The 288,358-nt window shown below is 40.4% G+C and overlaps 3 long non-coding RNA genes across 3 annotated transcripts; all 3 read left to right on the plus strand.

Moving 5' to 3' along the window:
- The first annotated feature begins 3,107 nt into the window (after nucleotides 1–3,107).
- On the plus strand, nucleotides 3,108–121,671 carry LOC120408253. The gene is made up of 4 exons (XR_005600568.1): nucleotides 3,108–3,165; nucleotides 6,160–6,287; nucleotides 76,731–76,823; nucleotides 121,427–121,671. It is a non-coding gene; the product is annotated as an uncharacterized LOC120408253 (long non-coding RNA).
- Nucleotides 121,672–214,306: 92,635 nt separating this feature from the next.
- Nucleotides 214,307–228,574, plus strand: LOC120407439. Its single transcript, XR_005599966.1, has 4 exons — nucleotides 214,307–214,371; nucleotides 219,663–219,734; nucleotides 228,084–228,149; nucleotides 228,556–228,574. It is a non-coding gene; the product is annotated as an uncharacterized LOC120407439 (long non-coding RNA).
- A 15,199-nt stretch (nucleotides 228,575–243,773) lies between these two features.
- Nucleotides 243,774–254,013, plus strand: LOC120408267. Its single transcript, XR_005600573.1, has 3 exons — nucleotides 243,774–243,965; nucleotides 252,182–252,370; nucleotides 253,161–254,013. It is a non-coding gene; the product is annotated as an uncharacterized LOC120408267 (long non-coding RNA).
- Nucleotides 254,014–288,358: the final 34,345 nt, after the last annotated feature.

Consider the following 288,358-nt stretch of genomic DNA (forward strand, 5'->3'; position numbering starts at 1 on the left):
GTAACCATTTTTCTGAAAGGATGCAAAGCAGTTTTGCTAGTCTTCCAGACATGGTTCAATGGAGGAAAAAGGAAAGCGAGTATTTACCATCCATCGCAGCATAAAACAACCAGACATCCTGTTATCAGTGGAAGATATGAAGTTAAAGTATCAGTTTTAAGGCCCTGAATGAAAAAGCCATAAGAATATTTATTGTATAGATATGAAGCAATCCTCTAATTGGCATGTAAAACACTGAGTTCAAACCTGCCTACACGCTTCCTGTCAAATCCTGTCATAATCATCCAATTCTCCAGAGACTGCTATTGCAGTCCTTGCTGACAGAATATAGGCAAGTCTAAAATACTGAAACTTGTTGAAAGGAAACCTAAGGGATGTTCACTTTATCAGAGGGAATCTATAAACACTGAGGTTGGCTCCTGAATAAACTGAGGAAAAGAAATGCCCTCAGCAAAAAAGGGCTAAGGAGATAGATGGACTTCCTTTAGCTGAGGGAAGCAAATCATGCTGATTTGTGCAAACTCATGGAACTCATCATGGTTGAGTTCCACTGACATATGCAACATTCACATCCTATTTTAGTCTCCACGGCATTAATCCTGCTCTCTAGGCTAGTAACATATCATAGAAACTAGTGAAACAAAACAATTCCTTCTTTATATGGCTATTTATCCATCCATTTATCTATCTTAGCTATTTCAAAGGCAACTATCTCCTCAAAAGTGCTGAAGGTTGGAGACTAAGAAGGTTTGAGGCACATTTATTGTATCTTTGTACAATGACCATAACATGATTCAAATACACACAAGCTTTTCAGTGCACTTTTCTGGGCTGCAAAAGCTATTTTGGAATTTCTTATCACTGTTTGTGATATCTTTTTTTCCTGATTGTCCACATTGTAGCCAGCTGCCCTGCCAGCCACATTGGGTTACTGCAGGGATCAGAAGAAAATGAAATTATGGACATTGTGATGAAGTTTCTAAATTCACAGTACACTTAATCCCAGATAGATATTTTGGCATAGATTACTGCCTTCCCCTGGTAGGAAGGGGATAATTTGGGGGGAATGGAGAGGCTTACTAACAGCTATAGAGAAGTGTTTCTCCAACTATGTGGGTGGGTTTTTTTAGGGGGGGAATCCTGTAGCAGAAGGAGGATCTCACCTCCAATGGGGTATAAGAAGCAAAAGAAATGTTACTTATGTTTTCCTTTAGACTTGCCAAAAACCAAACCACGGCACAGACTATTCAATACCAAACACTGAGTCCAAAGAATAAATGGGCTAACAAAATTAAAAATCAAGCTTTCCCTTGCAGATGGTTACAGTATACTTCTCCAAATATACATTTCCCCGTCTGGTCAGGTCTTTCTCAAGCCCCATTTAAAAGATGGGTTTTCCTGTGGGAAGAGACTAAAGAATGACATATCTCAGTAACATTTGCTGGGTGAATTTTCTCAGCAGTTGTGGGGCCTACTTACAAATGCTACTGATCCCTCAGGATCCACATAGAACCTGTTAGAAGCTTGGCTCTTGTTCTGTTTTCGTTGCAGGCTCCTCTCCCTAGCAGTGTGGCTCCATTGAAATGATGCTGCCATGGCTTCCCTACCTGGCAGTTTACCTGGAATTTACCTTCACTTTAAAGGAATTGGGTTGGGGGGGAGAAGAGGGAGTTCCCGCTCATGGAGGGTAGCTGTGGAAATGAAATACAACCCTTCTACTGTGCTAATATTGGGGAGGGAGTAATGTTCATCCCACCTTCTGCCCAGCTCACCTACTTCTTTTTCTGGTTGGATCCATGGACTCATATTAAACCTTGTGTGAGGTCAAAGGGAAGTGAATAAAACTAAGCTCTTTTTCCTTGTAGCAGGTGTCCTTTCCACACAAAGATCTTGGAAGGCCCTCCCTTGGGGTAGGTTGCAGTACTCTTTCTGAGCTTCTTTCTTATTGGGTTTGGAAAACCATGCTCTAGGACTCTTGAACCATACAAGGAATATAAGGAAGAGGCTTTGAGTTGGCACCAAAGCGTAGCAAGGAACTTCAAACAAGAATAAAACTAGTGACTATGTTGGCAAGTGTATAAATGGATTTGGGAATGTTTTTATAGCTTAGCACAGGGTACTCTCTTCCTCTTTAATGAATGGCCTCATTCATCATGCTTTAAAGGAGCATTTTGTTTGGTGGTTGTTGGGTTTGGAAAAACATCCAGAGTGCCTGAACTCCGTTTACCAACTTGGCTTACCTTTTGTAGGTACTCTGTATTTGCAACACTCTGTATTTGCAAAAAAACCATCCTTCCACCCATGGGCTATATCAACACTTTTTAAAAATAAATATATGGTGTTTATCTTTGAATACTGCGTATTCATCCCCGTGATGGGGTATTTTAATCCCACCCTGGGATAGAAGGGGCTAAGAAGCAGTTCTTGGCCCATGTAGCCCCACCCCACCTGCAAAGGCTGCTGTAGCTGGTGGAGGAGTTTGAAGGAGAGCCAGACACCCCACTAAGGGTGGGAAATAGCAGATAGGACAGGGGGATGGACCTATCCCGCGAACTCCTGAATAAGGATAAGTGGGAGCCCTTGCTGTAGGAGATCCATGAGTGGCAGGTATCTCAGGTCCCCACTCCAGAGGAGAGACTAGTTTGTTTTTAAGGATTAAGGAATGCTTCACTTAGATTGTTTGTGAGACTCTGACCACACCCTGCACTGGGAAAGTAATTAGTAGGAAGTAGCCCTGAGAGACAGCCTTTGAGCACAGCTGGGTGCTTACTATTGCTGCCACTTGCAGGGCCCTGGGTGGAGCCTGGTGGAATGGGAGGGCCTGGGCTCCTCTATTAACCACCATCCTATGAAGCAAGAAGAAGCTCCTTCCTTCCCCCCTATGGAGATAAGGGGAGACAGAGACATTGTAAGCCTTGAGGCAAGGGTGCAGTGCCCACAGGTGCCTGGAGTTGGGCTGAAGACACTTCCTTTTATGGGGACATTGGTATATTTTGGTAGATTCTGTTGCCCTGGAAGAGCGTGGACTCAACTGTTGACCTAGCTGCAGGGCTTGGTCACTACTTACCAGAAGAGGGTCTTTCATGGAGCAGGAATGACTGAGGGCAAGAGATGGGGAAAAGCTGGGGCCCAGTGACCTAACAACTACTGTAGATAGCATTAATGGTAAGTCCAGCCCCAACACAAACCCCTTCATGTATCCCACTCCTGCAGCCTCTTCCCTGCATGATCAGCCCCCTCATGAAGTTTCTTCCCATTCTTCCTTCCTCTGTCTTACTCTGCCCCATGAAACCCTTCCTGAAGCACCCATGATTATTTATTTGTTTATTTATTTTTTTATGTATTTATTTGTTACACTCCAAAGAATAACTGATGTTATAAAGACATCAACTGAAGAAAAGTCCTGCTGTGAAGGGCTTAATCCAAAACATGAGAGAGAGAGAGAGAAGCAGTACTGGAAAACTGAGGGCAAAGTATAGCTTTGGTAAAATAGGCTTTGTATTGTATAACATAATATATTCACTTCCTGTGGGTTTTGCTTCCTGTATTTACACTGCTTCCAGTTGTATGGGGTCAGGGCATTCAGCTGTCCAGATCTATTTCTATAGAATTCAAGTGCCCATCTAAAGAAATGGCATGTGTGTGGGTGTGGGTGTGGGGGGATGCCAGATTCTCAGCTGTGCCTGAGGAGTGCTTGGTGCAGATGGAGGGTAAATGCACAAAAAATATAGTTATATTGATAGGGAAAGGGTGACTTTTGAGTTTGGTTATCTTGAAAAGCTCCCTGAAAACTCTTTATTTTCAAATAAATGATACTTATCTTAATTCTTTCTTCAGAAATGTTGTTATAATTTGTAGCTGATTTTTTGAGGGTTATTAAAAAATCTTTTTGGCAAAAATTGGTTGTTTGGTTCAAAGCAGCATGGTTTTCCTCTTAGCATTCAAATTAGAATACTAATAAAATGTGCTTTCTAATCTGCATTGCAAACCTTCCTTCCATTTCTAACTCATCCCCATACTGCAAAATCCTAGATCTGTTCCTCCGGCATCCTTGGCTTTTGAGATCTGTCTTTCTGCATTTCTGAAAAGAAAAATTTTAAAGATAACAGAATAAAATGAGAAGTTATTCACTGAATCCACACATTTCTGATAATGCTATGAATGCATACTGCAGGCATACACCAGAACAGCCAGTGAGACAAATACAATTATGGCACTTATGAGGCTATGTGTTCTGGTACAGTATACCTTTTTTTCTTGTAGTTTTCGGATGTTTAATCAGTGGAATTTTTGTCCTCATTCAGTAACAATGAAGGCTAACAAGGGGCCACAGAATGATCCCAATTGGGTACGGAAAGATTGTCTTCCAAGGTTACTTTCTCAAGACTTTAACTTCTTTACTGAGCCAAGTGTTCAAAACCGGGTGTCTCAATTGTGCATGCTCTGGAAGCAGAGCTGTGTGCAGGGATACTGGAACAATTGGTATAGTGGGGGTGCTGAGAGCCATTGAACCAAACTGTAAATGTTGTATATGACGGAAACCACTTCAAGTCAGGGGGTGCAGCAGCATCCCCAGCACTCCTAGTTCCAGTGTGTGTGTGTGTGGTGGGTGGGGAGGGCGAATCCCAGTTTGAGGAAAAAATGTGCTGCATCATGTTAAGCAAATGGTTTACCACTGAATAACAGTTTCTAGTTTGTGACTCTGTGAGGGTGCAGTAATTAGACATAAATCTATTTTATCATTTGCCAAAGTCTGAATACAAACTGGTATCTTGTTGGACTTCAGTGTATTCAATACTCTCGCATGCACTTCTAAACAGATATTATCTGTCTCAAAATAAGGCGGATTTGTTGTTGAGAGTAGACTCAGAATAATTTTTTTTTAATCAAAACTTTTGTGTGGCCCTTTATCTGGGGGAATAATGTCCATTTGTTAGTTTTGGTTAAAATATTAAGAATATAGAAAAAAACCCAAAAACATTGGGGTGAGATTCTTCTCTTTGTTACCCTACTTTCATACCCTTGTACCTGCCCGGACTCAGAAGGAGTTGCTCTTGATTTACACTGGCAAGAGAGGAGAATCAGGAGCAATGAGTGGTGTTTTGTGTATGTAGGCTTCTTTCTTTCTTTCTTTTCTTTTTTTTAAACAGCTTCCTGGTTTTTTTGCTTGTTTTGAGTAGTAATTTGTATATTGGTAAGGAAAAACCAGGGTAATTTCCCCTTTTAAACGCACTCTTCCCTCACCGAAAATGTTCAGTGACTATCCTAGCAATCTTCTGGACAGTGTGGTAGGAGGCACAGAGCAACTGCTTGACTATTCTGCAGTGGGGACCAATAGGAGGCCCACAAAAGCGCTGTGAGCTCTTGTAATTGCTCTTTTTGCTCATTTCTACTCATCCACATTGGATCTTGATCCCACATTCCTGTATAGAGGCCATGGGAGAGCTATTGCTTTCTGGGGCCAGCAGTGACTTCTGTGGAGCCACCTGCTGGGGAAGAGAGAGGGGCTCAGGGATTTGTGGAGTCAGTGTGAGTCCTTCAGAAACAGCACTTGGAGTTGGCTGTCCCCATCTGCTTGCTTGTAAGGAGGGAGGATAATGATGGACCTCTAATTTTGAACTGTCAGCCAGCTCTGGTGCTAGGCTGAGGCTTGCTCAGCTTCATGCTTATCTGGAAGTCATTCAGCCAAGGAAACCTTTGACTCTATGTGGGAACCTTAGAAAACTCTGCCTCCCTCTCAACTTCCATTCCCAGTGACCTCGCTTCTATCTGTATCGGGGGTAAAATCACTGATTCTGTACTCAGGAGAGTGATGGGGCTTCAGCACCACTTCTTAGGTATTCCTGTGCTCCCAAGATCTGTGTGCTGCTCCAAAAGCATGCAGTCTGAACAGCTCTGGTCAGGGTTCCTGAGCAGTAGGGTCAGGATTCTGTAACCATCCCCCCCCCCCTTTTAAGTTTATATTATAATTTAACTGTGGACCTCATCCTGCAAAGTAGTCTTCCTCCTCTCCCAAAGATTTCACTCTAGGCCCTTTGTTAGGTCAATGGTAGCTTGATCTACAGTTTTCAGAATCTTTGTATCCTTCACCCAAGAAATTTGACAAATCTTTGTCTCTTGGATCAGGTAAGCATATTTTCATTGTTTTATCTGTTACAGAGGCTGCATTCACCTTGAATCTGGAAAACCTCATGTCCTGATCTGATCTGTTATCTACATCCAGTAGTAGGTTTGCAGCAGTCGTCTACTCCAGGATGCATGGCATGGGAGAATATCTGCCTTCTTGGGTAGGTATCTTTTATTTAATTGTTTAAAATCTCAGTAAGGTTATAAGATGATAGTGGCATAATTTGGAACAGTTAAAGATGTGCTCTCTACATCCCTGCTTCCTTTCTTTGGCTGAGGCCTTCGGGAATCTAATTGCTGGTCACTGTTCTCTATGTGTTCTTCCATGTGTTCACCCCAGATGGCCAATTGATCTAATTTGATGTTTGAGGCAGCAGTAGCTTTTTGTGGTCTGACAGGTATTGATATCTTGCAGCAATGTGATTACCGATCCTTTCTGGATTGCATTATAGTACCAGGTGAAAAAAGATGGATTGCTTTATATCCCAGTTCAAGCAGATGGCTCTTTGTTTGGTAAAGGGGAGGGAAAGAAGGGGAGTTGTGCTGCAACATGTTACCTATACATTTTCTCATTCTGAAAAATGATCTTAGATATTTTCCTTCTATAAACTTTTGCATTAAACTTTCTACTATGAATTCTTGTTTTCTGATTTGTATAAATCTTACATTAGCTATGTATGTTTGCTGAAGGAATATTTATAAAAAATCACAATAAGGACATAATGATCAACAATTCTGACACTTTTCCTATTCAGATTAGACATCTTTTTTTTAAAGGTTTTTCATATAAGTAACATAACTGAAAAGAGAGCCAGGTATGAGAGTATTTTATAACTAATTTCAGATAATATTTCCTTATATAAATCTTTGCTTTCTTTGCTACAAACTATTTATCTACCAGAGAAAAAATCCCTTTACTCAAAAAATTCCACTACAGGTAAATTATGTATCTTTTTATCAATGTTTTAAGTATGTCAACTGCATTGGACAGAACTCAAATCTTCTCTGAAACTGATTAAAGTTTAATTGTGGAGGAAAGAATAGAATTAATAAATGCCCAGCTGTGTTTCTTGATCTCTTTTCTGGTTTTTACTTGGTAGAAGATAAAAGAAGCAATCACTCTTTAACTATGTAATTAATTTAATATCTGAATAACTTAGCATTCATGAATGTATCTCTGTTTTATCTCATCATTTTATATCTTTGTTTATTTCATCATAAAATTTGCAGAGTTGTAGCTGCGAGGGTAAGAAATCATTTAAGTACTGCTGTTGAAGCAGATACACCTTAATTTGTATGCTGAACTTTGCATGCATGGACAAAAGAATTTTGATTTCTAAAGAAAATATCAGTGGGTAATGATACTGGATTGGTTTGATTTACTCTAGTGATGATGTCTTCATTAGTTGGAACAAATGATTAATCTTTCTTTACCACAGCCACTACTGCGCTTTCTCAGCCAGCCATTTTAATGTTCAAGTTGACAACCAGTCAGAAAGAATCTATTACAGATGATCAAAGCTCATGCTAGATAGTTTTTTGCTCTAAAATGACAAGCAGAAGATTTTTGAAGTCTAGAAAAGGTTATTTGTGCTTTAATCTGTATGTTTTGATGCTCTGCACGTAGCATTCTGTTTGTTGACTTATATCTTGTTCTTTTATGTGTTAGTGAATTTTACCTGTTTAACCACTTTGTAAAGGTATGTAGAAGTGCTGGATGAAACTGACTATTACAAAATAGGAGGGGTCTCTTCACCAATACACACTGCCTTCCAGGTATAGGGGTGTGGGGTAGGGAGAGGAGAGGAAGTAACACAAATCTCACTGAACTGAACACATAACTGGTGTCAAAAGGCTCCTGAGCCCCTAATGTATTCAGCAACAAGTCACACTGGATGTGTGCCAATCAACTGAGTTTCAGAGACTATGACAGCAGGAAACGAACCAGAAAACTTCTTAAACAATTGTTTTTAAAAGGTGTTTTGATCTACTGTTCACACACTTGCACATGCCACAGGCTGAGGAATTTAAAACAGGGTGCTTCTCAAAGATCTGAGTGCAGGCTATTAACAAAGAGAATTGGTTTTTTTATACGCGAGTTGGTGTCTCCCTTGCCCCCATTTTAGGGTCTGAACACTAAACTTTAAGTTTTCAAAATTGTGTCTCTTCCACAGACTTTTTTTCTCCTAGACACTTCGATATTACATCTAATCATAACTCATCCATGCTAGTATGATACTGCCTGAAGTTCTCAGGGGATGCACCCTTGTGGCATGGTATACCCATCTCATCTTGGAAAAATAGACAAGAGGTTTTTGCTTTGCTTTGTCTGTGTTTGTAAAATGCAATTCTGACTGCAGAGCTTGCGAGACTCCCTTTATAACAAATGGATTCTGTTTAGGATATTATGTTTCAGTGAAACACTTTGAGAGAATCTACTCACTTTTATATATCCTACATTTAAAGACCATTATAATTATGGAATAAACACTGTAAACACAGATCGTAATGCTAAATTCGCACAGCTCAAGAAACCTGAAATAAAAATGGAATAAATAGCAAACATGATGTTCCACTGGTAGTGTAGGAACCATGGAAAGTCCCCGACATTGTAGATGCTGCCAGATTTCACTAGCACAATCAAGTGGGCAGCCGTGGACTAGATAAACATGAAAGCCCAGATTCTCAAAGGTATGAAGCATCCACCTCCCATTGTTTCAGTAGAAGTTAGGAACTTAAATACCTTTTTGGGGTTCTGTGCTGAAGAGTCCATATTCCTTGGGTGGGGCAGGACTAGGCATGGCACCAGTTCCAAATATGCCAGGGTGTTCAGGGGTCACAGCCCTTCTAGTCTAGGAGCTAGAGTAGCAGTTGTGGAGGGTATCCCCATGCCCTCCTCTGTTGGGATGAATGCTATGCACCCTCCAGTGTAATTTCACAGATCTTCTCCAAGAAATATTTGTTTATTGTGGCTTTTTCCAAGATGATAGGGAAGGTGAATGTCAGCTTCACCTTAACTGCACTATTACAGCAATCTTTTAAGGTGCTCATGCTATTAATAGGTTTTCTTGGAAAGGATGATAAAAGATTATCTGCCTGTTGCTTGGAAAATCCACCATTAGGTATTTATTTATATGAAGCCCTTGTGAATTCCCAGTCAAGGGAAAACTTGGACCATTCATTTGGAAGTTGCAAACTCAATGCTTCCCTCTTTTGTGTCAAAAAATAGTTATAAGATGCATTTCCTTTTCTTTGACACTGTTATGGGGAAAATATTCTTAAAATCCACCTCTTGAAGATTGTATCAGAGGGGTAGCCGTGTTAGTCTGGATCTGTAAAAGCAGCAAAGAATCCTGTGGCACCTTGTAGACTAACAGACGTTTTGGAGCATGAGCTTTCGTGGGTGAATACCCACTGACATGCATCTGACGAAGTGCGTATTCACCCACGAAAGCTCATGCTCCAAAACGTCTGTTAGTCTATAAGGTGCCAAAGGACTCTTTGCTGTTCTTGAAGATTGGAGACTCCAATAAATTTAAATTGGGAGAAATATAAAAAGCTGAAAATATACAATTAAAGAAACAATGAAGGCAGATGTGTTATCATTTCAGTCTGAGTTACAATTTTCTCTCTGCCTGGGCTCTGCTGAGCCAAAGGGGAAAACATAACCAAGTAAAAGTTAGTTAAGCTTGCTGATTTTAGGCTTACACTTTACTTTGTAAAAACAAACCTATTTATGCTAAAATTCTGCCCAGATGTTCTCAGTTCAGATATTCTTCTCTTTCTAGACACCTCAAATACCAGATAGACTGTCAATGTGAGTTCCATGCACATAGGCAGAACTGAATGTAAGTGATAGTGTCTCATGGGTTGATTTGAAAGTAGAATTTTATCCTACAGGTAGAATTGTGTAATCCCATCCATACTCTTTCCTCTCTGGTACAGTCAAGTCTGTGAGAGCTCATTATCCAAAAAGATTCCTACACAAAATGAGGTTACAAAACACTGACCTTTTGAACTTTTAATGGATTGTTCAACAACACTTGGCTCCCCTTATTGCAGTAGCTTGATGCTACAATTCATCAAGATCACTTCTGTATGTTTAAAACGGCTCTAAATTCAGCAGACACATTCATAGGCGGCAGGTTTGTATAATTTTTGGTGGGGCCCAAAATGGTGGTGCCCCCCCCACTCCCGCCCTGTAAGCCAATATAAAATGAAGCTACAACGCGTCAGTGCCACAAGATTACAAGGTTGGAGAAGGGGTAGGGGGTTCCAGGGGCCAGTCAAGGAACAAGGAGCAGGGGGGGTTGGATGGGGCAGAGGTTGGGAGGGGCAGTCAGGGGACAGGCAGCAATTGGATAGGCATGGGAGTCTAGGAGGTTTATCAGGGGACAGGTAGGGGGTGGGGTCCTGGCGGGAAGTTGGGTGGGGTCTCAGGAGGGGGCAGTTGGGGACAAGGAGAAGGGAGGCTTAGATAGGGGCTGGGGTCCCAAGGGGCAGTTAGGGGCAGTTGTCTCGGGAGTGGGTAACGGGGGACAAGGACCAGTGGTGCTTAGATAGGGGTGGGGTCCTGGGGGCAGTTGGGGCGGGGGTCGGGGGAGGGGGCAATCAGCGGCCAGGGGCTGTGATTCAAAGGGCTCTGAGCTGCTGGCAGCCGCTGGGAGCCCTGAGCCCTTTAAATCCCAGCCCCCGCGGCTGGGATTCAAAGGGCTCTGGGCTCCCCGCGGTTGCAGGCAGCCCAGAGCCCTCTGATTCCCGGCTGCGGCTGGGATTTAAAAGGCTCTGGGCTCCCCGCGGTTGCAGGCAGCCCAGAGCCCTCTGATTCCCGGCCGCGGCTGGGATTTAAAAGGCTCTGGGCTCCCCGCCGCAGCGGGCAGCCCAGAGCCCTCTGATTCCCGGCCGCGGCTGGGATTTAAAAGGCTCTGGGCTCCCCGCGGTTGCAGGCAGCCCAGAGCCCTCTGATTCCCGGCTGCGGCTGGGATTTAAAAGGCTCTGGGCTCCCCGCGGTTGCAGGCAGCCCAGAGCCCTCTGATTCCCAGCTGCGGCTGGGATTTAAAAGGCTCTGGGCTCCCCGCCGTAGCGGGCAGCCCAGAGCCCTCTGATTCCCGGCCGCGGCTGGAATTTAAAGGGGCGAAACCTAGCTCCAAATATTGGTGGAGCAGAGCCCCTGATTTTGAATATTCCTGGGGCTTTAGCTCCACGAGCCCATATAAGTTGGCGCCCATGGACACATTCCCTAAGAAATTCCATCTTGTATAAGAGGATTCCTTGATCTGAGTAGAGCCAGTGGAATGTCTCTGCATCACCTTCCCCACTGCAGCATCAGTTTAGGTGGCATTCAAGAAAAATGATGTGTCCAAGAGACGTGGTCAGAAAATGGGGTTGTTTTTTTCTGCAGAAAATGTCAATAAAAATGAAAAACGTTATTAAAATGTTTCACGAAAAATCAACCTCCCAAATATTTTGATTCAGAAATATTGCCATAGTACCTCATGGGAATTCTAGTTCAGGTGCCTCTTGTTCCCATTCTCCTCTATAAACCAGGCATTTCATCAGACTACACCTTTCTTGATGTGCCACAATCTCCCTTCATGATGAAGAGAGACAGTTGCCTTATGGGAGTCCCTGGCTGAGGTGCATCATAGAGGAGAAAGGGGACATGAATAAACTGAACTACAATTTCCATAAGGCACCATGGCAGGCTATATCAAAGTCTTTGATTTTCTAGGCATTTGGGTTTTCATCAAAAAAAGAAAGTTTTCTGAGAATAGCAGATGCTTTTCACAGGAAAAAAAATCATTTAGTCAAAACAATTTCCCATCAAAAGTTTCAACAGAATTTTTTTGACCAGCTCTAGTGGCCAGGTTATGTTATCTAGCTATTCTCAGATATGGAAGGACCTCTCACCCTTAAGCAGTTGTTGCAGCCCCGTTTAAATCCTTAGCTTAGGACCAATGCCCAGGCCCAGAATATGGGAGGTGCACTCAACAGAATGTAACTAGAATAGAAAGACTACCCCACTGTTTCTACTGTAGAAGTGCACAATTTTAGTATATGGTTATCTGTAAATTGAAATACTCATGCTTTCAAAATGCTGGAAAAAAATACACTTTAGAGCATTTCACCTGGAAATAATACAGGAAGCTATATTATACTTATTTGCAGTCAAAATGGGTCAATGCTACTACACAGTAAAATAGATGAAATTGTGCTAACATACATCCTCTGTTGGAAAGAGAGCACTTCCTTGTACTACTTACTGAAAAGGAGTGGGGCTAATGGAGCTGCTATCCACAAGGAAAAGCTCAGGAGGCTTTTCATTGCAAATCCATAGTTGTATCTGCACAGAGGTGAACATTCAGTGAGTCACCTCTAGGCAACTTCTAAAGTGAAATTAAATCCTTAGAGGAGCAGCCCCTCATCTTATACATTTCCTCAAAGAGGGCATTCATAACAAGTACTTCCAAACAGGAAGGTAATATCTTTTATTGGACCAACTTTTGTTGGTAAAAGAAACACGCTTTTGAGCTCTTCTTCAGGTCTGGGAAGGGTACTCAGAATGTCTTTTTCACCAACATAAGTCTGTCCAATATAAGAGATTACCTTATCCCTTGTCTCTTTTATATCCTGGGACCAACATGGCTACAACACTGGAAAGTGCTTCCAAAGACAGCCTACTTGGAAAATCTCATGGAAGAAATCAAATGAGACCTTGTTTAAAAAAAACAAAAAACAACTCAAAATTGGGGGGAGGGATAGCTCAGGGGTTTGAGCATTGGCCTGCTAAACCCAGGGTTGTGAGTTCAATCCTTGAGGGGGCCACTTTGGGATCTGGGGCAAAAATTGGTCCTGCTAGTGAAGGCAGGGGGCTGGACTCAATGACCTTTCAAGGTCCCTTCCAGTTCTAGGAGATTGGTATATCTCCTATTTAAAAAAAAAAATTACACTGACAATGATCAATACCCTACATTTGAATTAAACCTTTGGTGCTATAAAATCAAAAAATTTACATGTATTATGTTCAGGGCTGATACTGTTGCCTATTATTAAGGATATGTGACACTTCCCATTATAAGACTCCATTTTCATTGCATACAACTTTGCCAAACGTAAACCATTTGAGCTAAAATTTTCCATGCCATATCTCTGCTTCAGGCTAAATCTTCTTGGAAAACTTCAGCCTAAATGGTTCAGCAATTTCCATGAACAAGGCTAAAGAAAAATATTGTGTTGCCCATGCTTAGAAAGAGGTCTGATGCTATGCCCCCCAACTCCCCTATACTTTGGAGTAGAGATTTGAAATTTGACATTTGACTTGAAATGTGAAATTTTCTTCACATTTATTTTATATAGAGCATATGTTTTGCACACTCTCGCTAAAGCCAAGAGTCAGGCATATAGAATTTAGGAGAAGCCAAAATTAAGGTTGTCTGTGCAACCTTAATTCAGCCCTCTTGTGTGTGTGCATTATGTTATAGTCTTTAATTACATTATTGCATACTATTTTTTCCTATCAGCCCCTACCTTGTTCAGTGCACAGAATGGATAGTGCTTACGGAATGAGCAGTTATTCAATAAGAACATAATGACCATACCTGGTCAGACCAATGGTCCATCTAGCCCAGTATTCTGTCTTCATACGTACAGTGGCTGGTGTCAGATGCTTCAGAGGGAATGAATAGAACAGAGCAATTATTCAGTGATCCATCCCCTGTCATGTAGTCCCAGCTGAGACTTAGGGACACCCAGAGCATGGGGTTGTAGCCCTGACTATCTTCTTGGCTAATAGCTGTTGATGGATTTATCCTCCATGAATTTATCTAATTTTTTTTATCCCAATTGTACTTTTGACCTTCACAACATCCCTTGGCAACAAGGTTCACAGGTAGACTGTCTGTTATGTAAAGTACTTCCTTTTGTTTGTTTTAAACCTACTGCCCATTATTTTCATCAGGTGACCCTGGTTCTTGTATTATGTGAAGGGGTAAATAAGACTTCCTAATTAGGGTGACCGACTAGCCAGGGTGAAAAATTGGGGCAGGAGGAGTGTGTATGTGGGAGGGGAGAGGGGAATAGGCACCTGTAAAAGACAAATCCCCAAATATCAGGACAGTCCCTATAAAATCAGGACATCTGGTCACCCTATTCCTAATTCACTCTCTACACAATTCATGATTTTATATACCTCCATCATATCTCTCCCCACCTTAGTCATCATTTTTCCAAACTGACCAGTCCTAGTCTTTTTAATCTCTCCTTACGTGGAAACTGTTCCATCCCCCTAATCATTTTTGTTGTCCTTCTCTGTACTTTTTCCAATATATCTTTTTTCAGGGTGACCAAAACTGCACAGTATTCTAGGTATGGGAGTACCATCGATTTGTACAGTGGCATTGTAATATTTTCTGTCTTATCTATCCTTTTCCTAAAGGTTCCTAACATTGTTAGCTTTTTTTGACCACTGCTGCGCATTGAGTGGATGTTTTCAGAGAATTATGTTTTCAGAGTATCTACAATGACTCCAAGATCTCTTTCTTGGGTGGTAATAGCTAATTTTGTTTTATTCTCATTGAGCAATGTGTGACCCCCATGCTTTATTTACTGCATACTATTAAAATCCTGCTCCAAAGATAGAATTATTAATTTCCTCATAGGCTTTTTGTGATGCTCATCACTATAGTATCTGAGTGCTTCACAAATATTAATGAATTTATCTTCACAACATGCTTATGAGATGAGTGGGTATTCTTTTTTTTTTTTTTTTTTTGTACACAGGGAACTGAATCAGAGAGATTAAGGTCAAAAGTAGTATTATATTGAACTCTATAAATCAGGGCCGCCCAGAGGATTCCGGGGGCCCGGGGTCTTCGACGGCGGGGGGCCCTTCCGTTCCGGGACCCGCCGCCGAAGTGCCCCGAAGACCCGCGGCGGGGACCCCCCGCCGCCGAATTACCACCGAAGCGGGACCCGCCCCCGAAGCGCAGCCCGGTCTTCGGCGGTAATTCGGCGGAGGGGGGCCCCCACCGCAGGTCTTTGGGGCACTTCGACGGCGGGTCCCGGAAGGGAAGGGCCCCCCACCGCCGAATTACCGCCGAAGACCGAGCTGAACTCGGCGGCGGATCCCGCTCCATCTTCGGCGGTAATTCGCCAGCGGGGGGTCCTTCCGCCCCGGAGCTGAAGGACCCGCCGCCGGCGAAGACCGGGAGCAGAAGAAGCTTCTGCGCCCGGCCCCGCAAGAGTTTTCCGGGCCCCCCGGAGCAAGTGAGGGACCCCGCTCCAGGGGCCCCGAAAAACTCTGGTGGGGGCCCCTGTGGGGCCCGGGGCCTGGGGCAAATTGCCCCTCTTGCCCCCCCCTCTGGGCGGCCCTGCTATAAATTCAAAGCACTTCTCCCATTTACTTCAGTTGCAGCTGCCAGTGCTCAGCACTTCTGAAAATGTGACCCCAGGGATCAATTCAGGCACCCAGAAAATGAGGAACACACGATTAGTGATCACCTATGAAAAGTTTGGTTTAAGTGACTTGAGTAACATCACGTAAGAACTCTCTGTGGCAGAAACAGGGACAGAATCCAGTTTTCTAGGGTAGCATTCAATTATCTTAACTCTGACACCATCCTTTCTCTTTCTGCAATGCCCTGCCTCATTCACTACACACCTTCCAGCTTCTGAAACAAATGAGGCAGGGGTCCTACTTACAAAAGTCTCCTTCAGTCCACAACCCTGATTTATCCCAGACTAGATGACCCTTGTGGTGCCTTCTAACCATATGATTCTGTAATTCATCCTGTACACTGAATAAGGCAGGTATCCTGTGAAAAAATAGATGTGATCATGGAATTAAAACTGCAGCACAATATATGTACACAAGGCGGTTTAATACTGACATTTTCTAACTTTTGAGTGCTTGACTTTACAAATGTAATGTTCTTTTAAAGTAGTATTTTTTGGGTGTAATATCGTCAAATTTCTTTAAATTCAGAGTGCATTTGACCTACTCACATCTATTTATTGATGCGTAAGGAAGTCAAGTTGATGCTGTTTACATGCCAAGAAGACATAAGGAGGCTTAAGATAAAGTACTGTCAGGTAAATGTTTTTATGACTTCTCATTGATTGTGTTTCTTGCTACTCTTCTCTTTTTTGGCCTCTTGGCATATGTATTACACCATCTTAGACTTCTTTGGACTCAGCAGGCCAAATTTAGAGGTGATATGTAAGCCAGTTGTAATTATGTGCTGGTTGGTGCTTTCCCTTTTCTCTGGTTTGTGGAATGCTCTACCTCAAAAATAACTGCATTTCAATTCTGTTGTATGTACATACCGAAGTTTATAAAGAGCTTTGTATCTTTTACTATTATTATTATTATTATTATTTATTATTTGTATTGCAGTAGCATCTGGAAGCCCTGGTCATGGACCAAGACTCCATTTTGCTCAGCAGTGTACAAACATAGAATGAAAAGATGGTCTATACCCTCAACAAACTTACAATGTAAGTTTTCCTTTAGGGCAAAAAACACTGTATAAATATGAAAATTACTCTTATTTTCATCAAGGTCCAAACTTTAAAATAACCCTACTGGTCAATATGATAAGGGTTCCCCCCTCCCGGATAGAAAAATATGGTTTCAAAAAGCTTTTCTTTTTCAATGATTTTTGACAGGTAAATTAAACAAGTTGAAATATTAGTCCTTTTCATCAAACATCTCTCTTGATCAGGATTATATGGACAGATAAGAACTGCATGCTTGATCCTAAATTGTACAGTGCTGTTAAGACTAAAGAGGTAAAAATTGGAGCAAGCTAACTTGTCCTTCATGCTTTGGAGAAGTGTCAATAGGCATGCTAGATAATTGCCAGTGTTAGGCCTAAATTCTGCAGCTGCACCATGCATAGAAAGCTCATTGGAATTCCATGTGTAGATTTGTTCCAAAATGAGACCCCTATTAATTAATTTATTGTCATCTCCAGTTTTGTAAAGGCACTGCGTGATCTTCACTAAAGAGATGATTAAGTAAATATATTTTTGATATTTAACTAGTTCTGATATTGTCTGGTGATAGACACATCAGGGCGGTTTTGCTCATATTTGTAGGTGGGAATAGAATTCAGAGGGCTGAGCCTTTAGTACTGGCAGGTGCTGCTTGCTTACATCCACATTTAAACAGACACAAAACATATTATGAGTGATATTTTGGTTTCCTTTACACTGGTGTGAATCTGAAGCAACTGTAATGACTAGAGCTAGTCAAAAATTTTGTTTAAATGAAACATTTCAACAAGGTTAAAACAAAATATTTCAGCTGTTCTGTTTCACGAAAAATTCTGAGATTTTTTACTTTTTGTCCTCATTCGGGTTGAAAACAAATTTCAAGGCTCAGAATTTCGTGTGGGATGTAAATTTTGTTTTCAACCAGCTTTTCTAATGACTCTCTAATTATTGATATCATGCAAAAATCCCCTTTTGGGGGGAAGGGTGGTCAAAATATTTTAAAACAACCACAATTTTTGACAGAAAATTGTTTTTTTCATAAAATGACATTTCATGAAAAGTGTCTGCTTTTCTGTGGAAACTTATTTATTTAGTCAAAAACTCTAATGTCTGACAACTGAATTATTTTGGCCCCAATATGGCATTTTCTATATTTGAATTTAAATTTTCAAAATTTAAATTTTCCATTGAAAATTTTAAACAAAAGCAATTTTGTTTTTGTCACAATCTTCTGCTGAAAATTCACTACCCCTTTTTTTCATCCAAGCTCTATTTTTGGAGTCATCTTCTCTCCCCTGGCCCTGATCCTCCTCTGTCCCCATGATGATTTTTTTCAGGAACGTTAAGGCACTGGATTTAGATTTAGGAGACCTGAGTTTGGTTTTTGATTCTTCCACAAACTTCCAGCGTAACCTGACTTTCCATGTAACCTGTGACTCAGTGTCTCCTCTATAAAACAGGGATAATACTACTTTCCTACTTCCAGCAATGCTGTGAGTGTACATTCATAAATTTGAGACGCTTCCAGATACTGCCATAATGGGGGATATACAAATACCTAAAGAGATAGATAAGAGTAAATCCATGTTGTAAAGAAGTACTTGCTGTAAAAGATAATTAGGTCCATTGATTCTTGAGAGATCACCTCAAGACAAAGTAAGGCACCTTCCTGGCTTCTATAGATTTTACATAGCAGAGATCAGTAGTAACCATTGCCAAGTTTATTATTTCTGATTGCATAATTATGTACACCTTTGTATTTTCTCAGTGCTCATGTAAGTACAGTAAACAGCATGTAGTTGCCACAGCAACTGTAGAACTTTGAAGCACAGATTCTTACTGTGTTTTACTGCACACAAGGCAACTGAGTAACCTGGCCAAAAAAGTGATGGTTTTTATTTACAATTAAGATTATTGTCTTGTGGTAGCACGTAGCAAACCCCAATGATGGACCAGAAGCCCATTGTATTAGGTGCTGTGCAAAAAAGGGAAAAAAGGGTCTTTGCTCTGAGGAGCTTATAATTTAAGTGAAGCTCACAAAGAACTATTATGTCTCAATTTAATCAATGTGTTGTACACATTTATATACATTGAAAAAAGAGAGTAAAGATAGTATAGCAGAGCCTTTCAACAATTTGATGTTCATAGATCTGCAAAGGACAGACTCTGCCTCCCTTTTCCCCAGCTTCAGTAGTAATACTTCAATCCACAAGTATCCCTTTGATTTTCATGGAGAAATTCAGAGAGTCAGTTGCCATTTTTCATAAGTACGGGTGGCAGAATTAAAGAAGAATGAAATGTATAGCCTTAAGGGGTATGTGTGATTTAAGCTGCAGATCACAGCAAAGATGGTCATTCTTTATGATAATTCCTGCACTGCTCTGGCAAATCTCCCACTGAAATCAGTGAGACTACAAAAGGTGAACTTAGAAAAATTAAATACAATAAAAGATTAAGAGGATCCAGTGATTGTGTTAACTCAATGGTGTATGTAAGAAAAAAACCCACTTCATTTTCTGTTTGCGCATCGATTTTTTTAGGATGTGTACCTTCACAAAGCATTATCTTATACCTAAATAAGAGAAAAGAATCAATGAAATGTCAGAGCGTGTTTGTTTTTTAATGCTTGTCATAGCTTCAGGCACCCAAACTTTAACATTTTCTTGCCAAATATGTACGTTTGACATGCCATTTGGCAAGTTTTATTTTGAAAGATTGCCATTTGCTATTAGTTTTTGCATGTGAAATATTGTTGAAAAATATGGAATATTTATCGGAAGTTTTAAAAGTTATAACATTCCATGTTTAATTTGATCACAGTATTATTTCGTTCACAGTAAGCAAGAATGTGTTGCTCGGATCCTAAAAGATAATTTTTCTATTTTTGGTGTTATCCAGGCAGATGTACATTACAGGATGCAGAAAATATGTCAGAACTAATAACAAAAGGGAAACGTATAACAAACAGTAACTATGACTAATTATTTGGGTAAATTTATACCAAACTTGGAAGCAACAACTAACATGCTCAAGATGCTTTCACAAACAAAAGTTAGTGGTGGGAAAAAGGAGGAGTATAAATGGATTCTGTTATAATCTATTTTAATCCCTAAACTAGTGTTGGTATGATCTCTGATTCAAACAAAAGAATGAGCATTGCTGCTAATGCTTCCAAGGATAGCCTTGATAAAAAGTGTTTAAAAAAAAAGGTGCTTGGCTTCTTCTGTCATATGCTTCAAGATCAATGATTGAGACTGGGTTTATATGTTCAAGATCAAAAAGAATGTTTAGGTTTGCATTTCATCGGAATTGTCTCAGACTCATCTCTGAGATTCTTTGATACCACGGGTCAAATTTAATAAATTGAGTGACTCCAGGAATGAATTTGGCCTTGTGTCAATTCAGCTTGGTGCCTCAGGCAGAAAATGAGATAGAAACTAAAGTTGCAGAATTGCTTGCTAAATCCAAACTGTTCAACTTGTTCAAACACATCTGAGGGCAGAATCTGAAGACTGAAGGGTTGCACAGGTGTCACCGAGGACCTAATTTTGCTGTAATGTGCCCTCCTTCCTGTTGTGAATAAAATAACAATGGACCAGAGAAATGATTTTAAGATTGGAGTCTAGATTAACTTTAAAGTATGGTTTAGAATTTGGGGTTTTGGCTGAACCAGGTCTGGAGTTTGGAAGGAATCTGTCAAGATAATCTTTGAAACATAAACTTCTTACAATATCTATTTTTATTACAAGATTTCAATCACTTGGGGCTGTATCTGGATTGGATTTGGAAAAGCACCACCACTCTTGAAATTTAGGATGCTGTTGAATTGGAGATCCAGTTCAGTCCTATCTCTGGAATAAAATTAAAACACAGCATTTCTTGTGCTCTTGCTTACATGCTCTTGCTTACATCTTCAAATTTCTGTGCATCTTCTCTATTGGAAAATCTACCTTTATCTGTCAGAAGTGGAATTTCTTAACTTTTGAGTTTCAGCATTACTCTGAGCTTTAGGTTGTTCTGCATATGGCAGTAATGATTATGCCAATGATGTCATTGCTATCTCTCTTCTCATTTCAAAGGACTTTAGTGCAAACTCCCATAAGCAAACAGCTGTTAGTGTTGCATCAGAAAGGAAATGATCTATGGGTCTTCAGTGGATTTTCTTATGATCTTTGGATCATTTTAAGAATTTCTTGTCTCGTCTTCCAAAGCCAATGTCTCATGTTTGTATGATAATAGGGCTCACATGAATAAATATGAATTGATGAGTTTTAAAGAGAACTTGATCTGATCAGAATTTTCCTTATATGCAGTCTTGATTCAGTAATTTGTCATTGCCAGTGTTGCACAAACTTTAAATTAAACCCAATTAAAAAGGTTCAGATTGATCCTTAATTTTTACTACATATGTATCATATTCTGGGTTCTAGTCCCGACTCCGCCACAGGTCTGCAGGGTGAATTTGGGGCAAGTCACAGAAGTGCTATATGTCTCTGTTTCTCCATCTATAAAATGTGGATGTTGATACCTCTTCTCTAAAGTTCTATAGAGGAGTGGGATATTCATATTATATTTTCTAACATGTACTGATCATATATGACTGCATGTACAAAGATTGAAAATGTACAATATCTATTGCAAAACATCATGGGCAAAATTCATCCGTAGTAAAACTACATTGACTCAAATGAAGTTACACCAGAAATGTATTTTCTCTCTCTCTCGCTCTCTCTCAGTTAAATTTGTTAATTTGACTTTAGCATGCATGATAAGTTTGGGTTAATGCTCTCTTTTTTTCCTTTAATTATATAAATACAACTATATATTTCACTTTGGCTTATTTATTCTGGAAAATATTATATCGTGCTCCAATGTGCATATGGCTACTCTAGTACCACACTGAAAAACAGAATGTTTTTAAACTGTCTTGATTCAGAAGAAAACAATATTTAGTGATTGGAGTTTATTGTATTAAGTCCCCAAGTTTATTGTATGAAAACCTTTAAAGAAGGTTTCAAACCTCTGATATTTTGTGACATGATTAAAATTGTCTCCTCTAAACAGCAAATTGACATGTTTACTGATTTTCTGATGTGGACAAATTTCATCATATTTTGTATTACATGGGGCCCAAAATTAGAATGACATGGGTTCAAGATTGTGGAATAAAGAATTGGCAAGATAAAGTATATGAGGGACTGGACTTATAGATAGGCAATATACTATATTATGCTCTTCCTAGTACAGATTTTTATTCATGATCATAAATACTAGAAAGCATCAGGTTAACTCTCAAAAAAAAGTAAAGTTTTATGTGCATCCATTTTTTATTAACTAGTAGAACAATTTCTCCATCAGCAAGTGAAAAGGAATTTAAGTAACAACTCAAAATCTTGGAAGGAAAATGGAAAAATGTCAAACTCTTTGCAATGCCATGATGCCAAAATGCACACTTCAGTCTGAGAAGTGCAGCAGGTTAATTTCAGAAATACGTTTTTATTCTTGTGGCAACTAGCCTTTAAATCTACATCAGGTACATATAAACATATAGAAATCAGGTCAGTGTTAAAATGTAGATCACTGCAGCGGAACAGCTTTGATGCTGCCTTGTAAGGAGAAAAAGAACCGAGTGAAAGCTGATGATCTAATGCAGCTCGTAACTTCAATGGGCGGAATAGCAACTAACGAAATGCTAAAGAAAAATCCTCTTGATGACTTCATAGAACTTGAAATGTATGTAGTCTGCAACACAGATATTACGCTTAGCTTACAGGATTGCAGAATTTTTCAATGCGGTGTTTCTACAGGTTTAAAAAACATACCTTCTGAAAAATGTGAATTGGAATCATTTGCCATCAGTTCCTAATATAATGACTGATTTCCCACTCTGCAGTCAGCAAGCTGCAGGCAATGGGCTTGAACTGAATCCAGGTGGAAGTAGGCCAGACACATTAAATTTAAGACTTCTATTTAATAACTCCCTACAGAAATTGTGCAAATAACATAGCTGAAGTGCCTTCTACATACTGTGTAACCCAACTCTTTTGGCATTCTGATTAATTCCTTGTCCTTTTCTGCTGTATGCACAGTTAAGAAATATACTAAATAGGAGGAAAAACCCATAATAGGATCTGTCAAGAATTAAATGCAAAATGTTCTTGTATTCATTTGAAATTTAGATATAAATATGAAAAAAGACTCAAGTTCTTTTATGGAAGGGTAAGTAGGCAGGCTTTTCAAGTTAATTGCCATTTTTCCTATTGTCTGGTTAGTGCTACGAGTGATGCAAACATATGCTACTAATCCAGCCCCCACAGCTGAAAAACACCCCTTGATTTATGCTGAACTCCAGTGAAGTTATATATATTTCCTTCCTAAATCTTTTATGTTTATTCTGAATACCATGCTGTGATAGAGGGCTAATTTTTGAGGGTAAATAATGAGATGAGTTTCATCCAATTGTTTTATGCCACTCATGTTAGTCTTTACAGAGATGGAGACGTTGATGTTGTCAGGCTTCCAATGAAAAACATAATGCCAAGATTGACGTGCTGAATTCTGTACATGCCATCCAAAACCTCAGCTTGCCAGATGTAACTAATGTATTAAATAGATCATTTCATTTCAAATGGAAACATTTTAATGATCATTTCTGTACTGTCGTCTTGTTTAGATTTTTATTAAAAAATTGCATTTGAATGGCTAAGAGAGGGTTCACCATTTTGCTAATGAACTTTAACATTACAATTTGGAAGCCAAGTATTTAACACGCACACTCACTCACTATCAAGTTATTGGTGTAGAGTGCCTGGGAAACTCACACATGGACTTATGGGTTCTGTAAAAGAAGACGAATCTGGACCTAGGGTCAATTGAGATTTAAAATATAACCTAGTGATGGGCCAGTTCCAAAACCCTGAATCTTCACATCCCTCAGACTTTGGGCCTTGAAGTGAATGAAGCTATTCTGATTGATACCAGTTGAGAGTCTGGCCCTTTGTGTCTCTGACCCATCTCTAATACAAATCAGACTATGTCTGAAAGGAGTGGGAGATGCACTTGAATTCATTGCTTGCTAAACAGAAAATAATCTATTTAGCATTTCAAAATAACACTGGCAGAGAAGTGGAGGCATGGACATCTAGTTACAGTAAATAATATTAATCACAGATACGTTTTTAAAATCCTAAAACCTTGGATATAAATAATCAATGTTCTTACTCATCATAGAATACATAGGGGGTCAGATTCCAATCTTTTTTTACACCAATGTTACTCTAGACTGGTTTCAATAACTACCTTTTCTGATATAGCAAGATAGAAATTACATTACTGACATGTGTCACATATAGAGCTAGGTGATTATTGCAAAAAGTTTCCCGAGAATATTTGTTCATATTTTTAAACAAATGCACTTTGACCATGTTCAGAATTCCATTTTTTTTTACTTCCTATAAATGTTCAAGTTTTACTGGCAAAAATGTTCATGAAAAGTGAATTTCAAAGATTCATAAACAAGCATTCGCAGAAACTAAATTTTAAAATTGCATTTGCAAATATTTGCACTGGAAGTACTTCTATGCTCATAAATTGAAAGAACAGAATCAAAACCATATGACCTGCATATGACCACTCACAACAAAGCAACTCAGCTCAAATATGAATACTTGCCACAAATCAAACTTGCAAAGATATGTCGAATAAATTTGAATATCCAATATGCTCAAGAAAATTGTGATCTGTTCATTTATATTTTGTAAGCAAAATAGATATTTTGTGACTAAGTATTTTGTTGCTAATAATTGTTTTATATGTCTGTCATGTCACAAATACTTAAATCCATGAAGTTTTCATAAGAGCAATGCATAGCATACATGGAAAATGCTAATTCCTGAAGCAACTTTGGCTTGTCTGTTTCTTCATTCTGTGCATTTGCTGTGGGCTTCTGTTTGCCAACACAATGGGTATGTTTACATGAATGACCATACACATATCTATGCCTTGTGCCATAACCCCCTTATTGTCCACACCTAAACCCAGAAGCATGTTGTTTGAAGGCGAGTAGAGGGGGATTAAGATAGCACATCTCAGAGGTATGTGTAAATACACACTGTAAGATGTGGCATGGCTCCGAACTTGTGCCAGGTTTGCAGGGAATAATGGTGAGGAATGATGTGATCAGGCACTGCCATCAGCAAACATGTGAGGGCAGGAGAAAGTTTGAACAAAACACAGCACAGTCTCTCTGTGAGTCACAGAATCCTGGGATATTGCCCAGGAAAGGGTAGCGCTAACATCTTGTACCTACAGTGGCAGTGTGGACTCAGGATATGTGAATATAATGTTATATCTGTGTGCAGCACAGCATATGTGGACTCTCAGTCATGGAGATGGGAAACATCCACTACTTGGGTATGTACACAAGGTAGATATAGCTCTGACTCAGAAGTCTCTAAAAGTCTAATTGTAACTTTACAGACTTACAGAATGTAAAAAGAACCTCTTCCTCCTGCAACTGCATTCCCTCCACAAAGCGATTCTCAGGAGTAAGGGTATGTCCCCCAGATGCTTGTAAACAAAAGGGGAAATTTACTGTCTTCTTTCATAGAAGTCTGGGAGCCAAAGCACAGTTGCTTACATCATGTTGTTGTGGCTTTTGTTTTTGAACAGATCATGTTAGGTAGCACCAAAGGGGACTGTACTTTGAGTTAGTCTCTTGGGTTAAAAACAAGCTATTATGATACAACACAAGAATAATTTATTTTCTCCACTGCGTTACATGTGTGTCTGTCTCTCTCTGCTGTACTGATAGTTACTTTTTTACTGAGCACCTCATGTTATTTCATGACTTATATTTTTTAATCCAATATCTTTTCTATTTAATATTGCATTAGCTCTAAGGAATCAGTAAGTGCAGGTTTGTAATTGCTGTGCTTTTCACTGATAGTATTTCTTCCCAAGCCTGCACATGTTTTGCCCATCTCAAAGGGGTGCATGCTGTCCAGTGTTCCTTCTTGTACACTCCCTTGTCTGAAAAGCAGCAGAAACAGCTCTGCAGGTGTAAGCTGGCATCCTGCCCACTCCAGTCCTGATAGCTTCATAAATCCTGACCCTGCTGTAGCCCAGAATTACATTTCATGACACAAAGCCAAGCTGTGTTATTCACCCAATGCCCTGATTTACATTTCCCAAGACAAAAGGACATACAGATAGTGTTTCAGAGCTCTATTTGCTTTCACATTTCTCTAAAGGTTAGTTTCAGGTCAAGTACCAAGTACCTGGCAAAGGGAGGTGAATAAACTTAAAAATAAATTAATAGTAAAGCAAATGTAAAATGTAAGCTTTCATTGTTCTCTTGCCAGATGAAACCATAATGCAATTTATATTATAATATCAGAAACGAGCAGCTGTTACCTCAGTTGTAGAACAGAGAATAACTATTATGCTCCCTTTGCCCTGTCCAATGGGAAAGAAATTGCTCCTGGTTATAAGTCTTTTGATATTAGTTATGTGCTTTAGAGCAGTATTTCTCAATGACCGGTCCATGTACCAGTGCCGGTCCCTCAGATCTCCATGACACAGTTTAGGAAGGCAGCAAGCTGGTCCCTGGTATCAGAAAAGTTGAGAGTAACTGCTTTAGAGTATCTTAGGAAGGGAAGATTCAACTTAATAGTGTGAGAAAAGCACTCAGCCTTGTGACTCCCATAGTCGAAATTTGCCACCTGATATTCTCTTGGGGACAGCAGTAATAGGATTTCAAGTAAGAAATCTCATCACTGTAGGGGTAACCTAAGCATGACTAGAAATTTAGGCACCTGCAGTGAGAAGTATCAGGAGGTAGCCGTGTTAATCTGTATCCACAAAAACAACAAGCAACAAAGAGTCCTGTGGCACTTTATAGACTAACAGATTTATTTGGGCATAAGCTTTCATGGGTAAAAAACCTCGCTTCTTCAGATGCATTTTCTTCAGTGAGTAAGTGGGAGACTCTGGAGACAGAGTCTATGTCTATATTTTGAGTTTGCAGTGTAATTTCCAGCTCGAGAGACTCGCCACGGTAGCTTTGATAGACAAGAGGGCTGTTTCTGAGATCAGGTTAGTGGTGTCTTCCCCAAGCAATCTGCAAAAGGAAATTGCCTGCATGCCATTTATTAGGTCTTCTGTTCAAGGAAACAGGGCTTGTGTACATTTTGTACATACACAAATTACACTTGCAAAACCCCTGACTCTGTGACACCAATATCTGTTCCAAACAAGAAAATAACCTGCAAGGCCTGAAAATCTGCTACTGCTCCACAAAAGGGGCAACAGAAATAAAGAAGGTTTTTAATTGCATCAAGTGAGGTGTGCTGTCTTTGAGCCCTAGTGTTAGTGCTAGCTAGGAGACCTTATTTTGTTGCCAAGTTGTGGTCTCTCACTCTGCAGGCAATCAAGTGCTGAAAGACAGAAAGCTTTTATGCTGGGTAGAACCAACTGCTTTTTGTTCCTCAACAGAAGCCCCTTGTCTGATAAAGTTTGTTTCTGAAATGTGTCCAGTCTTTGATGGGACAGATCATGGCCATGACAGGAAGCTGTCAGAGTTAAAGGCAGATAAGTGTGTGTGTATGTGTGCGTGTGCATGAGCATATACGTGTGTAAGTATCCTTGAGTCAGTTTGGAATGCAGGGGATACTGTGAGAAACAAAAAAAGTCATTACATTCATTGTGAATGGAATTAGGCATCACAGATGTTTCTGAAATGTACGGATTGCTGCCATCTCTGAGCTGCCTTTCAGCTGTTCTTGCAGTTTTAGGAGTAAAATCCCTCCCCTCCAAATATTCTATTAAAAGAACACATGAAAATAAATGAAACGTATCATTAGTTTTACAATGGACAAATTGCATATTTGTCAAACCACAGAGAAAGGAACTCTAAGTGATAATTCTCTTTCACATTTAAGAGTGTTTAAAAAAAAATACAAAGCAGTCCCCTCTCCCAATGTCTTCCTCAAACTTCCTTTACAGACCCATTTAGCAATTTTTGTCTTTATCTTCCCTTGCCTTTAATTTAGGAATGGGACTAAGTGTAGTAGTAGCTGAAAATGAGCAGTCCAATTTAGGACTGTTAGAAGTTTATGTGAAGAGTGAGGGCATAAATGACTTGTGCCTGAATGTGCAAGACCAGTACAGCTGCATTCTGCTTTATCAACCATCAAAACCCTTCAGTGCTAGCTTTCAGCAAAGCGGTGAATTATTTATCTCTTTAGGTTTGGACATTTTAACAAATGTCAATGTGGCTGCAGTGTGCAGCGAAGCCTATCATTTAGCTGCCCCCTCCATTATGTGGAATAATAGTGCATCTTTTGTGTGGACACTATTGATACAGAAATGAATGAGCCATGAAATCAAGGTGTGAAACCCTGTAGAAGTGTCTGTCTCTCCTTCCATTCTCTGACTTTTTTTCTTTGAATCAGATTCTTAGAATACAATTCTTCAATATTTCTTATTCCATTGTTATCATTGGTCAAGTTTACATTTACTTTAAACTTTACATGAGACAAACTTGACTTGATTAAACGTAGATGGGTTTTACAGGAGCTCTCTCTTTTGGTTTGTGCTGTATGAAAAGGAAAAAGTATATTTAGTATCAGAGGGGTAGTCGTGTTAGTCTGGATCTGTAAAAGCAGCAAAGTTTCCTGTGGCACCTTATAGACTAACAGACTTGTTGCAGCATGAGCTTTCGTGGGTGAATACCCACTTCGTCGGATGCAAGTATATTTAGTAATTTTCAAAATATTTTCTGTAACTGTTGCTAATCAAAAACATACTGGTTTGCTTTCTTATAACTGCTTAAGGGTGCTAGGCTTCAGTCATGGAGATTTCTCTTGCGTGGAGGGGTTTCTGGTGAAAGCATTTGAGTGTTGTTTTTTTTAAATAACAGAGCAAAGGGAGTGGTGTCTGATCAAAGGACAAGAGGTGGCAATTGTTGAGTTCTAATCCTAGTTCTGACAGTGTGTGGGGCTTGGAGTAATTCACAACCTCTGCCTCAGTTGTCCCATCTGTAAACAGGGGCTGTACTTAGGAGGCCTGATACACTTAGGGTGCACTTGCATATCTCAGGGCACAGGATCCCGTTTTGATGGAAAATCTTCCCAGATGAGGTACAAAGCACTCTTATTCAGCCAGGGCACCTTCAGCTAGCCAATGCAAAGTCCAAAATGAGTGGTGCTGGCCAGCAAAGGTACATGGATGGAGTGCCTTGGGAATGCATTGATTCAGTGGAATGGAGCCCTGGCAGGACTCCAAAGGGAGAACAGCAGTGTAAACATGGTCTGCCCTCCCCAGGGTGAATTTCCCCCACAACCTAGCTGTGGTGATGCATGAGGATATGTGTGGTATCCTCAGTGATGCATGAGGATAGAATTTGAAGCTACTGGGGTTGAATTCAATCCATGCTAACTATCTTGCAAGAGAGTCAAGAGGCTGAATTAATAGGTTTAGAAAATTCTTAGCTTAGAAAATATGATTAAAGTGTTTGCAAAAATCATGGAGTCCTTTCAATAATATTCATAGTAGACAGGCTCAAGTTTCTTTTCTTTTCTTCTTTTTTCTTACAAAAAGTGAATTAAATTTTGGGCCTCCCAGCCTTGGCAATGCCCTTTTACCTAAACAAAGTTTAAGTAGTATTAAGAGAGATCAAATCAATGTGCTCACTAACTTAAAGTAACAGAAACGCATTTCAAGAACATAATAATTTAAGTATTTCCCTAGTCCTATTCCAAACTATTCATAAACAAGCAGCACATTTTAAATGATCCACTGTTTGAAATTTCCTTTAGTTACAGTGAAGGTTCAGTATACTGCCTTCTTTCTTTCACTCTCTCAACAAACACTTTTGGCAGCAGCACTGTAACATGACTGCATGCTGGGAAGCAGCCAGAGAAGCAATACCATCTTCTTTTGAAGTAAACTGGAGTTTTCAATGTACTGATGATAATTTAGTCTCACTGGATATCAGTTGAAGGGAGGGAGCCATGATCTTGAACTCTGCCTTCAGAATATGGCTGGTGAAATATGTGCTGGAAGCAACAGGAAACACAATGCTGATTAAACAGGTCAGAGTCCTCTGCCTTGACATAATTGTGTTACTTTTGGGGGCACCCGCCATGTCAAGCCAAAGGAATATGTTTTTTTCTAGCTGGCTAGAAAAGTGAGCAGTTGTTGTTGTTGTTATTATACTCTTCAGTCGCTGGGATAATTAGATAGTTATGTTGCGGTTCTCTTCTCCTTGCATGAATTAGGACTCAAAAAGGAAAGAAATGGAGTTAAAATATAATCATTTAAATATTAAAGGTCAAAGAGAAAGATTGTAGTGAATCTTGAGCCTGCTGAAATGAGCTAGGATTCAATGTTAGCTATTTTGTGTGTGTGTGTGTGCGCGCGCGTGCGCAAACCTGGGGAGAAGTTTTCATGTACCCTGCTAAACCTTCCTTCCTAAACCAATCGTCCTATTTCTTCAATTACCCTCTGTAACCAAAACTCTCTCCTAGACATCCCCTACCTACTGCTGCTTTATTTAATATGAGCAGGTATACGTGTTTGGCCACTTCCTCACACCTTCCATAATCTGCTGGTCATTTTTTTCATTAAGCGGATAAAGTGTCAACCAGCTGCTCGTACTCTATCTTAACAAAGGCTGCCACATAGGATCACTACCACTCCAAAGAAAAGATGTTCTGGGAAAACTGGCAGTATCCCCCCAGCTCACCCTCCAAATAAATAAATTTTTACCTTCCAAACTCTCTTCATGCTCAAGGGTTTGGTAGCAACCACATGCTAAAACGTGAGTCCCCGTCAATCTTAATGTGGTTTGCAGAAATCTCTAAGTTGATATCTCTGCTATCCCTTATATAGCTCTGCCTATTTCTGGACTTAGACAGAGTTGATTATTTCATGAGAGGGAAATCTGTAAGAAACCCAGATTAAACCCTTCCCCCCCCCCCCCTAAAATGAGTAGTACTTTCCCCTCCTATATGGAAAAAGTGACATCCTGTATATGGCTACAGGTGACTAAGGTAATCATGAGCACTCACCAGATGAGTCTGCTATGCTCCTTCTACCATATGATAGACTCTGCATGGCTTATGGGTCTGGAATTCTTTAGTGTGTGTTTAATTTAGTTTAAAGAATTATACAATTCAAGACAAAAACAAAAGCTTTTGGAGGCTTTTGGGCTATATTTATCTGGGCCTTGTTTTCAAATTGTAAACACTGTCTCTGTTTCTACAAACTCACTTAAGTAAACGGGGGATTCTATGAAAGGGGTGTGTGTATGTATGTGTTTTATATATGTAAGCAGAGTCAGGATGAGCTCTACCCTGACATCTGGTGGTAGATTATGGGGAGTGCAGAGTGGAAGTTTCAAGTATTCGTATTAGCATTTCAGTTATTTGCATGGGCACTCCCATCCCACTTAGCATACCGCAAAGCAGCATGGGATGGTTATTTTCACAGCTGTGAGAGCCCCAATTTCGTTGTTATTGGGGCAGGAGGAATGAAATGTTGTCACCCTGATTGGGTAAATGGGGAACTACAAAATTGTCTTGTGATGGGGGGTTTCATTGTCAGCTGGATAGCGCTTGCTAGATGGGGCACATGGGTTCCAAAACCCATTGAAGGAGAGAGGCTGTGGACAGATATCTGTACTGGGTGGTGCAGGCTTCTTGTGTGAGCCAGAAGCACCAGTTCCACCTGTGTCTCTCTCCACTGTGGAATGTCAGAGTTAATTTTTGATTCCCTTGAGAATCTAGATACAGGTTACTGAGCTGAATTCACTGGCACTGGGGCTCCCCTACTATGAGCTGGAATCACTAAGAGCTGAAATCACTGAAGAGCTGGACGTGCTGAGCTGAGAGCACTGAGTACTGTGCTAATGAGTGGGGGAGCCTGAAGCAATACCGTGGACCAGAGCAGCTGGCAGAGCGGAGCAGCCCACAGAGCAAGCGGAGCTGAGCTGTTTGCGGGGACGACTAGTGGAAGCAGAACCCCACAAAGAGGCAGGGCAGTTGGCCCCGAAACCACGTAAGGTGCCCCTTTCTACCCAGGCTGGGGAGGGGGACCTCTGCAGAGAGAGTCTTGAACTCTGGGGCTGCACTGACCCAGGACAGAGACTTTTGGATTGTGGGACTTTTGGGACTGTGGGTGATTTGGGGGTTGCTGGACTCAAGGGCCCCGAGAGAAGGACATGGCCCAATTTGCTGGGGTGGGTCTTTGCTCACGGTTTGACCTATGAACTCTAGCTGAAGTATTTTCCCAATTTAATGCTTGTTGTTTATCATGTATTAAACCTTTTCTGCTACACCAAGACTCTGTGCTTGCGAGAGGGGAAGTATTGCCTCCTCGAGGCACCCAGGGGTGTGTGTAAGATTTTCCCAGGTCACTGGGTGGGGGCTCGAGCTGGTTTTGCATTATGTTGTGGGGAAGGGACCCCTATGTATTGAACCCGGCCCTTGCTGCTATCGTTTTGGCCCGGCAGAAGGGTTACATTTATATAATTCAGAATGTTACTGTTATGCTCACAGTGTTTATGCTCAGAACATGAAGAATTGCACACAGTGCAATCAATAATATAGGAGTGAAGATTTAAAAAAAAATTACCCAAGTAAGCTTAGTCTCATTGTATCTCTGCTGGCTCCCACAATTTTTCTAATTTTATAGTTATAGCTTCTTCAGGGGTGGTCTCTTTTCCTAATGTTATAAATTCTTTCCTTAAGTTTCATCTCTTCCTTCATGTTTTTTCCTATATATTATATATTTTTGGCCCAAGTTCCCCCCCCCTTTTTTTTTAATCCTCCTTAACCTGGATGTCTGTGTACAAACTCTTATTACTTTTCTGTAGAACAAAAGTCTTTTGATAAAAGCAATATGTGAATAAACTAGAGAGAGTTTGACCTATCAAGGTGAAATGATACTTGAAAACATCTTCAAAGACACCAAACAACAAAAGTATGTAAGGAAAAAAAACCTTTGAACCATAAGCAATATTTTGGAACCTTCCATCTCTAAACATGAAAGATAGATAAAACTGTATACATCTGGTACCAATACTGCATTAATTACACAAATTATTACTGAAGACATACCTATTTGTGGAGTTTAATGCATATATTCTGGAAAAGGGTAGTGTGGGCATAGAAAGGACAAATTTCTAGTGTCTCAGTACTTATTGACATATTAAACCTCTAATGTGGGGTAACATTCAATACTCTATTTCCACAATTTCTTATAAGAAAACACCCCAACAACTACTAGTTTTTCTTTCTCTGTCAGAGACAGTCTCAAACCCTAGGGGAGAAGTGGTGTATTCTACAAATAACAAATCACCTCTGAAATCATCAATAGGTAATAAATCCCCCAAGCACCACGCTTTACATATGACCATATATCATCCCTCACCACGTCTTGCCAACAGACTGAATAAATGGGAAATACATTTTTTTAGTTGGAGTTCTTTCTTTGATTGAATGTCATTACAACGGCAGCTTCTTGATCCAATACAGGGCCTACACAAACATTAGTGTGTTCTCTGGCTGTGGAAGATACAGAATTTTCCATCTCAATCTACTGAGAGACTTGCTGCAACCGCACTTCCCTCCCCTCCAAGTTTTACAATTCCATTTAAACCACAATAAAGCTTTTGGTCCTTTTTGGTAGGCTAGCATACTATTCAGCATGTTCAGTGCTGATTTAAGTTCCAGCCCTGAACCAGTCTGCACTTTGTTGATCATACTTCAATTTCAGCATGGGTGGTTCTGGATGGAATAATTCTGGGAGGAAGTTTTGGGGGGGATACCATATGATGGTGCAACAAAGGTGAAATATTGTATCTTAGGCTTCTGCTAGCCAATGATTGAGGAACATAGTCAAATTTTGTAATATGCCCAGGATTGAAAATGATTAATTCTCAATCTTATCCACTTTATGCTGGTTCACTCTTGTATTTTTACAAAGTCTCACAATTGCATCCCAACAGTTTGCTGGTGCATTACTTCCCAAAAAAGATTACAATTTTAAGTGATTGCTGAACAGAATCCAGTCTTTTTATGAAATAAGCTCTGTGGTTTTAGTCGTTGTTCTGTAGTGTCCTGCTATATAGTCTCTTCCAGCATAACACTAGAAATTCATATATCAATATCTAAACATAGGAAGAACTCTTGTAAAATTACACATTCATAACAATCTAGCCTCTTGAATTGTAACAGTTACCCTTGGTGACATACAGTAAAAGTGAATGTCTACACTACGAAATTAGGTCGAATTTATAGAAGTCGGTTTTTTAGGAAGCAATTGTATACAGCTGATTGTGTGTGTCCCCACTAAGCGCATTATGTCGGTGGAGTGCGTCCACAGTACCGACGCTAGCATCGACTTTCAGAGCATTGCACTGTGGGTAGCTATCCCACAGTTCCCGCAGTCTCTGCCACCCATTGGAAATCTGGGTTGAGTTCCCACTGCCTGATGGGGCAAAAACATTGTCATGGGTGATTTTGGGTACATGTTGTCAGTCGTTCATCCCTCCCTCCGTGAGAGCAACAGCAGACAATCGTTTTGTGCCTTTTTTCCATGCAGACGCCATATCACGGCAAGCTTGCAGCCTGCTCAGCTTAGCCACCGCTGTTGTGTCCTGGGTGCTGCTAGCAGCAGACAGTGCAGTAGGGCTGCAAACCATCATGATGCTTCCACTGCCACTCTGCTCTCCTGCTCTGGCAGCAGATGGTACAATAGGGTTGCATGGAGCCCACTCAGATAACCATGGCAGTTATGAGCACTGTAAACACCTCGCATATTATCCTGCAGTATATGCAGCACCAGAACCTGCAAAAGGAGGCAACGGCAGCATGGTGATGAGAATGATGAGGACATGGACACAGACTTCTCTCAAAGCATGGGCCCTGGCAATTTGGACATCATGGTGGTAATGGGGCAGGTTCATGCTGTGGAATGCTGATTCTGGGCCTGGGAAACAAGCACAGACTGGTGGGACCGCATAATGTTGCAGGTCTGGGATGATTCCCAGTGGCTGCAAAACTTTCGCATGCGTAAGGGCACTTTCATGGAACTTTGTGACTTGCTTTCCCTTGCCCTGAACCACAAGAATACTAAGATGAGAGCAGCTCTCACAGTTCACAAGCAAGTGGCAATAGCCCTCTGGAAGCTTGCAACGCCAGACAGCTACCAGTCAGTGGGGAATCAATTTGGAGTGGGCAAATCTACTGTAGGGGCTGCTGTGATCCAAGTGTAGTGCTGCTTTCAAGGGTAGTGACTCTGGGAAATGTGCAGGTCATAGTGGATGGCTTTGCGGCAATGGGATTCCCTAACTGCGGTGGGGCAATAGGGATATGCGTTCCGTCTAACTTGGGACCAGAGCACCAAGGTGGCCAGTACATAAACCAAAAAGTGTACTTTTCAATGGTGCTGCAAGCACTGGTGGATCACAAGGGACATTTCACCAACATCAATGTGGGATGGCCGTACACAGGCACCCTGGACAATAGGCAGGAGCTGTTCAACTATAGGCTAAGCAAGTGCAGAATGGTGATAGAATGTGCATTTGGACATTTAAAAGTGCACTGGCACAGTTTACTGATTTGGTTAGACCTCAGCGAAACCAATATTCCCATTGTTATTACAGCTTGCTGTGTGCTCCGCAATATCTGTGAGAGTAAGGTGTGGAAGGTTGAGGCAAATTGCCTGGCCGCTGATTACGCGCAGCCCGACACCAGGGCGGTTAGAAGAGCACAGCAGGGCACGCTGCTCATCAGAGAAGCTTTGAAAACCAGCTTCATGACTGGTCAGGCTACGGTGTGAAAGTTCTACTTGTTTCTCCTTGATGAAAATCCACCCCCTTGGTTCACTCTACTTCTCTATAAGCCAATCACCCTGCCCTCCCCCATTCAATCACTGCTTGCAAAGGCAATAAGTCGTTGTTTCAAATTCATGATTCTTTATTAATTCATCACACAAATGGGGGGATAACTGCCAAAGTAGCTTGGGAGGGGTGGTAGAGGACGGAAGCACCAGGTGGGGTGGTGGAAGAGGAGGGAAGGACTTATTGAATGCCAGCCTTCTGTTGCTTGGGCAGTCCTCTGGGGTGGAGTGGTTGGGTTCCCGGAGTATGTCCCCCCCCTCGCGTTCTTGGGCATCTTGGTGAGGAGGCTATGGAACTTGGAGAGGAGAGTGGTTGGTTACACAGGGGCTGCAGCGGTGGTCTGTGCTCAAGCTGCCTTTCCTGCACCTCAACCATACGCTAGAGCATATCAGTTTGATCCTCCAGTAGCCTTAGCATTGTATCCTGCCTCCTCATCACGCTGCCATCACTGCTCCTCCTGCTCCAGCCATCTACGCTCTCATGCATCCCTCCTGTCCTCGCATTCATTTTGTGCTTTCCTGGACTCTGACTTTGTCTGCCTCCATGCATTCTGCTGGGCTCTTTCAGTATGGGAGGACTGCATGAGCTCAGAGAACATTTCATCACGAGTGTGTTTTTTATTTTTTCCTTCTTATCTGCGCTAGCCTCTGGGTTGGAGATGATAGGGGGAGCGTTGAAAAGTTTTCAGCTGCGGGAGGAAAAAAAGAGAGAGTTGGGTTGGTCATTTTAAATGGGTTGGCCATTTAAAAGGAGGGGCTGTGGTTTTCGGGTTAATGTGCAGCACAATCCCAACTAAATCCCGCCTTCACACCCAATTCTCTGGGATGATCACTTCACCCCTCCCCCCACTGTGTGGCTAACAGTGGGGATGATTTCTTTTCAGCCACAGGCACACAGCCCAGCAGGAACGGCCACCTCTGAATGTCCCCTTAATAAAATTCCCCTATTTCAACCAGGTGACCATGAATGATATCACTCTCCTGAGGATAACACAGAGATAAAGAACGGATGTTGCTTGACTGCATTCCAGCGGCTTTACTGGACGTGAATACATCCCAAGTCTTCAGGGCAAATTAATCATTAAACGTGCTTGCTTTTAAACCATGTATTATGTTTACAAAGGTACACTCAGCAGAGGTCCCTTCTCCGTCTTCAAGGTCCGGGAGTGAGGGTTGGGAAGGTAATATCTCCAGGGTGATAAACAGTTCCTGGCTGTCGGAACCTCCTCATCATCATCAACTTCCTCATCCCTGTTGTGTGAGACTCCCTCTTTTGTTTTTTGTAGGCTTGCCTGAGCTCCTTAAGTTTCACTGCTGCTGGTCCCTGTTATAGCCTCTGTCCTTTATGCCCTTGGAGATGTTTTTAAAATATTTGGCATTTCGTCTTTGGGAACGGAGTTCTGATAGCACTGATTCGTCTCCCCATACAGTGATCAGATCCAGTACCTCCCATCCGGCCCATGCTGGAGCTCTTTTGTGATTCTGGGACTCCATGGTCACCTCTGCTGATCCGCTTGCCATGCTGGCCAAACAGGAAATAAAATTCAAAAGTTTGCGGGGCTTTTCCTGTCCACCTGGCCAGTGCATCTGAGTTGAGAGTCTTGTCCAGAGAGGTAGAATGGAGCACTCTGGGATAGCTCCCGGAGGCCAATACCGTCAAATTGCATCCACACTACCCTCAAATTCGACCCGGCAATGTCGATTTCAGTGCTAATCCCCTTGTTGGGGAGGAGTACAGAAATAGATTTTAAGACCCCTTTAAGTCAACAAAAATGGCTTCGTCATGTGGATGGGTGCAGGGTTAAATCGATCTAACACTGCTAAATTCAACCTAAACTCATAGTGTAGACCAGGACCAAGACAGTCTTCCCTGCAGAGCAAAGTGGGCTCAACCCACTTTTGGGAGAGATTATAGGACAAAAACTGCCTCCCCCCACATCCTAAAAGCCCCTGACTAAAGCAGTTGTTTTGTCTCTGGTTACCATAGCAACACAAGCCCTCTTCCTCAGAAAGTAATCTATGGAGACTGGGATTTTATTTATTTATTTATTTATGTTTAATGAATCTAAAGCAAGGAACCTTTTGTTAAAATGGAGGCGGGGAAGAGTCAAGTGATTTTGTACAGCTCAGCCAGAGCTTTCATCCCAAACAAGGAAACTGAGTGACCTGAATAGTGTCTGCTAGCAGTATGATTAGAGTAGATACCCTTGCACAGAGATTTACTGGGTCCTAAGGATTCTCCACCCTATCACAGTTTCATACATAATTTCTCCTCCACCATCACTTGTGTCCCTTATCTGTGACAACAAGCCCCACTGTCTACAAGCTGAACATTTGTGCATTTAAGACTGAGGATTTTGCCACTGTGTACTTAGCATTCATGGCCAACCCATAATGTGTACTGGGAGTGAGTCTTTACATTCACTGGGGTAGACAGAGGGAAGGTTGTAGTAGATTTAGTCCATTTGTTACATAATTGTTTAACCAACCTTCTTTGTAGTTTTCAATCTTCAATTTCTCACCACATGTTAATTTAAATAAAGGTAGCGAAGTAGATGCTAGGAATAGAAGAGGGTTTTTTATTATTATTTTTAAAAGTAAAAATAGGAGAGACACCAACACCTTGTGTTCCTTTAGGCAAGTGGCTTAATCTTTTTGGGTAGGATTCTTTAAGCCACTGTGCACCATCTTTGATCTTGGTCTGCTTCAAAGGCCGGAGAGATTCCAAGCAGTAGATACACAGTTCTAGGGGCCTGCCTAAGTTTCAGCAGCCTCTGAGAGAGGCCCTGTGGACCACAGTACAGGCTGGAATCTCCACAGCTCCTTGACACTGTCCTTCCATCAGGGAATGTGAAGTAGCTGGAGATCCTCCACAAGCAGCCTTGTGGCTATCACTGGGGAGAAACATCCTCCAGCCAGAATCTTGGCTTTTAGGGGCCCTTTATGCCAGGGGTGAGGATCTCACCCTTTTGTGTCTCAGCTCCCCATCTATAAAACTGGGATAATGATATTTTCCTACCTCCCAGAACTGTTGTGAGGGCTAATTTATTAAAGTATACAGGGTGCTCAGATATTACAGTGATGAGTGGCATAGAAAACTCTATAAACAAAACAAATATATAAACCTAAAAACTGATAATGAAATAGATATTATAACAATAAATAGGACAAGTATTTAAAAAAGTAGTGACTCACTTGTGTGTTACACCATTTCAATTACACACGCAAATACCTGGTGTAAGCAATCAGTACCTGTTCCGAATATAGGTGTTCTGGTTCATCTATGTTTTTCTTTCATACTATCTACAAATGTGACCAAAAACATGAGAATACTTAATTATCCTGTAAAACAGAAGATGGCAATGGCAGAGCTAAAAGGAGACAAGGTGAATATCTTTTTCTTACAGGAATGTTATTTTTTAGGCCATTTTGAAAGAAAAATGATATAGTTTTTAAAAGTTGCTTTTTTTGTCAATTTGTGCAAAGAGGTGAGGGTTAAGCTTTCTGTTGGCAAAAACCTTTGTTTCAAGAAGTAAAAAGATATGGGGAGATATATATTTGAAAGAGTATCCTTGCAGAGAAACAAATTACTCTGGGATCAATGTCCTAAATTCAAACCATAAGGAATCTTTTGAGAAAGCAAGGTTGAACACATGTAGATGTTATAAAAGGGGGTATTCTCTTCATAGAATGTTTAAATTATGCGGTGAACTACCTGTAAACAAATCTAGAGTCCCTCAGGTTCTTCCTATGCCCATGCTGACCAAAACCAGCTTCCACGCAGCACCCTTTGCAAAGAGAAATCTCAACTTTCTGGCTTCTGACTGAGATTCTGCTTCTGCTTCTGTTAGGTTCAGGGTAAATTTCTGTTTCTCTGTGATGCCCAACAGTAGTTGCTCCAATTAAACTAAGTAAAAATAGAAAACCAAAAATCAACACAACATCACATAGGCGCACACATATTGTAAATAAATGTCTCATTTATCATTAGTTGGATAGTGTGGTAACAGCTCTGCTAGACAGGCACAAAGCTTGTTTGTACAAAATATGAAAGTATTTCCTACAGCATGATTGAACAAAGAGTTTCTCTCTGAGCTTAAAGGCTGTCAGAGTATCTTACTCTTCATTCAGTTAGTGTTTATCCAAATAGTGATTTGCATTTAATAAAAAGGATTACCTATTTGCCCCAAAGGGATGGGTGACTAGCAGGTGAATCACAAGAAATGTCATTAGTCATTTTGATTGTTTTTGACACCTCATTGAAGATTGGTTCATTATCAATGAAATCAAGCTACCCTGTTTCTAGTTTGCCATGTAGCATAATATATAGAAGTCCATTATTATGGCAAAGATAGTACTGAAATGCATGTTATGAATTATTGATATAGAAGGACTTGAGAAGAAACTACACAGAAAAAGCTAAACAGAGAGTGTCCTGCCCAATGCTCCATTCTGCTCATTGAGGAGGACTATCTCCAGGCTTAATGGCAACTTTCAAACTTCATCTATTTGGGCTTTAGGCCTGTTTGGAATAAAAGACACAAGATTTTTTGTATATTGGACATGTGTATTTTTTTTTATTCTTCTCTCACGCAACAATGGCTGGACTATTTTCATTCAAAGACAAAAAATGGAAAAGTTCAGCCAAAGTGATTGTTTAACAAAATTATGAGTGACTGAAACTGGTAGGTAGAATAGAAGCAGTTCTGACACCTTAATCATAACATTTGCTATCAGTGTAAATGGAGATGACTCTAAAACTAATTCTCATTACTCTCAAACATTGCAGACTTATAGTGCAGACCAAAAAATTACTACTACATAGGTTCTCATAGTGCCTTCATTACCATAGTATTGGAGTGTCTTCCAGGATTATGACTAACTTCAGTCACAAGTGGATTATTCTTGCTCTCATCCTGTCCTAAGGGGGAGAACTGTGTGCAAGGTAGTGTTTTGATTTGGTAGGATTTTTGTTTTTATTTATTCTTTTCCCTTGCCAATGAGCTATCAGTGTGGCACCCAAGATGGCTACCTTTGTTGCTTATAAAATTGCCTTATGGTCAAAAGTTTTCATTCCAAAAAATATTTTGTGGGGGGAAAATGGAGGGAATTTCCTCCATCTCCTTATTTTTTTTCTGAATAACATAAATATAATTGTCCAGTCAGTATTCTGTGGAATAAGATAAATATGGAAGCAGTGGATATTTTTCTGAGTATATAGTTCCATACATAGCCATCACATTGGGAGTTCTACTAAAACAAGGGAAGTGTAAATTCAGCATCAAATTATAACTAGGGAGTGTAAATAAAATGAAATGTAATGACTGAGAAATCATTATTTTGGGTTCCACTGAAGCTCCTGTGCTACAGCAGATTGATTGAAGCATTAACATCAGCTCCAGAGTAACAAAGCAACCATGCAGGGCATCTCCTGAGGTGTGTTTTCCTTATGTGCTCAATATGTGATGTAATGCTCAGTTAATTCACTGGGGTTGTAATGTTCCCAGATGTACTTTGGCACATAACTTTCCATCTGAGCTAAGATCATTTAATAGGAAGTGCTAAACCCTGTGTAAAAGCAGGGAGTGGGTATCAGGGATAGCCAGGAAAAAAGAATTCCACTTAGTGAAAAAATTGAAGATTTTCAAATTTGTTTTCCTTCTGCAGTGGAACAAAAAATGTGAGTTTTCAAAATGTCTCATGAAAAAACATGAGAGAGAGCAAGAGAGTGCACGCACGCAAGCATACCGCATAGCTAAGATCCCAGTGGTTAGGGCACTTGCATAAGATGTGGGAGACCAGGTTCGAGTCCCTGGTCTGAATCAGGCAGAAGAGGAAGCATTTTTTTTCCAATGGAAAAAACTTTTGTCAGAAATGTGTGGTTAGCTCTAGTAGGTATCACTACCCAGACATTTTAAATAAAATCTGTCAGAAACTGAGAGAGATTTACCAACTGAGAAGTATCTGAATAATAATAATAATTATATAAAAGCTTGACAAAACCCTTTTTTCCAGATCTGAGGTCAGGAACCATTTTTACCCCCAATCGATCCTCATTACCATCCCTGACCACAGTTCTTAGTAGACACATTTGGTACTCCAGAACAACTGAAGCATATGTGTCAGCTCCTGCTGCCAAGCAAAGTTGTTTTTGGCATAAAATCACTTGCCTGTGAATTCTGATTGAAGCTACTGTCCAAAGTCAGTGGCCTAAAAATCAAAAAGAAACTGCTGAAGAGCTTTACTGATGGGTCTTGAGTTTTGACCCTTTCATTTTATAAAAGACTTTTAGAAGGACTAGTCTGGTTTTAGGATCTTTGGAGATTCCACTTTTTTATACTTTGTGCAAAATTCTTTACATCTTCCAGTGAAGGAAACTCAATTTACTCCCTCATTGTCACTGATGGAAAATCATCTATCAAGTTTACGATGGCACATGTGTGCAGCCCTTCCACCTTTTGTCCAAATGCAAGCTACTTTTACTTTTTTATTACCTGTGATTTTTATAAATTAATAAATTAATCTGGGCTTGATACACCATTGTTTTAAAATATTTAAAATTTTGAAGATATTTTATCAACAAAAAAAATCTAATACAAACATATTGAGATTTTGTAATCTCCCAGAACATGTACAATAACGTGCAATGGGACTTAATTTGTCTTCTGTGGCACCATTCATATTAATGGTATCTCCAAGCAGTTTGTAAGCAAGGTATTATAATAATTGTAGGTAGTACCTTCCTCCCTAGTGTGACCAGATGTCCCAATTTTATAGGGACAGTCCCGATTTTGGGGTATTTTTCTTATATAGGCTCCTATTACCCCACCCTCTGTCCTGATTTTTCATGTTTGCTGTCTGGTCACCCTATTTCTCCCTGAAAGATCATAAAGCACTGCATAAACCGCGGTCCTGATGCAGCATGGGTATAACTTTAAGTAGAGACAAGGTGAGCGAGGTAATATCTTTCATTGGACCAATGTCTGTTGGTGAGAGAGACAAGCTTTTGAGTTCACACAGAGCATCTCTTCAACTTTAACAAACCTGAAGAAGAGCTCTCTCACCACAGACATTTGTCCAATAAAATATATTACCTCACCCACCTTGTCTCTCTAATATCCTGGGACCAACAAGGCTACAACATTGCATATAACTTGAAGTGTGTGAGTAGTCTCATTGACTTCAATGATACTATTCGTATGCTTAAAATTACTCATCATGTGCTTAAGAATTTTGTTGAACTGGGGCTTGTAGGCATACAGCACTATTGGAATGCAGCTGATGGCAATAGCCAACTGCTTCACAGTATGTTGCGCAAAAACAAGGAGAGGGAAAACTTTGGCAAAGGACAGAAAAACAAACACCTGTTGGTTTTCAAAAACTGCTTTCATGTCCATGCAGAGCAGGCAGGAACTCACACAGGCTAAATTGTCTGGTGCTCAGTTTGCTTCACTCTCCTGAAATTTCAGCATGTTGTTCCAGAGAGTCAAGCTTTTCCAAACCTGTGGCTTAGAACACTAAATTGGCCTTTCTACATTATGTATCAATGAGTGTAAGCAAATACACCAGCTGTGATCGACTTAATAGTAGCTTTGAAGGATAGGATTTGTCTTAAAGTGGCCAGGATGACAATCAGGTCCTACCTTGCTCTTTCCAAACAGTGCTATGGGATTTTTGATGTGTCCTGAAGAGTCATTGAATATGGCTAGAAGAGCATTCTAACAGTTTATGGCACTGTTGTCAACTATTTATTATAGTGTAGAACTAATAATATTCCAAATCCTCATGTGGGACACAGATCTATCCCTTCTGAACAACGGGTGATGCTGTCAGTTGGTCATATTAACATTTTAATCCTGTGGTTGTGAATGATTGAGATTGTGAAATGTTAGGAATGAAATGACTGGGAAATGCCAAACTGTGTCTCTAGATCAGGGATCTCAAACTCAAATGACCATGAGGGCCACATGAGGACTAGTACATTGGCCCGAGGGCTGCATCACTGACACCACGCCTACTGCCCCAGCCTCGCCTCCACTCCGCCCCTTCTCTGCCCCCATTCCAACCCCTTCCCCAAAGTCCCCATCCCAAATCTGCCCCCTCCCTGCCCCTATTCCAACCCCTTCCTCAAATCACCGCCCCTGCCCTGCCTCTTCTCCAACTCCTCCCCTGAGTGCGCGGCTCCCTGCACCTCCCCCTCCTTCCTGGAAAGTGCTAAGCACTGCCAAACAGCTGTTTGGTGGTGGGAAGCTCCTGGAGGTAGGCAGAGGAGTGGGGATGCGGCATGTTGGGGGTCAGTGGGGGAGGGGAGTTTGGTCGCCGCAGGAAATAACTCTCGGGGGGGGGGAAGGCACAGGGAGCTTGGCGGGATGCAGCAAATAACTCTGAGGGCTGGCCGTGTTTGAGATCCCTGCTCTAGATGCTGGTGTAATGGCGCTAGCATTTCACTTATCAGATTTTTATTTAATGTCATTTCGCAATTTTTCCTTATGAAAGCAGTGTTTACAGTTGACAACAGCATTGTACTTCAGAGGGCTGGTCTACACTGGAGTGGGGTGTCGATGTAAGATACGCAACTTCAGCTGCGAGAATAGCATAGCTGAAGTTGACATATCTTATTTCGACTTATCTCCCATCCTCACGGCGCGGGATCGACGGCCGCAGCTCCCCCGTCGACTCTGCTTCCACCTTTCACCCTGGTGGAGTTCCGGAGTCGACGGGAGCGCATTCGGGGATTGATTTATTGCATCTCATCTAGACACGATATATCGATCCCTGATAGATCGATCGCTACCCACCAATCCGGCGAGTAGTGTGGATGTACCCGGAAAGTTGTACACAAAGATATATAAGGATTATATGATATGTGTATCTAATGAATTCTGGCCATAGAGTAATTTATACTGATATTAATGGCTAAAATTTAAATGTCCACAGTCACACATGCTCCTGTTGATTCCATAAAGCTTTATATTTATGCTTGCAAAGCAGGTAATTACATGCTAAAATACTCATTTGTGTAATTCCTGCACCTAACTGGTGCCTACACACGCACATGCATTTTTCTCTGCGTTCCTGTGGCCTGAGGCTTTTCAAATGTTGCCCTGTGTAAGTGCAGTTACAGTACTCGAAATAAACAAGACATAATACCTCTTAGTATTATGGCATATGGCATATTATTGTTCATTACGCTATAATTCTCTCAGAACTTCCATAATTACATAATATTAAATCTATTGCTGTTTTATGTGAAAACAGTAGCATGAGATACTTTACTGTCCTCATCTTAGCTAGTGTGACATATTTTATTGGCAAAATCTACTCATACAGAACCTTACTTTCTGAAACTAATGCACACAAAATTACTAATCAAATATATGAAAGAGTGAAGAGTCTTTTCTACTTTTAAATGGAGACTAATATATTTCACATTCTTCATGCTTACTGCTTTGGCTCACCATGATAGCTCTTTAATGCGCTGAATTTTAACTACAATGTTAAAGCTGTTCCACTTTGCTGATGGTCTGTTATAAATGTCTGGCTATCCCTCCTCCACCATGCTGAATCAGCTAACCCTGCCAGAGGAAAGGAGGACCATTTCAGTTGCCCGTCAGCTCTAATGGTGTGGGGGCAGCTAGATTCCATTGTAAGATAGGTGTAAAAAGTCAAAGTGCAGAGAAGAACAAAGAACTAGAGACTAACTGCAGAGGGAGAAGTAGAAGGGGAAGGGAGCAGAGCAAAGAGAGGACAAATGTCACACTGTGGTGCATGATTGGGAGCAGGGTGGCAATGTCTTCTCTATGTGGCTGAGTGTAACACACACTATGTTCATAAGTAGGCCCTCGTAAAAGGTGATAACAAAGTGCAAGTAACTGAGTAAAATAACAAAGTAAACATTGACTCATCCCCAGGCGGAAGACAGACTTAACACAGGAATATGGTTTAAGTGTGGCCACTATGTTGTTTAACACATGCAACTGGAATAACTATCTAGCAAGGCCTAGATCAGTGTAGGTTCCTTCTCCCCTTCTAGGGCAAGCACAGTCTAGGGGGAGAAACCACTCTTAGCCCTGCACCTCTCAATAGCTATCAGAGTGCTAGCAGTATTGCTGTGATTCCCCTCTACTCTTCCCTGTATGATGGTTAAGGCTACTATAAGGAGAGTTCTTTGCTGTACCAGACACTGGAACCCTCCCCATTATCCAAAGGCAAGATCTCATGAATTCCTGGTCCCATGCCCTTATTTACCTGGCAACCAGTCACTTGCAACCAACACAGACACCCAGGACCCATGCCAAGTAACAACAAACAAACAATACATATTAACACAACCCTAACCTATTCACTGGGTTTCCAGGCTGCTGTGAGGAATGTGAAAAGCCCACAGTGCCATGGTCAATTTGGCAATGAGGGAAACATTCCTTCCCTGCCCACAAAAGGCAATAGGCAAAGTGCCCACAGTAACTCCATTATAGTATATCGAGATATGTTAGCATAAAACACATGTGCAAGGAGAATCCAGTCCAGTATGTGATGTGATGGTCGAAGACTAGTTGAGCAGAATATTACCTGTCTGCAGTAGAATGTGGATCCTAAAGCAATTTTTTTCAATTGTATAACTAGCTTGTTACAATCCTGGTCACTGTTTCCACTGCATAAAGTATAAAGTAAGCATGTTAAATCAGAGGAGCAGTGAGCATTACTGTTTATTATCTTTTGTACATACAGTTAACCCCAGAACGTATGGGCCTCATTATTTTGAGCATAGGCTGAAGGCACAAACCTTTCTTTTGGGATAGTCTCTGTATTTCTAATTCATCATTTTGTAGGACATTTTGTAATTCCAGCCAAACCTGCAAGAACAAAAATTAAGTTTTTGGAATCTATGTTCCTTTAATACACATGCATGTGCGCACACGCACTCTCACTCTCTCTTTAATTGGCTAGAGTTTCTTAAATAAATGTTCCATAAGATTAAATTCTACAGGAGAATGAAGCTGCTATGAGGCTCTTGCTGTGCATCCATAGGCTTTTTCTGACAGTGTATCATTTACAGAGCCCTGAATCCTCATTATTGGACTCAGCAGGCAACAGGAAGTTGCTGTACTGATAGCATTCCTGTTATCTCTTTTAATAAAAACTTAATTTCCTTTCTTTTTCCCTACACTCCTAGACTTCTAAAATGTATTTTTCTGACTGCTGCTGGTCATCTTGCAACCGTCCAAATCATATTGTCTTAATCTTTGGAAAAAGAAACAGAACAATTTCAGTTTGAAGCTGACCCTAAACTAGACAAGCAAGATTTCTCTAAATCTTTGACAATTTATCACAGAGAAAATATTCTTGGGGGTCTCTTCAGCAAACTCTGTGCCATACATTTGGGAAGCGTGAAATCAAAAGCACTGTAAAAATAACCTGGAGGATTATTATGCTCATTTGTATTTTATTTTTTTTGCAACTAACATATGTTCTTTTAAAATAAATGGTTTCCAAAAGGTGGCTTAATAATCAACTTTCTTTTACATTTCTGACTTGACATATTGTGTTTGACATAAGGATGCATCAGTTGTGTCAGGTCATCTTATATCATTGTGACATTGTAGGAAAGGAAGAGATTGAAATTGGCTGACATGGTGTGATGCAACAAAACATATCAAAATAGAAACTGTAAAAGATTCTTTCCTGTACTGTAATTCATGTCCCATTTTTTAAAAAATGTTTTGGACTGGATATTTCATTCCTGAGGCCTTGTAAGTACAATATGTCACTCTTTATATTATAATGAGAGGCAGATTTTTATTTGTAAACCATATTTCTTTCCAATGAGTTCATGTGTATGTGCATGAGTGCATGCACACTTGTGCAGGCAGGTGGATGCGTGTGCCCACACACACATGCTTATTATTGGCCTAATTCTGATCACAGTTCCAGTGTTTTTATACTGATGTAATTTCACTGACTCCAGTATATCCACTTTGGATTTACACAGAAGAAACTGCCCTATGCTGTGTGCATAAAGTCCATTAGTCACTGGTGAACTTTAGGTTTCAGAGTGGTAGCTGTGTTAGTCTGTATCAGCAAAAACAACAAGGAGTATTTGTGGCACCTTAGAGACTAACAAATTTATTTTGGCATAAGCTTTTGTGGGCTAGAACCCACTTCATCAGACGCATGGAGTGGAAAATACAGGAGCAGGTATAAATACATGAAAAGATGGGAGTTGCCTTACCAAGTGTGAGGTCAGTCTAACGAGACAATTCAATTAACAGCAGGATACCAAAGGAGTAAAAATAACTGTTGTAATGAGAGTGGCCCATTTCAAACAGTTGACAAAAGGTGTGAGTAACAGTAGGGGGAAATTAGTATGGGGGAAATTAGGTTTAGGTTTTGTAATGGCCTAACCACTCCCAGTCTTTATTCAGGCCTAATCTGATGGTGTCCAGTTTGCAAATTAATTCCAGTTCTGTAGTTTCACGTTGGAGTCTGTTTTTGATGTTTTTGTTGTTGAAGAATTGCCACTTTTACGTCTGTTATTGAGTAACCAGGAAGATTCAAGTGTTCTCGTACTGGTTTTGGAATGTTATAATTCCTGATGTCATATTTGTGTCCATTTGTTCTTTTGTGTACAGACTGTCTGGTTTGGCCAATGTACATGGCAGAGGGGCATTGCTGGTACATGATGGCATATATCACATTGGTAGATGTGCAGGTGAACGAGCCCCTGATGGTGTGGCTGATGTGGTTAGGTCCTATGATAGTGTCCCTTGAATAGATATGTGGACAGAGTTGGCAACGGGCTTTGTTGCAGGGTTTGATTCCTGGGTTGGTGTTTTTGTTGTGTGATGTATAAACAGGCCAGTCCTTGCTTACAGACAGCCCCCCAACCTGAAGCAAATACTCACCAGAAACTACACAAGCTAGTCAACCGAAACTATTCAAACCTCTTGAATATGTAAATTAGTTAGGAAAAGTGGTTTTGTCATGAATCATGAAACTTTGAGTGTCTATTCCAGGGGCGGCTCTAGGATTTGCGCCGCCCCAAGCAGGGCGGCACACCGCGGGGGGCGCTCTGGCGGTCGCCGGTCCCACGGCTCCGGTGGACCTCCCGCAGGCACACCTGCGGATGCTCCACTGGAGCCGGGGACCAGCGGACCCTCCGCAGGCATGTCTGTGGGAGGTCCACCGGAGCCGCGGGACCAGCAGACCCTCCAGAGGCATGCCTGCGGGAGGTCCACCGGAGCCGCCTGCCGCCCTCCCGTGGGACGCCGCCCCAAGTGCGCACTTGGCGCGCTGGGGTCTGGAGCCGGCCCTGGTCTATTCAGCCAAGGACTACTACAAGAATGGTATTTCTCAAGATATTTCAGCACTTCCACTTCTGGCTGGAAGTAGGAAGTGATGAGACATGAAGAAATTAAAAGCAATGAAAGATAAAGTTAAGCAAACTTTGCTCAACTTTGAAAAGTGTTCATTTCAATTTGGGTAATCTTTCCTTGTATTCTAAGCAGTTAATCCATTCAATCCGTAATGTACACAAGCTTTAGGTAGTGAGGAAGCAATTAAATGTTTTACAGGCTGTGGCACTTTCAGCTTATCCATTAGGGTGACCAGACAGCAAATGTGAAAAATCGGGACAGGGAGTGGGGGGTAATAGGAGCCTATATAAGAAAAAGACCCCAAAATCATGACTGTCCCTATAATATCAAGACATCTGATCACCCTATTATCCATGGTTAATAAGGTCATATGAATTTGATGTGGGAAAGACCTATTCAGTCATCTAGTTCATTCCTGGAATGCAGGATTGTTCCTTACAGTTGCCATGCTATTTTCTAATTGTTTTGTCACATCTAAGTGCTAACCACTTAAGGTTCTGTACCCCTTAATGAAATAATTTATTGAAGTATCTGTTGTTTTCATCATATAACATTCCTTCCCTTTCCCCTCAAGCTCCTCCTCCCCGAGACTTGTAACTAATCTGTAAGAGTTCACTATGGTTTGAAAATAAATTAACTCCAGGACTGAGACTCTATGTGCATTTTCAATCATATGTTGAAAACAAAAAATATATGTGACTATTTTAAAACTTCAGTAATACAAAAAGTGTGTATTAAAATAAGATTCTGTTCTTGGTTTTGAGTTTGTGTTTCCTTGACTGGAACCACTGCAGAATTTTTAAATGAATTTATCATGAGCAAACTTACTTAGTGCATGTAGTGAAACCTTTGGTATCTCAGGTAAGACTATTGACTTGAGAGACTAAGGGAGTCCTTAACTTGTTTGACATTGTTGTAGAGCTAATTAAAATCAAAGGTTTCACTATGCGCTTTAGGTAGAGATCAGTCAAATTCTTCATTAAGATACTTATGCATCTGTTTCAATGATAACACACTAGTTGAGCCATCCCCAAACTGATTGAGTGGCAATGATATAGGGGTCTTCTTTTAAATGCTTATTTAACATTTGTGGGTAGTTTAAAATCATCTTTATGGACCAATTTCTTAGCACTGATATATATATATTTTTTGCTGCCGCAATGTCCCTAAGGGATTGTAAAGCAGCATAGAGGAATCCCTGGGTGCTGTACAGTTGCTCTATAACACCTTTTCCTGGGCCCTTCCCAGCATAAGGGAGAGTATTAGTCCCTAGCAATCTGTTATTACTTATATGAATTACTCATATGAACTAGAGAAGCTTAAGGCCTATTCTAACTTGCGCCAGTCCCCAGCAGTGCTCGGTATCAGGGAAGGGAACTGTGCTAGAATCCTGCACCAAGAACAGCTTGACTGGACCCAAGGATTGTATTTTAGAAGCTACTTTTTACCTTTACAGAACTAGCTGCAAGTTGGACTATTGCAATGTGTTCTACTCTGGCCTACCTTTGAAGCAACAGCTAGTGCACAATTCAGCATTCTGCCTACTCTGCAATATGATTTGGTCAGGGCATACTACTCCTGTATATCATTCACAGCCCTGGCTTCCCACATGCTTCCACGTACAGTTCAATGGGAAATCACATGTGGTAGTTTGCTGACAAGCTTCCTAGATGTGTATTCTTGAGGACTGAAGTCAAGGCAGTCTTGATAGAGGGTTCCCCAATGTAGAACTCACTTCATCTAGCAGACCTGAGTCCTAGTTTGTTAGCTTATTATGAAGAAAGGTTAAGGTTCATGATTTTGTCCAGGACATAACTAGATGAGTCTAAACAAAAGTTAACATTTGCATAAACCATTTCTTTGTTTTCAAAAGTTGTCTTTATTATTTATTTTGTTGTTTGTGCCTATCAGGCATGCTCGCTGCATTAAGGCAAACACGTATCTTCCCAGTAACTAGAAATATATGCATATGAGAACAAAGGTTAAGTGCAGATTGATATTTTATTATTCAGAATGAGCTCCCATTTCTCAAGCCATGGTGGAAAAAGGTAAATAAAATGGTTGGAGAAAAGAAAGACAACGATAGGTTATGAAATAAAACAGCAATAATATTTGTTAGTCATTAGACCCCTATAAAACCATCTTCTGTAAATAGAATGCACCTAACCTCCACTGAAAGACATCCTTATCATAGAATAATTTGATGATTAAAGACAGATGAAACAGGGAAGTAGGAGGAGGAAACAGCTGTTTAAGGACATTACATGGCTTTTGTAGAAGGCTTTGTGGCAGTTGCCATGCTATTCGTCAGCTGGAGGGCTTTATTATTCCTCCATTTCAATGCTTAATAGTAGGTTTGCGTCAGTCATGCTTAGCGAGTGAGACCAGAAGTCAGGCAGTGAAATTCTGAAAAAGACTTTGTGAAAGTCCAGCAATGAGGAAAGAACTTTTTATAGATGTACATACACAAGAGGATTTTTTTTCTCAGCCAAGGGATTGAGAGGGTGTCCTCCGAATTCTATCCAAGAAGAATTCTCCAGGTTCTAAGAAATGTCCTTTAAAGATTCCTTATTAATGATAGCAGCCCGTAGATAATGCACATCAATGATTTCAGGTTAGACAGGATTTGAATGTTCCAGTGTGCATGTCCTTTTCAAGCAAACTATTCATATAATAAAGCTTTCCTTTTTTTATATTTTGTAAGTGCTATCAAACTGGGCCCTCTTAATTTAAAAGGATTCTTCTTCTTCTTTTCTTTTTCTTTCTAACCCTTGGTAAGGAGCATAAGAATAACACACTGTGAAGCTGATTTCCCCTAAAAGATAGAACAGCAACATAATGAAAATGAAACAGCAGTGTTGTAGATTCTAATCCTTCCAAAGAATAAAAAAGCCAGAGTTGAAAGGCAAGTATTGGCAAATGCGATTTGAGATGAAAGTTGGTGGGGTAGGTATTGGCATTTTGACATAATGGGAGAGAATAACCAGGTTACATGACCCCACACTAGTTTGTAAATGACTGCTTTCTTAAAGGAACATTTCATTTTAAGCAGCTGTCTGCCAATTATATTATCTAATAATAATAATTTAAAAAAACACCAGTGGTCTCTGTTGCTCCATTTCTACATTTGAAAAGGAATTCAGAAGAAAGGCTTCATTTCAACTTGAAATATGCTTTAGAAGGATTTAAAGCAAGTTAATTTGAAATGACAGTAAATAATCCTGCACCATTCAGTCACTGGCTTTACGTTTCTCTTTAATTATATTTAAATAAGCCTCTTTTTAAGCATGTTTAATATGTGCATTTGTCTTCCCTTTATTGCTTTATGCAGCAGATAAAAATGACATTTCTGTAAGGAAACCTAAGCCACTATTCTTTCCCTGTAGGGACCTGTTCAGAGAGAGTTATGAATTGTTCAGGTATTGTAAATGCCAGCCAATGCAGATTTTAACTATGCTTCCTTGCCCTGGATCCCTCCTACTGTTTCAAAGTAAATAGTGTTCTGTCCTTCCTGTCACCATTTGATCAATGTCTTTATGGTGACACAATAAGCTTCATGAAAACAGCAAGAGAAAAGATGAAGATGATTAACACATACATAAAAACAGTGCGGTCTGAAGTGGGATTGGGGAAAGAGGTGAGGAGACAAGAACAAATATAAACAGCAAAAACAAATGGATGAAAGTATTTAATGTGCCATCTCTAGCCATAATCATAAAATTAGGCAGTACACACTCTGTTTGCCTCAGCTCACAGACATAATCCTTACTACTAGTTACTTCCTGATATATAAGCCAGTCTCTTTGTAAAGGAAGAAGTCCACACAGCTCATTTTTCTAAAGCACTTAAGGGTCATTAGTCTAGCACTGCAGCAAATGTATTATTCATTTTGCCGTAGCCCAATTTCTCTGTGAAGACTTTTGCAGCGAAATGCTACACAGTTCAGCAGAGAGGTGATTGATCAAGCAAGGAGGAGCAGAATTTGGGCATCCTGATAAAATTTTCTCATAGTCTTCTCAGTTAGCATAAATCAATGTTATTTATGTAGTAACACTTGAATACTAACTACCCAATATCATCCATCGGAACAAAATTGATGACTATGCCTTTAGGTTAATATTACTTGAACATTTCATTCTTGAATAATTTATACACTTTGCTGTCTGAGTGTCTGTTCATGATTGTTTATTCTGTTTCACTAAGTGTAGCCAAGCTCTTGCCAAAGCAGCGACAAAAAAATCCATTATTCTTGTTAATTTTATACTACCAAAGGGGCTTGTACCTCGCAAGACTCTGTTCTAATAATAGTTCTTTTTCCCAGTAGAATATTCATTTGCAAAAGCAAAGATGAGGCTTTCTTGGCCAATCAGAAAAATTGTTAAATCATCAAGAAAATATTTTTATCGTATACATTTAATAGTTAAAGTGCTTCACATGGATATAAGAGAGAAAAGTGGAGAAGTAAAGGCTGCTATTCATCAAAGCACATACGCATGTGCTTAACTTCAGACATATGAGTGGACCCTATTAATTTAATTGAAATTAAGTTAAGCATGTGCTTAAGTGCTTTGCTGCTTTGAGGCTTACATTGCAATAGTGTAGCAGTGGTACATCATTTTAGCACTTGATGACTTTTTTCCATGGACTTCTTATGCAAAATGTTCAACTTTAGACCATAAATGAAACAAAAACAACTCATATTACCTTCTAAGATTCATAAAGCATAGCCACCTCGCATAGAAGGAAGTATATTGATTTTAATATAGATAAAAATTATGACAACCTTACCAATAGCCTGTTCAGTAATGGTCAGATATTAATTACCACTTAGCAGCTGTTTGTATAAAGGCTCGGAGTGCATTTTGCAGATAGTTTAAAATTGCTGGCTCATCCTGGATATTTGTTTTTGTTTGATCACTTCTACAAATAGCTCTGTCAATCTTCCAATAAATGTTTTTTAACTCTACATTTGTCTTGGGCATCAAATAATGTAATTCTTATTCATTTGATTGAAGAGAATGAGATCCAATTTGGACTGGATATGCTATGGATGCACGTGAGCCAAATAGAATTGATTTGTACTGGGCATATGTGTAACTTCATAAAACATACTGACCTTTGTAGGGGAAATATATAGTTCATTCTGAGGTGCAGATTTCCCACTGATAATATATTTTAAAAAGAAAATAGGGGAAAATGGTAACCAGATAATATCAGTCGAAGTAGTTGAACTGAGCCAGGAATGTGTCAGTTTGAATTTCCTTCTTGTCAGAAACACCATATATTATCAGCAAAGATGAAAACCTATTGCCATTACTTTTATATTTCTACATGATTTAAAAAAAAAGGAAAGAGAGAGAGAAATACTTGGTTTAAAGTCTCCATTGAACTAGAAAGAGTTTTTCACCTCATGGACCACAATCATTTTTACAGAGCTGCATTCAGGCAGTTGTTACTTACATAGACTTTCTCCAGTAGAATATTGGATGATTTTTGGAAGGAAATGTGTTGGCTGGCCCTTACTCACAGCATTAGTTGCATTGACTTTTGAACTGGTATCTATCAGTGGACCTGGTCTTGCAAACCCCTACTCAGGTGAGTAAGGAGTACAGATGAAATTCACCAGGGCAAGGCCCTCTGCACCATTTACAGCTGTCTAGGGCTTGCACCCGGTGTTGGCTGACTGACTGCATGATCACACGGGGGTGCCTGTGCACCATGGAACTAGTTTCTATGCAGTGCCAGTGTGGAAGGTCTCTTGCAGATCAGCCTAGGTGGGCCAAGGGAAGGGCCAATGTATGATATTTGTTTAGATGGACGGACAGGGGCAGGCTATGCTGTATGGTAGCTCTTTGCCCTGGCAATAAGTGTACCTTTAAGAGGTAACAGTAATAAGTCTCCATAACAGGAAAATAGTCTGCCATATTTGGCCAGTGTGTAGTGCGCTTTCCTGCCCAGGGAAGCTCATCAAGTTCCATGTGTTACATATGACTTGAGGGAAAACATGCCTTTCTAATTAAAGTAATGTAATAACTATTAAATATAAAAAACATAGCAACAGATAGGGAAAATACCTACACTTATAAGGGTTCTGATTTCATTCTTCCTTCTTGAGCCACCATGATGTAATCAGAACTTCTTGATGTGTGTTTTCCTTTGGTTACTTATGGGTAATTTTTCACATTGCACAAAGCTGTAATCCTAATTTGTGGGACTAATTTGCATGCCACAAAAATCTGTAAGCTCCCATCTCACATTTTTGGTCAACACTTCCAGTTGGTCTGTGGAGCTGCTTCTATCATTGTTGGTGGAACTCTTAAGTTTCGAGATGCTACTTTGAACAACTAAGCAAAACCAACCCAACTGCTTTTGAGTGTTTCTTAGGTGTAAATTTGGAACTTGATCAGATTTGTAGATGACACTGAATTTGGAGATGTAGCAAACACACCTGAGAGGAGAGAACTAATCTGTATTAGAGATGAGAGGAATGTCTGTAGAGGAGATTTAGCAGTAATAAATTTAATGTTCAATATCCAAGGAAAGGAATTAAACAACTCAGTTAAAAATGGTAGGACACATTGTAGCAACTGCACCTCTAATATTAAAATAAATTTATTTTCCACCCTGTCTCCTTAATACTCTACTCATACCTTTTTTTCATGTAATGAAATGCTATATATTTGCCACAGTGAAGATGTTGATTAAGTATATAGTTTGGAGGGGGGGCTATCTTCTGGACAATATCTGAGTCAGATTCTCCACAGGTGTAAACTGAGGTTAATGCCTCTATGCCAATTTACCAGCAGGCAAGAATCTTGGCTTATCTTTAGACATCATCGAAATATGAGAAAAATTGAGAAAAACGGGTATAAATAACTTTCATTCTCTTGTGTATACATTTCATGATATTGCACAAGAATTAACAGAAAGCCATACCCAATTTCCTATACATCTAAACTTTTAAACAGTGATGTCAAAAAAAAATTATCCCATATTTCTCAGTTTCTTCACTCGGAAATGTCCTGTTTCTCTTGCAATTAACAGCTACTTATCTGATGAAAATACATACATTTTTCCTTTAAAACAACATGAACAATGTTGGAGAAAGTCTATATTGGACACAGATAAAAATACTGTATTTATTCCTTATTGTATTACATCAATTGGTTTAAAGAATGAACTCCTGCAGGGAATGTCACAAATCCACATGATGTTGCGGAGTGCTACATTTTGCATTTGGATTTCTGATATAGCTGACAGATGTGTAAAATCATATGTAGCCAGACAGTTCCCTATTGACTTCACATCTGAGTTGGATCAGTGCACTTCATTGAACTTTATTCCACTTTTGGCCATCATTAACTTAAACTCACCAAATTGACTCCAGATCCACCTGTTTCAGACAGCTGTGTGAGGTAGTGTTTTTTGCTGCTAAATCCATCTACTTTAGTGAAACCATTCTCCTTTTTTGAGCTCTCCTAATACAGATGTAGAAGACCAGAGGCTTTTTAGAACTCCAGGACCCCTAGGTTTTTCCCTTTGTGGAAGAAAATGGGGGGCAGGAAAATACAAGCATATCTTCAAAAAAATGCAGAGATTGTTGTCAGCCTTACAAACACAAAAATAAATCCACATTAGAGAGCCACAACTCGAACCTATCTACAGAATTCTGCCCACAAAGTAGAGAGTTTTAAAAATTCACCTTCCATTTCTTTAACAGTTTGTAATGGTCATCAATGTCTGGTGTATGCCTAATTATGAACATTGTCAAATAGATATTATTTACCTGACCACTCACAATGACTCTATTGATGCTACTGCATGCATAATTATATCAATCTGTATTTTATAGACTCTGTAAATCTGATATGACTTACTTGTTCATATTATCTACACTACCATACTCTAGCTGGACACATTACCAATTGTCCCCTCCCTACCTCCCTCCATACTGATGGTATGGTAGAGTAATTTGGTACAGGTAAGACAAAGAAAGTCTATAATGGCTCTTTTGGCCTTTATTGTTGGAGCCCTCGGTGCAGTGGCTTTTGGGTGGGGGTCCAAAATTTGTTTGAACTGCCTGTGATCCTAGGGTTTACTCTCACTTTCTAAAAGTCTATATTGTAAACATATTCTTATGCATAGCTTATTGTGATAGCTATTTCCACAATGAGTCAGGTAGAATTTGGATCAAGACACAAATTGACTTTGCTTCTTAGTAACAAAATGACCTTTTCACAAGTTAAATGTAACTCATTAAATGACAGCTCATGGAATGAGAGGGAACAGAGTTATGAAACTTGCTAACAATTGCAATCCTTGTTTAATTTCAAGGATGCAGGGCAAAGGGCATGTTTCAAATTATTAGCAAAAAACAAAACAAAAAAAATACTACCTGAGTAACCAGACAGTCAGGCATTTAACCCATATCAAAGGCTTTTGCAGAAAATAATTTAATACCCATGATAAAGTTTGGTTCTGCAGCTTTGGCATGTAATCATTTTCCAAGCTACCAACTTTGTTTCAAAATAATAGTTTAGGTTCCAAATAGAGTAGAAATCTCTTAACTGGAACAATCTGCTGAACAGTCTATTATCCCAATTAAGAGAGGAGACCATTACCAACAAATCTGAAAAGGTTTAAAGCAAAATTCTCCTCTCAAGATCTGCACTGAACTTCAGAATTGATTTATTTTCTGCTATTTCTATATGCATAAGGCCATCTATTTACATAACTGAAAGTCTGACACAACTGAGGAAGAACAGAATATTAGAATCCACATTAAATGTCATATTGTATAAAATTCAAGAAAAATGTCACCTTTATTCCTGTTAAATGTTGGCAAGGTTGGTAATAAAGCACTTGCCCTAAGAATTTGACACCTGTTTGACACCTGAGCTGATCAAAATTTGAACTTCTGAATTATTTTATGGAAAATTTTTAATGAAATTTTTCCAAATATTTCCCTTAATTTTTCAGCCAACCATAGAACTGGTCAATATGTTTTGAAATTACAAAAAGTGTGCAACATTTTGAAGTTTAAAAAAAGGAGTTTTTGAATTATAAGGAAATTCCTCTTTTGTTCTCAGCTAGCTCTATGTAACACCTATTTAACCACATGTCACTAATTGTCATTGAAAAAATGTAACCCTGTTAAGCTGAATGTTTGCCTGAAAAAGTATTTGGCAAGTATGATTTGACCCTGTGTCTCCATAAAACACACTTCTTTCCTGGGGCCTGTAAAGTATAATAAAAGTACTATAAATAAATAAATAAAATGCTGAAGACAGGCACATAAGTAACCAGAGCAGCTGCATGAGCCTATTGCTGTAACTTCTATCGTTCCTTTCCTTTACTCCACAGTATATGGACCTTATTCTGTACCCTTTAACATCCATGGGAATTTTACCATCCATAGTAATGTTGCATCTTAATTTAGACCTGATCTAAATGTATATACACATAGAATAAGAATTACACAGGTTTATGTGCATTATTGTTCTATATAGCTATTGATACCATGCTGTAATGCACTGATTGGTCCACTTGTCATTGATGTAGATTGATGGGTTCATAGGGACAGAATTACTATACTATGGTAAGAAAGCAGCTGATATTTATTCAGTAGATGAATTAAATTGATACTATTAAACTTTGTTATTATTCATGTATACAGTGCTATAAATGTATGTGTCATTCCACAAATCAATAAAAGCCTAAGAGTATAGAATTTAAAGGACTGAGCCAACTACAATTATCGCCAATAGAAATACTCTAACTGAAATCAATTTTTAATTCCATTTTCCTTGTAATTCTCAATATTTTTTCTGATGCATTCATGGAAAAATATGTGGTCAGGAAAACACAATTTAGATTCCCTTGTATGTTAATCAAAATCTGTTTATCACACTGGATTAAGTGACAGCTTTATATTTAAGCTGCACTGAGTTGAAATCATCTTAGAATACTATTTTTATTAAGCATTTTTTATCTTTTTTCTTTGTGTCAAATAGCTTACTACAAATAAAACTATCAAAAATATCCTGCAACAAATATTGAAACAACTTTTGTCAAAGAAGCAAATAAAAAATACATAGAGTTCACCCAGAGAGTACCAGCATTTTCCAAGATGCCAGTCTTAGGAAGATGTACATACTTGCACAGTAAAATCCTAGCAGCAGGGTAGCAAATATAGCCCGAAGCATTTAATTGAAACCCCAGTACAACCCCCCAAAAGGTACCCCACAACCTAAAAAGAAGCAGTATGGCTTTGTGTAGGAAGCAGACCATTTGAGAGTCTCTGGGTAAAGATACAAGGTATAGAAAATAGGGGTGACATCATGATAGATGTCTACTATTAACCACCAAATCAGGAGGAGAAGGTGGATGAGGCATTTCTAGAACAAATAACAGAAATATCTAAAGCACAAAATCTAGTAGTAATGGAGGACTTTAACTATTCAGACATCTGTTGGAAAAGTAAGAAGGAATTGGTAGCGAATCTGAAGGTGGAAGCCAATTTGGGTGAAAGTGATTGTGAAATGATAGCTTTCTTGATTCTAAGGAAAGGAAGGAATGACAGCATCTGAATAGGGACAATGGACTTCAAAAAAGCAGACTTCAACAAACTCAGAGAACTGGTAGGTAAGTTCCATGGGAAGAAAATCTAAGGGAAAGAGTAGCTGAGGAGAGCTAGCAGTTTCTCAGAGTAACAATATTAAGTGTACAACTGCAAACTATCCTGATGAGAAGGAAAGATAGGAAGAGAGGCCAATATGGCTCCATCAGGAGCTTTTTAATGAGCTGAAAATCAAAAAGGAATCCTACAAAAAGAGGAAATATGAACAAATTGCTATGGAGGAGTATAAAAGAATAGCACAAAAATATAGAAACAAAATCATAAAGAATAAGGCACAAAATGCGTTTCATGTAGCAAGGGACATAAAAGACATAAGACAAGCAAAGGACATAGAAGATTTAAGAAGAGGTTCTTAAATTACATTAGGAGTAAAAGAAAGATGAAGAAAAGTATTAGCAAGGAAGGAGAGTTAATAAGTGATGACATCTAGAAAGCTGAGGTGTTTAATGACTATTTTGCTTCAGTCTTCTCTAAAAAGATTAATGGCGAACAAATACTCAACTCAATTAATATTAACAACAAGGGAGAATGAATACAAGCCAAAATCAGAAAGAACAGGTTAAAGAGAATTTAGATAAGCTATATGTATTAAAGTCAGCAGGGCCTCATGAAATTCATTTCAGGGTACTTGAGGAACTAGCTAAAGCAATCTTGGAACCGCTAGCAATTATTTTCAGGAATTCATGGAGATGGGTGAGGTCCCAGAAAACTATAGAAGGGCAAACTACCTGTCTTTAAAAAGGGGAACAAAGAGGATCCAGGGAATTATACACCAGTCAACCTAAGTTCAACACCTGGAAAGATAGTGAACCAAATTATTAAACAATCAATTTGTAAACATCTGGAGGATAACAGTGTTAAAAGGAATAGCCATCATGGATTTGTCAAGAACAAATAATGCCAAGCCAATCTAATTTCCTTCTTTGAAAGGGTTACTGGTCTAGCAGATGAGGGGGAAGCAGTAGATGTGATATATCTTGATTTTTAGTAAGGCATTTGACACAGTCCTGCATAATATTCTCATATGCAAACTAGGGAAATGTGTTCTAGGAGAAATTACTATAAGGTAGATGCACAACTAGGTAAAAGACCATAATCAATGGTTTGCTGCCAAACTAGGAGAGTCTACCTGGTGGTGCCCCACAGAGGTTGGTCCTGGGGCCAGTACTATTCAAAATTTTCATTAATTACTTGGATAATGGAGTGGAGAGTATGCTTATAAAATTTGTGGATGACACAAAACTGGGAGGGGTAGGCAAGCACCTTGGAGGACAGGTTTAAAATTCAAAATGGCTTTGACAAATTGAAGAATTGGTCTGAATTCAACAAGATGAAATTCAGTAAAGATAAATGCAAAGTACTTCACTTAGGAAGGAAAAATCAAATGCATAACTACAAAATGGGGAATAACTGGCTAGATGGTAGTACTGCTGAAAAGAATCTGTGTGTTATAGTGGATCACTATATGAGTCAACAATGTGATACAGCGACGAGAAAAGCTATTATTCTCAGGTGCATTAACAGGAGTGTCATATGTAAGACATGGGAAGTAATTGTCCTGCTTTACTTGGCACTGGTGAGGCCTCAGTTGGGGTGCTGTGTCCAGTTCTGGGTGCCACACTTTAAGAAAGATGTTGACAAATCAGAGAGAGTCCAGAGGAGAGCAACAAAAGGGTTAGAAATCTGACTTATGAGGACAGGTTAAAAAAGCTGGGCATGTTTAGTCTTGAAAAAAGACAATTGAGGGGGAACCCGGTAACAGTCTTCAAATATGTTAAGGGATGTAATAAAAAGGATGTTGATCAATTGTTTTCTGTGTTCACTGATGGTGGTCAAGAAGCAAGAAGCTTAATCTGCAGCAAGAGAGATTTAGGTTAGAATTAGCAAAAACTTTCTAACTATAAGGATAGTTACGCTCTGAAATAGGCTTTCAAGGGAGGTTGTGGAATCCCCATCACCAGAAGTTTTTTAAAAACAGGTTGGACACATACCTGTCAGGGATGATCTAGGTTTACTTGGTCCTGATGCAGAACAGGGGGCTGGACTTGATGACTTCTTGAGGTTCCTTTCAGCCCTTCATTTCTATGATCCTATACGCACATAAAATGAAGCGGTACAGGGTTTGTTGTCACTGTTGCAACCCAGGGAGTAGAGTAGCAGCAATAGAGTGGCTGTGAACCTGTTCCACACCCTCACCGTGGCTTGTAGGGTGGTTTCAACCTCAGCCCCAAGTAAAGGGGTATGTGTGTGTCTGAGAGAGAGAGAGAGAATTTCACTCTTTTATGGTCCCCAAAATAAATATACCTTGATGCAAGTGTGTGAAAGTCATAGGGTTGACCTAAATTTTCATCTTTATTTGTATGAATATTTGTGTTTATGTGGATTTAACTCAGATCCCATTTTAAAATAGTTTTATTATACTAAATTGCACTAAATGAGAGCGGGAGAGAGAGAGGACAGAAATCCATTAGGTAGTACAAGTAAGTATATCATATTTAACACTCAGACAAAGCTATTTGTCTATTGTGTAAAAATATAATTAAGGATTATAGAAGTATTTATTGGTTGTTTGGTAGTCTTTAAATGTTTCCTGAATGTATAAGCTCTCATTTCAAGAGCTAGTTTGAGAATTTTTACTTTGTGAATCATTGGCAGGATAGAGCCATTTAAAGTCTCGAGTGAATTTGGATGTCATGCTTTTGTAGTAACTCAACATGGAAAAAATACCAATGAAAAATAATAATAAAACCCCTTTCTTCATAGGAGCATAGGAATTGCAATACTTGATCAGACCAGCGGTTCATCTAATCCAGTATCATGGCACTGATAGTGGGCAATATCAGATGAGATTAAGGCAGGTTTAAGAAACCCTGTGCCAGGCAGTTATGGGATAATCTTCCCCCAACCAAAGTTTCTTTCTAACCCGTCAGAAGTTAGCGGTTAGCTGAAGTCCTGAAGCATTAGAGTTTACATTCCTTCCAACACTCTTATTTTGTAGTATTTATTTTATAACTCTGCATATTTTTTACTATACATACAAATGTATAATCCCCTTCTGAATCCTGCTAAAGTCTTGGACTCAGCGATATTTTGTGGCAATGAGTTCCTCAGGCTAATTGTCCATTAAAGAAGAGACAGTGTGGGAGTTGCAGGAGACGTGGGTTTGATTCCCCACTTTGCCACGGACTTCTTTGGCAAGTAATTTAAGGCCAGATTTACAAAGATATAGTCACCTAAAGATGTAGATGATGCTTCTGAAAATCCTACTAGGCACCTAAGTGAGTTAGTGCCTAACTCCCATTTACTTTCCATGAGCAGTAGTTATCTAACCTGTTTGGCACTTCTGTAAATCCACTCGGTACCTTTCTGAATTTTTAGGTGCCTAAATACCTTTGTAAACGTGGCCTTAGCTGCTCTGTGTCTCAGTTCCCCATCTGTAAACTAGAATAATAGGAATTCTTGCTCACAGGCGTGTTGTGAGAATAAATACATTAAAGACTGTGGTGTGCTCAGATAATATAATGGGGGCAATGTAAATACCTAAGAGAGAAAGATTATATAAAAAGAATCAGTTTTGAGTTTGCCACCTGTGTGTTTAATAATCTTTTTTTCTAGATAAAACTTAATTCTGAGCTTCCCCTCCTCCAAAGGGCAATTAGCCCACACTGAAAACATTTCACACAAAATTTATTATTAACAAAAACCGCATGATCTATGGCACTATCAAAACTTCCTCAAAAGCATAGAGTATAATTTATTTATTTGCACTTTAAAACTCAGATATTAACACATGGCTTCTTCATTTTTTAATAGCTTCCAGGCGGTTACTCTGCATGCCATGTTTTGGCTCCAGGCCACTTCTTACAGATAGCCTTTTTAAAAAGTTACTAATGGAAAGTCTAAAAACTCCTTAGCAGCACCCAAATAGCAGCAATATAATGAATCTGGTTTTGCAAACCAATCATCTAACTTGCCTTCATGGTAATGACAAAAGACCTGCAACAGAGACAATTAGTCAAAGACTCTGAATCTTTGTAGGATGATTTTGAAGTGGATGCCCTAGTGGAAGCTTGTATCATTCTCCATGAGTCACTCTAGTTTCCTTGAAATCAGTAATGGAAGTCAGGGACAAAATAGACACCAGCAGTTCAAGGCTTGTTTAGCTTGAATAGTCACAAAGGACTTTTTGTACTTTGTGTCTAATAAGCTTTGCTCTGAAAATCTTTGACCATTGCTGTGGGGAGAAAAACAACAACAACAACCCTGGCTTATACAGTATGTCATGTACAGAAAATGCATTTGGTAATAAACTGCATGTTCCCTTGAACTCTCCCTCCCTCACTCCCCATGTCAGTGACAATGAGTTACAAGAATATCTGGGTTATAACATTTACCATAAGACTCTGAGTTCTAAATTTAAAAAAATGCATTGGATTCTGGAAGCCAGTTACTTCAGAGCACTTACGCAAACATCTTCTCATTGCCTAAACCAGCACAGGTTATGGATACCAGTTTGTATTCATTAAAATCAGGGAGTGACACCCCCAGAAAATGTCTACTGCCCTTTGATCATTTCCTCACATTCTGAAAAGTCTGACCTGCTTCACTTGACAAGGGAAGTATGAAAGGACCAAAAATAAATAAATAGAAAGGAGTTCAAAATATAGGGGGCTAGCGTCCATGTAACAAAACTGAAAGATCAATGCCCTGAGCACAAGCATCCAAAATGACTGACTGCAAATGCTAAGAACAGCTGTATAGACAAACAATGCTCTTTCTGAGAGTATTTTCTGCCTTTTATAGTCTGCGTGTGAATTTGTCTTGTGGTTTTGTTTCCCCTGAGATTGTTAAGGTGTAAATATAAAACTGATGAGTGTTGGAGAAGGTCAGTGTTACATATTCATTTTATTTTAAATAATTGATGATGTTTCCTGTCTCTGCTTACATTAATTGCTCTCAGGTGTTAGAAAATTGCTCAGTGAGTTGCCTTTTAATTTGTTTCTTTAGAAAAGCAGCATGTTGCTTTGCAGAATACTAAAAGTAATGTGTGTTGTGCAGCACTTTCTAACTGGAGGTTAATACAGGTGAACTGAACATGTGTTGGGGGCGGGGATGTTTGAGAGAAAGAGAATGAGGCGCCAGAAGGAAATGAAGTGTCTTAAAAGCTTATGTAATGATTTTTTTAAAGTATAATTTATGTTCAATTGGCACTTCAAGTTTCCACATTAAGCACCTGATCAGCAAGATGCTCAGTTCCTTCAATTGCTATTGATTTCAGTGTGAGTTGATGATGCTCAACACCTACCAGGATTGAGCTCACAGAATGCAACATTGTTTTGATTTTCTGAAATGGTAGTGTTAGATCCATATTCTAATTTATCTGGCTATGCAATGGGAATAACAAGAGAGAATCCTTTCCAACTCAGTTTCTCAAATCTAAGTGAGATTGTTTGATCAGTATCAGACTTATAAACTATTATTAATTATATGTTCAGCAATCGATGTGCTCAGCACTGTGCAAATATAGAGGAAGACAGCATTCTTACAGTTTACAGTGAACCTTAAGTCCAAATACAAAAATATACTGAATGATGAGAAGACAGATTTAATACAGACCTCAGCAAATTTATGAGCCAATCTTTTAAAAAGCATAGGTGTTCTGTGCAGAAGCATACCAGGGTTGAATGGACACAAAAGTGTGTGCATGTACAAAATCCCAGCTAGACTGTGTATGTGGATGCTGAGTATGTATTTCAGGGCTACAGGGATGCTGAAATAAGGTTATGAGTAAGTCTATTACACTCCCCATCTTCCTGTGCCTCAGCTCAACTCTTTGTAGAAGCACAGGTCAGAGTTCTGTCTCTTCAGGATTTTTGAGAAATCATTGCACAGTTAAACTTCAGGGCCTGTAAAACCCCGACAAGTAATTATTATTAAATCCCAGTGAACTTCAAAGAGTACCATATATTTTCTTCGTAGACAAACATTTAACGCACACAGAAAACTTTGTAAATAGTATGTGGAATACCATTAATAACTTTTAAACAAAAGCTGTTAGACAATAAATCAACTGGTGTTCCTCATAAGATTTTCCCATTTCTTGCTGTTTTAAATTTAAATCCAAGGTTTCAGCATAATAGCTATACTTCTGTACTTTAGCACTCACATGTAAACACGTTCCCCTCTAATCTCCTTTCAGAGATGATTTCTCAGTCGTCATAGTGTGACCTTAATATATAGTATGTCACCTGGACTCTTTGGAGCTTGAGAAGAATGGCCTCATCTCAGTTCTTTCAAACACTACAGAACTCTCTTAGCAAACAATCTCAGATCTCCACAGCTAGCAGCATTCTAGCCCTTGGGTGAATAGCTGACTAGTCCTCCATTGTTGATGAAACAGAAATCTGTAGTCTGTATCCAAAGTAGTACAGGTATTGGAACCCAGCTCTCACAGCACATGCATCTCATGATCCTGCATGAATTGGCTGCTGGTCCACAGAACTTTTCCCCCTCCACATGCTGGGATTGGCTTGGCCCTTGGAGAATAACTGGCTTTGACTTACCAGGTAGATTGTCCACAATGAAAACTTCCTATAAAGCTTCAAAAACAGCTGCTGAGTATGGCTAGTAACTGCCACACACTATTTTTGGATGGTTCTGGATCCTTCTAGCTGAGTTACCCTGCAGATGCAGAATATTCAAACAAAAATCCATATCTCCTCCCTATTGCTTCTCTTCTTTTCTTTGTCCTGAACAAAGTCAAATGCTGCTGTATAAAGCTTGTGGATTACATATGTACAATTTAGGGACATGTAAAGTGTGTGCACATTTTTATAAAAAATTGAGCCTAGTGGGTTTTTTTAATTAACAAAATCACATTTGTAAAGTAAATTGCAAGTCTCTTATATTGGTTAATTAAAATTGGTATGTAGAGGGGGACTGACTCACTCCACTGTTGCAACTGAGGCTGGTAAATCTGGAACAGCTGGTAAATCTGCCAGGAGAAAGGGCACAAGCCTCCCATTCCAGTGGTGGGCCTAGTACCAGCTAGATCATCCCACAATGTGGGCAGGTCCTGGCCAGTTGGGAAATGTGCTGATTCAGTGCATCTCCTGTGGAGCCTCTGCCAAGAGGACTCCTGTGTAGCCACAGTGGGAAATCCCTGGGAATGAGGTCAATGGCACTGCCACCTGCTGTCCCTTGGGAGAATACCTTGGATAGCACAGCTGCTCCCACAAGGTGTCAACTACTTCTGTTTGTGCATGTGGAGGTGAATCAGGCCCACGGACTATGGGAGGGAACTCTACTCTGATCTCTATACAGAGAGAATGTCATCTATTTTTATTTCTGTATCATCTACGGCATCTGTATATTCACTGAACAGTCACCACAAGTCAATAAGCCCAGCTGTTCAGTATTATTTACATTATGTTGTCATCTCCGCTGACCTAAAGAGCAAAAGAAAATAACAGGGCATATTTGCAGCTTAATAAAACATTGCAGTAGGGAGCCCTTTCTGAACCATTACAAGCAGTTGCTGGAAGTGCATTTGCTGATTTAACAAAATGGTTAGGGCAAATGTTTAACATGCTGTTGTAATGATGCTCAGATGCTTTTCTTAGTATTTGTTGATCTGAGAAAATGTGTCCTTGCCCAATCGCACTGCAGAGCAGAATTAAATAAATAAATAAATGCAATGTGATGCCGGCGAACAAAAGCAAAGCGGTGACTGCCCCTGACAGATGGAAAAAAAGTCAATATGATGTCTGAGACAGCCCAGGCTCTGCACGGCAGAATAAATTACATGATTCGCTGAATGCCTAGGCTTCACACAGACATACACAAAATTGGAAAGATAAAAGCTTGCATTGGCTTCAAATGATATTTACTGCTTGATGGATTTACTAGCAGCCCCAGTACAGTCATACTGTATTGAATTATTGGCCTCTATTTAGCTGTGTGTCCGTTGAAGCTTGAGTGTCCATTTAAGCATAAGTGAGCTGGAGCCCTGCCAAGGCTTTCTGAAGCTTTGGTATAGAGAAGATGCGAACTAATGGCAACTAGCTTGAATAACAGGGAACTTAAGGATGCTGAGGGTAGACAACAAAGCAGACTTTGCTTGCTTATCAATATTAATGCCAAAATAAATATTAATGGAAGGCTGCCCGGCATATCATTTTAGAATGATTCTTGTTTCCTTTGTATTTTAGCACAAATGGCTGGAAATGACTGTGTGATTTCTCTGTCTCTCTTTTTCTCTGTCTCTCTCAGAAGGGGGAGTTTGAGAGAGACCATTAGTTTTACAGCTATCCATTGTCACAGCGGCAGGGTTTCTCCAAGGCAAAGGAGGCAAATGAAATACTGGCTGTACGAAGTATAGTGCTACCAATAAAATATATGATTAGCATAGTAATGTACTGTACAAAGCTATTGTTATGGATTCATTATTATATTGTACCATGGCAGTTCAGTTAAGGAGTAGCATTTCATTTACAATGAGCCCCAAGAGATGGTCACACTGTTGCTGTAGCCACAATATAGAAAATAGAGGCTGCGTGGTTAGTTGCTTAAATGCATTGAATTGTGCTTCTAGAAGCCTGGGGCTCATTTTTGGCATGGGCCTCTCACATGCTGGTGCAATGGTTCAGCAAGCTTCTGGGAGTGGGCTCTCTAGGAGAGACCTCTGTGGTTTAGGCCATGGCAGTGATGCTGGAAGGGGGTTTTTCTACAATTAACTATTCTTCTGGAAAAGGAAGAACAGAGAAAAAAGTCACTATGCTATTGCACTGTGCTGATCAGCTGGGTCAGTAACAAGAATTAGCAGGGTGCTGCTCCAGGTGAACTAGTTGCAATGACAGGGCAAAGGAAACCAATCATGGGGAAAGATGTGCGTGTGGAAATGGAGAGGCATGGAGACCAAACTATTAACATACTTTATGTTGGGACAATGATTAAAATACATCACAAACTGCCATCACATTGTAAATAATAGACTGGTACTTGTTTCATCTATTCACTATTGGAACATGCATGTTTCTCATGCAGCAATTCCTTATGGACTATCCATTATGATGTTTATAACAATAGACCTAACACATTTGCAGTCCGTACCAAGCAGGTTATTCATCAATGAATTAGTTAAAGAACAGCATAGATGGATCTTGCCTTTGTCAGCCAACCGGATGAGGGCAGTCTAGCCTAGTGGTTGGAGGAGGCATCAGTTCTAGTGGTCAGAGCAGGTGTCAGGAAGAGTCAAGCTGGAGTCAGTAGTCAGAAGCTGGAGCTAAGAGTCAAATCAGGGGGCAGGAATTGGACACCAGATCCAAAGGGTCAAGCCAGAATCAGAAGGCAAAGTCACAAGTCAAGCCAGATGTTGGGAACTGGAGCAAGCAGGGTAGCAGGCAAGGAGGAGTTCAAGGCTGGGTGCAAGGCAGAAGCAGGCACAGTACTGAGTAATAAGCACTGAGCAGCCAGCAAGCTGCTGCTGCTGCTGGCTTAAGAGCGGGACTGCTGGCCCCTCCAGCCAGTCAGGTGGTCTGGCCAATCAGGCAGCCTGCTGCAGGCCAACTGTATTGATGGGCTGCCTGGAGATTAGCTCTGCTGCAGGCCTGCCAGTCTTCAATCTTAAAAGTGGACAAGATGGAGCTTTTGGGTGGGAAGAAGAGAGAGAATTTTCCCCAATCAATAGACTGAAATACAATGATGGAAGAAGTAGATGTCAGTTTGCCCATGTTTATGCAATCTCTGCATGTACAGTAGTGCACTATGTTTTTCCCCTGGCCAATGTGAAATGACATGCAATTTATATCTTCTATCATGTCAAGTCACACTAACCAGAAGCCAGGAAGAAGAGCATCATGGCAAGAAAATGATTGTGTTATCTTGCAAAGACCGCAAAATGATACTGCAACTGCTACATTTCATGTGGGAAAAGTATGTCTCATATTTTGTTATACAGTACATGGCATGCTAATACATATTTCATTCATTTAAAGTATATGTAGGGTAGTAATATGTAGCATTTGCTAACATATCATAAATGGAGTGGCTGGGCAAAGATACTGGAGGTGGGATGAGGGGAACACTGAGACTGGACATGGAGCTTGGGGAGGGAAATTGGGACTGGGAATAAATGTGCACAAGAAACAAAGTTGAAGGGGGAAAGTGGAGGCCAACTTGGGGGAGAGAGTCTGATTGGATGAGGAGCTGGGAGTGGGGAAACTGGCTGGCTGGGCAAGAAGACTAGGGAGTAGGGGAGGAGACTGGATGGGGAATTTAGACGGGTGAGGCTGGCAAAGGAGATTGGTACTGGGGTAAAAAGCCTGAGGAGTGGAGACTGGGACTGAGTAAATAAGAAGAATGGGAGTGGGAGGATGAGCCAGGGTTAGGGAAGGGACAGGACTGGGGAACAAAAAAAGATAAGTTGGACGGAATGGGATAGAAAGGATCACACCTCGGGAGAATGGGCAGAAGAGTCTATGCCCATTAGAGTACACTCCCCTCCAGAGCTTGAGTGGAACCCAAAATTCCCAAGTCTCATCATTTATCTTTTGTCACCAAATGTCTGTGAAATCTCCTGGCAAAGGGTTCCTTCTCCATACAGCTCTCTGTTATTCCATTAGCTCAAGTGATAGAGGTCTGTGTTGGGGTCCAAGTGACAGAGATCTGACCTCTGGTGTGTGTCAATATGATACCACTTGATGGGATTTCTGTTTTGTTTTGTTTTTTAAAAACCTAGGATATTATATTTTTTAAAATGTTAAAAGAACATTAAAGTTTCAAAGTCACACACTCAAAAGTTAGGGAATGCCAGAATTAAGGTTGTCTTTGCAAAAGGATCTACTAATTTTGGGTGTCCAATTTGAGCAGGGGTGAAAGTAATTTACAGGATTTACCGGTACTGCCAGAGTCCTGAGGGGGCATGGCCTCATCTGGAAAAGGCGTGACCTCAACCAGAAGAGGTGAGGCCTCTCAAGATTTAAAGGCCTTGGGGCACAGGCTGTGGCTGGGAGCCCCAGGGCCTTTAAATCAACCCGGGGCTCCCAGCTGCAGAGGTGGCTGGGAGCCCCCGGGGCTCACAAGCAAATTAAAGGGCCTGAGGCTCCGGCTGCCGTGGCGCTCCGGGCCCTTTAAATCCCCACTGCAGCTCCAGCTGGGATTTAAAGGGCTCTGGGCTCCCCACAGCTGTGAATGTCCCACATTTGTGCAAATCAGGCTCCAGGATCTCAAGTCAGAAAATGAGGAACACACAAATAGTAACTGCCTGTCACAAATTTGGCTTAAGTGACTTGCCTAGCATCATATAAGAACTCTGTGGCAGAGGCAGGGATAGAATCCAATTCTCTAGGGCAGCATTTAACTGCCTTAACCATCAAACACTAGGGTTTCTCTTCTTGCAGTCCACTGCCTCATTCACTACACATTTTCCCACTTCTACAACAGCCTTTTTCCAGTTTAATTTTTCTAATGCATTTTGCTTTTCTTTTGGATGACTGGAAATGGTGGTGTAGACTATTGAGCTGGGGAAGTTTGCTGTTGAGTGCCAATGGGAGCTTTATAAGAGAGGTGGGTTTCAGCTCCTAGAGTTTCCTATGAATTCTTCTAATGGGGTGGAATGTGTTGTTCTCCTCGTTCCACTCCTTCTCCTGAGCATTAAGCATTCTTCATCCTTAACCTGTGGATCCAGTGAGATCCACACATGCCTTTTCATACTGGGGTCCTTGAAAAGTATGACTCATGCAGAATCTGTATTTCTAGTGTCTTTCACAACTGCAGCTGCCCATAGAACCCTCCTAAATGTTGGAAAAGGAGGAAGTGCAAGTTAATAGAGCCCAAAGAGCATTAAATTTAGCTGGTTTCTGCAGTGAGCCTGGGATGGGATAATCCAGAAGGGTTTTCCCTGGATTAGGAAGGGCGGAACATGCACCAGAAGCAGAACTCGCCCTTTATGCAGACTTAGGCTTCCTTCTATGGACAAATGCAGAGTGGTTTCTAGGACCCTAAATCAGGACTTCAGGATGTATCCTATAGAAACTATGTAAAGGGCTTTATGTTTAATACAAAGTTGAAAGTCAGCTATCTAGATATAGCCATTGGTTACAAATCTATTTTATATAATGCCACATACTTATAGTTTATGAAACATATTCTATATTGTACATATAGGATCTGACAGTAAATTCTTGATAAATATTAAATATGGTTTGTGAAATAAGAAGCAAAAATTAGGAATAAATAGCTCATTCTCTGCTAGAAGAAAGGTGACTATTAAGATGTTCAGGGATCATATTAGAACTCATGCTGTTTAGTAAATTTATTAATTATTAATATACTGAAAGAGATAGCAAAATAGCACAGTGGGAAAAATTACAGATGGCACAAGTATTAAGATTGTTCATGAGTAAGGAGGATTGTAAAGAACTCCATAAAGATTTAACAAAACTAGGCAACACAGTGGCTCTTGAAATTCAGCAGTGACAAATACAAGGTAATGTACACCAGAAGGAGCATTTTAAACTACTTGTTCACACTGATGGGTTTTGAATTAGCCATAACCTCTGAGGAGATAGATCTAGTGAACAACTTAGTAAAGATGTCTGTTGAATGCACAGTGGTGGTCATAAAAATGCAGAAGAACTCTGTCTAGATCACATTGCTGCCATGCCTATTGGGCCACAAAGACTCTCCAAGCCCAATAAACTAGGTTATCATAGCTCTTGCTAACTAAACTCAGATGGTACGTCTCTTTCAGAAGTTTCCAAATAATGCCTAAGTATACCCCTTTCCTGTGGCCAGAGTCATAATGTGTCAAGTCTAATTGCAATCAAATTCATAGAACTGATATTCACTGGTTTACTGCTTAGTGCGTCCTATAACAACCTACGACGGGGGACGGATTTTCCAACCTGATCACAAGACACCCAAAAAAATAACTTTTGTAGGTCTCATGTGGCTCTGTCACAGAGTGAACTGGCCCTTTAAGAGACTGGGGGGGTCATCCTCACCTATGACAGGCCCAAAGTCTACATATGTCCTTAGTGGAGCCGTATTATGTATCTCAGTCAATGAGAAGGGAGGACCACTGAAGATTAATCCTCTGCTGTACCAACCAAAGGAGAGAAGAGTGAACCTGCTTGACTTAAGAACTAACCACAAGACCAAAGATTTAGGTTTCTCACCATCTCCATGGGAGCATGAGCTCTGCTAACTACACCTCTTTAGTGACCGAGAGTTGGCATGCTGCAAAGCTCATCTTATGCTCCTTTGGTTGGTGTGTGGGATTGTGAAATGTGGTCAGAGGTGGGGGATTTAGGCCTATTATTGTGAAGGGCTCTTGTATATGCAATTCAGTATTCATTTTGTGGATATATGCAGTATGCACTTTAATTCCATTAAAACTCCTATATTAAAAACACATTAAAGAATTGCCAGTATGAACGTAACAACTCTACTTGCTGTGTGGGCAGCTGCAGTTGGGGAAACCACAGGAAGAGTAGCTTCTATCTGAGCCATGTACAACCAATTTTCACTAGACTTCCAAAAGGCACATCTGTGACCTAGGGCCTTGCTCCCTGCCAAATGAGGGTCTAGTGTACTTTAACTTTCAACATGGTAAAGTTGCTTCAGAAAAAGACACACTGATGTTTAAATGGGAAAATGGAGCCTTTTTTTGTTTGCTCTTTTTTTATTGGTGCAAGCTTTGAGAAGCTTCTTCTCCCATACTCCCCAAACCAAGATTTAAAATTCAGCTCAAAAAGGCAAAAGATTGAAAAAAGGTTACAAACAACTGAAAATGTTCCCTCAGACTAGAAACACTTGTGCAACTTTAACTATAGGTGTTTCTACATGCTCTCCCTAATAGTATTATAAATCATCTAAAGCAAAGGATAGGTGCATAAAAGGCAAAAGGATGCATTCATTTCTGTGTTCCTAAAATAAGTTTTCAGCATGGGGTTTTGTATATAGGTTAGCTTCCTCTCCCAGTGGAATTTCAGTTACATTTAGTTATTTTAAAATATATCACCCATGAGAAAATAATGAACACGTTAGTTCAAAGCAAAACCAAATGTTTATATGTGTATATATAAAAGAAAATGTGAACAAAAGAAATACATAATTTCTGTGTCCAACTGAATCACTTCCAAAGTAAATCAAAAATCTCATTGAAATTGTTTTTAGTTATCATGATCTCACTGGGAAACTAAAGGATTTTCTTCAATAGTCTGTTATAACTCTGTCATTATACCATAGTGAGGTAATTTGCTAAAACAGCTGTCTCCAATGAGTAAACCTTTCCATCTGGCAGGACCCAAATAGACACAATCTCATGTCAGTTTTTCTTACCAAAACAAGGGGGAAAAAACCACATCTCTGTGTGAGGAGGTGTTCTTTGAACTGTACAAACAACTCAAATCTGTTTATTTTTTAATGCCCTCTCTCTCTCTCTCTTACATTCTTTCACACACACATTTGGCCTGGAATGCTGGAGTGTTGATATTGTGCCACCTTTCAGATGGATAACAAACGTAACTCGGAACATGTTTGTAATATAAACATTCCACCAAGAAACTAGACAGAATTAACAGTTATTGGAACTTGTTAGCTTTTGAGGAACAGCACTTGTGGATAGTTTGTTTTCATAGTATGATTTTATTTTTCTTGAAAAACTCTATTTTATGGTGTTAAGGAAATTACCATTGAGTCATAAGACCTAACAGATTGCTTCAATACTGGTGCATTCACAAAGCACTGACTCTTTAGACTGCACTTTTCACTGAAGGACAAACAAAGAAAAGAACTGTCATTACTTTTGCACTTCATTGAAAGCTGTATGAAGCTGTAATCTTCTTAAATTCAAGTGAACATGGCCTGGCTTTGAGTATATGAACTTGTGCTTTTTCTTACTTAGGTCATATGAGGTCTATTGTTTTTCAATGAACATTTAGGCTCAAAACAAAGCAGACAATTTGCTTAATATCATTTATTACAACCACAGACATTTTGGCTTTTCTGACTCTCGAGTGTATGTACAATAACTGAATTTCATAACAACAATTCATTGGTACTGTTAGAGAAAATATTTCAATGAACTATCTAGAAAGATAGGGTTCATACTGGGAAGGCATTTTAATTTACTAGCACGTCTTAGTGAAATGTTTTTCTAATCAAAGGTTAAATCATGGTTATTGAAATTAGAGATGGTCTGAAATACTGACTCTAAATATCCCTGTCCCATACCCCTGCCAAGTGCCTGATCCAGCTCCAATGAAATCTTCCATTCAATTCAGTGGAAGTTGGATCAAGCCTCAAATAGGGAAAGTTTGGATATAGATCTAAATCTGGATCCAAATATCACACCTGGTCCCTATTTCTATAATGAGTGGCACCAAAACTTCACATCTGGAAACCTCCAGAAAGTTCAGGTCCAACATTTGTATTTTTCTATTTGGGGCTACCTTTAATCAAAAATAACAACAACAAAACTTAGCCAATGAAAGTGTCTTTGCCAGTTCAGAATATTATCAATATGGTTAATATGTTATGGTACTTAATGATTGCTTGAATAGTGATTTTTACTTGCATAAAAAAGGCAAGAATATAACAAGCACCCTAGATGCCGTGGTGATAAAACCCCAGAGAGAACAACACACTAAAACCAGAGAACTGCAGTGTGAGAAACCTGGTGACAGGCTGCCATGCAGCCCATTCCTCAGGCTCTGACTCCACTCCAGCACCAACTGAATTCTGACACACTTTTTGAACTCTGCATCACAAAGTGTTTCAGATCTTAAAGGTACAGTAATTCAAAAAGTCACCATTGTTTCTACAATTATATACATCACTGTAGTATAGAAAAGTATCAGTGCTTTGGAGGTTATGATCCTAAAATAGCAACATATTTAATTTTTCTCCTTAATTACTGGGTGTAATGTAAATTTAATGTGCAACATACCAAGGTGTTCTCTCTCTCTCTCACTGGATAATAATGTTAAAGCATTAGTGAAGAAAATTTCTTTGTCAGTGGTCCCAGTCTTTCTCCCATTGAAGTTAATGGCTAAACTTCCTTTGACTTCAATAGAACCAATGTCAATAAGTACATGGTACAGAATAGTATCTAGCAGTTGTTACACAGGTAACAAACAAGCTTCTATCATTCAGTCTATTGGCTCATAAAATAAAACATGTCTTTCAAGAAACACCAACACAGCAAGAGAGGGTTGAAAAGCAAATACTAGGTTTACTGATTGTCATAAACAGATAAGGGTTAAGGTCTCTTCTACCTGTAAAGGGTTAACAAGCTCAGTAACCTGATGAACACCTGACCAGAGGACCAATCAAGGGACAGGATAATTTCAAATCTCTGTGGAGGGAAGGCTTTGTCTGTGTTCTTTGTTTGAGTTGTGTGCTCTCTTTGGATCTAAGAGAGGCCAGACATGTCTCCAAGTTCTCCTGGAGTATTTCCTACTATCCAGTATAGTGAGTATTAGAAAGGCGAGTTAGTCTTATAATTTGATTTCTACATTTGCAATTGTGTGTTTGCTGGAGAAATATCTTTTTCTGTTTGCTTTTACTTTGATTATTCTGAGAAAGGAGTGGTGGGGGGGAGCCTCTCCAGGTTTATAAGTTAGACCCTGTATTTTTGCATCCTGGTAATACAGAGATAGTGTACTTTTTTTTCTTTCTTTAATAAAATCTTTTCTTTTTCAGAACTTGATTGATTTCTTCCCTTGTTTGGATTTTCAGGGGAAGGGGAAGGGGAAAAAGTGAATCCCTCTTTGTTTGATTCAAGGAGTTTGAATCAAGGTATCTCTCCTAAGCACTAGGAGAGGGGAGGGGGAAAAGTGAATCCCTCTTTGTTTGATTCAAGGAATTTGAATCCAGGCATCTCTCCTAAGTACTAGGAGAGAGGAGGAGGGAAATGGATTATTTCCCTTTGTGTTGAAATTCAAAGTGTATGGATCTGTGTTCCCCAGGGGAAGTTTTTGGGGGAACAGGGAGTGTGTCAGACACTTAAAACTTGACTGGTGGCAGCGAGAACCAGATCTAAACTAGGATTTTAGTTTAGAGGAGTCCATGCAGGTCCCCATCTTGTGAACGCTAAAGTTCAAAGTGGGGAATAAACCTATGACACTGATGTTTATTGTGCAGAGATCTAACAGTGTTCACCTTTTTGTTCATTTTTCTCATTAAAGATACTCGTACCCAAACTGAAGCTACTGTATATTGCAATTGGATCATATGCTTGTACAAACTGTATCCACCTCTCTGGTTGGTAAACCACACTGGTAAGTGCTAAATTTGGATGACATATTTCTTCTTAGAGCTTTGTGTAAAAACCAATCTATAGGAATTAGATGTACCAATGCCTGGGAAAACCTACCTGGCACACACCCATCTTGGGAGTCCTGAGAGAGCTTAACTGGAGTCAGAGAAGGAGCTAAAAAAATGAATGAAAAAATAGGGTTGTAAAAAGAAATTTGAAAATAGGAAAGGACATACAAGAAGACAGTGAGCAAGGTCCTCAATTAGTATAGATTGGTGCAGCTCCAATTTACACCAGCTGGGGATCTGGCCCACAAAATGAGAAAAATAATAATGCTGCTGCTTAAATTTGTTGTAGACTTCTCAAGTAGATCTGTGCTCAAGCCTACACATACGTAAACCAGCTCGCATGCGGCAGCTTCCTTAAATATTTCAGCAGTAACAATCATATAAGTACTACACGCATGCCTGTATGTTGTCTATTTTATGCACATGGGACTGATTTTTATATTTGTTTCAGTAGCTAGCCTGCAGCATCTAGATTTTTGGGGAAACAAGTGTTATCATCATCCACAGATGTTGCAGACAGAGGGAAAGTAATCCACTAGCACTAATATATTTAAAATAAATAAATTAAATCACTGCTTTGAGACAGAAACATAGATTTCACTCTCCTGTTCCCAATTCTAAGTCATTATTAGGTCCCCTTGCCCTTTTCCCTAACTGAGCAGGATATTGTTTTAGTTGAAATTAGATAGGGGAGAAGTGATATTTTAAGGCCCTAGTCTTTCATGAGTAACATAATGCAATTTCTTAGGGTCTTATTATCTCTGCACTATATGTTATTCTTTTAACAATGATGGAGGTGAAAGGAGAAGTTATTCTGGTCTTGTTTAGTAGTATCAATTGTTCCTTCCAGGGCTTTGGAGCGGACCCCAGAGCTGGAGCACGGAGCAGCTCCAGAGCAGTGGAGCTGCAGGTTTTTGCCTGGAGCTGGAGCGGAGCCGGGGCACCGCTCCAAAGCCCTGCTTCCTTCATCTCCACAATTAAGGAGACCCTGCTGTTCCTCAGGAGATGTTATTTTATTGCACTGATTCCCTGTAATAGTAGGTGGGCCTAGCAGCAGAAACAAAGGAAATGATGGAAACAGCTGTCCAAGGGCACTTGGGTTAATGGTCTATAGAACCTATGAGAGAAGGGCAGTTGTCATAACCAGTACATTAATGGTCAGATTTTCAAAGGTTTGGATGTTCCATTCTCATTAACTTGAGTAGGAAATGGGCAGCCAGAGCCTTTATGTGGCTTTGGAAATCTCAGCCCTGTTTTGTTTAGGATTTGCCCTTTCCTTTGTGTTTGAATATTCCCTGACTTTGACTTCAACAGACCTGGGTAAAGTAAATGGATGCCTGGAAAATTAGGAGGTCTCATTCGAGTTTCCAGGTGAATCTTTATCTCAAAATATTTATTTTCTGAGGAATGCTAAGTTTATTTTTAGTGTTGTTTTACTGGTTATTCATACCTATGATAGACAGCTCTAGAGGAAATCTAAATGAATTATAGGAAATGTGTGAGAAAACTGTACAATCTTCCCTCCCTCAACCCATGCTTCTCTCAGTGACCTGAGGTAACAATGGACGATCAGCCCTAACTTTGAATTTTCTCACTTTTGTTTATTTAATCAGAAATGGGTTCATGTCACCACCTTTGCATCCAGATTTCAAACACCCCAAAATTCAAGGGAGATCACATCTGGGAATTTCATTTGGTCCATTATAAAGAGGGAGGTTCCCATTTGCAAAATTCAGACTTGGATCTAGGTTTAGATGCACCCAGTGTTTGTAGTGTCTGAATATTGCCTTTGGCTCAGACTCATTTCTATTGTAACATACATACTTGGGGGGACCAATTCTGCACTGCCTTGCACGTTGTGTAGTCATTTATAGCTATACAAAATGGGTACAAGGTGCTGTCATTCTTATCTGCAAATGATTGCCCAAGGTGCCAAGGCAGTGAAGAATAAGGCCCACAATGTATATACTCATATAATAACAGAAGTGTTAGGCAGCCTTAATACAGGTATTGCTACTGCACCACCAATAATATTTATACACAGTGGGCCACATTCAACTTATGGAACACAGGCTCATGGTTCTACCAATGGAAAATCTTCCTGGAGTGACGGTGTAACAGCTTCATGGGTGGATTCAGAACTGGCCAGCACAGCCCTCAGTGAGTGGGGCAACCAGAGAGAAGGCAGGACAGAGCAAAGACACCTAGGAGATTAATTGATTCAGTGCATCACCCAGGAAGCCTCTGCTGGTGGGGCTGAGTCCCAAGAAGAGAATAAAGCTATCCTCCTCTTCTTCTAGGGAAGGGAGAGCTGCCCCCAGCAGGTACAGCAGCCTTTGAGAGCACAAGGGTTGCCAGTTCCATCCCACTGGACCCAGAGGGTTGGATCCAGCCCAGTGCAGTTAATATACACTTGTGAAAATATATCATTTTTTCTTCTGCATAAAGATCAACTGGAAAATTTAGAGGTCAATAGTGAATGCATGGTAATTTAATAATGATTAATAGCTCTTTCAGCTATAACTTCAAGATCTGAAAACTGCTTGTCACAGGGGAAAATTGTATTACCTATTAATATATTATTAAATAGTAGAATAACATATAAAGCTTGCCCTGCTATCTGATGCTACTAATGCTCACTTTCCCTTTACTCATCTACAACATTCATTTTCTCAAGAATAACACCTCTTAATTATAAGAGCTTTAATAAAGCAACTCTTTTGGCTTCAGTTGTCTTGGAGTAATCAAACTCTCAGGGGTAGAGAGGTGTTTTGCTTGTGCTTCATAATTGCCTAGGATTTTGATTATTTCATGATAAAACTGCACCTCCTGCTAAGTCAGATTGCTTAATTAATGCACTCTTTCAAATATCAAACACCAGCCAATGAGAAACCAGACAGTAGCCAAATATTAGGTTTAAAATGCCAGTATCAGTTAATGTGTGGAAAAGTGGTACTTTTCTAGTGTTGCAATAAAATGGTTTTGCTCTGTATCAGTCTGAAGACAGCTGATCTTCCAGCCTTTCTTTCCCCTTGCTAGGAGTTTCTAATAATTGAGTGCTGAAGAGAACTGAAGAATATTTTTAATTGTTTAAAATTGTATTTAATGCCTATGAGAAGTGGTGGCATGACAGCATTTTGGACTGAAATCTTCTGTCCATCCAACGGCTACAGAACAGGAAGTTGCAATGCAAGTTCCACCCTCACCCTCCATTCTAATCCGTGGGTTGACAGATAGGGATGAGAGAGTATCACAGTTCAATTTCTGTGGCAAATCAATCCTTAGTGTCTCTGCTGAGGCTGCCAACAAGGATATCGCTTGTGGTAGTATTTTCTGGTGATATCTACTGATACCTACAACATGTTTCATGCTACTGACCTGCACTAGAGCTGAACTGGTGACCTAGAAATTAAAAGCTCCACAGCCCATTACCAATCACTGAGCCATTCAGTCCATTGAAAAAGCTTGTCTTCAGATCCCCTTTTAAAACATGCCAGAATTTTAGTTGATTGCCTCTCATTTCCCAAAGGATTAATTTGGAAAAGAGTTTTGCCCCTGGGGGTTCTAAGCTGCCTGTGCGTCTTTTGAAATTCAGCTCTTTCTTTTCCTGTTATCCTCTGCACTGTTCTCTAATAGACTCCAACATAGAACATGTGCTGGAAAGACAAAACCAATATTGCAGTAAGTAAATCTCTGTGATGCCCTGTATTGATACAATAGCTATGAATTTGTAGCTTTCAATCCTTTAAAAATGAAACATTTTGACCTGCTGCGGAATTGGTTCAATGCATTGCCAAACAAACTTCAATTTATAAGTATTATGTTGCTAAAGCACTGATACCGTCAGTGATTGCAGTGCTCGTTGGAAAAGAAATACCCTACATCAAGCACATTTTGAAAATAATGTTTCCACCTAAAAGCTTCTCTCCTGCAGAAAATGGATTGTGCAATATCTTATCGGGCGGAAAAGAGTGTGCGAGGAAAAAAAAGGGAGAAATAAAAATAATAAAACCCACCCCTGTGTAGAACATTAGAAACAAGGCACTAACAAAGACTTCCCATTCCACATAGAATTAGTGCTGGCAGAAGCAGCTCACAGCACTGTGGGTGTACTCAGCTGTGCAGAGCTGATTATAGAAGATGAAAGAGCCTGGCAATTTATTTCATCTCACACTGAAGCACTGCTGACAACTGAGAGTGAGGACAGAAGGATTCATTTGTTCAACTTCTGTTTTAAAAAGCAGGCTTCAAATGATACCACTGAGACCGTAGGGGAGGGGAAAATGCTGTGGTGTAATAATGTGTCTATTTTTTATTTCTCTGGCTGCAGCATTTATATTTTTAGCTGGGTTTTTGGGACAGGACAGCAGGCTATTAATGTTTGGAAATATGCAAGATCAGGTTGCTAGTCAGAAATATAGACTACATTAATTGAAAATGAAGTGTGCAAATTTGTGTGTGTGTGTACACATGCTCTTTGCTGCCTGACAAGCTATTGTTCAACCTATTTTCTGCAGAAGAGAAGCTTTTAGGTAACATTATACACACACATACACCCTTTTGTTCTGTTACACCCCTGCTGTCTCAAAGACCTGTATAGCCTCTTTCAATGTTTAAATGTGGATGTTTGGCCATAGTATTAACATTTATTCAATGAATATTATAATATTTAGTACTTGCCAATTTGATTACATGTATTTGACTCTTAATCCCTTTTTTTTCCATTTGTTAAAATCTCATGGTTAATTTGCAGAGTCCCCATGAGTCCTGAGTAAGGGGTATTATGGTGTTGAACTGCCCCAGGAATAGATCACGGTTGAAATTGTGACTCAGGGGTATAATTTAGGCCCTGCTTCTCCCTTGTTCAGGGGGGAGAAAGGCTTAATTGCTTCTCATCTCCAGCACAGTTGTGCTGGCCAGTGAGTTAGGTAGCACCCAGGTTCTGCCCATCTATGTAGAAGAAGTAATGGTTCTGTGCTGGTAGCTGCTTTCTCCCCTGTGTGTAGATCAGCAGGTAGCCCATACAGGGGAATAAGAGATTACTTTACATGTCCTTACTCCCTTGTTCAAGTGCATGTGATTGCTCACAGTAGAGCCCTTAAATGTTGTTTTTCTTTTCTTCTGCTCTTTTTATATATATATACACACACACACACACACACACATTTCCAAGTACTGTATGTTTTATGTATGAAATGTTTTGTTTGATATGTGTATTTTATTTTTTTAAGGATTTATTTTTTATTTTCTAATTATGATTAACCAGGCTTCTTGTTTCAATGTGGTGCTGCAAATGTAATTTACAGACCACACCAGTCTTACATTGTAAAAATCAGAGAAAGAGTCAATGAAATATATTATTTGGCATTGAAATCATGGTTAAGGTCTGATCTCACCTTTCTTGCACTCACCAAACATCAGCTGTCATCCGTGGGAATTTGGGATCTGTAAGGAATGTAGGATTGGGCCCTCAGACATGTTAGAATCCTAGAATTAAATGCACAAGATGATTTTTCCTGTGAATTTGCCACTTTTAGACATTTGGTTTTAGGTTTATAATATGTTTTAAGTCCTGACCCTGCATTTTTGTGCAGACCCCAAATTCCCACTACTGTTTGGTGCTTGCAAGGAATGCAGGATGAAGGCCCATAAGGATGTTACAATCCTAGAACCAATCATATACATTGACAATTACATAGGAAAACCATCTTAGCTGTGATTCTGAGAAGGGACTACAACACTTACAGTAAGAAACCAATCATGCTTCATCCTAGCATGGATACAAGTTTGGCTGTATAATTTATTCTGTCCTTTGGCACTCCTGGTAAATCCTCACTTGTGCCAGAAATATTCTTTAGAAAGCCAGGTAATCTCTCTTCCTGTTGTATGCATTCTGTAATAATGAGGATAAAACAGCTTTTAGGAAACCAGAGATCCAGAATACCATTATTATTGTTGTTCATTATATTTCCAGGAGGGCCCACAATATACTGAGTGCTGTACTAACACAAAATAAGGTTGAGTCACTGCTTAAAGGAATTTACTTTTTGTTTAAAACATATTCCCTTTCTGTTTAAAATACAAAAAAACTCACACCCTTAATCTAATGTTTTTTCTTAAAGTCAATTGCAACTGCTGTTATACATCATCCTAATATAAAACTCATCACACGAGTATGTTTAAAACTGTATGTTGCTGTGCTGCAATGTGATATTTTGGCCACATGCAATGTGCAAGAGCTACTCATTCCAGAAGAGTGCCTTCTTAATTACTTTCACATTGCAGATTTGCCCTCTTATAGGAACTTTTTTCAAAGATTTATTATACCAGATACGTCTATCTTGCAGTGAAAACAGATCACAGTTGTAACGTCTTCCTATATATCAGAATATACAGTCACTTAGTGGTAACGTTTTCAGGAATACAAGTATTAGAGCGTAGCATCAGGGGATGATACTTTTCAGTAGTGTTGTCTACTAGGAAGAGAAAATATGGTGATAGTATTTGTCACAGTGTGTTGCCAGGTAAACAGCCATTAGTCACTCAGCACTTTTAAATACAAAAATGAATTAAATGTAAACACCCACATAATCCAACTGCTACTTTTATGGTCCTTCTCCACTGTACACTGGTACATTAGAACAGTTTCACAGGGAAATATGATTAGGAATTTGGTTGCTGATTAATAAGTGAATAGTTCTGATGTGCAAAGATGGAGATATTACCCCAAATTGATAGTTTTCAAACTACAGCTTGGGTAATGCTGAAGGCCGTAGTATGATCAGGGCAAACTGAACTCCAGGTTAGCAGACCTGCTTCCCAACTTGTATCTCTTCCCATTTACTATTACTATTGCCAGGGTATGTCAACCCAGAACTTCATATCTTACTCTGCCACAACTATCTCATGCATACCCACAATAAAAAACAAACAAACTTATTTTGCTATTCTCTGCCTGCTCTGATGATACTGCTTCTGCCCTCGTTAACCTGATCATCCTACAGTATTATGAGTGGGGTGAAACTTTGTTAGGGGTTGAGTTAAAATATTGCTGAGATTGATGGGTGTGAACTCACCTTTCAATTAACATAACTGTGTAAGGATAAATTAAGCACAAGCTCCTGCCTAAGACAAACAGTTTGTGTGAACCTGCGCAGGAGTTTTGGACTGAGTAGGCAAGCTCCTTTGCTAAACATTGTTTGTGTATTATGTGTGTGTGTGTACATGCATTAATGTGAAAGCAGAACACACAGAAACTGAGATCAGACAGAACACAGAGAGAGGCAAAGGCAAAAAGCAAGAAAGGCAAGCAGTAGCTGATGAGCACAGTGTGACCCTGGAAAAATCTGTTCACTAACGTGGCTCAGACTATAAAGTAAGAAACTGCTCCTTTTGTTCTTGATTCTTCCTGCATTTGGAGAAGCAGGACTCATAAATAAACAAGATTTGCATCAGAGAAATACCTGACTCCATCAATTTCTACTTCCAGCTTGATAATAGGCCGTCTGAGTGTACAAATATATGGGCTCAGAAGTTCAGCTGTTGTAACTCAGCACTGCTCAGTTGAAGTCAATGGAGTTATGCCTGTTTATACCAGCTGAGGATCTTGTACATACATCTGGATACAGTTTTCAGTATATTTGTCCATCCCTACTGTATTCATAATGAACAACTACCTCAACATCATAATGTCCATAGAAGGGAGAATTTAAAACGTGAATTTTGTCTAAGTTAACCATTTTCTGGTCTAAACCAATTTGAAAAGAAAAAGACTTAGAAATGAAGGATTTCTGATATATAATATAGAATAATAAGAGTACAGATTGTCATGCCGCATGGCATGACAACTCCAACTGAAGACAGTGTTCATTTAATTGACTTAGGGCTGGTCTTCATTACAGAGCTAAATTGGCAGTGGCATCGATTTAGCAGGTCTAGTGAAGACATACTCAATTGATGGGAGAGCAGTCTCCCATCAATTTCTATACTCCACTTCACTGAGAGGCAGAAGCAATGTTGGCAGGATAGAGTCTCCTGTCGACATATCGTAATGTAGACCCCATGGTAAGTAGATCTAAGCTGCGTCAACTTGAATTACACTACTAACGTAACTCAAATTACGTAGCTTAAATCATCCAGCAGCTGTAGTGTAGACAAGCCCTTATTTTCTTTGTATACAGGTGTATCTAGTATCTTGTGTATCAGGTGTATCTTGACACTGGAGGATATGACTGGTTTGCTACCTTATGTCTTGTTAGCACCATAATGTAAGGTGTATATTATTATAGAAAAATGGCAAGGTGATAAGCTGTCATTTTAGCTAAGAAGTTATCCAATTGTTAATGAATATTATTTCATAAAGAAATGTGCTGATGACAGCTTATTTCCGAGGGAACTGTTGATGCATAACCACTTTGCCAGGCAATATTATATCAGTAATGATTGTGTCTGAAGAACTGCACTAGATACTAGGAAAATTATTTCTCTGACAAATCCTTTTGGAAATGAGGAAATACATGCCAGCTATTTTTTTAAAAACTGGACAACTAAATATATTTAATAGGATGCATTAATTCAGCAGCCATCAAATCTGGCACTTCACTTTTAAAGTTCAGATCAAGACTATAAAGTTGGTGGGGGTGGTCCAGCTCCTAATAGAAAGGTGTTCACTTTCCAAAATAAAAGCATTGCAGTTGATACTAATAAATATCCATAGTGTCTGCCTCATCAGAAAGACATAGAACTGACTGGGCATTAAGACACTTTCACTCCAGAAGTGATCTTCTTGGGATAGGGTTAAAGCATGTTGGGAATCTAAATTACAGGGATGAGCAACTTAAAGCAAGAACCCTCCAGATTGTTAACCTATAATGAACCTGAATCCAACCTTTCGGAAGTTTTTAGAATCTGCAATTCTAACTTTACCTGCAGGGACCAATGCTGTCTGTGTGTGGTAGAGATGGAGGGGACCCGGTGTCCTCAGCCCTCACTCTTCCAGTTCAACATTCTGTCTTGAATGGTTGCTTGGTGGCCTGTTTCTCTGGTACAGTAAGAAGCCAGTACTCCGACTGGGCCAACTATTCCTGTTGTTTTAAAGTTTAGTAGAACTAATAGGCTTCCCCATAGGACAGACTCCAGAATTAGTGACTCATGGTAGTATAGCATGAGGGGGCATGCATGATTCGGAATGCATTTTGAGATATGAAGCTGTGGAAAAATCCCAGAGTGCTATGAGATTTCGAAACCATTAGGTCAGTAGGCCCAAGTAGTTGAGGAGATACTGAGTCCTACTGCACTGAAGGGAGGGGCTGGCTGCCCAGCCGCCACCAGGCACCCAACTGTACTGGAGAGGAGAAGTTATCCTGGCCTCTCCCTAAAGATAACAAGGCTTTGGAGAGGCAGGGAAGAGAACTGAAAAAACAAACAAACAAATCCATGCAGAGGTGACCAAATGATGAAAAAACACCTCTAGTACAATAAATCTTTCCAACAGTCCACATCTTGAGCATACTTCAGAAAGACTCCAGCACTGATTGGTCTGGAGTAAATCTATATCATTGCAAACTGGCTACAAAATATGTGATCATCTCAAAAGAATGTTGGAAATATAAAAAGGAGAAAGTAGGTTGATGCTTTTTCCTTTGCAATATTGACCTTGTAGGAAGCTGGCACATTGCAGAAATCATGAGGCAGAGCAGAACACAAATTCTAGAGAGATCTGAGAGCAACAATCACATAATTGAAGGCATTCATTCATTCCATCGACAGCTACAACCATAACTCTCAACCATTTCTGCAGCCCTCATTTTAAACCTAATTATACTCCAGTTTCTCCCAAGTTGTTCTTAGTTTTATTTATTGTATTATATCACAGATAAAAAATCATGATTATATAGAAAATATTACTTCTGCTAAAGAAATGAATCCCACATCATTTTAAGATGCTTGCCACAAAAATGTGCTTGGGCTCCTCATTTGGGGTCACTGTTTCTCACTGTCAGTGCATGTTAGGGACTCAATAAGGCTGAATGATGTAGTTTATGGTGCTCTGGCCTCAAAGATGTGGAGTCGAGGGACAGGACACGATGGTCAAAACTGTTTGGTTCACACAGTACAGCTTTTGCACACAAAACATTTTGAAATGGCTCCTTTGATGTCATGGACATTTTGCTAATGACTTAATGGATCTAGGATTTCACCCTCTGAGTGTCTTACTTCAGTTTAAATTGAATCTAAACGGGATGGGTGACCTCATATGACAACTCATGACCAATTTCCAACCCACTAGAACATAATGGATCTAGTGGTTGCCAACTAAGTAACATTCAGTTCAATCTTCTTAGGAGCAACTGTGAGGGAAGGAATAGAAAGAGGGAGAAAAAAATCTAATGAATATAATATATTCTGCATATAGAGCTTATAGAGGGTATAAACATTAAATACTAGATGAAACCCTGATGCCATTGAAATCACTGGGAGTTTTGCCTCCATAGGGCTCAAGATTAAATTCATTGTATGCAGTAGCAGGCAAGCTTTTGTGCAAGAGGGGTCTATTATATAGCTTGGCTTCCCTTTAACTAGAAAATATATGAGTGGTGTTGCTTTTAATTAATTCCTATTTTAGTGGATTGAAATTTCAAGGAGACATAGCAAAAAATAGCTTGAGAGGTTTTTAAACCTTCAGGCTCAAGGTCTCACTCACCTCTAAACTAAACCAGTTGGGGCAGCTATAATGTGGAGGGAGTTCAAAATCTCTTTGAACACTCTTTTCCCCAGTTCATGGTTAATAAAATGTGTCCAGTTTTCAGTGCTATCAGTTCTGTTTCATTACATTAAAGGCCACTTAAACTATTATAGAAAACCAAAGAGGCTTTGCCTTGCCTTGGTACATTGCCTTGCTAGAGAACAAAGCAAAAATGCTTATTCTCTTTACAAAGATGCCACTTTTCTTCCTTTTTCTACAGTAGCAAATGCCAGCATGGATACTCTGGATGCACAGAATGCTTGACATTTATTAGCACTGGAAGCTGCCACTAGTTTTGATTGGGGATAAGGAGGGATGGTTGAAGATACCAACTTCTATTCCCGTTCCTCATCTTGGAAGCTTAGAAATAGATGGCAGGAAGAATATTTTAGTGGATTGGGTGCTAGACTGGGATTTAGGAAACCTGGGCTCAATTCCCAGTTAAATCACAGACTTCCAATGTGACCTTGGACAAGTCACTTGATTATTTCTTGCCTCAGTTTCCTATCTGTATAATTGGCTAATACTTCTCTACCTCACAGTGGAGCGGAGAAGATAAAATCACAGATTAGTAACTAAGCACCTCACTCGACAGCTAGATACTATGGTGTTGAGGGCCATATAAATTCCTAGCTAGACTAGTAAGCATATACAGGATCAGGCCCACAGTGGTCAGGTTGTTGAAAGTTGCTACAGGCATAGCTGAAAAAATACTAGTCTAATGCCCACTCCTGAGGGCATCTGAGTGCCCTTAATTCCTACTGATTTGGGGCTCATTAAGAGTTAAAGAAACCCAGCATCTTGTTGGGTGATGTTCCTTGTTTCTTGCTGAGCAATACTGTTCAATGGTGTGACTTGTCATCTCCAGTGCTTTTCAGGGACATAAATTGCTATTGTGGCTAAATTAGCATAATTAATGTTATTCTTGAACCATTCATTTCACAAGCAAACACAGATTAAACAGGACATAATAAGAGAAATTAATAACATGTATTTGTATTTTATGGTTTTTACTAGTACAGGGCTAGCAGGCTTATGGGAATAGGAGGTCTTTAGCTCCCTGTGTAGCAAAAGAGAGAGGATTGAGGGTGTGTTCATACCAGCTGCCAGATTAATTTGCATATGCTGCTCTTTGGCTCTGCCTATTGGCCAAAAGGAGAAAATTGAGGACTTCCAACCTGCTGGCAGGTACAATTTGTATATACTTAAGAGAAATTCCCTAACTGCCCAAAGCTGCACCATCCAGAATTTCCCCATATTCTACAATCACAAGTTGCTTTAAATGTGCTCTGTAACTGCAGATATATAAATGGGTGTGCAAGTGTGCAAATTCACCCACAGGAGTCAGTGGAGAAAGTGGGCCATCCTAATCTGGATATCAGTAAGACCTGGTAGGGTAGTCAGGATGAAGACAGACTGAAAAAACAATTATTCCTTTTTGAGGTTGGGTTTGTTTGTTTGTTTTTTGTTTTGTTTTGTTTTCTTAAATGTTTTAACTATCAAAGTTTGTGCTACTCTGTAGGTGCCATTAAATGCAAATTATTTACAAATATGCAAATTCCCCTATTAAATATTTTGCTTATTTATAAATTTGTATATGGCCATAAACTTCATTTTAAAGTCCATCTCTCCTTCTATTAGTAGTTGAGGAGTAAGCTGCTCAAAGTGTGGTAGCTATGGCAGGTAGGTGGTTGCTAAAGAATGTTTGGGGAGTAGATGAAAGTGATGGGGCAGAAGGAATGCAGGGCAACTGGATTATTTTGGGCATGAATGCTCAGTGGTTGGGAGAAGCTGAAGGTAGAAATCTGTGGTAGGGAAGTTGGGGACAGGTGGGTTTATAATCCTGTCCAGAGGTTGGATGGGGGTTGTAGGGGGTTGTGCAGCTGTCTAGGGGGTAGATGGTAGCTTGGACTCCATTGGTGAAACAGATTAGAGCTGATAGTATCCGAGCTGACTAGCTGGTGTGGTGGCAGCAAACTGGATGGGAGCTAACAGCCAAGGATCGATGACAACCTCATGAGGGAGTGGTAGATTGGACAGAGGCAATGTCTGGAAGCTGCAGTAAGTCCATGGCTGAGGGCACCAGTTGAGGGGAACCCCCCCCCCTGCACCCATGTTACTGAGAAGGCATTTTATTGGACTTGTGGGTGAGGTGTAGTTGGGAGTCAGAGTTTTGGGTGCTCCCAGTCAGCAGGCAAATCAGATTGTCTGATTTGTCCAAAATAAAATTGATTGTGTATCCATTTACTAGGATTCCTGTGTGCATTTGTGAGAGGAGAAGAAAAATACCATTAAAGGTGACCAGGGTGTTTAGATTTTAATTTTGTAAAACCAGAAGAGTGATTAGGACTTTAGGTGAGGACTCTGTGTTTTAGTTATTTTACAGACAATATATTGAACCTGGCCTTTGTTACTGCTGTTGATACCTGGCAGCATAACACTACAGGTGATGTAGTTCTGAAATGTCCTTGTACATGGCAAGTGCTTTCAGAATATTCAGTGATACTTGAAGTTCCAAGTAAACACATTGATTTCTATGTTTTATCAATGTAGTGGCCTCTACCTCACCCTCAAACTGCTATTTTACAGTGTCTAAATAAAAACAGAAAATTACCGGATTAGACTGAGAGACTAAATAAACCTTCACATATTTCTCCTTTTACTAACGTATTTGATTTTTTTTTCTGTGTAGGCTGATGTAGATGCTCGCTTATACCTAACCTTTTTATAGTGCTTTGTCTTCATACAATCACAAAAGCACATGAAATAATAACAGCAGGGGAATTACTGTGCTGCCAAAAGGTTCCCCTCAAGCAGCTAGAATGGAGTCATCATTATAATCGTTTTGAGATGCAGAATGTAGTCAGACCAGCAAGCTCAGCTCTTCTGAGTACGCTGAACCCTTCTCTCTAGAAATCAGGGAAGCAGGGGCGGCTCTATGTATTTTGCCGCACCAAGCATGGCAGTCAGGCGGCTTTTCGTGGCGTGCCTGTGCGAGGTCCTCCAGTCCTGCGCCTTCAGTGTACCCGCCACCGAATTGCCACCAAAACTGCGGGACCTGTGGACCTCCCGCAGAAACGCCACTGAAGGCAGCCTGACTGCCACTCTCATGGTGACCGGCAGGCTGCCTCCAGTGGCTTGTCACCCCAGGCACGTGCTTGGTGCGCTGGTGCCTGGAACTGCCCCTGAAGAGAAGATCCCAGTATAAATAGGGACAGTTAAAAACAATCAGAAAAAAAAATCTTTCTCTATGATTACACACATGGAATGTGCAACCCTTTCTACAATCATGGAATGAACCTTGTTTACACTTCTGAAACATTTGGATATATGTTTTCAGTTCCAGTTTCTGCATTTCCAGAAGATGGAAATGCCAAACTTCCAGCGAAGAAGAGGCTATTTTTTTCCTTAATTTTTTCCCTTAATTTCCTCACTACTTCTACCACCAGCACAACTTCATGTAGAATCAATGTAGCATAGTTCAGGAGAATGGGAATCTGAATTCCTAGCTCTATTTGTAGCTTACTGACTCAGTGTAACAAATCGCTTTCCTGCTCTGTGCCTCACTGTACCTGTCCGAAGGTGACCTGTCCTTTTAAGAAACCAGTGCACCTGTAACTGATCAGTTGACCTGCAATTAGGGTCAAGAAAGGGTCCCTGGACCCTAGAGGGAAGGAGACTGCATGAGTCAAGAAGGAGCAGATGGGAGTTGCCTGAGGGAGCTGAAGGAGAGAATTAGTTGTGAGCTCCCAGTGAGGAGCATGGAGGAAAGATGTTGGTGAGAACTAGTCAAATCTGGGGAGCCCTGAGGAGCAGAAGGCTCAGGCAGTGGCCCCTTGGAAAAGGGGAAGATCCAGCTTGGGCAGGGGAAGCCGAGCCAGAAGCAAGAGAGTTGCTGAGGGAGGGTGTATCTCCATGAACAGAGGTAGGACTCCCAGGCAGGGAAGCATTGAGAACTGGAGCACTGCAGGATGGGGAGCCCTTGGACTAAAGACCTAAAGTGAGGGGCTGTGGGAAGGATGGTCTGCTGTATAATTAATTTTGTTGGGTGTAAACCAATTAAGGTGGTGGGATATAATTGGTTAAATAACCATGTTACAATATGTTAGGATTGGTTAGTTAAATTTCAGTAAAATGATTGGTTAAGATATAGCTAAGCAGAACTCAAATTTTACTATATAGTCTGCAGTCAATCAGGAAGTAAGGGGGGATAGGAACAGGAACTGGGGATGGGGGAATTGGGATCATGTTTTGCTAAAGGGGGAAATGGGAACAGGGGATGGGAACAGAAACAGGGACACAGGCAAGGCTCTGTGGTGTCAAAGCTGGGAAGAGGGACACTAAGGAAGGAAACTGGAATCATGCTTGCTGGAAGTTCACCCCAATAAACATCGAATTGTTTGCGCCTTTGGACTTTGGGTATTGTTGCTCTCTGTTCATGCGAGAAGGACCAGGGAAGTGAGAGGGTGAAGGAATAAGCCCCCTAACACACCTCACGACCCCATGAGGGGTCCCGACCCCCAGTTTGAGAACCCCTGCATTAATCCACATTTCACTATAATGCACTTGTCATATTTCTTCCCACCACTCAGAGGATGTTTTAGTGAGTGTCATATTTCACAAAATATTATTTATTATTTGTATTACCATAGCCCCTACATTTACTCTGAAATATTATCACAAGACATTAAGCTACAATTGCTGTCATGAATGGACAAAGAAAATGTTGTGATGCATTTCCTTAATTTTATTTTGTTCATTTAATTGGTAATTTGCCCAATTCACTATTTTGCAAACAGACCTCCTAGTCATTAGTACAAATTAGCGAGCTTCAAAGAGTCAAAGAATCTCACCTAGAAAAACAGAGAATCAACATGAAATGGGTTTCTCCAGGCTGCAACTCAATGATTTGCCAAAGAATCCCAGTCATACACAATATGATCTGGTGACAATGGAGGGTGGGGTGAAAGTTCTGAATCATAATGCATTCCTGCCAAAGGTTCATGTTACAAGTATGTGATTTCTGCTTACATTTGGTAATATTTTACCTGTTATTTAAGCATGTCAAAAGGATAGAAAGAGAAAAATCAACAAGAGGCTCTGAAGTAACTAGGAACTCAGTTCTGCGAACCCTTACTTGGGTGAGTAACTCTTACCCATGTGATTCAATGAGCTGTCCATGTGATTAAGGGCTGCTCAGCGTCATTGGGAGTTTTCAGTATCGGGCACTAATGTTGCCATTAAAGTGGTTTGAGAATTCTTTTGTGTTCTCTTTTGTGCCCTCTCTGAAGTCATTGGGAATTTTTCTATTAACTTAAATGGGAGCAGGAACAGGCCCATTCTCCCATTATCTGACTCTCTTTCACCCAACCTACAAGCAATGGGCAGGATATATTCCCAGTTATTTGACTTGATTCATCTGCAATTCAAATGAGCATTTTTAAATAAAACATAAAAACTTTAAGCAATTGCCACAAAAAATAGTGTGTTTCTTCTTTGAAGTCTCATTAATAGCATTTTTGGAACATTCAGTTTCCTCTTAGCCATTAAAACAAATCAATGACTTATCAGATGTCAGTACACTTGTAAAGCAAGCTTTGCAGATTCCATTAAATGTTAAAACCTGTTCACAGGAATGGGATAATTTTGTCTCTCTTCAAGCATTCAGAACACAGGTATGCTTTTTAGATACTCCAATCTGTGTGATTCTCCAACAAAATGTTAACAAAAAAAAAAAAGATTATCCTAATTGGAGAGAAAAGGCAGTCTAGAGGTGAAATACTATGTCTGATTATTCTAACTTCCCTATGCTCCCAACAAGGTTCAGGAAGGCTGAGAACATAATGCAGGAAAAAATGGACTGAAGTACAGAAAAGATTAAGTGAGTGAACTATACAATCATGACCTCCTGTATATAATAAAAGCATTTTCTGGTCAAAATTAGGACTGCTATTGGAGGTGCATGTACAGATTAACTGTGGATATATACAACAGGGTAATTTTTGTCCACTCTGACTTTTCTACTGCTTGATTAAAAGACTAGACATTTCCCCTTGAGATTCGCTCCTCTGCCTAATGTGCTGTAATTGCAACAGAGTGCTTGGTACAGCGACAACGAGCACTATTCTGTAATAAATTTAGGTCACTGCAGAGTTCATCATGTAGTCCTTGGCAACAGAAGATAAAGCGCTGGTTAGTTCATCTCTAGCTTTTAGCCGCAGTGTCACCAATTCTCCTGTCTAATGATATTAATAGAACTAAATGTAGGCAAATTGTCCAAGTCCCCAGGTCTTTTCCTTCCCACTCTATATGTAATATTTCAGCTAGAGAAAACATAATGTAACAGCATTATAACAGAAATGGGAACCAGAAGAGTTTGTAGTCAAGAAAAAGACAATTACATTTTACTTTAGTGTATTCCTTTTTATTATCATATAGTCCCTCAGATCAATATTCTTGAAATCCTTTTGTTTGTACAAACCCCTGCACTTATTTCTCTAGTGGAAAGCAGATGGAAATTGTGTAAGGCTTTCAGAAATGCTGACTGCAATAGCTAAGGGTTTGGAATGAGTTTGGGGAGCACTTGGCTACAAGAGAACATTTCTCTGTTTGTTTGTTTCCTTGCTTTGGTGTTTGAGAAGATTTTATTCATTGGTTTATTTGTAAAGTGGCCATTCACATTAAATTTTACCTTCTGGCCACTTTTCATTTTGTTGAAAATTAAATGTTCACTTTGTTGGTTTGTTATTGCACCCCCTTCCCCCCGGTGCTTCTTGAAGTCCTTTTACTTCACCATCAGATACACAAAACAGCCCTCAAATCCCTCCCCGCCACTCCATTGAAAGGGTTGGAAAATAACATACTAGCTTGGATAACACTGCAAACAATTGGCTTTTTATTCGTTTATTTATGTATTTCACTTTTTTTGTGTTCCTTTCCTTGTAGACTATAAGGATGTCTTGTGAAAGGGTTTAAGAAGGAAGCTTAAAGCACTGATGCATAAACATAAAGCCATGAGATTAAATGAGGGTCTGGTTTGATTTTAGCACTAGAGTATTTATATTTAGAGCAGTGGATCCTGAGCTGTGGTAGACTGCAGAACTAGGACACTGATTCCTTTTTGGCTTTGAAGGTCTTTGCCTTGAAATGTGTTTGAAGAATTTAATAATAATTGAGTGAGGACTGTTTAAATCTCCTTTAAAAGATGTGAACACAAAGAGTGCTGCCAAAAAAGGCAGACTGTCAGCACGTAAGGGAGGGGAGGGTGACACCATATCCAAACTTAAATCTTGCACAGATATAGGGGCACAAATGTATATCAGTGGGGGTTTTGCATGGATTGTGAGGAGAATAAGATCCATAATATACAAAAGAACCCCTCCCCAAGCCCCTCTCAAGTGCCCAAGTTATGCACAGAATATATGTTCTTAGATGCAAGGGGGCAATTATGCACTCAAACTAGTGTTGCCATCCTCAGATATGTATTTGTATATTGTAATGATCCAACAGAAAAAAAAGAAGGTAACACATTGCCAGAATGATTGCAACAAAGGTTTCAGGCTGCATAATAAATTAAAGGAGCATTTTCAAATTGGGGAGCGCTGGGAGGCTATATATTCCCCACCTGTGAGCGCAGGATAATTCATGATACTATGTGGACTCTCGTTGTGCGACTTTTCCTGTATGCTTCTCAAGGCACTGTCGGTGCCTCATTTTTACCTTATACCAAATTTATTTTTGCAGACTCAAGCTAAGCTCCCATAAACGGTTGTATGTGTGGGTATTGTATAACCAGGTATGTGATGTTTCACTAGCATATTCTTCATATTGTTTACAGTAGATGTTCCTGAAATACATGGAATGAGATCTTCAGCTGATAGAAATTGTATGAAGTCAATGGAGCTATGAAAATTTAACTCAGAAGATGATCTAACCCCTGTTGCACATAGTCTTTGCTTACTATGAGGAAAAAAACCATGATTTTTAGAGCATTAAAAAAGCCCAAAACCACCACATTTCTATAAAATAAAATGCAGTTCTTTTTATAAAAAATGTTGCTTTGAAAGAAAGAAAGAGAAAAGTTATAATGAGAGGAATTGCAGTTTTGTTTCTATTTAATTGAATTGGTTTAGGTGTTGCAGAACTGAGGGGGATAGAGAGAATTGCATGAAAATCACAACTCCCTAAACTATCATTCTTTTTGACGGGATGGATCTGCTAAACAATCTTCTCTGTTAACTGCTAGATGGATTTACTACCACTCAACAATACTCCACAAGCTTGATTCTGCTGCCACAGGATACAAGTATACTCCTATTTGAGTCAATACAGCCAGTGATGAGCTGCCAAAATCATAACAACCGGTTCCCTCCTCACCCCAGGAGGGATCATGCCCCCATCCCCCCGGACTCCTGCCCCAACCAACCCCCTGCTGATTTTGTTATCATCAGTAACAAAAGTGGTGATTAAGAAATATGCATTGTGCTATGCCCAGATGTTGGACAGCAACAGATAAGGCATCTCCAAAAAAGATTAGACTCAAATATAAGACAACACAAACTTATTACATGTTATGCAGCTTTCAAGTCTGAGGTCAACACTCCTTCAAATAGCAAAAGGAGGGCACAAAATCTGAGGCCACAGGGAAAAGAATGGGGGACACCACTTTCACCTACTGAAATAAGCAAGGGTCCTTATAAATTATACATTACACTGCAATGTGCAATTCCAACTGTAACAAGCAACTGGGCCATTTAAATCACATATGCCAACCTGACTGGTGAAGCTGGCTATACTATCAGGTATCACTTACATCGTGAGCCATTAAAAAATACCAGAAAACCAAAGGAAGCAAACTATTTCTTAGTGCTGAACAGTCCTGTAGACATTTGATTTTGTTGTCCCATAAGAAGGCTGCATTACCATAACACTTCCTCCCTCCCTCCCCTCGCCTGAAGTTGAGTGGTTTAAAACCCTGGAATTTTGTTCAACTGGCAAGTTGACCATCTCTCTTTCATTTTCAAAACAAGCTTGTGTTCACGTTTGCTGCTGCCTATACATCTCATTCCCATACTATTGGAATGCCTGAAATTAATATGAATACGGGAAGCCACCAAACACTAACGTAACCATAAATTCCTTTATTAAATCCAAAGTGATACAATTACTCTAAATATGCATAAATAATTTACTACATCCAAACTGTAAACTTTGATCAAGATACTTACAAACAGGTTAAACTCAGCGTGCTTAGACCCATATTGGTCAGCTCTAATGTGGCCAGGCAGGTATTGGCAATGAACTTTTTTATACTTTTCAAACAAGTGATGTCATTGCCAAGTACTGACTTCAGTTAACCAATTTCAGACAGTTCACCCTTATTTCCAGTCTTACCTGGATGAAGATCTACAAACTCCTCGCTTCCCAAGCTGGAGCCGGGCAGCCGGGGCCACCGCCACGCCCAGACTCGCGCTGCCGGAGCCCAGCCCCGTGGCAAAACAACAGGGGCAGCTGGAGCCACGGGGCCAGGCCAGGCCGGAGCTGGGGGGCCGTGTCCAGAGCCGGAGCCAGGTGGCTGGGGACCTGGGGGGGGGGACGCGGGGCCGGGGTGCTGCGGCCGGGAACGCGGGGCTGGGCAGGGTTGCGGCCGGGGATGGCGGGTGCCGCGGGGCCCGGGTGCCGCGGCCGGTGGCCGGGAGGGTCGGGACGGGCGGGATCCGGGATGGGGAGGGGCACGCCGGGTGGCCGGGAGGGTCGGGGACACGGACCGGGCAGGGTCGCAGCCGGGGATGCGGGGCCAGGGGGGAGTGCCGCGGCTGGGGCCGGTGGCCGGGAACGCGGGGCGGGGGGGGCGTGCCGTGGCCGGGGAGGGTCGGGGACGTGGGGCCGGGGAGGGTCGGGGCCGGGCGGGGACCTGGGGATGGGGGGGGCCGTGGCTGGGGAGGGTCGGGGATGCGGGGCCGGGCAGGGTCGCGGCCGGGAACGCGGGGCCGGGGAGGCGGGGACGGGCTGCGGCTGGAGACCGGCCGGGGCACACGGCCCCCCCTAGTTTCCTACCTCAGGGTCGTCTTCCTGGGCCGGGGAAGCCTGTTTGCTTCTCAGCCCTCCCAGGCTTCCCGCGCGAAGAGCTGATTCGCGGGAAGCAGCGGGGGAGGAGAAGCAAGGAGGAGCATTCATGGCAGGAGGTGGATGCAGAGAGCTGAGGTGAGCTGGGGCCGGGCAGCAGGGAGGGAGCGCTTGTTAAATTTAAATGCCCTTTTAGAACCAGTTTGTCCCACGGGGAACAACCGGTTCTAAAAGGGCTTCTAAATTTAACAACCAGTTTGCGCGAACCGGTGCGAACCGGCTGCAGCTCACCACTGAATACAGCTTCAGAGGTCTGATTCTCTTTCTGTAGTGTGTGAGCCACTCAAGTCAATGGGAGGTACTAAGATCTTGCAAGGGTAGAGGCAGACCACAGACTTGTTTCTCTCTGCTCCATTGCTTCAGTCTTATGGGGGAAGGAAAAAAGTGATCACTCTATATCTGACCTCTCTGTCCTTAACCTCAAAGGAAACCTGCACAATACTTTCAAAAGACAATACTCGGAGCTTAAATTCATTATTTTGCTAGATACTAAAAACATAAATTGAATAGAGATACTGGATTTATGTCTTATTACAACAATCTATAACCCTCCTACCCTCCCTCCCGCCACAGCTTCTTTTTTTTTTTCTTCCTCTTTCTCCCTGTGACTGGAGAGGTATTAACAGGCCACTTCAAGGGACCTTGAATGGTCCCTTGAAATACATGTTAACTACTTGTGCTAAACAATCTGTTCCACCTCGTATTTAGCTGTGACTCTCTGAGAATATTTTCCAGACCTGAAGAGAGCCCTGTGTAAGCTCAAAAGCTTCTCTCTTTCACCAGTGGAAGTTGGTCCAATAAAAGATATTATCTCACTCACCGAGATATTGTCTCTCTAATATCCTGTGTCTAACATGGCTACAACAGCACTGCATACAGTAGAGTTTAAGATCTTTCTGAATTACGGAACGGAAGTTTCACTCAAGACAGGCAACCTTGAAGAAAATCATCTGGGGATTTGATATGGTATTTGAGATACTTTTTATGGTTAAATCTGTTTTGCTGTTTTAAATTTAAAAGAGGATTCAAGCCTTCTGAAGCTTTTGGAACAAGGAACAAAGGCTGACTCTACTGTATAAGAACCTAAGGCTTCTACAATATCTTAGTCTTACATATCTTAGATATTTTTGGATGACTTTTGGAAGTATGAAAGGAAATTACTGCCTCAAGATGGTTTGGTTGTTTGCCTGTTTAGAAACCTTCACGATGGTCAGAATCCAGATATCCATATTAGCTGTTTAGTGGATGATGAGGTTACAGTAAGGTTCTTACTAAACTGTGAAAATCTGGAAAAAACAAACAAACAAACAAACACTTGTTGATCAAGCTCTTCCTCTTAATTTAAGAGATTTCCAACTTTTGGAATGTGCAGTCAGTCAACAGAGAAATAGCTGCATTTAAGAGTACTAGAAAGACACAGAAACTGATTTCTTAACCTTTAATGAACCCTATTTACTACCTTAAAGTTCCCCACTTTTCTTTGCTTTTGCCCACATTCATCTTTTGCAAGGAGTGATCACTATTAGAGTCAAAATTTATTAACTGTTAATCGGTGGCATCTGAGATGCTTTATAGTTTCCCAATACTTACAAGAGGAAATAAATCAGATATTTCAGATACCACTGTACATTAATTACTGGTAAATGTTGATTATTTTAATGCCACCAATTATAGTTGTTATGTATATCATTAGCATATTGTAACCTTTTAGATATCCTGTTATTTTTAATTATGTTCCCTATAACTACCAAATACGAGATACACTCGATGAAATACAAAAGGAACTTTTCATGTTATAATAAAGCTTCATGATGTTCTGAGCCTATATGCTAAATTCTGCATCCTGTTGTGTAAAAATTAAGACTACCACACCACGGTTAAGAAACAACAAATACTGAGTGCTGCATTATACTGAGCAATCTGAACATTGGTAGAGAGCTGTTTAGCATGTGTTTCCCTACACCATGTCTCTTTAGGGAAATCCACAGCATCAATTGGCTCTCAAAGTGTCTTTCTTTCAGTATTTCTCATCAGTACTGCTAGCAAGGGTACACCTTTGTTTATTCAAGTATTTCTTTAATATTTCTTCCAAAGACCGTTGTTTGTGAGTGAATAATAAAGAATGTAATGGCCAGTTCCTCCTGCCAAACAACCATAAGCCTAGTCTTTGAAAGCTCAGACACTGGGACTCCAGCTTGCTACCAGACTTGAGTGTTTTACATGGAAGTACAGAATACAGGAACCAAACAACAAACTTCCTCAAATATCTATTGGACAACAACCCTTGGTACCATTAAATGTCCTTAATTCCTTTGATAAGATAACCCATGTTTATGTGGTGTGGCTATCACAGAGAGGTTTATGAGTCTGCTACACCCATTGAACTCACAGACCTCGTCTTTTAGCTAGGAAACAGAGGATTATGCTTTTAGATCCCTAAATCCTGGATTCAATCCCCAGTGCTGACAGCTCATCCAGAGGCTGCACATTAATCTAAATAGACAAACTAGAATTAATTTATAACATTATGCCTCTCTTCTTCCTTCCCTGCATGATCACTGACCAACACTGCACATTCACTTCAGTCTTCCCATATTTCACACCGTCATTTTGATTCCATTCTCTTTTTAACTATCCATATTTTGATGATCCATTAACGTATGCTCTATCTGATCAAGTTTTCTTCTTGTTCTCTTAGAAATGTAACACTTGGTGACCTTGAAATATGAGTGTTAAAGACAGAATACCTTATCTTGCTGCATGTCACTGTCACCAAATAAAGCTCCTATTACGGGTTCTTTGAAATGAACTGGTGGTCGTAAGAGAAGCTCTACTGTTAAACCTTTCTTAACACAAAGTGTGCGTTATTTATTTATGATGTTACATGAATCATCTGCTCTTTCCCTGATAAGCCCAGGGCTGTGTGTCTTTCATTTCAGCTGACATTTTGCTGCCATTTGCCAGGCTAAGTAACTACTGTGCAATCACTCCGAGCTGATGCATGGTCATTGTTTTGCACAAAATGGATTTTTAAGTCAGCTGAAAGGCTTTTTGAAGAATATAATTTGACAAAGTAAATTTTTGCTCATATGAGAGAAATCAAGTAGGTCTGCACCAAATGTATTTTTTAAGACAGCTAAAAGGATTTCTGCAGAGAATTTGACAAAGTATTTTACTTTTGTGCACAAAGCAAAAATTGATTAATTTTGAACAAAAAGGATTTCTCAGGGCACTGAATGGCTTTTCTCTGGAATTAAATATATTCTTAGGCTTTCCTTATAAAATGTTTGAAAGCAGTGTCTTTGTAAAGACACATAGATGTCAGTTTCATTTTTAAAAAAACGTATTTAAAATAATCTAACAAAATTATATTTTCTTCACCTTATATTTGGTTCTTTTACCAGAGATCATATTCTGAGTAACAAGTCCTGTTTGTTAGCATGCTCAATGTGTTGCATGATTTTGTAGCTTGTCTGATCATCCCCTAAAATTGATAGAATCACTGGATCTGTTGTGCACAGAGCAACTAAGTGTTGGGGTTTTTTTTAATTGTTAATGGTAAGAGTCAGAAAAACTGAATGTAATTCAAGGATAAGAAGTTTTGCCTGAAGTTGTTAGCTGTTAGGAAATTTTGCTGAGAGGTTCACTTGGTTGTCTATACTCCCATTTGAGTAAAATAATGTGGAAATATGCAACCCATACAAAAACTGTCTGACAAGTTCCTGCCATGTAGAGATTTAGAGACTGGTTATTAATAATTGATGAGCTTCTTATACCATACACTATTTGTCGAGCATAGTAAATGCAGAGGTCTTGCTTGGAGGTCTGGTCAGAGCTTCCAGTCTTTGCTCCTTCAGCAGTTTGGAATTTTTGTAGACTTGAGGTTGGTGGGGGAGGGAGGGGAATGGGGGAGAGTGGACAATTTTAGTGACATCATCACTTTGTGACATTTTGTCATTTCAACCACACCCAACCTAAATTGTACTTTCATAGGAGAATATTGTTTGTTATTAATATACACTTCGATAGCGCCTTCCATGTAAGAATGTCAACATATTTAACAAACATTGAAGAATAAAGCTTCACAACACCCCACGATGTACAATTTGAAACTATTATTATTATCCCTGTCTTACAGATGGGGAAAATTGAGGCACTGATAAATTAAATAACTTGCTCATTGTCATACATAACATACATTTCAGAGCCAGCAGGAATAGAATTCATATGACTTCTGTCTTAGTCCTGTGTCTTCACCACACAACCATTCTCTCTCAGCAGGATTTTTGGTGTGCAGTCTGTAATAAATTTAAGGGATACATTTACAAAGGTGGATACAATGGTATTATTCTATAATGGAAAACTGTATTTTAACTTCTTCAGAGAAAGGTAGCATGAGCAGAAAATATTTTCTTTCATTCAGTTTCTTAATCACAGATGGGTTAAATTCACATTCCCATGCAAAGCTTGAGCACATGGGTTTTGTACAGGGGAACTATATTGATCGCACCTCAAGCACTATCCCCTTAATAACCTAGAGATAGAGTGTGGCAGCCATGCAGTCAGACCTTGCTACTATATTTCGTAGGTTGTAATAGGAGCTTGGATCTGATACATTCTTCTCCACCGTCCCATATGGCGTTTTAGGTAGTAGAACCATCCACTTTGTGGGCCCTTTTATTCCTCCAAATTTTAGAATTCCAGAGCAAAACCTCAAATTGTTATTAATTCCTTGGAAATAGATTACAGATGTAAGCACCCATCAGTGCTTGTGTTGGGGATGCTACCCATTTGTTAGTCATATAAAATGGTAAAGTAGAGCAAATAGTCTTCTGTGCCTGCTGTTGTGTCAAAAATAATTGGCTCATTAATCTTAGTCATATTAATTTAGTTACCTCATGAAGGTCAAAATCAAGAAGATACTTTTGGGTGCTCATCAAGCTAAACACAGCTATACATACATTCAGCAACATTTCTTTCTCTATAAAAATCCAATTTCAATAATGTGAACAATTTAATTAGAGACTAATGAGAGATTGGGCGAGACACAGGAAAGCAAAAAACCCACACATCCACAGAGAGAAAGGAACACAGAAAAACATACTGTTCATGTTACTTATATTATTTGCATCACATTCCTGTGAAAATGAAGTCTGTCTATGATGATGACAACATTATCAAATTATGTTGTGCATATGGATGTATCCATAAATCATGTCATTTTTGGAAGTGAGGTCAAACAAGACAACAGATGATTCATTGGTGAAATAAAGTTTTAACTTTGTAAATGATAATAAACCCATCAAATAGAAAAGCTTCTTTCAGGAATTAGATTAGTAAAGACACAATGACATGATTTTTTCACATAGATGATAGTTCCTATCCTCTTAAATGATCTTTTATGATGCCCAGCATAACATACTACTTCAGGACAAAGATATGTTTTGGGGATCTTCAGAATGCCCAAAATAAGGGGAAAGCAATACAGTATATCACTAGGGAAACACAAGTTTCTGAGCAACCTTTATATTCTTTCTCCATTGTCTGGCATAGGCTGATGATCTTGGCCTTCAAGAAGACCAGTGAACTCATGCTGATGTAGCTTGAGCAAATGGAAACAACATGCAACTTCACTGATAATGCCATTGTGATTGGACAGTAAGACTCGTGTGTCCTCTTACAGCTAATAAAAAATATGGTTTTCTTGCCTTTTCTTTTGCCCAGAAAAACCTGGATAGGCTCATCTCTTGATGACTTTCCTAAAAATTGTGTAATCACAATGCTGGTCCACTTATTTTTGTTGCATGCTTATTATGCAACTTAATCCTATTTCTTTATTAATAATAATATTGCCTGACAGGTTCTTAAACTATGGTTACTTTACTGTTTTGCAATGGTTAGCTCCTCAGATACTGTATCCATTTCATTTGTTATGATCTAAAAAAATAAAATCACTATGAAGTGACAAACATTCAAACCTCCCCAGCAAGGGAATCAGGTGGTGCATTATTTGTGGGTAACTTTCAAGTGGAGTAGTCTAGAATTGAAGCAGATCATGACTAGGACTCCATATCTGTCACGGAGGTCGCTGAGGTCATGGATTCTGCACGGAGCCAGCTGCTAAAGCAGCCCTGGGGACAGTCACACCATCCGCTGCTGCAGTGGCTCTGTCACCAGCCGCTCGGGTGGTCCCACAGCCAGTTGCACAAAGCCGCTGCTCTGGCGGCCCCGGGCAGCTGGCTCCAGGGATCACCCGAGCAACAGCCGATGTGGCTGGCCCCAGGGACTCAGCAGTCCTGAGGTGGCCAGAGCAGTTGCTGGCTCTCCAGGGCTCCCCCTCCTGGGGGCGGCTGGAGCAGCTCCTGCCCCCTGGCGGTGGCTGGAGTGGCAGTAGGCCTCCCCCACAGCGCCCCCCCCATTCAATCATGAGTATTTTTTGTATTAATCATGGACAAGTCAGGGGCCATAATTTTTTGTTTTTTGCCTGTGACCAGTCCATGACTTTTACTAAAAATACTCATGATTAAATCATAGCCTTAATCATGGCTGAGGTTCCTAGAAGGAAGACAGAGGCTATATACCCACTGATAATATATATGTCCTCTGATAATATACCATATTATCAGAGGACAGTGTCATCTTCATTTGCTTTCTCAGAGCTGGTAAATCTTGCTTGCTCATTCATCCCTGATATAGATGGTAAACTCTTGGGGCAAGAAGAAAGGGGGGAAACTGAATGCTCAAAATTTAGAAGAGTCAACCTTTTTCAATTTTTTTCTGAAAATAATTTTGAAATGAAAAAAAATTGTTCTGTTTGAAACCCTGAAAAAGATAAACAATTATGATTTTTTTCATAGACTTATTTTTCCATTTTTTACCAGTTCTAATCTAGCCAGTCCCCCACCTCCAAAAATTCTCTCTCTCGCTCACGTGCACACACACACACACACACACGTAAACTATTGAAAAAAAACAAAAACTTCATTAATTCACACTCCTCCACTTCTACATTTTTGCCAGACACCAATTGATAGTTTCTGCATACTCCTCAACACAGATTTAGTAGTGGATTGCTTTCTTTAAATCTCATTTTATGTAGATTTCTTTATTTTCTCAAAGTATACTAGAAAATATTTTTGTAAACCCTAAATTTTATGAAATAGGTGCATTTTATGATACCTTATCCCTAGATACATTATGTTTGTTCACTTAGGCCCCTGTTCAGCAAGATATTTAATCACAGGTCTAACTTTAAGCATATAAGTATTCCCAATGAAGACATTGTTACTCACTAAGGCCTTGTCTACACTACAAGACTATTTCGAATCTACTTAAGTCGAATTTGTGGATTCGACCTTATGAAGTCGAATTTGTGTATCCACAGTAAATACACTAATTCGAACTTCTGAGTCCACAATAACGGGGCCGGCGTTGACTTTCGAAGCGGTGCACTGTGGGAAGCTATCCCACAGTTCCCGCAGTCCCCGCTGCCCATTGGAATGCTGGGTAGAGCTTGCAATGCCTGCTGGGGGAAAAAATGTGTCGAGGGCGGTTTTGGGATACTGTCGTCATTGAACCGTCAATCACGCCCTCCCTCCCTGAAAGCGCCGGCGGGAAATCTGATCGCGCCCTTCTCTGGTCGGTTACAGCGCGGACGCCACAGCACTGCGAGCATGGAGCCCGCTGCGATCATCGCTGCACTTATGGCCGTTGTCAACTCCTCGCACCTTATCGTCCACCTCTTCCACAGTCAGCTGCTGAGAAATCGGGCGAGGAGGCTCCGGCAGCGCGGTGAGGACATGAAGTGTCAGAGTGGCAGAGACCTCTCAGAAAGCAGGGTACGCCGCGCCGTGGAGATCATGGTGGCAATGGGTCAAGTTCATGGTGTGGAACGGCGATTCTGGGCCCGGGAAACAAGCACGGACTGGTGGGACCGCATAGTGCTGCAGGTCTGGGATGAAACAGAGTGGCTGCGAAACTTCAGGATGCGTAAGGGCACTTTCCTTGAACTCTGTGACTTGCTGTCCCCTGCCCTGAAGCGCCAGGACACACGGATGCGAGCAGCCCTGAGTGTGCAGAAGCGAGTGGCCATAGCCCTCTGGAAACTTGCCACGCCAGACAGCTACCGGTCAGTAGCGAACCACTTTGGTGTGGGCAAATCTACCGTGGGGGTTGCTGTGATGCAAGTAGCCCATGCAATCGTTGAGCAACTGCTCTCAAAGGTAGTAACTCTCGGAAACGTCCAGGTCGTCATAGATGGCTTCGCCGCGATGGGATTCCCAAACTGCGGTGGGGCTATAGATGGGACTCACATCCCTATCCTGGCACCAGCCCACCAGGCCAGCGAGTACATTAACCGAAAGGGCTACTTTTCACAATGGTGCTGCAAGCACTGGTGGACCATAGGGACGTTTACCAACATCTTCGTCGGGTGGGCGGGCAAGGTTCATGACGCGCGTGTGTTCAGGAACTCTGGTCTCTTCAAACGCCTCCAGGCAGGTACTTTCTTCCCGGACCACAAAATAACGATTGGGGATGTGCAGATGCCTACAGTGATCCTCAGGGACCCGGCCTACCTGCTAATGCCCTGGCTCATGAAGCCCTATACAGGCGCCTTGGACAGTGAGAAGGAACTCTTCAACTACCGGCTGAGCAAGTGCAGAATGGTCGTGGAGTGTGCTTTCGGACGTCTCAAGGGGAGATGGCGGAGCTTACTGACTCGCTCGGACATCAGCGAAAAGAATATCCCTGTAGTTATTGCTGCTTGCTGTGTGCTCCACAATCTCTGTGAGAGCAAGGGCGAGACCTTTTTGGCCGGATGGGAGGTTGAGGCAAATCGCCTGGCTGCTGTTTATGATCAGCCAGACACCCGTGCCGAGAGAATATCCCAGCGGGAAGCGCTGTGCATCCGGGAGGCTTTGAAAGCTAGGTTCCTCGCAGAGCAGGGTAACCTGTGACTGTCCACTTGATTTTAAGAGAGCCTGATCATGGGCCTGTGTCTGTATATGTCGACTTAGATCTGAGCTCACAAACCCGCTACTCCAAGTTGCCCCCACTTCCAAAGCACGTTTTAAAACTAATGAAATGTAACAGTAATTAATAATCAATCTTTCGTTGACTGCATTTCTGTTCCTGGGTTGAAACATGGAAGCATACTGTGCTGGGTTCGGTGTGCACTGATGTACAGACCGCTTGTCCAATACAGGACGGACAGCCTCCTGCTCCTACATAGGTCTGTGGGGTGGGGGACGGTTTACAGTGATTGTGCATGTAGAGGTGGGTTTGCAGGAATGGGTGGGTTTGCAGGAAGGGGCGAGGGGTGCCGTCTTTGGATAGGGGTTTGCATGATGGCTGTGGGTTTGGGCGTTGGAAGGGGTGAGGAGTGTGGGGGACGGGTGAGTATCTGTCCCTGGATGAGGGCTCTTTTTGGGGCTCAGGGCAGCGGAGGGGCTCGTGGCTACGGTCGAAGTGCATGGTAAGGGAAGCCTGCCTTTACATATGGGGATGGCAGGCGCCAGGACCCCGGACAAGCATACACATCAACGAATGACCCGGGGCAGCATACACCACACAGACTGACCCTGGTGCCTAGTGACTGCAGTCTGTGTGTGCCCTGCAGTTGACCCTGCCCCCAAGTCTGTACCCTGGTAATGTGGGCTATGCACTGCAATTAAAAATCCCCCCCCACACACACAAAGTCTTCTGACACGAGAAACGTGACGGAAACAGAGAGTAACAGCAAACCGCTTTTAATAATGTTATACACAGTGGGGGGTTGAAACTTGGATTTGGGACTGGGTGATCCTGTAAGGGAAGAACTTGTACAAATTTAGAGCGCGAGAGGTGTCTTGTACATTAGCGCTCTGCTGCGGTGCAGTGACAGTTCTCACGGCCCCTACCGCCCCTCCTTCTTGTAACTTTGGGTGAGGGGGGGACAGGACTTCTTGGCGTTGGAGGGCGGTTGCAGATGCAGTGCAGGGGGGCTCTCTCCTCCTGCCTGCGGTCCTGCATAACATCTACAAGGCGCCAGAGCGTGTCCGTTTGCTCCCTCATTAGACCAAGCAGCGTTTGAGTCGCCTGCTGGTCTTCCTGCCGCCACCTATCCTCCAGTTCGATGTGTGTGCGATGCTGCTGACACAGGGTCTCCCTCCACTGTCTCTGCTCTGCTGCCTCGGCTGTGGAGCAGACCATCAGTTCCTGGAACATCTCGTCCCTAGTGTTTTTCTTTCGCCGCCTAATGTTAGCCAGCCTCTGTGAGGTGGATGACGGGGCAGTCCGGGAAAGAGCCGAAGCTGTGTGATGGGAAAAAGTAAGTGATTTCCTTGAACAGATACATGTTTGCGAACAGTGAACACAGTCTAGTCAGTTTCTGTGAAGAAGACCCTACAGGGCACCTAGTCTCACGAGATCTCAGGAGAAGTTCGAGATTTCGGAATACGCTTTCAGTGCTTGCGGTCTTGCACAGGAGAGACGCCAAGCGGGGAGGGACAGCTGAATCCGTCTAGCAGCCAGTCCTGGTAAGCCTTACAGTACAGTCTGCTTAACAGTTAATGGATAGCTGTGCCCTTCCGCTAAAGGCAATCTGGAAAGCATAAAGTCTGAGCCTTTTCCAGCCCCTCCCGGCAGTGCACGGGAAAGATCACTGTATGCTTTTCCTCTGTGGCCTCCAACACATGGCTGTTAAGCGAGGGTTATTCTTATGCAAAGTAAAAGTCTACCATGCACAATAGTAACAGTACACTAATTGCCCTAATTAGATGCAGCACTTCCAGAACGACATTACCCTGAGGCATGTCACTCGGAGTCAGAGAGAGCGGATGCTAACAGAAGCTCTGCACAGACCAGGACCATATGCTGCCAGGCTTGTCGAGGCGATGATCCCCCTTTACATTAGGATGGCCTGGCGCGGAAGAGTGTGCTTCCACGGAGCACCCAATAAGGCACCTCTCCCCAGGAACCTCCTGCTGAGGCTTTTCGAGATGCTCTCTGAGAGCTTTTTTGAACTGTCCCAAGAGGTTTATTGCTCTATTCCTATGTGTGGACCTACTTTTTGTATAGTTTGAGATTTAACATTTCTTATATAGTATTTCTATTTTTTATATACCTGTTTCTTAAAAAATAAATGTTTACCTGTTTGTAGCACTTACCGCCTGATCCTTCCCCTGATTCTGAGTCCGGGTTAACGGGCGGGGACGGTTGGTAGGGGATCTCTGTGAGGGTGATGAAGAGATCCTGGCTGTCAGGGAAAGCGGGAGTGGGTTCGCTGTCGCCTGCGCCGTCCTCCAAAGACCATTCCTCATCTTCCCCATCGGCGAACATCGAGGAGGAACTGTCCCGGTACACTATTCCGTCCTCGGAGTCCACCGTCACTGGTGGGGCAGTGGTGGCAGACCCACCTAGAATGGCATGCAGTGCCTCGTAGAAGCGGCATGTCTGGGACTTGGCTCCGGAGCGTCCGTTTGCCGCTCTGACTTTTTGATACCCTTGTCTTAGGTCCTTGACTTTCACGCGGCACTGCATCGCATCCCGGCTGTATCCTTTGTCTTTCATGGCTTTCGAGACCTTCTCGAAGGTCTTTGCATTCCGCTTGCTGGAGCGCAGCTCCAAGAGCACAAACTCCTCGCCCCACACAGCGATCAGATCCATGACTTCCCGGTCAGTCCATGCTGGGGACCTCTTTCTATTCTGGGATTGCCCGGACTCCTCTGCTGGAGAGCTCTGCATCATTGCAGGTGCTGCGGAGCTCACCCCGATGTGCAACCAGGACGTCAGATTCAAAGTGCCCAGACAGGAAAATGAATTCAAATTTTCCCGGGTCATTTCCTGTGTGGCTGGCCAGAGAATCCAAGCTCGGACTGCTGTCCAGAGCGTCAACAGAGTGGTGCAGTGTGGGATAGCTCCCGGAGCTACTAAGTTCGATTAGCATCCACACCAAGCCTAATTCGAGCTAGCCATGTCGAATTTAGCGTTACTCCACCTGTCGGGGTGGAGTACCAAATTCGAACTAAAGAGCCCTCTAGTTCGAATTAAATGGCTTCCTGGTGTGGACGGTTGAGCGGTTAGTTCGAATTAACGCTGCTAAATTCGAATTAAAGTCCTAGTGTAGACCAGGCCTAAGGCATGGTCTACACTACGCATTTATACCGAATTTAGCAGTGTTAAACCGATTTTATGCTGCACCCTTCCACACAACGAAGCCCTTTATATCGATATAAAGGGCTCTTAAAACCGATATCTGTACTCCTCCCCGACGAGGGGAGTAGCACTCAAATCAGTATTGCCATGTCGGATTAGGGTTAGTGTGGCCGCAATTCGACGGTATTGGCCTCCGGGAGCTATCCCACAGTGCACCATTTTGACCGCTCTGGAAAGCCATCTGAACTCGGATGCACTGGCCAGGTAGACAGGAAAAGCCCCGCGAACTTTTGAATTTCATTTCCTGTTTGGCCAGCGTGGAGAGCTCACCAGCACAGGTCACCAGGCAGAGCTCATCAGCACAGGTAACAATGCAGTCTCCTGAGAATCGAAAAAGAGCTCCAGCATGGACTGCACGGGAGGAACTGGATCTGATCGCTGTATGGGGAGAGGATTCTGTGCTAACAGAACTCCGTTCCAAAAGATGAAATGAAAAAAGATTTGAAAAAATTTCCAAGGCCATGATGCAGAGAGGCCACACCAGGGACTCAGTACAGTGCCGTGGAAAAGTTAAGGAGCTCAGACAAGCCTACCAGAAAACCAAAGAAGCAAACGGAAAGTCCGGGGCAGGGCCAAAAACATGCTGCTTCTATGCTGAGCTGCATGCAATTCTAGGGGGGTCCGCCACCACTACCCCACCCCTGTCCGTGGATTCCGAGGTAGGGGTGGTAATCGCAGCCATGGCTGAAGATTCTGCAGACGGGGAAGATGAGGAGGGTGAGCTTGTAGAGAGCACACAGCACTCCGTTCTCCCCAACAGCCAGGAACTTTTTCTCACCCTGACGGAATTACCCTCCCAAGCAACTATCCCAGACAATGAAGCCATGGAAGGGACCTCTGGTGAGTGTACCTTGTAAATATAAGACATTGTTTAAAAGCAAGCGTTTTTTAATGATTAATTTGCCCTGAGGACTTGGGATGCATTTGCGGCCAGTACAGTTACTGGAAAAGTCTGTTAACATGTCTGGGGATGGAGCAGGAATCCTCCAGGGACATCTCCATGAAGCTCTCCTGGAGGTACTCCAAAAGCCTTTGCAGAAGGTTTCTGGGCAGCGCTGCTTTATTCTGTCCTCCATGGTAGGACACTTGACCACGCCATGCTAGTAGCAAGTAATCTGGTATCATTGCATGACAAAGCCTAGCTGCGTATGGTCCCGGTGATTGCTGGCATTCAAGCAACATCCGTTCTTTATCTCGCTGGGTTATACTCAGGAGAGTGATATCGTTCATGGTAACCTGGTTGAAATTCAGGAATTTAAGTAAGGGGACAGAGATGGCCATTCCTACTGGGCTGTTTGCCTGTGGCTTAAAAGAAATCCTTCCCTGCAGGTAGCCAAGTGGGGGGAAGGGAGGGGGCGCGATTGGCGCTGAGCTTTTCCGCATTTGGCTAGCAGGGATCTTTCCTGCTACCAGCCACGCGGTTGGGAAGGGGGAAGGGGGTGTTTAGCAGTGATCTTCCATGATGCCAGCCACGGGGTGGTTTCTGCTGCTGCACGTTAACAGGAAAGAAGCAGCACTCAACGGTAACACCAAAGCTGCAGGCACTCAATATTAAGATGCAAAATGTGACCTTGTAGTGAAGACACATGTGCTATGTAAGGTGAATAGTGTTGTTCACTGTGAAAGAGTATGACCATTGGTCTCTAAAATGTATCTTTTTAAATACTTCTCTCCCTTTTCCCCCTCCCTCACGCAGGTGCAAATTTTTCAAGCCTCCCTACTCCGTCCCGAAGGCTATCTCAGATAAGGCGGCGGAAAAAAAAGACATGAGAAGAAATGTTTTTGGAAATCATGGAAGTGACCCGCAATGAAAGAGCTCATCTGAATGAGTGGAAGGACGTGGTAGCAAAGTATAGGAAAGATGCCAGTGACCGTGAGGACAGGAGGGACGAACGTGAGGACAGGAGAGACGCTCAAGATGAGAGGAGAGATGCTCGAGATGAGAGGTGGCGGCAGGAAGATCAGCGGTGGCGGGATGCAACTCTGGGGCTGCTGCGTGATCAAACTGACATGCTCTGGCGTATGGTGGAGCTTCAGGAATGGCAGCAGAATCACAGAGTGCCGCTGCAGCCCCTGTATAACCACCCTCCCCTCTCACCATGTTCCTTAGCCTCCTCACCCGCCAGCCGAGTAAGAACTCATGAGGGTAGGCTCCGTGCACCCGCCCACTCCACCCCAGTGGACAGCCCAACCAAAAGGCTCTCATTATTATGAAATTTTTTTAATGGCCTTTTCCTTCCCTACTATTCTCCTCCCAAACCCCACCTGGGCTACCTTGTCAGTTCTCTCCCTTTTTTATAATTAAGTAATAAAGAATACATGATTTTTAAACGAGAGTGACTTTATTTCCACAGAAAGCAAGCTGTGATCAAAGGGGAGTGGGTGGGTGGGTGACTTACAGGGAATGAGTCAATCAAGGTGTGGGGTCATCAAGGAGAAACAAACACAACAGTCACACTGTACCCTGGCCAGTGATGAAACTGGTTTTCAAAGTTTCTCTAATGCGCACCGCTTCCTGGTGTGCTCTTCTAATTGCCCTGGTGTCTGGCTGTGCGTAATCAGCGGCCAGGTGATTTGCCTCAGCCTCCCACCCCCCCATAAAGGTCTCCTCCTTACTCTCACAGAGATTGTGGAGCACACAGCAAGCAGCAATAACAATGGGGACATTGGTTTTGGCTGAGGTCTGAGCGAGTCAGTAATGTGCGCCAGCGCGCCTTTAAATGGCCAAATGCACATTCTACCACCATTCTGCACTTGCTCAGCCTGTAGTTGAACAGCTTCTGACTACTGTCCAGGCTGCCTGTGTATGGCTTCATGAGCCATGGCATCAAGGGGTAGGCTGGGTCCCCCAGGATAACTACAGGCATTTCAACATCCCCAACTGTTATTTTCTGGTCTGGGAAGTAATTCCCTTGCTGCAGCCATTTAAACAGAGTAGTGTTCCTGAAGACATGAGCGTCATGAACCCTTCCCGGCCATCCCACGTGGATGTTGGTGAAACGTCCTTTGTGATCCACCAGTGCTTGCAGCACCATGGAAAAGTACCCCTTGCGGTTTATGTAGTGGGTGCCCTGGTGCTCCGGTGCCAAGATAGGGATATGGGTTCCCTCTATCGCCCCACCACAGTTAGGGAATCCCATTGCAGCAAAGCCATCCCCTTTACCTGCACATTTCCCAGAGTCACAACCTTTCGTAGCAGCAGCTTAGCGATTGCTTTGGCTATTTGCATCATAGCAGCCCCCACAGTAGATTTGCCCACTCCAAATTGATTCCTGACTGACCGGTAGCTGTCTGGCGTTGCAAGCTTCTACAGGGCTATCGCCACTCGCTTCTCAACTGTGAGGGCTGCTCTCATCTTTGTATTCTGGCGCTTCAGGGCAGGGGAAAGCAAGTCACAAAGTTCCATGAAAGTGCCCTTACGCATGCGAAAGTTTCGCAGCCACTGGGAATCATCCCACACCTGCAACACTATGCAGTCCCACCAGTCTGTGCTTGTTTCCCGAGCCCAAAATCGGTGTTCAATGGCTAGAACCTGCCCCATTACCAGCAGGATCTCCAAAGCACAGGGGCCCGCAGTTTGAGAGAATTCTGTGTCCATGTCCTCATCACTCTCGTCACCACGCTGCCGTAGCCGCCACTGCCTCACCTGGCTTTGCAGGTCCCGGTTCAGCATAGACTGCACGATAATGCGCAAGGTGTTTAAAACGTCCATGATTGCTGTCCTGAGCTGAGCAAGCTCCATGCTTGCCATGGAATGGCGTCTGCACAGTTCACTCAGGAAAAAAGGCGCGAATCGATTGGCTGCTGCTGCTTTCACGGAGGGAGGGGTGAGGCTGTACCCAGAATCACCCGCGACAATGTTTTTTGCCCCATCAGGCACTGAGATCTCAACCCAGCATTCCAATGGGCAGGGGAGACTGCAGGAGCTATGGGATAGCTACCCACAGTGCAACGCTCAGGAAATCGATGCTAGCCTTGGTACATGGATGCACACCACCGAATTAATGTGCTTAGTGTGGCCGCGTGCACTCGACTTTATACAATCTGTTTTAAAAAAACGGTTTCTGTAAAATCGGAATAATCCCGTAGTGTAGACTTACCCTAATTCTCAGAATTCAGTAATCCACAATGGGTCTCCCAGTAGTCAGTGTGAAACAGTAGAGTTTGTATTTAACAAGAAAGTGGAATTTTCTCTTTTGTGCAATGTGTGGTAACTTGGCAAATCTTGCAAAGTTAACGTTCCATTTAAATTGCAAATAAGAGGAAGCGGGAAGTTGGTTTCCTGAAGGAAAATAGTGTAGTCTTTTCCCCCTCATTGGCTGGGTCTGTCTGGTGTTTTGCTTTAGTTGGTTTTGGTATCAATGTACAGGTCAGATTTATGTCTGGTTACTTTTAAATTATGTAGGTATTAAGTCTCAATAATGTGTGTGTTGGTGGAGGGGGAACACAAACTGTTTACAACAAAAAATAATTACTGAAGTGGAGGGATAAGTGAAGAGAGTTGCTCACCTCTTGGAAGAGCTGCATGTCCAGGGAGCCATCACTATTGTACCTCTCTGTGTCTGCAGCAGGGTACTAGAATTAGAAAATGAGAAAAAGGGGAGAGAGGAGCCTGTCCTATTTGCCTCAGCATATGTGTCTGTTTCTTACTATTAAACATGACTCTGCCATGTAGCCTATCCTGTTTCTGTAGCTAAGTCTCAGATGTGGGTGGGAAATGAGTCCACAATGATGACGTTTCTGTTCTGTTATAGTCCAGATTAACTGTTGATCTGTATTCCTGTGGGTGTCATTGGATCATGTGGTCTGAGTAAGACTGAAGACACCAAATCAATTTGATTTCTTTAGTTTGATGCAGTTTTTACAATTTAATGTTGTGAAATGACAGATGTACTGTTACCTGGAACCATGTGTTCCATTTAAAGAAAAATGCTGGTGAAAAGTGTCCTGTGGGGAGTGATAATAGGTCTTGTAGCCTTTACATCATTCACTCTCCAAACTGTGAGTTGTGGTGATGCTGTACAGTAGGTATAAATTCTTCTTTTATGTGGAGTTTGGAGTGGCCTGCATGAACGGGGTAGCAAAAATGATCCTTACTGAGCTAGTGAATTAGCTTGGAGAATAAGTATAAAATAATTGGTGGAGAAATAAAAATTTACTGAAAGGAATGCATTTACTCAATTTTTCCTGATCTAGCTAAACTATCCCCAGCTAAAGATCTCCATCCACGATTCTCAGAATAAGTGTCTGAAGTTAGGATTCTCATCTCACTCCATATTTTGACATCTTAATTAAGTGGCCAGATTTTCATAATTGCTGACTACCCCATAGTTACCATTAAAGGATTCCTTTGTTGGAGGCTAAGCACTTGTGAAAATTAGGCCACCTATTTAGGTGCCTAAATATGGACATAAAATCCTAAATGTAAACATTTTACATTTAAAAAATCTTAGCCATGTATCTGTGCGGTTTCATTCTGACTTTGCACTGTAGTGAAAACACACACAGGACTTGATCCTACCCCCACTGACTTCAGTGTTGCAAGATAAGGCCCTTATGGCAGAATACCAAGTTGGAAAAATACCATTTACCTGGCATTGCCTTGCCATCATTTAAAAGTCGGCTTAACATCTTAGCAGATCTAAGTCAATACTTTTGCACCCACTAGCCTTTCCATTACTGTAAATCCAATTTCACAAACTCTATTTGCCAGAAAATGCAATTTTTGCCAACACATCTTGCTCTGGTCAATGGAGATATAATATTATTAATGACTAGCCCATTACTTATTTTATTTCTTGGTTAAGTGTAGCTTATTTTTTGATCCATAAACCATCAATCAATTTAATTATTTTATATACATAACTAAACAAATACATTTTTTTCTTTGGGCCCATAAGTTGCTCACCACATGTAAAAAATCAGTTGCTAGGTTTTTTTTTCATAAACGTTCTTCTATTATTAAAAGAAGGAGCACTGGGAATCAGGAGACCTGGCTTCTATTCTCACTCTGCCGTTGACCTGCTGTTTGACTTTGGGCAAGTAATTCTCTTCTCTGTTTCCCCTCACACTCTCTCTGTCTTATCTGTTTAAAGTGGAAGTTTTGGGAAGCAGGAAAGGCTTTTTATTATGTGTTTGCACAGTGCCCACCACAATGGGGCTCTGATCTCAGTTGGGGGTCTTTAGACACTAATACCAATAATAACTAATACCATTCTCTGAAACTTCATTTCTTATCACTTCTGATCATTAAAGATCTCATGGAACTTTTTAAAAGAGTGGTAGTGGTAGCTTGGGTGTCCTGGCCAAATCTTGTCTACATTAACCCTCCCTGCTGTTTCAAATGGAGAAGATATGTTCCCTTCCTCTTCTAAAAACTGTTGTGCACTTTTGCTGAGCAGAATAGCTGTCATGTCCCATCCCAGAAATTGCTACATGTAAGTGTTGGGTATAGAGACTTCTTTATACAGATTCTGAAAAGAGATTTGAAATATGAATTAGGGGTGCACAGTTTTATTCATGGCTCCACACAGATGGTGGGCAGGGGGCTAGCATGTTAGTTCTGTTCATATTTATTGTATGCCATAGCTTTGTTGTTTTCAGCACCTCCTGGCATTTTGTGCAACACCAGTTCTTGCTACTGTAAGTGAGCCATTAATATGTCAGGAGGACATATCAGTCATGGCTTTTATTATTTGAAGGTTCTGTGGAAAGTACTAAAAGACTAAGATGATAGAATGTCTTGTCCCCTGACCCATCTAAGCCTTCTTTAATGAAAATAGTTGAGGGACATTGCTTAAGGCACTGCCATGTGTTTGTAGTCTACCTTTCTACCTCTTTCATTGTTATTCCCCACTGCAGTACCCTCATTGTATCAAGCAATCTGCTATATTTTTCCATGTCATTGATCTGTCTTTTGTTTAAATAACATTTGTTTACTTCTGTATTTTATGTTGCATGATGATGATGATGATAAAACAAAGAGGAGAGATACTTGGATTCTAATATCAGAGGAGTAGCCGTGTTAGTCTGGATCTGTAAAAGCAGCAAAGAATCCTGTGGCACCTTATAGACTAACAGAGGTTTTGGAGCATGAGCTTTCGTGGGTGAATACCCACTTTGTCGGATACATGTAGTGGAAATTTCCATGGGCAGATATATGTATGCAAGCAAGAAGCAAGCTAGAGATAACGAGGTTAGTTGGATTCTAATATATGCCAAGGCTCACGGTCCAATGTTTTCTGTGCTAATACTGCTGCTCTTGCACCTGCTGCCTAAACTACTTTTAAGCAGCCAAGCTCAGAGGTGAAAGTAAGCTGGTATGCGCCGGTACGGAGGACCAGTAAGAAAAGGAGACTGACTGAGGGAGGGAAAGAGAAGCCTGCTCCCTGCATAAGAACAGTTTAAACTCAGCTGTTCACTGATGGTTCAGCCCCCAGGGCTCGGTTTCTGGCCTCCTTGTTAATTTCACTCACAGTAGCTGGGGGGAGGGGGTCGAGGGGAGGGTGTGTTTGACCATGGCAGGGGCAGTCCCTATCTGCCCCCAGGGATGAGGGGATCTCTCCTACTAATATACACAACAAATACAAGCATTTGACTGCACAGCTTAAATCCTGAGCTAATAAAAGCAGGTGGAAGGGGAAAACTCACTGTCACATTGGTTTCTCGTCTCCTCCCTCCCCCTCCTCCAGTCAGGCTGCAGACAAGGCTCTGAATTCTTCCCCATTCCCCCCAGCAGGGGGTTTCCTCTAGGCTCTAGCTTGCAGTAGACTGGCTGAGATGCCTGCTATTGCTGCCTGCAAAAGAACAGTTTAAACTCAGCTGTTCCCTGTGCAGTTCAGTGCCCAGAGTTAGGAGCCATTTTTGGCATCCTTGTTAATTTCACTCCCAGTTGTTGTTGGGTGTGAGTGACCCTGGCAGGGGCAGTTCTTTTCTGCCCCCGGGATGAGGGGATCTCCTAAACACAATCAAAATCAGGAACCATTTCCAAGTTCAAATCTATCCCATTCCCTCCTCAGCGAAGGATCATGGTTGTGATGTCCAAACTGCTCGCAGATCCTCTTTGAAATGTTACTGTTTAAAAAAAACAACACAAAAAACATGGAGAACATGGTGGAAAGATGTGTCATGATGATTAGGGTTTATTTTGGGCAAAGCAATTTTGCTAAAGCAATTAAAGATTTACAGGGGAAAAAATAGCCCCCATAGACAAAACCACAAACGGATTGGAGGGGAAAATATTCAGCGAAATTATTGTGCCTCCTTTGAAAGAAATAGTAGTTTTCATTCCAATCCACCCTCTTTCTATATTGATTTAAACACCTGAAATGTCCTTAGGACAGCCGGTGCAATCTCAGATCTCTTTTTGTTTTGTCCTGCCTGCAGAGTGCAGAGGCTGAAATTGATAAAACTTTCTTTAAATATCTTGTATATTTCATGAAAGCTATTCCAGTTGTCCTTCATTCACCCCTGACTTTCCCTTCCTCTCCTCCACCCCCCTCCCCCACCCCGGCTCCCTCCCTGGCTGGCTGGCTGTGGTTTTTGCTTTGGTTACTTACTCCTTGGCAGACCCAGCCCAGCAGCACCTGCTGGCTCTCTGCAGGCAGCAGTCCACAGGGGCCGGTTGCTGGGGTCGCTGCTGGTTGGTGGCAGGCTGCAGCTGCATTGTTTGTGACACATTCATACACATACACATACATACAGTATGTATTTGAATGTATGAATGTGTGTGTCACATACAATGCAGCTGCAGCCTGCCGCCGACTGCCCCGACCCCAGCAACCGGCCCCTACTATTGTATTTTAGTAGTATCGGAGATCCCCTCATCCAGGGGGCAGAAAAGAACTGCCTCAGCCATGGTCACACACAGCTTTCCCCCCCCCCCCCGCAACAACTGGGAGTGAAATTAACAAAGATGCCAGAAACCTCTCTTAACCCTGGGGGGCTGAACCATCAGGGAACAACTGAGTTTAAACTGTTCTTATGCAGGAGGCAGTCTCCCTGCTGCAAGCTAGAGGGAAGCCTCTGCAGCAGCTGCTGAGTGCCAGGCAGGGAGAAAGCACAGAGCCTAGCATCGGCAGCCTGGCTGGAGGAGGAGGAGGTAAGACACAGAGAAAAATGTGACAGTAAGTTTTCACTTTTTCAGGCTTATTCCAATAGTAAAGTTTTATTACAGATAGTACTGGTAGTAGTAATAGTAGCTTTATTTTCTCTATCTATGTCATGCAATGGGAGGGATCCATGAAGTACGTAGGAGAGTTGCTTGCGATTGGACCATATGGGTAAGAAATGTAAATTACTTTCACCCCTGCCCTGCCCAAACCTCAGGGCTCCCAGCTGCCTCTGCAGCTGGTAGCTCCGGGGTTAATTTAAAGGGCTTGGCTCCTAGCTTCAGCCGAATCCCTGAGCCCTTTAAATCCTGATTTAAAAGCCCCAGGATTTAAAGGCTCCACCTCTTCCAATAGAGGCCACGCCTCTTCCAGTTGAGGCCCCTCCCCCTCCGCAGGACTCTGGAGTACTGGTAAGTCCTTTAAGTTACTTTCACCCCTGGCTAAGCTACATAATGAACAATGTTCTTTGCTCTTCAGACTCTCAAAGTCCACCACTTAATCACCTCTCCTACTACTAGTAAGAGAAAAAAATTACAACAGATCAACCTTTGGGGAGGGGGTGTGTGTAAAAAAAGAGATGCTTCACCTCAACATTGACAGCTGTACTTGATCATGTTTTCTATGAATATTTTAAGATTATTGCACGTGTCCATTTCCATATACACATGGACAATATTTTCCATAGTATTTCTACATTTTAGCTGTGCCATTATGCTTTTTTCACGAATTGTAACTGGTGTGTCCTTGATTAAAATATTTAAATTCTGCATGATGATTGGTTTTCTTACTTTAAAAGCTGAAAATAGGTGTATTGCTATATATTTAAATCTGTATGTTTTGTCATGGCCATAATTTCTCTGAGGGAAAATATTCAACATTTAGTCTTCTTCACCCGAGTCTGCCTGCCAGCGAGCAAGACTTTTTTCCCACAAATTTTCAAATGCACTTGGGATTGGCCTAACCGTGCTCCCATTGAACTAAATTGTAAAACTGGCATTGATTTCAATGGGAGCGGAATCGAGCTAATGTCAAATGTTTGTGAAAACTTCACCCATGGTTCTATTTTGGAGTTTTGGTCTTTTTTGGTGCTTTAAAATACCAATAATAGCTGTTCATCATTTTCCTAAAGGAAAATGAACTGATGGAACAAATATTTTAATTCTCATGACTCTTTTTAATTTTAAAAACTAAAATTATGACTTCTGCATTTTTGTCTTATGACAAAGTTATGGCTTTTCCTACTGTTTTCCCATAGAAAACTGGCCTTACTTGTAAATGTGCCATTGCAAAACCCTTTCCCATTAATCTTTTTTTTTTTTAAATGTGTATCATGTGCACTACGCCTTACTCAGGGCAAAGATCAGCTGGTGTTTGCATACTGTAACACCTTCAATGAACTGTTTATTTAATGCATTGCAAATAGTCAGGAATGCCTGTGGTCCTAGAGCCTTAATAAAGATGGACTTTATTTAACAGCCAGGCATCAAAATTCTCTTTGTTTTCATCAGTAAAGAGCTTTTCTTATCATTTACCTTGGTATTGAAAAATACCCTAGAAGACTCCCACACCAGTTCACCTAGCTGTTGATCTGGAGTGAATTAAAGGAAACATATTGTGAAAGGTGAATAGCTGGGGAAAAAATAAAGTATAACATTAAACAATATAAATGATCCAGGCTGTTGCTCTAGCAAACCTTAGGGCAATGTCTTTTCAATGTCATGCTTTTGTAAAAGTCTTTTTAGACCGTGCATGTCTTTCTAAACAAGACAGACAAAAGCTTTTATTTTAAAAGCAAACAGCTAAGTGAATTGCTATACACTTGCCATGAATAGTAACGAGTAGATTTGTGGCATGTTCCTCTTTTTAATTAGCACATTGCTATAACTTGACTGCTGTTGCTGCTATATGGATGAGTGCTGCCTCATTACAATGCATCCAGAGGATACCACTTGGAGCAGGTCATGAAAAAAGTTAGGGTAGGAGGGACAGAGAAACAAAGTATTCTCTGGATTTGTTTGAAATACTTGTAGGTTTTGCTCCCTTTTTTGTGGAACACATTGGCCATCAACATTGAAAAGAATTCCAATTTTAGGTATTTGAATGCCTAAAACTAGTTTATATTTGAAAAATCATGAAGGGAAAAATATTACAGAACTGAATTATGTGTTGCGTAAATGAAGCTGTTTTACAGCAAACCTCACATGAATTATTAATAAAGAATAAAGCATTTATTAGAATCACTTCCCTGGGTTCCAAGCCATTCTCTTTGCATCGTAAATACTATTGCATTTTTAAAGGTTTTTAACTGAATAAAAGGATAGACAGGCCATTTTAATTCATTTAGCTGCTTGATCGTCTGAAATTCTTTACAAAATCCCTGCAGAGTCTCCACCTGAACATGCATTTGGAAGTTGGGTAAGGATGAGAAAATGATCTGCAGAGACCTTGAATGAAAGGGAAGATGGAGACTAGCAGGAGACGGTGCCATGAGTGGCAAGTGGTGGCAGGAAGAGACAAAAGAGCTTGTGCAGTGGAATCCATGTTTCATGCCTGCCATGTGGGCAATCACAGAAAAATATGTTCTCCTGATTCATCCAGCTCTGTAATTGGCCATTTAAAATATGCATGAAAAGCAATATAAGAATAAAATAGTTTTGCTATTAATTTTCCTCTGTAGCTATATAAACATTTTCTCATTATGTAACAATTTTGTTTTGATCTTTTTGGCCTGATTCTCCTCTCACTTATACTGGATTTCCACTCATAGGGCATGATTCAGTGTTGCCCTAAGGTCATTTTGTGCCAGCTAGGCTAGTGCAAAGGAGCTTAAGAGTAGGCTTCATGCTCAATTAATACTCCTATTGCAGAGGGGACCCCGGTGCAGGTGCAGACTGAACTCTGTCAGCTCCACACCTTCATTGCAGGAGTCCTGGGAGAAGGGGGCATTCAGATGTGGGTCTGCAGGTGCAAGAGGTCATTGAAGTTGGGCTGGAAATAGATCTGTGCTTTGGTGATTTTACACCCTGAAAACCTTCCAACAGACAGAAATTCACATAAAAGATGCCAGAAGTGTTTAAATACCAATGGAGTGTCGGATACTGTCCAGAGTGAGCAAGAACAAAACAGAGTCAGTATTATGACTCCTGCACAGGACGTGATCTGCACTCTATAAAATGGTGTTAAATATTAACACAAATACTTCTGACAGTAAAACAACACAGAAGCTTGTTAAAAAAGTAAAGTTCTTGTATCTGGAATCCCTATTTTCTGAAGTGATTTACTGGGCTAAAATAAGCTCCACAGAAGCAGAGGCAAGAGAACAATTATTGTACTTTTTGCAACTTGAAATGTCTTTCATGAGGGAATTTGGGGTGTCAAGTGCACAATGTGTTAGATGAATAGGATGAGCAGTAGGGAAAATGCAAATTGGTATCACATATCATACTCCTAACAGTAATTCTACAGTTTGAATTCTGACATGAGGCCTAAGCTTTTCTAAGAGATAGATGTGTAGCATATATTTATATAAACTAATTCTTAACTCACATATATTTACGTGATATAGCTGTTCATGTTTGTATATGCATGTAAACCAAGATTTTCAAATGTGGTTAGCCATTTTGGGAGCCTCAATTTTTGGGTGTCCAACCTGAGGCACCTTAAAAGGCTTGGATTTTCAGAAAGTGCTGAATACCACCCCCCTGTGAAAATCATGCCCCTAAAAGATGGCTGAGTACCCAAAATCATGAGTAACTTTTGCAAATCTTCTTCATAATACAAAGTGAGAATATAAAATGATGTGGTGTGAGAATAGTCTCAAGGCTTTATCATCATGTATTTGAAATGGTCACGTTGTTACTCATTATTAGTGAAGCCATGAGTGTATTATGCAGGCCATGCACAATGAATGGCCATAAAACCTTTAAACTCACATACGATCATATTTTTGTACATGCCATATATGTTGCAGGGAGAAAATTTGGGCCTGTCTTAGAGAGTTCTAAGTAATGTATTGGGACTACTCCTTGACTCTCTCCACCTGGAAGGCCCAGTGAGTCCAGATCTGCAGGACTGAGAGGGAGAGAAAAAATAAAACTAATACATGTAAAATTCATCCAAAAGGTGACCTAAAATAGCTGGTGTGTGTGTGTGTGTGTGTATAATATAAAATATCAGGATTTTAAAGTCTGATATCTTGGGAATTTAAGGCTAGAAGTGAATTTAGAATCCCTCTTCCAATTGGATAAAACTCTTCTTTTTTGCCCTGTAGGGGTAATAAGTGTTGGATTTCAAACCAATGACCTCATTAGATATAGAAAGTTGTTCCTAGCCCAGGGCTGGATTTTACCCATTCTGGGCTTTGGGGAAGGGTTGATTTGGTGCTGGGGGGAGGAAGGAGGAATTCCACAAGTAGCGGGGAGAGAGAAAAATGGCTCTTGCTGGTTGGTTTTCAAAAAATGGCAGCTTTATGAAACTGCTCTGGGAGTGAAATGTTAAAATAAGTCCCAGGGAGGAATAGTGGGCAGAGGGTAGGCTATGCAGTCAAGTTAAGTGATAAATAAATATTTCATCTGGATATACAAATACCATATGTGTATGTGTCTGTATAGTATAATTTCTGTAAGGTACAATTTGTGTATATATATATATATAAAATACATACAGACTATAGTGAACCGTTAATTTGTTTTCCCTGCCACAAAGTATATCTGACTGTGTAGAAATGTCTACAGCTAGTAGAATCTATCTGAAATTATTCCAGGTCTTGATTCTCATGGGAGTTTGCCTACAGCTGCAACTAATAGTGTACCACAGTGTGATGTGACACCTTTCCTGCAAGATCTTTGGTGGAATACATCTGCTGTACCATGGGGAAACAAAATATGTGTCTTGACTAAAATTTGAGGTAGAAAGGATTCAAACTGGGAAACTGTTCGACATAATTTGCAGAGTATTAACATTAAAACCTAATGAGAAAAGAGTACACTCGCTGACGCTACTTTGTTATCTGGCATTGATGTGTATAGCAGCACGGGGTACCTAGGCATAATCTCCTGTAATGTTACTTTGCAATTTAAAAAATAAACTAAAATAAGAAAAAGAAATGAGAGCAGCATATATAAATAAGCATCACTTGTGGCAAACCACATAATCCCACACAATCCAAGTAATCCAGTTCATTTCAGGACACGAGCATCAGAACTGTGTGTTATTAATTCTGAATGGTAGCAAAGGGAAAGTCGCCAAGTGCTTACTGAAGCCTCATTTCTTGTTTGAGCGGCTGCTTCTTTATCCTTGCTTGCCAGTTCTGAGTGTATTTCAAGGAACATTACTGAGAACAAAATCGAACACCATCAATATTAATGATCTGAACTAGGAAGATAGCTTTTAGTGTGGAAATTAATTACCCTAATCACAGGGTTTTTTGTATCCATTTTAATGAAATAACTATTTATTTCACTGAGTCCTGAGCTTTTCTTTTGCAAATAAGGCACATTTACATGATAAATACATGAAATTTAAATGGATGACTAAATTGAGAGAAAAAAAGACCTTTTAAAATACAATTTTCATAGGAAAAACATCTAGATTAATGGGTTGGTTAGCTGACTGGCATCTGTGATTAAATCTTTTTAATGTATGTCAAATAGAATTTAATGGACCTCAAGAAATGTCTACACAGTCAGTAATATTCAGGGTTTAGTGAAGATACACTTTATCTACTACTATTTGAAGTGTAGACTGCTGAACGCATCTTGCAAGTGATTGCCTGCTGCAGCATAGAGACCTTACAATGCAGAAATAATATCCAGAATTCTCATCTTTTACCCTGTTTTCTCCCTCACCCTCTCTTTCCCTCTCTCAGAATAATTGTCATGTTTTTTTTATTTTCAAAAGTGGGCCCACTATAAAAAATGAAGGCCTCTGAATGTTTGCATATCCCTCATATTTAATCGCTGTGTGCACATTTGTTTCATATTTCTGTTTTCTAGTAATGACAAGAAAGGAGAAAACGCTTAGTTCAGAAGAATTTTAAAATGTGTCTCCTACATTCTATGTGTTTTGAAAACTTTATTTATTGTGGCAAAGCTTTGAAGGGCCGCAAATTCAACAGAGGAAAGATTTGAAACACATTCCAGCTCATTTTTTGATAACAGTCCTGCAGAACAGAGCATCTTTCTCTGCTTACATTTTTCCAGTTGAGCCACCAGAGACATCTCCAGCTTCCTTTGATTTGAAATGATCAATTGCAGCTGTGGCAGTCAGGCCGGGTGCCCCAGGCACAATGCAAACAAGTATCTCTCCCAGCTCACTAGGATTTACATTTCAATTGCTGCCACATTTTTAAAGATAATTATAACCTTTTATATTAATATTTTTCTGTGGCCTCTCTGATAGTCTAACAACATAAATATTAATTTAGCACATCAAGAAGAACATGCATTCTTCAGTGGAATGACTTGAACAAAAAAACTGCTAAAAAAACAGATGGCATCAAACTTGTCATCAAAATCTCATAGCAATATCCTTATGAAAGGGACACTTCTTCTGGGTCTATTTTGCCTACCCTTTGCACTCTTTTTGAGATTACCAGTTTAGAGAATAACCTTTTCGGTGGCTTAAGATCTACCTGTCCCAGTACAGTAGTTGGAACATGTTTGCTGGCTGCCATAGAAGTTGTGACTTATATGCCTCTTTATAGCATCTTTTAGCATGGGAAGAAATATTAAATAGGTTGAATTACCTTGATGAAATTGATATTCCTGAAAAGAGGAAAGGGGAAAAGGCCACCAGTACTACTGAGAACATATAAAGAGTTTTGTATTCCGCTTTTACTGCAACCTTCTATTACGCTTGTTACCACAACAGCACTTTATTTCCTCCAGCTCATGCAGTAGGAAAAAGCCATCATACTGCATAAACAGATGTTGCTTCACTTACATTGTCTGATCATGCTCCATGGACCATGATGCAATTTTGCTGCCTGCCCTAGAAGTGTTTAGCATATAGTAAGCATGGCTTTTTATTTTTTGCACATATATTATGTAACTAAATGGATTCTCTTAAGGGCTCATCACCCTGCATTGTTCAGTATCGCTCAGGGTATTTACATTCATCCATAACAAAATCAGAGAAAGTGTGTTTTCTTTAGTAACTGAAAAATAATTGGAGCTACGCATATTAGGAAGAAAATTGATACTAGTGCCGGTCAGATATTACAAGCAGGTCATTCTATTGCTCCCCTTGATAAACTGCAGAGTTACAATAATTGCCATGGGATCTCTTTATGGACAAGACTGTTATTTCCTACACACCAAAACCATGGGATTAAGTATTGCTTGAAGCTGACTGGTGGAATAAAACTGCTCATGAAATATGCATGACTAACACACATGCTGCCAGAGGAACTTAGTATATTATGTATGACCCTGCTGTAATTGTAAGGTAATGATATTCATTTAAGTGGATGTTTATCACAGTTAAAGGTACACCTAATGAGACAAAGGTCAGAAGCCTAAAACCACAAGGTTATCCTACTATTTCTGTCCTTGTTTGAAAAGAGTGTGCCCTTATTCACAGTTGTTTCACCAACACATGTGATCTATATTTATTAAGCTTAAGAGTCCCTGTCTCCTATAGTTAGATGCCAAATGCACTATTAAATTAAATGCACTTCTAATATTATATGCACACATCTGGGAAATATTCAGGCAGGTTATTAAAATTCACATCAAATCAGACTCTACTTTTCAGCTGCTGTTGGTTGAGGCATGTCCAGGTTTTTTGTTTTTCTCTCAGATTTGTGATTTTGTATTTAATAAAAATCCAAACTAAGACTTATAGTAGGGATAGATTTTTGCCATTTAAATGATGTTGGCAAAATAGTTTATTTATTCCAACTTCTATCAGTTTTCCTGCATATAAATCATGTTTAAAACAATGTGCCTTATAAAGATGAGCTTTCTTTTCTCTAAACAGTGCCTTTTTTAACATGAAGTTGGCTTCCTTTTTGTTTGAGTACTTTTTAGAGTTTGGGGGGATATAACACCGCATCCTTCAGCAAAGGCCAGAGTATATGCAATAAATGAACTTTTTGAGTAGTGGTGTAGTGAGCTGTTCACCAAAGATTCCCACTCAGGAACAACAAACTCCTCAAATGTGCCTGATACTTCCTGTGATATTCACCAGGATAAAGTCACAGTTCAACAAAATTATGTTGCCCAAACCAAAAAATTACTCCATCAGAATTCCAACTGCTGATTGTGGAAGCCAACAGAGTTTAAAATAATAATACCCCAAACAGAGAGCTGTGGCTGGACCTCTTTGGGCTCAAGGTGGTGGGCTAAATTCATCCTGGGCTAACTCTATTGACTTAACATCTCATCAACAGTATTGAAAACAACTGATAGAGGTAGAAGAATCAGTATGGGCACCTGATCTTCATCTCTTGCCAGGAGAATATCAAACAATGCAGTACAATAGTTATACCATACCCAAGCCTGAAAATAGTTTAATAGACTAACTGAAGTTGAGGACATCTTATGATTCCAACTATTGTAAGAGCTACAACCCTTTCAGCAAAAATTTCCAAAAAAGGGAGGTTTGAAATGGGTAGTTTGACAAGATTGTCCATACCAAGAGATAATTTCCTGACCAAAGGTCTCAGAATGATCCCTTATGGACAGGTAGCCCCATGATTTTCTGAAGGAGAAGTGTCTGTCTTCACCAACAGCAGAGCTTCCCTGCTGGCCTTTACCATCCATCAAAGACATAAATCCTACTCACATCTGAACCTCCCCTGCTCCCTCCCGAATCTCAGTGAGTGATGCTAGCTGGAACTTACCCAGAAAGGGCCTGGCCAATTGTCTCCCTAATATAATGCTCTACCACTAGTGCCACACAGAGCCTGGATCCTTTTAGATTTCATTTCAAGTTCTACTGTAGATTACAATTAGGGCTGTCCAAAAAACAAGAATATTTTATTACAAATCCCAGGTTTCGACATTGTTTCTGTTCCAACATGGAATGAAACCAAGATCCTTCAAAATTATTCACACACACTCAGTGGTTTGGGGACTCATCTGAGATGATTTTGCCCATAATGTTTTGGGGCCATTATTGTAGAATTCTATAGTGGTTTGTCACAGGGGACTTTTTCTTCAACATGGTGTCCAAACTCTTCAACCATAACAAGTCCCAAATAAAATATATGAAAAAGGAATAGGAAATACTGGGGGTGGGGTGGTTGTGTAAAGAGAGAAACTTAAGTGTGTGTGTGTGTGCACGCATGCACGCCTAATACAACCTTCTGTTTGCTCTTGCCATTCATCTGCAGTATAGTCCATTTGCCAATTGCTTCAGCTAAGGTTGGTTGAGAAAATGGATGCACTGGTGGAAAAACCCTGCACCAGAGATAGGAAAATATTTCTTTTCCTCATTCTTCTCTGTTTAGCCTTCTTTTTCAAAAATGGATGCCCAAGCTGCACACACACACACAACAGAAGTGTGAAGGTGCTCATAGGTAAGGGGTACACATGGTGTGAAACTGTGTATGCAAATTCAGTACCCATTTTGCGCCATCTCCTATTATAACAGTAATCCTAGTAGTAGTAAATATTGTTTACAAGGCCCCCAGTCAGAATTGTTGGGCACTGTACAGAATAGAGACAATTCCCGCCCTATGTTGTGGTGGGTGAGGTGCTATTTATTTTGCATGCACAATTATCTGTTTATACTTTCAGATGGTGTTTTCCAGGCTCAGATTTAAGTGCATCTTTTTTAAAAACATGATTCACAATGGTCTCTCCTGGAACTGGGTTTTTGGCATTATTATTATTGCCCATTCCCCCAGCCCTTTCCTAAACACTTTTCAGTTCTCTGTTGACTTTAATTAAACTTCCTCTGTCAGTTCATGAGCATGGTGACTTTTTTAAAGTGTTCTTTTCCTTACTAATCAGAATTTCCCAGATTCTCCTGAGTCTACTCTGAGTGTTAACAGCGATCTTCAGTTCATACAAATCTATTGTCTTGCCTATAAGACCTGTTCAATTATTCATAAGGTGCCAATAGTAGAGATGGAGCGAAAAAGGACAACCTGAAAGTCATCCTGAAGCTGTAGAACAAGATAATGAGTTGGGACAGCCCATTATTTTATTACCTAGAGCCATATGTCAATTAATAACAAAGAAATCACAACAACGTACTGAAGTGCTGTTGTAGATATAGTCAGAGGGAAAACTCCTGAATGGTAAACCTTGAACAATAACCATTATTCCTCTGAGTCAGATAATCCCAAAAGACGGTAGAAAGCAGAGGAGGAAAAACACCCTGCATTAGAAAGAGTTTATAATTTCGTATCACTCTGTAATTTGCTGTGCTAACTACAGCCAAGAGCTTTTTAATGTTCTCCCCAAAAGATAGTTTGAAAACCTATCAAATAAATATTACACTGGAGGAGTGGGGGAATTGCAGAAACAATGTGTGAAGAACATTTTAGAGATGCTGTATACCGCAAACAACTAAAACATTAAAGACTCATCAAAAATGATATTTGAAATTGCAGACTAGATTTACACTCGATTATACTTGTTTTGGGTTTTTTAAAAAAATATAGATTGGGCAATGATTTCTTTATACATTCTCACATCTCCCAAATGGTCTTCTCACTCTCTTTCTCTCTCTCTCTCTCTCATCTATCTGTGAAACCTAATTATACCCTGAAACCAATTCCTTCTAGAACAGATTCCCCGCTGGGTAGAGGCTACTAGTATAGTTGCAGGCATTTATACATCTCAGACGGACTCACAGAGGCTATTCTTTAGCTCAGTTGGAAGTCTTAAGGAAAGGTTCTCAAGCAGGGTCTAACAGGGTCTTTATGACTTGGGAGTTTATTTTTCCCTCATCAGGGTAACCACTTTGCTAGGGATACAGAGATCCTGAAGCTAACTGTCTTAGGTTCACTTCTGGCACCCAGCACTTGAAGCATTTGTGATCCTCAGTGGCACAGCAAAAGCTCCTGCAGGGGGAATAGCTCATGGGGAATTGTAAAACAAAAGAAGTTTCTCTAAGCAAGCTTATCTGCATTAACAGCCCTTGATTTTAGATAGTAGCAGTGCACCAACAATTCAGCCTAAAAGAATAACAGTGGCTGAGTAGAACAAACTTCCAACTGTGAAGCAATTATAGTGCTGTTGAATGGCTGATTGCTTGTGTGTGGTCCCTTTGGTTCCCTGGTGTAGTGTGCTTATGGTTTTGCAATTGGATAAAATGGATTGGAATGAGTGCTGTCATATAAAACTGCCAGCTGTTCTACTGTTAATAAAGACACTATTTAGCTATTAATACACCCCATTCTTCTGTGCTGTGCTTATTCAAACAAAATATCTTTGTTTGTAGAGTGGGTGTGACTGCACCTGTTCTTGATTCAAGAATTCGTGGCCTATGAGAGACCCCCTTATACTCTCAAAAAACAGTTCTAGCTTCCAGACAGAGCCAGATACAAAGACTGTACAGGGTAGGCTTTGCTTTCAGAACAGACCTAACAGACAATGTTTTAAAAATATAACAGGTTTGGATTTTAATTTGCTACTGTTTCTGCTCTTGGCTTTATTTGTTAAGCAATCACTTTTAATTTTTTCATGAGGCCCCATCATTAGCACTTTAGATTTATAAGAACATAGAAAAAGTGACAAGATATGATTTGTACTGGAGAGCTAAGACTTGTTTCATTGCATTTTTTCCTCAAAACTGTGAGTCAAATTCTCTTGAGATATAAGCCCACTGAAATCAATAGAGTTTTACCAGAAGAGAATTTACCCCTACATCTTAAGCTTTCCTGGAGTGAAATGTAATATTGGTTATGTCAGTGAAAGATAAATGACACTAAGCCTGGATAATTTAGAAAGATCTGAATGTCTTCCTAAGCAATAGTTTTAGAAATATACAGAAATATACTTGTGCTTTCTTTCCATTCTTGATGCGAAAAGGAGATTAAACCATGTAGTCTGGTGGTTATAGCATGTGAAACTTTGTTTTGACTATACCATTGAGTTGCAGTGCGAATTTGGGGAAAGTCACTGCTTCCCCCCAGCTGAGAAATGGGGATAATATAGTTAGCCATATTTAAGCCAGATGGTAACCTGAGACTTCACCCTTGCATGGTAGTCAGGGGGCCTTCCTGTGTCCCTTGAGCCCCCGTGGTTGCTAATATTGCAGGTGGCAGTGCAAGGCTGGCTGCCAGCCCCGTTTTGCAAACTCCCTTGCTGCTGTCCAGAGTCTCATGATAATTATTGTTTTCCTTAAAGCCCCAGCTCCTGAAGTCAAGTGGATATGTGATAATTTCAGCCTTCATTCTTAAAGAAAAAGTAAGTTTCTAGCCCTTGTGACTGTGGAGAAAGCTTCAAAATGTGCACCCTAAAGGCTCAAAAAAGCAGAAGGCAAATAAAAAGAACACCAAATCTGTTATTTTACATGGTTAGCCAAATGGACTGTTCTTGGACTAGGTTCCCCAGCCTGCAAAACCTCCATGGCTCAAGAGTACTCCTGCCTTGCCTGCTCCTGGATGTGGATCCAGGATTCTGGAAGCACTAAGGCTAGCTCTAGCTGGGGCTCAACTCCTGGATCTGCAGCAGGGATCCTGAAAGCCCTGAGAACTCTGGGTTGCGCAGCCCTGGGATCCAGCTGGCTTGGGAGCCTGGAAGCCAGCATTACAATGTGATAACTTGTCATGTTGTATCAGGTACAAGGCCTATGGTGGAAAGCCACAAACACAGCAACATTGTGACCTGATTTTGAGATGCAGTTTAGCCCTTCACTTGAAAACAAACCTCATTAGGATCCCCTGAAAATTTGATAGCCAGCCCTGCATGATAAGGAATATGTTGAAGTCTGGCCTGCTCCACCCCCATTGAAGTTTTTGCATTGATATCAGTTGGAGCAGTCTTAGACATTTTCTGAAGATTTCTCCCAAATGTCTCTATTTAGAAGTCAGAATTTGTAAATGTCATTTTATCATTCACTCCAGAGATTATGTGTCAATATTGCAAACAAACGCCTTAAGGAAGAGTAAAATCTCCTCTCCTCTCAAGATATTAAAATTTACAAATATTTCCTTCAGCCCTTTAGAGATCTTCATATTCTTCAGCTGTTATTTTGTGACAAATTATAGATATGGGGAAGACATTCATGGCCTGAGTCTCTTCTTGCTTATGCTTCTGTGAATCAGGAGTAATTCCATCAAAGTCAAAACTTTTACTCCAGTGTAAAGTCAATGAACATGAGAGCAGAACCAAGCCCATATTGTATTGCAAGGCTTAAACATAGTGCAATCTACAATCAAGAATAAATATGTTTAATGTAACCTTCACAAGTCATCAACATGGAAACCTTTCATTTTGGTTTCTGTTTATTCATGTTACAAAATGCCTTTATGTAAGAATTTCACTGGCCTAATTTAACAAAAAGCACATCAATAATGCAAAGCCCAACAAATGAGCTGATATATTATATTTGTAAATAGTGTAGCATTAGAACAAATTGCATTGAATGGACAAATTCAAGTTATTTTTCTCTAAGCAAGAAAAGAAAATATTATTTTATTTTATTTTATTTTATTTTATTTGTTATTATTGGCTGCTTTCTTTTGCCACCCTCTCTCTCTATCTCTCTTTTATTCAACACAAGAAGTGCTTCGCTTAAATGTCCTTTATTTTTCTAAAGATGAATAAGCAAATATGTGACACTCCCCTCCCCTCCCCCCTTTGATCACTGCTTGCAGAGGCAATAAAGTCATTGCTGTTTCAAATTCATGTGTTCTTTATTAATTCATCACACAAATGGGGGGATAACTGCCAAGGTAGCCCGGGTGGCGTGCGGGAGGAGGGAAGTACTGGGTGGGGTGATGGAGGAGGGGAGGAGGGAAGGACAAGGCCACACTGCACTTCAAAACTTATTTATTGAATGCCAGCTTTCTGTTGCATGGGCAGTCCTCTGGGGTGGAGTGGTTGGGTGCCCAGAGGGTCCCCCCCGCCACATGTTCTTGGGCTCTGGGTGAGGAAGCTATGGAACTTGGGGAGGAGGGTGGTTGGTTACAGCGGTTGTGCTTCTGCTGCCTGTCCTGCAGCTCAACAATACACCGGAGAATATCAGCTTGATCCTCCAATAGCCTGAGCATTGCTTCCTGCCTCCTTTCATCATGCTGACGCCACCTATCATCTTGCTCTCACCACCTTTCCTCTTGCTCCCGCCACCTGTCCTCTTGCACGTCCCTCCGGTCCTCGCATTCATTTTGTGCTTTCCTGTACTCTGACATTGTTTGGCTCCACGCATTCTGCTGGGCTCTTCCAGTGTGGGAGGACTGCATGAGCTCAGAGAACATTTCATTGCGAGTACGTTTTTTTCACCTTCTAATCTTCGCTAGTCTCTGGGATGGAGATGATACGGGAAGCGTGGAAACATTTGCAGCTGCAGGAGGAAAAAAAAGGAAGAGTAGTATTTAAAAAGACACATTTTAGAGAACAATGTGTATACTCTTTCACAGTGAACGAAGCTGTTAACATTACATAGCACGTGTGCTTTCTTTACAAGGTCGCCTTTTTGCGTCTTATATTGAGAGCCTGCCGATTTGGTGTGAGATATCACACATGCAGGGCTAGCGGGCAACAGAATTCGGCTTGCAGGCAGACATGGTAAGCCACAGTCTTTTGGCTTCTTTAACCTTCATAACGTGTGGGAATGGTTTCAAACAGCAGCGTTCTCATGTCCCATATCAAACACCCATTGGGTTGGCCATTTAAAAGGAGGGGCTGCGGTTTTCAGATTAATGTGCAGCACAAACCCAACTAACACCCCACCACACATACACACAGTTGATCATCCTTGCTACCTTGAGTAAATAGCTTATTTCTTAACATTATTTCTCACATTGTAATTATTATAGAACAAAACCACATGGAAAGTATTTACCCCTTCTGTTTGTCACATCTGATACACAAGAACTACTTTAAACTAGGCCCAGACTTTAACCAAAATGTACAATCAATAAATTGTCTCTTTTGATCAATTCAGATTATTTCAGAAAACCTTCAGTGACCTTCTAATATAATCTGAAAACATAAGGCCTGTCCTAGATCCATGGACCCAGCAGTCCACCAGGCAAGCTGGCAAGGAACTAATCAGGTTTCTGATGGAAAGTACCTGGCAGACATGGTTCCATTGGAGACCTGCCTATACCTCAATGAAAATTCATTAAATCTGAGCCTTTCTCACTAAACATTTCTCTTTCAAGGCATCTGCATTTTCTGCTGAAACAGAGTTTCATCAGAGAATTTCTCATCAGCTCTAGTGACAATGTCATGTTTATGACATTGCAATGGCTAAAACACATTTCCTAGCAAGATTAAGTGATCCTTTCTTGAAGAGCCAGGTGGTAGTTCTGTGGGGTTTAAAGAACAAAGGAGAATAGATGCTGGAACTAGGGATGTGGAGAGTGCTGGCACACCCTCTGGCTGGAAGTGGTTTCCATCATATACAAGGTTTACAGTTTGGTTCAATGGCCCTCAGCACTCCCACTATAACAATTGCTCCAGCACCCCAGCAAAGGAGAATGTCCATGTGGTCATTTTAGCCCCAATTCTGCAAACTGCTCATGTTGGTGACGCTTTGTGCTCCTGGGCTGCCTCACTTGAATCAATCAGACTCTGGGTGGGCACGGAGAGTTGACCACACAGGGCAGCTTGCAGAATTGGGCCTAAGTCATCACCTAGTAAAGCTAAGCATTTCAAAAACAAAAACAACCTTATAGTAAACCCAAGAATTTCAAACCACACATCAACATTGCAAACCTGTTCCACCACCCAACCCCCTGCAAAATATAACACATTTTTATTGCCAGCCCATAGCTCCTACATGATTAGGTCCCTTATTTCTTCTTATCTCAACTCAGGAACCCAGCCAGAACCCATAAGGTAAATTCTTAAGTGCCTGAGTCACTTTTGAAAATAGGACTTAGGTTCCCAAATTACTTGGGCCCTTCTGAAAGTTTTACCCTGGCCCTTTTCCTGTTGACAATATTATCTGTGAACATACCAGGATTTTTATGAATTTATCCATTTTTCATAACTGGTTGACAAATATATATGTGGACCCATGGGTTTTCATGGGCTCCTTCAAGTGTTTGATTTTTGGTTGGTGTGATTGGTCACCTTATTCATGTGACATGCTGTCTGTGGATCACTTAATCTTTTGAAATAGGAGCAGTGCCTGAAGAATTCACTAGTGCTTTGTATCTATCAGGTAGAGGATGGGGAACAGTTAAAAGAGAGTGATATAAAGGGATAAGCAGGCAAAGAAAATGTTCAGAGATTTGAAATCTTTTCCTGTCCTCTTTTGGAAAGAGCTTTATATTTGGCTAGGTTCCCAGATTTTAAAATAGCTGGATTCCTTATAGACTGAGAGGGAGAGGAAGATGTAAGCCTGATTTATTTGTTGTCTAGCAGACTTTACTTTCCATTTTCTCTTGTCACATTCCCAATGAGTAAATGTGTGTGTAAATACAGGCTGGCCAGGTAAGCACTCCCAGCATCAGTATATTCATTCATATGGGAATATACTTGTTTACTTGAAGATATGCTTATTTGTCTATGAATATCATATTTGCACAATTAAAAGCACCTCATAAGAACATAAGATGACACATTGGGTCAGACCAATGGTCCATCTAGTCCAGTATTTCATCTTCCAACAGTGGCCGGTGCCAGATTCTTCAGAGGGAATGAACAGAACAGGTCAATTGTGAGTGATTCATCCTCTGTTGTTCAGTTCTGACTCCGGGCCCCCAGAAGGGCTGGGACCTTGGGCAGAAGAGGCGGGGCTGAGGGTCAGCCTCTCCCAGCCAGCCCTTCCACACTGCCTGGCCTGCGCCGCCCAGGGCTCCAGTGGCGATTTAAAGGTCCCGGGGCTCCGGTCGCTGCAACAGTAGTGACGGCGGCGGCTATGACCCAAGGACCTTTTAAATCTCCAGGCCCCAGGCAGTTGCCCCTTTTGCCCATCCCACACACCCCCCCTCAGTGGCCCTACACTCTGTGTAGGGTGTCTACATATCGGTGGCTGTGGGGGGACACCCTAAGCCCAGTGTAGACACTGCTAGGTTGACAGAAGAATTCTTCTGTCCACTGAGCTACTGCTTCTTGAGGGTGGATTTACTCCAGCGATAGAAAAACCTTTTCTGACACTGTAGCATCTACACTACAGTGGCATAGTTGCAGCACCTCAGCTGTATTGCCGTAGCATTATATAGTGGACATATATTTATTTTTACCTCATCTTTTTTATTATATTCTGTTTTTTCACCTCTTTCTGTTTCCTCTCATTTTCTGCCCACTCTTGATTCTCCCCGAGATGAATCATGTTCTCATTTAAATCAAAGAGAGTTTTGCCATTGGTTCCAGTGAGAGCAGGATTCATTTGCAAGTTCCCATCTGCTCCTCTTCTTACTTCCCAATTCTTCCTCTTTCACAGTTCCCCAATCTCTTTTCTTCCATCCCTGCCAAAATCCCCCTCATCTTTCCTTCTGCCTCCCTGAATTTCCCACATCTTCCCACCACCAGATTCGCACATTCCACCTTTCTTTTCCTCTCCATCCTGGATTCAACAGTTCTCATTCTATTCCCTTCCCCTGATCGCCCATCTCCGAGAGCCAGGCACCGTGAGACAGCTCAAGAATGAAAGAACTTGACAGAAGCAGCATGTGAGAATGTGAGAGTCAGAAAGCCAGGATAGAGTGAGATGTATCTTATCTGTATAGTCTGTATCCATCTGTGTAAAACAATTCATTTTTGTTTGGACCAGTGCTGGACAGCGTTTAGATTACATGGGGCTGTGAAAGAAAACAGCACATACCCTAATCAAGTTGCCCACTAGTTTTAAAGCCTCTGCAGCCCTGGGTATGAGAGGATGCACTCAGAGAAATTTAACGTTACAGAATGACAGTCAAAATTCTTCAATATTTGGTAACTATATATTTGTTCTACACTTGCATGCTTCTGCCATACCAAGGGCCTTCTTTATCTCGAGTCAGGCTGTTGCCAAATTGCTTCCATTTGTAAATTATTCATATGAGGCAAAAGCTTTTGACTATGTTTGACAAGACAACTTCTTTAGCAAAGTCATTAAGATAAGAGACCTCTGTAGGGATGGAAGTTATTCAGATTATATATAAAACCTCTTGTGTGCATATACGTTGATTTTCTCTCCCTTCCTCTCTCTCCCTCTAAGCCCCCCCCATCATTTTTGTCCCTTCAACTAAATGCATTAAAATGTAACAAATTACTATGTTGCCACAAGTAATGGATGCTTCTGTCAGCATGCAAAACAGTTCCGCTCGCAGAGTTACAAAACACTGAAAATGGAAATGTAGCCTAAGGAAAAGTTTTGCATTCTAAGCTCAAATGTAATTTTAGAGACAGTGACTATTAAAAAGACAACATATTTTCTAAGACTTCTGATGTACTTGGTTTATATGTGCTGGGTTATGATTTTTAAGGATTTTTACACTAAATTAACTTCTTAGAATTTTATTTTCAAAGATGTATGTAACTCTTCATGTGTATGTGCATATGTGTGTGTATCTATCTAGAGAAAGAGAGGGAGTGAATGGGAATATACATATCAGTTGCAGTGGGGTATAAAATATTTATTAGCATGAGTTTAAAATGAGCTGTTATTCATGAATGGCAAAACCATGGGTGAGTTATGTAGATGACACCAAATGGGCACCAACAAAAGCGTTATACCTCACCACTGTAGTTTTCCTGTTCTATAAAAAAATTTGAAATTTTTACCTGTCCCAAATTGTGAAAAAACATTGAAATCTTGAAAATGTTCAAAAACCAAAAAAAACTAATTGTGGTTTTTTTGTTTGTTTTTGTTTTTGCAGGAGGGCTGGGCAATCAAAATGTTTTGTTTCAATAATTTCAAAATGTTTCACTTCAGCTGTGATCTGTTTCCCCTTCATATCTTTTTAGTTTATTTAGCTTAAATTTCCAAATGAAAAGTCATTTCAAAATGAAACGTTTCAATAATTTCAATATTTTTCTCTGCATTTTTAGAGTCAGAAAATTCACCAAAACCAGCCCTGTTTAACATAGCATTTCAGATTCAGTTGCTTGGCATTTTGGTGGAGAAAAAAAATATCAAAAAATGCTCAGCCAGCTCTACAAACCATCCCATTAGCTATCTTGGATAAGCCATATGTGTTGCGGAGCAGCTACTTTGGGAGTGTTTCCAAAAGAGTTCTTTGGGGCTGGTTTTTGTATTCTTCCCTCTGTAAATCAATGTACAGTAAGTCCCACTGTACAGGGCTCAAAGGGAGACTATAACAACCTTCAAAAAAACCTTCACCAATATTTTTATGTAAAACCATCACAGTTTTAAATCTGAGTACGTGTGGTTCTTCCTGTGCTAGGATTTAGAACCAATACTTGGTGTCATGAGATGCATGGATTCTCCTCTTTAAAATGGCATAAAGCTCCTATTTTCAGCCCTGAAGGGTATGGAATAATACTTTGTAAAGCAGGTATTTAAGTTGTCATAATAAGACTAGGTCTCATATAATAGGATAGACCTCAGAGCTATTGTTTCAGCCTCAGGAACATACCACTTCATCTGTTTAAACTTGTTTCACATTTCTAAGGTAATCTTTGCAACCATATGTGGTGGAACCTTTTTTAATGAAACCTTAGATTCTAGAAGACAAAAAGTCATCCTTAAGAACAATGTTTCTGCTTGCCATCTGCTGGGAACTGGCCCTGATCTTACTGGAGCTATGTTCAATGACTTCATGCACTCAGGATAAATATGAACATACATTTGCCCATACATTTACCTAAGTTGAGCATACATTTACTCTAGTTGTACCCACAAATTGGTTTACTCATAGTGCTGTGCATATTCACAAGCAAGAGTGACGCTCTGCTGATTAAAAATTTGGTCCATACTGTATGTCATTTTAAGCATTAAGCACTAATATATTAATCCTAGTTAAGGATTACTTAGTCTGTGGCATTCTTTGCAATATGGTCCATATCTTCGTATCTCGGTGGACAGTAGCCGGCATAATGGACACCATTCTGATTTGGGGCTTTTGGATGCTACTGCAGTAGAAATAATAAATAATAGTAATAATTGACATTGCTGAGTGTGCAGTTTTGCATTCTAAATTCTTTTGATTCATATTAAACTCTTCCAGATGAAAATTGTCCTCAGTGATTAACTTTTATTAAGTAAACCCCATGACAGGGGTTGCTTCCATGATTCTAAATAAATAAACACTTCTGTGGCTTGAAACTGATATACAATTATAATCATATTATTCAGGGAATGGTAGTATTCATCATGTTGTTAGTATTGTAAATTTGTACCATTGTAGATAGGAGTCACACAGCTTGGGGCCTTGTATCTTCACCTATTGTTTTCCCTGTGTTATGATAAATTTTCAGCAACACTTGATTAAAACTGCCAATTTGTTGGGTATAAAGAAAATCTCTTGACACCACCAGGACTAATTATGTTGTCCTTGCCAAAGGGGTAGTTGAATAATTGCATGCGATTATTGCACAGCTATGGTGCTTTTCATGTCAGTTGCAATGCAATGAAGATTGATTCCCTTTAATTAATCATTCAAAAATAACCCCCTTGTATCATTCCCCAAATAGGAGCAACTATGTTCCTACATCTTTCTTCCAAAAGGCTCTTGAATGCAATTGGTTCCCTGATGAGATAGCATTGCAATCTGCATGTGCATGAGCCTGTACTAAATAGGAGGATCTGCTTTGTAATTGGTTGTGGATCCTAGTTTCCTTGTTCTTTAACCACAGTCCTTAACTTGCTTTATAATCTTAACAGCTGCAAGCAGATGAACATAAGCAGGAAAAATCCAGCTTTTACTAATTAAACTCTGGACAGGAAGAGGAGCTTCAACTCTAATCTGATATATATTATATATAATGTCCACTCTGTACCTATCTGACATGATAAATTGGACTCATGCAATCATATAATATTTCTTGGTAGGATTTTATGCTGCCAGACAATATTCTCATTATAAAAATACTTAAAGACATTGGGCCATCTCCTACTGGAACCAATGGAGGTACTCTAGATTTACACTGGTGTATTTGTTTTTGCTGGTTTTTCACATGTTCTTTTTACTTTGCAGATTCTATAGCATTCTCTTCTGAGCTAATTTGCTTCTTTTTCTAATTCAGACTGTGACAAAGTGTGACTCCATTCTAGGCTGGAAAGAGTTAAGACCAGACTCTTAACTCTTAAGACCAGGTAGCCATATCCACTGCAGCTGTGCTGGGTTTGGTCTTAAAAAGAGGGAAGTCCAGCAAATTGAGGGGGTGAATGGGATGAGTGGTGATAGGAAGTTCCTGCCCAGGATTAGCAGCCTGCTAGGAGACAAGGAACCCAGTGAGGACTTTGGCTGGCCAGATCGGCTGCAGAAAGGAAGGCTTCAGCCAGGAAGACAGTGATTGAAACTATGTCTGAGAGATGTAGAGCCAGGGTGTAACAGGTGGCAATTATGTATGGGAGCAGGGACTGGAGGTACGGCCTGGCTGGGTGGAAGATTCCTTTGCTTTATGCTTTTTGGAACTTTTGTTTTTTGAAGATCTCCTTTCATTTGGAAGGGGTGAGACTGGCTGGAGCTGTAAGAAGAAGTAGATTGTTGCAGGACCAAACAGCTGTTTGGTGGGGGAAACAGAGGCAGAGTTGCTGCAGCACTATAACTGGTCGTGAAAAGATTCCCTGGCTGGTGAGTTTGCTCTGTTACACTGACCATATATTTATGTTAAAAATATTGGATATTTTAATCTGATGAAGTAGTTTAGGCATATTCACCATGTATATGACCAGATATATTAATGTCAGATTTCTACCCACAATGGCATTATGTTTTTCTGAAAATGGATGGGTTTTTTTCAGTATTACAGAATCCTCTCAGTTAGTATTACATCTATATATTAAGATAAATGATAGGCCTGACATATAACGTTTAATAGGTATGTGGATCTAGGAGTTTAATTCATCTCCCTCTCTCTAAGGTAGAATAATCATTATATCAAAGACCTACGGTTAGAGAGACAAAAATATATGAAATGTTGCTGGATTGCTTATGAAATGTTTATGAACCTTTTTGCTCATAAAATTGGGATGACATGATATAGTCTAATTAAGTTATACACATTGATATGTATAAATTAGTTTTAATTGTTCTAATACAGTTCAGAACTCAAGGCTCAGAAAAGGCTTAGAATGTCATGAAAGAACATGTAGTGTCAGTTTTCACCAACAGCTGCAAAGGTGGTGGTGTTCCTGTAGGAGTTTCCAACCAGTAAATGGTAGAAAATATTGAATTTACTCATAAAGGAGCATCCACACTACCACTGCTAAGGTGCCATATAGCTGTAGTATACATCTCTAGTATGTCTGTATATAGTTTCGTGGCATGCAGGAGGCTCTGGGGGAGGGGAATTGGGAGGAGTGAGGGCACAGCAGGTTCAGAGGAGGCGGGAGGAAGGGGTGGAGTTCTGTGGAAGAGCCAGAGGTTGAGCACTGAGCACCCCCTGACCCATTGGAAAGTTGGTGCCTGTAGCGCCAGCCCTGGAGTTTATGCCTATACAAGGAGCCGCATATTAACTTCTGAAGAGCCGCATGTTGCTCCAGAGCTACAGGTTGGCCACCCTTGCTGTAGTTGATAGCACAGCAGATATCCCCTGCCCCCCATAGGGGGAAGTCATCCTTCCCAATGGGACTGAGTTTAGCAGGCACAGGAGAGTGTGTTTACCCTTGTTTCTGTAGTTGTGGGGCATGGGGCCACTTTCATGGGCCAGATTTTCACCTAGAGATGCAAATAGATGCCTAGTGGAGCTTTCAAAAGAGTCAAAACAGGTGAGGCACCTAGTCTCCATCAAAATCAATGGGAGTTAAGAGCCTAACTTGTTTAGGTGCTTTTGAAAATCCCACTAGGCATCTATTCACACATCTAGGTGCCTAAATAGCTTTCAAAGTCTGACCCATTGTATATACATGTGAAAATGTAGCTTGAATGAGCCACAGAAAAGCAGATTTCTACCCAGTAGAAACTTGAATATAACTGAAGTAAAGATTTCCTACTGTAACCCAAACATGGACACACTGTCCAAACTTGTGGAAAGTGCTTTTTTCACAAAATAAATCTCCTTTTCTGCTTTTCCATAGATTTCAATTTCAGTATAATTAAGTTTTAATCTGTCCCTGTATAAAACTCTAGCTTACTGTGGTTTAATAGAATGTAAAACATAGTAAATTTAACATACTCTATGTGGTTATAATTGTCTTATTATTGGAAACAAATACCTGGACAATACCCATGTCATCCAGATATGAAAATAATGTACAACTACTACATTCTAGCTCACTAAATCATCTCTCTGAAGAACTCATTTAGTAGAAGGCAGTTCACAAAAGAGAGGTACAGTAACTGTAGATGTTATAAATTCCATGGGGGTTTAAGAAGCTGAACCATCTATTTCATTCTACAAGGAGTTGTTTTCCATATATGTTGATTGCACGTTCATTCTTTAATCATTGTATGTTTAAAGCTAAAAGAAAGACAGGACTAAAATTTCTTCCATAAATTGTTGAACACTTTACAATAGATATAGAAATGCACAATGTGAACATTGCTAAAGCTGTGAGAAAGTAAATTGGTACCACCACAGGAAATAAGTCTTATACCTAAAGACTAAGAGCTCAACCCATCCTGGACAATGATCCCACACTTTCACAGGCCTTGGGTGGCAGGCCAGTCCTCGCCCACAGACAACCTGCCAACCTGAAGCATATTCTCACCAACAACTGCACACCGCACCATAGTAACTCTAGCTCAGGAACCAATCCATGCAACAAACCTCGATGCCAACTCTGCCCACATATCTACACCAGCAACACCATCACAGGACCTAACCAGATCAGCCACACCATCACCGGTTCATTCACCTGCACGTCCACCAATGTAATATATGCCATCATATGCCAGCAATGCCCCTCTGCTATGTACATCGGCCAAACTGGACAGTCTCTAAGGAAAAGGATAAATGGACACAAATCAGACATTAGGAATGGCAATATACAAAAACCTGTAGGAGAACACTTCAACCTCCCTGGCCACACAATAGCAGATTTTAAGGTGGCCATCCTACAGCAAAAAAACTTTAGGACCAGACTTCAAAGAGAAACTGCTGAGCTCCAGTTCATCTGCAAATTTAACACCATCAGTTTAGGACTAAACAAAGATTGTGACTGGCTTGCCAATTACAGAACCAGTTTCTCCTCGCTTGGTTTTCACACCTCAGCTGCTGGAACAGGGCCCCATCCTCCCTGATTGATCTAACCTCGTTATCTCTAGCTTGCTTCTTGCTTGCTTATATATACACACCTGCCCCTGGAAATTTCCACTGCTTACATCCGAAGAAGTGGGTATTCACCCACGAAAGCTCATGCTGCAAAACGTCTGTTAGTCTATAAGGTGCCACAGGATTCTTTGCTGCTTCTATAGAATATATGAGCACATTTTGTACTAAAAAGGATTATATAGCCCATAATGCCTGCTTCCTGAAATGTATGTTTTGTTGGCTAATACATTTTACAACAATTAACAATGAATTCTCCTGTTTTATGAACCAGAACTAGAAAAATTCTACTGGATATACTGGAAATGGGGGGAAATGTTCACACAATTGAATTTTTAAAGAAATTTAAATTTCTGACCTTATCTGTGACACTTTTGTATTTGATCTTCACGAATCTATGAATATTGAAGCTTTATTGCAATTGTTTCAATGCTTACAAAAAGCACATTTTTAGTTAAATTTCTAGACTATTTGCTAAGAATAACAAATGGGTATGCACCAGGAACCCAGGGGAAAAGCCACCTTCCACCAGCAGATTCTCCAAGGAGACCTGGTACTGTCCCACAGCGAGCACCTGGCCCTCGGCCTTGGGCATGCACACCACACAACAAAAACACCAACCCAGGAACCAAATCCTGCTAGAAACCCTGGTGCCAACTCTGTCCACATATCTATTCAAGGGACACCATCATAGGACCTAACCACATCAGCCACACCATCCGTGGCTCGTTCACTTGCACATCTACCAGTGTGATATTGGTGTGCCAGTAATGCCCCTCTGCCATGTACATTGGCCAAACTGGGCAGTCTCTATGCAAAAGAATAAATGGACACAAATCTGATATCAGGCATCATAACATTCAAAAACCAGTAGGAGAACACTTTAATCTCTCTGGTTGCTCAATAAGAGACCTCAAAGTGGCAGTTTTTCAACAAAAACACCCTTAAAAAACAGACTCCAATATGAAGCTGCAGAACTGGAATTAATTTGCAAACTGGATACCATCAGATTAGGCCTGAATAAAGACTGGGAGTGGTTGAGTCATTACAAAACCTAAACTTAATTTCCCCAATACTAATTTCTCCCTACTGTTACTCACACCTTCTTGCCAACTGCCTGTAATGGGCCACTCTCTCTTACCACTTCAAAAGTTATTTTTCCTCCTTTGGTATCCTGCTGTTAATTGATTTATCTCGTTAGACTGACCTAACACTTGGTAAAGCAACCCCCATCCTTTCACATATTTATACCTGCTCCTGTATTTTTCACTTCATACATCTGATGAAGTGGGTTCTAGCCCATGAAAGCTTATGCCCAAATAAATTTGTTAGTCTCGGTGCCACAAGGACTCCTCGTGGTTGTGTGTGTGTTTTTTTTTCCTGATACAGACTAACACAGCTACCACTAAAACCTTTGCTAAGAGTGAATTTCAAATGTTCATTCTTATGTAATAATACAGTGTGAATATTATAAGTCACCCAGTCAGAGAACAGAAACAATACCATATGACTTAAATGATGGTGGAACCAGAATGCATAATGGTAACAGATCTTCTACACTTTGCTACACTTTCTGCAATTTGTTTCTTCTCTTGGGTCTTTGTCTACAGAGCTGGGTGGGAAATGATTTTCCTATTGCACAAGAGTCTTTCTGATTTTTTTTTTTCATTTTGTTTTTCCCATTTCAAACTAGGATAATTTTTTAATATCAGTTTGCAAAAAAATGTTTGTGATTGGAGTAGATTAATTAAAAGGTTTCATTTGATTTCAGTCTTTTTTGTCACCTTTTTTTAGTAGAAATTAACTTTCATTTTGAAACAAGAGGTTTTGAACCAGGAAATGAAACTTCTCATTTGAGGAAAGGCAAAAAGAGGATTTTCTGACAGCTTTGAAGCTCTTAAAAAAAATTTGAATCTGAATATTTGTTGAAACCAACACTTTCTTCTGAACAGTTTTGATTTTGAGAACTCATCAAATGAAAGTAGCTTCAGTAAATAGATTTTTTTTCTATTCTGTACCTTCAAGAAAATTTGGCAGTCATGTTGTTGAAAAGTACTTTGGAGTCAGAGGTCAACATGTCTGTGGAAAGAACAGAACACATGCACAAAAAGTGCCATTTGGCTCTGGGCCTGCCTCCATAGCTCAGGGGGTTAGAGGAATAGTCTCAGCATGAAGGGGTCGCCAGTACAAATCTCACGAGTGCCTGGGTAGCAGTCTTGGAATCTCCTTACTGGATTTGCAATCACCCCAGAATTGGGGCTTATTCTAATCCTGCTTATGCTGGTGAAACTCCATTGATTTAAGTAGAATTACTTCTGATTTTCCACCAACATGTGAGATTGAAATCCACTAATTCAAGTGGAAAGTATCCAAAATTGCTGGGGCAATAAAACAGGACTCTTCCATGGCTCTGTACTATATTGTGGAATAATCAGTGTATAATTGGGGATAATGTCTAACTTTGCGTCTCCACAACTGTTTCTTGGATAAAACCAAATTAATATTATTCAGGCAAGGTTGCTCGTGTCTGCTTGCTTGCAGTCAAATAACTGATATGACCACAGTTATCTTTACTTTCTATCACAAACAGTGAAGGAAATGCTTTCTGTTTGTTTTTTTCATTTAATTTTATTTAATAGATCTATTTTTAAAACCAATCTTAATTTACTTAATTAGAGATACTTAGTGTATACACTATTATAAATTGGCCCATGTAAATCCCTAAAGCTGCACTGATAAGACCTGCTACCATTTGCTTTCTTTAACATTTTGGTATTGAAAACACATTGTGGTTGATAAAGTTTATTTTATGTATTTCTTTATTTTGTCTTCATCTTCTGCCTTGTCAGTTGGTAGTGTCAGTTAAAATCTTTCATTATCTCATGTTTACGTCCAAACTTCTGTTTTTCTTACCTTTTTAAATGCATAACCTATTTATTATCCTATCAAAACTATGCTGTATTAAGCTATTTTCCTTAGTTCTTAATTTTGAGTTCAATTTTAGCTCTTGTTGAATGGGGTTTCTCCCTTCCTTAATATTAAAAAAAAAAAAAAAGTTCTCAAATTATCAGGCTTGGTGGTCGGTGATTAACCTCTTCCAGCAAATCCCCAAAAGTTCCACCGGATCTCTAAGTAGCTATCTATTTTTCCTTCATGTCTGTAGAATTCTGATTTGATGCTTTTTCTACTACCAGAACTTTCCACACCTTTTGATACCAGTCAATAATTTTAAGGGAATCACTTCTCTTCCACCACCTTGCTATGGTAACTCTAGCAGCAAGTAGGAAAGAAATGATCAGTTCTTTATGGCTTTTATAAGACAGAGTTTTCATGATAACCCCTTAGCATTTTTATTAAATTATCTGACAGCTGACACCCAGTTATTTCCCTTGTAGAATGTCCAACAGCTGTTCAAAATGTCTTTGCTTTTGAGCATATCCACCATATATGGATAAATCCTCCCATTTCATTACATTCTCTTCTAAATTTGCTCAATTCATTTAATTTTAGATGAGTTAGCTACCATTCATAAAGAATTTCAGTAATTTTCTTTCGTTAAGGTGTGGGGGACCATTGCTCCATATGTCCTCCCATTCCTCAATTTTTGGTGTCTATGCCTACATCAACTTTTCATGAACTTAGTTATTTCCTGTAGGTAACAGCTAGATCTTTCTGAACAGAGTGGAAAGAAAGCCTTCATGTTTCATGAATGTTGGGATGTTGTGGGGTTTTTTTGTTTGTTTGTTGTTTTTGTTTCTCCAAATTCCATGAATTTTCTGCTTAGGTTTGCCTTTTTGTTGGGGTGGGTTTAAAAAGTCTTAGTTGTAAGTATTAATATTCTGCAATTTTGGTGTCTTTTCATCAAGTTAGATAACTTTGTCTCTGAACAACTGGCCAAATTTTGATGTACCTCTAAGTTTCCCAAATATCAAAACTTCCCAGGCTTTTAGTAGGGTAAAATTCTACATTATCTATTATGAGCATTAGAAGTGATGTGTACAGGCTTAGTTTTCCAAATAAATTATCCCAAATTTCTATTGTTGCTTTCGTAAAAGGGTGGTTATATATTGATTTGTGGCTTATGTTTTCTTTATCCAAGGGGTTATGTGGAGTTTGATTGCACAACAATAAACTTGTTCTACCCCTACAGAGTCCTTTGTGTTATTCTGTACACCAAGTTTCAGAGCTGACTAGCTTGGTATTAGCGCTTAATGTTTGGTAAACCCATGCCTTCCTTTCAGGACAGTTCTAAGGTTTCATTACTGGGGTGCAAGTGGGTATATCTGGCTGTTGCTACTTATTAAACAACTTTCCAAGAATCCAAAGGCTAGTTAGACCCCTTGAAAATCTTGGCTTTTTAAGAGTTTTTAAAAGTAAAATTTGGCTATTCTGTCAGTATTTTGTTTATGATTTATAATTTATATAAAGAGTAAAGACTCTCCCATCTACTGATGTTTTAAGTATAATTTTACCTGTAAGACTTTCAAAAAAAATAAAATCCAAAATGAAAATAGAATTAAATGCAATACTGACAGTTTTGCAATACTTCTTTCTATGATATCTATCACACTAAAAGGCAAGGGAGATAGATTAGGTGCAATGTATAAACTATCACTACTTTCTGCTAATAACACCGAATGCCAAAGCAAGGTTTAAAGCATGATAACAAGATATGTAAAATTATATTATGCTTACTCTGAAGACCTCCAAGTGGAATCTTCTACATAGCAATCAAAACAATAGTATTTTAATTTTCAGCCAATGCTGTGGAAAAACTTGAAACAGAAAAAACCTCTCCTAAGAACTACTCAGCAATTAGGAAGACACACATTCACAAAGTAAGTCAATCAGTAAAACAACATACATCAGAAACAACTCTGGATTGACAAAACAAAAAGTTCCATACGGTCTTCATTTTTCAACTGGCATCACCACAGCTAGACGTAACGGTTCTAATAACTATAAGGAAGCAATATTTAAAGCTAAGGCTCCTTCCAATACAATATGATAAAAAGAAGTGAATTGACTGGTTGGCTTCTCACTTACCCTATGCTTTTAAAATATTCTTGAAATCCTGACCGTTTAAGAAAGTCACCTCTTCCAGCTTTATATGTTGCAGACATGTTCCTTTCATGTTCAGTAAGGTTCTCATCTGAAATTTTAGTGCAAACAGACATTGTGGACATAGGCCCCAAATGATATTTTTTCCTTCCTGTCCCCAGGACCAAAATGCCACTCAGCTAGACTGGCCTGCTAATGTTACATAGTATCAATTCTAGTAAGCTGGTATTTATGCTTTAAAGCCTCTGACAGATATTTTTCACTTTTTTTGATGGTAGCATGGTTGAACTTAACCATATTAACAGTGAAAGAATGCTACCCAACCCTTACTAATATAATGCTTGCCTGCATTTTAGCATCACCAAGATGACGCTGGCAGGATACTACCCAGCAACACTGGGGGACGGTCTACCAAAACACAACAGATGGCTGTCTTTTAATACTTTGAATAGTTATTATAAAACGGCTTAAGAAATCATAGCAAGGTGATTGGTGAAGAGAGATTACATGACAGTGCCTTTATTTTCAAAGTGAAACAAATACATACTTTTAAATTATAAATGCAGAACCAACCGCAAGTAGATGGTCCTGCAGATCTTCTCTGTCTGATTGCGACAATTGAATTTGAGTAGTTTAGCAAGATACTTCATGCTGGACCACCAAATGCACATGACAGTTCTGATGCAACATCCATGGTAACGCTGACCTCTTGGATTCTAATCTAGACACATTTGGTTTTCCTGTTTGAGGTGATTAGACAATCATTTCTGGGCCCCTTGAAGATTTTTTGGGAGAAGGGGACAAATGTCCCCAGTGCCCCAACTCTAGCATCTGGCCTGCTCCCTTTTGCCATGGCCTTTGTAAAATGGATTGCTTAACCCTTGGCTTCTTATTTTCCCCAAATGAAATTGATTGTCATTGATCTATGAGACATCCTAAAACCAGGATTGTTAGGAAAGTGAAATTAATTGCCACAATTCTGCCTAACTATGACATTTAATATTTTGAACAAATTTTCAGATCTGTTTTGATTTTATTAATCAAAGGTGTATAATATTACTCTTGCCATCTTTTTGAAATGTGTATTTTCAGATGTCTTATTGAAGTAATTGCCCATTTTTATTTGTATTTATCTTTCATTAGATCAAAGCCCACACCTATGTCCAGGAACTCTGACTTGTAGTAATTTATTTTAAATCCTGACACTATGATACATTTTAAGATTTCCTCTTGCAAGTCTAGCAATGCATGAGTTGGAATTGTAACAAATGCCATGACATTGTCTGCCTATAAAGCTAATTTGTGGTCCCTGTTTCCTACAGTAAATCTATTTATATGAGGATTATTTCTGCTCAAATGGGTGAGTGTCTCCATAACAATGTCGAAAAGAAGTGATAATAGATATACTTAGTATATGCCTCTAAAATGGGGAAAAAATTCTGATAGATATCCAATTTACTCTTAAAGTGATGGAAATTGTAATTTCCATCTGACAGGCAGCAGAACCTATGGCCAGCGCTTCTTGCTACAGTGTAACTGTCAGTCAAATGACTGGCAAAAAAACATTTATCACCAACCTTGTAGCTATGTTTGGGGTGGGAGGGTTGTTTATCTGCTTCCCCCTGTTTTTAAAGCATTTATTTTAGTCAAGTTAAAAAAAAAAGAGGAGTGATGGAAGGGAGGTTATAAGAACATAAGAATGGCCGTACCAGGTCAGACCAAAGGTCCATCTAGCCCAATATCTGTCTACCGACAGTGACCAATGCCAGGTGCCCCAGAGGGAGTGAATCTAACAGGCAATGATCAAGTGATCTCTCTCCTGCCATCCATCTCCATCCTCTGACGAACAGAGGCTAGGGACACCATTCTTACCCATCCTGGCTAATAGCCATTTATGGACATAGCCACCATGAATTCATCCAGTCCCCTTTTAAACATTGTTATAGTCCTAGCCTTCACAACCTCCTCAGGTAAGGAGTTCCACAAGTTGACTGTGCGCTGCGTGAAGAAGAACTTCCTTTTATTTGTTTTAAACCTGCTGCCTATTAATTTCATTTGGTGACCCCTAGTTCTTGTATTATGGGAATAAGTAAATAACTTTTCCTTACCCACTTTCTCAACATCACTCATGATTTTATATACCTCTATCATATTCAACAAATATAACTTTATCCATGGTAATTTAATCAAATACAATTCCAACCACTACAGTATAGCAAATAAATCACTATGATAAACCCATAATGTAACTACTTGCTGCCCATGGAAAAGTACTGTGAAGCTGTCATTGTTGGTCAGCTGTTGCGATGAGCAAACTGATGAGGATTAGATAAGCAATGTAGTGTCATAAGCAAAGAAGTTCAGACAGTCCAGTCTCCTCCTAATGGACATATTATGAGTACCTTAGTGAAGGAAGAATTGACCTTGTAATTGCCTCTTTCTGGGATTGGTGAAATTGCTATAGCCCCTAGACATTTCTATAAGCAAATCCTTCAAGAGACAACTGGCACAGCAGTGTGTCCAAAGAAATCTTAAGCTTTTGTTGACAGGGCAATTGAAGTCAGTTTCTGGGACTGATTTGAGAAGCATTATGTCAAATGCTTGTGATCATATTTTCAAATACTTTATCCTTCACAATACATTTATAGAATTAAAATCCTTCCCAATTTGGCATCAGCTGTGGGATTGGACCCAAGATGTCTGGATCTAAAAGTAATGCAACTATTGCTGTAGCTAAAGAATCCAGCCGTACTATTATATCAAGGGCTGTAACAGAGTCCATCACAAAACTCTGTGCTCCTGCTACTAGAGTGGGACAGACCAGAAACTACTGATTTTAAACAGGAATATCATACATACTGTATTGAAACAGCCTTGAAATACTTGAGAATCTGGCACAACATTAAGGCATGCAATTAGGACTATTATAGTTTATTTTAAGTAGGATTACAGAGTAACTTACAAACAGTAATATAACCCTCACTCTACCTTTTTTAGGTAGGGAAGTATTACCCTCATTTTAAAGAAGGGTGAAGTGAAACAGAAAATGAAGTGATTTTTCCCAAGGTTATACAGCCAGGAAGAGACCACAGAAACAAGAAAAGAATGGCCATACTGGGTCAGATCAATGGTCCATCTAGCCCAATGTCCTGTCTTCTGATTGTGGCCAATGCCATGTGCTTCAGAGGGAATGAACAAAACAGGCAATCAGAGTGATCCATCCCGTCTTCCACTCTCACTTTCTGGTAGTCAGAGGCTAGGGACACCCAGATCATGGGGTTGCATCGCTGATCATCTTGGCTAATTGCTATTGATGGACCAATCCTCCATGAACTTACCTATTTTTTATATGAATCCCATTACAGTTCTAGCCTTCACAATATCCCCTGGAAAAGAGTTCCACAACTTGACTGTATGTTGTGTAAAGAAGTCTATCCTTTGGTTTATTTTAAACCTGCCGCCTATTAATTTCATTGGGTAACTCTTGGTTCTTGTGTTATGTGAAGGAGTAAATAACACTTCCTTATTCACTTTTTCCACACCATTCATGATTTTATAAACCTCTATCATATCTACCCTTAGTCATTTATTTCCCAATCTTTTTAATCTCTCTTCATATGGAAGCTGTTCCATATCCTGAATTATTTTTGTTGCCCTTCTCTGTATCTTTTCCAGTTCAGTTCCAGTATATCTTTTTTGAACGCACACAGTATTCAAGGTGTGTGTATACCATGGATTTATATTGTGCCATTATGATATTTACTGTTTTATTACCTCTACCTTTCCTAATGCCTACTAACTTTGTTAGCTTTTTTGACTGCCACTGTATATTGAGTGGATGTTTCCAGAGCACTATCCACAACGACTCCAAGATATTTCTTGGTTGGTAACAGCTCATTTAGACCTATCATTTTATATGTACAGTTGGGATGATGTTTTCCAATGTGCATTAGTTTGCATTTGTCAACACTGAATTTCATCTGCCATCTTGTTGCCCATGCGCCCAAGTTTTGTGAGATCTCTTTGTAACTCTTTGCAGACTACTTTGGATTTACAAAATTACTCAAGATAGTTATCATCTGCAAATTTTGCCACTTAACTGTTTACCCCTTTTTCCAGATTATTTGTGAATATGTTGAACAGAGCTGGTCCCCAGTACAGATCCCTGGAGGATCTGAAAAGTATAATTTATTCCTACCCTGTCTTTTAATCAGGTACTGATCCATGAGAGCATCTTCCCTACAATCCCATGACTTCTTGCTTTGCTTTGGCAAAGGACCTTGTCAAATGCTTTGTGAAAGTCCAAGTACACTGTATCAGCTACATCAGCCTTGTCCACGTTTGTTGACACTCCCACCCCTTAAAGTAGTCTAATAGATTGGTGAGGCATGATTTACCTTACAACTGCAGTGTTGACTTTTTCCCCAACAAATAATTTTCATCTGTGTGTCTGATAATTCTATTCTTTACTATAGTTTCAACCAGTTTTCCCAGTACTGAAATTAGGCTTACTGGCCTGTAATTGCCAGGATCATCTTTGGAGCCTTTTTAAAAAATTAACATCATGTTAGCTATCCTCCAGTCATCTGGTACAGAAGCTGATTTAAATGATTGTTCACATACCACAGTTAGTAGTTCTGCAATTTCATATTTGACTTCCTTCAAAACTCTTGGATGAATATCATCTGGCCTTGGTGACTTATTACAGCTTAATTATTCAATTTGTGCCAAAGCCGTCTTTAATGAAACCTCAACCTGGGACAGTTCCTCAGATTTGTCACTTAAAAAGAATGGCTCAGGTTTGGGAATCTCCCTCACATCCTCTGCAGTGAAGACTGATGCAAAGAATTAATTTAGCTTCTCTGCAATGGCCTTATTGTCCTTGAGTGCTCCTTTAGCACCCGGATTATCCAATGGCCACACTGGTAGGCTTCCTGCTTCTGAAGTACTTAAAATTTTTTTTGTGAGTTTGAGTCTTTGGCTAGTTGCTCTTCAAATTCTTGTTTGACCTGCCTAATTATACTTTTACATGTGACTTGTCAGAATTTATGCTCCTTTCTACTGAGAAAAATAGGATTTAACTTCCAACTTTCAAATGGATGTCTTTTTGCCTCTAACCACTTCTTTTACTTTGTTTAGCCATGGTGGCACTTTTTTGCTCCTCTTACTATGTTTTTTAATTTGGGGCATACATTTAATTTGAGCTTCTGTTATTGTGTTTTTAAACACCATAATTCCTTGTCTTAACAGTAGGCTCTGGAGATGTTTGCATCACAAAATAGTGACACAAAATGTTATAGTGCCCTGAAAGACAAATTCATAACATCACAACTCTGCACATGACACTGTAACTAGTGGTTTTCATCATATGAACTTTCATATTAGTTCCATTTTGAGAAAATAAAAAATCAGAGACCTTTTTAAAGTTGGAAAAAAACAAATAGTTATTCAAAGAGATGAATAATAAATATAAACAAGTGTAGTAGCTGTAACACTTTTTTTTTTATAAGATGACTGAAATGGAAATAACCTGAAGGAGGGAAAAATCTTAGATGGGAGCAATAAAATGTTGATGTATATTCCACAGATCATTGTTTTCCAGGCTTTAAAAGGAAAACTTCTTTCATAGGTAGTCTGTCCTTCTGACTAATAAAACCTGAAAATACAATGGAAGATTAAAAGAAATTATTTTTGTATTGCTTAGTGAAAATTACACCTTTTGTGTAATTGTGAAATTCCTTATTTATTTACCACCTTAGTGTACCCAAATATTTAAAATTGGAAGCCAGCGGTACATATCTGATGGTTATCTGTGTTCTAATAAAATGTCAGATGTTCAAAAATCTACCAATAGAGACCTTTATAATATAGGACATGGGTTAAATATATTTGCATGTCATCTCTCAGCCTTTTATGAAGCTGTTGTAAATAATTTATCTTAGCTTTTAGATTTCAGAGTCATTTCATTTCAATTTGGACTCTCTCTCATATAATTCGTAAGCTTTGTTCAACCAAATGAAGACTACTGACATTTAGCGTGTGGAATAACATGTCAAAAATAAGGGATGCTGAAAATCACGGTTTGTGGATTTAGTAAAGATGTGAAATAAAGTCTTTGATGCATGTTACAGTAAATGTAAGTGAAATCTAATTGTAAAATGTAAATGAAGCTTAATTGTTTACCATGCACTTGCAGTTGAAATCCTGCTGTGTAATGCATGGCAGCATCCATTCCCAATACATTGGGGCTGCAAGGCAAAGTCCAAGATAGTTTGGTTGTGACAAATACCCTCCTTGTTCATGAGCCAGAAAGTGCAGAGCTTTTCAAGTGGGGGGGAAATACAGCTTTCCGCACTAGTTAACACTTAAATGCATAGTTCCACAGGAGAAAAAAATATTAATTATGGAGAAAGCACCACTACCTTGCAATATATATTTTGATTTACTAAACAGAAAAGATTTCATAAGAAAGTTTTTTACTAAAGTTTAATAGGTAATCAGATAAATGTAGCATCATGGTTTTTCGATATGGTTTTGTTTTCAGTGTGGTAAAAAACAACTTCTTATCAAGTTCATTAATGAATACATTCCACTGCAATGAGATACTATATTCAAAATTCTTGAAATTTGAGTCTTTTGGAAACTAAAATGTCAGAACAATAAAACTAATTAACGCACAAACAGCCAAAAAAGCATTCTCCAGAATGATGACAAGTTGGCCCCAAAATAACATCCATGCATCTTTAAATTGAAACTGTTTTAATCCAACTGTTGGAGTAGAGAAGAATCAACATTTTCTTCATTCATTCCCATTCAATGTCAATTTTCTTTTGAAACATGTTTTAATTAAATGTTTAAAGTAATTGTAAATGTATAACACATGTGTTTTTAATCTTTAGTATTTGATTCCAGATGTCTTAGTATCTCTTGCAGTGAAAATACCCCTCCCCCAGAGGGAGCCCCATTTATTAGAAAGAGACTATTATTAGTAAGTAAGGTACTAAGTATTAGTAAGTACCATTTATTAGTAAGTAAGGTGATTCAATTAGACATATAGATAGTTGGGCTTGAGAGGACTGGAAGAACTACATGGTGAATTGCCTGATGAGTTGTGGACCTCTTGAGACACCTAGATAGTGCTGGGGAGGAGCCAGTGGTTGTGGTACATGTAGCTGCCAATGCAATAGGGAAAGGTAAGAGAGAGGTCCTGCAGGCCAAATTTAGGCTGTTAGGGAAGAGACTAAAGCCCAGGACCTCCAGGGTAGCATTGTCTGAAATGCTTCCCGTTTCACATGAAAGGCCAGTTAGGCAGAACAGGATCTCAATATGTGGATGAGTTGATGGTATTGGGAGGAGAGATTTAGATTTGTTAGGAACTGGAGAACCTCTTGGGAAAAGAGTCTACACAGGAAAGATGGGCTCCTCCTGAACCACAATGGAACCAGACTGCTGACATGTAAAATAAAAAGGTTTGTAAAGGAGTTTTTTAAACTATGGGAATGCCCACAGGTGCAGAAGAGTACATGGTTTGGACAGGCATCCCTTTTGAAAGATTTTTTTAAAAAGGGAGTACTCAATATCCTAGTGAAGAGGAAAGGATAAAAGATGATAAAGTACAGGTAGGAACTGAAGACACTCCATGAAATGACGTCACAGGCAAACAATTAAATACTGACAAATTTTATAAGTGCTTGTCTACAAATGCTAGAAGTTTAAATACTAAGATGAATGAACTGGTATTAAATGAGGATATTGATATAATGGGCATCACAAACTTGGTAGAACAGTGATAATCAGTGGAGCACATTAATATCCAGGTACAAAATATATATGAATGACTGAGTAGGACATGCTGGTGGGAAAAGTGGCACTATATGTGAAAGAAAGCATAGAGTCAAATATAGTAAAAAATCTTAAATGTATCGAACTATCCCTTAGAATCTCTAGGTATTTGTATGGATATCTGAACCTTCAAAAGAGTCATATACCATTTGCCTGTTACAGCCTGGTACTTCCAATAGCAGACACAAAGCAACTATTTGATTTAGGCTGTGCGTACATTAAAAAAAACCACCTCATCTGGCATTAGCAACACAGCAAGATGCATGCCGGTGCCAATTTCTTTACTCTGAATTGTATATAACTGCTGCCTTATAACCTGTCTGACTACAATAGATGACTGCCAGGCAAAACAACCCAAACACCTGCCTTCTGGGGTATAAAATTTTAAAACACAGCTATAATCATAGACATGTGGCTGGTTCTTCTATTAGAAACAAAAGACCTCCAAGTTCCTGGCTCACACCAACACACAATTGTAGTTAGTATGAATCTGACTCTAGGATGGATTTTGATCTGTGTGTTTTATTACTCTACTGACTGTATACATGGATTTGGGGAAACATCTGTTTTTTACTTCATGGATTGATCCCACTGCATTTTTGTGTAACTGCATAAGGTTTCCTTGTATCCTGGCATTGTGATGGAGGAAGAAAGGTCAGGAGTTGCCCTACATGTTTTGCATCATTTATATTTTTGTGCTTTCAGATGTCTCTGCCTAATCAATGGTTCTACTTCTCCATTCTCTGAACCTGAAAAGCATAAATAGACCCATTGATCTGATTAACCACATAAAGGTTAGAATAAGGAACACGTTTCTCTGAGAATATTTTTACCCAGGGGATGAGTTATTTAATTGTTTAAATGCAGCTTCAGACCCCCTCACCACCACCACCATCCCTTGGAAAACTTTTCAAATCTCCTGTCTGTCATGGGGATTAATATTGAGTCCTATCAGCTCAACCAGTAACTGCTTTGTTATGATACATGACATAATGGTATTCATCCCAGGCTGTCTTAAGTGACTCATCATTATAGTGCAAGAAGGATATTGGAACAAGCAAATATTTGCTGAAATGGTACTTACAGTATAAAAAACATGCCACATTCTGTTACCAGATTCACTGATAAGTGGCTGTGCTGTACATTTAAAACCCCCAGCTGGAAAGCTTGATTATATTGTTACTTAAAAAATATTTTTTTTAATTTTTGAGATGAGGCTATTACAGTACATTTATTTTAGTTGAATGGAACCCTCATTTAAAACAGAAAGGAAAATAGCCTCTGAATCTCTTAGGGTCAAATATTAAGAGATGGCAGATACGAAGTTGTGGGTGCTCAGCATGATCTCCGGACCTCAACATTTTGACTTTTTTTTTCTTTCCCAGTCTCTTCCTTATCACTGTTGACTGTGTAATTTAATTCTGGAACTGAGGATTTGGGATGATGAGAGGGAGTGGAATATGTTTGACCTTGAAGGTTAAAGCAGTGGTAAGACTTGACATTAAAGCTTTTCCTTTTCATCCCCAGGGCAAATATGAGGCAAGCTGATGCAGTGTTAAGCCTTTTCACAATGACATCCCATTGACCTAACCCATGACCTAGAAAGACCACTCTTTGTAGGGTGAGAGCTAATTTGGTCTCCAAACCTACAAAGTCATGTCGATTTATTTTCCCTAGGAACTGATTTGATGCCATCAAACTGTTTCACACCATGCTTTAGCATGGACTTCCAGATAATACTGAGGCTAAGCTTTGTCCACTAAGTCACCAGGTCACCACTCTTTAGTCTGTGGGCCTTTGTTCCTGTGCCATTCATTTCCAGTTTAAGGGGTTTTTTTCCCACCCTTTCCTGTCCCATGATTATCTTCAGGTCCTATATAAAGAACACAAAACTGTAGCCAGTCACATGGGTTTATGTAATTTAGTCGTCATGCTCAGCCCAGTTCCTTTTATCATTTATTTCACAGGACAACTACTTCCTTCTCGTGATTGTAATAGGTTTTTGTTTTTCTGTTTGTAGTTTTAGGGTCACTTTTGTTATATTATTAATATGATTTATCATTTTTTCTATTTATCATGACTTATAATGCCAGAACCAAGCACTTAGGCATGGGTGAAATGGGGGACTGAATTTCACTCAAAGATATTCTCATAATAATTTTTATTTATTTGTAATTGTCTTCTGTGTTCTAAAATTTTAAAGCTCTATCTTGTATCAGTTTTGTGCCTTTTAATCAAGTGTTTTTCTTTCTTTTTACAATTGAACATTTCTTCCGATTAAACATTGTTTGATACAAAGTACACAAGTTGCATAAAAAATCCTTTAAGACAGCCTGAATTTTGATTGTTTTTAAAAACAGGTACTTCTGTGGAATGATGCATACAAATGAGATTTGCATTTTAATATTCCAAACCTCCTCAAAGCTTCTGGAACCACCAGCAAAACAAGATAAGAGAGACAAAGGAAAAGTTGGATGGAATTTTCATGTTTAAATTTTTTATTTTAAAACTGATTTTTAAAAAAAAATCATTAGGTCAATTGGCCTTACAGTGCAATTTTGAGTATCTTACTTTTAAGACTAGTGAAACCTGGGCAGTAAAATAGAGTACAAAGTCATGGCAGAGCTGAGAGAAATGACATAGCAGAAAAGTGCCACAGAACAAGTACAGAACAAATAGAGGTTTTGTAACCTCTGAAACATAACTAAATAGTGACCTTTGTTCTGTGTTTACCAACTGGTAGCATCAATTGCTATCTACCACCTGTGGTTGGTAACTCTGTTTACAACAATGCTAACTATTGCTTAAATCACTGTGTTATTGCTTCCATGAAAAAGAGAATCTGTAAATAGCTGCAGGGTAACAACAGAACACTGATCACCAAATAGCATGGACTTAAAAAGAACAGATCAAGCCGAGAAAACAGCTTGCTTTCCACAATCTAATTATAAAATGGTGGATGAACGGAATGTGGTACAGTGATGCAAGGGCTCTGGATTTCAGTAGTGTATTCTGTGTTATCTCATGTGATTATATTAAATCTCAGAAAAACTTCCTAACTGTAAGAACAGTAGGACAATGGAACGGACTGCCTGGGGTGGTTGTGGAAGCTCTGTCTTTGAGGTATATACACAACAAATCCTGCATCTTGGCCAGGGGTTAGACTAGATGACTCTCAAGGTTCCTTCTAACCCTATGTTTCTAAGATTCTGCTTATTAAAGTCAATGACTTTTGTGATTAGTGAGATTAAACATTTGTGATGGCATTAACGTGACTTACTTATTGCCACACTGTTGCAGAACAAGAATCTATAATAGCTGACTAAATACTGCAAAAAACAAAGTGTTCTCAAAATTTCACACTACTAGGTTTTTGATAGCGTGAATGAGTGGGGAATTGCTTTTCTTCATTAACACCTGTATTCACATTTATAGAAGGGTATTCATGTGTGAACAAGGATATTTACTATTCACTGTGTGCTATTTGCGCTGTTGTTCATTATTCTCCCGTTTTTGAAAAATTTCAGGAAGCCAATCAGTGATCAGAAAAAATATCTCATTTAGGTGGCTCATCACAGACCAGCAATGAACAGCAAATAGTCAAAGTTAACAGTGTTTGAATAATCCATCAGAGGAACAATTTTCAGCCAAACTATTCAGGTAATACTTATATATATAATGCAAATCTATAGAAATCAGGCAGATTCACAAACAATTTGAGACCAGAAAAGGCCAAATTCATCTACTAATTTATTTGCAATGAATAATTCAATCAGTTCTCAGGTTAATCTTTCCAGCAGGGACTAGTCTAGCTCCAATTTCTGACTTTTGAAATATATATATAAAACAAAGCACTATTGTGATCATTAAAGGCCAAATTTACATGCCACTATTACCAACTAGAGTTACCTCATTTGTGCAAAGTCAGGTAGTTGGATACCTAACTAATCAATATGCACTTGCAAATCCTCATTTATATTCCCAAAGGCAATAGTTGTGTGTGTGGTACATTCAACAGTAGTGTGCCCAAGTTTGTGGGAAATAAATTAAAGACCACAGTGTCCAGGCTCAATTTCAATTTGACTAATTGCATTTTTTTTTACCCCACATTCTACTTCTAATTTCAGTTGGGTGCAGTATTCTGTTATGAGTTGTTGTTAAAGTGTTGCTGTGTTACCCCAGAGGTGGCTGAATTTTAAGTGACAGCCACTTGAGTGAAGTTATTTGTGTGTGAGAGAATGTGAAACCTGATTTTTCAGAGTTGTTGAGCAGCCACAGTTCTCAACTTCCATTGATTTTTAACAGGAGTTGTGAGTGCTCAACCTGAAAATCAGGTCATCTATAGTTGGAATACTTCTTTTTTAAATAAAAGACCTTATATGTGTAATATTCATGTAAAAAAAATCTCACTTAGCTTCACCTCAGACCCTTAACTCTTCTGTTCATTAATGCTAGACTATTTAGAAGTGGTTATTACTTTCTGTTTTCACTCTTGGGGCTTGGCTACACTTGCAAGTTGCAGCGCTGGTAGAGGCTTTCCAGCGCTGCAATTAGTAACCGTCCACACCTGCAAGGCACATCCAGCGCTGCAACTCCCTGGCTGCAGCGCTGGCTGTACACCTGGTCAGGTTGGGGTGTAGCGATTGCAGCGCTGGTGATCCAGCGCTGCTCATCAAGTGTGGACACACACCAGTGCTTTTATTGGCCTCCAGGGAATAAGGAGATATCCCAGAATGCTTTTAACTAAATTACTCTCTTTGTTTTGTTATGCAGCCTCTCTTTGTTTTGTTGTGAACTCCGATGGATCAGAGCTCCGTTGAACTGCTTATCTAAAAAAACAAACACTGATCACAGCAAACAGGAGCTATCTGTACCTGGCTGTGAACGATCAAATGAGAGGCAGGGAGTGAATGTTTGCTTGACAGAGAAACAGCATTGGATGCAGGCTGTTTGCAATTAAGACTAAGGGTTTGCGAACATTTTGTGATTTTTCAATCCAGGAAGCTAACACACAGTGTTGGCTCCAAAAATCCACTCTCTCTATCTTCCCCGCTCCCTGTCACAATACACCACCCTCCACCCCCCTCTTTTGAAAAGCACATTGTTGCCACTTGAATGCTGGGATAGCTGCCCATAATGCAGCACTCCCAACAGCGCTGCAAATGCTGCAAATGTGGCCACACACCAGCGCTGGTAGCTGTGAGTGTGGCCACACACCAGCGCTGCTCCTACACAGCTGGATGACCAGCGCTGCAAACTACCAGCGCTGCAAACTGTAAGTGTAGCCATACCCTGTGTCGCCAGAGTGTTCTTATTCTAGCACTAACACTTCACACTCAAAGCTTGCTGTGCAAACTTCTGACTCATGTCTCATCACAGGTAATATGTACAGCATATTAAATTAAACTGAACAGAAATGTACATTCTATAACACACTACTAACACTTTTTTTAAAAAAAATAGATATCAAGCACCTTGTACATTCATAAACTACATAACTCCCATGTTTTCTTAATTGGACTTCTGTGTTTTAAAGTCCCAGTACAACAATAACTTAAGCATGTGCTTGACTTTAAACATATGAATAGTGCCATTAACTTTAATGGGACTATTCATATACTTAAAGTTTTGTGCATCTGGTTCAGTGCTGTGCTTAGGACTGGGCCCACAGAGAGGAGAGTAAAGCCCCAAAAGTTTCATCCAGTTCCCCCTTAAGTTGCTGGGAGATGGAGCCGGGCCAAAGTATTTACATGAAATTCTCAGGTTCAGCATGATAACTGTTGACATGCACAGGCACTTCCCCATTACACAAGAGATCTGGGTTCAGAAGTGATTTGTGAGGGGAGGGGGCATCTATCTACACAGTATGAGGTAATGCTGCTGGTGCTGACAAGGAAGAGAGACAATTTCATATGTTAACAGGGTATTGATACTGCAGTGAGGCTGGCTTGAGAGGTCATGTGGAGGAGAAAGACATTCTTAACTGAAGCTGTGAGTTTAGAAAACAAAATAAAGGCACTTCTCCTAAAAATTTCAGTACACCGGGAGGTGGGGGGTGGGAGGGAATAGTTTTATTTCTCTGCCAGATGAGCAATTTAAGAGCTTCCACTGAGTACTGAACAATAAGACATTCAAGTACCAAAAGTGAAATCATTTTTCCCCCCCTTCTTCTTCATCTTCTTTTCAACCACAACACCCTCAGGTAGCTGTTAGCTGTCTTTGGAAGACAAAATTATTTTCCAGTCTACTCCTAGAGGACCATCTATAAACAAATTGGAAAATTTCAATGGGTTTGTTTTCTGCCTCCTGGCTGCCAGGAAGGACCAAACCCTTTGTGTCCTTTATACGAAAAAGTAATTTTAAAAAAATTAGTGCGGAATACTTGTGTGGAATACCCAAGTATGTGTACATACTTGTCGCTCCCTGATGCCCGCCTTCCTTCTTCCTATTGTCATGTCTGGTCAATTTTCTGTCAAAGTAAGTTTTATTGTATGCCACTTAACATCCTGCAGTGCGAGCCTAGCTTGTGACACAAGCTGTTTTCCTTGAGCAATATTATCAGTAAGAAGAAAATAGAAAACAAATCCTGATTTAGTGCTTGTTCTTAAAAACAATATAATAGCAATAAACTATGATGTACAGCAGTATAATATACACTATAAATCACACAAATATATACTATACAGTAAATTATCAGTAAAATATGTACTCTATAACAGGATGTATATAGTAGCAATAAAAGGGATTTGTTTTCATAAACTAGACTAATTTATGTCTTAGGTAAAAGGGCAAAGTTTTAGCCAGTAAAAGTAATTTAAACATCTTTCAAACACATGGGGCCTAATTCTCACAACAGTTTTACATTGGCGTAAGCCATTGAGTTACTGCTAATTTAGACTGGTAATACACTATGTGAGTGACAAATTAAGTCTATCATAATGCAAACTAAGAAAAGGTTTGGAGACTCAGATACAATTCTTTTGAAATTATACTGGCATAAAATTGGTGTCATGCTGTGGAGAATGTGGCCCCGAAAACAGGGCCCAGAGAAATGGAATCAGCCTTCATCACACTGCAGAAGAAAATGTCAATGTAATAATAATAATCAGCATAGTCCGTAATTGGTCTTTCATCTGAGAATATATGGTGGTTTATAAATATCTAATTATTAATAATCCTTCCACATGGGACTTCATATATTCCAATCACTGTATATGTATTACTATCATTTGGATTGTGGTAGAAGGGCTCTGGGCCCCATTGTGCTAGATGTTGTACCCACTTTAAGCCCTAGAGCTGATCTTCTATGGGAGATTTGCCTGAGTAAATGTGATGGCCAGCATCTTGGCTGACCCAGGGGAGATTGAATTACAGACTGCTAGAGCTGAAAGCATGAATAAAAGAGCCCAATTCCATGAATGGGGGATGTAATGTGCTCTCAGACACAGAGAGTGTTGTCCAATGTACACTGACCAATGGATTAGGTAAGGACTGAAGACAGACATGAGTAGTATTAATATTCATAGTAAGCTGCGGCTGAAATCTGATTTCCAGCTCGATACTGAGTGAAAATGCAGCACTTATTTTTCAGTTGAATATTAACATAAGAGTGTACGTTTTAGTAGTTCTAATAGTTTTCATCTGTGTGCTAGTGCATGTTCCTTGACTATACAAAGGTGGGGTTAATAAAGAATGTTTTGATTTAATTATCTACAACAGTATTGACTGACAAACCACATAGCTAATGAAGACTGGAGGGAAACGGTCAGCAAATCCCTCCTCCAAAAAACATCTTCATAGTGCACAAACACAAGTTTTAATGGGAAGAATTTCCCCACCCCTATCTGGACATGGAAAGACCGTTTGGTCACATCTACTGTTTCCTGCATGAAGGAGGGGAAAGGGTCAGACACCTCCAATATGCCCTTCTCTCCCCTCACCCCCAAAACCCTGCAGAGAACACTGCTCTACAGCCAAAATGCTTCTGAAATAAATGTAGTCAAACTTTACTAATTCTGGGTCACTGAGAACGAAAATGATGCTTAAAATTGTTGATTGGCTCTAGTTTTCAAGTTATGCTATTGGGTCAGTATATACAACCCTTAACTTAGGAATAGCGGAGGATAAGTGAGTTATAAAGGGAAGGGATCTCAATTTAAACCAGAAATGACTAAAATACATCTTTGACTGGATCTATGAATAAATCTCTGACTGGGGTTGGACAGTACTTGCTTTTTAGGCAAAACAATGAATGATGCAATCTGAAGCTGGTATTGCATCATACATGATATGAATTGCATCATGTTATTCCTACAAGTCATGGATGATGCAATCATAACAAAGCTTACATCACTCTGCTGAACAAATTGCCCTATATCAGCTCTAGAAATCATACAGTGTCGTGCTCTCTTATTTGTCAGTGTTTGATTTTGCAAAGGGACACATTTCTGTTTAGCCAAAGTGAGCAGAGATGCCTCGTACTTGTGTGAACAGTGCAGATAACTTCTGCTATGTTTGTGGTGAAGTGACTTTTGCATCACAAAAGCGCAGTATAACCACTATGGTTAAGAAAGCCTATCACCTTTATTTTGGCTGCAAAATTGGAGATCAGGACAAGAGGTGGGCCCCACACATATGCTGCAACACTTGTGCAACAAATCTTCGCCAGTGGTTGAACAGGAAAAGGAAATCTATGCCTTTTGCAGTGCCAATGATTTGGAGAGAGCAACAGCTCATACCAGCAATTGTTACTTCTGTATGGTGCCTCCAGTTGGGAAAGGTGTGTCAAAGAAGAAAAAGTGGACTGTGCATTATCCAAACATTCCATCAGCTATACATCCAGTACCCCACGGAGAAGGACTGCCGGTTCCTGATGCACCAGAATCATTCTCACTTGAGTCAGACGAGGAAGAGGAAGAGGATGAAACTTCTGGTCCTGAATCATCAATGTCACAGGACCCACATTTTCTCCCATCTTCCTCCTCTGAACCACACCTTATAACACAAGGTGAACTGAATGAACTTGTCAGGGATTTGGAACTACCCAAGAGTAAGGCAGAGCTGTTGGGCTCCAGACTACAGCAGTGGAATCTCCTGGCAGGTGATGTTAGGGTTTCCATGTTCCGTGACCGTCAAAAGGATCTTGTCCCAATCTTCTTCATGGAAGGTGATCTTGTAGCCTGCAACAACATCGATGGTGTGATGGCAGCCCTCAACATCGTTCACGATCCAGATGAGTGGAGACTGTTCATTGATTCATCGAAGACGAGTCTTAAAGCTGTTTTACTGCATAATGGCAATGTTTTGCCATCAATTCCAGTTGGTCATGCAGTCCATATGAAGGAAACCTATGACAACATGAAACAGCTTTTGAGGTGCATAAACTATGACCAACATCAGTGGCAGCTTTATGGCGATTTCAAGGTTGTTGCTCTCTTGCTTGGTCTGCAGACTGGATACACAAAGTACTGCTGTTTTCTTTGCGAATGGGATAGTCGTGCAAGAGATTCCCACTACATCAAGAAAGATTGGCCACTCCGACAGTCATTGGAGCCTGGGAGGAAAAGTGTTCAGCATCCACCACTTGTTAAATCAAGGAAGATTTTGTTACCACCCTTACACATCAAGCTGCATCTGATGAAGAACTTTGTCAAGGCCACTGACAAAACACAAGCAGCTTTCAAGTACCTCCGTGGAAAATTTCCAAGGTTAAGTGAAGCTAAGATAAAGGAAGGTGTTTTTATTGGTCCTCAGATTCGTTAACTTCTTCGAGATGATGCATTTGACCATGCACTGAGTGGCAAGGAAAAGACGGCATGGAAAGCCTTCCAGTTAGTGGCAATAAATTTTCTCGGAAACAACAAGGCAGACAACTACAGGTTGTTGGTGGAAAACCTCCTCAAGGCATACAAAAGCCTTGGTTGCAACATGTCACTAAAGATACATTTTTTGCACTCTCATCTAGATTTTTTCCACCGAACATGGAGCAGTGAGCAACGAGCATGGTGAGCGATTTCACCAGGACATTGCAACAATGGAGAAACGCTATCAGGGCAAATGGAGCCCATCAATGCTTGCAGACTATTGCTGGACAGTGACAAGAGATGCTCCATTTAATGAATACAAGAGACAAGCCAAGAAGCGCCGAGTAGACACTGAATAGGACTAAACTATGTACATAATAGTTTTTTGCCTTTTGTTTCATAATAAATTGTATTTATATAACCCTTTTGCTGATTTTTAAAGTGTTACATAAACAGGACAGGTGAAATATTATCATGTAAAGCAACCATAAACACATGAAAAGACCTAGGTTTATAATTTATGATTAAAACTCTATCTACACAATATACATAGACATAAAATGTAAAAACTTACATAACTTAGAAACAGTAGCCAATCAGTTGTTTTAATTGTCATATTTAAATTCAGCACATCAAAATACATAATAAAAGCACATTTTATCTCTGAAGCAGACGACTTCTCCAAAATCGTAGACCAGTGGAATATTCAATTAGTTTGGAGTAGGAGGAAAAGTGCATGGGCCATGGTCGGTGCTGGTGGAAGGATTTATATTGTCTCTCCTACACCTCCCAGGCCCATTCCTGTGGAAATTCCCAAAAAGATAATACAATGGATTTATGCTGCTAAAACTAGGGGAAACAGCGCCATGGGGACTTTACACAGATGGCCCTTGCTTCCTGTGGGATCCACCTTGCTTCCTGTGGGATCCACCTGCAACTGTTCCTATGAGGGAGTAAATCCTGCCTCTCCCTTTTCCCCTCAATGGAATGACATGGGAATGTTGTGAAGCTTTCCACCTCTAAAGCCTCCTTCCCGTGCGTCTTCCTGTGTTAGGGGATGCTGTGGGCCAATATGATTAAGCAAATGTAATCCACATGAAATGTAAATATCAGAGGAAATGTATATAGTTTTATTCAGTACTGTGGCTTACAAAGTTTTGTTTTTTTTTCACGAGCCGGACTCTAAGTTCCTCTACAAACATACATTTTCTAATGAAAAATTCACATGATGAGATTTGGTGGCCCACAGAGCTTTTCCAGAGGTTTGCCAAACAGTCTATGAGGGGTTATTTGTAAATTTGCACAGCTCTATGGTCTGAAAAAAAGAAACATTTTAATTCATAATTTTGTCTCCTGATTTAAGTAGATTTCAATAGCACTGTAGTCCTTGATTTGTTTAATGATGCTAACCTACTTTCAGGTTCAAATATTTTATAGCCATAGAATAACTGTTCAAATATTTATTTAAGGGCTAAGGAAACAGGTTGAGAGACCAGAAAATCAGACGTGAGATCTACCATGCAATCAAATATTTTGCAGTCAAATTAGTTTTAACTTCTGAGGCACTTGCATTCAAAACATATAAGCAATATCTTCATACAGAACTTCGGTATGAACAGAATAAGCTGATTCAGCATATCAGTTTAAACCATCTTTTCTAGTAAATTTTTCTCATAGCTAGCTTTACACATCTAGAAAAATGGCATCTAGTAAATCTAATGATTGTTGTTACATGTTTTGCATCAAAAAGGATCATAACCATTGTTTCCACTTCCCATGTGCTGCTTATCTCTGAAACTAGGCTTGTTTGTATTTAATGAAATAAATGAGTGACTTATTTTTAGAGATGTCTTCCCTCTGCTAATAATCTGGTTGTCATGAGCTGCAGCTGCTCCAGCTTTAGAACTATTGTTCTATCATGTGCATAGAGACACAATTATTTTCACAAAAAATGCATGAAAAGGTGAAACAATCAATTATTTTCCTTTCAGAAACATGATGCTCCCATTTGGAATTCCTCATGAGTATCTCAGGTGATACTGTGGAGGCAACCCCCTCCCAAAAATTGGTTCTTATTCTGTTTAGCGCAGGCAATCATTTCTTTTTAGGGTACTTCATTTTTATTTAATATCTGGTTCAACACTAAGCTGAAGCTCTGCATTAATGTGACATTCAAGTGTTAATTGAACATAAACCACAACATAAACCACAACATAAATGCAACATTTCTGTCATGAAATTAATCGCCATCCTTTGTAGACCACATCGTGTATTTTATTGTAGGAATAATTTAGTGATAGGGTATTTTACGCTTAGCAGTGATTAAGAAACTCTGCAATTTACAATAGAAACAAATGGAGTCATATAAAATGGGTAATAAAATGGGTGCCTATGTATATAAATTTGTTTGTATGTAACACAAATTAAAAATGCAAATGCCTCTAGTATAAGGCAGAGTAGGAAAGGCTTTTTTATCATTATTCCTCATAGTGAAATGCAACCAAATAAAAGATTCAGATTTATAAGAGGATTTGCTTTATGTAAAAACAAACCCCTTTCACTGGAAGGAAGCATCTGTTTCAGCCATTAATAACATGTGTAACATATATGCTGCTTGGAACTAAACATTTCCATTATAAGAAAGCCCATTTACAGAGAGAAGCAGCGCGTGAGTGTGATCAGTCATAGTGTCACCATAGTATATGATAACTTGTATAGAACTTGGACATATGCTTAGCTGAAGGCCTCTCTAAATTGCTTGCAAGCTGCAAAGGGGAAGCATTTAGTGTACCTTGTAACCACTCATGTGGAACATAATATAAGTCTTAACAGTTTTCTTGGTAAGGTATACTTAGTGCGGATCTAGGTTTACAAAAATTAAATGGTTGCTCTGTATTAAATAAAACTAATGTAAGAGCTATATCCTTGGTTTCTGCTATGTAAGCAGGCTCTCTCTTTGTTACCTCCTGATAGTAGCAAAACAGGATTTTTAAAATTTTATTTTGTTGTTGTTGTTGTTTGAGTATTAATACTCAAACAATCTAGTTTAAATAGATCATTAGAGCAAGGTTGTGGGAAGGCTTTACAGTCTACACAATATGCTATAATTTGCATATGGGAAGGCCTGCACCTGCATTATTTACCTTCTAAATACTGTAGTTATTGTAGCACAAAGGCATTCTGTAGATTTTTCACACCAAAAGTTTTCTGGGCAGCTTTCCAAAATGTAGCAATAGTTTAAAATGACCCCAACTTTGTGAATGTGAATGGAGCCATTATAGATTAATCATCTTTCCCCAGCTTTAAGTTACATTTAGCAGCTTAGTCTGAACTAAGGATTTTTTTTAAGTGACAAACTTAACTTCTTGTGAAGTTAATTCCATGGCAATTTTTTTTTCGGTAATACACAATGAAATCACTCTTAGCTACTCTATTCAAATAAAAATCTGCAGTGGCTTGTCACTTACACCTAGTATAGTGCTTATTTGATGGACTGTAGGATAGAATATTTTAACCTTCAGGTTTGTAATATCACTTTTATATCCCATAGCTACAAAATTTGCAGTTAGGTTTGCTGGTACCCTGCAATAAGTTGATTTAGATATGTGAGGAAAGAATATCCTGCTTTTTCCATACTTGGATTTAACTGTTGAAATCTGTAAAGAGGAAAAAAATAAAATATATTTCTAATGATTTAATGTAGTTGAATCGCAGTCATGTAATCAGAAGTGGGGTGACTGGATTTTCAAAATGCAAAGCCAGGACAGTTTTGAGGGGTATCTGGAGAGAGTTTTGGTTGTGAGTGAGGAAGGTATGAGTATTTTGACAGCTCGGGGAGGTGAAAAAGGCTACCAACTGTTGCAAACCTAACTAGGAGACCCAGGACAGATTTCCTGAAAATAGGAGATTCCTAGGTTTGTATGACATTTGGTCAGCCTAATCAGAGGATACTCTACTGTTTAATTGATCTGAAATGTTTCAAATATGCCTAATGCTGAATTATAATACCATAATAGCCCTTAGTTTTGTTTCCATTTTAGTAGTCCAGGCTATTAATATTTTATGGAACAGAATACAATGCCTATAGGAATAAAACAGTATTTTATTGCTTGCTACGATTACTTACATTTCCCACTTCTAGCCAGATATCAGGAATTGATGTTGGCTGAATTACTAAGTGACTACATTTGTCCTGAAGCTATCAGAGTTTGGTAACCCAATAAGAGATGGGTGCCTCTGTAAAAGATACATGGGAGGTGCTCCGACTGTCAAGCAATTAAGTGGACCTGAATAATCCTATGTAATTAAGCTTCTTACTGAATAATTATCTTTATTTAAAATGTGTCTTTTGATGAAACATCTGTTCCCTGCTCTAGATTTGAAAAGATATAACCGTGCACCTGATTCAAATGGTGCTTGTGACTTGTGAGGCCATCCACATGGTGCTGCTGCTCAGTTCCTTGGCGACAAATGTTGTAATTTGTTCTATATTCACGTGCAAGAGGCAGGTGCCGTAGCATCCGTGGCCTGCTTTGCCTGACCTCCACGCTCGCAGCAGCTGCCTTTCATATTGTTACCCAGAGAAATAATTGTGTTTGACAGCCAGGCTGAAGATCATTACGTGAAGTGGGGAATGGAGGGAACACAGTAACTCCTATCAGAGCCATCAAAGGTGGCTATACTTACCCACTGGACAGAAAGAGGGAGAAAAGCAAGTGGACACTGACAGCAGGATTTTACTTTCTTTTCCTCCTGCACTATGTTATGTTTGACTGGATTATATTCAAAATAAAAAGCAGCTGTATTCATATTGAATACATTGTCCTTTCCCTGGTAGTTTCATTTTGTAGAATACAGTATATCTTCATTTATGAGCTGCAGCCACTGACATAGAATCACTTTCCCCTATAGCTTTGTAAAGCAAAGTTGGCTTCTATAAAATTTAATTATTTTCCTGTTTGGCTTCCATAATAAATGTACCACTCCCCAAGGATGTCTGCTGTCAGGGCAGCTTCTCAGCAAAGTTCTGTGCTATAAGCCCTTCCCTGGGTCAGCATCTGAGCAGTGCTCAGTCCAATTCAAATGTGTGGGGCAGATGTAGGGCTTTTTAACACCACCTTCATTCCCCTTCTGATTCTGGGTCTGCCCAGGAGCTAGGCTGGTTTCTATGAGGTTTATGCCTGGGTGAGCCTGGCCCCAAAGGGGCTTTCCAGTAGCTGAAGATCACTAGGGCATAGAGACATCCCACTAGGGTGATCAGACATCCCGTTTTGGCCAGGACAGCCCCTTTTTAAGTCTTGTCCTGGCCATCCTGAATTTTGGCAAAACTGGGCCCCCTCTTTCCCTGGAAAGGCCACCTATGCCAGGGTCCAGAGGACAGAGTTATATAGGTACTGCTATGGTAACACAATGCCATGTTGTGGAGTCCTTCACATTGGGGTAATCCTCCACTGGCAGGTTAAAATGACATTATGGCTACTTGGCATTGCTATAATAAAGTCCAGGATCAGGCCCATGTTTCTTAAAGGATTGTCCTGATCCCACTCCCATATCAATCCCATGTATATAAGTGAATGGGAGTCTTCCCATTGACTTTCCTGGGAGCAGGAGAAGACTTCCAATCTATTTGTGTTTGTAGATGTAGTATACATTTGAAAGGGCACGGGCAAGATTGTTTCATACCTTTGCTGGAAGTTTCATCCCAAGGTAAGCATAGCTATCTGAATGATAATTATTCACACTTATGTAGTGTCTTTATTAAGAAAAGCTCCAAGTGCTTTACAACGGTGGATAACTATTATCTCCATTTTACAGATGAGGGAATTATGGCATGGGGAATTGTAGTGACTTGCCTGAAGTTGCATAATGAGTAAAAGGCCGAGTTAGGAAGATATATCAGTGCTTCCTGGCTCTCATTTCCCTGCTGTGATGTCCACGCAGGGCTCTTCAAACTCTTTCTTAAAAATGACACAAGTCAAAGCAAAACAAACTAAACAGGCTAGATGTTAATAGTTCAATCTGATCAGACAACCCTCCTTGATAAAATATTGCCAAATAGTTGTGATGTCTTAAAAATGTACATAACTTTTGTTGGTCAGCACAGCTGAATAACCTGTCAAAAATAGCCTGGAGGAGTTTATAAACAGACTGACATAGTTCAGTATTTAGTGTTCTCAGGCATAGCCTTGACTGAAATTCTGAAATTCTTTGGAAGGAAAGAGTTCCAAACAACACCCCAGCAGAGGTCCTAATTACTGTCATGTATCCTATGTCCACAATAAATATTGTTTCCTGTCTGTATAATGAAGATAATAATCTCCACAGCCCCAGGCAACTTTAATCCTGGCATTTCCTCATATTTGAGAGCTTGCCTTTGCAACTTCAGTAATCTTTTAATTTGTATACATACAAACATACACACACACACCATGACGAGCACAAATATGAGGAAATTTTGATCCTTCCTCAGAAATATTTTCAAATCTTATATTCCTGCACAGGGATCTACATGAGATTTTTCTTTTTTTTTACAGAATGGAAAATGTGCATAGTTCAATTGCTGTCTGTGCACATATAAATGTTAGCCACAGGGGCAGATCCTCAGCTGGTGTAAATCGTCGTAGGTCTTTTGACTTCAGTGGAGCCATGACAAGTTATAGCTGCTGTGGACCTGCCCCACAATATAGGGTGATGTATTTGAAGTATTCTTTTAAAAATGTAAATAGATCTTGAGCTTAGAAATAATGGTTCCAACAGCTGCCTATGAACATGAAATTAGTGTATTTTTGCATGGAAAATATTTTTGCATGGAAAATTGAGGCTTACACTTTGGCATTTATAGTCATGTAAATAATAGGCCTGATCCCACAGTCTTTCTCAAGTGAAATTCCCTTTGAAATCAATGAGAGTTTCACAGGTGTAAAATCTGCAGGATAGGATTCAATACTGTAAATTTCAATTTGGGACTTTATTTAGGTTGCTAAAATATAATAAGAAATAGAAATGACAGTAACATGGCCATGAATATGTTGAATTCATGCAGGGTTTTTAATATAATTTCCACTTGTCAACATCCATTCCAGACGATTTTATTACTAAAGACAGTACCAATTTAGGTAAAATGTATTTTATGAATACTATCTATCCTGCAGCCTTTCCTATGAAATACTCACTGTGCACAGAACTTTGCTTTTAAAAGCTTTGAATGCTGACATGAGAAGTGCTTTTACTTTACAATAAAATGTGCAAATTACATGGCCTTATTGTGTGCACTTTATGCAAATTGACTTGATTGAACTCATTTGAATGCCTTATAGGCTGGGTGGGTGTGTAATGGCTAACAAGCTTTTTTTTTTTTTTTTTTTTTACATTGCTGTTACGGATTTTTTTCTTAGCGTGTATTCCAGTGAACTGAAAAATCCTTTGTATTAAAAAAAGAAGGAGGCTTCCAGGCCATCCCATTTTAAAAGAGCTGGGGGGAGGGGAGAATCCTAGACATGATCCACTGTAGCCGCCCCCCCCCCCAAAAAAAAAAGAAAAAGAAGAGGCTGTCGTCCAATGGAGAGGCTACTGGAATGGGACTTGGGAGACCAGGTTCTATTCTTGGATATGCCACTGATCTGATTTGTCATCTTGGGTAAGTCACTTAACTCTTTGTTTCCACCTCTTTGGCTGTATTGTCTATTTAGATTGTAAAATCTCCATGGCACAGAGTGTTTTTCTTACTACTCAGACCTGTGTTTGTGTCTCCTCGAGCTGAGAATTATACCCCCAGCTTGAAGTGTAGACGTACCCTCTGTCTTGTAAAGGGCCTAGCACAGTGGGGCCTCTAGGTACTACTGTAATAGAAAGAAGAAGAAGAAAGGAATCCAAGATCTGGTTCTTCTTTCTTCCACTGGTGTAAATCAGAAATAATTCCGTTGAAGATAATGGAGACTCACAAGTGTAAAACTGGTTTAAGTGAGATGAGAATCCAGGTCCATGTGATAAAATGTAACTATTCTAAACCAAAATGAGTGAGAAGAAGAAAAGAAAGAGGGAATCTGACATTTCAGTTACTTTGAGCCTGATTGATTGGTTTTTCAATGGGAGTTTTGCTTGCATAGACACTGCAGGATCTGACTGTTGATTATGTGAGAGGGCAATCGACGTTTAATTCAGTAGACTTCTGGGCAAATGTTTTCTTTGGGTGAGAGGAAGAGGATGTATATGAATACCTGAACTGAAAGAATCTGTATAGCAACTGATTATACTTTACAGAGGTTTAAGTCAGAATGGCAGGTCACAGCTTGAATGGCTTGTTATAACCTTGCCTTCTTTGGAGTTGCCTTCTTTGGAGTAGCTTTGTGACATTGGTCAATACTTTTGTGGTCGGTACTTATATTTGCTGATCACTGTCCTTGCTATTTGACTGGCTAGCTAGTGCCATACTGGATCAGATCCAATGTCATTCTAGTTCAGTATCCTGTCTCAGACAGTCACTGGCACCAGCTACTTCAGTTCAGCGGAATCATGCTATTATAAGTCATGGCTATTTTTAATATTTTAGTAAAAGCCATCAAAAGAAGCCCAATTGTTCATGCAAACAAGGAAATTGGTATTTGTTGCACCAGCTTTTCTGCTCTCAGTATTTTCTATGAAAATAAACGTGTTGCCATTAATTTCTTCCATAGCTTGAACTGAGACTTTCGATGTTTACTAGTTTCTCTTGCTGACCTGGGGTAAGTTTTGGCATTATGATTAAAAGGACTTGGGCACTGATGGTGGGATGGGGATGGTTTCAGGAGGCCTGGAAATGAAAAAAGGGATCTAGAAGAAAGGCAGAATCTAGAGGGGAGGAAGGAGGATTGGAGAAGATGACAGTAAAGCCATGCTCAAGTCCTGCCAGAATACTCCAAGATGCCATTCCAGCATTTTTTTTGGGAGCCAGAATGGTGTATTATGGCACTTCTGGTACTTTCAATAGTTGAGCTGTGGCACTTACCCGCTGCAATAAAATGCTACAGGTGGGAGACAATCTGGGCAGAACACATAGGAGAGAGAGAGAGGGCAGTGGGGCGGGAGGGGGACTGTTAGCAGAAAAGAGATGCTGATTCAGAGACAGAAACCTGGGAGTACAGACTAGAGGATGTGATTCTCATTTACAGGTCTTAATATTGGTATAAAGTTAATTTCTGACTATGTGCTGCTAGAGCATGAAAAGGACCTTAATGTAAATGAGAATCTGATCCAGAGACTTGGTTTGATCCAGCTTTTTCTACAAAGCTTTTAAAACCACCTTTGTCTCCTCTTTCCTGTGCTGAATCTGCTGTACTTCCTGAAAGGCACTGCACAGAATTCAGCCCATTGTTTTATTATTCACTGGAATGTACATATTGAAGGCTTATCTTGTGCATAAGAAATTGTGTGCACAGTCAAGGTAGAAAATAACTAAAGGATAAATCTTTCTATGAAGAAACTTGAGTGTCAGCCCTGAGGAGTCCACTCTGTTGCTCAGCTGTGAGCTCTGAATTTCTGGATGGATGGGGCTCAAATTTAAAACTTTCATTCTACTGATGATATTGACATTCATATCTGAATTCTGGGTTAAAAATGGGCATAACTGAATGCATTAGCCTCAGTGGCTAGCCCTATAGGCTTGTTTTTTGTGCACATTAGTGTTTATCCTTGTGACTTCAATGTGCATCATAAAAATCAGTTATACACTCACTGTTCAGTCGTTGGCACGTCTGACATGGAGAGCATGTACTATATATAGTGTTTCAAAGAGTGTGGGTTCAAGCACATAATATTTAGCATGTAAGGACAAGTACAAGAAAGCGTCTCAATCTTACCTTTGTTCTTTGAGTAACCCCACTGCATAATCTGGTACGGCCTGATCTCTGCTTTTCCAGCAGAGTGATAATAGCTTTGTTGATCCCAATCCTAGGAATTTCAAAGTGCTTGCATGCACCACAGAATTAGTGGTTTTCTTTATTCTTTATGTAAAAAAATAATTGACCTATTGGGACAAAAGAGGACATTGACTTAGGTTCCTTTCGCATTTGGATTACTTGTAATCTAGAAAATGGCCATTGGATTACAGATTAGTATAGCATACTTAGGTGGTACGAGCACTTGGAACCATTTAACTCCTATAAGGATGGCTGCTGAACTGCATATTTCCTTTATGCTGTCTCGCTTTAGCAAAGAGGAATAAAATTAAACATAAACACAACAAGGAGTCCGGTGGCACCTTAAAGACTAATCAATTTATTGCATAAACTTCCTTGGGTAAAAATCCCACTTCTTCAGATGCATGGAGTGAAAATTACAGACGCAGGCATTATTATACTGACACATGAAGAGAAGGGAGTTACCTCACAAGTGGAGAACCAGTGTTGACAGGGCCAATTGAATCAGGATGGATGTAGTCCACTCCCAATAATTGAGGAGGAGGTGTCAATTCCAGGAGAGGGACAGTTGCTTTTGTAGTGAGCCAGCCACTCCCAATCTGTATTCAAGCCCAAATTAATGATGTTTAATTTGCAAATGAATTTTAGTTCTGCAGTTTCTCTTTGAAGTCTGTTTCTGAAGTTTTTTTGTTCAAGTATGGCTACTTTTAAATCAGTTATAGAATGTCCTGGGAAATTGAAGTGTTCTCCTACTGGCTTTTGACAGAGTGAAATGGGTACCCACAAGTCACCTACAGGACAGGCCCAACAAGGAAAATAACAGAACACCACTGGCCATCATATACAGCCTCCAGCTAAAACCTCTCAAGCACATCATCAACGATCTACAACCTATCCTGGAAAATGATCCCTCTCTCTCACAGACATTGGGAGGCAGGCCAGTCCTCGCTAGGGTGACCAGATCACCCAGGTCAAATATCGGGACGCGGGGGTGCGGGACGGGGGCAGAGGGGAAAAAAATGGCGGCAGAGCACAAAAAAAAAAATCCCCCACCCCCGATTCCTTCTCCCTCCTCAAGCGCTGGAGGGAGGCCCGGGAGACTCAGGGGAGCGCGGGGCTGGGGTGAGTGTGAGTCCGGCCTGGCCCCGAGCAGGCAGGACTCGGGCGCAGTACCTGGAGGGAGAGTAGGGGGTGGCCTGCGGGGCCAGGCGGCGGCTATTCTCCTCACCTGGGCAGCAGGACTCGGGAGCAGCCGCTGCTGCAGCTCCCACTGCCACGGGGGGAGGAAGCGGCCGCTGGCCAAGCTTGGCGGCTGCGGCTCTGGTGCCCATGAACCCCCCGAGCCTGGGTCTGCTGTGGGGACCCAGTGTGCACGCTGCGCCCAGCCCCTGGCCAGTTGCATCTGGGCTGGCTGCCCAGCTGGTGCAATCCCGTGGGTGGCCCCGGAGTGGGGGCAGCAAGCTCCAGACCCCCCATCCCGCTCGGGTCCCGCAGGGGAACGAATGGGGCTGGGCTGCCGATGCCTCCGCCGCGGGATTGCACCAGCCGGGCAGCCAGCCCAGACACGACTGGCCAGGGGCTGGGCGCAGCGTGCACGCTGCTGCGTCCCCCCAGCAGGCCCAGGCTCGGGGGATTCGGGCCCGGGTGCCAAAGCCGCAGCTGCCAAGCTCCATGTGCTTGGCCACTTTCTCCCCCTGTGGCAGTGGGAGCTGCAGCAGCAGCTGCTCCCGAGTCCCGCTGCCCAGGTGGGGAGAACAGCCGCCGCCTGGCCCCACGGACCACCCCCCTACTCTCCCTCCAGGTACCATGCCCGAGTCCTGCTTGCTCGGGCACCTTTGCATGTTTCTCCAGTGTCCCAACATAGCATTGGTCGGGACGCCGGACAAACAAGCAAATATCGGGACAGTCCTGATAAAATTGGGACGTCTGGTCACCCTAGTCCTCACTTACAGACAGCCCCCCAACCTGAAGCAAATACTCACCAGCCACTATACACCACAGAAACACTAACCCAGGAACCAATTCCTGTAACAAACCTCATTGCCTACTCTGTCCCTATATCTACTCTAGTGACAGCATCAGAGGACCCAACCACATCAGCCACACCATCAGGGACTCATTCACCTGCACATCTACTAATGTTATATGTGCCATCATGTTCCAGCAATGCCCCTCTGCCATGTACATTGGCCAAACCGGACAGTTTCTACATAAAAGAATAAACACTGATACTTGACAAAATTAAATATAATTACCCCCAACTTAAAAAAGGATGACTACAAACATGGTTACATTTATACTGTACATGATGCTGGAAATGGTGCATTATCATCAGATAAGTAATGATGATGTCATGAACAACTTTGCAAACAGCAAAACAAATTTTTTAAAAAATATGTAGTGTTGCCTCTTGGGCAATTTTGGTTATTATTTAGGACTTAGATCCTTTATATTACACTGATGTGAAATGTATCTGGTGGGCAAGTCACAGTTAATTATTATAATGACTCCTACTGTAGCTGTACTGATCTACAGCGTCATGTTCCTGATTTTTTTTCACATTTCTTATGTTATTCTACCTAAAATATCATTAGTAACTTAGACCTTAATTACTCTTATCATGCCCTGGGCAATATTCAAATCTGTTTTTTCCGTTCATGATTCCAAAGCCATAGAACATCTTGTCTCCAAGATCCACCAATATACAATGGGTTAACAAAACTGACCTTTAGATAAATAAGTTTTTAACTCACCTCCTTTGAAAAATCTGGGCTGCTTCTTGGAGGTATCTATAGAGCAGATACTAATCCGGTATCTACAGTCTTTCTTTAAACTGCATGTAAGGAAAATGTCTGAAAAAACCCTTCCTTCACTCATATAATTTGTCAAAGGTATTATGATTAGCTTAGTGGCTTCTGCTGTCACAGTCTCCCCACCCAACAATGTAAGCAGTATAACAATGATGAGAGAACATTAACTGATGAACAAATGTAGAATTTGGAACAGAACCTAGGCCTCTTGATGTCCTGTCCTACATGCTAACCAATAGTTCACATAGGCCTGGTCTACACTAGGGGGCGGGGTCGATGTAAGATACGCAACTTCAGCTACGTGAATAGCGACTTACCTCCCATCCTCACGGTGCGGGATCGACGGCCGTGGCTCCCCCTGTCGACTCCGCTACCGCCGCTCGCTCTGGTGGAGTTCCGGAGTCGACAGGAGCGCGTTCAGGGATTGATATATCGCGTCTAGATGAGATGCGATATATCGATCCCCGATAAACCGATTGCTACCCGCCAATCCGGCAGGTAGTGTAGACATACCCATAGACTCTCTTGTATTTTCTGTCTTCATTTCAGGTACACACCATAGTATGATTATCATATAGCTAGCTGGAGAAGGACAAACATTTAACAGTCACTTTCAGAAGAATTCATTGTTTTTTCTTCCTATGCACATCCATCTTCCCAGAGCTACTTTGATAAGTGTTTCTGTGATTACAACAGATCATATTGTCTCCTTATGCAGAGAAACTTGCAGAAGGAAATGATACTTTCCAGGAAACTCTGCAAGATCTACCTCATGGTTTTCTCCAGATAGTCCCCTATGTGTATCCTGTCGGCAGACAGGGGGCTCAACATCAAGATTTGGAAGTTTTGTGATCTGTGAGGCCTCAAGTTCTCACTGCCCCTAAGGCAGTGCATCCCACATGGCAGAACATCTATATGAGGAGTCATGCTTCCACGAAGTCCCCACTCGGGGGAAGACCCTGGAAGACTTTCTCAGGGAAGTTGATGGGTGGAAGACCCTGGATAAAATAATAGTGATGAGGTGGTCATCATATTACATAGGGAAATTTCAGAAGATGTGGTAGGGATTCAGTCATTTCCTATTCCATCCCAACCATTCCTCCCTCAGCTCTTCCTGACTCACAGAGCTCTGACCCCATGGTATATTATGGAGGGCCTTCCAGGGGAATAAGTTCTCTTTTCTCACTTTCCATGCAGAAGGACCTAATTCCACAATGTTTGTTTCCCTTTGTACATGGTAGTGGAAGGTAGCTTCAAAATCTTCCCAGAAAATTATCCAGTACATTTAAAATGCTCCTGCTACAGCAGCCTTATCTATTCCATTGAATGTGTTGAATTTGGATTGGTTATTACAGTAGCTGAATTGCATGTTGTATTTAAAAATCTTCATGCTTATATTGTTTCCCCATCTTTATTGTCTCTTTATTTTAAAGTTTTTGTACTTCAATGTTTGCCAAAGCTTGCTTTTTTGTGTGTGGGGGAGAGAAGACAGTAACAGTTCTCATGGTGCCCAGGACTGTGAGTCACTTTGTTACCGCCCCACCTCTCGTGAGAGGAAGACTTGCTTGGGCTTAACTGGGTGTCAGCTCACTAACACCACCAGTCTGTTAGCCAGCCAAGCACTCTCCTCTGGGCTATGCCAGCCTTTACTTTGCCTTGCAGGTTAACAATAGGTGCACTCTGAGCCCCTTTGAAGCATTTCCCTATAGCATCCAGCCCCTAATCCACTGAATACTCACAGAAATACCAGGTCTTCTGTCCCCAGAAGATCAGTGCATACCCCAACATATATGGTTCAACTCAGGATCAGCCTCTAGCTTAATACCACAGCACTGAGATATAGCTATAGTGAAATCAAGGATAAGTTTATTATCAAAGATTCAAAATTCAAGAGATAATAAGGATAATGGAAACAAAAGGCTTAATATAAAACAAAATCATAACATGCTTCTGTCTAAAGAAGTTTTATGACAATTCCCCATTTACAGTTACATTGTAAGACCTAACAGTTAGCCACTTTTTAATTCATTTAAGGTGTACCATGTTAATTTTATATCATTACCATTTTTTTAATCAAAATTTCATGCAGGACTAAGTCAAATGCCTTACAAAACTCTAAGTATAGTACATCAACACTATTACCTTTATCAGTCAAACTTGTAATATCAAAAATATCAAGTTAATTTGGCAGGATCTACTTTCCATAAAGCCATGTTGACTTGCATTAATTACATTACCCTCCTTTAACTCTTTATTAATTGACTCTCATACCAGCCTGGGTTTTGCCTGGGATTGATGTCCGGCTGACAGTGCTATAATTCCCCCGGTCGTCCCATTTACCCTTTTAAAAAATTGGAACAACATTAGCTTTATTCCAGTCGCCTGAAATGCTCCAAGACTATTGAAAAGCTACATTAAATGGTCCAGCAAGCTCTTTGGCCAGCTCTCTTAAAACTCTTGGGTGCAAGTTATCTAGACCTGCTGATTTAGAAGTGTCTTGCTTCTGTTTAACAGTCTCCAGAGCTACTAGTAAAATGGAAAGAATGGTGTCACCATATGATGAGACCATATCATCTGTTTTTCTTTCCAAATATAGACCAGAAATATTTATTGAACACTTCTGCCTTTCTGCATTATTATTGGTAATTCTACCATTTCCATCTAGTAATGGATACCATTGTTAAGATTCTTTTTGTTCCTAATATATTTTAAAAACTCCTTCTTATTGTCTGTAACTCTGCTGCCATATATGTGTTCCTTTGCTTCCCTTATCTATTTTCTACAGTTCCTAACTTCTGAATTATATTAATTACTATCTACTTCCTCTTCCTTCCTTTTGTCTTATATAGACTTTTTTTATAGCTGCCTTCACTTCTCTAAACAAGGTTGTTTTTTAGCCATATAGCCTTCTTGATCAGTTGGACTATGGTTTTTGGGAATCTAGTTAGGTATTCTTAAATGATTCCCAAATATCATTCACATTTTTTTCATTAAATTCTTCCTCTTGGTTGATTTGGCTCATAATTATTTTCATCTTTGTGACTTTGCCCCTATTAAAGCACTGGACTTGCACATTATAAATGTGATCAATTCATAATCACTTGTACCTAAGCTACCATTAATTTTTAGTTCTGTGATCAGTTCTTTTATCCTAACAGATAAAAGGTCTAATAAAGAATTCCTCCATGTTAGCTGCAACACTTTTTCAGTGAGGAAATTGTCATCTATAACATTTAGAAATTCTAAGGATGTTCTAGCACTGACAGCATGAGACCTCCAGTGTGTCACTTAGATTGAAGTCCCTCATAATTATGCTGCTTCCCCCCCCCCCATACATTATAGATAAGTACATAAGGAGGCAATCACCCCATTCCCTAGTGTGATTTGGTGGTCGGTAGCAAACGCCAACTAATACCCCATCTTGTGCTTTATCTGTTAAGACATTGATCCATCAGCATTAAAAATCATTTTCTTCCAAGTTATCAGTGACTTGGAAGCAAGTAATGCCATTTTTGACATAGAGTGCAACTCCCTCTTCCCTTTTGCCCACTCGATCCTTCCTAAATAGGTTATAAGCATTGATTTTAACATTCCAGTCTTGCAAATCATCCCATCTGTTTTCAGTAATACCAAGTAGATCAAATTTATGCTAAAAAATGAGCAATTCCAATTCCTCTTGTTTGTTACGCATGCACTGGTGTATAGGCAGTCAATAATTTCTTCTCCTCATGTCCTTTGGATCCTGGATTAATTTTGTTCTCTACATCTTGATTTTGTGCTGAGTGCTCACATTTTTATCCTCTTCTTTTGTTATTATTTTAACCCCCTCCTGACTATTCTAGCCAGCTTGTCCCCAAGTAGATCAGTCTCTCTTCTGCCGAGGTGGAGGACATCCAAATTTACAGCCCTTTCCCCATAAAAGGTGGACCAATGTTCCACGAAACCAAAATCCTGAATCCTACACAACTTATTTAGCCAACAGTTCACTTCCATAATCTTCTGCCTTCCTTTGCTTATGGGACACAAAGGATCTTAAAGAAGATTCATGGAATCATAGGACTGGAAGGGACCTCAAGTGGTCTTCTAGTCCAGTCCTTTGCACTCAAAGCAGGACTAATTATTATCTAGACCATCTCTGACATCTCTGGTATTTTTTTAACCTGCTCTTAAAAACCTCAATGACTGAGATTCCACAACCTCAATAGGCAATTTAACTACCCTGACACCTAGGAAGTTTGTCCTAATGTCCAGCCTAAGCGTCCCTTGCTGCAATTTAAGGGTATGTCTTCACTACCAATGTTAAAGTTCTGTGCGGCAGTGCTTTAACGTGGCTATGTAGTCGCGGCACCATTGATGGGCGAGAGCTCTCCCAGCGCTGTAAAAAACCCCACCCCCACGAGAAGAGTAGCTACCACCACTGAGAGTGTGGCTCCCAGCACTGGTGTACTGTCTACACTGCCACTTTACAGCGCTGAAACTTGCATCACTCAGGGGTGTGTTTTTTCATACCTCTGAGCAAGGAAGTTTCAGCGCTATAAAGTGGCAGTGTAGAAATGGCCTAAGTCAATTGCTTCTTGTCCTATCCTTAGAGGTTAACGAGTATAATTTTCTCCCTCCTCCTTGTATGTACTTTTATGTACTTTAAAACTGTTATCATGTCCCCTCCTCCCCTCAGTCCTCTCTTCTCCAGACTAAACAAACCCAATATTTTCAATCTTTCCTAATAGGTCATGTTTTCTAGACCTTTAATCATTTTTGTTGCTCTCCTCTAGAATTTCTTCAATTTGTCCACATCTTTCCTGGAATGTGGTGCCCAGAACTGGACACAATACTCCAGCTGAGGCCTTATCAGGGCGGAGTAGAGTGGAAGAATTACTTCTGTTGTCTTGCTTATGACACTCCTGCTAATACATCCCAGAATGATATTTGCTTTATTTTGCAACAGTGTTACACTGTTGATTCATATTTAGCTTGATCCACTATGACCCCCAGATCCCTTTCTGCAGTACTCCTTCCTAGGCACTCATTTCCCATTTTGTATGTGTGCAATTAATTGTTCCTTCCTAAATGGAGTACTTTGCATTTATTGAATTTCATCCTCTTTACTTCAGAGCATTTCTCTAGTTCATCGAGATCATTTTGAATATTATTCCTACCCTTCAAAACACTTGCAACCTCTCCCAGCTTGGTATTGTCTGCAAACTTTATAAGTGTTCTATGACATTATCATTCTTTATTGTAGATCTCATAGGACAGTCTTTGGTGTACTACAATGTATATACCAGAATCAGAATATTCTTGTAACCTCCTTGCCAGGTGGCGCTGATGTCATGGGGGGAGGTGGGGAGAAGGATGAAAGAGGCTGCTGGGATTCAAATAATTATGCCTTTTCATTCTGAAGTTGACAGTTTGTTTCTCTGTTGCTTAACCCTTTGGGTGTGTGGAAGGAAGGGTTATGTCTCTGTTGTTGGTTCCCTTTCCAAGAGACAGTTGTATTTGTTTGCTTAGTGCAAAGAATTAAATTTGGTTTTAGAGCATTTTTCACATTCAAGGTATCGCAAAGTTCATTACAGAATGGATTAATGAGTTGCTGTGTTTACTGTAAATGTGAGTTTGCTACCAGTTTAATCTCCCTTAAATGTCTGGTCCATCATTTTCACATTTCTTCTGATTTTGTATCATTCTCTGTTCACATTCCCCACTCCCTTTTTATACATTGTTGATTTGTATTTTTTTCTATAAAGTGCTTTGAGATTTGTAAAGCACTGTGTAAATATTAAACATTAAACAGTAATTATGAGCTTTTAAATTTAGTTTCTGTTGATAGAGTGATCCTAATGTGATGCTGTCAAACTGATGCTTGACAACAAAATGCTCAAGCAAAATAAGCCCAGCCTTTGCTAAGAAAATCAGTTTATAGTGCTGGGGTATTAGACCTCTATCATTATATGAATTATACCTTATTTCAGAATGCACTGTGATCTATAATCAATTAGAAAAAAATGTGATTAGATTGATACATTTATTTAGATCAATAAAGCTGTTGTCCACACCCCTTCTTAATCGTGTCCTGCTTAGGTCCTCAGTGCACAACACAGCTCACAGAGACCACAGCCCTTGTTTTCAGCATGCCCTAACCTCTGCCCATGCCCTTTTGACTGAGACTGAATGGGGAGGTTAAGGTCCAGATACATCTTTTGCCTTTTCTACCTCCTCAAGGGAGTTGAAGGACTTCTCTATTTTGGGGGGTAGACTGTGTGAAACACCCATGCAACAGTAGTAACCTTGAAAACAAAAGATTGATTTTTTTAGGCTGATTTTTCTTGCTATTTTCAACCAAATAAATAGTTTGCATAACATACCTCATCTGAATATGTTGCTAAAACTTGGCTGGCTCTCCTAAGCTTAGTTACAGGGGGAAAGGCAAATCTTACATAGTTTATAAACAAGTCCTACCCCTGACCTCCTTCATCACAGTGACATCTGTCTGTGCTGCTGCATCCAGAGAACAATCTCACCCTTCCTCCTGGGACCACTTATTATGATGCCCTAATGCTGATCCCTGCTTTCTAAACCAGTTTTCTCCAGTTGCATACACACCATAGTGGTTTGTGAAGATGAGCTATAGTGGCTAAGAAGTTTCAGAGTGGTAGCCGTATCAGCAAAAAGAACAGGAGTACTTGTGGCACCTCAGAGACTAACAAATTAATTTGAGCATAAGCTTTCATGGGCTAAAACCCACTTCATCAGATGCATGCAGTGGAAAATACAGTAGGAAGATATATACACATGCACAGAGAACATGAAACAATGGGTGTTGCCATACTAACTATAATGAGAGTAATCAGTTAAGGTGGGCTATTATCAGCAGGAGAAAAAAAACTTTTGTAGTGATAATCAGGATGGCAAATTTTCAACAGTTGACAAAAAGGTGTGAGTCACAGTTGGGGGGGGGAATAGCATGGGGAAATAGGTTTTACTTTGTGTAATGACCCATCCACTCCCAGTCTTTATTCAAGCCTAATTTAATGGTGTCCAGTTTGCAAATTAATTCCAATTCTGCAGTTTCTCGTTGGAGTCTGTTTTTGAAGTTTTTTTTTGTTGGAGTATTGCGACTTTGAGGCCTGTAATCTAGTGACCAAGGAGGTTGCAGTGTTTTCCGACTGGTTTTTGAATGTTATAATTCTTGACATCTGATTTGTATCCATTTATTTTTTATTCTATTCATTCTATTTCATTTAGTGGCAAAAATGGAAAAAGAAAATATGGGTATGAAAGGGCAAAATTTGGAACAAAAAACCAAAACCAAAATCTTGTTTTCAATTTTGAAATTTCCTAAAAACTAAATGGTATCAATGACGTTTTCCCACAAAAAAAATGTGTTCATTTTTGGGCAGAAACTTTTTTCAGTTGAAAAAATTTAATTTCATCTCATTTTAATCAATTTTCCCATACAAAGAAATAAAAATTGACAGACTCTGGTCTGGACTCTCTGTCACAAGAGCTATGTTGATTTACAGTAGCTGAGGATCTGGCCTCTAAATGGTGGTGTACTCTCATTCACTTGAATTTTTAGAATTGCAGAGTATTTGTTAGGATGGGACTTACATAGCACAAAGATTTGTGATGATTTTAGACTTTAGTGTAGTTTAATTGGCCATGGCAATATCACAGAACATTGAATAACGTGTTTAATCATAACAAGGTTCGTGACAATACTTCTATTGGTGACATTTCAATGGGAACCTGTATCCTCAGAAACACTTCATGAAAATTAGGTAATGGGGCATTACTGCTCAGTTGTTAATTCTCCAAGCTAAAGAATTCATCATTTCACATTTGTTTGAACCACAAAAGCAATAAATCCTCTTTTAAAAACTTACTGCAAGATAAATTTTTCCATTTTTTTAAATAAAACTACATTTCCTGAACAGGTTCTCAAAAAAGTCACTAGAATTGGGCAAAAGCTCTAGTGCTTAGCTTACATTTTTCATAACCAAAAAAAGGTGGGGGAACAGAACAGATCAAAAAGCTGGAGGTGGGAGAGCCTGAAGGAGCAGCTGGCTCTAGAAGAAACCTGAAGAGAGGTTTTTGGTTTGGGATGCACCCTGAAATGGATGTGTTTGGTGTTGTGAAAGAAAACTATTCCTGCTATTTGATTCCTTCTGCATTCAGAGACACAGGACTTTGTACATTCCTAAACAAAACTGATCAGAGAAATACCTGACTCTCACCAATTTCTCCTCCTCACTGGAACAACCTACTAGACCCTGAATTTTTGGCTAGCTGGTTGGGTCAAAAGGGGCAACAGTATTATTACAGGCTGTGTATCAGATTTTGTTGTTAGTTACACAGTGTAAAGCTGGAATAATTCTATGGAAGCCAGTCGAGTTATTCTAGATTTATACTATATAACTGAGATCTAAATGTGGCTCACCTCAGTGATCTCTATATACTATACAAATCTGGTTTGCACTAAAAAATGTTTATACAGTTCTGTGGCTTTTGATTCGTTTGACTCGTACTTTAAGCCATTTCTACTTTTGCCAGTACAGTAATGTGGGCTAGGGATGTGATTATTATTTTTTTTGGGAGGGGGGGAAGGGGAGACATTTCTATACTAACAAAAGCCCTGGTGTAAATGTAGTTATGCTGGAATAAAAGTGCTTTTGCCAGCATAGCTTATTTTTATTCAAGGAACCAGTATAAGATATACTGACAGACGTACTCTTCTGTCAGTATAAACTCTGTCTCGACTAGAAAGGTTTGCTGGCATAGCTAAATTGGCAAATCTTTTCTAATGTAGACAAGTCCTTACAATCCTTGAACCATACACCCTGCCAATTCAGTGTGTAGCACTGACTGCTGGACTTGTGACAAACAGATTACAAAGCTAGTTTATTCAGCCATTGTATTTTGTCTGGATCTTTTCTGAAGCTGAAGCAGTTATTGCAGTAGGGTGCACTAATTGCTCATTTGCTGCAGTAACCTTTTCAACTGGACACATCTCATATCTGATTTCATGTTGATGTGTCTCTTATTTAATTACAGTGTGCTAGCAGGGAGAGAAAACCCCGTGGTGTGAAGTACAGAATAATGCCTTGAAAGGGCTGACTCTAAGAAGCAGGACTTCTATTCTTACACCTGAGGTCTGGCAGAATTTAAAACCACTAGCATGAGTGTATTATTACACTGTATATAGTGAGACTTCCATCTCTAAATCATTTACATTAAAAAGACCACCTTGCTATCAAAAACTTACTGTCTGCTGAGATAATAAATGAATCAAAGGCAACCTGAAAAGAAAAAGTTCATACCCTTTTTCCCAGTTTATGATGATGATGATGATGATAATTTTGTTTTCTACCTTAAAAATATCAGGAATGTCAAGTCTTGTGTTCCTTTATTTTCTAGCAATTTCCCTCATAAAACCAAGAGAGCTGTGGATTGGGAACACTCTCTGACCTTAATTAAATGAGCAGCTAGGTTGAATATTTAACAAAAGAGCTTTTCTTCCAACTGTTTAAGTATTTGAGTATGAAAGGTATCAAATTATCATAACAAAAGTTTTAAATAGGCTGAATATATAATAGAAAATAATCAGGCTTCACTTCCTTGGTCTCTGAAATGCCATACATCTACTAGCTGTCTAGATTCTAGACATCCACAGAGTCTTCCAGAAAACAAACAGACAGGATAGACAATTTCTAAAGTTTCCATGGGTGTCTAGGAAATAGGGGCTAGTAGTGTGAAGCCCCGTCAATAGTGCTTTAGCGTTTGGCCACAGCATGGATACTGTGTAGTATCTACAGAGGAAGTCAGTGTTTCTCAACCAATTTTGGCTGGCAACCCCTTATTCAAAGTCCAACGTTTTAATGACCCCTTTGCATTTATTATAAAAGTTAGAGTAAAAAAAGTCAGTGATAACAATAAGCCTGTATCATTTATTTCTGTGAGTGTTTTGAGAGATTGAAAGAAAATACACATCCTTGAAGGGAAAGGGTGTGCAGGGAATGTGGGAGTGAGATTTTCTTTTATTTAGATTGTAATAAAGTTTTCATGGTCTTGTGACCACCACACCCGATTGCCCTTCTTCACCAACCTGCCAGTCGTGACCCAACCATTGAGAACCAGTGGTCTATACTATAAGCTAGGTATGTACAACAGGTTGCAATATCACTTGCTCGCAGTGGGGTCCTCCTTGTGAGGATGAAACTGCACAAGGCAGAGAAGCAGCACTAGTGATCCCTTCGAGGGTAAGAAAATCCTTCCTGCATTTTTCCACATGACCCAGACCTCCTTCCTTTTTGAAAATCAGGCCCTGAATGTCTGCAAGCAAGGCAGCATTAAGGCTTTTGTTTTTGTGAATACTTTATAGATCTGCTTTAGTATGCACTGCATCTCTCTTTATCGGAGCCAAGGGGAAATAGTACTCTCAATTCAGTGGCTATCTGAAACTGAGAGCTAGTCCATAAATCCTTTTATTTGGTTGTGGTACTGAGTTATTTCGGTTAGACTGTTTCCCCATCACAGCTAATAAAAGCCAAATAATATCAGCCAAGACCTAAAACAAAAGAACTCAGCAGCACATCAAGGTGAATAGGTGATATTTGTAAGCATGTGTTAAGTCAGTGGTTTTCAAACTTTTTTTCTGGGACCCAGCTGAAGAAAATTGTTGATGCCCACAACCCAACAAAGCTGGGGATGAGGGTTGGGGTGTGGAAGGGGCTCAGGCCTGGGGCAGAGGGTTGGGGTGCGGGGGGGTGAGGGCTGTGGGGTGGGGCCAGGAATGAGGGGTTCAGGCTGTGGGAGGAGGCTAAGGGCTGGGGCAGGGGTTGGGGTGTGGGAGGGGGTCAGGGTTCTGGGCTGGGGATGCAGGCTCTGGGGTGGGTCTGGGGATGAGGGGGTTGGGGTGCAGGAAGGGCTCTGGGTTTGGGGGGTCTCAGGGCTGGGGATTGGGGCACGGGGTTGGGGTGCAGATTTACCTCTGGTGGCTCCCAGTCAGCAGCACAGCTGGGGGTGCAGAGGCAGGCTTCCTGCTTGTCCTAGCACTGTGGACCATACTGCGCCTGAAGCGGCCAGCAGCAGATCCGGCTTTTAGGCGGAGGCGTGCAAGCTCTTGCCCACAGGCAATGGGTTTCCAGCCAATGGGAGTGCGGAGTTTGTGCTCTGGGCAGCGGCAGTGCACAAAGCCTAGGCAGGGGGGCCATAGAAGCTGGACCCACTGCTGGCCGCTTCCGGGGCGCAGCACTGTGTTGGAACAGGTAGGCACAAGCCTACCTTAGATGGGCAGCACCGTCGACAGAACTTTCAATGTCCCGGTTGGTCGTGCTGACCAGAGCAACCCAGTTCTTTACATGCCGCAACCCAGTACTGGGTCACGACCCGAACTTTGAAAAATGCAGTGTTAATTCATAATGTAGTTAAATCATCATCGGATGCATGGTCCACATCAACAATCTGCTGGGCATAGCAATGGAATTCCTGAAAATGCACTTTCACTCTGAGAATCTAGGATTCACCTGAACACAGAGAAAATTCTTGAATTTTCTGTGAATATTGCAGCTATAGAGCCAAGTTCCATTCTCCTTTTCAGTACTGTAAATCCAGTGGAATGCGACAGCTTCAATTTACACTGATATAACTGACAGCAGATTTTGACACGTAAGCAATAAGGACTTTTTGCACCCACCTTCATGTTATTTATGAAAGCCCATGAGACACCTGTTTAAATCCAGCTAAGCCAATATCTTTAACATCCAAAGATGAGTCAGCCACTTGGAAATCTGAATACCATATTACATGACTGAACACATTGATACTGATGTTTAGCCTGGCCTCAACCCAGCCTCCAATCTTGTGACTGCAGTTGTGTGCCTGTAATTAAATGAGAATGCAGTTGCTTGCAAATATTTGTTAAGCATCTGCACCCACAATATTGGAGGCTATTTCATTAAATGCAAGACATTATTTCATAGATAGGGATAATGACAGGATCCTTGTGCTGCATTGAATTCAGTGGCCCATGTTGCCATACTTAAATAACTTGGAAAAATCCTACAACATTGGCACCTTTGCTAAAAATAAAGAACAGCAAATGTTAGGTCAGTTATTTGTACTTACTCAAGTGAAGGGAAGGTAAAACTGGCCTAAATGAGGGAAAATCTGGAACAAACCCAGGTCTTACTGTGTGTCATAAAAATATGGGAATTATTGTATGTTTTCCTTGACCTGAAGTTTGCTGTAGGTTTCTTAATTACACAGTAGCTTTTTGCCACTAAATTTTAACTAGGCCCAAGAGGTTTAGAACTTGTGATGAGTTTATTTGAGGTTTGCCTATTAGTAGTCTGTAGTATACTGTATTTTCTGGGAAATATCTCTGAAAATTGTGGATTCTGCAGAAAACACCTAATGATCAAATCAGTGCAGAATCTGAATTTTAATAAATGAAAGATGAAATAAAATCAAGCAACATGGAAACAAGATTTTTTTTTTAAATCTGCCATAAGAATTATTTTTTACACTTATTCAACTCTCCATCTTCATCTGCTAAGGGGAAAATGACAGATTAAAAAAAGGCCTTCTATTGTTTACATTTAACACTTACAGCAAGAACAAAGAGAGCAATCAAAGAATCTTCTACAAGATCCATCCATCTGTCACAATGTTTTATAGAATACTGCTGTGACTGCAAAATTCTTCATGAAAATTTAAAATAAAATATGTGCAAGATGGTTTAAAAAATAGACAAATCCTGTGGTGAGGGACATGAACTATATCACAAATTATAATTAGGGATGGACATGAAGAATTTAGTTTGTACCTATATTCACATGCACACCTTAAGTCTGGTTGATGTTCCGATATAGGGGTTTGGTTCAGACCTATTCCTGGTTATAATGACATCAGGTTAATATGCAGCAGGTTCTGGTTGACTTTCCACTTGAAACAATAGCATTGGGTTAATTCAGCATGGAAAATGACATCACACATCATCTTGAGACAGTTAAGGAGTGAGAAACCATATTCAGCCAGGCATTTATTCCCATTTTACATGGCAGGGCATTAAAGGAAGAAAGGGAGGTACGAGAATGAGACCACAGTGGACAAGTTCTAACAGTTCTTTTGTTCTTTGTTTTTTGGGAGTATTTTTTTCCTTCTAAGTTCTGTATTTGCACAGTAAAATGTGGTTCTATTTTTAGATGTAACCAGTATTAACCAATGTCATCTGTGAAATGTTCAGGAAGTGAAAGAAAAAGATTAAATGTCCCAAAAGAGAAATAATAGGGCTAAAAATATTCCCAGAGGGAGGAGATCCTTATTACTGGAAATTAAATTTGACAGATGTCAGTTTGTCAGTGAGTATTAATTTCTCTTTGATTTTTTTTCTTTTTGCACAGATGTATTAACTGCTTCGGCAGGACAAATTGCCCTAATGAGGACAGGAATATTAACTGCTTGAGTTTTAAAACCAGACTCCCTTTTTGCACCCACAATTTAGGGTCCATAATTAATTTAAATTTGCTTCCAATATTTTTAAAACAAGAACAAGCTTTATAAAGCCTACAATCAATAGAAATGTTTCTACACATTAAAAAAGAATCCTGGAGTATTTTGTTCTTCCTTATTACTTTGCTGTTGATATAAGTTGCTAAGACTAGGATCTACCTTTGTGACATGCCCTAAATTGGTTTAACTATACTAATATCACTATCCCAGTATAACTGGTAAAACTTTCTTGCATAGACAAGACTTCAGAGATTGCAGAACTGTTCTGGAAAAGTCACCATATCTGGAAGGGATTCATTCCCCCTCATGGTTTCACAGAGAGAGAGAGTGTTATCCTGTGCAACAGGCTCCATTTTAAATAAACTACTCTACCCATGAATTTCAGTAATTGCTAAATTAGTTTAATTGGGTCCCTGGAGATGTTGATCAGGACTAGAAGCTCTTAAGGAGGTGGAAAGCCATACAGGTGCCTGGAACTGTTTTCCTACCAGTTGTGGAAGAGGTTACTGATGAACCCTCTGACCCTACCTGCTCCCAAGACTTCTCCTGAGCAGTCACCAGGAAGAGAGGAAGGGGAGATTGGTCAAACTATACCAAGAATGAGGGAAGAGACATAGAAGAATCAAACTTCCTTAAAGAAGAAGCCCAAATAGGCCCCAAGCAAGGCAGAGGGCTCTAGCAATCTGTCTCTACTGCAACAGAGGTAAAATATTGAAGAAATACTGCAGCCTTAGATCCCTTGATAGCCAACCATTAGGGTCCAGAAGTTTCTAATCGAGCTGCCTCTGTAAGCTGCAGTAGGCACAGTATTGCTCCAACCCCAATGGTCAAAAAATCATGAGTCAAGCCCAGAAAAATCCATGAGTTTGGTTTAAAAATCGTCAGATAAAAAAATAGTAATTTGGGGTCATTTTTATTTGCCTTCTGGCTTTGGAGCCTCCATTGTGCACCTGATTCACATTTTCAAGCCTTATTTTCTGTTCTCTGGGGTCTAGAAGAATGCATTTTCTTTAAAAAATGAAAGCTGATTCTCATGCAATCAACTGTTTCCAGGAGCTATAAAACCTCAAATATCATGACACTCAGAAAAAAATCGATAACTGGCAAAACTGGCCAGTCCAGTAGCTGGCACCACTGTCTGCTGCTCTGTGGTTACACTCAATGGTTTCTAGAGAGGGCACTATAAGGAGAAAGGGAATCTGATGCAGAGAAAAGAGCTTGAAGAAATGAAGGGGAATATGAGGATCAAAAAGAGAATGAAGAGGAATGCAGGAGAATGAAGGGGTCGTGATGCAGGCGATTCAGGAGAGCAGAGGGGAAAGGGAAGTGCTAGAGGATCTGAGAGACTCAGGGAGCAGAGTGTGATGTACCTGTGATAGACTGAAGATCAGGGGATTAGTGGGTGAAGAGAATGTGTGGTTCAGAGGAGAGCCTGGCATGTACAGGAGTATGGGGGGCAGGGAAAGAGAGTGAAGTGGTTCAGGGGAATGTGGGGGAATGGAGAATGTGAGGGAGACTGAAGGAGGGGTGCAACTGACTGAGGAAGAAGGGGATGGAGAAGGATAGAATAGCAGATCAGGTATTCCACAGGTTAGGAGATGGTAAATGGAATGCCCCTGTAAGAGCCAGATGACATTTTGGAATGTGCATTTAATATTGAATTTTAAACCTGAAATACTCACCACACACTTGTAGAGCAGGTGGCTTCCCTCTAAAGGTTAAAAACTGGAAGGCAGATAGAAAAAAAATATTACTCTAAAAATTTCATGATTGTAAGCCTCTTATATTTTTTGCAGGGTGTTTGCCTTATGACTTGGGATTGCCCATGCAGTGTCAAGTAAATTTAATTTTTAAAATTCTTTGACTTTTAATAATCTAAAGTGTTGTTAGTGACATGGATAAAGGAATTTGGCTTTTCACAGCATTTTAAAGTTGACAATGTACTTATAATTGCACCAGCAAAGCTGCACCTACAATTATTGGCAAGCATGAATGGAAGGCTGTTTTTAAAAAATCAAACCTATACCAGAGGAGTCTTTTTTTTATTTAAAGAAAGTCATCTTCATCTCTTTATTGTATAACACACTGTGCACTGTGTGAATTTCATTATATCAAACCATGCCAAATTATGTCCCATCATGTGATTTCATGTGACTTGATGTAACCTGGCACATCATCACTTATCCATTGTGTTGCATGACCAAAACAGTGCTTTGCAAAGGCTTTCAGAAACGAAGTGATAGCAAGTAATTAATTATCATTACAAAATGGCTTTAGAATTCAGAACACACTGGAGCTGTCTGACTGGCAGTCCATGGCAACAGTCCTTGCCTGTGACATGAGTACGACCGTTTGTTCCAATTTTCTCTTTGTGTAACTCCCATTTTAAACTATCAGTATGACAGTCCAAGCTGTGTGTTTCAGGATGCATTTCTCATGGTGTTGAGCCCAAATCAGCCTCATGCAACACAGTACTCCAAAAGTATGGAATGATCCTGCCAAAATGTACTGTTTACCATATTTTAGGCAAAGAATAGTACATAACAGAAAATGTGGTTGTTGTGTAATACGTTTATGTTTTGGATCTATATTGAAGGTCTAAAGTAGGAATCTCAGTTAATTCAGTACATAACAAAACCTACCTATAAGGTGAAATCCTCATTCTTCTAATATCAATGGCAAAACTCCCATTTACTTCATTAGGGTCAGGATTTCACCCATATATCTTTTGTTTCATAACTATATAGATTGTTACCTCAGTCCTTCACATTTTCAGTAACTAATTGAGAATACCCTTGTAATATATTATCTCTTTTCAATTATGTTGTTACAATTATGCAGCTATTATTTAGTTTCTGTCCACTGGTAGAAGGAGAAACAATTAATTTACCATGATGCATGCAGAATAAAAATATAATAGAATCTATAAAATTTGAATTAGTGATAAAATGTTTGGATTATTGTAAAAACCTTGAATAAGCAATTTTTTGGAAATATTATGTGATAAAATTCCTCCTCTACTTTGGTGGGTCCTGCGCTTATTGGCAGATTTGTCTGCCTCAGTGATCTTCCCCACAGTCTGGGTCGACTCCTCTTGTGTCTGATCAGGAGTTGGGAGATTTGAGGGGAATCCGGGCCTGCCCTCTACTCTGGGTTCCAGCCCAGGGCCCTGTGGATTGCAGCTCTCTATAGTGCCTCCTGTAACAGCTGCATGACAGCTACAACTCCCTGGGCTACTTCCCCAGGGCCTCCTCCAAACACTTTCTTTATCGTCACCACAGGACCTTCCTCCTGGTGTCAGATAATGCTTGTACTCCTCAGTCCTCCAGCAGCACACCCTCTCACTCTCAGCTCCTTGCACCTTTTGCTCCCAGCTCCTCACATCACAAACTGAAGTGAGCTCCTTTTTAAACCCAGGTGCCCTGATTAGCCTGCCTTAATTGATTCTAGCAGCTTCTTGATTGGCTGCTGGTGTTCTAATCAGCCTGTCTGCCTTAATTGTTTCCAGAAAGTTCCTGATTGTTCTGGAACCTTCCCTGTTACCTTACCCGGGGAAAGGGGACCTACTTAACCTGGGGCTAATATATCTGCCTTCTATCACTCTCCTGTAGACATCTGACCTGACCCTGTCACAGTTATTTGGTTTCGTCTACTTTTGCCTAAATGCAAGAGTGAATATTAAAACAGAAGACCTGGACTCAGAGCTTTGGCTCAGCCCTGTACAGTACAGAAATACATATGAAGTGATCAGTGTAATTAGGGCTCTGTTACCAGCTACTCCACCTACTTGTAGTTTGACCTTGGACAGTTATTTCATTACACGGTGTCTCATTTTACCCATCCTAAAAAGGGGTATAATTCCTTCCTATCACTTTGATTATGGCTAGGGACACTTGGGAATGGGGTGAGGAGTGGGTGCTAAGGCAGCATAAAATTCTGTGCAAATATGTGTAGGGCTCATTCCTAGACATAAGAATATAAGAACTGCCATACTGGGTCACACCAATGGTCCATCTTGCCCACTATCCTGTCTCTGACAGTGTCTGGTACAAGAGCATGAGAGAGAGTGTACTGAACAGGGCAATTTTGGAGAGTTCCATCCTCATCTCCTCCTGGCTTCTGTCAATTGGAGGTTTAGGGTTACCCATTACATAGTGTTGCATCCCTGACCATTTTGACAAATAGCCATTGATGGATCTATCCTTCATGAAATTATCTAGTTCTTTTTTTAATCCAGTTATGCTTTTGGCTATCACAAAATCACATGGCAAACAATCCACAGGTTAGTTGTGCATTTTGTGGAAAAAAATACTTCTTCTTGTTTGCATTAAACCTGAGATATTAATGTCATTGGATGACTTCTAGTTTTTGTATTGTGGGAAAGGAAAAATAACTCTTCTCTGTTCACTATATCCACACCATTCTTGATTTTATAGACTTCTATCATTTCACCCCTTAACTATCTCTTTTCTAAGCAGAAAAACCCTAATCTCTCCTTGTATGGAATCTGTTCCATACCTTTATCATCCTTTTGTCCTTCTCTGAACCTTTTCCAGTTCCACTATATCCTTTTTGAGTGGGATACATTATTCAAGGTGGGGAGCATCATGGATTTATATAGTGTCATTATATTTTCTGTCTTATTTTCTATCCCTTTCCTAATAGTTCCTTACGTTCTATTAGGCTTTTTGACCGCTGCTGCTCACTGAACTGAAATTTCAAGAGAATTATCCAGGATGACTCCAAGATCTTCTTTGAGTGGTAACAGCTAATTTAGAACCCACCATTACATATGTGGAGTTGGGATTATGTTTTCCAATAAGCTTTACTTTGCACTTATCACTGTTGAATTTCATCTGCCATTTTGTTGCCCAGTCACCCAGTTTAGTGAGATCCCCATTACTCTTCATAATTAGCTTTGTACTTAACTATCTTTAATAATTGTGTATCATCTGCAAACTTTGCCACATGACTGTTCACTCTCTTTTCTAGACCTTTAATGAATATGTTGAACAGCACAGTACAGATCTTGGGGGAACCCACGATTTACCTCTTTCAATTGTGTAAACTGAACATTTATTCTTGCCCCTTGTTTCCTATCTTTTAACCAGTTACTGATCCATGAGAGGACCTTATCTCTTATCCTATGACTATTTAGTTTTGCTTAAGAGCCTTTGATGAGGGATCTTGTCAAAGGTTTTCTGAAAAGCCAAGTACAGTATTGTGACAGTCTGTACCCTTATGTTCACCCTTTTGACAAGATTCTGATAATTTTTTACAAAGTATGCCTTGTGAGGTATCATTTGAAAACTCATAATCTCCTGAACATTATTGTTCTGCTAAAATGTGAGTGGTCACATTATATCTGAAGTTATAAAATTCTACTGTATAAGACATGTTCTAAGTCTAGGGAAACAGCTTCAAACCAGTTCCCCAAAGACAAAAGGCTGGCCAGAACCTCATCCAGGTCTCAACATAATCAAATGACCTATCATCTGATTAAGCAGCCATTCTTTGTCAGGAAGAAGGGTGAGAGCAAGAAATTTACATCTTGGTAATGGAACAGCTGGAGGTTCCCATGTAAACAGACTGGCAGTCGTCTGAATCCCAGCTGAAAATGATTCTAAAAGAGGAGGAAAAGATAAAAGTGAGGAACAGAGGCCCCAAATCACTTCTCTCCCCTCATCTATACTCACAGCATCAACAATGTTTGAAAGACAAAGGAAGCATCGTTGAATTGGGGGAGGGCCTTATCTGATGGTACCCAGCCAGACTGCTGTAAGCATGTGGTGAGAAAGGGTCAGGATTTCATTTTGAATTCACTTAGCTTGTTAAATTAGGTAATACTTTGCATTTTACCTTTTATTTCTTTGTAACCAATTCTGACTTTTATGCCTCATTATTTGTAATCACTTAAAATCTCTCTTTCTGTTGTTAATAAACTTGTTCTATTGCTTTATCTATACCAGTGTGTGTCTGGATTGAAATGTTTGGGAAGCTCCATTTAAGATAAGATTTGTGGATATCATTTTCTCTTAATGATATGATGGACTTTCTGTAAGCTTGTGTTGTCCAGAAGAGTACTGGGCAGTACAAGATGCACATTTCTGGGGACAAATCTGGGACTGGGAATTTGCTGGTGTGACTCTGCAATATAATTCAGGAGTGGTTGGTTAAAATCACTCCTATAACTCAGCTGGGAGTAATTTACATGCTAGAGGCTGTGTGTGAGCAGGCCAGGAGTGGTAAAAGGCACCCCAGGTTGGAGAATTGAGGGGATACAGCTGTCCAGCAGTCCAGATTGTACCCTGAGTAATGCCACAATTATAGTAACTAAGTCACCCTTATCTTCATGCTTGTTGACACCCTCAAAGAATCCTAATAGACTGGTGAAGCATAAGTTCACTTTTCAAAAGCCTAGTTGACTCTTCCCCAACAAATCATGTTTATCTATCTGTCTGACAATTCTATTCTTCAATATACGTTCAACCAGTTTGCCTGGTACTGAAGTTAGGCTTACAGGCCTGTGATTGCCAAGATTGCCTCTGGAAACCTTTTAAGAAATTGACATTACTTAAGCTACTTTTCAATTATCTTGCACAGAGGCTGATATCAGTCATAGGTTACATACTATAGTTGGAAGTTCTGCAATTTCATATTTGAGTTCCTTTGGAACTCTTAGGTGAATACCATCTGGTTCTGGTGACTTGTTACTGTTTAATATATCAATTTGTTCTAAAATCTCTTCTACTGAAACATTGGTGTGGGACAGTACTTCAGATTTGTCATCCAAAAAAAGAATAGCTCTTATGTGGATATCTCTCCTTCATTCCCTGCAGTGAAGACTGATGCAAAGAATTTATTTAGTTTCTCTGCAATGTCCTTGTCTTCCTTGAGTGCTTCCTTGGTCGTCTAGTGTCCTCAGTGCCTCTTTGGCAGGCATCCTGCTTCTGATGTACTTAAAACATTCTTACTGTTAAATATTTGCATCTTTACCAAGTTGTTTCTCAGATTCTTTCTTGGCATGCCTTATTATACTTAGTATAACCTGCCAGAGTTTGTGCTCCTTCCTATTATCCTCACTAGGTTTTGACTTCCAAATTTTAAAGGATGCCTTTTTGCCTCCATTGCTCTGCTGTTTAGCCATAGTGGCATTCTTTTGGTCCTCTGATTCTCTTTTCTGGTTTAGACATAAGTTAGAATGGCCTGAAGGAGATGTTAGAGTCCCCAAGAGCCTAACTAGCAGCTGGGGCTAACAGGGCCTAAGGGAAACCACAATCACATCCCATTTGCTCTGGCCACATTGTCTACATTGTACTGAGATGATCCTTCTGGAGCTGGTTATACCCATTCTCCCGTCACCATTTGGATATGTGCAATTTGTGATTGGGTCCATAGTGTCTTACAAAATGCAAATTTTTTAAAATCCATTTTCCCGTTCCTTTATCTCTTTAGATGAGTGAATGGATCGCTTAATTCAAATACAGCTACGTATGTTCATTCTGATGTTATTGCTTCATTTGAACTTGACGTGCATGGTTGATGATGCTTCTTAATTCACATGTTTTGGCAAGATGAGGAACCAGAGCCTGGTTTTATTGGAAACTTACTCCTTTCCATATTTTAGGGTGATAAAAATTGCTACAGCATAGCTGATTGCAACAATGAGGTGAATATTATTATATTACCGCTAAATTCTGATTTGATGACATGTGGCCTAGAGCTGACAATAAACTCCCTGCTCCAAACTAAAAACATTAATCATTCTCTAATAAAACCAGGAAACATTGACATGAACAAGTCTAATTGCAATAATGACCTTAAATTTGGGCATTTCTTTTGCATTAATCTCAGAAGCTTTGGTAGAACTATCTAATAGAAACCTGCAACTCTGACATGAACAGGTCTAATTGTAATAATAACTCCAATGGTGGACATTTTCTTAGGTTAATCCTACTAGCCTTGGTTAAACCTCCTGACAGGAATTAAATATTTACTTAGGAGAACACTGTGGTTTAACCAAGTTTCAGTAAAAGCAGGGACTGGATATTTGACAGTAAGTGAAAATAAAAACCAAGAACCAATTAAAAAGCTTGTTATTCCAATTCATTTGTTTTTGGCTGTGCAAGTCAGATTCAGCTTTCTGAAGTTAGAGTTACAATCTCTTATTGTCTTTATTGTGACCTGCTGCTTTTAAAACATTACTATTGATTTTTTACTAACATTCTGCTCTACTGTTCAGACTGAGTTTAACTGTAGTTCGTTCTTTTTTGGGCCTGGGGCCTCTTTCAGATCATTTTCACTGATATTCAGTGAAATCTAAGGCTTTATTATTTTCTGAAAGATGATTTCTGATCATCCATGTGAGCCTCTTTTCTTTCTTAAGACAGGAATTGCTTTCCAGAAACAAAGATGACTCTTACTGTGTCTATATGCAGACTAAAGATAAATCCCAGTAGCAAATTCTCACTGTTGTAATCACAATGGGTTACATTAATCCCTGCATAATATTAGAGAATGACTTCAGTGCATTACATCACGAATGAATTTGGCCCTTTGAGGCTAACCCTCTTTTTACATCTGTTGTGGCAATGGGAGTCTGAGGTACCTGAATAACTTCTATCATTGTAATTTTCAGTATATTTGTACAAAGCAAATAAGGCATGTGGTGAGATACCAGGGCTGACACCCCTTCTGTTGTCACAATGGCACTGGATCTTTAATGAAAATGTGCGAAGTCTAGAAACATAATTTCATTTTTTTAAATGGCAGCTGAGATTCTGATTTAATTATGTGACTCTGGGATCTGGGACCCTAGGCATTGGTATATAGTACCTATGACTTAGTCCATTCCTGATAATGTTTTGTAGTCAATTTTCAGAACAAAACTGAATTTGAATACTTGAGGCAAAAGAAAAGAAAAGAAAAATCTAGATTTTAATTCTTATGAATCTCCAATTTTCAGGTCACTTAATGGCAAAGATCCTTTTAACACTATCCTTATCTGAGTGCCAGTCAGCTCCTACAAGCCTAATTGCAATAATGACAGAAGGATTTGGTGGAAGCTTTCTTGAACTTGGCAAATAAAGGTTGGGAAGGGCATAACACTATAAACTAAATGTGACTCTCAAGTATGCATGCCCAACTCCCATTAAGGTTAGCTGTGCATGTGTATCAGAGAGAGTATGGCTGGCTCCTTCTTAACATAACATCAAGGCTGTATTTACTAGAAACTATTGTTTCCAGGCAGCAGTATTTTTAAGCAATCTTTTTCACTTAGATCCACCATCCAGGAGCTAATGACACTGTTGCTTGATCAGACAAAAATTTGCATATTCATTTATTAATTTTTCATCTTTTGGAACAGTTTATTAATTTAGATAAAACCAAACTCTTTATTATCCACTTTCCCAAAGGACACATTTATGACTCTTATTCGTTATAGGTTTTGGAACATTTTGATGGAAATCACCATTACAAGAGGAAATACCTACAACTTTATTTTAATCTGTAACAAAGAGTGTATGGTTCTGGCCTGAATCCAAGATTACAATTCTTGATATCAGAAATTAAGCTCAAAATAAGGCTGGAATAAATTTCTTAAATCTGGAATCTGTCACAAGAAGGGAGTCACGTCATCTTCAATGTGTCATTATGTGTCAGTCCAGAATAGCAGTCCAGAATAGCAGTATTTCAGCATGGTATATCAATTTAACTCATGGAAAATTATGTTGTAATCCAGGATATGGGAACTAGTCCAAAAAAAATTAGATTACCTTCAGGGGTTTGGGAAGAAACAGATGAGGTTCCATGATAAATATGATGTTGTTAAAAGCCCAAACATATTAAAATCACATCTTTTACAATGTCGTTGTATGTTCAGTCTTTAATCTCTCCTAATGAGATCGGTGATTGTAATAGTTCAGCTTTCTGAGATATTGAATTATATCAATATTGGTTCCTACCCTAATTTTTTTGGTTAGTAGTCGTTTAAAATCCATTCATTCATCTTTTGCATTGCAGTAGCAAACAAAAAGAGAGCCTAGTTTGCAAATTAATTAACCTTTCAAACATTGTTCCTACCAAAAGCAATATTCCATATGGTTCATTGAGAAACATAGGTTTTTTCTTTTTTTCTCAATTCTTAAAAATGGCCTAAAACAATAACTTACTTTGTTCCAAAACAGAATGTTAGATTCATTACAATTCTTTGACCTATGGTGATTGTCTAATACTTTACTGAGGGAAAAAATCTATAATGCACTTTCTCCCTCTCTCTCATCATGGAGCAATAGCTTTCCTACTGTAAATCTCAACTCCATATAGTGGGCCCAATTGATTTGTTCCATGTATAGTGTAGAAAGAAAGAAAGAAAGAAAGAAGATGCAAAATTCTCCATGCACTGACCAACTAAGGGCTTGTCTACACTGCGACGTTGTCAGCAAAACTTTTGTCTTTCATGAGAACTTAAAAAAGCCCCCCTGCGAAAGACAAAAGTTTTGCCAATGCAAGTGGCAGTGTGAACGCGGCTTTGTTGGCGCTCCTGCTGACAAAGCTAATGCCGCTCATGGGGCTGGAAGTATTTTGTCGGCAAAAGTATTTTGTTGTCACTAAAAGCTGCGTAGTGTAGACAAGCTCTAAGTGTCTAACACACATAAATGGAAGCAACATCGTGATCACACTTCTCTTCACCATAAATTCAGTCAGAGTTGGTTGACATGATGCTGAATGTGATTTGCCCTGTTCTTCACTGGCTAGTCAGTTGTGGTCAACATCATGTCAGCTAACTCAGCTCTTTATCATCATGTTTTATTGTGATTGTAAAGTTTTTGTCAGTGAAGGCAAGCCCTATGTTTAGAGAAGAGTGACAGCCAAAAGGCCCTGCAGAGAGAGTGAGATCCTCAACCATGCTCTGCCCCTTTACACCAGTCATAAGGGCTGGAATGGTTTAAAGGGGATCTAACAGTTCCATGTTCAGCTGTCAGAGGAATCCTCCAGCTCAGGAACTGCACAGACAGCCGTATGACTGCCTCCCAAGAATCCACTTACAAGCTCTGGCAGGGGTGTGCCAGGGGGTGGTGGGAAGGACACTGCATGCAGCACTGTGGAGATTCTGAGTAGTGCTGCATCCCACAGAGCAGCTCTGGGAGGCTATTGTTGGGATACATTAAAAGCAATTAAATAGCAAAGTCATAAAATTAAGGCACTCCTCAAAATGCATTCACAGGAAAATTTCTAATGAAGTTTCTTTGTAATGATTCACAAACACAATCAGACTTTGAATGAAAAATCTATATTTAAAGAAGATAAGAAATGTTGACATTAAAGAATCATCATGTGTTTCCCCTAACTCCCTCCCCATTCTTGCCTTCTAATAGACTAAAAGGGTAGCACCGAATAACATACATCTACTGATTTATAAAATTGAAATATAAAATGAACAATTGTTAATGGTAAGATGAAGAGCTTTCATGATACTTTTAATGATTTATAATTATGGATAGTGAATGAGTACAGTTGAGGTAACACTTAGGCCAAGGCCTTGCTGGCATAAATGTGGTTTTGTCAATTCTTCTTTTACACGAATTGATAATCTGCTTAAAATGACATTATTGCTGACAGAACAAAGTTGTGCTGGAAGTTTGGAGGTGAAAACACACAAACCTGTAATGATAAATTGAAGAAAACCCCAACCTTTTCTGGGAAAGCTCAGGAACAGGGTGACCCTGAGCAACTCGACCCAGAAAACCAAGCAGGAAAAATACAGTAGCTTGGTAACTGAAGATTGTGCATGCGTAACGTATGGGTTATCTAAAACCGAAAGGGTTGTGTTAAAAGCTAATTGGATAAAGGTTAAGTAATCTGCAATATAGAATATATAAAAGACCTAAGAGAACATAGGCACAAACGAGAGAAACACCAGACCAGAAACTGAAGGAAGGAACTGAAGGAACAGACCATGAGATCAGGGAAGGCGACGACTATCAGAGAAGGTGCCCCAGAATGTGGTAACCAATTTCATCTTCTGTTATTATTTGTCTAGCATAAATGTATGTCCAGACACTATATATGATGGTAATTCGGTATGAAATTCTATAAATAAAGGCAAAAATTGATTAATCCGAAATTGGGTTGGCTTGTGACTCAGTTTCCTAACTTTTACCCTCACTACTACCATAACTTAAGTAGCCCCTAGGGGTACCTAAATTATTCCAGCAGCCTCTCCAGCCCCCTGGAGCAGTCCAGACTCTTGATGGTGCAAAAGTAACTTAAAAGCCACTTGGGTTGTGAGTGAGTTCTGTGTTGCTTCTCTGAGAGACTCCACGCAGAATCTCACCCAGGGCTTGTCTACACTTACAGTGCTGCAGCCGCACAGCTGTGTCACTACAGCACTTAGTGAAGATACTAACTATGCCAACAGGAGAGCTTCTCCAATTCGGATAGCTGCTGCCTCTTGGGGAGATGGAGTACCTATGTTGACAGAAGATGTTCCATCAACACAGTGATGTCCACACCAGGAAATTGGTTGGTATAACAGTTTCGCTCAGTGGTGTGGATTTTCACACCCTAGAAAGCATAAAAGGGGTGAGTGAGGGGAAAATGGAGGGATTGCAGTGGGACAGCAACCTGTGCCACAAGGCCATCTCACCTAATATGCATTGGAAAAGCATGCAACAAAAGTATAAAGAAAAGCTGCTCCAGAGAGGTTTAATTTAACATCTTCTGTGGGCCTTCATGACCACTGTTATATTTTCCATACACAAAGAGCAACTGTATACATTCCTTCTAAATTCATTTCATTTTAGATGAAGGGCAACAAGAAAGAACAAAAGTAAAGTCTTCAGGAAAGACCACAGAGTACACAGTAGAAGAGTGTGCTTGTGAAATGAACACAAAAGGGCAGTTGTATTCAGCAGACCACTAGAAATAAACTTAAGAATTTCATTATTGTGGACTATTCATGAACAGAAACAGAATAAAAAATGCTCAAGTAAATTATTTGTTATTAATTATTTGTCCACTATATCTACTCTGTTGCGCCTTTTCAGCCCAAGCAACTACTTAAATTTCAGAACTCCTGGGGATGTTTGAGTTGGAAGTAGAAACTGATGGAGTCTGGTGTTCTCTTTGATGCAGTCTTATTTATTTACAAAGAATGTACAAAGTCCTGCTTCTCCAAACTCAGGAAAAACTAAGAACAAAAGGAGCAGTTTCTTTGCTTACAGCCTCCAAGCTTTTTTAATTAAAAGACCCAAAAGCGCTCTCTCTGGCTTTTCTCAGGGTCACACTGTGTTCACAGGCTACCGCCCTTTTGGGTTTTGCCTCTGCCTCTCTTTCTCTGTTCTGTTTGTCCTGCCAGTCCTCTATCCACCTACCCACATAGTCGCAACCCCTCCCCACATGGTGCTAGTTTCTGGGCAGACTCTATTAGGCTTCATTTTAGGTGTGTCCCCTTAACTGTCTCTTGCAACTATCTTAAATGAAGGGCCCATTCACACATCAGTTTGAACAAGGTTTTAACACAAACATAACAAGTTTTTACCCAGCTCACTACAACTCAAACCCAGAGACACATGTTCTCTCTGGGCTTGGCTACATTTGAGAGTTACAGAGTTGATGGTGGCTTTACAGCACTGTAACTCACTCCCCGTCCACACTGGCAAGGCACATACAGTGCTGTATCTCCCTGGCTACAGTGCTGCATGTACTCCACCTCGATGAGAGGAATAAAGAGAACAGTGCTGGTGCTGCAGCACTGGAGTGCCAGTGTAAACAGTGATTAATCTTACTACGCTGTAACTGCCCTCCAGAACCTTCCCATAATGCTTTTAAGTAAAGATAACACTCTTTGTTTTGTTGTGATGCCTCTCTTTGTTTTGTTGTGAACTCGGGGCTCCCAGAGCTGCTTATCTAAAAAACAAACACAGCTACTGTTTGCTCGAGCAGAGGCAGGCAGGGGGATTCCTTTGGAAGGTCCACAGCTAGTGTTTGCTTGAGGAGAGAAACAGCACGGCTTGCGGGGGTGGGAGGGGAGGTCCATTTCAGAGCAGCTGCTTATCTGGTCTGTGAGGAAAAAAACAAAGAAGGCTATTTGCATTTAGTGAATGAGAGAGGGGTGGTGGAAGGGGTCGGAACTTGCAAGGCAGGGAGATGACAGTGTCAGCTCCAAAAATCCACTCTCTCTGTCTCCTCCATGCTCCCTGTCACACTCCACCTCACCCCCCTCTTTTGAAAAGCATGTTGCAGCCACTTGAACGCTGGGATAGCTGCCCATAATGCACCACTCCCAACACCGCTGCAAATGTGGCCACACTGCAGCGCTGGTAGCTGTCAGTGTGGCCACACTGCAGCACTTTCCCTACACAGCTGTACAAAGACAGCTTTAACTCCCAGCACTGTACAGCTGCAAGTGTAGCCAAACCCTCTATCTCTCACACATAGGCTGATTTGTGTTCCGATATTTATATGTACCCACAACCGATGGAACAGGTATGAGTATGCCACATACAACTACTTGTATCATTTTCTTCAAGACTGCAACTACTTTGGATGTCAGTTATGGAGAAATGTAAAGTCATAGCATTTGCAGGGTTGGAAAGCTGTGGATAATGCTCTTAAATTTTTAACATATCAGTTGGTGGGTTGTTGTATTTTTAAATAAAAATCCTGTTTTGAATTAAATAACAATAGAAACAAAGAGCTTCTCCGAGCTCTAACAAGTCAAATATTGTATGTGTGAAACAGTTGAATTTGGAAGAAGAAGAGAACGTTTGCAGAGAGGGTCAGGGTTCCTGTTTTATAACCCCACGCAGTTTATCATTTTCTTTGCTGTATAAGGGGTTTAATCATAACCTGTGATGGATGGATGGCTCATAAGTAAGCTGTGCCTTTGTAGGAAATCCTATTAAGAGTCCACTTTTTTTAACAGTCTCTAATGGAATCATCATCAGGAAAACTGTGGCCAAATTCTGCCCTAAGTAACATTCAGTGGGGCCTTCAGATGCAGTATGAGGTAAGAATTTGGCCCTATATGAGGAAGAAACAAGAAACTCTTGGTGCCTTGTGCATCTTAACTAAGAGAATATACGATAGTGGAGTGTGTGGTTTTGCTTTGTTTGCTACACAAGGTACATTGCTAACACTTAAATAAACTTCAGGCTTTGTAGTTAAGATGGTGACGGTTGATTCAGGTTATTTATTGCCTTGTTATTTGCCTTTAAACCAAAAAATGAATTCTACCTAGAGCCATGATTCAACAAAGTGCTTAAATATGTGTGTACCTTTACATACATATAACTACTGCTGTTGGGATTTAAAGTTTTATGCCTGTGCTTAAGTACCTTGTGGATTAGAGACTCAAATTCACAAAGAGAAAAAAGCTCATTTAAAAAAATTAATTTGCCGCATCTATAATATGAAATAAAGTCAGCTGTGAATCCTCAGTCCTGTATGTTGATTAACAGCAGATAATCAGTACACAGAAGCTAAAACAACTAACTTTTTCTGTAATTCCTGTAGTTAACTAGCTTTCTGTATTTTAATATGCTGATGACGACAAAATCAGTGATTACTAAAAATGTAAGACTTTCTTCTGGTTCTACAAAACAGGCTGATATTCTCCTGCTATTTACCCAGTAGGTGATACCATGAGCCAGATTGTGATCTTAATTACAAGAATGTAAATCTGGAATAATTCCATTGGCTTCAATATTTATTCCAGATGGAGTTACTCTAGATTTATACTGGTATAACCCTTGATGTGCCAAATATATTCCAATGATGATTCAGTGTTATGGTTTACACTGATGCAAGTAACAGATACACCAGTTCTCATTTCTAGCCCTTCCAGCCCAGTAATGTGTAAACACTGTGAAAATCATTTTCACACACACAGGAAACGTGGTCTTTATGCTCCATAATGAAAAAGGGGGAAAAGAAAATTTTAAATTCTTTGGAAACTTCAAGAACATAAAGGGTAGGATTTTCAAAAGTTCTCAGCATTGGCCTAACGCCACTCCTAATGAAATCAATGGGAGCAGAATTAGGTCAGCTCTGCTTAATAGGAGCAGAAAATCTCACATGAAAAAAACAAAGAGAAATTATGATTGACCAGTATAGCAGAACAGATAAAATAATTATCACATGTGCAAATACAATTAACCTGAACTTCACTCCCCAGTGCTGCTGCTGTTGCCTTTAATTACTTGCCTTTTATACAGATCATCATCTATGGGAATGAAGAAAAAGGATGGGTAAATAGGAAAACAAAGGCCACCTAATTGCAATGTCCTTCTCAGACAATAGGCAATTAATTGTATATCAGGAAAAAATGAGTGATGTCACAGTTTAATGACACCATTAAAATCAGTATTTTCAACAAGAACCAAATTTGCACCTTAGCGTTTTTACATTTTCTTACATCCTCCTACCCTGTGTTCAATTGTACTTTATTTTCACTCACACTTAGCTAATGCCATCTTATTTTCAATGGATTATCCACAGCAAACCTCGCCATTTCTGCTGCACATCTTTTGTAGGAAAGCCGATCTTTAAATCCCTGTTTTGCTTTTGTTTTGTTTTTCCCTATTTAGGATTATAAATTAAGTACGAAGTGGCAGTGCCAGTTTTATCCTCAGGCAACTGTGATTTTACAGTTCCTATCCACATGTGATTAATCATATTAAAAATTTCCAAGAAGCAACTTTGGCCCCATGTCAAATAAATGAATGCTATCTAAAACCAAAATGCACAAACCTGCAGAGGAATATCTTTGCTTCGGAAAAATGGAGCATTTTTTCTCATATGCAACCAGTATGGCAATCAACACAATCTGTCACATACAGCAAAGGTTTACATGCAGCATAGAAAGTATGCAATATTTGATGGGGGCTTAACACAATTAGAAGACGCAATATAGCAGTCTTTCTTTCCCAACAGAAGCAGCCTCAAAGGAAAATAAAGGTAAAAAGATAGGCAGATTCTTTACACAGAGATAATAATGTTTCATGAGATCATCACAGCTGGAGCAACTGTTAACAGAGGACTGTGAGTGGTTGACATCACAATGTGCAGTCTTCACAGCTTTTATGCTAAACATGATTTGTAATGGAGAAAGAGATCTATTTCTATAAGCAAGGGACTACTGGGCTCAAAGCACATGTTAAAAATACCACTGGAGAGACTTTATCTTTCTTGAATATTTAATCATCTTGAAAACTACTGTCTGCATGTCACAATACCCCCAATACATATGTATGTATTTTTAAAGGGTCATTTTAATTGTCAACACAATGTCCTCTAAAATGTTTACTGTTTCTCACTTGCTTTGATCTACTACATTGTCTGAACTTAAAACAACAGTGTATATATTGCTACAAAGATCTGTCAGGGTTGGAGACAAAGCTGGTCATTTTCATTGTTTTCTGTGACTCCTGGGTCACTGTTCACTGACATCTTGAATACTGTTAAATTTTTGCTGATGTCTTTTTATCTAATGCTTCGGATGAATTTTAAAAATTATTTTAAGCATTAAGCATTCATATGCATCTTAATGTGCATTATGATACCTTGTACCCTGTTGCACTGTAGAAACCTGCAGCTGTCTAAAGCTTAATTATGCATCAATTCAAAGCCCAGATGCTTGGCCAATAGTTCCTCAACAGAGTAGAGTTTCTCACTTGTTTTTTGTTTGAATTATAATTGGGCTGATTTATATTTCCCAATCCATTTTGCCTCTTGTGCATGTTCCTCCTTGCTTCTGTTACCTTGTTTGAATCTGCTTCTGAAAGAGCCTTTTTGAATGTGAAGTGTCTAATAGATCTAAGACGGGTCATTAATGCATTTGAAAAATCCTTTCACCTTTTTTGAGAGGAGAAAAAGGTACAGAAATGAACCGCCCTGCCTATCAGTTTTACTCCAGATGGTTTTGGTTTTGTTTTGGGTTTTTTTGTTGTTTTTTTTTAAATCTGAATAGTTAAATAGGGATTGGCATCTGCGTTTAAACAAAGAGGGCTTGGAGCCAGACTTCTAAAAAGGAGAGTAGTATTAGGCAATAAAGCTCTACACCTGCTGAAAGAAGGTAATGGAGGCAGTGAAAGAGCATTTGTAGCTACAATTACCCTTTACAGAAAGTCTTTTGTCAACTGTTGTCAAGCACACATGGGTGGTCAATCTGCAAAGTCAACAAATAGCATTGTCAGCTGTGTTAAAATATATGGCTCTAAAATTTTGCATAAACAGCACAAGTTGATTATTGCTATAGCACTTATTTGCTTTGATCCCTGCATATTTATTCAAACTCTTCTTCAAATGCAGAGCATCTTCCTCACTTCTCTGCCTTTTGTTAGATTTATAGTGTCAAGTGCCTGTACATGTAAAATACATTTGAAGTCAACATCTGCATGCTCATCTTTTATAATTTCATAACCTTAAAGACTGCAGACTTTGATATTAGATTTAAAATCTTGTGGCAAGGGACTAGGCGTTGATCATCATTTGTTGTCTTATAATTATGGGAAAATATGCAATTTTTAATGTCAAAGAACTAGCACTGTTTAAATGAAAGTACTTAAGAAGGTTCAACTCAGCCCAAATAGCACTTACCCCATAACAACCTGGACAGCTGCTGTCTTCACAGGGTGATAATCTTCTTCATATTACAATATAGTATAGGGGGTTATTTTATGTTAAAGTTTGTATTCATGTATAATTAAGTACCTGTTTTACGCTGTGTTCTAGATAACATTTTCTCACTGGCAGGCAGAGCTATCTTATATGTTCCCAGTCCCTATTCAAGCCTAAATTAATGGTGTTAAATTTGCAAATGAATTTTAGTTCTGCTGTTTATGAAAGTGGCTTATGGGAATGGCTGGCTCATTACAAAAGCAGCTTTGCCTCTCCTGGAATTGACACCTCCTCATCTATTATTGGGTGTGGACTACATCCACCCTGATCGAATTGGCCCTGTCAACAGTGGTTCTCCACTTGTGAGGTAACTCCTTTCTCTTCATGTGTCATTATATAATGCCTGCATCTGTAATTTTCATTCCATGCATCTGAAGAAGTGGGTTTTTTACCCATGAAAACTTATGACCAAGTAAATCTGTTAGTCTTTAAGGTGCCACGAGACTCCTTGTTGTTTTTGTGTCTACAGACTAACATGGCTACCCCCTGATACTGAAGAGCTAATTTCCTTATGTTTATATACAAACTACAAAGACAGGAACATAAGAATTGCCATACAAGTTCAGGCCAATGGTCTATCTAGGCCACTACCCTCTTTGTCAGGGATCAGTGACAGATGTGCCCAAGATAAACTTTTGATCTGAATCCAAAGTTAGCAGCTACTATCGATACACGTTAGTGGATGCTGATGGTTCACTTAAGATTAAGTGTTCTTGAGAATGATATATACATATATAGATTTCATTGCAATAAGATCATGCAATTAACTGTATAGAATGGCTGTATATAGCACTCTTATCTATAATAAAACAACATAGCTGGCTTCAAATACCTCATAACAAATAAAGTGCTTCATACTTTGCTTATTTCAGCATTCTTATGATGTTTCCAGAAGAAGCGGTTTGCCAAACTATATGCAATAGCAGAATAAGTGTGTACTAACTCTGTTTTATCTTCAGTCAAACGATAGTTCAGAATGAGCTATTTACACAATGCATTCCAAATGTATTACTCATTAGGGTACCATTGAATACATTAGTTATTAATACTAGCTTCCTGGAGGTAGAAAGCAGCTCTGTATCTTTACATACTATTGGGTGCAGGTGTTGTGATGTGTAAGTAATGCAAACTCCACATTGACTCCTTTAATCCTACCTCCCAACCTTTACCCCTGTGCAATGTTCTCAGGTGCACTACCATAGTCTTATTACTTATAATTATTAGTAATAATAATAGGAATTATTCATAGTATCTTAACCACAAAATGGCATGCTTAATTGTCCTCCAAATTTCAGGTAAAAACCAAGCTTACTTTTGAGCAGAGACTACACTTGAGAAATTCCAGTCTCAATGTAATTCTTTGGAGAAAAAGTGAAAAGGGAGTGGAAAAGTAGGAATAAAAAGAAATGGCACCTGCTGTCTTGACTACACAATTGCTATCCACAGTAATATCATGCAAGTATGGTAAAATATTTGCTATTTAGATCAAATATAAATACGACATACATGGACAGTAACTAACCCATTTGAATAGCAAATGATATATTCAGCAAAATGAAACATCTAAGCATTTTGCAGTTAATAAATGTTAACTGGTGAATGTAGCTCTGCAAATTTATTCTCTTCAGGGCCCAGTCCTTCTCCCACTGAAGCCAGTGAGAGTTTTGACATTGATTTCAGTGGGAACAGGATCAGGCCCTTATTTTATACCTCTTTTGTAGATTCTAGCACATCACATTGAACGATCTTCTGGTGAGTACGTCTTTTACCTGTGTTTCTAAATATTTATTTTACTGGAGTATAAAGAAATCAATTTTTTGTTTATAATGTAGTCCCTGCTGGCCCTGACACATACCATTCAGCATTTGTCTTACAAGCAACTGCAAGGTAACAAAGAAAAAATAATATCCCCACTAGATAAAGACTGCTTTTCTCAGTGGATGATGGGGAGATGATTGGCTGGGTAGAGGGGAAGCTCCTTGCCCTCCTGAAATTTGAGGCTTTAAAAGATTGAGCCTTTGTGCTTTAAAGGGACCAGAATCCATTTACACATCAATGTCTACTACTAAAGAAAGCCAACATTGTTGATGTTATGCTTGTCAAATACAAACAATTTGTTTTCAAGGGAGGACAAGTACAAAGCTTCTTGTCCACTAAACTGAGCACATTAAATATGACCCTTTCGGTGGACACATGTAGCTAGTACAAGAAAGCACTGGCGATATATAATTAATATTAACTAACCCACAGTAAGGTTAATTGTTGCTTCTCTGAGCACTTAATCTGCAAGCAGTTGATAAATTCCACAATGAATAAAAGCGGCTTGTATTTAGGTCACACAAAGTCATTGCCGTTTTTTAATTTAAACTGTGCACTAGATTAAAACACAAGAGTATTTCAGGAGGACAATTCAGAAGCAGTAGCAATCGGCTGTCATTTGGCGTAAAAAGTTTCCACAGCACACCCCAGGGACATGTTAATCAAAGCTTTTTAATGGATTCAGTCTGATCTGTGACAGGCTTTGTTCCAGAGATGGCATTTGCAGGATAGAGCTGCAAGTTATCAATAAGACACAGTAATTGCTGGGAGTGATTGAGCTTCATTCCTTAGGCTTCATACCATTCAGTCCTTCTTATTATCAGTCAAGGCCAGAGATGTCTTGCAATAGGCAGTCAAGTAATGAATTGTTTCTCTCTTTAATCCCAAAACATATAATGAAAGAAAATTAAGCAACATGAAAATTTACATTAATTAAAAGGCTTGTACCACTTATTCTTGTTTTCCCCCTGCTATGTTTTATATTATTTTTTGCCAGGATTTGGTGGTAATTCTTCAACTTGCATCATGTACTGATAAATCCTTTCTAACCAGTGAAAGCTATTCAGTATTTAGCTAAAGGCTTCAATCCTTCCATTGGCAGTTCCTTATTAAGTTATTCATTATCTTTTAGAAATCAAAGCATTGGCACAATCACTAATGACTAGGGATAATACTTATCAGCTACACGTCTAGTTAACCCCACATCCATTTAGGAAGGGTAACTCCCAACATTAAAATGAAAATGTCTCAGTGCTAGTTGAAAACGTAATGGAAACCTAACGTTTTTTTCATACGAAGAGGTCATAATTCTCCCTTTGTAACACCACAATCATTTCCATAGCAACAGATTATATATAAGGCCACAAGGGATTCTGACCTCTTGGTATGAACAAACAGGAGGAAGAGCTGTTAGCAAAGGAGGAATCTCCTTGTTTAGTTCAGTGAAAACTAGCTGGTATGTGGTATTCCATGCACACACGCAGACACACACACAAGATGACAAAAAAATAAAAATTAGTTAATTTTGGATAAGCATAAATGTACAGCAGGAAGATCATTAAAGCCAGTTATTTTTCTTTATCTGGATTTAATTTAGCTAGGATGCAACTGTAATGAAATCTGTCCATATTACTCTAGTTGCCTTTGCATATGTATGCGTGCTGGAAATCAGGTTAAGGCTGGATAATATTAGTAATGTTTTTTTGGTAAACTTTATCCATGCTTCTGGAGCAGTTTGGTGTTGGGGCAAAAAACAGAGGTCTGGGTGTTAAGGTTATTTCTGGCTCTCTCACAGACTTTCTGGTTGACTTTAGTCAATCACAACATCTCTGTGGCTCAGTTTCCCTGTCTGGGATAATATGTCTTTATTTCAAGGGGTACTCTGAGGCTCAGTTAACATTTGTAAAGTGTTCTGAAATCCTCAGATAGAAGTACTAAAGAAATACAAAGATTCTATTATGATGTGTACCAACCATGTTGGTACTGTGAATTAAAAAGCCATTTGAAATGTTTTTAGAGAGAAAAAAATTATCCAGTAATGTTAACTATATGTGAGCTTTTATTATTTTCATTTTCTATCACTTGTTAAAAGCCAAGTGGTTCTCTTAATGTGCTCCTGTCACATACCTATTGTGATGATATCTCCCATAAGGCTTTATGGAAATATGCTTAGAATGTGTTTTATGCTACATATGCCATGTAACATATCTCAAAGGTTATGATCTACTGAATGTATTAATCCTATTTGTATGCATGTGTCATTTTAGTATTCCAAGTTATGAATGTTATGAATGTTGGCTGTGTACTGGCTTGATTTCTAAATAACCTTAGTAGAGCATTTGGTCAGTTTCTGTATAAGCTTTATACAGGGTAAAATGGATTTATTTGGGTTTAGACCCCATTGGGAGTTGGGCATCTGAGTGTTAAAGACAATAACACTTCTGTGAGCTGCTTTCAGGTAAACCTGCAGCTTTGGGGTGATTATTATCAATGCAAAACTAAGCAAGGAAACTATCTCTGAAACCTCAGGAGAGCCATATTGTATTATCGTCTGTTTTATCAGACTACATTGTGGCTTTTGCAGTTGAAAGTGCTCTGTCTGAGCAGCAGTTTCATGAGGCACTTTGCCTTCAGGATGTAAGGAGTGATGTACTTTAGCACTGTGCTCAGGAGCAGTAACAATTTTAGCATTTGAAAACGTGTGCTGTGTGTTTCACTCATTGTCAGGCACTGAGCTGTGGCAGGTATGGAAGGGATGAGACCCAAGTCACAGTCCCACCCAGTCATGCCTCTTGTCAGTGTGGAGCATCTCAGGCCAGGATAGTCCCCCCTGCCTTGTGGGAAGCAAGACCTGGTAGTCTGTTTGCCCCATCCCCACTCCATGGTCCCCTGCCTTCCCTTCTCTGACCTTGGGCACAATCTGGAACATATGATAATGTCATAAAACACTGGAAAGCATCCTTCAAACTCCACCTTCAAAAATATACGGTAGTTTATTCTACAAATTATGGACAAATCCAGTATCAGCTAGTGTCTAAAATGCTCAGTTATTGGCGGGGGGTTTCCCCTTTGAACTATTTCTTGATTATTATTTTTTTCACAGTAAACTAGCTTGGGCCAAATTCTTCTCTGACTTTACACCCTCTGCAATCTACTGACTTCAGAATCTGGCTACAAGTGCCTAAAAATCTCATTGTGAAAATGCTTAAATGCTTTTTTCCCCTTTCTATTTCAAAATATATTAATTGCCAATACAATGTTATTGTGCTGTCATTGTGTAATTGACAAAGGACCCAACCCTTCTCCCCTTGCCTACCAGAAAGCAAGATTCTGACCATCCTAAGCAGCTTCAGCCCAGATCAAGTATTATGGTTTGTCTGACTGATTGCTTTACATTCCTAAACTTTTATACATCCTCAATACTTCATCTTCCACATTATAGGTGCTTTTTTGAATGACTAATTATTGTTGCTTCAAGATCTCTTTTACTTGGGATCATTTCATCCTTCTCCATCAGGATTTCATATTTAAAATATTTATTGTAATGGCTGCAGAATGAAATTAAGACAGCACATGTGATGCACACTCTCTGAAGTGGGGCCTTTACCTGACACAAGGAAAGAGGGTGGTCATAAAAGGAGTAGTGTGAACAGGGTTCATGGTAGTGGAAATGCCCCCATACAGAAAGCCTTTCAGATAGGGTAATTTGATATTGTTTTCAAAGCAAGTTGTCATCTCTTGTTCTTTAAAACAAAACAGAATTATTTGTTTCCTTGCATGTTTGGACAGAAGTGATGATAGAGGTAGTTTCCTTCTGTGGTGTGGTATTGCAAGGCTGTTTATCTGAGTTTGTTTTCTTATAGGGTGGAGGAGAAGGCATGGAAGTGTTCTGGACTTTTTAAAACCAGCTGTAACACTGATCTTTCTGGCTGCTTTCTTACAATAACCATATCCAGTCATGTTTTGATAACAATGTTTAATTTATTACAGTAAAACCTAATGCTTCAAGATGATTAACTTTCCTGCAACCTGTTCATTGCAGAGGAGATTGCACGGGCCACCATTTACTCTCATGTACACCAGTGTAAATCCAGAATAAATCTGTTGATTTCAATTGTTAACTTTGAATTTACACGAGTGTGGCTGATGTCAGATCTGGCCCACAGACTGTATTGAAAAGGAATGGGTTAGAATGCTTACCTAGCCTCTCTCTATATCCACACATTCAAAAGGGAGAAGTTGATGTCCATTGCCAAACTACAAGCTGACTTTCTTCCTACAACATTAGACACCTTTTCTTTTTCTATGCATTGATTTTTGCCTTTGGTCCCTGGTCCTGTGCCAGGATCCAATAGTGCAGAGCTGTGCACCTTTATAGAGAACCATTTAGTTAGTGAGATTTCACAGAGGCACAGGGTTGAATGTGTGATGTTTTGGGCATCAGTAGCCAGACCAGTAAGGGGGTTCTGTCACTGATCTGCCCTGCAACGTGGGGGTGCCTTAATGTTGTGCTGCTATGGCTCAGATCCCTGATACCAGTAGCCAGCCTCCGAGCACAAGGTCTCACCCTGGTTTCCAGAAGCCTGGTTACTCCTTGCAGGGTGACACCAATAGCCCTTCCAGTCCCCTCTCCCCAAATCCACCCTCCCTGAGTTCTTAAGTACCAGGCACTTGGACTTTTACCTTGTGATCTGTCACCCCCAAAGGCGTAAAACCATCCCTCCAAACACCAGCTTACTTTGGGATACACACTCCACACAGTTTGCACACCAGAGATCTGCTTGGGTTAAAAAAACAAAAGGTATATTTAATAGAAAAAACACAGACTCAAAGATGAAAGAGTAATGGAGCGCAAACATATACAAGTTACACAGAAAATTAAGAGGCAACCAGGCTTTGCACATCTACATTAGATAAAATCCCTTTTCTAATGCAAGTTATCTATTACCTTTGAACAGTCTCCAGGTGTACAACTGCCCAGATGCTGTCCTTCAGTTTCTGGATGAACACTTCAGTTTCAAGCCTCCTTTTTAAAAGACTTTACCCCCTTTTTCCCCTCTCTCTCAGACTATGGTCAGGTGACTCATAATTATTCGACTGGGGAAATCGCCAGTTGTCTCAATGTCTTTCCATTAATTTTAATGGTCCACCTTTGTCTTTTCCTGGGCTGGACAATGGATGGGTACCTGGAGCTGGTTTTATGTAAAAAAAAAAAAAAAAAAAAAAAAACTGGCTTGGGAGGTAATTGTCCATGCCTGATTGTATCACCACCCTGTTGTGAGGTGATGCTAAAGTTGCACCACAGCTGCAATTTATATTTTATATGCATATGTATATTCATAAGCATTATGGGTATACATATCTCATAATGACTATGGTGTTCAGAACATTAAAATACTTGATAAAAGATACATTACTCAACATTGTTATAGTACAATGATAAACCAACTGCTTGCATGCTATAACTGTTTATTTTGGGGGTTTAAACCTTCTATTCTCCCTTTAGGTGCCTGGACTCTGATTATCACAGCATACTAGTGGATTTTGCAGCAATTTTAACAAAATCAACCCAGATCAGTCTAATTCTGTCATTCGCAGAACAAGATTTCTCTTCCCCCCTCCCTCCCATCTCTCACACACCCCATTTCTGTTGTACGGTCTCAATGTTTTCCATAGCTTCTGTCGTCTGCAACAGTATTTTCTAATAGAGATGCACACCTTCCCTTTAACAGAAAGTCTAGGAACTTAGCCACCATTCTGGGGCTTGCCGTTTGGAGAAGATTGATTGAAATAGCAGGAAAAGAATTTGATAAGGGACAAAAAAATAAAATAAAATCTCTGTAGAGCAATAGTCCAAATAAGAGGCAAATGGAATGCTGGTGTCTGACAGTTTCCTAGCATTTGAAAAAGAAATTAGAAGAACACCGCTCTCTTCTCTCCCCCTGCCAGCACAGTCCTGGGGTCTGGCCTTGCTAGATACTGAGCACCATCAGATCACATTATTTCCAATGAGAATTGAGGTTGCTCAGCATCTTGCTGGAAACATTCAGCATCTTACAGTTTACAATGAGATAATTATGTCAGTCATGGGGGCAGCTAAGGAAGGGAAACATTCAATGTGTTTTGAAAATACAGCCTAGTGAGGGAGAAATGAAGTGTGATGTCTCAGGAATTCAGGAGAAACCATGCACTGAACAGGAGAAAGACACTGTGGTCAGAAGTTAATGTAAACCTGAATGGAGCAGAGCCGCAGGGCTTGTCTACACTACAGAGCCTTTACCAATTTAGCTATGCTAAAAATGGAGACACAACATATGCCGGCAAAAGGGATGGTCCAAACTTTTCAGTAGTGTGGGTTGGACGCTAGCTTTGGGGCACTTCTGTGGGCCACATTCAGAAATATACGCTCTACAAAATGGCGTCCTCTATGAGGTGTGACCTTCCACATACAGTGAGCGTGATGCCATTTTATAGAGGAGGTTGAATGTGTTCCGGGGCTAAATGGAATAGTCCTGCAGTCTTGATCCAGCCTTTGGGCTGCCAGCTGGATCACAGTACACAATGTGTCGATACCAGGGATTTTGCTGGCAGAACTGTTGACTATGGGGTTTGTGTGATTTTTTTTCATACTCTTAGCTGACATGGCTATGCTGGCAAAACTTTGTAGCACAGACCAAACCTCAGAGTCTGCCAGAAATGGAAACATTTATAGCCCTGATTATGCAATCAATATCTATTTATCTCTAGGTTCTTCCTACATATAAGTACATGAGAGCCTGACTAACATTAATGAATTTATCCTCACAACTCCCCTGTAAGGTAAGGAATTATTATTTATTCCATTTTACAAACAAGGAACTGAAGAACAGAGAAACTATGCCCCAGGTTTTCAAAATAGTTCAGCTCCAATTTAGGTACCAAATTAGACGTCCAGATTTTCAAAAGAGCACAGCACAGCTTTTTGTAAAATCTGGCCATAAATGTCACAATGGGAGGTGCTGGGCACTGAGCACTTTAATAATTTGGGCTTGTTTGACTTGCTCAAGGTCACACAGGAAATCTATGCAGAGCCAGGAATTGAACCCAACTTTCCTGAGTCCCAGTGCAGTGACTTAACAAGAGCAGAAATTTATTGTTATAAATGGTAATTTCGTAGAACTGCACAGAATAGTAATCTGTAGAAGCACAGAGAATCCCAGAGAAGTACAATTGCTGGAGAAAATCAAACATAATGGTTCTCTTCTCTGAATCTGGGAGACAAAGGCAATTTAGTCTGTGTAAGCAACAGATATGATCAAAGGGTAGAAATCTAAATTATTAGAGTACCAGAAACTATTCTTTTTAAAATGGATTATCTAATAAAACTGTTAGTAAGACTGAAAACTGCTTTCTAATGTTTTACATGAGTTAGCATTGGAGAATGGGGAAATATCACGTAAGTGTTACAGAAGGTAAGGTTACCACACTACAGAAGAGGCGGTACACCAGACAGACTTTTCTTTAAGTATAAAATTCTACAGACTTTTTCAGTTATGTGAAATAGATATTTCATGTCAAAAGTCATTTTCTGTTATATCTGCTAGTTTGATATGCTAGGCTGTATTGATCTGTTAGCAGGGAACAGAGTGGACATAAGGAGATATGTCAAAGGTTAAGGGATGTCCCCATCCAGGGTCTAATTTAGTATGCTCTTGAATCTGAAAATGTGTGGCCTAAGGAAAAGAGTCTACTGCAATAAGATTTGAAATGAGATGTAAAGTTGCTGAGGCAAAAGAATACAGGGATATTGTTCTAGATGTCAGGAGCTGAAGAGAAAGAGCCTCTGGTGCCAAGAATCGCAAAGTAGTTTGATATCCTCAGATGAAAGTGAAAAATATTGTTGTTATTAGCCAATCCTTGATTTAAAATATTTAATGAAAACATTAACAGGCTATCTATAATCACAGTCTTAATCTTTCTTAGCAACAGAGCAAAAGAAATATAACAAAAGTTTGCTGACCTGAAATACTGGTTATGAAGATCACTAAAGAAAGAGGAGTATTTGACACAAATATGCAGTTTCTCTGAAACACCCAAGTAAAGAAGTCCCACACACAATAAAGTTGAAATCTTAAGGCTCTGTCAGACTCCTTGTATAGACAAAGTTTGCCTCTGCAAGTGCTGCAAGACTAGATCCAAAATCCAATAACATATTCAGAAATATAAGGAAGGCATTAAAAAAATAAAAAGTTTGGGAGGAGGCTCACATATAGTAGTTCAAACTAGATTCCCCAGAGACCAACAGACAAAGAAAAGACTGTGGGATAAATAGCTTGACTTTAAACTGACTCAGAACCTTCTTTCTAATCCAACAAATGGATAGGACCGGGACAGGCGGAGGAGGCAGTCCTTAGAGAAGGTTTCGAAGAACTGACTACAATGAGAGCCCCTAGTGGAGTTGGGGGCTGATCTCTGATAACCTTATTCGCATGCATATAGCTTCTTTTATTGTTTTAATATGTTTTTTCTGTAATGCTTTCACCTTAAGAATTAACATGCTTGCTTAGGAAAATCTGTGTGGTGCTAGCAGTTATGTTATTTATAGACTTTGAAGAGAAAGCAAAGCACAGACACTGGCCAATTTAGGCATTCTGGCTTTCTGGGTATATCACAGGGTAGGGCAGGGAACTGTGCCACTTGGGAAAAACCTCAGTCAGGAGGGAGACAGGATCCTGGAGCCTAGAGTGTTGGCACTTGAGGAACCACAGAGAAGGAATACAGGACAACTGCTCTGAGCTGTGACAGGGGCCATCACTTGATAAGAGAGAAAGATTATTTGCTTAAAGTAACTGGAGTTCTCTGAGATGTGTTGTCCTTATGTGAACCCCGCTACCTTGCCTTCTGCTGCCAATCCTTTCCTAGAACAGTCTGTGGTAGAGAAGGATCTGCAGAGGTGGTTGGTTTGGAGCATGAGAAGGCAGAGAACACAGGTGTGGACCAGCAGATTCTACTAGCAAGAATTTTCCTATCTCCGGTGCATGGAGTGCATGTATACAGTGGAATACATAAGGACCACACATCTCAAGGAATTCCAGTTTCTGTAAGGTAAATAACCTTTCTAGTCCCACATGTTAATTAGCAGACCATTCCCCCTTGGGGGAATAGTGTTTCATAGACCAGAGTACATAATGCCCCTTACTTAATGCTTTGTTAAGTACATGATAGTTACCCAATCCTGATACTACACAGTGCACTGGGCACAGTAAGGGGAGACTCTGCATCCTATTTCCTCCCTAGTTACACAACAGAGAACAGGGTCTGAACCATAGCTAGGAAGGCACCTAATTTAATTTTTTAGTAGTTCATTTTAAAAGATCCATTGAAATGATATCCAAGTCTTTTGACCAAAATATGGGACACGAATAACGGCCCATTCTTTCTTCCATTGAAGTCAAAATCCCACTTACTTCAATAGAGTCTGAATCAGACCTTAAGTTGTTTGGTTTTTTTATTTATTCTAAATGGAACAAGACCAAAGGAGACTTTGCTAATTACTGATATCTTAGCAAAATAGAAACTTGTTAGCGTGTCTTTCAAGCAGTGGATTAGATATAACATTAGTTCCATGCAGATGATTACTCCAGAGGTTTTCTCATTTGCCTCAGTAAAGTATATGCTGGAATATTTGGCCTCCCAGAATATCATAAAGCAAAAAATACATCTGCTATAAATATTTATTTAAAATGTAAATTGTACACAAAAGTATGCTTTTACAACAAATTTTCAAGAAGAAAACAATAAATATTAACAAATGTTTATATTCTGTTTCCTCCAGTAGATATTGTACTTCATTGAATTATTGGAGAAAAAATAAATGCCCCAGTAAATAAAAACAATGAGGAGTACTTGTGGCACCTTAGAGACTAACAAATTTATTTGGGCATAAACTTTCGTGGGCTAAAACCCACTTCATCAGATGCATGCAGTGGAAAATACAGTAGGAAGATATCTATCTATCTATCTAGATAGATAGATATAGATATAGATATATAGATATATATATATACACACAGTACATGAAAAGATGGGAGTTGCCTTACCAAGCGGGGGGTCAGTTCTGACAAGAAAATTCAATTAAAGTGGCCTATTATCAACAGGAGGAAAAATCACTTTTGAAGTGGTAATCAGAGTGGCCCATTTCAAACAGTTGACAAGAAGGTGTGAGTAACAGTAGGAGAAAATTAGCATGGGGAAATTTGTTTTTAGTTTTTGTAGTGACCCATCCACTCCCAGTCTTTATTCAGGCCTAATTTGATGGTGTCCAGTTTGCAAATTAATTCCAGTTCTGCAGTTTTTCATTGGAGTCTGTTTTTGAAGTTCTTTTGTTGAAGAATTACCATTTTTAAGTCTGCTATTGAGTGTCCAGGGAGATTGAAGTGTTCTCCGACTGGTTTTTGTATGTTATAATTCTTGATGTCAGATTTGTGCCCATATATTCTTTTGCGTAGAGGCTGTCCAGTTTGGCCAATGTACATGGCAGAGGGGCATTGATGGCACATGATGGCATATATCACGTTGGTAGATGTGCAGGTGAACGAGTCCCTGATGGTGTTGCTGATGTGGTTAGGTCCTATGATGGTGTCCCTGGAATAGATATGTGAACAGAGTTGGCAACGGGTTTATTGCAGGGATAGGTTCCTGGGTTAGTGTTTTTGTTGTGTGGTGTGAGGTTGCTGGTGAGTATTTGCTTCAGGTTGTGGGGCTGTCTGTAAGTGAGGGCTTGCCTTTTTCCCAAGGTCTGTGAGAGTGAGGGATCGTCCTTCAGGATAGGTTGTAAATCCTTGATGTTGCGCTGGAGAGGTTTTAGTTGGGGGCTGAAGATGACGGCTAGTGGCGTTCTGTTACTTTCTTTGTTGGGTCTGTCCTGTAGTAGGTGACTTCTGGGTACTCTTCTGGCTCTGTCAGTCTGTTTCTTCACTTCATCAGGTGGGTATTGTAGTTTTAAGGACACTTGATAGAGATCCTATAGGTGTTTGTCTCTGTCAGAGGGATTGGAGCAAATGCGGTTGTATCTTAGAGCTTGGCTGTAAACAATGGATCGTGTGATATGGTGGATGAAAGCTGGGGGCATGTAGGTAAGTATAGCATGTAGGTAGGTTTAGGGTGGTGTTTATGTGACCGTCACTTATTTGCACTGTAGTGTCCAGGAAGTGGATCTCTTGTATGGACTGGTTCAGGTTGAGGTTGATGATGGGGCAGAAATTGTTGAAATCCTGGTGGAATTCCTCAAGCGCCTCTTTCCCAGGGGTCCAGATGATGAAGATGTCATCAGTGTAATGCAAGTAGCGTAGGGGTGTTAGGGGACGAGAGCTAAGGAAGCGTTGTTCTAAGTCAGCCATAAAAATGTTGGCATACTGTGGGGCCATGCGGGTACCCATAGTAGTGCTGCTGACTTGAAGGTATAAGTTGTCCCCAAATCTGAAATGGTTGTGGGTGAGGACAAAGTTCAGCCATCAGGTTTTCCATGACATTATTGGGGATACTGTTCCTGGTGGCTTATAGTCCATTTTTGTGTGGAATGTTGGTGTAGAGGGCTTCTACATCCATAGTAGCTAGGATGGTGTTTTCTGGAAGATCACTAATGGATTGTAGTTTCCTCAGGAAGGCAGTGGTGTCTCGAAGATAGTTGGGAGTGCTGGTAGCGTAGGGCCTGAGGAGAGAGAGTCTATATAGCTAGACAATCCTGTAGACTGTCTCCTCAGGTAAGGCAAATCCCATCTTTTCATGTACTGTGTATATATATGTATATCTTCCTACTGTATTTTCCACTCCATGCATCTGATGAAGTGGGTTTTAGCCCATGAAAGCTTATGCCCAAATAAATATGTTAGTCTCTAAGGTGCCACAAGTATTCCTTGTTGTTTTTGCTCATACAGACTAACACGGCTACCACCTTGAAACCTCTCACCAGTAAATAAAATATACTGGGCCGAAATTAAAACCTTCACATGCCAGAAGATGTAATACTGGTCCTATTAAGTTCAGACGTTAACACTTTTTGATTGTTAATGCTGCATTACAGTGACATTTCTGTAGACATGTGATCTCCAGATCAACACTAAATGAGTACATTAAGGTTAGGAGTTTTATTACAGCAAATACAAGAAAATGAATGGGAAAAAAACAAACATGCTTTGCAAAATGCTGCAAAAATGGAGTGACACTGTTGGTTCTAACTGACGATGGAAACATCATTGACATATTATTCTGTCTTTTAACATTTCTTTTTAATATATAGGAAGGAGAAGAGCTTTGAGCAGGATTCAAAACAAGTGTTAATGCCTGTGAAATGATTAGGTCCAGATTTGCATGTTTCCAGCACTTCCCAATTACTTATTGCCTCTTTTGTCCCTCATCTTTATTAGAAAGATTATTTTCCCATATTTTTTGACAATGTTTTAACATTTTTAACTTGAAAATGTTTTATAGTATTTAAAGCCCCATTGTAGTTCTGTTCCCTTTGTTCTTTCTGTTTGCTCCCTGAAGAGCACCATTTTGAAGGTGCTAGAAACTGAAGTCCTTTCTGTCTCCTCAGCGCAGCAGTGCAACCTTTCCCTCACAGCCCTCCTATGTAGCTTGAAGAGTGGTTCAGTCACAGTTTCTGAAAAGACAGCTGAACACAGTTTGGTCCTGTCTGTATTTGCACGTACACAGTTTTCAACATCGGAGCAACCTGCACCTGTTGCTGACATCCATTGTTAGAAATAGGTAAAGCTGTTAGGGTTCATCTATACTAAAAGTTAAGCTGTATTAATGAAAGGTGTGAATTTAAAGTACATTAAATCTTTGTGTGGACTCTCAGAGATGCACTTAAACTAATACATTGTAAATTCAGACCTTTTATTAATTCATCTTAATTTCCCATGTAGACATGCCCTTACTGTAGACAACATTTCAGAAGTTTTGGAAGTTTCACCTATGCTTTTTGTAATGGCATCAAGTTTGCATTGGTAGTTCAGAGGGAAACAGAATACAAAGAAAGAAAGAGCCAGCACTCATAAAATATTTTCTTTAAACATAATAAGAAACTGTAAAGGAAGTTGAAAAACTTCTAAAATATCTTTCATTACTCAGATATTTTTGAATCTTAGCTTTATAACTTATATTTTCCCATCTGTCCCTAAAGGAATTGAAGACACAAAAACTGCCACAGAAACAACTAGATCTAAGTATAAATCTGACACTAAACAGGATCATGTATCCTGATGTTTGTGTGTTTATAGCATGGTTCATCCAGCAGGATTTTGAAAATAAACTAGAGAGAACAACAAGAGAACCTGAATTAGCAAAGACTTTGAAAGCCATATGACTGAAATTATAGTCCATTGAAGTCTACTACCAATTTTTTTTAAAAAAGCTAGAAAATCTTTACTTTTTCTTGCTTTAGTCATAATATAAACTAAGTACTCCCAGTTTCTCCTGGAGACTTATTTTCTGATGAAGGGAAGTATCTCTTCAAAAGAATCTATCATTAAAGAAAATAGAATGTGATAGAGACTAGGACTGAAAGAATACTGGGAAAACTATTTAAGCTACTCCTTCCCAGCCTTATCAGGGACACAAAAACAAAATATAGCTATTTAAAGAATTGTACTGGTAGATTCTTGCTGCTGTTTTGTCCTGCTAGCTGTTAGACCTCATTCCTGGGATATGTCCAAGTTCAAAATAGTAATATCATATTATCACTTTTTCCATTATAGAAAATGAGATGGTTAATATCTAAATAGATATAATTATATGGTGAGAACTATATTTAATATTTTTCTATGAGATACTGGCATCTGTGTAACAGATCTTATCTGTGCATAAGACTGATACATGTTTATCTTCTGAAGAGAGATTTACAATTAATATGAAGTTTCTAGAAGTCGGTGATAATTTTATCATACAGCTCACACACACATACCACATAACTTTAGCTTGACATATAGATACCCTGCAACTAAAAATAAATTTAGATCTGCTTTCGCCTGAAGAAAACAGGAACTTATCACAGCTGGCCTGCATTATTTTCCAAATCATACTTAGCTACACTGTATATATACCCAGCAGCTCTGAACAAACAACCTAAACATTGCAAATATTAGTCATCCATTTTAGTTTGGAATGGTGCACAATAGCAATATGATCTTTTATAAATATGAATACAAATCTAAGTTTGTAAAATGTTATCTCAACCTTTATACTGTAATGTAACCAACGTATGAAGACAGCTGTTCCATAAGCTTTGTGTTGCATGGAAACATGCTTTTTAAAAGCACCACTTTAAACTGATAAGTGTGCAAACAGATGTTCAGATAGTTATAAATGTGACATTGATTAAAGTCTTCAGCTACTCCCAACTTTGCCTGTAACTTGTGTAAGTACATACCTACAATTTTTTTAATGTATAATTTTATAAAAAAACAGCCTCTTTTTACTTCAAGAACTAGGTGGATACCAGGTAAACAAATACAAGTTGCATTTATGCTATAAATATACACAAAATGCACATTGGATCATATTCTCAAAGTTAGCTGCCTGGAGCTGTATAAGGGCATATTTATGTGCCTAAATATACATGTACAAATGCTCTGTGTATGCAGGCACACATACATACCCAAACGATATGAATGGGCTTAATTTTTGTGCACACATTGGGTACTTTGTGTCATAAGTTAGGGAACATATGTTTCTATGCACCTAAGTATGTGCCTTACTTTGAAAATATGTCAATATATAAATTATAGTGTTACACTGAGGCTTTAGTTTAGTGGTTATATCACAGGACTAGATGGGTTCTGTACCTGGCTCTTCCTATGTGACCTTTTTGCTCAGTTTTCCCAGATGTAGAATGGAAGCGATCATATATCTCTATCTCACAGTGTAGGTAATTAATTGAATTACTTATTTCATTATTGTCTTTAAAATATTTGGAGATCCTTAGAGGGGGAAGTGCACTAGAAATGTATAGTAGTATTATCAACCATGAATTTGAGGCTCAAGATGTTTGTGTAGTACTGTAAATCCATAATGTTGTTATGATTACAAAAGTAGCCTATTATTTATTTTATATAATATTCCTCAGATTCAGCTGCCACTTTCTCCCCGCTTCTCTCTCCTTGTCATCTACTCCCTTCTCTTCTTCAGATTGCAATTATAGTGGCTGGATCAGCTGGTTCTGAAGCACACCCCAATGGACGGACCCTTTGAAGTGTTGGTTAAATTTCATACTTCCTCATAATGAATTCTGACTTGTTATAATGACTTATTGTAGGAGAAACAGTTCCCTTCTTCCCCACACCTGCCCAACTGAATGATTAGGGGAAAACAACATGAGGGAGAACCTTGTGGAGTTTTGCTCTAGTATTTGCCCATCCTTGTGTGCAGGGGTTACATAGGGCAATCCCTCTGTGACACTCTGTACCTCAGGGGAGCACCCTGCACTCCCATGTTCATCCTTATAATATGATTGTGTGGTATCTAATGCAAAGTTTGTCATGTCGGGTGTCTTTGGAAGGCTCATGATGCACTGAACATTGTTGTTAGAGTAATGTTATAGGTTGAAATATCATGTATATAGTTATGAGGCTGAAAATGTGTCCTTGTTGCTTAAAACAAGCCCCGGCAAAAACTCTCCAGGAGCAGCAGCCCAGGCAAAACTCTCCAGGAGCAGAGGGGCAGTTCACACCTCATCAGGACAAACCCAGCCCAGCCTCACAGGAATAAAGGACACTGGCCTAGGCAGCAACAAAGGATCTGTTGGACTCTTGAGTGAGTCATCCCCCTTCCCTGGGTCAGTTTGGGACTGCGATGAGGTAATGCTACCTGATTCTGAAGGGGAGGGGGGGAGGCAACGCCAAGAGAGAAGAAAAGACATGATAAAAGGAAGAGATGTTTGCCATACTCTCTCTCTCTCTCTCTCTCTCTCTCTCTCTCTCTTCCACCTCCATCTACGGACACCACCACCAAGTCACTGATGTGCAAAAGAGGAAAGCCTGGCTGAAGGGCAACCAGCCAGCCTGTGGTGAGAAGCATCTAAGTTTGTAAGGCCACTGAAAATGTTAAGATCAGCTTAAAATATGTTTTGCTTTTATTTTATTTGACCAAATCTGACTACTTGTGCTTTGACTTATCACTCAAAATCTACCTTTTGGAGTTGTTAAATTTATTTATTTATTCTAGCTGAAGCAGTGCATTTGGTTTGACGTGTATCAGAGACTCCCTTTGGGATAACAAGCCTGGTTTCTTTGTTAAATTGATGAACTCATATAAGCTTTCAGCGTCCAGTGAGCATAACTGGACACTGCAAGACAGAGGTTCCTAGGGTTGTGTCTGGGACTGGAGATATTGGCTAGTGTCATTCAGTCGCATAATCCAAGCAGTGGCTGGCCAAAAGGGGTCACTCACATAGCTGGGAGCCACTTACATGCTAGAGGCTGTGTGTGAACAGCCCGGGAGTGGGGCTTCACACAGCAGAGCAGGGTAAAGATGGCTCCCAGAGTTGAAGATTGGAGTGACCTAGCAGATCACCGGTCCAGATAACATCAGGGAAACATCACACTCTCCACACTAGAATTAAAAAAAAACAAAAACAAAAACACATGACCACTCTTATCTTCAAACATTATGAATCCCTGTCTTATGAAAGTGAGAGTTTAAAATGTCCAAACGTGCTCTGAGGAACCAACTATAACCAAAGAATTCAAGCAGCTGTTTAAGCATGATCTCACAACAACTCCTTCCACCTCCTCAACCACTTTGTGAAGAAGTTTTGTGAGAGAAACTGTGAGATGGCTATAGCGATTTAAAAATGCATACATTGGAAGATCTGGAGGACAGCTGGGCACAGATGTTGTTTATCTTGTCTACAATCTAAGTGTGAAAACATTCTCAGGATTCTGCATGCTGTTACTAGTCTCTTAGGATTTTAGAAGCAGTTAGTAGTTTGAAAAAGGGTTCTGGTTCATTATATAAAGTTTGAGTAATACTGTATCTTTTCCTAGTTCTCCTCCGACTTCCCCAATGGCATACAGAAAATTATTCACAAGTGATGAAGGAACATCAGGAGGTTTAGACGTTTATCTGGAATCCTCACAAAATGCCTCAATGCTTCTCTAAAGCTTTTCCAAATATACTATAACTATTTTTACCCTTTTGTCTCTCTATTCTGATTCCTGTCTTTCAACTTCCTTCCTCCCAACCCAACTGGTTTTTCTGTCATCCCCACCTATTTCTTCCTCTCTCCTGACACCCAGTCCTTCTCTTGGACCCTGTGTTTAGCTTTCCTGAACTTCAGAGGACATGCAGCCTCCTGTCTTTCTTTCCTGTTCAACTACTCTATTTTGTGGAAGAATCGAGCATCTTGATGAGCCCAAGGAACAGACTGCTAGCCTAAACAGGATATTATGTGGGCTGTACCAGTCATTTTTGTGTGCCAAAAAAGCAATCATTACAGTGGGTAAAAAAATGCTATATATTTTTTTTAAATGTGAACAAAACAAAATGGTTTAGTCTTAGAATCATAAAGTTGCAGTGGGGAAGGTGTGTGTTGGATATGAGGAAAAACTATTTCACTAGGAGGCTGGTGAAGCATTGGAATGGGTTACCTAGGGAGGTGGTGGAATCTCCATCCTTAGAGGTTTTTAAGGCCCAGCTTGACAAAGCCCTGGCTGGGATGATTTAGTTGGTGTTGGTCCTGCTTGGAGCAGGGGGTTGGACTAGATGTTCTCCTGAGGTCTCTTCAAACCCTAATCTTCTATGATTCTAAGACTAAAGCATGACATGGCCAGAGGCCAAATTGCAGGAAGAGACTCCGCACACTGACAGAGCAACTCTCAGCAAGGGGCACCATATGAGGAGACAGCTGCCATGTCCGGCCACAAGAAGGGTCACCTGTGGTGAGGGAACTCCTGTACAGGTCCCAACCGCTCCTTCAGCTTTGTCTTTATTGCCAGTTCCTAGCTATCTAGATTATAAAGTCTTCAGTGCAAGGACCATCCTTGTAATCTGTATTTGTACAGGTCCTAGCACAATGGGACCTTGATTCTGATCAGAGCCTGAAGGTGCTTCTGCAATGCAAATATATAATTGTTGTAATTAGGCCCACAGGATTTCATATATATTATGCAAATAACTATATATGGAGATTAAATATTAAGAAAGACATTAAATGAATTTGACATTCAGTATACCAACAAATTTTGCAATACATCAGAAGAGTGTTGTCATGAATATGTAAAATATTATGATCATTGCCATACCTAGCTAATTGCATTTGAAACATGCTGGCCATAAAATAATTAATTAGCAGTACAGAAAGGCATCATGATACCAGCTATAAATACCAAACATAACTAATTATTTCAGTCATAAAATGATCCTGCCAAGTAATTTATAATGATACTCTATGTTGAAAAAAAGGCTTTTTTCTTTCCATGTTTGCACAGGCAACCTGTGTCGTTGAAGCTATTCTGTTTTGTGATATTGTCAATACTAGTGGATACCAATTTGAACATAAACTAAAATGAAACTAATCTAGGATTTTCAATGTTCTTTAAGCTGTTTTGTGATTGTTGTGGAAAATGCAAGCAGATTCTTTTGTTGTTGACATCAAAAGTGGCGGGTCACTTTGGACCTGCTGCATACATTCTGAGTTCAAGCTAAAATTGATTTCCTTTTTTAAAAAGCAGCTGGCATTACAATGAATAGCCTTCTTTCGATTTTTCTGTTCCACTGAAGCATTCAGTGAATGCAGCAGGCATAATAGGCTGAAGTAAACAGTGTCAGGTTCTGTTATATCAGGAGCTCTTTTAAACTAAGCAGACAAGCTATCATCAATGCCTGAAACCCTGCAAATCGTAGTAGAGACTGAAAATGAGTTTATTTCCTGACAAGTGTTTTGATGACATTTTGAAGAATGGAAGGCGATGCTTTGCTAATTACTGTGGCTGTCACATGCTCAGTCATGATACTGTTTCATTAATGAGCAAAAATAAACTGCCTGTGTGAGGCAATAATAGAATTAGAACTTCAGTGAACTATATCTATTCCAGCAATCTGAACTCTCAAAAATATGTAAAATATGGGTGGATCTCTTCAGTTTGCCCATTAGTAATATATCTGCTTTGTTTTCCCTCTTGCACAGTATTTATCTGGCTACTTAGCTGGGTGTTTCAGGAAGTCTGCTGGGATCATAACAGAGTCCTATCAGCTGGCTGGGATCTTCAATGAGCTCTCTGGTTTTGTCCCACCCTGAGGCAATCAGTTAGCTTTGTGTGAAGCAGCCACAGTCAACAAGGTAAAAGGTTCAATGGAAGAGGTTGTATATTCCTCTGGAATGTTCTTGTGAACTGAGGGATCAAAGCTCTGATAGGGTGTCTGCTGTCAACAGGAAAACGGTGGAGAGCTGAGAACTAGACTCGCAATTATTCTACTTGGGTGCAAAGAAGATAAGGAGACTCACATTTATATTATTATGATTTTGTATTAAATCAGTTCCTTGGAAAATATACTGACTCCAGCTTCAATGAGGCATTGGAGTGGAAGACTTTCTGATTAATATCTAAGTGGGACTGGACATATTGTAAAGTAAAAGCAAGACAATGTCTTAATAGGATTCCAGATTGGAAAATGGTGTTGAACTTGACCCACTATATTTTGTGCATTAGGTTTACAGGGAGTTTCAACTCTACTCAGCTTTGCTAAATACACAGACTTGGTTCTGTCAGTAGGAGTGTGTTTTTACTCATTAAATGGAAGACTTGGAAGAAACCTTTGTCACCTTTATAATAAGTAAGCCATGTAAATAATTCATATGTCACTTTTAGCTATCAGGTTGCCAAGGACTAGCTGTCAGTTTTTCTCTGAGGTGGCTATTGTTTATTCTCATTGTGGGATGTGCTCTGCTGGTATTGCTGAACATTGGGAACCTCCTGGAAGACCATGCCAGCTGAGGCTGCATGAGTATCCTCTCATCGCACCAGTATAAAATGGCATCTCAGTTCCTTCTTTTCCACAATTTGTTATATGTGAAGAGACTTTCGCTCAATGCACATTGCAGATTCAGGGAGTGTTTTTAATGAGCCCCTGGCTAACTTTTATAGTTAATTTATATAGCAGTTTCTCATTCTCTCTTGGGATATAAGAGAAGATTTTTTTCAATTTCTTTGGTTACTTGAGACTCCCCCTTTCAAGTTTCTTTCCCTTATTTTCACTTCAATCCATGGGCTGTGTGGATTTACTGGCAAGGTTAAGTATTTCTGAATCCTCCTTCTGATGTAGAAGGGACAGGAGATACACAATAACCATCTCCTCCTAACCAGCAAGATGGGACTCCTTCTGGCTCAACATCCCATGATGATGCAGTCATCTCCTTATCTGTTTGACTTCCTAACAATTTCAGACAAATCCAGGAGTTGATGGAATATATGGCAGAGTCTCTAGAATTGGAAACTTCAACTGTCCTGGATAAGATGCACTAGCCCTTGAACATCCATGAGTCCAAAGAGAAAAAGCATACTCGTTTCATTAATGCTGAGCTGCTTGACCCAGCAGAGGACACCTTGTTGACACCAACACATCTAAAAAGAAAAGTCATCTTTATCAACTGATCAAATAGGGATACCAGTAATTCCATTAATTTCCTACTGTTCTTCTCAAAACTTCAGTCTCACTCAGAAGAAATTAGTCTTTTTTAATGTTGAGAGGACTTTGAGTTTTTATTTGGCTATGACTCAGACATATAGGATATCAGAGACTTTTTGTAGCCTTTCGGGATCAGCGTAAAGAGGATGAATGTCACTTACACTAAATAACCATACATTTTGTTATATGTTAGGTAGGATGTCAGTACCCTGCAGTCATGTTTCACTCTACCAGGGCTAAGGTGGCATCAGTGGCATGGCATTGATGGTGCTTTCATCTCAGAAATCTGTAAGGGTGCTACCAAGAGTTACACACCAGTACAGTCTTGTCTTGGCATTTAGATCTGATGCATGTTTAAGAGGGCAGTTCTTCAATCCTTGCTTAGTTAGACCTCCTTGACCTGCCCTCCTGGGGGCTGTACTGCTCACTTGACTTCTAGAAGTGGGACTAGGCACAAGCCATCTGGTAGAATGTACCAACCTATTACTTACCATAGTAAATACAGTTCCTTGAAAATGCTGCCTCTGCATATTTACACAACTAACCTGCCTACCTTCCTCTCAGTTCTGTTCTCATAATAATAGTCTTGGGTTTAGTGGAGAGAACTGAGGCAGTTGTAGCTGCAGAGACATGTTATAATCTTGGCTCTGATTGGTTGGTTCTCCAAGAGGGCAATCCTTTGGCCTCAAGGAAGTGCTTATCAGAAGACCCCCAAAGCTCTGTAACACAGGCTGATGTTGGGCATATAGTGCACAAGTCTGAGTATACAGAAGCCACACTCTCAACAAGCCATAGTTACTATGGTTACTATAAGTAACTTTCTTTTTCTCCTGCCTCCCAAAGACTATAGTAATAAGGGCTTATGGTCTGTGCAAACAGTGACACATATTGCATTTAGTGAATTGATATCTATGCTATGGATAATATTTTCAACACCCAACAACATACAAATTAAAATAGCAATAGCTAGAGAATTTTTAGGTTTAGCTTAGATTCAGTATAGGCAGGGCAGAGAAGAGCTCAGCTCACCTCATATACTGGCAAAGGTAGAGAGTCACTCCAGAATAGGGTGACCAGATGTCCCGATTTTATAGGGACAGTCCCAATTTTTGGGACTTTTTCTTATATAGGCTCCTATAACCCCCCCTCCCCCCATCCCGTCCCGATTTTTCACATTTACTGTCTGGTCACCCTACTCCAGAATGACCCTTCCAGTTGACTGAATCCCAATGATGGCTTCAGAGAATAATCTTGTCCAGTTATATTTTGCTAAAACTTTGGTATGCATGGTGTGATGTCTTGATAATGCAGATGTATGGGTAGGGGGTTGAAACAGAAGAAACAGGAGATCCTCAGGAATCCAGCAATTATACAGAAGACCCAATTTTCCCTGTTCTATGGAGAAAAAATACTTACTAGGCGGGTGTTGCTAAGCTCTTACACTTCAAAACAGACTATAATTATTGAGGAAATTAACTTCACAGCTAAAGATTGTGGCTTCATGAAAATTTAGAGTGGGAAGGATGTTTTCCAAGCAATCTATTTTTTTTTCTTTTTGGTTATCACTTAATGGCGTTCATTAAAACCAATAACAGAAATTGCTTCTCTTTAAATTTCCTACTGAGTCTCAGTTTAGTTGTTAAACTTTTTTTGAACAATATATTAGTATTATGCTCAAGTGACTTTCCTTATAAAAGAAATAAATCTCTTGGACAGTTTATTCTTTGCGGCACTGGAAATAGTGAAAAATATATATGATGTTGCTGACTTCTTGTTAAATAATTGTGGATACCAACTCTAGTTGTCAGACACAGTCTTTTCAGTCAGATGCATAGCGGCTTAGTTAGGTCTTTTTTACCCTCCCTCCAAGGGAAGCAATACATTATCTTTGGAGTCAAGAGGAGGTTAGCAAACAGCGGAGACTTACATTTCCATTGCTAGCAAACTAGTTACCTCCTGCTTTTCCCAGTTCAGCCTGCAGCTAGAAAATATATCGACTTCCAGGAGAATTTGTCTTCATATTCATAAATTGCATGCTGTAAGTTTTAGTTGTTTGATAATAATAGTGGACAAAAGAAGGAATCAACAAGTGCTCCCATCCACTCTTTGTCCTCTTTTTTTTAAAGTTTTAGAACAGCAAAACTTCAGATGGAGAATTGGAGACAGTCAATAACTATAGGCCTGATACTTCTCTCATTCAAATCAGGGGGAGTTTTGCCACTGAGTTCAGTGGAAGCAGGAGCAGGCCCTATGTGAGGTCCTTACATAAAATGCTACAGGCCAAATTCTTTGGTCCTCATTCAAGCTAAATTTTGCCCTGCTTGGGTTTTAATGCAGTGTAAGGAGTGGAACATTTGAGTTTCAGTTCATAGGGTTTCTTTGTAATATTTTGGTAGTAAAAGGCGGGTGTCTTCCCTCCCTTCCCCTTGGGATATAGAGACAAGACATTTAATGAGAAACATAGGAACAAGCCAGTAACCCGATTTCAAATGCATTGCCCTAAATTAAAACATTGAAAACATAGTAGAAAACATGTAAATAATTTTGCTAAACCAGGGGCTGTCTCTCCTTAATAAGCAGGGTCATCTGGTTTCCATAATACAAATACAAATGTAAACCAAAAAAGTTTTCCAAATTATTTCAAAAGGAATAGAGCAATTAGATTTTTGCAGAGTTTCCATACAATACGCTTGTAAAAGGAAAGAACCTACTGGGTAGCTTCTGAAAAGATCACATTGTCCTCTAGAAACCGTCTTTAAATACAATTGCAAGAGAGAATTGCAAGTATCTTCACTCCTTTTGATATGAGAACACTTCATCACGAACAAAGCCATGTCAGTTTTAAGAAATAACATAAATGCAGTTTTGCAGAAATGAAAGATATGCTGCAGAATACATAACAAGTGAACACCATAGCAACCCAAACAGAATCACATGAATACACAAAAATAAAATGAAAATAGCATTTTGCATTATAAGTTCACTTTTACTGAAGCAGTAAAGAGTCACATGACCTTGCATCTAGCCCTTTGGATAGCAATAGAATTTGCTTTGACAGCCAGCCCAAAAAATATTGCACTTTCACAGAGAAGAGAGAGTGATAAAATTGATCCATGCCTTGAGTAATGTTTATGAAACTTGTATGTGTGTGATGACTATTTCAATCGAAATGTCATATGCAAAAGTTTTTATTTCAACAATCCCAACCTATGTATGTTATCAAAATGGAGATTGGAAGTTGTTGGGGATGGGAATATTAAATATCTGTCTCTGAGTTCCAACTCTGATTGTCTGTGAGATTGTATGCAGGATTGTAGTCACTATAAAAGATAAATATTGTAGAAACATGTAAATTGTCGCAACTCATAAGGTAACACTGAAGGCATGAGGCTTGTGCATAATTAAAAAATGGAGAGTCTTACACCAGAGATCAGATTTATATAGAAAACAATGATAGAAAACCATACTCAACAAAAAAGTCTGAAAGGAAACTGTTGTTTTGGAATGTGTGCATCACTTAATACATAATTGTGTTGCGGTCACAAACATTGCTGAATGTCAGCCAATATGGCCAGCAGTTAAATTCCTGAAATAATGTGACGAAATCTTATTGTATTAGCAGCTTTCATCATGTACCTCTAAATTGTATTACCATATATTTCCACTAAGATGGTACAAACCCTGTTAATACTTTGCTTGTTATGTACTGGATTAACAAGAGTAAATAATTGATATATTGCTCGTCTGGGGAAAAAGTTATAGCTTTCCTATTTTGTTCACAGCAACGTTCAATCTGCTCTCCCTGAGAAAGTGCAAGATGACAACAGGAAGAAAATAGTTTGGACATTGTTGCTGTGGTGTAATTGGAGTTGAAGGGGCTGTTGTCTAGAGATGGGCCTAAAAGAAAATTCTTAAGTCCCCAAACATTCAGGATGTTCAGATCTAGATTCAAAATTAGCTCAACCCTTCCCTGTCTCTGTTGGGATGGGCCAAAACTCTACAGCTGAGCACGCTGGACTTTGGATCTGGATTCAGATCCAAACTTTGTAGTTCAGTCCCATATCTACTGACTTCTACAAATCACTCTTTCCTGGTCTCCCCCCATCAGTCCAGTGCTGTATACTCTTAGGAAACTCTACCAGTTTCCATTATGTATTCACACACAAACATTTGGATGTGCCTTAGCTGTGCTGCGGGGGCTACCTACTGAGATGAGAGGATAGGTCTCATTCAATCTTGAAGACAATAAGGGTTCTACTTATGAAGCTGGGTGCGAGAGATGACTCTTTGTGGATATCTGATTTATAGTTTTGCAGGATAGGTCTAGAATTTCTTTACAAATAGATTTTTCTGGTGGAGATGTTATAAATGCCTTGTAAAGGCTTGTTTAGTTAAATTAGACAAATTATGTCTCCTAAAATTAATTCAGCATCATTACAGATTACAAATAGGCTTCCTGACAGTATTACGGAATATGTATCACATTCCTTAGAGAGAAAAAGAAATCTCAACTGGAGTCAAACAGGCTGTGTTATGCTAGGGTTTGATGCAGAGACCAAACTGCGAATTGGAAACTGAATTTAAAAAACAAGCCAGACAGCTTAGGTTAACAAACAACTGTATCACATGGTCAGGAGCTGTGAATGGAACTAATAAAGCATGATTTGGCTGCACTTTGCTGGAACACAGAGACCAGGAGAGTCTTCTGACAAGTTAGGCATCTTTTCCAAACTGTAATCATAATGTCTTTGCAGTCATGCTGCAGCAGTAAGACACGTTGCACATTTTTAACTTAAATTGTTCTAGCCCTTGCAGCAATATTTATATTTAGTCTCTGAGAAGATTTAGGAAATCTATTTTATCAACTAGAATTCATAACTTGTACATTTTGAAGTTGTTTCCATGAAAATTGCTGTATCACTGAAGGCCTCTCTGTAACTGGGACTCCACATCACTACTTTTCCATACCAGGAACAATAGCAACATCAACTGTACTCTGACTACATAATAGTTATGCTGAGGAGAGTACCCAAGTTGGGAAAACAGTTGCCTCAACAGGGGGCTGAGGATTTGAAGAGTGGAAATTCCCCAAGCGAGACAGAGACAAGTCACTAAAGCAGGAGATTATAAAAGGACTCACTCTCAGGAAATTCACAGACACACACATAGGAAGTTTGGGCAGGAGAGGAGAAGGGGACAGCCACAGCCAAAGTCAGCATAGCTGAGCTGTGGGAGAAGGCTCCATATTTCAACACACAAGCAATGCACTACAATGGAAGGACATAGCACAGCCCCAGATGACCTTGATCCCCCTCCCAAAGAATGCTTTCAAGTGGTGAGGAAACTGAGGCAGGTAAATGTGTGTAGGGTTTATTATTGTTGCATAGATCTCTTTATGTCTCATGCTATTAAAGAAAAAGCAATGCTGTGTTCAAGTTCTCTGCAAAGTCTGTTTGAGTTTATGTGCTATAACTTATCATGTAACCCAGAAGACTTTGGTGGGTTTCTGGGAGAGGGTGTTTTTAAGCTATGGGGAGAATCTCAGGGGTCAGCACTTGTTATGGGGTGCTCTAAAGTCTCCGGGGGGGGGAGTGCTAGATAGAAGATCTGCACCCCGAGAGTGTGCCTAGGGTCCCCTAGACAGACAGTGCTTAAAGCACATAGAATCCAGTGGCTGGACCCTGTTGCAGCAGTCTGGTAAGTGGCCAAGAGGGACACGTGACAGGAGCTGTGACACTCCGCTTTTATTATGTTCTCTCTATTTATTAGTTAAACTTCCCTTTAATTAAAACAAACTGAACTGGATTCCGGTAAGTTATGTTGGGGTTAATCACCACTAAACTTTTTAAAAGAACCTTTTGACAGTCTGACTTTAAGGGAGTCAGAAGCTGAGCTTGAGACTTCAGTGAATTAGGTGCAGATATAGTGATTCCCAGCCTCTGAAAGTGCTGCTGAAACTGCACTATTCTCTCTCAGCTATTTATAGAGCACCTGTTGCCATTGTACCTAGGGAGTGATCAGATGGAATCTAAACGAAATGCCTAAAGACCACCAGCACCACAGACTTTGGTAGAGTGGGGCTGGTATGTTTTCTAGAACTGGACTACGACCATCAAGTCATTGCACATAGACCAATGAACAATTGACAAATGGAAAATTTGGGATAATTTGGAATGGATTTCAACTGATGAGTTAGAGAGAAAAATTTCCAAATCCCATTTCCTTAGCCAGGTTATAAAATTGCTGGATGTAGGGGTGCTGCTGCACCCCCTGCCTTGAAGTAGTTTCCATTATACACAAGGTCTACAGTTTCGTTCAATGGCTCTCAGCTCTCCCACTATACAAATTGTTCCAGCACCCCTGCCATGTTATTAACCTTTTGTACTGGATATGCATTAGGTTGCCAAGTGTATAGTACTGCTTGATATTTGACCAATTGTTTATTTAGTAGGTAATCTGCTTTGATCTGTTTGCTATCCCTTATAATCACTTAAAATTTATCCTTTTTAAGGGGTTATCTATCCTTCAAGGGGGTTATCTTGGCTGTAGCCACTCTATTGTTGGTTCATGCAGTGGCTGGTCAAAGAGCCTGCATGTAACTGCAGCTGGGTGTGTCCCTACCTGTATGAATACTGGTGGAAATCGCAGCAGCACAGTATGCGAGGAAGCCCAGGCTGGTGAGTCAGAGGGCTCAGGCATACCCCAGTCCCAGGTGATTCCTTCATTTAATTCTTGCACTCCGCCAATTTTCACTTACACTTCACCTGTATAGCAATTGTGTATAAAGAAATTTGTACTGAGAAATACCATGGTAGAGTACATTAACTGGCTTGGGAAATACATGGTCCTTCAGTACAGGGTATGTAAAAAATTCCTGTAAACATGCCCACTACTGATAAATGCATGCTAAAGTTACACTAAACGAGTTGGGGGAAATCCAGCTTCTCTCGGTTTGGGAGGCGTTTGTCTTCCTGGAAATTCAAAACTTCACATGGACATACTAAAGTTTTTACTCGTAGACAGACAGAAATTCACCAAAACTGATTCTCTTTCCTTAGAATAAACAAATCCAAGTTATGTCAAACAATCAGTTAACAGTGACATGAACCCAAACAACAAGAGACAGCAAGAAATTAGTATATGCAATATGGACCTTTGTCTGATCTCTCATGTAGAACCTGTCAGTAGTCTGTGTTCTAAAAACAAATATGTCGTTTTGAGTATTTCTTTCAGGAACAATGCCTTGAACCATTAGATTAAAAAAAATCTTACATATGCAAGTGGATGGTAATTGGGCATGTGGCATTTGTATCATTCATTTTTAGGAAGAGCAGGTTGCTGCAAGCTTTGATATTTGAATTAATATATAGAACCAATTTCAAAGATGATGTATAAAGTGATTTAAGTTCTACACTACTAAGTGGTTATAATGGGTCTAAATGAGCCTAAAGCTGTGAAAAAGCCAAATGGTAACAAAACTTATGCTACCAGTGCTTTACCTGTTCTGTAGAGAAGACTATATGTAGTGCTGTCAATTTAAACCCATTCATGCACAAAACTAAAACAAACTTTTCTCTTTTATTTTCTTGGTTAAAGAAGGCCGCAAAGCCATCAAATAAAAGAACACACATTGATCTCCTGTTCATTGGACAATTCAGATATTATAAGGTGGAAAGTTGTATTTTTTCATCCAATGTGTGGTGAAATGCTGTATGCCAGTGAAACAAAATCTAGCATTTTTCAGTTGCTATGCTAAGGTGACCTTGATGGATACATTTTTTTAAAGGGACTGATGAAGTCACAAACAGAAATTCATGGATCAAAGTGGCCTACGCAGTGCTGGGACCCGTGTTGACTCAGACGTGTCTTGCAAGCCCTTTTTTCAGAAGGAATATGAATATACACAAAATCTCTCTAAACCATTTTTTCTCATGGGTTGAGCATTTCAGTTTGATAGTATTCAGAGGTTCAGATTTGCTCTCTCTATAGTCTCATCCATTATTACTTGTGCAATACCTTTCTTTCAGTTTCTCTTCTCACAGTGAGAAAACTGCTCAGAAGACCATATTTGGCTTGTCAATATCCAATAACTTTCAGCACAATTCAATGGCAGTTGTCATGACAAGAGACATCAGGGATAAAGCTATATGAAAAATGTCACAAATGCCATCAAAATGGCGACATTAGATCATGCTTTGATTTTATGAAAAAGTCACTTTTTCACCTTTCTTGATTAGCTAATTTTTCTGCAAGCAGGGTTGGCAGAAGAAATACCAATAACTAGTTTTGATCAGGAAATCTCCTCCAACCTGAATGTAGGGGATTTTACTATCAACCGAACAGGAAATTAATTATTACATCAGAGCATATTTTAAAATGTTGCCTGTTTTCAAAATTCTGTAACAAACATCTGCAAAAAATACTGTCTCTTCAGTTGGACCAATGATTTGGAAGATTTAACAATGAATAGATATTTTGCAAGAAAGTATTTTACTCGGGGAAATTAGTTTATTTTTATTTAGTTAATTAGACATTTAAGCATGTGGAGGAAATGGCTGAACTGTGGTTCCTCATATTGGCATTTAACCTTAACAGCCCAGGCAGGGCAGTAGGGTCCATTCCCTTTCCCTACCTTATTTCTCTTCTGTTTTTGGACTACCAAATTTTTCATTTGGAATTGAGTGCAGCAAAAGAAAGGGATTTTTTTGTTTGTTTGTTTTTGTAACACTATCTATATTTGCCCTTCACTGTCAGTGTTTAGTAGCCATCACCCACTCCTGAAGTCATTGGCTTGTTTGCTTCCTAGAATGGTAGAATCATAGGATTAGAAGGGACTGCAAGGGTCATCTAACCCCCTGCCAAGATGCAGAATTTGTTCAAGACTGATGGCTATCCTGCCTCCTTTTGAAAACCTCTAGTGAAGGACCTTCCAGTCTCCCTAGGCAGTCTGTTCCATTATCCTATTGTTCTTACAGTTAGGAAGTTTTTCCTGAAATTTAATCTAAATCTATGATGCTGTAGTTTGAACCCACTGCCTCTTGTCCTGCCCTCTGTGACAAGACAGAACAACTTTTCTCCATCTTTTTATGTCAGCCTTTCAAATATTTGAAGAACGCTATCATGTCCCTCCTTAATCTCCTCTTTTCCAGCCTAACCATACCCAGTTCCTTCAGCCTTTGCTCGTATGGCTTGCATTCCATCCCATTGAACATCTTTGTATCTCACCTCTGGATCCTTTCCAATTTCTCTACATCCTTTCTATACCTTGGTGACCAAAATTGGACACAGGACTCCAGCTGAGGCCTAACCAGTGCCGAAGAGAGTGGTATTATCACCTCCCGTGACTTGCATGCTATTCCTCTGTTAATGCAACCTAAAATTTAATTTGCTTTTTTTCCCAATAGCATTGCATTGCTGACTCATGTTGAGGTTGTGATCCACCACAACTCCCAGATCCTTCTCAGCAGTGAGGACTCTTGCGAGGTCTCTAGTGTAGCTCACTGATCATCATAATCACTGCAAAATGTATTACCTTACACTGTATGCCTATTTGCATACTGAGCTAGGTGCAAACTGAGAGATGAGGAAAGCCAGACACAGAAAGAAACAAGCAGTGGTGGGGTTAGCAGGGTTGCCCTGTTTTATGAATAAAGACAAAGGATTGGTCTGGTACAGGGCCGGCTCCAGGCACCAGCCGACCAAGCACGTGCTTGGGGCGGCACCTTGGGGCAGGGCAGCGATCGAGTTTTGTTTTTTTGGTTTTTTTGTTTTGGTTCGTCGGGGCAGCGCTGGAGGGGTTTTTTTTTGGTTTTGGTGGTGGGGCGCTCGGGGGGCAGGGCTTCAGGCAGTGCAGCGCTCGGGAGGGCAGGGGCTTGGCACGGCGCTGGGGGGTCAGGGGCTGGCATGGCGCTCGGAGGGGGGCGCAGCGCGGTGCTTGGAGGGGGCGTGGCTTTGGGCAGCGTGGCACTCGGGGGGCGGAGTTTCAGGCAGCGTGGTGCTCAGGGGCGGGGCTTTGGGCAGCGTGGCGCTCGGGAGCGGGGCTTTGGGCGGCGTGGTGCTTTGGGGGGGCGGAGGCTTCAGGCAGTGCGGCGTTCAGAGGAGGGGCGGGGCGTGGATCTTGGAGGGGGCGGGGCTTCATGCAGCATGGCACTCGGGGGCGGGGCTTCAGGGGCGTGGTGCTCAGGGGACGGGGGTTTCGGCAGCACAGCGCTCACGGGGTGGGGTACAGCAGGGCAGCGCTCTTCTTTTTTGCTTGGGGCAGCAAAAAAGTTAGAGCCGGCCCTGGTCTGGTATATCTTGGAGTACAAAGAGACACACTAGCAACAGCCTGTTTTATGAAAGAAGGGTCACTGTCAGCCTGGCTGTACAATACTGCAAGGATTTTGGGTGAGTAATATGTCATTAGACATGAGACTATCTTGTTAATTAAATTTAGGCTCTAGAATGCATGTTATGATTCTATTTTGTATGTAACCATTTCTTTCCAACACTACTTCTGGCTACTACTTGAATCTCTATGCTCTGTTAAATAAACTTAGACTTGATTTCACAATAAACATATCTAAGTACCGTGTGTTAAGTGGAGCAGTGATCTGAAGTGAAACCAGTAACCTGGGGTGCACTGTTTCTTTGGAAGCAGTGGATTGGTGAATACTGCATGCATCCAGTGGACCAGGGATTGTACACTCCAGGGAGACACTCAGAGGTCTCTAAGGTTGGAATGTGCCTATTGCTAATCTGTAGAATGACAGCAGGGCCTGCAAGGCCTAAAGGGGAGTGCTTGTGTTGTCCGTGGCCAGTGGAGTTAAGGAGATGACCCCTGACTTCCTCATGCTAAGGGTAGGTGGTAGTGAAGTGCCTCACAACCCTGGTGCCCCTGAGAAGCATTACAGATATCTATGATCATGAACTAAGTTCTCCTTGTACTTTGCCACAGTCCAGATCTATGGATACCACTTTATTCCATCTTCCCACTGAAAGCAGAAAGGACCAGAAAAATATGCAATGACAAACCTTGGTCACACTATTAGTCCTTCACTGATTGTGCTGTCTAGACAAACTAATAATACAAAATGTCTCATTGGGTCTTCCTGATTTCCAGAATCTGAAGCTTCCCATCTAGAACCTTACTGAGCATTTACTCCTTGGACTTATAGGGTACATCTGTGCTTCAGCTGAAAATGTAATTTCCACCTTGGGCAGATATTCATGCGCTAGCTTGGATCCAGCTAGTGTACTAAAAATACTAGTGTAGCAGTGGCATCATGGGCAGGGGGTTGAGCTAGCTGCCTAAGTACAATCCTGTCTGAGCTCCAGGTACATACTCGGACAGCTAGCCTGAGCCACAGCTATACTGCTACTTTCAGCATGTTTGCTTGATCAAGGCTAGTGCAGTGAATATATGTCTACAAAGCTGGAAATTACACCTCTAGCTGCAGTGTAGACATTCCTACAGAGTCCCTTCAACAATTCAGGTCTCAGTGGGAACATAACTAAAACATTATTTCTCTTCTTTTATTAAAGTTATCCTAGTGTTTCCTTTAAAGGGTTTTTTATAAGGTCTAAGAAGGAGCATACTAGGTTCAAGTCTCAGCATGTCCCATGCACCTTATCCTCTCTTACTGCAATATTTGGCTGTATCACTGTATTTCCCACTCCTTTGTAATTGTAGCTCATGATCGTCCACTTTAAGGCAACCTGGGGTTTGACAGTTTCCTAATGTGATGTTTTAGGCCCTTGTTATAGCTACTTTCATATAGCAAATTGTGGTGTCCCATTTTTCTGTATCTTTCTTGTCATGGTTTTCACTTCAGTGGGAAGGTTAAGCAAGCAGAGATTCTCTTATTGCATTTTTAGGCTCTTATTTTCAGTTCTCTAGAGAAGATGATTAACAGTAGAGCCATTGAGAGCTTTCAGTTAGAATGCTGGTAGTTTTTTCAGGTGTAAGTTATGACAACTTTGAAATACATTTTCATTCTTGGGAAGTAGGCTGAACACTAGCTTCTATAAACCCCATTCTAAACTTAGGAGGAAGTCTGGTGCCTTTCTCATGTTGTTTGACTGTCTCATGAAAAGTCTGTTAATTGTCCTCCAAGTCCGACTATGCCAGATGGATCAGAGAATCCCATTTTCTAGGCAGATTAATCAGATATCTGGTATCTTACTTAGAGATTTTTGGGCCTCATTCTGCTGGAAATATAAACTTATTGGGTGGAGAGCAATCAGCCCTTTTCAGAGACTACAAGGTTGTTACTGCATCATCCGTACATTCTTTTTCTAAACACTACAAAACTCAGTTGCTGTTGTCTTTGGATTCAATTTCAGGCAACAGATACATCAATCAGTTGTTAATACCTTCAAGAAGATATGTATAAATTAAATAAATAGTTGAATATATTAGGGCCTAAGCTTTCAAAAGTGAGTTACAATTTTGGGTGCCCAAATTGAGACACCTTAAGGTGGTTGCTCAGTACTAAAAAGTTAAGGTGCCTAAAATCACTAGTCACTTCCAGAAAATTTGGTGTGGGGGGGAGGGAGGGAGGGAGAGATTATCCCTTCTATTTAATAGTGATTTTTTAAGTCTAAATTAACTGATTAGCCTTTACCATACCTATGCTAAATTTAGCTTCATTGCTAGTTTATACAGTAATTGATTTTGATTGAACCACAATCACTTATTTTTTTCCTTTGTTTTTAATGACTTTTTTGGCATTTATTCACTTTCTATTACCATGTAGTGAATGAGATTGTTTGTAGAGCTCCTGCCTCATTGTTGCAGAAGATGAAACGTTTGTAGTGAATGATGCAGGAGATTGCAGGAAAAGGACTGGGAAAGGAAGGTGTCATAGCTAAGGCAGTTGAATAACTCCCTGGACGATTGGATTCTACCCCTGTTTCTGCCACAGAGTTCCTATATGATGCTAGGCAACTTACTTAAAGCAAAATTGTACACCTATTGTAAGTTCCTCATTTTCTAGGTTCTGGACTTGAGACTTTTGGGGTCTGACTTGCAGAAGAGCTGAGTACTCATAACAGCATTTGAAGTCAAAGGGAGCTCTGTTTGGAATTTACAGAATGCTATAAACCAAAGCTAAATAATCTGAAAAATCAGGTCCGATGGATTCTAAAATGGGAATACAAATTTAGAGGGCACACCTAACAATTTTGGTCTTAATTTCTCTGTCTCAGTTCTGTAAAATGGAGACAATAATACTCCCTCATCTCACATAGGTGTTGTGAAGATAAAGTTATTAATATTTGTGAAACACTCAGATACTATAGTAATGAGTGCTACAGAAAAGCCCATGAGTAAATGAATAATTCTGTATTCACAGAAGGGTTTGAATAGTGTGTAGTAAATGAGTCATGGGGTCAGACCCTGAACAATGAAGAAAAAATATATTGAAATAACAAAATATTAAAATCCTGAATAGTGTTCATTCAGTGAGCACCATACGCCCTGTGCATTGAATGAGAAAGGTATCCTGTCGAAAAAATAACATGTATTTAAAGACTATCATAGTGCATACTTACAAGAGGATCCAGTATGTTTGGTTTTGCTCCTCTGTTTTCATTCAAGTCAGCACAAGAGGGTAATGGGGCAAAAATGACATCTGTACAATGATTATATTTGTTTCTTCTGTTCCTAATGGTAATAACTGTTCTGGTTATGGTTTTCTTTAAGTGTTTGGCTGTGAATGGCAATCTCTTCAGCAAATATGCCAAATGCAGGGCTTTTTTGTTTAAAAAAAAAACTGCTTCCATTCAGCCAGATCACGCAGGATTTAGCCCTAAATCCCAACTGCAGTCCAGAACAATGAATCCCTACTAGGAGAAATCAAGATTACAGATTAGAAAACTAACTCTGCCTTTTGTTAGATATGAAATTTATCAACCTGTAATCTGGTAGTGAACAGTGTCAGGGAGCAATCTGTTTCACCTGCATCACCCTCCACACCTGTCTTGTCATATACTGGGCATCCTTTGGGGTTTGAGCAAAAAATCACCTTTATTATACAGTTTCCCTTGTAAAATCTTATACAGCTTTCCTGAGCAAAGACATGAGACACGTGGATTATTTCTTTTGCCATCTGCCTTGGTATAACTTTTCATAGCCATGGAGGATGGGAACAGTTGTTTAAGTTGACCTCTATTAGACTTTTAGAGCATTTGCTTAAAGCAGCTATAATTAAAATTCTTTGTAATTTTTTGTGTAGATGTAAGATCTTGACCTTGGGTTCTCCTATCATTCTAGGTGTTTGATCCTTTCTAAACCTATCATTTTATGAAGCTTCAATAGTTACCCATAACATGCTGTTCCTTAATTAGCAGAGAGAGCACTTTCTGGACTGATATTTGGGACTGATATATTTTAGTAGAAACCTTTCATCGAAAGCACATCTGTGTCATGTAACTTTCACAAAGTGCCACAGGGAATTTTTTTTCAATTATCACATACAAATAATGGCTCACACTATTTTTAACAGCAAGTGAGTGTACCTAGGGTATTTTTGAGAGAATATTCTTTCTCTATTAGAAATCCAAAAAAAGGCCACAGAAACAGAACACAGCATTAGTTTCAATGAGATTCTTGGTAACAGTAAATTCACCATTTTCCCCCTAACAGGATATCAGACCCTTTATGATAGCACTGCCTGTGTTTTTCTAGAACAAATTTATTTACTATGTACGTCTTCCTTATTTTTTAGGATAGTGTAAGTAAAAGGCTATGACTGCATGAGAGATTTCAAGCTTCCAGGAAATAAAACCCCCTCATCCTGTAATTCCTCTTCTACAATAGCATAAGAAGAATTTTACTTTTCTTTATTTACAAACCTTTATTCTGGCATTGTTATTTACAGGCCTTTACTCATAGACTGTTTACATCTCTTTAATATGTACAGTATTATTACATACATTTTTGTAGCCCAAACAATGTTATGTTATTACCAGACCCTAAATATATATTTTGTAAGGCATCCTCTAGGTATGATTGGAAATAACTCTTGACTTTAGTTTTCTGTTGTCTTGTCTCTGTAACACAGCTATTTTTCTTCTCCGCTGATATAAAGTTAAGGGGGGATTCTAATTTTACTTTGCTGGTGTATAAATGTGTCATTTCATACAACTAGCTGTTTTTCTTTGTTGTTACCTCTTTCTCTCTGTTTTAGCCTGAGGCTCCCCTTTTTATTTGATCAGTATAGTTTATATCATAGTCCAGGCAGCATTTCTTCCCAAGAGAAAAACAGGATTTCAAATTGCTACTCGTGATTCCTGAGGCGAACTGAAAGGGTGCCGACTGAATTAATGTTTCCTTTACTGTTTTGGGGACTTATGGGTTTTATTTCTATTAGCTTATGGATACATTCTTTTTCTAGCTTTAATAATGTTCTTATCTGACTATTGACATTTTTTTCTCTGTTGTTTACAGCACACTACAATACAAATTTAAGCAGAAAATTAATCAGTTGGAGTATTTAGTGACAAAAGAAAGGGAGTTCAAAAAATCCACAAAGATTAGAAATATTCCTTCTTTGGTAAGAAAGTTACATAGCTTGGTTTTCAGAATATATATACTTATCCAGTAACCCCAGAACTATTGTGCAGGAAATAGGTGTGCTGCTATAGTTATTTTAACATTCTAATATCTCTAAATGATTTATTTGGCTGGTTAATATGGCTCACTGCAACACAATGCAGCAGCCACACTTGATAATGTAGTTAGGAGAGTCTTCATTATAACAACTAATCCTGTTTCTATACGTGTGTCTAGAGTGTGGTTTTAAAGTTCACTTAGTGCCAGTATTACAAATATTCATGTTTTATTTTTTTTTCTTCCCCATTGAACACAAATGGATTTATTGGTCCATTTCCATAATACCTTCCACTCAGAAATCTCAAAGCACCTTAGAAGAGTTGATGAACTGAGCATCATAATACACCATTTTGCAGATCAAGAAATTGAGGTACAGAGAGGTTACATGATTTTATTCTAAAGAAAATCTCAGATCACCTGACTCCCAGTCTTGTGCTTTTACCAGAAAGACCATGATTCTTTAATAATTATTACTTTTCTCTATTACACAACAAATGAACAATTCCACCCAATCACAGGCCAAAAAACACTGAACATCAGTCGTTCATAAATGACATTGACATCCTTATTGTCCAAACCACACATACTCATTGATGCCATGTTTGTCATTTCTATGCTGGCTGGCTGTTCTCTTTCAAACACTTATTCACTCTCTGATGCCTCTCTTTCATGTAAGTCCTGACCCAAAGAAAGATCAATAGAAAATCAACAAAAGCAGTAATGCAGAAATTCAGATCCTGATAAGGTAGGGTGGAAAAAATTACTTTTTCTTCATTATGTTGTGGGGTGATGTATTTTCTTTTTCTTATTGGCTAATAAGGCTATTTTTTATGGATAGCACAGTACAAATTATTTACACCAAACCGTTCATTCAGTGTATTTCACCCTTATTCCTGTTCATAAATAGACTCTGATTTAACTTAAATGTCTGTTCATAGTTGTTTGACAGCAGCTTAATATGAACAAGTTTCTGCCTATGGATTGCTCTTCAGTTATGCTTGACACTTATCTAAGGTTAAATCCTGGCTCCATTGAAATCAATGGAAAAATTTCCATAATAATATTTTTTGTGTTTTCTGACTAAGTGAATGCATTTATAGTAAAGAGGTGAAAGGCATGATCAACTAATTGGATCTCTGAATATCTCAGGGAGGGTGGGGGCAGTTTGTGTAACTTGGAGGAGATAGGGTAATTATTATAGAAGTTTAAATCTGTTATTTTATGAGCCTCTTGAGTTTAGTTTGACTGATAAGTTGTTGCTTAAAAAACTATGCTATTTGCAATATTATAGGCTATGGTTAATATTCTTTCAACACATTGACACAAAGTAATTGTGTGGCATGGTCATACATGGTTCCTGTAGAATTCTGTCTTGCTTATTTAGCTGCCTCTGTAACAAGGCTCTGGCCAGGGGATTTGTGAATCCTTAGCTGTGAGGGCACGGTCCAGTTGTCTTGTTTAACTATATCCACATCAGGGTGGCCTGGCCTGGTCTTTTGTTAATACAATCTGTCTCCATGGTGCTGTACTGTTATGAACCAGAGTTCAGCAATATTTCATATGTCTACCAAGTTAATTTACTGAATTTCCTGGTCTCCAGTTTTCTGTAACTTAACAATATTGTCAGTCATTGTCAGAGAAAAAATAGTAATTGTGGTACACAGGTATGTATTTTCCACTACGTTGGAAGGCTGTATGTCTGCAATAGCCACCAAATCAAGACGACTGGGGAACAAATCCATCTCCTTAGTGGTGGCCCATATAGAACATTTCATATATAACATACCATGGTCAGTGTCTGAATGTCCTGGCGTCTACTTTTGTGTCATCTACCACAGTTCACCATAGTTGCTGCTGTGCAGTAATTACGGGATTCATGTATGTGCATGGCCCTACTTGGGTAGGGTATGTCAGGAGCCCCACAACAGCCTCCTTATCTAACCAGGGGGAAAATTCAATAAGTCCATCATTGGTTGTGTTAGTTCAGTGGTCCCCAACCTTTTTGAGACCAGTAGCACATTCATGTTTTCAGAAGAGTGTGGCGGGCGCCAACAATTTTTCAAGGCTTATTTTGTATTTGTACATTAAATAATACAAAAAAAATCATATTTAATATTACATAATATATGAATCCAGAGAAAAGAGAGAAGCCAGAGAGAAGCCGCGAGGACAGAGAATAACAGTGCCTGCAGCCCCGGAGTACTCTGTCCCCAACAGGCGCGGGGGCCCCGATTCTCTCCCCTGCTGGGAACTAGGCGGGTCCCGCGCCTGCCGGGGACTGAGAACACCAGCGCCCACAGCCTGCAGCCCCGGAGTTCTCTGTCCCTGGCAAACGTGGGGCCGCAGCTTCTCTCCCCTGCGGGGCACTAGGCAGGCCCCACACCTGCCGGGAACAGAGAACACTGCGCCCGCAGCCTGAGTTCCCTGTCCCCGGCAGGCGCAGGGCCGTGGCTTCTTTCCCCTGCTGGGCACTAGGCGGGCTCACATAAATGCCCCGGCGGGCACCACATTGGGGACCTCTGTGTTAGTTAAACATTTTTCTCTTTGTAACTGTCCTTGTTGATCATCAATACGCACAACGAGCAACAAAGATATCGGCCAAGGGAGAAATGGATCTGTCAAAAACACATTTAGGCACTATTCAGATACCAGGAGAGACATAAAATGGGCATCAACAGCATAGCTTTGTCATCGCAACCTGTACTTTTACTGGATGCAGACCACAGCAATGTGCTGCTCCCATCAGAATCCATTTTTATTTACGGTAATCACAAAATGAATGTTGGCAACAGTTCAGACATTTATTTTCTGTGAACTTCTATATAAACAAAATTCCTTCATCCAAATGTTAATGAAAATTGAACACAGAAAGGATGTGAATGTGGTACATGATTTCTGATTTGTCAGAATGGCTATTACAGCTGTTGAAGACTTCATCTTCATCTTTGTCCATTGTCTCACATATACCTTAATGTTACCTGTGTTATCTGTGTCTTTATGACTTCAGAAGCAAGGAACTACATCGCTGCACTGTACTAAGACAAGGATCATTGCATCAACTTTTTCCCCTTGACTCCACAATAAGACAATGTCAGAGTGACAGCCGCCAGCATCCCCTGGCCTTCCTCGTTGTAATTCTATTGAATATCAATGGCAAAAGCATTTTGCAGCTGACTGTTTTTCCTCTGACACTACGGTATGTAAAACTTTACCTTGGGATGCACAGCAAAGCTGAGAAATGTGCTGGTGCAGCCAAAATAGTGCTGTATAATAGTGTTGTGGCATTAAGGGATCTATTGTTTTGTATTATAGTGCACCTTATAATAAGAGATGTGTTGCTTTATAGTATAAACCTACTTCAAAACATATTTAAAAGTACAGCATTGATTTTCTGCACCCTATGCTCTCAAAGACTGTTGAACTCTGTGAAAATGTATTCTTTGTTCTTCAGTTCTTTAACTGAGAGATTTCCTCATGGGATATGGAGCCTTTCACTTTTAGGTGAGCTTTTCACTTCTGGGAGGCAACATAGTGTATTGGCTAGAATATAAAACTGAGAACCATGAACTCCTGGATTTCAATCTGTGTTTGGCCACTGACTTACTGTGTGATCTTGGAAAGTCACTTAACCTCTCTGCTTCTTCATCTGTTGAATAGGAAATAATAATGTCCACTTACCTACCTCCTGGGGAACATTGTGAGGCTGATGTTCCTACTGTAGTATAAAAATGTAAAGCCCTATTTAAGCACTAATCATTATTGTTAGGGTGAATTTCTAGATCAGTCCATTATATAGCAAAGCCCCTCTTCACGACATTCTGATCTGGATCTGGATTTCAAACCAGCCCTACAAAGTTTGGGGTTCCTGAGATCCAGCACTCCAGTTCTCCTCAATAGTGACCAGAGTTGACTCTTTCACATACACCATGGGAGTGGTACGAGGAAGCCAGAGAATCTATAACTTTTTTGGTTTGCTTCGTTTTTAGGTTTCTGACTGGGAAGCAGCCTACCAGATTTTTGGCTGTACTGATTGTACATTCCTCTCAGCATCAAGGAACATTTCTCTATCATGAGGAAAAGGATGGCTGATGTGGCCAAGCACCTGATGGAGCCTTTTGTGACTGACAAATGCCAAGTACTGTATTCTCTATCTCCACTTTGTCCTGCCCCCAAAATTGGAAAATCCAGTTGAGGAGTGTTCATCCAGCTAAGGACACAGACTCCTTTTATCAAGAAATGTAGTTGATGATTACGTTGCTCTGTATTTGGAGAGAGATTATGTCAATGTGTTACGTGGACTTCTTTGAAAGATGAGTTGTGTTCACAAAGAATGTTTGCGTATAGGGGAAAATAGGCTCCTTAGGAATATTTAAAAGCTCTCTAAGGAAGGTTTAAGAAATCTTGTCAGAAATAGGCAAATCACCCTAATCTTCCATTCAGTATGGTGGCAGAATTTGTACAAGTGCTTCTGTAAGTCTCTGAGAACATCATTGTTTATGTTTATCTATTGCAGCAGCTTTCCCTGTCTAGGAGTAAGTGTATTTAAATCTTCCTATTAAATTGTTAGCTAAAGAAGTCTGGTTTTGGCACAGCAATGGTGCCTTGCCATCTGACAATACATCCTCCTGACCAAACTCTGAAGTGGTAGACACCTGTTTTTCAATAGAATTAGGTAACTGACTTAGTGTGGGTACCTTTTTATATTTAGTTTTCTAGGATTCATAGCTGTTCAGAAGATGTTATTTACATTTCTGCTTTTCCTAAGCCATTAAAAAAATAGCGTACTTCTGGAGCCCTCTTGATTGCAAATTATAAAAATTAAAAGACTGTCAAATGTCATTCCAGTGTATATTTTATTGCCATAGCAACATACAGGTAACTGGGTAGGTTAAGCTACAAGTTATATATTTGGCTATTGAAAGACCTCAATGAAATAAAGTCACTTAATCAAGCTTATCATTGCTTGTGCTATGTAATCAAGACAACCCTATTAAAGTCAAAACATAAGATGTTTCTCTGTTGTCTTTGTTCAAACAATGTCCTGTATGCAGTATTGTATCAAACAGCCAATCAATGCACATTACTCATTTTGCAACCATGAAAAAAAAAAAGCCAGCTTTCTTCTGCAAATACTCCTCATTGCAATTTTTTGCAGCATAATTTATAGTATGTTGACGCTTACTCTGTTCAGATACATTCTTTCTCTTCAAATTGCTCTCCAAATGCACACAATTTAAGCAACAACAAAAACAGATGCACTGAAAAAGTATGCTCCTGGGTTTTCTAACACAGAATTATATACATGGGATACCATTTTAAGCCATGGCTGTTGCCAAGCGAAACTGCATTATATCAAAAGCCCACAGAACAAGGGCAGAAATAAAAAGTCGTTTTAGCTTAATTTAGAAGCTATACCAGGATAGTATAAAATCTTTATTTGGAAAAAAAACCCGCAAAACTTGGATTTGTCCTCCCCGGGCGACATTAGAGATTTACATGGGTAAATCCCATTAATGCCAATACAACACCTTTCATGCTGAAGTATCGCAAATTGCTCTACAGATTGTGTATAGGGATCACATAGCTAACTCCATAAATAGAACCACCACAGGCTGGAATTCTGCAGTCTCATAAGAGCAAAGGTTGCAGCAATTTTGCACCAATATTACACAGCAAGAAATTAAAAATTGTTGACCCAGATGCAGTTGCTGATGGAATTTAGAGAGGCAGTGTATTAGCCAAGTGGAATCTAGCCAAGATACAGTAAACTGTTCAGTAAGAACTCAGGAGCTCAGGTGGTTGGAAGGAAGACAGAGCACTTTTATTAAATGAATAAGCATCCACTCTAGTTAGGCTTCTGGGAACATCTTGTTTCTACTGGACTGGCTCATAGGCTTAACACTAGAGCTATATTTTATTAGCATAAGTGTGCCACACTAACATTATAACAACTAATTAACAAAGTAACTTTCTAGATAGTAATATGATCCCTATCCTGACACATAGGTGTTAACTACCCTACAGCTGCAAAGCATGCCATGGGACTTGGAATGACTACATGTTCTGCCTCATTCAGAGGACTACAGCAGCAGTAGTGTTCCTCTCAAGCGTCCACGCCCCGATCCAGCAAACACATGCTTAAGCTTGGGAATATAGTGGAATCTCAGAGTTATGAACATCTTGAGAATGGTGGTTGTTCGTAACTCTGAACGCAATTGTTAACCTGAAACTCAGAACAAATAGCCAGCTACAAGTCTGGTTTCAGCAGCAGGATCTTTTCACCCCTCAAGCTCTATCACCTGGAGTAAGATAAAAGTAGGTGTGCCTCCCATCTCACTTGCGTGGTGTAGTGCAGTGCTTCTCAAAGCCGGTCTGCCGCTTGTGCAGGGAAAGCCCCTGGTGATCCAGGCCGGTTTGTTTATCTGCCGCATCCGCAGGTTCGGCTGATCATAGAATCATAGAATTCAAGATCAGAAGGGACCATTATGATCATCTAGTCTGACCTCCTGCAAGATGCAGGCCACATAAGCCGATCCACCCACTCCTGAACTAATTCTCTCTCTTGACTCTGCTGTTGAATGCTCCAAATCATGATTTAAAGACTTCAAGAAGCAGATAATCCACCAGCAAGCGACCCCTGCCCATGCTTCGGAGGAAGGCGAAAAACCTCCAGGGCCACTGCCAATCTACCCTGGAGGAAAATTCCTTCCCGACCCCAAATATGGCGATCAGCTGAACCCCGAGCATGTGGGCAAGACTCTCCAGCCAGACCCTCTGGAAAAGGCTAACAATATCCCAACATTGACCCTTTGTACTAATTACCAGTGTGGCACGTTATTGACCTATTGACTAAACCCAGTATCCTATCATACCATCCCCTCCATAAACTTATCCAGCTTAATCTTAAAGTCATGGAGGTCCTTCGCCCCCACTGTTTCCCTCGGTAGGCCGTTCCAGAATTGCACTCCTCTGATGGTTAGAAACCTTCGTCTAATTTCAAGCCTAAATTTCCTGACTGACAATTTATATCCGTTTGTCCTCGTGTCCACATTAGCACTGAGCTGAAATAATTCCTCTCCTTCCCTGGTATTTATCCCTCTGATATAGATAAAGAGTGCAATCATATCTCCTCTTATCCTTCTTTTGGTTAAGGAAAACAAACCGAGCTCCTCAAGTCTCCTTTCATACGACAGGCTTTCCATTCCTCGGATCATTCTAGTGGCCCTTCTTTGTACCCGTTCCAGTTTGAATTCATCCTTCTTAAACATGGGAGACCAAAACTGCACACAATACTCCAAATGAGGTCTCACCAACGCCTTATATAACGGGACTAGCACCTCCTTATCTCTACTAGAAATACCTCGCCTAATGCATCCCAAGACCGCATTAGCTTTTTTAACGGCCACATCACATTGCCTACTCATAGTCATCCTTCGATCAACCAGGACTCCTAGGTCCTTCTCCTCCTCCGTTACTTCCAACTGGTGCGTCCCCAGCTTATATCACTGCTCCAGGCCAATGAGGACTGCGGGAAGGTCGGCCAGTACATCCCTCGGCCCACTTCGCTTCCCGCAGCCCCATGATATTTAACGTGACAGCTGATTGGAGGGACTGCCGAACAGCTGTTTGGTGGCTGGGTGAGGTCAGGGAGAGGGTGGTGAGCAGCAAATGGGTGGGGGCCTTGGGAGGGGGCGGAGCGAGGTCAAGGCCTTGGGGAAGAGGGTGGAGTGAGGGCGGGGCCTCAGGGCAGATCAGGGGGTGGAGCAATCCCCTGGGTAAAGAAAAACTTAGTGCCTATGACACGGCTATATTTAAAAAGCTTGCATGAGCCTCACCAGCAAAAGTCTGTGGCCCGGGACTGGGAGGCTCACGCCCAGATGCAGTGTAGATTTATGCTATCAGCTCTCATCCCAGCGCAACACTATGAGCGACATCCCAACTACACTTTTAAAACTGAGAATGGACATTGTCTACCTGCATGCGGTGGTGAGCCACAGCGAGCTGAACAGTCATACAGTGCTGGCTCCTTCTCCTGGAGTCCAGTATTTACAGAGGGAGAGGGGGACCAAGAGGCAGGGAAGCATGTGTGGAAGAAGGGGAGCAGGGGGACAGTACATATGGGAGAGGAAGCTGAAATGATGATTAGAGAGAGTGTGTGTGTGTGTGATTAACTTTTTTCAAAAAGGGCATTATGCTTGTCACTGTAAAGGCAACTGAAATACATTAAATACTTTTCTAACATTACTTGTCCACGTAAGAAAGTTCTGTAGTAGCCATTGGGAATGGTCTGAGCAATTGTGAACAGGAAGGGAAAAGGTATTTGAGACACACTCTCTCCGTTCATGCTATGAATAAGTCTGAAAACCCCTGAATCATGAGATAAATCTTTAATCATTCAATAATAGACAATATGACTTCCTCTACAATACACTTAGGCCACGTCTACACTATGAGCTAGGGCAGTGATTTCCAGCTCCCATAGACCTATTTGTGCTACCACCGCAACACTAGTATTTTTAATGGGCTAGTTCAGATGAGAGCTAGCACACATATGTCTATGGGACCTGGGAATCACACGCCTAACTTGTGGTGTAGACACAGCCTAATACATGCGTAGCACAACAGGTGGAGGAATTTTTTGAGACAATCCAGAAAGGAATTTCTGGTACTAGAATTCATAGAACAGACAACCCGCTTTATGCAGTATGAATGTGATTAACAGTGTCATTTAAACTTTAGTGGTCATCTTCCATCCATGATCACTGCAAGAGCCATCCTACCAAATAAAACTCTCAGGGCTCTGCTTGATATGCCTATACCAACATAGCCTAGTCTCCCTCAACTTGCCTTTAACTGGAGCAACCTGCTTTGGGCCCCTTCTAACCTCATTTCATTTCCTGTCATGGTGTGTCCAACCATTCATTATCTCAACATCTTCATTTCCATGGTGGAGACTATTGCCTAGCCTAATCACTATTTAATGATTTATCCACAGTGGAACAGTCATTGCAGGAGGCAGTAGAGGGGAAGGCACTCTCTAGTCCAGGGGTTAGGGCACACCCCCCCAGGAGGTAGGAGACCCTGGGTTAGGGTGACCAGATGTCCCAATTTTATAGGGACAGTCCTGATTTTTGGAGCTTTTTCTTACATAGGCACCTATTATACCCCACTCACTGTCCCAATTGTTCACACTTGCTATCTGGTCACCCTACCCTGGGTCCAGTCCCCTGCTTTAATCATGCCTTCATTATTTAATACACAATGGAACAGCTTCACCAGGAGAGACTGAGGAAGCCCCCACATCAGAATGTCCCAAAGATCAGTAGTTAGAGCACTCTTGGCAGGTAGGTGGCCTCCTGTTCAAATCTTTTCTTGCCTCTTCAGCAGAGTGGGGAACTGAACCTGGGTCTCCCACATCCCAGGTTCTCTAAACACTGGGCTAGAAATTATATGGTGGGCCACACCTCCTCCATTTTCTATGGAGAGAGGCAGGTGCCTAATCATTCCTGCAAGAAACATCTGAGGCATTTCAGCCTCCTGACTCCAGGTGGTGGCTTCCCATTTGTGGATTACTAAGCAGAGGTAGTCATCTCCCTGCAGGCCCAATTTGAGTGCCTATCTCTGAGGGAGTTGTGGGGCTTAGTACATATCCCTTCCCTCAGTGTTTCCCACTGGCTAGCTTAGCTGGCTCCCTTCCTTGTGTGCTGGCTTTTATGAATCATATATGCTTATCTCTTCCCATTCATTGTATAGGCAGCCCAAGTGCCTAACTCAACTTTGTGAATCACTGCGGTATTCCTGTGATTTTTCTAGGAGTTTAAAAGTTAGGCTTTTTTTTCAGTGCTGAGAGTCATGGCACCTAAGTCCCTTCATCCAAAGCCTCTAGAGTTGTCACTCTCATCTTTCTCCACAATTTTAAGTGCCTTTCCTTTCTCCCTCCACCTAGTACCTCTGCTCACATGCTACATTGTCTGAGGGTTGGCAAAAGAGACCTCAGTCCTTTTTTACTTCCATGGCTGGGCAGATGGGTATATCTTTATTTGTGTTGCTTCTGTGACTGGGCCACTGCAGGGAGGCAATAAGCTGATTAAAGAGTGGGAGGCTTCAAGGGTGCTTCTAGCTGCATTTTGCAGCTCCAATAGCAGTAAGAGCTTGCTGAAGTTACGGTGACTATTTGGCACTCATGGAGACGTTGGGGTGAGATTTATGCCCATAAATAAAACTCTTTGTTTGGATGCACACACTCAGCTCTTATTACTTTCAGGAGAGACCTCTCATATGCATCTATTCTCAGAATTTGGCTCCCAGAATGTCTGCTGTAACTTTATAATAAATCACTTGTTCGGCTTCTTTTAAAAATACATAGTTTTTTCCTCTACTGGTCCTGTGCTGGAGATGAGCGAGGCAAAACAGAGTTATGGAAAGAGAAAAGGGAGCTTTGAAGGGAGCAGTACTCAGAATATAAATTCCATCTGAACTCAGTATGTCCTGGAAAGGCCTGTGATTCATGGGTGGCAATAATATAATCCCGTGAATTAAATATTTTCAAAAAAATGCATATCTATAATTAATTTGCCAATTACACACCATTAATCTATCTCCCCTTCCCTGGTAGCCCCCTCCAGTGAATTAACCATCGTAATCCTAGTAATGAATTGGGAAATATGAATGATCCTAATAACCATAGATCACCTTAGTTTTCCCCTTTTGTCTAAAATTGTATGGAAGCTCAATAATTATATTTGCAGTGTGATGGCTACCTACAGAAACAAAAATGAATCATAATCTGGTTCTAAAGCAACTTCATAATTTGATTTTATAGGCAGCTTATTCTGTATCTGACCACAGAAATATTAAATAGGACACTTCAGTGGACTCTAGAAAGTGTCTTATAACATTAATCAGTAAGCTTTCTGACAAAGTCTTTAAAATGTTTCTCTGCAACCTCACTGATCAAAAGCAGATGGCTGTCATTAGGCATTTTAAATCTGACTCTGTTACTGTGCAGTACAAGAGCTCAGACCTTGGTTCTTTGTGTATCTGTGTTTATGACCATGACCCCTTCACTACTTAATCTAAATCTGTAGTCCCCTGTAGGCTGAAGATACCATATTGCTGATGTACACAAATACACAGTGTATATGTTTACAAAAGAGCTGTTCCAAATACACACTGTCAGGGACTTATCCATGGCAATTGAATCTCAGCTGAATGATGTGCATAGCATTCTATTTCATACTAAAGTAGATCTTCACCAACTACAGTGTTATTCTTGCTCTTTCTGTAAACAATGCTAAACCCAGCTAAATCCAGAAAATTACATATCTCAGACTGAATCTGAGCAGAATGTTCTCAATCCACTAACATACAAACACCATCAGAGATAAAGTGTGACACCTCATTCACTGTAATTAGGGCTCATTAGAACCTGCCTTGATTCTAACAAAGGTGAATCCAAAGCTCTTATTTGACAGGTTAATGAGGATCTGAAATGAATAGTATTGCTAATGAGAATTTGAAATTAATCAGCTATTATTATTAACAACTCCAAAAAAAATAAAATACTAAAAATTAGATTATATAGGATAATTTACAAAAATGGGAACAGTCAAAGTGAAATGTTAAAGTAACAGACCATTTTCAAGCCAAAAACATTGACATATTTTTAATAGAGAAAATTCAGCCATTTGTAAATAAGAGGAATTTTCCTCATCCATTCAGAGGTTTCCTTCTATTTAAAGCTATAGAAAACATACCTCAAAAAGATGCTGTGACAAGACATGAATGTAAATTAAGTAAAAAGCTTTTTACTTCACTGCGAGGGGAAACTATGATAAATAAATAGAACCTGATTCTGCACCCCTGGTGAGTGAGGTTTACAGGATTGGGCCCCATAAACAACAGTAATGTCTGCTCTATTAGTTATTAAGCTCTAATTTAAGAACCCACTCTGCTTTTCCTTCACTTCAGCCTTTCTCATTGGTCCAAGCTATTCCAGGAACACGGACTGCAAACTGTGAAGATTGCTGCAGTGCTGATTCAAAATTTAATCCTTTGGTAAGCAGGGAATTGGGGAGAAGCATTGCAAGTTTAACAAAGGCTGTTGTTTTGAATAACACATCTTCAAATCTTTTAAAGAGTTGCCTCCTCTGGAAACATTGTGCTGGAAAGGAGACAGCTGAGAGAAGAGAATAGCATATGCTGGTCTGATAATATGCTCCTGATTCAGTATGTGATTTTTATCCCCTTCCTTCCTTCCTCTGCCTGCACATATGGTGGATTTGAATCAGGTGGGTTTAGCTACCCTAGAAGGCAAAATAACCCTTCCTAGCAATTTATCTGAGTTTAGAATTGATCAGTAACAATTTATTCTCCATTTTTTTTGTAAAGTGGAGTAGCCAACTGACCTCTCTGTGCTATTTAATTTGTGATATATCCCTATGGTGTCAGCTCTTATTCATCTCCTTCCTGCTCTAAATAGTCCTACTCTTTTAAAAAACCTCCTCCAATCGCCATTTTTTGTATCTATAATCATTTTCACTGCCCTTTTCTGGACTTTTTCATCTCTACTATATCATCTGATATTTTCTCGTTTGAGATGGGCTGGCAATAAAACATTGTATTCAAAGTAAGAGCATTCCAGTGATTTGCTTTATAAAATGACATTATAACATTATTAGTGCTATAGTCTGTACTGTGCCTAAAACAATCTTAACATTTTGGGTTTTTTTTGGCTAGTACGGCATATGGACAAGATATTTTTATTGAATTCCTGACTGTGATATATTGGACTTCTTGCTGAGTGATTTCCCATTAATTTATGTGGGTATTTTAAACAGTTCTTTCCAATTTACAAATAGTTGAGATTCAGTTTTATTGCCTACTGTTCTTAGGGTATTAAGAAATCCCTCACTATCCTCTCTAATCAGACGTAATCAAAAAATGTTGTGTCATTTTTGCCAGTGTTCACCCCGTCCTACATCATTAATAAATATAGCACATAACACATGTCCTAGTACAAATTCTTGGGGCAAACCACTGTTATCCTCATTCCGTGTTGAAAATTTACCATTTATTCCTACTCTGAATTTTCTATTCTGGGCCAGTGTCTGATCCATGGCAGTACTTTGTCTCTCACCCCATTACTACTTAGTTTCCTTAAGTGCCTGATGTGATGCACTTAATCAAATGATTTTTTAAAGTTTAAATACATATATGCCAGTTTTCCTTTATCTACTATTCAGTTGAGTCCCAGGTTTCATCAATGCTGATGGGCCATCACCCTATCAAGTGTCCATCCTTTAGCAAGAAAAAGGGGCAGGAACAAACAGATCAGCAGCTTAGCAAACAATTTAGCAAATTTCTCCCCACTCCCACTCCCCCAGTCTCCTTGCTCTCAGATGGAAAGAACTTTATCTAGGGGTTGCTCTCAGGGAAAGGCATTTCAAAGGGTAACAACTATAAAAGTGAAGGAAAAAACACCCTAATTTCTCTCTCTCTATCCATCCTTTTTCCCCCACCTAACACAACAAAAGAATCCAGCTCTTTAACTTTGGGAGGGATCCTGACCTGAAGATCAGTCTGTAATTCAGTTGGAAGCAAGTGGTAAGAATTTTACCTTAAAACAAGCCCAGTTTGTAAAGTTTTAGTACTAGGAAGAATTTCATCTTTATATTTCTTGTAACCATTTCTGACTTTAATGCTTTAATACTTATACTCACTTAAAACCTGTCTCTGTAGTTAAATAATTTGTTTTGTTCTTTAATCAAAATTAATCTGTGCGGGTAACTGCATTTAAGGTGGCAAGGTACTGTTTATTGTTCCTTTACAGGGACTGTCTGTCTATCAACTTACAGTTGTTATCTGAACTGTCCAGGACAGTGCAGTACAGAACACATTTTGGGAAGAGTGTCTTGGAGTCACCCTGCATGTGGTAACCAAGGCTGGCAGAAGCCAGAGTGTGATTGCAGTGTGCTGGCAGGCTGCAGTTTTACACAGACATTGAGGATGTGACTTGCATGCTGGAAGGCTCTTTGTGAGTGACCCAAGTGGGAGCTACAGCAGGAAGGCATTGTAAGGCATCCAAAGTTGCAAGGAAGCAATGACAGCCCCTCACTTGTCTGGATTGCACCCCAAAAGGTCATTGGCAGTCTAACAGGTTACCCTCACAGAGTGAAATCTTGGCCACATTGAAATCAGTGGCAAAACTCTCGTTGATTTCACTGGAGAGTTTTCACACACACAGGATTTCACACATAGACCTTGCTCTAAGGAGAAGGTAGCTGAATAAAGAATTCATATGTCTGAAATCAGCTTTAGGCAACTGTCTCAGGCCTGGTCCACACTGGGGGGCAGTGTCGAGGTAAGATACGCAACTTCAGCTACGGGAATACCGTAGCTGAAGTCGAAGTATCTTATCCCGACTTACCTCCCATCCTCACTGCTCGGGATCGACGTCCGCAGCTCCCCCGTCGACTCCGCTACCGCCACTTGCTCCGGTGGAGTTCTGGAGTCGACGGGAGCACGTTCGGGGATCGATATATCGCGTCTAGATGAGACGCGATATATCGATCCCCGCAAAATCAATCGCTACCCGCCGATTCGGCAGGTAGTCTGGACATACCCTCAGAGAGAGAAGACCCTCCTAAGTAGGGGAAACTGCCTCCATAACTGCTGAGCAAGGGAGCTTCCACAGCCTCTACTGCTGTTGGATAACTTGGGCTTAATCCCATAAGAATGAAGCATATAAAAATGTTTGCAAAATACAGGTCATTTGGGTTTTTTTAAATTTTTGCTTCCTGAAATTTTTGTCACACTTTGATCAGCTTCTAACATATTTCCACAAATCAATACAACAGACAACATTTTAAACATCCCTCTGAGTATTTTCTGAGGCAGAACACACAAATTAATGCCTGCACAGCAAGGGTTCTGTGTATTGCACATAACTGAGTCTGCTGTTGGCCTCCCTCCAACAATCTTTTGAAACCAGTTGTAAGAAATAAGAAATCTAATGGGATATGAAAAGCTGGGCCCTCCCCTTCCATATAGAACTATAAGTGAAACAACAACACAAGAAACTGGCAGTTGGCTCTTGAGGTGTCACACAAGCAAGTGAAGCATTACCAGAGAACTCATTCACTGAACCTAACTGACACAAACAGCGACAAACCAAAATTAGTCAAAGCATATGCCTAGGGCAATCTATTGCTGTTTATTTATTTATGTTTTTCAAAGTGTCCTTTTCTTTAGGTTTCTCTGATGGGTTCAGTGATACAAAAATCCTGCTGTAGCTAAATGCTATATTCTGAGGGCACAATCGATAACGATACAGTACACTTTTTTTTAATCTTCCACTGTGATTGCACAAACACTACTTTTCCCTCACGGCCCTTTCACTGGGTTTCTGTATTAGAAGCAAAAAAGATAATGGACTTTCCAAGGAATGAGTTTGGTGAATAGGAGGAGGAGAAAATTTTTCTGCTGCCAATGTCACATCTTCCTCTGCTTTATGATCTATTCCTTTTTCAGCTAAAAATCTTCAGAGGCTTATTAAAACATTTATATGTTCTCCCTTTGTTAGTCTCTCTCTTCTTTCCCTCAGAAGTCCTCTCTTTTCATTTCTGCAGAATTTTTTTCATCTCTCTATTTATTTGATATCTCTTCTGTAACCTTCCAGCCCACAACTCTTCCTCAATTTTTTCTCTTACAGTTTCTTACTTACCCATCTCTCTCACATGCACTATATTTGCTATGTTTTTCCAAACAGCATAGAAGCCAATTACAGGACATATTGCCCAAATTGTGGTCTCAAGTCATGTTTACACTATGGGCACTACAGCAGTGTAGCTATGGCACTATAGATATGCCATTGTAACATTGTAATGTAGATGCAAACTACAGCGATAGAAGGGGTTTTTCCATTGCTGTGGGAACCCCACCTCCCCAAGCAACAGTAGCTAGGCTGACAGAAGTATTCTTCTGTTGACCTAGTTGCATCTACAGCACAGGTTAGGTCAGCATAGCTACAGTACTTGGGGGTGTGCATTTTTCATACCTTTGAGTGCTGTAGTTTTGTCAACCTAAGACTATGCATATGACATGTAGAGACATACATTGCACACCCCATAGCCTGGATATAAATAGCAGTGTAGACAGTGAGGCTCTGCTTAGGTGAGTATATACTCTATATGGCTCTCTACACAGCAGTCCTTCTTTGCCTATCTATACTGCTGTTCATAGGTGCTGACTCCGTGGGTGCTCCAGAGCACCCATGAAAAAAAATTAGCAGATGCTTAGCACCCACCGGCAGCCTGGTGGCCCCTCTGATCAACTCCTCCCCTTCCTCCCAGCGCCTCCTGCACACTGCAGATCAGCTGTTCAGTGGTGTGCAGGAGGCGCTGGGAGGAAGGGGAAGGAGCAGGGATGAGGCATGCTCGGAGAAGGGGGTGGGAAGAGGCGGGGGTGAGGGTTTGAGGGAAGGGATGGAGTGGGGGCAGGGAGGAGGGGGTGAGGAAGAGGATAGAGAGGAAGTCAGCGCTTATATTGCTGTTTTTAGCAGTATAGTGTCCCACTGCCGGAGCCTTCCCCTGCCACAGTGAAAGGCTCCAGCAGCCCGGAAAGGATCTGGAAGCAAGAGACAGCAGGGAAAGACTGGCTGCTCCTGGCTGCCAGAGCCTTTCCCTTCTGTCTCACCCACTTGCCAGAGCCTTTCACTGCCACATGTAATCGCACTCCTCAGTGTTGATGCAGACTGCTTTTCACTGCAGCATGTAGCTACAAATACCCTACATATTGCCACCAGTGTAGACAAGACCTAAGTTTAAATCTCAGGTCCCAGAATAAGTCCAGAGGAAATCCATGAATTTCTGCTACCAATTTTCATTTCACATTGGTGTAAATGAAACAGAATTTGGTTCCTTGAAGTGTAGCCAAGGGGAGAATTTGGCTAGTATATGTAGTGACATATTCACAGCATAAACCAATGATTATATTACCACATCTAGTGTATAAAATTGTTTTTAAGCAATCAAAAAGCATTAACAGCTCCGTAGGAGCAATTTCAGTGCCTTCTGTGAGTGCACATTAAGAGTAAAGCACAAATTTCATTTCAATCCAAATGAGTTCATTGACATGATACCAGATCTAGAGGTGGAAGAATTTAGAAGACTTTGGCCCTCTCTATGCTAAGGAAATGATGATGTGAGTACACCAGTGCAAAAACCCAGTGGCAGATCTTCAGCTAGTGTAAATTATCATCACTCCATTCACCTCAATGGAATTTGACAATTTACACCAGTAAAGGATTGCCCACCAATGTTAATGTAGTGAATGCACCAGCATAGAGCAGGGTTTACTCCTTAACTCCACTGTATTGGATTAAGCTACACTATTGTAAGACTAGTTAAAAACATCTGCATTAGGGGTTTACACCAATATTACCCCACTGTGAATTCACTTAATGTAGGTCCAGATTTTTTCCTCAGTTGTGTCAATACAATATCCATTGAAGAACAATGGAAGTAGTATGATCTTAAATGGGAGCATCATTTGGCACCGAAGCCTCAGACTAGTCCAATGAAAGGGTCCCTGGTCTTGTCCGTCATTTGTGGGTAGAAGTACCAGATATGAACTCTATCTTTCCCCTCCCCTTTATAAAAGGCATCCTGGAGGGTGGGAGGTACAAGAGATAGTCTCAAGGGAAGATTTAACATAATACAACCTGCGAAGAATATCTGTAAATCCTCTGATTCCACTTAGGTTGTTTCATTTGGAAATCATTGTTTCTCATGCAGACTGCATGTCAATTACTGAAGGTACGCATCTGGCTTTAGAATCTGCCTTATTTATTACACTTATTATGGCATGGATATGGAGGACACTAACCATAATATGTGAAATCAGATTCTTTCACTGCTGCATTACAAATCTCATTGGAAGCAATGAATTTGCTTTATTTAGACCTATTCCACATTAACAGGTAGGGGAATATAGATTTTTTCATCCTTATAAACAAGAAAGACTTGTTAGTGATTTACCTCTGATGTTTATGGATTTCTTTTTAGCGCATACAGTATACAGCAAATTGTTTTTAGGCAATAAACAATAATTGTATTTTAGGATACAGAGGTGTTAGTGCCATATTATATTCAGAACTCTGGTAAATGTCTCTGGTCTATTTTTCTTGTGCAGACATAAAAATACAAAGACACACAATGCTCCAAGGCTACCTTTCTCTCTCTCTCTCTCTCTCTCTCTCTCTCTCTCTCTATTTTGTGATCAGTGGTACTTACTAAAATGTGCTAAATATAAATATGCCACAAATGAATGTCTGCAATTATGCCAGTTGCTACCCTTCAAGGACTCAGTGAAAAGAGAGAGGGTTTTAATCTAAAGCAGCTTTACAAGCCAACAGAGCTAAAAGTTAATTAGAAATTAATTCCATATTCTGCGTAAATTATTTATGTTAAATCATGTGTAACTGTATAAATAATATACATTTAAACTGACTATTGTAAACATAAAATAATTAACAATAAAGGGAAAATATTATTCAGTAATAGAATCCTTTTGCCAAGTCCAATTTAATTTTCTCACTCATAACACTAAATGATAATCTTACATTTGTACTTTATATGCAAGTCACAACAGTTCTGTTCATGTCTATACAATCTCTCTCTCTCTCGCTTGCATATATTCAGGCCATTTGCAAAATTCCCATTGTCTGAGGCTGTACAAAAAAAACATACATTACAATCAGTTCAGTGTATTTTTTTTTTCAAAATTCATGCAACTTAATTCTGTTAGAAAATGAACTTAGGTGTAAAGCAGGCAAAATTTAGGAACAAATCCTCAAGACTCTCCTTGCTTGAGGTTCTCAGAATCTAACCCAAATGCTGACAATAGATGTCACACAACACTATTATATTTTGGTAACCATTCTTTTCTGATCAGGCTATTGATGCTTGTATAATGCTATATGAACAGCTTGTATTAAATACATTCTAATGAAGAGCCTGTGCCTAATATGTAGATACCTGGGAACTCCTCTCACAAAACATTAATTGATTTTTTTTCATTCATGTCTGGCAGCAACAAATAGAGAGCAGCTTTTGCTTTGTTAGTGTAGGTGTTGTTAATGCACTTTCCGCATCCATTTAAATGCAAATCCTCTTGCAAATAATCACTTGGAGAGGAAAAGAAAAAAATAATATGTTCAGCTGAAAACAAAGCTGGAGGGATAATAGAAAGCATGAATATCATGCACAACAACAAAAACTTTGGATCTCCAAATGAAAAACACATTAACTGTGTCATAAAAAAATTTTCAGTGGATTATTACAGTATAGTTGTATGCAAACATGATTCCCAAAAGGTGAAACAAAATGAATTAATTTTAATGATATAGCTATATGAATGTGCTTGTGTGTGTGTAATATACTACTGGTATTCATGTTGGACCTATAAACTACACCCAATATATTGGCTTCATCAAACATTTGTTCTTATACAATGAATTGAAAGCTTTGGAATCATTTCACTCATTCGTATTACTATATGGTTATATAATGCTTTGGGGATGGCATTTTTCAGGAGACTAGGAAATGAACTGGAACTCAATAAACATAATTACACATGAGAACAACAACCCTGAGCCAGCTCACTCTGGGTAGATTTAGTACTATGCTCATGGCAAAATTTACACCCTTCTCAAGGCACATTTATGTGGAAAAGCACTCTAGAAAGTAAAAACAAAACAAAAAAATGTTCCCGTCTCACTGTAACATGAAAAAAAGTAGCCCTACTGGCTCAGATTCTGAAATAAAATAGACTATCTGACATGTAGTGTGTTACCATGGTTATACAGAGCACTTTAATTTTGCTGTATTGCAAATTTCATGGTTACCATTTGATAGTCCCAACATAAAAACAAAATTTACAAGAATTATTCAAGACATGCAATGGAAGAGATGCAACTCTATTTAGGCAGCATTATTCAGTATGCACATCAGTTTGTGGAGGCATCATGTTTCTTGAAGACAGTGATTGGCTGGGAATTGATTTCCTTGGCTACTCAGAAACCTGAGAACCAAAGAAAATTAATCAATGTATTTTGTGATGATATGCCTAGATTGTGGTTTGAGGGCACAGCCATTCACTAGGAGCAATGGGGAATTGCATCACCGCAAATGCAGCTTGAGGAGTGATTTCTGCCTTTAAAATGGCATGAGTTGCTCTCCTGTTATGCCTGCCCGTTCCATAGACCTGCGAAACTGTGTTTCTCCTGGCCCTTGTATATCTGCAAATATCATGTGGGCAAAACCATTACATCTCACATTTACATCATTTGAAAAAAAAATGGTACCCATGTGCCAGTGGGAGAGATGGAGGATGGAGAGAGATCTAGAAAGGGGAATGTAAAGAAGGCATTGGCGAGAGAGAGAAATCTGGGGTGGGCTGGGAGCAGCACTAATTTAGAGAAATGAAGAAAAAAGAGAGAAGTGATTCATTGTGGGTGGGGAGAAGCCAGAACTCACTGGAGTGTCTGTGTGTGTGTTTGGGGGAGAGGTGTATAGAGAGAGCTGATTGAGGGAGTTGTTGCTCCTCCCTGCCAGGAGAGTGCAAGAGGCACTCAAACTCCCTAGTACATGCATCAGGCCTGGTCTACACTATGAGTTTATACTGAATTTAGCAGCGTCAAACCGAATTAATCCTGCACCCGTCCACACAACGAAGCCCTTTATATCGATATAAAGGGCTCTTAATACCGGTATCTGTAATCCTCCACGACGAGGGGAGTAGCGCTGAAATCGGTATTGCCATGTCGGATTAGTATTAATGTGGCCGCAATTCGACAGTATTGGCCTCCAGGAGCTATCCCACAGTGCACCATTGTGACCACTCTGGACAGCAATCTGAACTCGGCTGCACTGGCCAGGTAGACAGGAAAAGCCCCGCAAACTTTTGAATTTAATTTCCTGTTTGCCCAGCATGGAGCGCTGATCAGCACAGGTGACCACGCAGAGCTCATCAGCACAGGTAAGCATGCAGTCTGAGAATCGAAAAAGAGCTCCAGCGTGGACCGCACGGGAGGTACTGGATCTGATCGCTATATGGGGAGATGATTGCGTGCTAACAGAACTCCGTTCCAAAAGACAAAATGAAAAAACATTTGAAAAAATCTCCAAGGCCATGATGGAGAGAGGCCACACCAGAGACTTAGTACAGTGCCGTGTGAAAGTTAAGGAGCTCAGACAAGCCTACCAGAAAACCAAAGAAGCAAACGGAAGGTCCACGGCAGAGCCACAAACATGCCGCTTCTACGCTGAGCTGCATGCAATTCTAGGGGCGCCTGCCACCACTACCGAACCCCCGACTGTGGATTCCGAGGTGGGAGTAATCTCAGCCATGCCTGAGGATTCTGCGGACGGGGAAGATGAGGAGGGGGAAGAGGAGGACGAGATTGCAGAGAGCACACAACACACCGTTCTCCCCAACAGCCAGGACCTTTTTCTCAGCCTGACGGAATTACCTTCCCAAGGCAGTATCCCAGACAATGAAGCCATGGAGGGACTTCTGGTGAGTATACCTTTGTAAATATAAAACATGGTTTAAAAGCAAGCGTTTTTTAATGATTAATTTGCCCTGAGGACTTGGGATGCATTAGCAGCCAGTTCAGCTACTGGAAAAGTCTGTTAACATGTCTGGGGATGGAGCAGAAATCCTCCAGAGACATCTCCATGAAGCTCTCCTGGAGGTACTCCAAAAGCCTTTGCAGAAGGTTTCTGGGCAGTGCAGCCTTATTTCATCCTCCATGGTAGGACACTTGACCACGCCATGCTAGTAGCAAGTAATCTGGTATCATTGCATGACAAAGCCTGGCAGCGTATGGTCCCGGTGTTTGCTGGCATTCAAGCAACATCCATTCTTTATCTCGCTGTGTTATCCTCAGGAGAGTGATATCGTTCATGGTAACCTGGTTGAAATACTGGAATTTAATTAAGGGGACAGAGGTGGCCATTCCTACTGGGCTGTTTGCCTGTGGCTGAAAAAAAATCCTTCCCTGCAGTTAACCAAGCGGGGGAGGAGGGGGCGGGTGATTGGCGCTGAGCTTTTTCGCGTTTGGCTAGCAGGGATCTTCCATGATACCAGCCATGTGGTTGGGGGAGGGGTAAAGCGCTCATCCCAGAGAATTGGATGGGGGGCGGTTTGGTTTCTGCTGCTGCATGTTAACAGGAAAGACGCAGCACTCAACGGGCTTTGCTTGGTATTTGGAAAAGGAGGGCCCTGGATATATGAAGGCTGCAGAAACTGAAAGACAATGGCTTACCATGGCCGCATGCAAGCTGAATTCTGTTGCCTGGACCTGTGTCTGTGATCTCTAATACCAAAGCCGCAGGCACTCAATATTAAGATGCAAAATGCGACCTTGTACTGAAATCACATGTGCTATGTAATGTGAATAGTGTTGTTCACCATGAAAGAGTATAACCATTGTTCTGTAAAATGTATCTTTTTAAATACTTCTTTTCCTTTTTTCCCTCCCTCCTGCAGCTGCAAATTTTTCAAGCCTCCCTTCTCCGTCCCAAAGGCTATCTCAGATAAGGTGGCGAAAAAAAAAGACGTGAAACAAAATGTTCTTGGAAATCATGGAAGTGACCCACAGTGAAAGAGCTCATCTGAATGAGTGGAAGGACGTGGTATCAAAGTACAGGAAAGATGCCAGTGACCGTGAGGAGAGGAGGGACGAACGTGAGGAGAGGAGAGACACTCGAGATGAGAGGTGGCGGCAGGAAGATCAGAGGAGGCATGATGCAACGCTGGGGCTGCTGCGTGATCAAACTGACATGCTCTGGCGTCTGGTGGAGCTTCAGGAATGGCAGCAGGATCAGAGAGTGCCGCTGCAGCCCCTGTATAACTGCCCTCCCACCTTCCCAAGTTCCATAGCCTCCTCACCCAGACGTGTAAGAACGCGTGGGGGGAGGCTCCGTGCACTCGCCCACTCCACCCCAGTGGACAGCCCAACCAAAAGGCTGTCATTATTTTGAACGTTTTTAGTGGCCTTTCCCTTCCCTCCTATCCACCTCCCAAACCCCACCCGGGCTACCTTGTCAGTTCTCTCCCTCTTTTTATAATCAATTAATAAAGAATACATGATTTTTAAATGATAGTGACTGTAATCGAAGGGGGAGGGTGGATTGCTTACATGGAATGAGTCAATCAAGGGGGTGAGTTTTCATCAAGGAGAAACAAACACAACAGTCACACCGTACCCTGGCCAGTGATGAAACTGGTTTTCAAAGGTTCTCTGATGCACACCGCTTCCTGGTGTGCTCTTCTAATCGCCCTGGTGTCTGGCTGCGCGTAATCAGCGGCCAGGTGATTTGCCTCAGACTCCCACCCCACCATAAAGGTCTCCCCCTTACTCTCACAGAGATTGTGGAGCACACAACAAGCAGCAATAACAATGGAGATATTGGTTTGGCTGAGGTCTGAGCGAGTCAGTAATGTGCGTCAGTGTCCCTTTAAACGTCCAAATGCACATTCTACTACCATTCTGCACTTACTCAGCCTGTAGTTGAACAGCTCCTGACTACTGTCCAGACTGCCTGTGTATGGCTTCATGAGCCATGGCATCAAGGGGTAGGCTGAGTCCCCCAGGATAACTACAGGCATTTCAACATCCCCAACTGCTATTTTCTGGTCTGGGAAGTAATTCCCTTGCTGCAGCCGTTTAAACAGAGTAATGTTCCTACAGATGCGAGCGTCATGAACCCTTCCCAGCCATCTCACGTTGATGTTGGTGAAACGTCCCTTGTGATCTACCAGTGCTTGCAGCACCATGGAAAAGTACCCCTTGCGGTTTATGTAGTGGGTGCCCTGGTGCTCCGGTGCCAAGATAGGGATATGGGTTCCATCTATCGCCCCACCACAGTTAGGGAATCCCATTGCAGCAAAGCCATCCACTATGCATATTTCCCAGAGTCACTACCTTTCGTAGCAGCAGCTTAGTGATTGCTTTGGCTACTTGCATCACAGCAGCCCCCACAGTAGATTTGCCCACTCCAAACTGATTCCCGACTGACCTACTGTACATAGGTGTCTGTCTGGCGTTGCAAGCTTCCACAGGGCTATCGCCACTCGCTTCTCAACTGTGAGGGCTGCTCTCATCTTGGTATTCTGGCGTTTCAGGGCAGGGGAAAGCAAGTCACAAAGTTCCATGAAAGTGCCCTTACGCATGCGAAAGTTTCGCAGCCACTGGGACTCGTCCCACACCTGCAACACTATGCGGTCCCACCAGTCTGTGCTTGTTTCCCGGGCCCAAAATCGGCATTCAATGGCTACAACCTGCCCCATTACCAGCATGATCTCCAACGCGCTGGGGCACTTTGTTTGAAAGAATTCTGTGTCCATGTCCTCATCACTCTTGTCGCCAGTCTGCCGTAGCCGCCTCCTCCTCGCCTGGTTTTGCAGGTCCTGGTTCAGCATAGACTGCACGAGAATGCGCGAGGTGTTTACAATGTCCATGATTGCTGTCCTGAGCTGAGCAAGCTCCATGCTTGCCGTGGTATGGCGTCTGCACAGTTCACTCAGGAAAAAAGGCACAAAACGGTTGTCTGCCGCTTCTTTCACAGAGGGAGGGGTGAGGCTGTACCCAGAACCACCAGCAACAATGTTTTTTGTGCCATCAGGCACTGGGATCTCAACCCAGCATTCCAATGGGCGGGGGAGACTGCGGGAACTATGGGGTAGCTATGGGATAGCTACCCACAGTGCAACGCTCCGGAAATCGACGCTAGCTTCGGTACATGGACGCACACCGCCGAATTAATGTGCTTCATGTGGCCGCGTGCACTCAACTTAATACAATCTATTTCAAAAAAACGGTTTCTGTAAAATCGGAATAATCCTGTAGTGTAGACATACCCTCACTTTCTCTCTCTCTCTCCCCAGCTCCAGCATTTTACTCTGACCCACCTATGCATCCCCCACGCCTGCTGGATTTTTAGGGAAGAAGCTAGCCCTTCATCCCTCAAAGGCCTGGCTGGATCAGAAGCTCTTCTCTCTCCCCCATAGTTCACAGACCTGAAGAGGGTGGTAGCTCCAGTGGAAACTTCTTTCCTCCTCACAGGCCTGGGAGGGTAGGTACAAAACAGGTTTCTCGCCTTCCTCCAAGCCCTGAGTTTACAGGGGTAGAGAGGAAAGGGTGGGGTGGGGGGAAGGACCAGTGAAGACCCACCCATTTTTACACAGAAGGAAAGGAAGAAGAGGAGTGGGAAAGACCCAAGCAGCTCATGGCTGATCCTGAAAAGCAGACAATCATATGGGGAATTCCCCATAGCCTAACCCTTTTCCACCACAGTAGGATGTGGAAAAAAACATATTCAATGGTGAACACCCATAAGGTGACCACCTTTTTGAAAGGCAAAAGCAGGACACATGTAGGAGCCCTGCTGCCCTCCGTGGCCCTGCCCTGCCCCTGCTCCTCCTCATCCCCCGCGTCCCCAACCCTGCTCCTCCTCTTCCCCGTGTGGCCCCCACCCTCAGCCAGGCTGGAAGCTGGACCTGGGCCATGGTAAGTGCAGCCCAGGGAGCCTGGACCTTCCACTTGCTCCGGGCGGGAGGCTAGGGGAGGGGCTGAGAGAAGCCCCCCAGCCCGTGTCCCTGCCCCCTGAGGCACACCAACCAGGGCAGGTAATGTGTCTGGGGCTCTCCACAGCAGCCTGGACTCTCTGGGCAGCTCTTCCTGCCCAGCTTCAGCTTCATGGCAAGGTGGCGCTAAGGCCCACCTCAGTCCCCACCCCACCCCCCACCAGGAAGAGATTGGCACTGCCCCTGAGTCTCAGGCAGTCAGAGAGTGGTGCCACAGGGAAGCCAGGACCAATGCTGTCCCAGAGTCATTCAGCCAGGGACTGGGACTTGAACTTTGCATTTCAAGACTGACCCACCCAATCTGGGATGGGTGGTCACCCTACATCCATAGAATTGGCAGGCCTGCTCTTGTGTGGGGTGCACAAGGGACAGTCACACTCTGGCCATGTTGGTAGTTATTTATTTTCATTCACATAGGTAGCAATAGTAGCTCTTTTCACTTCCTGCCTCATATTGTCTATTGCCTTGACTTTTTGCTGTTCTTCTAGATCAGATGAGTAATAATAAACATAATTAGAGCTAAGCGAATAATTTGCAATGAATACTTTATCAGATTAATTTAGCCTCTTTCTGCTTGTGGAATATCTGTGAGCAGACCGTGATTTATTTTAATGTATTCATTATTCTAATTTATTCAAAAAATGTACACTGTGAAGTTTGCTGTGTGTATTCAATACCGAAAATTCCATCTGTATTGCCCAACTTTGATCAGTCAGATAAATCACATGATATTGATTCTGTCCCCTGATTGGATGACCACTTGGGCACAAGTGAATACTTGCATGTGCTAATTAAATTCAGTTTTGTTACAGGACTATGCCCACTACCTACGTAGGAACCTTACCCGCTTTCTAAAGTTGGTTTAGCAGTTTTGGCCCCATCCACTGTGAACTGAAGCAGCCTGAATGATTTTAAAGCACACTTTAAATTGCTTCAGGTAACACAGTTTTAGTCCTACTGTACACAAGGCCTCAAGTGAATTATAGACAGCTGACCTCTGTGCAAGCTGTGTGAAGTTAATCCACACTCACACACACACACACACACACACACACAAACAGCCCAAACTATTTTACTGCCAGAACTCCAGCAGCTTACTTCACATACTGTAACAGCATATACTCTACTAACTGATCTCACAGGCCTGGGATTTGCAGGTTACAGCTGTATGGTGGCCTAAAAGGGACACTGTAAACAGCTGCAATGTTATAGGTCAAAGGATATGGTAAAGAAAGCGCACCAAAGGAAAAACAGGAAGGTTTGTCTCGGACCTGAACTTTCCCACACCCTCTGTAGCAATATTTTGCCAGATGTAGGAAGTGTGGTTTTCTGTTCTGACACAACCAAATGACTTAAACAAATTCCTCCAAGGTCATTAACAAAAGTTTGCAAACAAATTGCCACTATCTCATTTTGGCTCAGGATGATTATGAAAAGTCAGAGCTACCAGAATGTTTCTATATTTCAGTCAATTGCTTCAGGTGTCTGAGAGCAGTATCAGTCAGAGAACTAGAATAACCTAGTGATCCTGGAACATAAATATCACACTTATGCAGCGTGCCACTGCTTCAAAGCTTTAATTGGACCTTTTTCCAGTGACTTTACGTATTGGGTGAGCTTGGTGCAAGAATTCTTTAAATGATTTTAAAGAAACTGGTTGCCTACAGGCAGGGCCGGCTTTAGGCCAATTCCACCAATTCCCCCGAATTGGGCCCCGCGCCTAGGAGGGCCCCGCACCCAGTGAGAATCCCTTCCCTGGCTAGAGGCGCCTTTTTAATTTTTACTCACCTGGCGGCGCTCCGGGTCTTCGGCGGCACTTTGGCACCGGGTCCTTCAGTGCTGCCGAAGACCTGGAGTGAGTGAAGGACCCGCCGCCAAAGTGCCACCGAAGACTCGGAGCACTGCCAGGTGAGTACAAGCCCCATGTGTTTTTTTACATATATATATATATATATTTTTTTTTTTAATAGTAATCCCTGCCGGGGCCCCGTCAAAACTGTTTTAATTGGGCCCCGCACTTCCTAAAGCTGGCCCTGCCTACAGGCAGGAGGGAGAGGTAGTCCAAATGCTCACAGCTTCAATTAAACATTCTTCTTTAGTGGCCCTAGGTGTGGCCTGAACACCATCAACATGGCTTTATTTAATACTACTCGACTAATTACATTTTCTTTTTTACATCAGGGTGACATTTTGAGTTGGCTGCTTGGTACTCTTTTAACTAGATTTTTATATTTTTAAAAATGAGCTAGCTGGCCCATAAAATATGTGCCTCTCGGCTGTGATGTCAGTCAGATGAATTACAAGGATTTCCTTGTTCACTCTTGGAGTTATGGCATTTTTTTAAATCTTCTATTCATCAGTTACTTAAATATCACACTGTTACTTTTTTTGGAAAGTAAGTTTCTTTAAAATATATTAGCAGAATAAAAAATAACTATGGCTACATTTTTTTTCAATGGCAAATGTGCGTACTTCTTCCATCACAGCCCTTCCAATGGTGCCAATAAAATTTCACAACCATAACCACTCAGATTATCAAATTGCAATTCACACTGTGTTATAGTTTCCCTTTAATATGTTTTTATCCATCCTCTCCCTCATTTTTTCACTGATCCAGGGACAGTGTTAACACACATCAAAAGGGATATATTACATTCTGTATTGAACAGATGGCAGATAGAAGTGTGTGAGAGTAAAACAGACTATAGCTTTGGGGGTGGGTGCTCACTGATATTAGCTGTGCTAACAGTTTTTGAGTTCCATTATGTGTTTGTGTTCTTGTGAATGCTGCTTTATGACGATTCTACAGTTCAGCAGCTCATTGAATTGTAAGTGCCTAAAATGAATTCCTCCTTTTCACCTGGATGCTAAAATTAAAAGGTGGTTGTTGTAGTTCAAATGTAATTTTGCTTTTATCAGCTTCACCTGCTCTCACCTTAATGATTCTTGTAATACATGCACAGACTAAAATATTTCAAAGGGAAATCTTTCTTGCTGCTTTGAGTAGAACTTCATTTCTCAACCAATAACTGTTCTCCCATGCCCCAAGCACTTTGTGGCTTTCCTTGTGCTAACATGGCCCACAATTCACACAGAAACTTGAAATCAGTTTTGAGGCAATTTCTATAATCTATGATAGTGTTTGCCGCCATTCTGTCTTTGTTAAATTGCATGAGCAAAAGAAGCAACTATTATAATCATAACAAATAAATAGACGCAACTTGAAATGTGAAAACTCGCAATACTTTTAAATATATCCATATTATACTGTACATCTTATTTTACATCTTAGCCTTAAATACTGCAACCCTATTAATTTATATGCAGTGTTGTTGTAGCCAAGTTGGTCCCAGGATATTAGAGAGACAAAGTTGGTGAAGTAATATCTTTTATTGGACCAACTTCTGTTGATAAGAGAGAGAAGCATTTGAGCTTACACATAGCGCCTGAAGAAGAGATCTCTGTAAGCTAGAAAGCTTGTCTCTCGCACCAATAGAAGTTGGTCCAAGAAGATATTACTTCACCCACCTTGTCACCCTATCACTTGGCATACAAAAGTTGCAGAAGGTTTTCTGTTATTCCTAGTTAGTGATGAGAGGAAATCATAGCTCCTCTTTAAACTAATAGCTAATTGTGATACAATTCATGAAGACAGAAGAGTATTAGTAGTTGTCTATTGTCTGCAGGAATATAAGAAGTTAACTCCACAATTATCTGGTATATGGTAATGTTAGAATGAGTTGTCATGTAATTACTAGTGTCGTTACTTTGCTGTTAACATGAAATTATGTGCATTATTTTACATTGCCCCATGGCACCATTGTACTCCTGTATCATTTTCATGGGGAAAATGTCATAAGTAAATTTGTGGCTCTGAGAAGAATTAAAACTAAGATAAAGATCTTTAGTCCTTTCATTTTCTAGGAGTAAGCACAACCAAATTTAATTTCCTTTAGATTTTATCCTGACCACACCCATCACAAACATCTACAGTTGGCAGATGCAAAGGTAATCTGGAAAAAAAAGGGAATACAGGTGTTGCAATGTTAGGTCCTGAGCCTCCAATTAGATCAGTGTGGCCAGACCTTTGCATGTGTGTGCAAGCCCATTGACTTCAGGGGAATTCTGCATGGACACAAGAATCTGCATGCATGGATCTGAATGCAGAATCAGGTCTTTATATCAGAGTGTCACAGACCCAGTTGAGTTCCCCCTTCTGGGCACTCTCAGGCTATGTGCTTTAAGCTTACTGACCCTGCACACAGTCCAGGCACTGCCTCTGGCTCCGGGTTTCTTCTGGGCACACTCTTGGAGGGTAGCTCCTCTGTCTAGCAACCATTCTAAGACCTATGGTCCAACTGCCTAGGCCTTGAAACTAGTGTCAGTTCCCCCCAGAATCCTCAGCAGTTTAAGCACACTCTTTCCCAGAGCTCCAACCTTGTGGGTACTCTGGTTTACAGTTTACCACTCCAGGGATATGTGAAAGTTGAAGCACATAACAAACACTTTGCAAAAGTTTCCAAAACCGAATCACGTTTTACTTTAGTCAGCAAGAGAAAGATACATACTAGGCAAAACAATAAAAACTATTCTCTGACTCCATTTCCTCACCACTCTGGAGTGTTCTTCAGGATTTGGGTTAATGTCTTTTCAGAATTCCAAATTCCATCTCATGGAACTCTTTCCTTGTGGCTTCTCCTCTGGAACATGGATTGTGCTCTGTCTCCCTTCCACTCAGCTTCCTTTGACATTGATTGGTCTCCTTCCTTCCAAAACCTCTTTTTAACCTCTGCCTCCTGTTCTCCTGTTTGGAAATTTTCCACTCACTGTAGATAAACAATGCAACACCTTTTACCTTCTGGCAGATGCCTTCTGCATCTCATACCCATTGTCCGGTATGGGCATAGTCATTAAGGTTAACAACTTTTTTGTTTGGTCTGTAGCTTCTTCCATACAGGATAGGTGATATGTGACCAGGATGCACTACACATTGAGGCATTCAATGATACAGCAATATCATGAAATTGTCCAGCATTTGTAAGTTGTACACAGACAGATTCCCCCAATTGTCACGTAGACCATCAGTCCATCTTGTCCAGTATCCTGTCTCTGGCAGTTGCTACTACTTATACCTCAGAAGAAAGACAAAATCCCTCATAATGTACCTTGTTATTGTGCAATGCTGTACATAACAAAAGATAAACATGCCCACTAATGAATTTGTTTTCATAGCTTATGATCTACCCACTTGTGGTAAACCACACAGAAGACTAATCCTTCAGGTTAAACAATTTTCCTTCTAATATGCTGCTCAGCAATAAAACCTCCCTTGATTTCCAACTAGTATTTTCAACATATTCACTCTGTTATTTTAGTGATCATTCCATGTGTGCAATGACCTAGAAATGGCATTTAGTACCTTTGCATTGACTTTCATCTTCTCCCTTTCCACTTAATTTTGTTCCTCTTTATTTTGAGTTTCCTTGACATTTACATGTCAAAATCTCAAACTGTACAGAATATTTTATCTAAAAAGGTAAGTAGTAGTGTTAACTCGTAAGTCAATAAGCCATTTTCTGATGGATGGGATAGGAGCCTATGACACGTTCAGCTAGAATCTAATGTGCTTTAGAATATAAACCTATAGTGTGTATATAACAGTCATGAGAATGAAATCTGCCTGCTACTCTAGCTGAGATTAGAGAAGATAGATTTAAATGCTAGTTTCTGTCATTCTTTCTTTTTTTTAAAGGCTCTGTCTATACCCTATAATAAAGATAATCTTATAATCCCACTTGGAAAATGTAATATACTTCATAGGACAAATAATGTATTAATTGTTGTTATTACTATTATTAAGATTTTATTTATCATTGATATTGTGGTGGGATCTAGTTGCCTCAATCAAATTGAGGCCCAATTGTGCTCTACAGATATAATACATGACAGTCCCTGTCCTAAAAATTGCTATAGCAAGCAACCCTTGAGATCAAAGAGGCATCTGGACAATAAGTTTAGGGATATCTTTGTATTTTTGGTTTGGCTGAGGCAGAAATCACTCATCTTCACCTGACTGTTGTTTTGGCCTCATCTGCCAGCACATCTCACACACTGACATTTTGTAATGGAAAGAGATATTGAGGGATGCTTGTGATAATAGATATTGTGAAAGAGAATAATAATATATGAGTACTAAAAGGATTTCAGAAGAATGATGCAGCCTCGAAAATTCAATGGCTAAAATGAGATACATGTGAAAACTATATTGAATGGTTGAGTGTTCAGTGTATCTTTGGCAGTTGTATATATCACTAGCCATGCAAAGCATTTTATAATGATTCTATTCAAATTTGTATAACCATAGATGTCAACAAACCTTAACTAGTTTGGATAATGTAATCCTTTTTGTCCATCGTGAAGAACTCTGTTCATACCCATGTGCTATTTGTATAGAAAATTAATCTAATCAGGGTCTTTGAATATCTGTTAAAGTATGCTCAACTTTTGCTTATTTCAGCCTTATTGAAATGTTTCACTGTACATTTATAGAAACCTTTACATTTAACTTTCCTACTTCTCAAAAACAAATGAATGTTGAAACAAAATAACAGGCCAGATTGTGCTCTTAAAGGTTATTGGGGTTACTCCAGATTTACATTGGTGACAGGGCAACAGTTGGTCTAAAATCTTTTCTTCAGATTCCACCCACTTGTTCAGTTATTGTTGGCAACAAAAGTACAGTGATGTAAACTTCAAAACTTCATAATAAGACTTCCAACTACCATGGAGAAGGAAATCAAACTAGCATTATTTGGTCTTACAATACAGTCAGATCTTACATATACAGATGCTACTTTTTCTGTAGGATTGATCATTTGATATCTTTAATTTCTGCACCCACACAGCTATATCTGGTTGATTTTGCTACACATAAAAAAGCAACTCGTGTGTTAGGCAATGATACAAATATCTCTTATAAGGTTAAGACTTACTGTATGGATTTTTTTTTAATGGCTGAAAAATCTCATTTTTAATGTTTCTATTTGTAAAAATATTGCTAAACTTGGCCTGAAACCACTTGGTTAAAGGGTGAAATCTTGTTTTTTTTTATTTGAATTGCTATTATCATACATAGTTTTCTTTTTAAAAATGACAAAAGGTTTTAAACTTTTAGCCTGAAAACTTCACTTTACTACATCCCCCATCAATGTACTATCTAAACGCTCTACACCCATGAAGGAATGTATCCTCGCAATTCCCTTGAGAGCTATAAAGTATTAATATCCCTACAGAGGGGGAAGTGAGGCAGATTAAGTGAGTCACCCAATGACACACAAGAAGTCTATGTCAAGATGAGAACAAATCACAGATGTCTTGAGACCCCTTTCAGTGGCTTACCCACAGGACCATTCTTTCTCTCCACTTATGCTTTTGAACTAAATACAAAACGTATTCTTCCCTGCAGGTAAAGCATTCTTCCTCCCTTTTCCAGAGAATCCAGGCACCATTGTCTCATTTTGCTGGAAGACAGCTTTTACTTGTGTTTGGAGCACCTCTGCTTGCCTTCCCGCCATCTCCCTCCAGGGGTAGGAAACGAGGCAGGGGGCAAAAGGGATTAGTGAAATACTGCAGGGGCTGAGCTTTGTTTCTGCCCCCACGTTGGCTGCACTTCCCTCTGACTCCACCCCACCCAGCTCCAGTTACTGCATCCCCATAGGCTGATTGTTTGGGAGCTGAGAGCCAATCAAGTTCTGGCCAGGGCCTCCCCAGCATTTGGGTGGGGGCAGGCACACCTCCACCAATGGGGAGACAATAACTGCAAGGATATGGGATGGGGCGGGGGAAACAAAGGTGAGAGTGGGATGCAGAGGGACTGGAGGGGCCAGGGAACAGGTAGGATCCAGGGTGATCAGTTTCCCACCTATCCGTCTGCCCACAACAATTATTCAAGGTGCATACCTATCAGCTCTGTCTCCTTCCCACACTTAACAGCTAAAATGTAAAGCATTTATGTATGCTCATCTAGGCCTCAACTCAGGAACATATTTAAGCACCTGCTTAAGTCAAATCTATATTCATTAAAGCAATTAAGCACATGCTTATCTTTAGTCAATGGGATTAAGCAGATGTCTAAAGCACATGATTTAGTGTTTTGCTGAATAAGGACTGACTGCTGAATCAGGGTGCCAAGCAAGTTTCTCAATTCACTGAGCATTCTGAACTTCATCATGCGACATTGGACTGTTCCATTTTAAGATTACGCTGCGGGGGAAATAATTTCTTGATTCTCTCACTCACTGGCAGTGGTAGCTAATGCATTCGAAGACACCCTATGGTTACCTTTTTATAACAGATTTAAAACATTTTTATTAAAGCAAATGTTAAAATTATAGAATATTAAAATTATAGGTTAAGGAAAAAGTGTCTGTACATCTGGGTGTAGTGCTTAGATTATCCAAAAGTACAAAATCTGGTTTAAAATTCATAAAATACATATAGCACAGTCTACAATAACCCAAATGTAGGTGAGTAAATTTAACTGTACAGTTTAGATACTAGAATCTGAATACTTGGGTACATCATTCATGAAAAGTTATGCAGAGAGTTGGTTGTAGAAAGCAACTATAGGAATGAGTGTAGATTGTCCCTCAGTAATTGATCATTTAGAATAGGTTGTCCCTTAGTAGATATCATCCATCAGAGAAGTATTTCAGTTACTTCCCAGTTTTGCTTTTCATTGGCACTCCAGCTCATCGCTCCTGGTATTACCAATATCCAGTGTTCTAGATATGTGTTCTAGATAGTTGTCCCTTGACCACCTGATGTTGTCTGACACCATGAGTTGCCGCATCAGCCGAGCATTGACCAAGTCCGCATTCTCTCAACACTCATTTGTTGCTGGGGTCATAGGCACTGAGTTCTACTCATGCCAGTGGGTGCTCAACCCCCTCTGTCCCTGGCCCCACCCCTCTTCCACCCCTGCTCCGCCCCCCCTTCCCCAAAGTCCCCGCCCCAACTCTGCCCCCTCCCTGACCCTATTCTGACTCCTTCCCCAAATCCCCACCCCTTCCCTGCCTCCTTCCTGGAGCTTGCTATACCACCAAACACCTGTTTGGCAATGCTGGGAGGTAGGCGGAGGAGCGGGGATGCAGTGCACTCAGGGGAGGAGGCAGAGGAGGAGGTGAGGTGAGGTGAGGTGGGACAGGGAGGGGAGCTTGGCTGCCGGTGGGTGCACCCAAGGAGCCAGCACAGCCCAGAGCTCCAACAATCAGTGCATGAGTTTGAACCTTGTACCCCCTTGCTCTCACAGTATTGGCCAAAGGGGTGTATTTCTCCAGCTTTTGAGATCAGGCATGGCAGAAGTCCAGGGTCCTGTTTTCAAAGGGAACTGTGACATCTACCATGATGATCTTCTTCCATTCTTCATTGGTGACGATGATGTCCATCGCAGTTCATTGTCCATTCCGGGGATGGCCAAGTTCACAGCCACCTTCCCCACGGGTGGTGGGATGGCTCTGACTAGGCGATTCTGGGTGGCGTTGTGTCACAGCTGCCAGGCTCTGGAATGGGGCATGAAGCTACACAAGATGTAGGGTTGTGTCTCGTGTCTCATTGGCATAGCCCCACTTACTGCATTTGATTCCCATGGCAGATGGCCCCATTCAGCGGGACGCAGTTGAGTCAGGCCCTGTGAATGAACCTCCAGTCAGCAAATTGGGTGAAGCTGCCCCCCAGGGAGGAAGTGGTTGCTTGCATCCCACTTGCATACCACCTTGAAAGCTCTTCCATGGTCCAGTTTCCATCTCAGGTTTTCCACACACTGGCAGCGGATGGCAACCTTCAGGGTCATCTGCAGCATAGTTCTAGCTCTCAGAGTGATGACTGTGTGCTCTGTATTCTTCACCTCTGGCACCAGGACTCTCAGCTCCTGATGTTCCTTGCATCATGGCCAGTGGCAGCTGATACGCTTCTCCAGTCGTCGTGTAGCACTGAGGGCATGAGTCCAGAGGAAGCAAAGTTCCCCCCATCTCTTCAAAATTCGCCTTCCAGGGAGCCCACTCATGAAGATGGCGACATTTTGGTTGGAGGGGGTCCTGGCGATTCACTTTCTGATGAGATCCTGCGTAGCACTTTCCGCGATGTTTCTCACCAGGGTGTACGGGCACGTCAGAAGGCAGAAGACTTGAGTGTGATCACCACAATGTCACACAGATCACCCATTCGAGGGACATTGGCACCGCCCTGCCTGTGCGAGATGTATACCAGTTCATTGCTGGACCTCTGGGGAAGAAACATCCACTTCTTTACTAGCTGCCGGATGTTGTCTGCCTTGTTAAGCAGTACCCAGGGGCGGCTCTAGGCACCAGCAAAACAAGCTGGTGCCTAGGGCGGCCAAATCTAAGGGGCGGCAAAAGGCTGGGGCTCCGGACCTGCCGCAGTCATGCCTGCGGGAGGTTCCCAGAGCCCCGGGACGACCGGACCTGCCGCAGGCATGACTGCGGAGGGGGCGCTCGTCCCGCGGCTCGGCTGGACCTCCCGCAGGCATGACTGCGGCAGCTCAAGCGGAGCCGCCGGACCCACGAACCGTCCGCAGCCGCGGGGGGTCCAGCCGAGCCACGCGGGACCAGCGGTCCCTCTGCAGTCATGCCCGCGGGAGGTCCGCTGCTCCCGCGGGCTCAGGGGCGCCTCCTGCGCATGACTGCTTGGGGCGGCCAAAACGGTAGAGACGCCCCTGGCAGTACCTTCACCACAGCAAATCCCCTCAGAACAAATGAGATATGCAGGATCAGGAAGTGTTCAAGGCGTTGATCTTCTGCCATGGTGCTAGTAGGGAGGAGTCGATCCTGGCCACATCTCAAAGGATCCCCACAATGGTATCGTCAGGTGTCTGCTGGATGTGGAATCAGCATTTCCCACCATAACTCAGTTTCATCTGAAAATTTTCAACCAGCTCTAATCTCACACACACACACAAAAAAAAAACCCTTATGCCAGTGAAGAAGAAGCATGAAATCCCCTTTGAGAAACTATTGAAAGTGTCTGTGGTATTTTTTAAAGTTACAGGCATTATGTTTTTGGGGGGAGCGGGGGTGTCGCCTATGTCTTGATGTGTTGCTGTTACTTAGCAATAAGGGAGAAACTCCACTTTGCTACCTACTGGGAGATTATGTCTTTTCTGAGAGTTGTAGCAATTCTTAAGTCACTCATTTATGATGGTCACATCCTTTCCTTTTTGCTGTTGCTGCTAAAAATGAGAAAGAGAAATGAAATCACAGAATCCACACAGAACCCTTTAAACTCGTCTCAGGCTGCAGCAGTAGCTTTTTTTCCAAGCATCTTAATTATTCCTTTCAAAGACTGGATTCTTTCTGAAATTTATTATATAATGTTACTTTAAAAGACCCTTTGAAATACTTGTTTGTTGGCCAAAGGGCTTCTCTTTTCTAATTCTAGTGGAATGGTCTGACTTCATCAGGAACTTCTCTAAGAACTACAGATAGTAAACAGAACCCTAATTAAATTTTAACAGCGAATAAAATTGTTCTGACTAGTGTAATAGTGATTGTTATATGTTGTTGCAGCCTTGTTTGTGTTGTAGTTTTGTAGTTGTAGTAGTCTACATATCTGCTGCTAGGGTCCCTGGCTACATTTGCAAGTAACTAGTTATTCACAAAAGGTTTTAGGTACCTTTGTTCAGTCATATCTGCTGATATTAATTACAATCTCCATTTACACTCCTCTTCACCTCAGTGTCATCATCAAACTATTGTCCAACAGTGATGTTATATGAAAGGCAGAATCCTTTCTGTTTCTCTCCTGAATCTTTTTCTTATAGATACTGAGAACTGTGCATTGGTTTAGTGATCAGCAATGTGCAAACATCAGTTTTGAATTTGTTTTGGCACAGCTAAGCACCAAGGCCTAGATTCACGAATGGCACTTAGGTTTACAATGTAAAGCCTAACTTCAGGTGCCCTGCCTCCCAATGGAGTCCACAGCTCTGAGTTAGGCCCCCTATACAATGCATGGGGATAGTTGGGCACCTCAGAATGAGATTCACAGACATCCGCATGCTAGGCAGGGAGCTACCTAAGCTAGCCAGTAGGAAATGTCAAGGCAAGGTATTTGTATGAAATACTAAAATATTCATTGGATGAGCAAGAGCGAGAGAATGACACTATAGTCCATGATTAGGGCACTCATCTGGGAGACCCAGGTTCCAGTCTCTGCACCAATTGATATTTAAGTATTTTATACAGCAGGTGAGACACCCACCGCAGAATACCCAGTAGCACAGTTGAGAGAGTTGGTTGAGAGACTTAGGTTGAACTCAGGCAAAGTAGGGACAGGGTAGCTCTGATCCTGATCGAGTGTTCTAACCTCAGGTTTATGATGGGGACACTGTCACCTGTTATATGCAAGACCTGATCCAGCAGGTGTGCTCTTAGGTGCCACTGAGAACACCTGTTGGACTGGGCCTCACAAATGAGATAGGCCTGGGAACACCTAGTTTGAGGATCACCAGGTTTAAATGCTGAGCCGCTTGGCTATGTCAGAATTTAGAAGCTTTGCATACCCCCACCAGCAAAAATCTAGGTGTCTAGGTAACTTTACCCATGGAAATAGGCTCCTAGGGAATTTAGGTACCTGCAGGGTTAGCCAGCAACTGAGCAGAGGTTTTAAGGATCTAAATTTTTTACTTAGGTGCCTAAAGCAGCAATTGAGTAGCTAAATCCCTTTATGGATCTAGCCCCAAATAAATGTTTATCTAGGATTTATTTAAAAGCCATCCAAATCTCTGGATTCTGGAAAATTGGACTGGAAATCTCACAGGAATAGGCTCTCTTGTGAGATTTCTATCTACAATATTCCTAGGGTGCCCATCATTGTAGTATCTTTGGTAGGAGATAGGGCATTCTTGGGCACTGGTTCAAAAATGTGGAACTTAATACCTTTAAAAATCTGGCCCTGAGATACCTGAAGATTCAGATAGATGCCTTATGAGATTTTCAAATGCATCCAATTACCTAATTTCCATCCAACTCCCAGCATGGGCCCCCTTTAATCTGTCTTGCTGAGCCAGGCTCTTAAGTCTCCTCCAGCACACACACAGGCAGGGCCATACCCTGCTGCATAAAGACACAGACACTTAGATCAGCACTGGGAAGACTCAGATTAAGGGATTTGCCCCAGAACTCAGATGTTCACCTCCCTTGGAGTGCAGAACAAAAGGTATATTGTTTTGCACTGTAGAGAAATCTGTACAATGTTAGCTCATAAATTCGCCCCCCTCCCTCAATGTAGAGGAAGATATGCACAACTTCCCCCCACCCCCACCCCACACACACTGCCAGTTAGAAATTACAGAAACTGGGTTTAATAATAAACAAAACAAATTTTATTAACTATAAAAGGCAGATTTTAGTTGATTAAAGGGGTAGCAAACGGAACAAAGCAGATTACTGAGCAAATAAAACAAAACTCGCAAACTAAGCTTGATTTACTAAAGAAACAGGTTACAAAATGTAAT

The sequence above is a fragment of the Mauremys reevesii genome, linkage group 6, assembly GCF_016161935.1.
Source record: "Mauremys reevesii isolate NIE-2019 linkage group 6, ASM1616193v1, whole genome shotgun sequence".
Lineage (NCBI taxonomy): Eukaryota > Metazoa > Chordata > Testudines > Geoemydidae > Mauremys > Mauremys reevesii.